Source organism: Pipistrellus kuhlii, unplaced genomic scaffold (assembly GCF_014108245.1).
Source record: "Pipistrellus kuhlii isolate mPipKuh1 unplaced genomic scaffold, mPipKuh1.p scaffold_m20_p_3, whole genome shotgun sequence".
Classification (NCBI taxonomy): Eukaryota; Metazoa; Chordata; class Mammalia; order Chiroptera; family Vespertilionidae; genus Pipistrellus; species Pipistrellus kuhlii.
Window position 1 is genome coordinate 58,697,245 of NW_023425529.1, and position 288,358 is coordinate 58,985,602.

A 288,358-nucleotide genomic window follows, 5' to 3' on the forward strand; every position below is an offset into this window, starting at 1 on the left:
GAGAGGAAAGGAGAGAAATCAGATCTGAATCCTAGGCTTTTGGCCTGAGCTATTGCTTGAGCAATTTATTGAGATGGGGAAATCTGGGATAGGAGCAAATTACATATGTGTGGAATAGAGACAATAATTTGGTGGTCAACACATTGTTTGAGATTCCCATCAAGTACCAAAGTGGAGATGTTAGGTATCTATGGCATTTACAAGTGTAAATTCAATGATCAGATCAGATCATTTACAAGTGTAAATTCAGAGATCAATTTGGGATCCGGAGGGAGCTTTGGGATGTGTGGGTCAGACAAGTAAAGCCTTGAACCCTGAGTTACTATGGAAAAGAAAAGGGTTGAGAGGACTGACCACAGAGGAGCTAGCAGGATGGCAAGGCAGAGGAGGGCGAATGAGTGTGCTGATTAATTTGGGTTCAGAATAATATTTCTGGACAGAATTTAACTTCTCAGATTACCAATTCTAAAAAGGAGAAAAAGACTTTTTGATAAATTTCTATAAACAGTTGAGGTGAAGAGAAAGCCTGGCCTAATGGAGAGAACTCTGGATCAGGAGCCCTCAGTGGACTCCTGAGCAGATCCCCTCAAACTAGGGGGTCCCTGCTCCTCCCTGGCCTCAGTGAAGGCCAAGCCAGGTGTCCTTGTGGTCTCTCAGCTCTAAAACAACTATAGCCTTTGACTGAGCATCTACCTTCTGCACTGAAAGAACAAAGAATTTGGTTTCTGAGCATTAGGCTTTGGTCCTTGAAAGAACTTGCAGCCATCCACATACCACCCCACTATGTAAATCCTGTGAGTTTTTGTTTTGTGCTTCCAAAGAGTCTAAAACAGGTCTGCTCTTATTCAGAAAAAATTTTAAAAGATCTTCTTTGTTGTGTTTTTCCCCAGGTAAATATTTTTTCCTATAAGACACAATGTTTAAAATAAAGAACGTTCAAAGCAGTATGAATTTGTGTTTAACTTTTATGCTAAAAAATTTGTTTTTCTTTTTTTTTTTTTTCCATGGAATACAGTGCAATTACAATCTCAACAGACAACCAAGTTTCTTGTTTTTGATATGTAGAAACAGGAGCTTCTGTAATTTTTTTTTTTTTTTGGTAGATCTTCTAGAAACAGAGATGTCCTTCTCATTCATCCACATGTATTATATTTGAATCTTGTATGTGTGAGTGCTGTTGCAGGTGTTGGAGATAAGTGCTTAGAGTGAACACAAGTGAATGACCACTGGAGTCCAGATCAAATTAAAATTTAGGGAGCCTTTATTAGCCGGCCGGTGACTGCTCTGCCTTTCTCCACACAGGTGTCCAGAGAGCAGCCCTGACCATTTGTGCAGGACCACTTTTAAGCTTATTAACCACATCCTGTTTTTGCAGAACAAGTAACCCAAGACAAAACAGTTTTTCCCAAGCAATGTCAGAGTTACGCAGTCACAGGATTATCCTGTTCTTTAGAAAGCTAACAGTTTTCTATAAAAGAAGGCCTATATGCTGGGAAGGGGCCATGAGACCATATCTCAAGGCCTGGCCTGATGTCACCATGGGCATATTCCACAGCCTCAGTAGTGCTCAAAAATTCCCACCCTCCAACAATAAACAATGTTCAAGACAACAAGGTCCCGGTTCTCATGGAGCCCTCAGTCTAGTGAGACATGGACAAAAAGACACATGCCACTGGATAAGAGTTCTATATATACTTAAATGGGGAAATGGGCTAGAGAGGGTGGTCCAGAGGGACATGCTTGGGAGGTGACATTTTAAAGCTGAGCTCTGATCATACTCAGCTTTGCAAAGGGAGGAGAGCAGGTGTAAAGCTCCTAAGGAAGAAGTGAGCTTGGCACTTGTGAGAAACGGCGAAAAGACACAGTGTGAAGCTGGTGCTAAGAAGAGTGGTAGGAGACAATCGGAGAGGCAGGCAGGAGGCAGATCGTGTAGGTAGGTCCTCGTAAACCCTGGTCAGGAATGTGGAGTGCTCTGTGACAGCTCTGGTCACAGCTCCCGCTGCCTCTTGACTCAGCCTTTAAATACTCAGAGTTTTGTCCTGGGCCCCTTTCTCTTTATCTACTAGCAAACACTCTTTACATCATCCCATCTAGGCCCCTGGAGTTATTACTCATAATTCTACATCTCCAGCCCTGACATAATCCCTTCTTTAGCTCCAGACTCTACTCCATTCCTCCACTGCACCTCTAATGGGCATTTCAAACCTAACATAATCTAGGGCATATTCTTGGTTTCTCCATTTCTGTCATCACCACCCTCAATCCCACCCAACAACTCTCTGCACATCTTGAACCCGTCCACTTTCCTCCATGCCCATTCCTGGCACCCATCCCAGGCCAGCAGCACCATTCACCTGGACTCCTGCAGAAATCTCAGACTTGTCCTTGCTTCCAGTCCTGCCCTTCCACAGTCACTGGCTCAGCAGACTATGCCATCTTTTTAAAACATAAATCAGATAATGTCACTTCCCTGCTTAAAGTCCTCTGGTGGCTTCCCATTTCACTTAGAATAAAAACAAAAACAAACCAAATTCAACAGGAAATTTCATCAAGTTTCCACAGTGGTAGTTGTTAATGGAGAAATAATGTAAGTCATCTTTGAAAACAATGCATGAAGCTTTTTTTTTTTTTTAATTAAAAAAGCATCAGCACCACAGAAAAGGAGCACACTTGCTGAAATATAGAGGAGAATAGAAACCCTTCGGAAAGCTGCCCTCGAGGAAGTACAAGTTCACATACCTGAGGTCTGAGCACTAAAATCCTGGGCCTGCAGCCTCAGGAACAGTCGCAAGGGAGACAAGGTTTCTCTTACATCCCCAGCTTTAACCCCATCCCTGGTTTAACCACAGCAGCTCAGTTTTTTATCTATTTGCCTATTGGAGTTCTCCAGGAAATTCAATACCAAACCAAATCCAAACCACGGCTACATTAGATAGCCAAGAGTATACATTAGCCCTGGCCAGTGTGGCTCAGTTGGCTGGGCATCGCCCCATGCATGGAAAGGTTGCTGGTTCATTTCCTCAGGTTTCAGGCTCAATCCTCAGTGAGGGGCATGCAGGAGGTAGCCAATCAATGTTTTGCTCTCACATCGATGTTTCTCTTGCTCCCTTCCTCTCTCTCTGAAAAATCAGTGATAATAATAATAAAAAAAAGGAATATGCATTAGATATTCAACTATTTAAAGAGAATGGATTGCCACCGAGTCTGCCCAATAGAATCAGAAAATGTTAGAATTCTCTCATCTAGGAAAGATGGGGAGTGTTAGTTGTTGTCTGAGAGGGAGAAACTTCCACTTAAATCCAAAATGAAATGCCGCCAATTGGATTGTGCTCTTACCTGTGTGCTCTGGATTCATTAATACAGATGTATTTGTCCTGCCTTCCAACAACTTCCTTGTGAATTCTCTTGATTTCCCTCAAGCCCTGTTGGTTATTATAACCTAGACCTTGTGACTTAGCCTGCAGGCTGAACTGTGCGTTCACATGTATGCTATTTCACCTTGATAAGGTTTGCGTTTGTTTTTCTGTTTGTTTTTCTTTTAAACAAATTAGTTGTAACTTAATTTAAAGTTAAAATCTGCATTTCCATCTTCTCTTTAAAAATTGGCGGTTTTGACAACACGAAGCCCATGTTGTTGGAGGAAGTTTAGTGGCTCCCTCTGCTGGGGGCTCCACCCTGTATCAGGGCTGTACTCAGGCTTGCTCTATGCCCACCACCCCTGACTGTCTCCCTGACACCAGGACGGAGGGTCAGCCTTCAGTGATTAACATGCTTGCGTGGTTGGATTCTCTTATTTTGACCCATTCTACTCATTTGCCTGTCTGCCCCTGTAACTGTTGGAGCTTGGGACTCCCAATTCTAAGCTTTGCTTCTCAGCTCATTTCCTGGATTCTGGATTCTAGTTTCTTTCTCTGAGATGCTTCCTGTCACTCATTCCCTGCTGCTGAGAGTGTGAAGTGCCTGGGCGAACTGTTGAATAGGATCCCAAACCATCTTTTTGGCAGAGATAGAGTGTGATGCTTGCTCCTTGGCCTCCAGAAAACTTGGCTGGGAGCTTCTGAGTCTGGATTTAGCTGTAGGCGACATGCTTTATATTCATTTATATTGCAGCTAAAGGCTTAGAAATCCTTTTCAAAATAACATTTGACTTCTTCCCAGCTCCCCATGTCAAACCAGGAGCCAATTCTTCTTGGTTCTATATCATCTTCGGGCTCTATGACTACCTACCCGGATTCTTGCAGATGCTTCTGAACTGGTCTAACTGTAGTCACCGCCCTAACCAACACGTTCGAACACAGCTATCTCTCTCAGTTAGATGTAATGATATCATGCACCACAACTACCCAAATAGAAATCATATACTTAGATATACTTACAATGAATATACATGGAATCAAATTTAGATTTAGCTTAACATCCAATACCTACTCAAACCCTTCATAGCCTATTCCCCATCTTCTCTCTCACCAGACCAAGCACGCACTGTCATACCAGTCTCTGCACCCGGGCTCTCTCCCTTCCAAGCCATTGCTCAGTTGTTTAAAGACTCATCTGTGTTTGTCTCCTCACGTTCCAGCTCTCTGTGACACCTTTCCAGATCCTCCCAGATTGAGCGAACCGTGCCTTCTTCTGTTCTCTTGGATGCTCTCCCCAGCCCTTATCAGAGGCCGCCTTCAGCGGCGTTGCTGGTGTTCTTCTCACACCCTGGATTTGAGCCCATGGTGGGCAGGGACTGCTATTTGCTCACCTTTTTATTTCCTGCGCCCAGCAGAGAGTTCAGTTCAAGTTTAATTGGAACATGTAGAAAATTAATTTCTTCAAACAACTTAATAGCTTGTCCTTAAAGATATGGGACTCAATGTGACCTTCAAAGTAGAATTCTGAGCCTCTCTTTGCCCCCCACCCCCACACAAAATTAGTTTGCTCATTTTAAAGGAACAATTTATGGGTATGAAGTTTAAAAAATACTTATTAAGAAGTATACTATATTACCTATACTAATCCTAATAATAATGAAACAACCAGAGACATTCAGAATGTAGAACGTTCTATCAGACAATGGACTTGGACTGTAAAAAAAGGGGTGTTATTATAAAAAGCCAACTAACCAACCAAAATGACAAGAAGAGTGTTCTATATTTTTAAAAATATAGAACCAGAGACATTACATGAACATTCATTGGATCTTTAATCAGAAAAAAAAAAAGTAGAAGAAAAAGAAAAATCAGCCCTTGCTGATATGGCTTAGTAGATAAAGCATTGTCCTGCACACCTAAGGGTTTTGGGTTGGATTCCCAGTCAAGGACATGTACCTGGGTTGCAGGTTCAATTCCTGGCCCTGGTCCAGGAATTGAACCAGAACACAACCAATTGATGTGTCTCTTTCACATTGATGTTTCTCTCCCCGCCCCCCCCCCCTCTCTTTCTCTCTCTCTCTTCCACTCTCTAAAAAAAAAGAAAAAAGAAAAATCAATGGGAAAAATATCCTTGGGTGAGTATGAACAATAATAACAAAAATAAAGCAAAACAAAAAATCATAAAAGAATAAGAGATATTTTTGGACAGTGGTGGAAGTTATATATGAACTATTAATATTAAATTAATGTTGCAGTTTTGGGTATGATAATCATTATATTGTGACTATGTGGGAGGATATACTTATTTGTGAGGAGATTTATATACAGAATTATTTCTGAGTGAAATGCCAAGATGTCAGCAACTTATTTTCAAACGGCTCAGCCAACAGGTTGATATATCCAGAAAGAAAATGCAAGAGTGAGAAAATACTAGTAAATAGTAAATCTAGATGAAGAGTATTCGTCATTTCATTGAACTATTCTTTCAGTTTTCTATAGGTTAAAAACTTTTTCAAAATAAAAAGTTTTGGAAAAAGAAAAAAAAAGGGGGGACTGGCTGAGAGAACGGTTTTAATTTGCTAATTGTATTTTTAGGATGTCATTAAACAAATGAATGGTTAAGCTGTGAAAATCAAACATTTATTTGGGTCTGGCTTTATATTTAAGAGTGAAACCAACTGGTAATGCAACATAAACTTGTTTGTAAAAATTATCAAATCAGAAATGCAGTTTTATTGCTCATAAGAGGGACTTCTTTTACTTGATGGTTTATACTTTTCAGAGAGAATAAACTCTGAGGGATATAAACTACCGTATTTTTCAGACCATAAGACGCACGTTTTTTCCCCCAGAAGTGGGGGGAAAAAGTCCCTGCGTCTTATGGTCCAAATATAGCCTATACATATACTTTAAAAAAAAAGGTTTTTTACTTGCCCGGCTCTGTGTGGTCTCTGTGTGCTTGCCCGGCTCTAAAATGGTTCTAAATGCTGCTGTTTACTTTACAGGGTTGATTACATGTGTTTATGACTGTGATGTTGGGTTTTAATGCACATAAAATATTTTAGGACACTATTTGTTTCAGAATCTTTTTTTCTTCATTTCCCTTCTCTAAAAACTGGTGCGTCTTATGGTCCGGTGCGTCTTATGGTCCGAAAAATACGGTAGATGTGTATCAAGCAACATAAGTTTTAGCTGTGAATTAATTTAAAAATATTAAACAAATCCCAATTTTTTGTTGTTACAGGCCTGCTCTTCTGGGTCTCTGTCAAAATGATTACCTGATTGGCCCCTTTTTCTAGGCGGAAAAACCTACCCTGTCTCTTTGCTTGGCCTTGTCGAAACCGATCAGGTAGATAGAGGGGGTGATACAGGCACATTAGTGCAACAGGATGGGCAGGAGATAAGGCTGCCTTTATTGCCCATTTATGTAACGACGTGTGTCACTGAGGACAAAGGTCCTTAACACAAAGGCGAGAGGCAGAGGAGAAGCGCCTCCCGGCAGGAAGATCCATGGACTGGCTACCACGTCCGGCTCCGGACATTGCTTTCCCTGCGTGGTTGAATGTCCTTCTGGTTTTATAATCATTTTGATGACTTCACCATCTCCCTGGGTCTCTGGGCACAAGAGATGCTGAAGACACACTTCACTCCAACAAAAAGAAAATGAAGACTTTGCGAGAGCACTCCTAGCCGGGGACGGTGGGGACAGCCCTGTCCGGGAGGAAGCACCGCGCAGCGCCATGGAGGTGGAGGGCGAGAGCGAGGCCCTGCAGCAGTTTTTCGAAGGTAAGAGGCTCCCCGCACGGAGTTCACGGCCACGGACGCATCCTTCTGCGACTCACTCACGCTTGGCCTGGGAAGAAATGCTGCTGTGTTGACTGTCCTAGAATGAAAGGGAAGGTTTATTTGCTGTGTTTGCTGTAAAAATCAATAGTAGAGGTAGTGATTTAAAAACAAAACCAGGACTTCCTTTTCATAGCCTAGTTATAAAAAAATCAAGGGGCAGCTTATCTGCTACTATTGGGGTAGTTATTTGTCCGCATCCTGTGCTAGCTCTTATTCCTTCTGATTCCTTGAAACTTTAAACAGCCTGAAAGAGCAGAGGAACCCCTCTTCCCTCATTCCCATCTCTATTTTTTCACAGCAGTTTAAAAATGTGTAACCGAATAACGATTTGCTTTTGAATGAAATACCTTCTTCTCCCCGGGAGAGGCGCCCTGTAGGACAAGGTTAGACAGATTTCATTCCTCCCCAACCCTAAAAGCAGCAGCAGCTTCTCACCTTTAGTTGGGGTGATATTCTGATGGCGAGTCTGATGTCAGCCAGGACGGACTCCACGTCAGAGCGGCTTTGGTTTCTTACCGGTGAGCTATGCTCAGACTTCCACGTGAAGGGCGATGTGGCCACAGCTTTTACACACTCCAGGGCGATTCCCAGGCGGGAGTGAAGAACTGAGGGCTGACCTGCCCATTCACAGAAGCCAGGGGGCAGTTAGCAGCATACTGAGGAAGTGCTTTTGGGATTTCTTGTGATTAGAGAAGTGTCTGACAGATGCTAGATGTTTAAAGGTTGAATGGAACTGACCCAAGGCTGAACAGCGATGACCCCTGAAGAGCAGTCAGACCAAAGAAATAGTGAGATTCTCGGCCACTAACAGAAGGAGTCAACACAATACGGTAGTTTCTTGGTAGTGGCTTGGCTGTTGCCAGAGTGGTGGGAAGAAATGGAAGACCAAGAGGTTCTTGCGTTATCTCAGCCTTGTGATCCAACCCATCAAATGTTCTGTCTCTGACAGTGTCCAACTCAGGGTGCCCACCTGGGTCGCGCTGGGCGCACAGTGGGCACCCTAATGTTGCTGGATTGTTATGGCCTGATTTTACATCCTATGTAACTTTCATTCCAGCAGTAGACAGCAAGCACCAGGCTACAGCGATATCTGCTTTATTTTAGAGAAACCACCAATTCATTTTACAAATGCAGAGTCTACTTGACTTCTTTCTTGATCTGGAGAAGACCTGAAAAAGTTTATCTGGTCCACCTTCCTTCTGATGAAAGTGCTGTCATACCTAGGATCTTATACTGTGCTTGCTTGTACTATTTTCAGAAATTTCTGGGGATATAGTTTCCATAAGTTCCCTGTGTATCTTATTACAATGTCTGATTATTATAACAGTATCTCTCTTAACCAAACCAAACTCTGTTGCTCCGTGAAGCCTTTTTCGAGAGGCAGGGGAATCTTTTTCCATGGAAAGAGAATAAAATGGTCAGCGTTTTCCTTGTATTATATTTGAGTGAACAGATGGAGAAAATGGTAGACTTTAGCAATAAAAATGGAGGCAATAGACGATGTGATCCTCACCACCTGAAAATTGCACAACTAATTGTCAATTTTTATTTCCTACTCTTCAGCAACTATTGATCACTTACTGTGTGCCAAGTCCAATAATCACCTCTTTGGAGCTTTTTTCTTAGATTATAATGGTTTCCTTTCTCAAGTATTTCTTAGAATGAGAACAGCAAAACTAGAATGATATTCTAACGAGAAGGGCCAGTTTGCATGGCGTGTACCTGTAGATATGTCAGTTTCTAAATAATTGCAATCTTGTATGAAGAATCAGGATCTGAAAATCAAGAAAAATTCTGGCAATTTGTTACCCACTTGAAAGCTGTTTTTCTTCATTTCCTCAGGCTCTTTGTACTAAGAAACTAAGCTCTATATAATGTAGTTTTCCTTAGGAACACTTTTGCTTTTAAAACTATCGGAATTGCCTTGGCAGATGCCAAGATTACAGGTTTGATCCCCGGTCAGAGCACATACAAGAAGCAACCAATGAATGCATAAATAAGTGGAACAACAAGTTGATATACCTCTCTCTCAATCTCTCTCTCTCTCTCTCTCTCTCTCTCTCTCTCTCTCTCTCTCTCTCTCTCTCATTTTCCTCTCTCTAAAATCAATCAATCAATAAAATTTTTAAAAAATACCTGGATTGACAATACCATCTTAAATTAATGGTCATAATTGTCAAAGCCATTGAGATCTTAGTTTTCACTTTAAAGTTTTAAATATGACCTTACATTCTCAATTTGCTTTCTTATGGGTATTTCTTTTGGACTGCTTTGTATCAGAGGACTCATCTTTTATTCCCATGCTTTTCAGAATAGATTAAAAACTGCCTTGAGAAGAGTCTTTTGTTATTCATTATACTTAATCTTAAAAGAGGAAATTTCTGAATTGTTGAGAAGCTCTTTAGCTCATTCTCTTTGTAATGTCCTGAAGTAGGTTTTCAAATGTTTCTTGACTGATCATGAAAGCAAAAAAGGAGATTCCTGCCCTGACTGAGAGGAGTGGGAAGAACTACTTAGCGAGGCTTCAGGGAGGAAAGCAGAATTGTTGAGTAGAAGAGAGATGCAGCTTGGAAAAGTGCCTATGTGGTGTCTGTGTATAGTACACCCTCAGTAATATTTATAGAATAAGCGAATGAAAGAATTGTGCAAAAGATTATTCTATGCTACAAACAGCTATTAAACTTAAATTCTAGATGCAGAGAACCAGGCAAGTTCAAATATAGGAAGAGGAAAACTTGTGCAGTAGCAGAAAGAAAGGACCAGTGAATAGAACAAAAAGAGGCTGTTGAGACCTAGTAATGGCATTAGAAGTTTAAGTTTAAAAAATTTGACTCTCAAAAGAAATTTCAATCATTGTACTGTTGATATTTGGCTCTGTTGACTAATGAGTTTGCTGACCACTGTCCCAAATCAATAGATTCAAAGTGGAACTCATTATCCTTTGCCTCCTCCCCTTTATTCTTCACTTCCTCCTGAATTCTCTTCACTCTCCAACGAACTCCCAGATTAGAAAAGAGGGTGTCACTCTTGACAGCTCCTCTTATACTCATAGCTAATCATTGCTGACGTCTGTTGCTTCAACCTCAGAAATGTCTTTCAGTCGTAATCTGCCCTTTATTCGAAAGGTCATCTCTTGCTAGAATCTCCTAAGTTCTCTCCTGTGCTAATCACCTTCCATTTCACTCTTGGCTCAGAAGGATGCCATTGTTTAAACATTCCTGTTGAATCTCCATTGCCTGAGCTTAGCATAATGGTCCCTAGCAACATCCCAGCATCCTCTCCGGGGGACTGCCCCGTACTGACTCTGTCAGAGGCCGTTTGATGTGACTGGAGCAGTTTGATGCTCCAGGGCCAGAGTTCTAACCTTGACTCTGCCCCTTGCTAGCTGTGATCTTGGGCAAGTTACTTAATCTCTCTGTATCTCAGTTCTTTATAAAAGTGGGTTAATACCAGTATCTATCTAATGGGATAAGGTGAAGGTTAAATTATTCAATATGCGTAAGGTTCAGGACAATACCTTAATTACTATGTGTCTGTTATTATCATCATAGATATTATTATTATTGTTATCTATCCCCCAGGTGCACTTTTCATGGTTCCTTGTATATACCCTGCCCTTTCATAACACTGGGTCTTTGACTGTGCCTTTTACCCAGAATGCACTTTCCTACTTCATCTAGCAAGCTTCCCTGGGCAAAGTTAGAAGCAAAATTCTCCATGCTTCTGTAACACTTCGTCCATACCTTTGATGTGCACCCTTCACATTGAAGTTTAATTTATGTGTTTACATATCTGTCTCCCACAGAAGACAATGATTGCAGCTAGGCAAGTACCTGGCTTTCATCATCTTTGCAGGCTTAGTTAGAGTTTTGAATTACTAACTAACTAACTAACTAACTAACTTGAATACATGTTAAATGAATATGATTCTTGACCACAAAGCAGTGGCCTTAATTACATTATACAAAGATTTGTGCTCCTTCTCTTATAGATATTTTATTATCAGAATCAACTCGGGAGCAAGTCAGCTCCTCAGCAATTTTTTTTTTTTTTTTTATGTGGATTACGTTTGGATCTGGGACCCATAGCCATGATCTTGCCCTAGGAGTGGTATGTCTGTTTCTTTATTAGCAAAAAAGGAATAAAGAATGGAGGTGGTGTGGTGCGCGGTAGGATTCATGGCAGAGATGCTTACTGAGGGTGGAGGAATTCAAAATCCAAGTCCATAATTGAGAGATTCAGGCTGCAGCTCAAACCCGTCATGACCTGAGAATCAGCATCAAAACTTGTGAGTCACCAGGAGATGTTGGGAGTCAAACAGAGGATGGAAGCCATAGTCCTGAACAGAAGCAGAGGTCCAGACACCAGGACACCAGTCAAGGTTGTAGGAATGACCATGGAGATTGTCTGACCACAGTGTCTTTCTCAGCTGAGGCTGTATTTGATAGGACACCCACCTCAGTTCTGGAAATTGGGCCCTATTACAAATCACACACCTTAACCCTGAGCTCCTGACTCCAGCCTGCACGGGTGGTGATGACCGACATGGTATTGGGCACAGGCTTTGTCAGAGCACTGCGTGGTGCAAAGCAAAAGTCTTTAGAGGGGATGGAGGCAGCTAGGTGTGCTCACAAGTGCAGTCGACAATATTAACTCTCAACAGTAGTGCAGATTACTCTGGGGTCAAATCCCATCTCTCCTGAGGATTTAAGATCCTGCTTTGGTTAATGACTTGCCCCTCTGAGACTGTTTCCTGTCTATCAAATGAAGTAGGTAAACTTAATAGGAAAAGAATAAGAATTAAGATAATGTATGTGAAATACTTTGCATAGTGCCTAACATACAATTATTTGCCTAAAGAAGCAATATTATCATTGCTCTATAGTAAAGACAAATGTTTATTCTTTTAAAGGAGCTCCCATCAGTAAGAAAATCACTACCACTTAATGAGCACATGACTTCATGTAGGACGTTGTATTAGGACCTTTAGCTATATTAATTCTTAATTTGCACAACAAAATGAACAGGCAGATAATGTTATTACCATTTTAGAGATGAGGAAACGGAAATTCAGAGGAGGTTTGTACCTTGCCCGAGGTAGCACAGCTATTGTGCTTCTGAGCTTGGAATTGGACAAAAGTGTCTTTCTCTGAAGGCCTGTGCTCCTAGGCACTGTGCAGGGCCTTCAAAACAGATGGCAAGGGAACATCTGTGAGTAACTGTGGAACTTAGGGCTCCTGTAAAATAACCAGGGCTGTGTGTGTGTGTGTGTGTGTGTGTGTGTGTGTGTGTGTGTGACAATTTGCATGCAATTCCATTCTGTAGATGAAATTATTCTGGACTGTTAGCAGTTGGTACCATCTGGCATTTTTTGGCAAAGCCCAGCTCTAGCACCTAAGATGAGGTGTTCATGGTTTAACAGCAATGGCTTATGTCCATGGAGCAAGCAGCTACAGAAACTCAAAAGATAAGGCTACTAATAAGAATACAAAGATCTGCTTGGTGCATAACACAAATCCATAGAGGGAACTGAGGCAGCTGGGTTTACTGGGAAGAGTAGTAGAAAATAACTCTCAATCTTGTCCTTTTTGGTAACCAGATTCAGGACAAAAAACCCCAGCAATATTGTACCCTGAGATCTGATTAGCAGTATAAGAAACAGTTATCATACACAGCGATGGAAAGTAGTGTGTTTTATTGATAAGAAGAACATCATATGATTTGATACTTGGAAATACTGTCACTCCCATAGGATTAAACTGATCAATATCCTCAAATATTAGGAGCCAAGAAATATGGTTCCTAGGAATCTCTATGATGTGTGTTTGATGGCTTAGGCCTGGATTCAGGCAGACCTCTTCCTGCATTTAAAACATGTTATGTGACTTCTTAGATTTGTTACAAAGCTTCCCTAACCCAACAAGGGGAGAAAGAAAGGGTCATTGTCTTTGCTGTTTGCATCTATGGAAAACAGCTGAACCTTTTTCCTGTTTGCATCTGTAAGTAAGGGCTGAAATTCAAAAAAGAAATTAAGGAGGGCAGTAAGGAAGATTACGAGGAGGTGGGAGAAAGCAAGGTCGGGTTGGATTACAGGATAATTAATAAGGGTTTGAATCTGGTTTTTCTGTTTCTTCATTTTCAACATTGGGTCAATTATAAAAGCTTCAGTATTTTTCATCTGTAAAGTAGGGATAATAATACCTACCTCTTAGGTGTGTGAGGATTAATGGTAAAATGCAGACACGATGAAGTAAATGATAGTTATTGATCTTTAGAATAACATTTGCAAGTGTGAAGGAACCAAATTGCTGGCTTTATTCTGGAACAAGAAAGCGGACAAGCTGCATATACAGGGTGTCCCAAAATAACGTGTACAACACTCACTTTAACAGCTGAGAGCTCAACTGGGGTTTTGTTTGTTTGTTTGTTTGTTTTTGTTTTTTCCAGATTTAACCCTTTGGAATTAATAATGGCAGCCAAAGTTGTATATATTTTGGGGGACACCATATATCTCAACACATTTCTTTCTCAAAGGGAGTTATTACAACTTCTACATGTTCACAGTCATTCCAGAGACTTTATAATCATAAAATCCATTTATAGCCTTTAGTTGCCAAGCAACAAAGGACAAAGTACTGAGCATTTCTTTTATTGCAGGGGAAAAAAAGGCTCAGCTTTTCCATGTTAGTCTTGAAATCAACATTTTTCAGAAAAGACAGACAAGGAAACTTAATACCATGTTTTTAGGGTTGACGCATTCCTTGTTTGGGGGTAGAATCAAAGCTGAAAGGAGTACGTTGTTATTATGGCTCTAGGCTATTCAGGAACAGGGCTTATATCAATATTTTGTGCTGCTCTCACTGAAAGAGAATTGGTCCTTTGATCTCTTCATGGTCTTTTGGGAAAGGCTTGGGTGATGTAACATACAGATGAGAACTATTACGTGAGGATCTTGGTAACCACTGGCCTCAAACAGGCCATTCAGCCATGCACTGGCAGGGCTGGGGAACTGGCTTTGCCACACATAATTGAACTAAATTCTTCACTTCTTTGAAAGGCATGTTGACGTTAGAACATCCCAAACTGCTGAGAATGTTTATGAGTTTGTTTGAGCCAAACTGACGACAGACTGGGGAGCCAGAGCTCTAATGTTCCAGAGGTGAAGTTTCACTGCTTCTTTTGTGCATTTGAAATGGAGGAGGAAGTAAGGAAGATTATGGGGAGGCTGGAGAAAGCCAAATTGGGTTGGATTACAGAATAGTTAACAAGATTATTTGCCCTCCTGTGGGTGGTTATGACTTATTTGGCGGGGAGGAGGGGGGGAGGAGTGTTAACCAAGGTGCACAGAAACAAAGGATAGGTCTTGTTTAAGGCAAAGAGAAGCCTTTTAGTTAAGAAGTTGTATGCCGGGGGCATGACTATCCACCAGGACCTGTCCAGATCACCCTGTGAAGTTCCTTTCCATAGAACCCCATTTTTTCTTCACAAGTATCAAAGCTTTCAATTACTTCTATGTTGTTCTTTGTTATTGTTTTTGTCCCTGGATAATCAGTAAGTAAGGGGTGAATTTAAAAAAAGAATAGAATGAATACATTATTATTTAAAATCCTGGTAAGTACTCTAATACAGCTTATAGTTTTAAAAAGCTCTTAAAACATCTATGGAAACATTTTTTTTTTTTTTTCATAGCTCTTTCTCTATGCATGCATATTAAAACAGTGAAAAAGCAGATTATCTTTTTTAAAAATGTTTAATCAGCTTTAATCAAGATAGCAAAAAAACTGCCCTGGCTGGTTTGCTCAGGGGTTAGAGCATGGCCCTGGGACCAAAGGATTGCAAGTTCAACTCCCCATCAAGGGCATGTTCCTTGGTTGCAGATTCAATCCCTGACCCTAGTTGGGGCATGTGTAGGAGGCAACAAATCAATGTATCCCACTCACATTGATGCTTCTCTCTCTCCCCCACACCTCCTCTCTAAAAAAAAAATGGAAGAAAAAAAAAATCTCAGGTGAGAAAAAAAAAAAAAGAAGCTCCCAAAGCTATACCAATCCAAATTTTCATTAAGAAAAGAATGAATAACAAATTATGTATATTCATACAATAAAATACTCAACAGTAAAAAAATAAACTACTGATTGGTAACATAATGCCATGGATGAATTTTTAAATTTTTATGTTTACAATTTTACAAAATAGTGTACTGAAATATACTAAAGAGCATATACTTATGATTCTATTTAGCTCGATTCAAGAAGAGGTAAAACCAAGCTATGGTGACAGAAATCAGAACAGTAGTTCTGGAGGCAGATTTCTGGAAAAGGTTATGAGGCACCTTTCTGAGGTCAGAGAGTTTCTTGATTGGAATTTGACTCCCCTGCTCCTCATATCCATTCTGCCTGTGCAGTGGGACTCTATAGATGGAAACAGTGAAGACAATGATCCTTTTTTTCTTCCCTTGTTGGGTTAGGGAAGCTTTAAAACAAATCTAAGAACTCACATAACATGTTTTAAGTGCAGGAAGAGGCAAAAAGGACACTGACAAATGATCCTACTTAATAAAAGGCTAATATGCAAATTGTCCCCTCCGGAGTTTGACCAATCAGGAGTTCGACTGTTTGCTATGACTTGTGCTGTCAGTGCAGAATGAAGGAAGGCCCTAGCCAACAGCCAGCAGCTGGGGAAAGAAGGTCCCAAATGGCCCTGATCGCCAGCCAGGCCTAAGGTACCTTACCCATGCACAGATTTTCTGCACCAGGCCTCTAGTTTCTTTTAAATTCTACATAGTAACAACTAGTCAAAGACTCTTCTGCTGAGAGTAAATGTCCTTTGGGACAATTTTTGTGCATGAATATAAAAGAATAAGAAATAGCTGTTAGCATGACTAGGCTAATTTCAACTGATCAGAAGAAAGGCACTTTAACGTCTTTAATTCACACATCTCAGGAAGTGTGCCTAAAGCATTTAAAGAACTATAATATTCTCTTTTTATCTTCATGAATATAAAGCAAACACAAAAATCTTTCTCCCCTTCTCTCCCCTTTGGAGAAGCAGGCCTCATTGTGAAAATGTGAATTGACCTTTCACAGTGCTGAGGACCTCAGGGCTGTGAACCATGCTCAGGACTTGGTTCTCCCTCCCTTTGCTGGCTGTTCATAGAAATGTTGCGGGAAAGGGAGGGGACACAAAAACTCATACTCAGCCACAACATTTTCTTATTTTGTCAGTTTATTCCTAACCCATCTTCAAAAGTTTCTCCTCACTCTTCCATTTGTACTGTGCTTGTTTATGGAGTCTGATACTAGTATTTTACAAACCCATCCATTTCCATGAGCTCATTGGCCCCTCACAGGACCCTGAGAAGAAGGCATTTAATGATGAAAGAAGTGGAGCCTTGAAGAAGTTGACAGATGTATCTAAAATCACATTGGTAGGTGCCAGGGCTGGTGGCAAATCTTGGTCTTCTCATTCCAAGTCCAAAGGTCTTTCCATCTACATCCCACTTTGCCTTTCCAAAGGAAAAAGGGAGCAAAGACATGTTTCATCATTGGCACCCATATTCTAGGGCCAGCTGCTCAAAAAATAAGTGCACAAGGTCGATCTTTGGGGAAAACTCCTCCCTTTGACCCTCCTCTTCCTCACCTCCCTCTAGTTACCATGTAATCTCCCACAAATTGGCTGCTGGCTACCCAACTCTACACTCCCCAGAACAGAGCCAGCAAATTCTTATCTCTTCAGCCTTCACCTCATCTCCGGCTTTGATGAAACTGATCTGCCCAAGTTCAGAAATTGGTTTATTGTTCTGATGCCTGTGTTTGGGGATTGGAGACGAAGATCAGAGAAGCAATAAAAGGGAATGAACATTTATTATGAACCAAGCACATAGCATTAAAGAAAGAAAAAATTTCAGTACTATTATTAAAGCATGGTAAGAAGAACTTCATTCAAAGAAGAGACCATGCCCTAGCTGGTTTGGCTCAGTGGATAGAGCGTCAGCCTGTGACTGAAAGGTACTGGGTTCCATTCCAGTCAAGGGCACATGCCCGGGTTGTGGGCTCGATCCCCAGTAGGGGACATGCAGGAGGCAGCTGATCAATATTCTCATCATTAATGTTTCTCTCTCTCTCTCTCTCCCTTCCTCTCTGAAATCAATAAAAATATATTTAAAAACAAAAACAAAGAAGAAGCCATTACAATAGGTATAATGACCACCGTGATGGCATTTTGCAGTAGAGAGGAGAGATTGGGCTCCACTTTGAATACAGTGTGAGTGAGTGGGCTAAATGTTTAACCAAGGAGCAGGGGAAGGGGATTCTGGATAAACTGACCTAACGAGATCCTTGCTGAATGCAGGCTGGGGTGATCAGACATCACCTGGGGTAGGGGGAGGATGAGAACCTGATTTAAATATTGAAGGTGATCAGATACCGAGAGGGAGGATGCTGGTTAAACTGACAGTGTTAGAATTCTTGTTACAATTAAAAACTGCCAAGAGAAACAGGAAGTAGGCCTCACTGAAAAGTTCAAGGGAGTTGAAGTACAGTTTGGTCAAGGAGAGAACCTGTGGAGTTATATGTTATCACATTTAGTCTGCAAGCTCTCGGGTAAAAACCATTTCCTCTTTCAAGATAAGGAAACAGGCCCAGAGAGGTTCTGGAGAACTGGAATTTAATCCAGTTCTGCCTGCCTTGCAGTTCCCCAAATTCTTACACTTCTGCCTCTGAGTCACATGGGCTTCTTCCTTCTGGAATGCTTTCCAGCCCTTGTTCACCTACCTGGCTCACCACCATTCACCTTAGGCTTTGGCTCAGTTCCCTCCTCGTTCCCGTGAACTTTGTAGCTCTTTGCATTTCACCTTTCCAGGCATGTCTGTCTCCTATGGACAGCTGGAAGGAAGGAACTATGTCTCATTCATTCCTGCACCTCAACAGGTAGGAACCAGCGCACAGTAGGGACTCAAACAAATTTGTCAAATCAACAAATATAGAACTCCAAGCCTGGTCTCTTTCCAAGATTCCAAGTCTTCCGGGTTTTCCTCCTTTATTTCTTGCATCTAAGAGGACGAGAGTCTTTGTCCCACACTTGGCTGAAGACTCAGCCCTCAGCTGGTGTCCCACTGGGCTGTGCCCTCCCTCTCTGCCTGGCTTCGCAGGACAGGAAGCATTGCTGAGGCAGGATGGGCACCCCTGAAAGATGCAGGGTGGGCAGCTTCTTTGTTACATTTTTTCTGAAGTTGTGCCATGCAGGCTCTGTCCATGAGGGCCTTGATTTAATATCCAGCACTGCATGCTTCAGATGAGCCCAACCCCCTGTAAAGCCTATAGTGGGATCCCCCTCTTTTGCTATTCTTCCTTTGGGACGATCCTCCTCCTTCTTTTCCTTCTCCTCCTCCTTTTCCTTCTCCTCTTTCTCCTTCTCCTCTCCTCCTTTTTCTTCTTCCTACTCCTTTTTGGCCTTTGGAAAAATTAGACTTTCTAATAGGCCAAACCAGAACAATACTTCTTCAAACTCTTGAACATAAATCAATAAGATTTCTTGATGTGTTACAATTAAATTTCTTTTTGTCAGCTTCTTTCCCAAATTTATCTTCTATGGTTAACATGCATTTGTGTTTTATTTCTATTCTAGTGTTTTCTTTTTTCCTATATTAGCATTAGTATGTGTGTGTTTTTAAATTTTATTGATATCAGAGAGGAAGGGAGAGGAAGAGAGAGATAGAAATATCGATGATGAGAGAGAATCTTGATTGGCTGCCTTCTGCATGCCCTACACTGGGGATCGAGCCCAAAACCTGACCAGGAATTGAACCTTGACCTCCTGGTTCCTAGGTTGATGCTCAACCACTGAGCCACTCTGGCTGAGTGAGGATACATTATTGAGGAGAAAATGGAATTAATGTGTTCAGAGAGAGGAGAGTCCTTGAGCCCAGGAGGAAGGGTAGGTCTCATGTAATTGTGTTTTGTTTTTTGTTTTTGTTTTTGTTTTTGTTTTTAAAGGGCTGTCAGGTTTAGAACTGAAGTTCTGGTAGACAACCAAGACATTTTTTCTTTTCTTTCCTTTCTTTTTCTTTTTCTTTTTCTTTTTTTTAATATATTTTATTGATTTTCCACAGGGAGGAAGGGAGAGGGATAGATAGCTAGAAACATCAATGAGAGAGAAACATAGAACAGCTGCCTCTTGCACAACCCTCACTGGGGATGTGCTCGCAACCAATGCACATGCCCTTGACCGGAATCGATCCCGGGACCTTTCAGTCCACAGACCGACGCTCTATCCCACTGAGCCAAACCGGTTTCAGCTCATGTAATTGTTTTAAGCCAGTTATCATAATCTCAATTTCCTCCACTCTCTTTCCCTTACATTTCAGCAGCTCTAACTCTTCTTTACAACCCTTTCCAACATCCTTTTATAAAGCAAATTCCTATATTTTCTGAAGTACTTAATGATATTAATAATAATTTGATGCTTTTTACATTTTTATTAAGTGTGTTATTGTTTTTATTAGTTTTTAAATGGTTTGCCCAAACCTTTCTTTTATTACTTCACATGATTTTGCAGAAAGCAAGGTTGTTCAGTAAAAGATATGTTATAGTAGAAAACACCTGAGCCCCTACAGTAATAACTGTGTTATTGAAACTTGAGCAGGCATTTAAGCTTGCTAAGATGATTTGCTCTTCTGAAACATGGGGATTATAAAATGGGGTTCCTTTCTGATAGAATAAAATTATTGTGAAGACTAAACAGGAAAGTGACTATAAAAGTCTTAGCACAGTATCAGCATATACAAAGGGCTCAACAAATTTACCAAATATTATTATTATTCTCTATTGGCCATCTCTCATATGGCTTGTCTGTGATTCTTTCTCACTCTGTTTGTTCTCCTTTGGATACCCTAGTATTTGTCATCATTCTTCTGAAAGTGTGGAGCCCATGTCACCAAACCTGGTCCTGTGCATAGAGGAACAGGGTCCTCAACATCCTAGTTCTGTACTCAGTGATTTTATTATTATAATCCTGCAGTAATTTATTTTCTTCCCTATTCTTCCTTATCACCTGTTCACTGATAAGCCAAGTTTCCCTATCTCATACTTACATAAGTTTAAAAGGTGATGTAAAGCTGAATGCTTAACTCACTAAATTTCATCTTGCCAGTCAGCCATCAATCTCGTCAGCCCCGATGAGACCTGATTCTGGCATATTATATTGCACCTTGCCCACCTCCGGGTCATCTGCATACTTGGCCAGTCTGCTTTCTTTACACTTATCCCAACCACAAATAACCTTATTGGGAAGGATGACAACAGAGTCATTTTATACTGAATTTTAGGATTTTCTCCAAGTTAACATTTTGAGGTACAATTGTTCACCCAGGAGTAAATTCATCTAATTCTACTGTAATTTTCTCCACCTTTTTCCATCTTAGCAACAAACACAGCAGCCCTTACCTGCCTGCTCCTCCCCTCCAAATAGGGCTGGAAGCCCCCTTGACATATCACATCATGTGGGAGCTGCCATCCTTTCTGTGCTCCTCCCCACCTTGAGGGGAAGACTGAGTGCTGCTCACAGTTGTATCCCCAGAGCCTCGCACACACACTTCATTGGGTATTTAGTGACTTGCACGAATGGATTAACAATCTTGTTCAGTATGCAGCTGAAGGGAAGGTACACATTTCCGTGCAGAGTGTCCTAACCTGCCAGGCAGGCAGCTGAACAGGATGTGAAGTCCACCCACAGGGCCAGCTCTTTGTGGGCACATGCAGGCTGCCCGACTACCTTCTGATGTGTGTAGAGGCCAGCATTCAGGCTTTCAGCAATCCTCTCTAGAACCCTGCATCTGCGACAGTTATAGAAACCCCATGTGGGTGTTGCCATTCTGTTATACAGCGTGCCTGAACTCTTTATTTGCTCAAGTGAAATAAAGGCTAATTTCCATTTTATCTTCTGATTATCGGGCACATGAATTTCAAGTGATTCATATCACCTTAGAGTCCAGAGACAGTCTTTTCATTTAGTCACTGTTTCCAACAATGAATCATGTTAGCTCTGCTTGAAAGAACTGAGTAGGCTCTTCCTGGGTCCATGGAGGAAGACAGCCTGCGCAGGGAGGGCTGGGAGCCGCCCAGGGTTCCAGGTCATCGGGCGGAATGCTCCTTTTTTTTTTTTTAATTATTAATATATTTTATTGAGTTTTTACAGAGAGGAAGGAAGAAGAATAGAGAGTTAGAAACATCAATGAGAGAGAATCATCCACCAGCTGCCTCCTGTACACCCCCTACTGGAGATGTGCCCGCAACCATGCCCTTGACTGGAATCGAACATGGGACCTTTGAGTCCTCAGGCCGACGCTCTATCCAGTGAGCCAAACCTGTTTCGGCTGGAGTGCTCCTTGAGGGCAGTGCCTGCTGCTCACTTCTGTCTCCATGAGCGCGGAAGCAAGATTGACATGGCATGATCCTGAGCAAGTGAACCCCTTCAGCTCCTTCATAGGCTCTTCACCAACGTGGCTCCCATCTCCCATGTCCAGCATGACCAGCCACCAGCACAGGGCTGAGGAGCAGCTTGGATGCCTTCTCATCAATCACCAAGTCCAGTGGGCGCTCCTCTCAAACACTGCTCACCTCCAGTGAATGTTTAACAACCAGCTCTTAGGGCAGGGGAAGATTCCCCAATTCGTAGTGTTTGCCAGCTTCCAGGCTGTAAGGCTCCTAGTATGGCTAATGCCAAACTTCCAACAAGAAGACACTAAATGTGAAGTTGGGAAGAGACGTGCACAAGCGTGTCCACGCTGACCCCAGCATGCCCAGCACCGATCTGGTGCCGCTCTCCTGACCCCACCCCCACTGCACCAGATTGGGTTCTTGGCTTTCTGGGCCTCAGGATCTGTTCCTGCTAATGGGTCCAGCTTCGTAGACCCTTGTTCCTAGAAGCTTTTACTGATAACCCTTTGCTCCTGCTGAGTCATTTAGGTGTCCCATAATGTCCTGTGGACAGCTCTGTTCTCACATAGAATTGCCATGGTATGTCTTTATATCTGTTTTCTCACCGAGCTATGATTTTTTGAGCACAGCCACTGATGGTAATGACAAAATGTAGCCTTCATTGAGCTGGGAAGTATGTAAGCACCTTATAGCATCCTCTATTTAATCCTTCCACGCTGTGAGGGAGATGCTCTTATTGTCTGCATTTCATAGACATGGACGCAGAGACTCAGAGAAACTAGGTAACTGACCCTATGGTGCAGCCAGTTTTGACCCCAGGGCTGATTACAGAACCAGGACCCTTACCTACTAAGGCTCCCTTGTCTTTGTATCTCTAGCGCTGTGCGTGGTCCATAGCAGGTGCCTCTGATTGTGTATTGGGTGATCTAATGAGGGAAGGCCACTGTTGGAAGTGCTCTTGACTAGTCTCTTTTCTCTAGTCTTGCCCAGTTTCACTCCTAACAGCAGCAAAAGGACCTTTCAAAGATATACACCTGGCCCTGGCTAGCCAACTCATGGGTTTAGAGTGTCTTCCTATAGGCCAAGGTTGTGGATTTGATTCTGGTCAGGCCACATACAAGAATCAACCAGTGAGTGCCTAAGTAGGTAGAGCAACAAATATTTCTCCAAATAAATCAATAAAATATATGATAGTGTCACTCCTTTGATGAAGAATTTCCAATGTCTTAGTAAATTTTAAAATAAATTCTTTATCTTGATACCTAAGAATTTTCATGATCTGTTATCTGCCAATTTCTCTAGCCACATGTACCACCATTCACATTTATTCATTTAAATATTATTACTCACCCACCAAATTCAACATTTATTGAATAATCAGCATGTTATATGCCTTCTTCTAGGTGTGTAGGGTCTGTACAAAAAGAGACAATTTCTCCCCTAGAGAGGCTTAGAGCTCAGTAGAGAGACAGGCACACACCACATAACTGCTGCAGTGGTTGAACAAAAAGTATATGCAGCGCACAGGGGTCCATGCAGGGGCTGCTCTCAGTCCGCCATGTTCTTCACCTGCCCTCCAGCGCTGGCCCAACTGCTGGCACATTTCCACAGGAATCCTGCCGCTGAGCAGTTAAGTGCATTTGAACAATTTCCTTTCTGTTCCTAGAATGTTCCCACCCTACTTATTCTTTTTTTTAATATATAAATATATTTTTATTGATTTTTTTACAGAGAGGAAGGAAGAGAGATAGAGAGCTAGAAACGTCAATGAGAGAGAAACATCAACCAGCTGCCTCCTGCACACCCCCTACCAGGAATGTGCCCGCAACCAATGTACATGCACCTGACCGGAATCAAACCCGGGACCTTTCAGTCTGCAGACCGATGCTCTACCACCGAGCCAAACCGGTTTCGGCTACTTATTCTTAAAAAGTCCTCTCAAATATCATCTGCAAGAAATCCTTGACTCACACCAGCCATCCTAATTGGTACCCATGTCTATTACATACATACATCCACCCTCACACCGAACACCCTGCGCTGTGAGCTGATTTGCTCATCCCTGTCTCTGGACTGTGAGATCATCCCTGATTTTTAAAAAATGATATTTTATTGATTTTTTACAGAGAGGAAAGGAGAAGGATAGAGAGCTAGAAACATCAATGAGAGAGAAACATTGACTAGCTGCCTCCTGCACAACCCCCACTGGGGATGTGCCCACAACCAATGTACATGCCCTTGACCGGAATCGAACCTGGGACTCTTCAGTCCACAGACCGATGCTCTATCCACCGAGCCAAACCGGTTTTGGTTCATCACTGATTTTATTTCTTGACACACAGTGGATGCTAAGTAAATGTTGAATAAACAAATGAAACAATTAATTAATGATTGGAAGTGTCTCTGGGCAAATGTCATCTTTAGTGTCATTCAACTCTGAACTGGCTATAACTCTAAACACCACCATTAGCTTTTCTCTCCCCTTCTCCTCTTTCCCACCCATCTTCCTTCTCCTTTGGAGTATCCATTAGCATTTCTGCTCCAATTTTTCATGAACACTGGCATATCAGAGGGGACCTACCTTTATGTTTAAAATCCAAAGGGCAGCCATTACGGCGATCCTCGTGGTTGCCTAACTTTGTCTACGTGTCTGTTTTCTGAATGCTCTGGACAGCATTATTGTGGGACAGAGGATGGAAGAGCAGATATAGAAAAAGCAGGAGCATTCAGGTTGGGGACAGTGATGTGGGAAGGGGCCCCATCAGATGTTAACAAGAAGGGACTTCACATGGGACCGGGGTGTGTGGATGGGCGGGCGGGTGTCGGGGAGGCAGGGAGCAATGAAAGGCTGTGCAGTTTCCCCAAAGGCATATGTGGGCCTGTTAGTCAGTCCTCTGCGTGCAGCATGGCTTTGTGTGTGGCACTCACCCCCTGAGGATTGATTCTCATCACCATGTGCTTTTCTCTTGTGGGTCCAAGGCCAAGGGCAGCAGGGCGGGCCACCCTCCTGCCGCTGTCCCTGTATCTGGAAGGGGAGGCAGAGAGCTAGGGCAAGGAGGGGCTTTGCTTTCTGAAAGCAATAAAGTGTCAGTTCTCTGGTTCTCCCCGGAGGCCTGTGTGAGCAGGACTGTGGCAGCCCTCCCCAGGCACAAACATAATGTGGAAAAGAGAACAATCCAGGTTTGAAACAGAGCCTCCCGGCAGGGTGGGGTGCCTCATGACCCCCTCTTTGCAGCTTTGGGTGTCCTAAGCCAGGGTTTAAGACATTTAGAGCAAAGTGATTATTGTTAAAAGCACGGGCTTTGTTTTCAGAGCCATTAGAGAGTGGCCTGGGGTGTGTAAAAGCCTCCTGGAAACAGTTTCATCTGACACTGCGGATTTATCTTGTTGAGTAATTTCCTTTGGGTCTGGAAAGCACAGATGTGCTGCTGGAGTCCTGGTAAACGCTGGCTACCACAGGGATCATCTTTCCTTGTTCATTAAGGGGTTTGGACAAGCCACCCAGGGCAGGTCCGGGGAGCTGTGGGCCATCTCCTATTTCTGCCTGGGGGTGGGGGTGGGGGAAGGTGGTGATGTAAAGCAAGTAGCACATCACTCATCTATGGACAACCTCCTGTTTGTTCGTGGGAAATTGTGTGCATGTGCGTATGTGTGTGTGTGTCTTTGTGTGTGTGTGCATGTGTGTGTGTGTGTGTGTGTGTGTGTGTGTGTGTGTGTGTGTGTGTGTGTTGGGGAAGGGTGCTGCATAAAGCAGATGGGACACCAGCAGGGATTTCAGTGGGAAACTAAACAGATCCTTCCCTCCATCTGCTTCCCTTAGCAATCAGCTTGACCAAAGCCCAGTGAAGTGCTAGAAGCAGTTGCTTCTCTGCGGTTGGTTGGCCTTGTTGGGGGCGGGGTGGTTGGCATCGTTGGGGGCGGGTGGTGGTGATGAGGCTGTGCTGCGGGTAGGCTCAGGATGAAGGCAGGCCTGGTTGGCTTCCCTGGGTGTCAGTGACCAGCTGTGCCACCCTGTGTAACTACCTTCTCTGTGGACTGAGAATGCTATGGATGCCCACCTCCGAGGGCTGCTGTGAGGAGTATGAGGAAACACAGGGAAGTGCTTATCCTTTTGCTCGGCTCAGAGTACGCACTCATTACTGAATGTCCCTGGACAGCAGCGATTGTGCTCGATTTCATCTCCTTTCTTCTGCTCTTGTCCCCTTACAGTCCTTTCCCACAGAGCCACCAGAGTAACATTTTAACAACGGAAAGCACATCACGTCTGACCCTTTCCTCCCACCTCCCTGCACTCATGTGCTCTGGCCAAGCTGGAATGATTGCTTCTCAAACATGCTGAGCTTGGCCTGCATGGTCCAGCCCCAGGCTCTTGCCCTTGCCACTGCCCGTAGTTACATGGCTGACTGCTTTCTGAGCAAGGCCTCCACATCCAAAAGAGCTCTGCCCCCACTCCCTCATACCACTCCATTTTATTTTCATCACTGTCCATAAATCCCATTTCTTTATTGTTTTCATAGCCATGAATATCTGCCCCGGACCCTGCTGTTGCCATCTTTTCCTCCCTTACAATTCAGGCCCCCTAAGGGAGCTTGTCCCCCCCCTCCCCCACAATCTCTCTTCTGTGTCCTCAGAATCTTGTACGGTGCTCGGCACATGGTAGATGCCTAATAAATGTTGGCTGAATCAATGAAAGAGTCTTGGTCTGTCCATCTCCATCCTATCCTTTCTTCCAAGTCTAGCTCAAGACTACACTCCACTATGAGGTCGTTTTTGACCATCCCAGCTTTTAGGAATATCTTTTATTTCCCTCTTGGTACATGCCACTGAATGGAGTTGATGATTTCTCTTTTCTTTTCCTTCCCTCCTCTTTTTTTCCTTCCTTCCTTCTACCTGTCTCTGGTACCCATAAGAATTTCCCATTTGGGAGGTTTTCAGGATTTAAACATTTTTATTTTAATGACTGAGGATGAGATAGCAAGCCAAAAGGCAAACATAAAATGGCCTTCCTGTGACTAGGGCAGTGAGCAGAATGGGAAGGTACCTTGCCCCTGGGAACACAAGGCATTGGACTAAGGGAGGGATTTTGGTGTGGGGGATAGAGAATTGAAGAATTACATATTTAATTGCACCTGAAAATCCCCCCAATAATGTTAATAATTGGTGAATTTGAGTGAAGGGTATAAGTCCTCTTGTGACTTCTCTTTAAGTTAAACATTATTTTAAAATAAAATATTAAAAGTCCTTTTTCCCCTTAAAAATTGTATAAGGTGAAATTTATCAATCTCTTTCTTTATAGTTGTGGTTTTCATGCCATGCTAGGAAAAGCCTTCTTTATCTCCAGGTCATAAGAATATTCACTCATGGTTTCTTTCTATGGTTTCCTTTATTCATGTTGAAATATTTGATCTACCCTGAATTTTGGTGTTGAAGGAGGAAAATGTTCCGGTATTTTTTCTTTCTTTTCTCTCCCAAGTCTAACAAATTTTCTACACAACTTCTGTTGAATAATCAGTTTTTTCTCACTGGCATGAAAGGAAATGTTTATCATGTGTTAAAAGTCCTTATATATTTCATTTATGTGTAATGTTTCTTGAAATGCCCTGGACTTGTTTGTGTTCCTTTGATGTGTCCATTTGTGTGTTTCTCAGTTCTCATTTATCCCCATTCCTTTCCACAATTTTTCTGGCAATTTTTGGGTATTTATTTTTTTCAGAAGAATTTCAGAACACTTTAACTTGGGGATTATTTGATTTCAGGTAACATAATAACAATTCAAAAGAGTATATCCTATATAATAAAGAGGTAATATGCAATTGACTGTCATGCCCTTGGGGAGGGCAGTTGGGGGCGACTGTGCCTGCAGGGGAGGGAAGTTGTGTGGGGGGGAACAGGCCTGCAGTGGAGGGCAGTTATGGGCAACCAGGCTTGCAGAGGAGGGCAGTTAGGGGTGATCAGGCTTGCAGGGGAGGGCAGTTGGGGGCAACCAGGCCAGCAGGGGAGGGGAGTTGGGGCAACTGGGCTGGCAGGGGAGGGCAGTTAGGGGAGATCAGGCCAGCAAGGGAGCAGTTAGGCATCAGGCTGACAGGGAGGTGGTTAGGGGGTGATCAGGCTGGCAGGCAGAAGTGGTTAGGGGCAGTCAGGCAGACAGACGAGTGGTTGGGAGCCACAATTCCAGATTGTGAGAGGGATGTTCAACTGCCGGTTTAGGCCCTATCCCACAGGGGTCCCAGATTGGAGAGGGTGCAGGCTGGGCTGAGGGATACACCCCCCCCCCCCCCCCACACACACACAGACCCATGAATTTCATGCACCGGGCCTCTAGTTGGGTATATAAAGAGTTTATCATGAAATTAAAGCAAAAGTGGAACAAGCAGTCCCAGTAAGGGTTAAAAATCAAGAAGGAACTAGGTACATGTGGCAGAAATATTGAGACTACCCTCTAGTCCTCTGCCTTAGCTATGACTTAATCCCAACCATCAGCTTTAAAAGTCTATCAATTCAAATTCTTGGGCGAAATCATTGAATTGGCCCCTGGCCAACCAACGGACTGGTTCTCCCTGATTCAGGTGCCTGTAGAAGTTACATGATACAAATAGAAGGGGAAAGTTCTCAGAAAATGAATGTAGAGGTTTGGTAGTTGTCCTAAATAATATACAGTGGAAGTTTTTGTAATATTGAGTCATTTAGTCAAAGAATAAGGTATGTCTTTCCACTTGCTCAAATCTCTTATGACCCTTCATAGAGTTTCCTTACACTTTAAAAAAAAAAAAGTCCCCAAATACACATTTAGATAAATTGTGCTTTTATTATTTTGAATGGAATTTTCTTTTCTTTTTTTATGGTATCTAAGTGCTTGACTGGTATTTTTTATGTATAAGAAAGTAGTTAGTTTTTATATTTAATTTTAGCCAACCATTCTTAAATTTCCTGATTCTTTCTAATTGTCTTGAGTTTGCTTGGTATGGAGTCAATCAAATAAAGGTTGTTTTGTCTTCTCTATAGTATATTCCTATACTTTATATTCTTTTACAATTTTAACACTTTTATTATAAACAGAATAAACTGATGAGTTTATTTTCATTTATTTTAACTGAGAAAAAGGACATGGGAAGTCTAACAAAGTATGAAGCAAGATATGGAACTTATTGGTCTCAAGTGGAAAAATTTGTCCAACCACCCATCCATCTATCCAATAAAAAAGTTTACACTATAGATTCTTGCAGCTATAGTAAGAAAGACACAGTCCCTACCTTTAAAAACTTTAGATAAGTAAACAAACACAAAAGCAAATGATTGTAATAGTGTCTGAGCCAGAGCACATAGTGTGAAATGAAAAAATAAAGGAGGCACCGAACCAGCCTTGGGCAGTCAGGGAAGGCTGCTGGAAAAGGTGACATCTAAAGAGATTTCTGAAGAACACATTTGAATGAAAAATTAGTGCATTATGCCATTTAGTTGCTTTGAAATTCTTGGGTGCAAGCATATCAGTGTTTTTAGCTGTTAGCCATTATGAAATCTTCATGAATCTCAACATTTTCCCTTGGTCTTTACAGCTCAGGGGGCCAGCGACACCCTGGGAAACCTGGCTCTGGATACAAGTCTGCTGGAGGAGTTCCTGGGCAATGATTTCGATTTGGGGGCCTTGTAAGTGAAGAGAGCACTGCTCTCCATTTGATGTTTTAAAAAGTATGAACTAGCTAAATGGTCTGGGAAGTGCTCCCTCCGTTTTGTTTGGTAGAGGAGCTTGGGTAGAGTTGGTATTATTCTGTAAATCTTTGGCAGGTTTCACCAGTGAAGTCAGGTAGGCCTGGAGTTTTCTTTAGAGGAAGATCCGCCCTTCCAGTTTAATTTCTTTAGTAGAGTTGGGGCTTTTCAGGTTATCTACAGTAGTTATCAGCTGAGGCAGCTTATGTCTTTCAATGAATTTGTCCATTTTATCTAAGTTATCCAATTCACTGGCCTAAAGTTGTTCATTATATTTCCTTGTTATACTTTTAATGTCTGTAACATCTAGAGTGATGATCCTTTTGATGTTAATTATTTGTATCTTTTTTATTTCTTGATTAATCTGGCAAGAGTTTTAACCTTTTAAAGAAATAGCTTTTGATTAAATTTATATTCTTGTTTGTTTTTCATTGATTTTTGTCCTATTTTCTGATATTAATATAGTCACGCCAGCTTTCTTTTTATTATTAATTTATATGCAGAAAAATTCAATTATTTTTCTTGTTTATAGTTTTGGTAAATGGATGGTTGTTTAATTACTACCAGGATCAGCACACACAGTATCCTCACTCTGAAACATTCTCTTATGCTTCCCCTTTGTGTTAAAACTTCTCACCCACCCTGAGCCCTTAGTAATCACTGACCCGTTCTCTGTTTCTATAGTTCTGGTTTTTCCCCCCCAAATATTTTTATTAATTTTTAGAGAGGGAGGAGGGAGAAGGGAGAAAAACATCAATCATTTGCCTCCTGCATGATCCAGGGATCCAGGGATCGAGCCTGCAACCCAGGCATGTGACCTGACCAGGAACTAAACCAGCAATCTTTCAGTGCACCAGCTGATTGAGCCTCACCGGCTAGTTTTGCTTTTTTTGAATTGTCACATAAATGAGACAATTGTATTTAACATTTTGAGTGTGGCTTCTTTCACTAAGCATAAGTCTTTGATCAATAATTCATTTATTTTTGTTGCTGAGAAAGACTGTTGCATGTTTATAACACAGAATAGTTTTTGGCAATTATAAAGAGTTTCTATAAATATTTATGAATAGGTGTTTGTGTGATTAAGAATTTTAATTTCTCTAGGTTAATACTTAAAGACTGCCAAGACATATTGTAAGTGTAAATTTAACTTTATAAAAATTGCCCAGATTTCTAGAGTGGCCATTCACTTTGCATTACTACTAGCAACGCATAAAACATCTAACTGCTGTTCTTTATCGCCAGTTCTTGGTATTATCAGTTAAAATTTTTTTGTCATGGCCATTCTAATATGTTTATATTATGTCTAATATGTCTCATCATGTTTTAATTTGTATTTTCCTAAGGGCTAATGATGTTGAGTATTATTTCATGTGCATGTTTGCTATTCATACATTTTCTTTGGTGAAGTATCTCTTTAAATTTTTTGCCCATTTAAAAAAATTGGGGCCTGACCAGCATGGCTCAGTGGTTCAGCATCTACTTATGAACCAGGAGGTCATGGTTTGATTCCTGGTCAGGGCACATGCCCAGGTTGTGGGCTCAATCCCCAGTGTGGACCATGCAGAAGGCAGCTGATCAGTGATTCTCTCTGATCATTGATGTTTCCCTCTCTCTCTCTCTCTCTCTCTCTCTCTCTCTCTCTCTCTCTTCCTCTATGAAATCAATAAAATTGTTTTTTTTTAAATGGGGTTGTTCTTATATTTGAGTTTATAGAACTCTTTAAATGTTATGGATATAGGAGCTTTGTTGGTTATGTGATTTGTGAATATTTTCTTCCAGGTCATAGCTTATGTTCTCTTCATGGTGTTTTTCCCAGAGCAAAAGTTTAAAATTTTGGTGATATCCAAGTTTTAAATTTTAGTGATGTCCAATTTATCATATTTTCTTATGTGGTTTGTACTTTATATCTAAGAAATATTGATATTGCCTAATTTTTAAAAAAATATATTTTATCGATTTTTGTACAGAGAGGAAGGGAGAGAGATAGAGAGTTAGAAACATCGATGAGAGAGAGTCATCGATCAGTTGCCTCTTGCACACCCCCTACTGGGGATATGCCCGCAACCAAGGTACATGCCCTTGACCGGAATCGAACCCGGGTCCCTTCAGTCCCCAAGCCGATGCTCTATCCATTGAGCTAAACCGGTCCCGGCTGATATTGCCTAATTTAAGTTCTCAACATTTTTCTACTGTTTTCTTACAAAAATTTTATTTAGATCTGTGATACATTTTGAATTAATTTTGTATCAGATTTGAGATAGAGGTTGAGATTTGTTTTCTTATTTATGAACTAGAGGTCCAGCGTGTGAAATTCATCCATGGTTAGGGGGTGAGGGCGATGTGTACATTATTGAAGCCCTATCTTTGCAGTCCTAAGAAGAGGAAAGAAAGACATTGACATAAAAAAATAAATGTAAAGAAATAATAGCTGAAAACTTCCCAGATGTAATGAAAACAAATTTACAGATTCAAAAAATTGAGCAAACCTCAACTGATGTAATCTGCAAGAAATGATTTGTATGCTGAAATCTATAAAATACTGATGAAAGAAATCGAAGAAGGTCTAAATAAATGGAGAGATATTCTATGTTCATGGATTGGAAAACTCAATTTTGCTAAGATGCTAGTTTTCCTTCAAAGAGAAATATGAAACATATAGGTATAATATTAAAAAATATTTGAAGACAGATCAATAGAAATTATCCAATATAAACAAATGAGAGAAAAAAGATTGAAAAAATCATTCTCTCTGTTGTTTATATTGGATAATTTCTATTGATCTGTCTTCAAATATTTTTAATATTTATACCTATATGTTTCATATTTCTCCTTCCCCCAATTTTAGGTTCCAATTATTCAGAACCAATAGAAATATTACTGATTTTTATATATTGGGTTTGGGTCTTGTAATCTTAATGAAGTCATTTATTAGCTTTAAGAACTTTTTTTGTAGATTTCTTAGAATGTTCTGTGTTGATAATCATGTCATTTGCAAATTGAAACACTTGTGTATCTTTCTTTCCAAACTGTATACTTTCTGGAATTTTTTTCTTGCATATTGAACTGGGTGAGACTTTGGATATAACAGAGAATAAGGAAGTAGTGAGAGCAGACATTCTTGCCTTGTCCTTGATATTAAAGGGTAAGAATTCAGTTTTTTAATCATTAGGTATGATGTTAGCTGTAAGTTTTTTTTTTTCCATATCCTTTATCAGCTTAAGGATATTCTCTTCTATTCCTAGTTTGATAAGAATTGTTATCATGAATGGATGTCGAATTTTGTCAGATGTTATTTCAGTATATATTATGATCACATAGTTTTTTTCTCCTGTTTGTTAATATAGCGGATTATTTCACTTAATTTTTGAATATTAAACCAGATTTGTATTTCTAGGACAGCCTAGTTAGTTGTGATGTATTATCTTTTTATCAATTGCTCGATTCAATTTGCTAAAATTAAGTTGAAGATTTTGCATCTATGTTCATGAGAATATTAGTTTTCAGAATTTTCTTATATGCCTTTTTTCCCCCTGGCTTTAGGATCAGGGTAAATATAGGCTCTGAAAATTAGTTGGAAAGTGTTCCCTTCTCTTAAATTCTCTAGGTGAGATTTTTGTGGCATTTGCATTTATTTCTTACTTTAAAATTCGATAGAATTAACCAGTGAAATGATCTGTGCTTGTAGTTTGCTTTGTTGGAAAGTCTTAACCACATGTTATCTCTTTCTCCTTAAGTGAGTTTTGATAGCCAACCCCCCAACTCCCCACCCCAGGAATCAGTCCATTTCAAATTTATGAGCATAGAGTTGTTCATAATATTTATTAGCGTTTGAAGACTCTGAGGAGTCCATAGTGATATCTTCTCTTCAGTTCCTCAGATAGGTAATTTCTTTCTTTCTTTCTTTCTTTCTTTCTTTCTTTCTTTCTTTCTTTCTTTCTTTCTTTCTTTCTTTCTTTCTTTCTTCCTTCCTTCCTTCCTTCCTTCCTTCCTTCCTTCCTTCCTTCCTTCCTTTCTTTCTTTTTTTTTATCAATCTCATTAGATATTTACCAATTTTATTGATCTTTTAAAATAAGCAGCTTTTGGTTTCATTGATTTTCTTAATTTGGCTTGTTTTCAATTTCACTGATTTTTACTTCTTATTTTTATTATTTTCTTCTGCTTGCTTTGGGTTTAGTTTGCTTCTTTTTTTTTTTTTTTTTTTTTTTGTAGTTTATAAAGGCAGAAGCTTGATTTCAGTTCTTGATTTGAGACCATTGTTTGTTTCCTAATTTAATATGTAGTGTGGTACATTTCCCTCTCTGTATGTTTTTTAGCTGCCTCTTTCAATTTTTGGTATGGTATATTTTAATTTTCTTTCAGCTCAAGAGGCTTTCTAGTTTTCCTTGACACATCCTCTTTTGAATCATGGGTTGCTGGAGATTCATTGTTTAATTTCCAAATATTTTGGAATTTTTCTGCTACTGATTTCTAGTTTAATTCCATTATAGACAGAGAACATGCTTTGTATGATGCTAATTCTTTTACATTTATTAAGGTTTACCTTGTGAGTGCTCCATTCATCAAGATAGTGCATTCAGTTATTGAGTAAAGTGTTTATAAATGCTAATTAGGTCAAATTGATTGACATTATTGTTCAGGTCTTCTATGTTCTTGCTAATTTTTGTCCACTTTTATCTACCAATGTATGAGGAATGGCTAAGTATTGAAGAATGATTGTGGATTTAGAAATTTTGGTTCCAAGTTCTTTTTTCCAAGCACTTAAATTTTTTTGACCTACTGTCTTATTACCTTCATGGTTTCTGATGATAAATAGTTATTTGAATCATTGCTCCCTTGTATGTAATATATAATTTTTCTCCAGCTACAAGTATTTTCTTTACCTTTGGTTTCCAGCAGTTTTTGTTATGGGCATGATATTATTGGAGATTACATTGATTAAGGTTTGCTCAACTTTTTGAATCTGTAAATTTGTTTTCATTACATCTGAGAAGTTTTCAGCTATTATTTCTTTACACTTATTTTTCTGTACCAACATCTTTCTTTCTTCTTCCTAAGACTGCAAAGATACTAATGTTAGGCCTTCAATACTATACACAGGCCCCTGAATCTCATTTGATTTTTTCAATCTTTTTTTCTCTCTGTTGTTTTTACTGGATAACTCTTATTGATCTGTCTTCAAGCTTACTGACCCTCCTGAGTCATCTCTATTTTGTTATTAACACCCTTGTAAATTCCCTCCTTTCCCTCCCCCATGAAAGATAGATAGTGAAACTGGACCTGAATGTCAATAGTAATGGGGAAACCTGTTTTCAGATATTTCTAGTACCTGGGTGATGTTGTTCTTTGCCAATAAAAACATCCTTACCAAATGACCGTGGGAAGAAGGGAAGCTCAACATTTTGCAAGCTATTTACACACACACACACACACACACACGGTAAGTTGCCAAGTGTCTGAGCCCACACTTTGAGCCTGCTGTTCTCTGTTCCGCTCCAGGCACCGTGTGGGCTGCACTCAGACACTAGCTGCTCTGTGCCTGCCCTCACCTTCCTCTCACTCCACTCAAGCAGCAGGCGTGAATTCCTGTGGGGAGGGTGGGCAGTGGATATAACCTTACCATCGCCGGCCTGCAACCAATTTGCTAGAAGTTTTCTAGTCACTCTCTCTCCTAGGTGACTTCTTAAGAGAAGGTGCAGCTGAGTCCACCAGGGCTCTGTTTAATCATCTCAATCACTTTTATAACTAGTAGAAAGAACTTGAGGTGTTTTTTGGGGGGGGAAAGTGAACAAAAATCTTATTTGAAAATTTGTCACTTTACCTGGGAGTTCTGAAATCTGCCATATACCATCTGTCCCCAAGATGATAATATCCTCCGCGCAGGACCAGTGGTATCTCCCTATAGGCTTTCGCCATGAGTTTGCCAACCAGCTTCACGCTCTACCTTTGGGGGTGGGTGGGGTGTGTCAGTGAACTAAAGGAGGGAGTTCATATTGCTGAGCACTTACAAACATTGCGGAGTGTTCTTTGCACTTGACATACTCGCTTATTTAATTACACAATTGATTTTACACCTCTCACTCTTTTAACAAGCTCTGCCAAATAGGCACGCTATTGTCCACATTTTACAGATGAGGAGGCTGAGGTTCTATAGGTAAACAAGTGGCAAAGCTTGGGTTAAAATGTGTCTGGCTCTAGACTACGTGTCCTTTCTTCTCCAGGCAGCTTTTAGATTAATTGGTATTTTAAGTGATATTTTGGAGGGCAGTGAATATCCTAAATGTATCTAAAGTAACCTGCCAAAAGGTGTGACTCAGGACGGTTCTGAGCCATACATAGTTTGCCATGATCGTCAGCGTTCACGCCCATCAGAGAAAAGGCCTATGATCAGATAACCTGTCATTGCTTGATAAAAAGGGCTCAGTTGCATGCAGTTAAGTGGCGCTGCGATAAAAATGTGAGTGAGAACAAGTGGACACAGGCCCAGTTCAAGACCACAGTGTGGTTGGGCTGGTCCCATGAGCATTGCATCTGTACAGCCTATTCCAACGGCCGCGTGGGGAGGAGTATTTCAAAGCACCATGTTTCATTCCTCCCAAGAGCTCTGGGATGTAGGTTTTCTTGCCTCGGCTCATAGCTAGTAAGTAGCAAAGCTGGTCTCCACACCAGCTTTCCTACAAATCCCGGTTACTTCTCCTCTATTATATTGCCTATAAATTGTGCTTTTAAAAACATGCCTGTGACAATTCTTTAAGGGACCTAAGAGTCCGTTAGGCTGAAAATGTTATGAGAGCCAGTTGGAACGTCCTAGACCTAGGCAGTTCTTCAAATCTCAAACCTTTTTAAAAATGGGGCTAAGGGCTCTGCAAGATAGATGCCCCCACATGCTCTGTGCAAAACTGGTCCCATGAAATGCTGGGGGGAGGGGGAGGGGGAAGGATAAAAGTCCCATGACCCATACATGAGCTTATGACCCACTGGATTACAATCCAAGGATCCCCTTTGCTGCAGCGCTTTCCAGGACCCTGGCTGTGCTAACGTGCAGCTAGGAAGGAAAAGGTAGTGCTCTTCCAGCTCCTTTGGCTGGGAGCTCCTCCCGGGAGGCACGCACCCGTGGGTGAGTACTGGGATACGCTGCTCAGGGCTTCCCTGGGTGTCTGTGTGAATCTGACGGGTGTGTTGGGCTGGGGCAGTCCTGTTGGTGAAGGTTTCTGAAAATTACCCTTAAGCCTGTATTTCCTGTGTGGCAGAGTTCAGGGCAGCTGTGTGCGCAGCAGGAGCAGGCCGAAGTCCTCTCCGAGTCCCTGGGTTCGCCAGCCCATTGCCTGCTAGAGACAAGGGGAGCTGTGCTAGCTGGACACACTGGGTAGGGGTGAGGTGGGGGGGGGGGTGTCCGGGTGGAGAGCTGCTTGGAGGGAGGGAGGCTGGATATGGAGGGGATTGCATACAACGCTGGAGGGTGCCGTGAAAGAGATGAGGTGTGTGTGTGTGTGTGTGTGTGTGTGTAGCAGAAGGAAGACTCTGGAAAAGAGACTAGTGCATCTTCAAATCAGATTTTGTTTCCTTCAGGATCACGTGAGGTGACTCCTATTCACAGTGACTTCATAGGAGGGGCCTTAGAGACACATCAGGTCCATGAAGCATCAACTCCAGATTTCATTTAATTTCACTCCAGTAGTTGAGCGTAAGCGCCTCCTATCTGGGGTTCACCTAGGACTTGGCTTGGATGGCAGAACGAGGTAGGAGTCAACGACCAGCTGCGTGTTGGATTCTGTCGCCGCAGCCTGGGGCTGATAAGTTCTTCCTTGTGGTGTTGCGAAAGGCAGTGAGGTGAGGTAGTGCACGCAATTCTGTGAGAAGAGCTTGTTAAAGGCTGTTGGAGTTCATTGACCCATCTGCCTTCCGGTTCAAACTGATTCCGTGGGAGAAGGACTAAGCCGAATCTCGGGCTAAATCATTGCTTCTGATTTCTCGATTCTAAAGATATTTGTGGGAAATGAAATAGCTTACAGTTTTGTGGGTTTTTAAAACTGACTTACCTATGTTATTTATTTACTTATCCCATACCCAAGGATATTCTTTCCTTTGATTTTTTAAAGAAAGAGAGAGAGAGAAACATCAATGTGAGAGAGACACACCAATTGGTTGCCTCCTTCATGTGCCCTGCCTGGGGCAGGGATGAAACCTACAACTCAGATATGTGTCCTTGTCTGGGAATGGAACTCATAACTCTTAGGCGTGCGGAGCTGATACTCTAACTACTTTGCAACACAGGCCAGGGCCTCTGGTTTTACATTTGATTAGGAGGGTCTGTATTGAGAACACCGTGTTCTTTAGAGCATGAACTCTGGGGATAGACCACTTGACTCCAGCTTGATTCGTGGCCAGACGAATAACCTCCTGAAGCCTCAGTGTCACTGCCTGTGGGACAGGCACAGTAACAGTACCTCCCATGTGGTGCTAGTAGAGATCAGATGAATCAACACATGCAGAGAGCGAGCTCTGTGTGCGGCCCAGGCTATCTGTTTCTAAAGTAAGCAGAGGAGGGTGGTGATGGGGTCAGGGTCCTTGCCATTTGCTAACACGGGGCAGGAGGGGAGGAATGGCATCACATGTTCTTTGCCTCTCGCTGCCCCGTCACGATTTTCTTAGGCTCCCTTATCCACTGAGGCCACTTCTGCGAGGACCCTTTCCTCACCCAAGTTCTGGGAGGTGGGAACAAACCTAAAGAAGCTGGTCAAGTATTGATTGAGTGTCTACCATGTGCTCACAACTCGGCACTATGCAAAACACACACACACACACACACACACACACACACACACACAGAGAACATTAAGATATGCTCTTTATGTGAATGTCCATGTGGGAGGACAAATCAGACACATGAGAAACTGAAGAAAATACTTTCGGTAACAATTTTTACATTTGGGTAATGGGATACAACAGTGACCAAAACAGGTGAGACCCCTGGTAAGGGCAGTGTGGTGGGAAGCCGTCTGCTTTGGTAGGGCACCGAGGCATTTTTCTCTGAGTTGGTATGTGGTGATAAAAGCAGGATGATTTGGGGGAGTAAGTTTAAAGATTATTTTTTAAATTCTCTACAGAATTTAAAAATAAATCCTTTTTAATAAATCCTTATTACCTCCTCTTCCCATTCCTTCCCTGTTGGTTCCTCACTGCCCGTGCACCTCTCTAGGGGGAAGAGAAAGACAATGGCATAGAGCATGGTTCTCAACCTTTCTAATGCCGCGACCCTTTAATACAGTTCCTCATGTTGTGGTGACCCCCAACCATAAAATTATTTTCGTTGCTACTTCATAACTATAATTTTGCTACTGTTATGAATTGTAATGTAAATGTCTGTGTTTTCCTATTGTCTTAGGCTCTACAGCAGCGGTTCTCAACCTTCCTAATGTCACGACCCACAGGTTGAGAACCGCTAGCAGGGTTGCGTAAGGCCATCGGAAAACACAGATATTAACATTACGATTCCTAACAGTAGCAAAATTACAGTTATGAAGTAGCAACAAAAACAATTTTATGGTTGGGAGTCACCACAAGACGAGGAACTATATTAAAGGGTCGAGGCATTAGAAAGGTTGAGAACCACTAGCTCAGAGGATCAAGCCATTCAGTAAGATAAGAAAAGTAAGCATAAGGTAAAGGGGTAGAGAGTGAGGGCTGGGGGAAGGCTACCATTTTACGGGGGGTGGTCAGGAAAGTCCTCTCGTGACACATATATGACTTCACGTAATGTAAAAAAGCAGTAACTCACATGTGTTAAGTACCAGGCATTTAACTTTGTGCCAGGCCCTGTGCCAAGCTGAGCTCACTGTGTGACAGAACTTGAAAGAAGAGGCAGTTGGTGGGCAGTCACTGAAGAAAGCTGGGGATCGGACTGCTGGGTTGCCAGTAGTCCTAACTGGGTGTTCACATGAGGCCCGTGTCTTAATTCTATGTGCCCTGCATGGTGCCTAGTGGAGCCATAAGCACACAGTAGGTGCTCAATACTTGCTCAAGCCTGGCTGCATTCTGGAAGAAATACTGGCTGTTTCGGGGGCAATATGCAGATGTCACGGATATACGTGTAACCTTAAAGTCTAGTTTGCACCCTCTCTTTGGGTTTGCATGACATCCAACTTCCAAAAGACTGGATCTCCACTCACCCTTCAAAACACGTTGTGTGTTTCAGATGAAAGGGTTGAGAAGGGAAATTACTCTATTTTTCATCAGCAGCTAAAATTCTTCTTATTTTCACAGCTTTCTCCTACAGAAGCTAGAGACAGAGTTGGCCCCTCAAGGAGTGGCCCCTGGTGCCTGTTGCTTCCTGGGCTCACTTCACCAAATCTCTTTGGCTTCTGAGGTAAACCCAGAGCAGGAAGCCCAAAGCCAGTCTCAGGAGCATTCCTGAGATTCCTGCCATGTGCCAGTGATTAGAGAAGAGTTGGCACTTTAGAAACAGTTCCAGATAAGAGTGTTTCCCTTGAAGTTAATCATTGCCCCTGTTCTAACAATTTGCTTACTTATTTTAAATAACTTTCCTGGTTTGAAAGTAGCTATCATGAATTCGTTGCTCAAATTCTCTGAAAAGAACTGCCAAATTTTAATATGTTAGAATGCATCATTCATGGGATGCAATGAAATAAAGGAATAGTTGTGATGCCTTTTGGAAGGGACACTACGTTTTAAGGAATGCATTTAAAATTTAAAATTTTTCATTTTAAAACCACCAACACACATTGTTGCCACTGAACACAGGGACCTTTGGTTCTCCACAAAGGAATGGGGCATGCATTCCTGCTTCTAACATGCCACGCCCTATTTCCCCAAGTAAACTCATAATTTACCTGTGATTGTTAGTTTTTATTCATGTCATTGAATTTAGTGGCGCTGCTAATGTAAAGGTAAGTTAACTGCCTAGAATCTTGAATGTGACATTTAAGATCATACAGTCAGTCACCAAATTTAATTAGTAGATTTATCAGAGTGACCCATGTGCAGAATTTAAGAAGTCAGATGATGTCCTATATATACCTTTTAATGAAAACCAGCAATCTTCTGCCCTACTCCCATGTTCCTGAATTTGGCTCTCCCAGAGGCAGGTGCTTTTTAACCCTTTTAGATATTTCTACCAACTTTTATTTAAATTATGTTTTTTTTAAATTTATCTTTACTGTTGAAAGTATTACAGGTGTCCCCCTTTCCTCCCCCATTGACCTCCACTCCGCTCTCATGTTCTCCCCACCCCTCACCCAGGCCTTCAATGAACTATTGTCTGTGTCCATGGGTTATGCATATATGCACATAAATTATTTGGTTAATCTCTTCCCATTCCCCCTTCCTCTTTTATTGGTCTCCTTACTTTATATATTTTAATAATTTAATGTTAGCTCAGAAATGTAGAACCTTCAACTGTATAATTCCATTTATCCCCCAACCCCATCCTCTATACTACAGTTGTCCTAAGTATTATAACTGCACACATTATAAACTCTACAAGATAACGTCATAACTTTTGCTTGCTACAGTCCTATGTATTTTTTTTTATTAAGAGAAAAAGTAATTTGCATTCAGATATAGACCATTTTTCATTCTATGCATTTCTTCCTAAACTTTCAAGCTTTCATCTGTCTTTCCTTTAGCCTGAATAATGCCTTTATCATTTCTTATTGTGCACATCTATTCATGGATTCACTTAAAAATTGTTTTTATCTAAAAATGTCTTTATTTTGCTTTCATTCTGGAGAGATAGTTTCATCGGATATAAAGTTCTAGATTGTCATTTTTATTTTCTCTAGCACTTTAGAGACATTGAACTGACTTATTGCCCCTGGAGATTTTGATTAGAAGTCACAGGTCATTTAATCACTGTTACCATACATGTAACTCTTGTTTTTCCATGGTTACCTTTGAAGCTACTTTTATTTTTGGTTTATGGCTATGTGACTTTGATGACCGAGGTATGGTTTTCTCATTATCTACCTTGATTAAGATTGCTGAGCTTCTTGAACCTATACATTTATGGGTTTTTGTTTTTGTTTTTGTTTTTAACCAAGTTTGGCAAGTTTTGGGCCATTATATTATTATTTTTCTCTATAAGTTCCCGATTCTCTTTTAATTCATTTTTTTCTGTTCTTTAGATTGGATGGTATCTATTGGTGTATCTTCAAGTTCTGTTATGCCACCCAGTAATTTTTAAAGTTTCATACCTAAAATTGTCTTCAACTTTAGAATTTCCATTTAGTTGTTTTTTTTTTAATAATGTCCATATCTTTGCTGAGATTTTATATTTAATTTTTTTTCTTTTACAAACACATTTTCTTCTATTCCATTAAGCTTAGTTACAATCACTGCTTAAAATTCCTTTTTGCTAATTTAGTATCTGAATCAGTTCTGGATTAGTGTCCGTGGACTATTCTTTCCCTTGAGGGTGGGCTACATTTTTCTGTTTCTTTATTGAGTAGTTCTCTGTATGCTGTTGTTAGGATAATTAATTGTATTTTTATGGACAACATTCTTTTAGGAGTATTTTTCTCTGTTTATTTGTCAATTTAAAGTTGGTAACCAAAAGATAGGTATTCCTACTAAGTCACTGAGGAATTCTTTTTTTTTTTTTTAATATGTTTTATTGACTTTTTACAGAGAGGAAGGGAGAGAGAGAGCTAGAAACATCGATGAGAGAGAGTCATCGATCAGCTGCCTCTTGCACACCCCCTACTGGGGATATACCCGCAGCCAAGGTACATGTCCTTGACTGGAATCGAACCCGGGACCCTTCAGACCCCAAGTTGAGATGCTCTATCCACTGAGCCAAACCGGTTTCGGCCATTGAGGAATTCTTAATTGTATCCTGGACATGGCGATTTTCTGGATTACTTTATATTCCTCTGAAGAGTATATACAGGGTGCCCTCAAAATGTATACACACTTTGAATATTTATTAATTCCAATGGGTTAAATATAAAAACCACCCCCACAACAACAAACCATCAAACGAGCTATCAGCTGTTAAAGTGTGTCTAAGTTTTTTGAGACACCCTGTACATTTTTTTGTTTTACCAGGTAATTATTTTGCCTAGACTCAATTTCTCAATTTGTAAAGTCTATCTCTTGGGCAGAAGCTCAGATTCAATGTAGTCCTTTTTTCCTTTGGCTGGGCTGTGTGAATTTAGCCCCACACGACGGCTCAGGAGTGAGCCAGACACTTGGGCAGAGTTTACCTGCAGAATCTGGGGTTTCTTCTCTCTAGATCTCTCTTTTCCAAGATTCCTCTTTCACCTTCAGCAGCTGTGTTTGCCTCACACTCTGTTCTCTGGTTCCTTAGGCCCGAAAGGTTGTAGGTTTCTATGGGCATTTTAGCTGTTTTGTGGATCTGACTTCAACCGGCTCTAAAGCCAAGAGCTATAAACAAGTAACTCATCTTATGCCATTAACTCTGTCCAAGTTTTATTTTAATAAGAATCTTCTTGCCTTTGTCCACTTTTCATTGTTTTGGGGTAGATTACAGTTTTTCCCTCCAGATAGCTTTTATCCGTTGGGAGGGTCAGGTCTGCTAGGAGCTCACCAGTCACATCAGAAGCAGAAGAGCCTTTTGTGTTTCCTTTGCACTCCTTATTTATCCAGCTGTTTGTTCTCTGTCCTTTCGGAAAATGTCTGCTCCCTCTTGTTGGTTATTGTTTAAGATATTCTGTGTGCAAGCCATTCTTCTCAAAGGATTTTTTTTTTTTTTTTACTAACAATTTTATCCTATTCCATTGAGCTTAGTTAAAATCACTGCTTAAAATTCCTTTTTGCTAGTTTAGTATCTGAATCAGTTCTGGATTAGTGGCTACACAGTTGTAGAGTGATTGGACAGGGACAGGCTATTTTCTTGGGTGACTTCAAAATATGATTGTCCTACCTCCCACCCCCAGCACATCAGAATTTTCTAGGGAACAACCTTCCATTTCCACTGTGAGAAACTTGCCTGAATGCCTGCAAAGCCAAGTTAAGGAAAGGTCTCAGTTCAGCATTTGGACTTTTAATTAATCTTTCCATTTTTGTCCCAGTAGCTCCATAGTCTCCTGGGGTTCATTTCTCCAGAGCGGAAGCTTTTTCACCTGTTGGGCGGATGGAGTTGGTTGCCGGGCTGTACAGGTTGGGGCAGATTATCCAAGGGTCTGGCTGTCCCTTCATCTCATTTTCAAGGGATCCTTTTAGCTTCAGCTCCAAATTCAGAGGCTCCTGGTAACACCAATGTCTTGGGCTTTTCTGGATTTGTATTTGAATTAGATAATTTCCTGTTGGCTCCTCCGTCCCCTCCGTCCCCTCCCTCATCCCAGGAAGTCTCATTTCGGCTTTTTCCATCCTGTGGTTCAGTTCCCATCCACACTCCTTCTGTCTGCACCAGTGTCATTAAAATATGGCCTGGTGTGGTCTCTGCTCATGCGCTCCATGCCCTTTTGTGTTGATGCTTCTTTATTCCTTTACTTTCATTCGGTTGGGGCTTTTTTTTTTGGAGAACTTTAAAAATATGTTTGTTCTCTCTCCCCTTATTGGTAAAAAGTGAATCAACTGTAAAGGATCAATTTGAGGAGAAGGCATAACTTTCCTAGTAAATCATCAAAGCAGACTTTTCTCTTTATTGGACAAGCGTGAAGTCTTTGCCAACAGAGAAAAACATGTCGGCTTACTCTCCAGCAAAGGAATCAAGTGGAGGGTGGTGGTGCTTGGGTGTGAGTTAGGATCACAGACTTTCTGAGCCATTAGGGACTGGTAGGTTTTTTGGAACAGAAGTTTTCACACTTTGTTAGTAGTGGTACTCATTGTTTTACATAAAATTTTACGTGCATCCCAATATATTGATATAAATATTATGGCCCTCCCTCCTCTCTCTCCTCCCCCCCCTCCCCAGCCAAAGTATTAAAATTTTTTCTTTTATAAAACCCTGAGCTACTGCCAAGAACTTTGGGATCCCCCAAAGCACATTTGGAAAACTCTTGCTTGCTTTGTCTTAGCCTTTATCTCTTTGGTTTAAGTGCTTTGAACATGTTCAAAAGCAATAATGATGTTCATTCAAGTTTCCTGAGCACTCTCTAGGTTTGGGGCATTGTGGGTTTGCACACAGTGACTCATTTAATTCCCACAGTGAAACTACGAGGAAGGTGTAATGAATATTCCCCATTTGTAGGCGAGGAGCCCAGGGCCTGGAAAGGCTCTGGACTTGTTGATGGGTACACAGCTGAGAAGTGGAAGAGCTGGGACTCAAACCCCGGTCTGTCTGACTCAAAGCCCGTTCATTTGATACAGGGCCCTGGGCGTGGTCCGTGGGCTCTGGCCCCTGGAACCGTCCCTGGAGGTGCCGCACACTGAGGGCCGCCTCCGCTGGTGACAAAAATATAATGATGGAATAGTTACTACTACTACTACTACAAAAAAAAGCAACGCATGTCTGGTTTATCCTCAGGCAGCGCCAGCTCCCAGATACCCCACCCTACTCTGCATCGGACTCCTGCTCGCCTCCACAGGTCAAAGGTGAGTGCCCCGCGCCTCCCGCACAACCTGCGCCTTCTTCCGCTCTGGGTGGCCGGGAAGAAGCTCTTCTCACCTGTGTGTCCCCGCAGGTGCATGCTGCCCGACTGTGGGGACCCCGGCTGCTTTCCCCCACTCTGCTGCTGGTGCACCCCGGACACTGCCCGAGCTCCCCGCACAGACACAGAGCTCCTCCCAGCTGAGCCACTCCGGCCTCGCCCACCACGACTTTCCCACCTGCGGCCCAGACACCGGCCCTGCCGCCCCCGCCCTGGACCCGTCCGCGTCCTCTCTTCTGGGGACAAGCTGTTCTTACCACCAGCAGCCTCTGTGCCACAGCCCTGGGTAAAGAGCGAGATGGTTGTGCAAGACCTCAGAGCAGCCCGCCCCAGGCAGCGCCAGTAGAGGGTGAACAGTGGCGACCTGTCCAGGAGGTGGCAGTGTTGAGACATCTATTAGACATGGCCAGGCCCAGTGCTCTTGGCTTTCCCATCTATTCATTTAAAACCCTGATTAAACCAGTGGTCTGCGAACTCACCAGTCCACAGAGCCAAATATCAACAGTACGAGGATTGAAATTTCTTTGGAGAGCCACATTTTTTAAAACTTCAACGTCTTCTAACGCCACTTCTTCAAAATAGACTCGCCCAGGCCGCGGTATTTTGTGGAAGAGCCACACTCAAGGGGCCAAAGAGCCGCATGTGGCTCGTGAGCCGCAATTTGCTGACCACTACCCTAAATCCAAGGTCCCCATTTGATGAAAAGCTAACGTATCAGGAATCATAGGGAGATTCCGGGGGTGAAGAAATCCCTGTTTGCTTTGTAGCCTCAGGGAGAGCACTCAAGGGAATTTGTGCCTGAGCTCTCAGAAAAATCTCTCTCAATGAAACATTCACTAAAATTCCTTGCTCATTTTTTTCTTCCACTTCACTCCTTTTCCCTTTCTTTCCACATGTTGGGCCTAGAAGATGGCAAAAAGGAGTAAAGGCCATAGGAAATTATGGTAAAATCCCAGAGGAAAAAAATTTTCAGGTGTAAAATATATACTGTATGTTAAGTCGGTATATTCTCTGTCTCAATGAGTCCTCTGTCTTTGTCAGTTTATTTTATTTTACTAAAGATTTTAAATTGAATTTTAGAGAGAGAGGAAGGGAGAGGGAGAGAGAAACATCAATTGGTGCATGCCCTGGGGATCGAACCTGCAACCTGACCATGTGCCCTGACCAGGAATCAAACTGGCAACCTTGTGGTGCATGGGAAGACACCCAACCAGCTGAGCCACATGGGCCAGGGCTGTCAGTTTATTTTTCGAGTCGGTGAACCAGGCCCATTGAGTGAGGGAAAACGAAGTTTGAGACCAGCAGGACTCGTGGAATAGGGGCTTGCTTTGTCCTCTCCCTGCATAGATAGACCTGCTTTTGCAGACTAGTACGGGCCCAAGGAACATTAGTTCATTAGAATTAGACTTAAGAAGGCAAAGAACAGAGGGCTGGGACGTTAAATTTTATTTACTGTGACGTGGAGAGCAAAGAAGGAGCCTAACTTCATTTTGGTTTATTGATTTTAGAGCCTCGTTGCCACCAACAAAGAAGAGAAAGTGCACACAGACGCTGGAGGACTCCAGGGACCATAGAATGTGGGCCCCTGACTCCAGACCAAGTGAGCCGGTGGGGATGGGTGTTGGGGGGGTGGGGTGTGTTAGGCGCAGTGGGAGGACAGGGGGCAGGGTGTCACTGCCCAGCTTATTCAGTCAGGGCTTTTTTTTTTTTTTTTTTTTTTTTTTAAACTAGCCTTGGAGCAGCACTACAAAAATTTTTCTCTCTCATATAAGGACAGTGATTGATCCTGGGAGTTTATTTCTTCCCTGCAAGAAACATTATGTTTCTTGCAGTCATAGATGGGGTCATATGGGAGCTCCCAGGAAGAGATGCCATTTGCTCTCTCTGCTGCAGACGGCACACCAGTCCTTTCCATTGGAGGGCAGTGTGTCTCAGAGGACCCCGACCCTGGGCCTGGGGGAGCTGTACAACAGGCAGCACCTTCACGAGCCTGCAGTGGGCTCCCTGCTCTGTCAGTGCCAGTTCCCCCGCTGCAGTGCGCACAGGTAGCACCGGCAGGGGGCAGTCAGAGCTGGCGCAGGAAGCCTAGGAGGGGTCCCAGGTCCCAGCTTCCCAACAAGCTCCCAGCGATGCTGCTGCTGCTCACGGCAGCTATTCTGAGAAGCAGGACCTTAGAGGACTTTTCCAGGGGAGCAGGAAGGTAGTCAGTTGAGTTTCCCTAGCATTTATTTCAAGTTAGCAGGCTCCCAGTAGCTCTTCAAAACTTTGTAACATCATTTTAATAGAAGTCTTTTAGCACAAGTATCTGATGCCCCAGTGGTCAGCCTACTTTATTCTTTGTCTTCTATAACATATGAGACATTGCGTTTTTCTTTGTCTTATATAACATGTGACACATTGAGCTTAGAGATGGGATCAAGTTGAGAAAAGTTGTTTTTTGCTTTTTTTTTTAGTCTGGAGCCTTGAACTTCAGAATTTTCAGAGTAAACGCTATGGTGCTTGCTAGGGAAACGGATAATACACACATCAGTTCTATTAGCCACTGTAAATAAGCAAAGGCAGGCGGTGTGAAAGCGCCCACTAAGGTCGCGGCTTCTGCCTTTCCCAGCTGCACAAAAGCTGGTGCTTCAGGGACCTCTGGCCTCAGCTCCAGCCTGGGCCCCGGGGCCCTTCAGTGGATGGTGCCTTCACGCTCTCAACCGACTCCCACAGACTGCCCCCTCCTGGGAGTGCTGCGGTGGAGTTGTGTGTCCAAACCTCCTACCGTCTTTTATGTTGCACAGATCCACTGTGGTCAGCAGTTGCTTGCTTTTTCTTATTCCATCCCTGGAAATACAAAAAGTAAGGGCCCCTTTCCAGATAACATAGAGCTCTCCGTCCGCCTCCCTGATGTCTGCAGGCATCCTTGCATCCAGCCTTCAGCTTCAATATGGTTCTCACAGACAAAAGGCTGAGTGCGTTCCCAGCCTGTGCGCTCTCCCACAGAGGCACCGCTCACTGCCAGCCCCAGGCACGCCCCCCAAACCTTCCAGGGGTTTCCTCCTGTAACCGGAGGCTGCTCTAATCGCCCTGGTCATTTCAGAGCTAAGCTCCGTCCTGTGATGAGTTTCTGCTGCCTGACCAAGGAAAGGGCACTGATTTGTCACCAACTCCGGAGAACAGCCCGTGGAAGGCTGTCTGAAATGTCCCAGCGCACAGGAAGCCTCGAATCCCTTGTTGAACACCCCTTCAAAGGTCACTGCAAAGCTGGCTGGAGATAATTGGCTCTAGGGCCAGATCACGGTCCCTCAGAGAGCCGGAGGGCCGGACTATATGAACTACTAATTCCTACTGTAACACCTCGGCTGCACTCACTGCCCAAAAAACCTGGCGGGCCGGATCAGACTCCTCTGCGGGCCGCATGTGGCCCGCGGGCCATAGTTTGAAGACGCTTGCTAGACAATGGGTCTAGAATAATAATGAGCAGATGGCAACAACAAAAAAAGGGGGGGGGGGCAAAACTCAAGTAACTGCAAGTGCCATGTTTTCATTACAGTTTATATTTTCAGCAAACATGTTCTAGTGCAGAGCTCAGAGTTGGTGTTGCTGAGGCCCAGGGTTTTTACCAAGGTCCTGGGGCAGTGGCATGTGGGTAGAGGAAGGGGGAGCTTATGCTAGTATTGCAGGCAGGGTTTTGATGGGAGATAATATCCTGGTGACCTTCTTCCAAGCAGTTCACTTTGGCCGAGTTTTCCAAGATCCCCATTTATATGGCTCACAGTGTAGAATTACTGGGTTGCTTTGAGCATGTATAAAATCTCGCTCCGAGAGAAGGCAACTGGAAGGCAGGCTCCTGTTAGCTGGCTCTGACCCCATGTGGTCTGGATCCCAAATATGAGAGGGTTCCTGGTCCCACCTAATCTGAACCCCAAATATTAAAGGGTCCATGGTCTCATATGGTTTGCACATCAAATACAAAAGGGTTTACCAGCTCCAATGTGATCTTTGGCCCCCACTGAGAGGTGCAATGGCTGGATTCACACTATAGAGTCAGAAGATTGTCTTATCTCTCCAGCAACTGGGAACTTTTAACGCCTCATTTTTCTTGGCTATCAAATAAGAGTCATAAGTTCTACTTTACCGTTTTCCAAGATTATTTTAAAAAGAATGCATAAAAATATTTTGAAAGACATTCAAATCTAAGCTACAAGTTTTTCTCCAAAAAGCTGGGACTTGGGCAGTTTGCTTCCGTCATGTTTCTGCTTCTCTCTTCTGTTACATTTCCCTCAAGAAGTCCTATGTGTAGCATGAAGGAAGAGAAAGGTCTGAATCCCGTCTCTTCCACTTAAATGCTGTAACACTAAGCAAGGTATTTCAGGTCTTTGAACCCATTTCCACAATTGTTAAGTGAGATTAAGAATCCTTTCTTCATAACCACTTTCTATGTCTGTTTGGTTGCATCTACTAAAGCACATCTTATGGCCCAGTGATTCCACACGTAGAACACACCTAACAGAAATTTGTTTGTAAGCCACTGAAAGACGTGCACAAAACAGTCATAGCAGTATTACTCATAACAGCCACAAACTGAAAAGAACGCAAATGGCCATCAAGGGCAGAGTAAATTGTAGTATAGTTGTACAATGGAGTACTATACAGCAACAAAAATGAACAAGCAATTGCCATTTACAACAATAATAAGTGAATTTCATAAACATAAATTTGGGTAAAAGAAACCAACACATAAGAGTACCTATCATATCATCCCATTTCTGTCATCTTCTCTGTGGTGTTAGAGTTCAGAATAGTGATTATTCTTGGGCGGAAGAAAGCAGTGATGGGAAGAGGGCAGGGGGCGTGTCTTCTAGAGTGCTGGAACGTTCTATTTCTTGATGAAGGTAGTTACCTGGTATAATTCATTCTATAAAAAAGTATCAGGTTGTGTATTAATGATCATAATTCATTGTGTATAGTATACTTCAATAAAGAAAGTTTATTATAAAGGGGGTCCTTACCTTGAAGGTTAATGTTGATGAGAAGTGGTGTCAGGTGTCTGGGACAGTGCTCATAGTGCAGAAAACACACAGGAATAGTAGATGTTCTTAGTAGTATTATTAAGCTCTTAAATAGGCTCAGGCTTGTGCCTGGAATTTTGGTGTGAGCTTGTGGTTCCCGATTCCCATCCCTGCGGTTTACCAGCTGGTAGCCAGCTCCCAGAGAAGCCAGGCTGTCAGTTCTTTTGGGGTGGCTGCTCCGATATCCTTGCTTCCAGGATGAGAAAGGGTGGGAAGTGCCATTATCCTTTAGGACAATGCCTTCTTCCCACTGCACACCCTCCCCACCGGCACCTCCAGGAGCAGAGCTGGCCGTGGGCTGCTTCCCCTGGCACTTTCCCTTGCCACCATGCTTGAGTGGAAAAGAGCCTGAATTAGCTAGTGTTCTCCCATCAGATAGCGTTACCATGGAGGCTAAGAAATGAAGTATTTACCAAGGCTTCTTGGGAATAAGCCACCTGAACTGAAACAAGTAGGTATGATGATGACACCACTGTCTAAACTCTTACTGGTGACTGACACTATGCTGAGCACTGACAGACATTACTCATGGAGTCCCTTCAGTAATCCTGGGAGGTGTCCGAAGGCTACTCCCATTTTGCAGATGAAGAAATTGAAGCCCAGAGTCTTTAAACCATTCCCTAAGATGGGATAGCCACTGAGCGTAGAGTTGTGATTGAAACTCTTTCCAAACTTGAAGTTCTTGAACTTCATTTAACTTTCTCTTCATTGGAGGAGGGAGGAAGGAGAGCTGGAAGAACCAGTTTCGCCCTTTCTCTGAATTGGTATAAACAGGAGGACAGTAGAAAGGTTTGTTGTTGTTGTTGTTGTTGTTGTAGTTTTGAAAATATCTAAGGCCAGATAACTTTTGGAGGAGTGAGGACATAAAGAGCTTCTAGCAAAACTGACCTCCTCATTCACAGCTGGGAAAACATTCCTCAGGGTTTTGAGAAATCATTTCCAAATCCATATTTGCAAAAAGCAAAAAAGTAGATGTGTTGCTTAGGTGACATGTAAGAGTGATATCCCAAGAAAAGCACATTTTCTGTGGCATTTGGGATCAAAAGCAACCTGAAGCAGCTCATTTATTTATTTTAGGAAGTCCTCAATTTATAGACATATAAGACTAAGCAGCCAGTTGACTGGCTGACTGGCCGACCGGCTGGTAGCTACCCTGTTTCCTCGAAAATAAGACAGTGCCTTATATTAATTTTTGCTCCCAAAGATGCACTAGATCTTATTTTCAGGGGATGTCTTATTTTTCCATGCGCTAGGTCTTATTTTCAGAGGAAGTCTTATTTTCAGGGAAACACTGTATGACACGCACTGACCACTAGGGGGCAGACACTCAACCCAGGAGCTGCGGAGTGTCAGCAACTTTGCAGAGTGCCCCCTCGCCTCTGGGACCTCAGGGGATGTTGAACTGCTGGGTTTTGGCCCAATCCTCACAGACCAGGCCAAAGGCCCCACCTGCTGGAGGGACCCCACTCACTCCCTTTGAGCCCTGGCCATCTCGGCCAGTCCCATCTTGCCGGCCACCTTCTAATTAATTTCCTTTCAATGTGCATGAACCCATGCACTGGGCCCCTAGTGAAAGTATAAAGAAAGTTGGGTGAGTGAAAGGAAACCCAGCCACACCCCCCTGAATTTTTCCAAGCTGTGGGCTAAGTGCACTCTGTAGGAGCCAATGTCATATTTCTGCATCATTCTTACAGCCCGCACCTGATCTCATGAACAACCACTGTTTCCCTTTCACTCCTGATGTCAGGCATGCGTAACGGTGGAGGAGTTCAGAGAGTAGGGGAACAGCAAACGTACCAGTGGATTTTACATTAAAATTATCTTCTGTGGTTGAATCGTACGGTTTAGAGGCACACTCAAATTAAGACAACGGGCAGGTTATGCAAAAAACAGCAGCTTGCACGTGTGAAATCGCTGTCACTCTCTCCCGGTATCAGCTTCTGAAAGTGCTGCCACTGTATTTTCTCTGCTGTGTCATGTTGCAAGTTGGGCAGGACACCTGTTTTCATTTCTGTTTCACAGTTGAGGGAAGTAGGGCACTGTGAAAAAATAACTCATCTAAGTTCAAAAGCTAGTTGGACCACAGAACCTTGGTGCCACCAGGGACCTGTAACGAATTAGAATATACTGTTTGCAGGGAACAAAAACAAACAAAAGACAAAAACCCAAACCTCAAACTGCCTTAAGCAACAAACAAACAGACAAACAAACAACTAGAGGATTTATTGACTGTTGGAACCCAAGAGTTTAAGATTGGATCCCAGAACTCAGATCACCCCATCGGACGGGGTGCCCTTCATTCTCAGTGTGCCTTCTACTGTGCTGTGTTCTTCCCAGACAGGCTTGTCCCTCTTGTCCCCGGAGGGTGCCAGTAGTTCTCGGAGACGTATCTCCCAGGTTCAAACCTCATGCAAAAATCGTAGCATCTTTGGACCTGCATTCCAGTGGTGCTGAAATCCACTCTGCTTGGGTTGGACTAGGCCCCGTGTCTCCCTGATGCAATTATGACACACTAGTGAATGCTGTGCTTGGATTGGCCAAGCCTCCCTGGGTCTCCCACCCTCCTCAGACGGGGAGTGGACTGGGACCACACAGAATGGAAGTGAGGAGATGCGGTGCAGGGTGTGCGGTAGATAAATACTGAGGGCAATGGTTCCAACATGTACTCACCCTGGCATCTTAGAGACCACTGACCTCAAGCTGCTCTCTCTATAGATGAGGGAACGAGACTAGCTACGTGCCTCTTGCCTCCCAACCCTGTTGCTTGCCACACAGGCACTCAGCCTTCGAACGGCCTATTCTTTAGCTCCACGCAGCAGCCTGTGAGTCTAGGAAAAGTAGCCTTGGGGAAAGATCTCACACACCTATTTCTTTGCAGCGACGAGTAGGAGTTACAGCAGCGAAATGCAAGACCATGACAGTGAGGGGCAGAACATGATGCCTGCTGACCAGTGCTCCCCTGCTCTGAAGTGGCAGCCCTACCAAAGTGTTCCTTGGCATAGTTTGTTAAATGGTCATTACGAAAAACTGTAAGTGGCCTTGGGAATCCCTTGCGGTGGGCTGGAGGGTGAGGGGAGGAAGGCAGGGCTAATTTTCAAAACTAACCCACGTATTTGGGGTTTGGTGCCACCTTGGCCAAATGGGATGGACCAGTGAGAAGGTATGTCTTACTCCCTATGCTTTGCATTCTCGCTAATGAGTAACTGGGACATGGGTTTCTGGCCTTCATGAATCCAGACTCATAATTCTAACTCCTTATAATTTTCCCACTGAACATTGCAGGAGGAGGGAATCTTTCTTAGATCACATACCCTGTTTTGTTTTTGATTTTTAATTGATTTCAGAGAGGAAGGGAAAGAGAGAGAGAGAGAAACATCCATGATGAGAGAGAATCATTGATTGACCCACCCCACACTGGGGACTGAATATGCAACCCTGGCATGTACCCTTGACCGGAATTGAACCTGTGACCCTTCAGTCTGAAGGCTGGCATTCTATCCATTGGCCACATGTTCAGTTTAAACTAAACTCTGGAAAATGGGAATTTCCCGAATTACCAACATGTAATCCTGCAGGTATTTTAAAAATGTAGAGAATGCATTTTGGGGCCACAATACATTTTTAGCTAGTGACACCTTACTCCCCCAGCTTCTATGCTACCAATTGGTATTGTCAAGTTCACTTTTAACATACACTGCCGTGATCATAGTCACTGATGGCTTTGTACTCAGAGATGGAAATCAAAGCATACAGAATATCCATACACTGGGAATGTTACACCCTATTCTTACGACATTATGGTTCTAAGAAACAAACATGGACTTATACATTATTGCTCTTTAAAAAAAGAAAAGATTTTTTTTACAGAGAGGAAGGGAGAGGGATAGAGAGCTAGAAACATCGATGAAAGAGAAACATCGACCAGCCACCTCCTGCACCCCACTGGGGATGTGCCCACAACCAATGTACATGTCCTTGACCAGAATCAAACCTGGGACCTTTCAGTTCACAGACTGACACTCTATCCACTGAGCCAAACTAGTTTTGGCTACATTATTGCTCTTAAACATTCTTAAGACTTTTCTATATTCCCTAAGATATGATTTACCCATCTACATTTTCTAGAATTTTCATTGATTATAAATACCTTCTTGAAACACTGGAAAATGTTAGTCATTATAAAATGAAATTTTCAAGAAATAAAAATAATGTGAAATAAGAAATGTCGGCCTACAAACTTGAAGGCCTTTGTGGCATTTTCCAAATTCAAGTATAACTTCTTTAAGAGCAAAAATTATCCCTAGGACTTTAACGTAAGATGAACCAGAAGGGAGAAATATTTTCCTTAAAACAAAACCTAAGGAGTTAAGTAGAGGTAGAAGAGGGCATACAGGGGATAAATGGTGATAGAAAAAATAAAATAAATTATTTTTAAAAAATCTAAGGAGTTAAACAGATTTGGGAGTTGGTATGTTTAATAGGAGGCAGAAAGAAGCAAGTTGCTAATTGTATCACTGAAATGTCACAGCTTTGTGTCTTTGCCATTGTGTGCACTTAGAAAAAGAAAGGAAGAGTCCAGAGGTCTTGGTTTTGAGTCTTAGTCTTCATTTTATTATCTTTTGGGGGGTGCCCGGAATTCTATCTTAAATATGAAGACTAAATATGAGGACAAAAAACATGCACAGTATTTTAATTGACACCTTTTAATTCTTCTTAATCTCTCTACATCTGAGTTAATCAAGTTTTCCAGGTGACTATTATTTCTCTTCTGACTTGAATAGATTACATCTTAAGTTTATTTGAATAGCCAACCTATTCTCGACTGATCTAGAAAAAAGGGGGACGCTGGCACAATCAACTCAAGGTGAAGAGGAAGATTTATTTTGAAACCACGATTCACTTTTCTTAAGCAGAAAGGAAGGCAATGTTCATCTGGCCCTCTTGGTTTCACTACTCAGATCACTGAGAAAGAAAGTCACTTGTGTCTTCTTAGATTATTATGTCTAATTTGTTACAGAAATATTGTTTTCTTAAATTACCTAACTAAGGTTAGGGGGTTGAAAATTTATCCGACCTCTTTTTATCCTGGATAATATTTAAAACCTGTGTTAAAAAATAGCTTTTAAGAAAACTAGTTTAGGTGACTTTATAGTTAACTTTTGATGTAAAAAATAGAATTTCTATGCTTAAATAAATAGATTTCTTAACCAGAGATTGGTGTTTAAGACTCAGAATCATCTTCAGCACTATAATTATTGGTTGGTTCAGTTTCTGTTATAGCTATCCTTAAATTTCAGGCTCATATATGAGCTGTCAGCCTTACCTGCTTCCTGCAGAGTTTTTTACAGTAAAACATGGAAGATCACAGCAAGATATTTCCTTTTTTCTTAACCAAGACAGTTCTTATTACCCTCTGTCGGAAAATCTATACTATTCAATCCACATAGCCTTTAGATGAGCAAATTAGCAGATTAGTTCTAGAAACCCGAGTCAATATAAAGTTCCCAGATGGCACAAGACACGTGGTCTTTATCAAATTCTTCATCCAATGGATTTTCTTGCCTGCACTGTGATTGTGGAGCCTTTGACTGATCAGCTCCTTGAGGGTAATCAATGACCCGGTGACTTGATTGATTGAGAAGATGCTTTACCTGCAAAGAACTAACACTACTTACCCAAGAAGCCCATTGATATTTTCTGTCTCTGGAATTAGGGGACAAATTAGAAACTCTGGGTTGTTCATTATAATGGCGGCCTTACAAACGGAGATCCCAGGATGCAAAAATCCACAGTAGCAGAGAGCGAGCGGAGCAGGAAGGACTGCCTCTTGGGCCCAGGTCCCAGGAAGGAGCGGCCTTCCGAGGAAAAACCCACATTCAGAACCTCGATGAATGAGAAGTCATGTTCCGTAGCTACAACATCTGTAAAAAACTCACCAAAGGAGTTTTCAGCCTTTATATTCTCTTCTCTACCTTGATAATGTTTCACATTTAACACATTTTATTTGGGGTCGGGGCGGGGGGGGGGGGCAGTTTCGAGGTGGAGGGGGCCAATGGAGGGGCAAAGGCACATCTGTAATACTTTCAACAATAAGGGTAAATAAAACATAAAAAAAGAAGAGTATTTAAATATGTAAAGATGTTGAATTAATTAAGCATTTAATGAAACATGTGACATTCTATTGAAAATGATTTGGCAAAACAAGGAAAGCAAGAATCTGGTCTTTTAGCCACTCCGCCACCATTGATGCCTTTCTGCAGAAATAACCAGCACAGTAGGTTTCCGGTGCAGTCACCAGACTGGGTGGATAAAAAAGGAATGAGCACACTCCATAGGATGGTTCTGCTTGATCTGGTGGGAAGCTGTCCCTGGTATTGCTGACCCGCTTGCTTTACTCATAGGATTACCAGCAGGCAGAATATTCATTCACCTGAGTGACTATTTGAGAATGGTTGCTGATAAAATTTAGAGGCTTCTTTTTTTAAAGAAGGAAAAAGATAAAATTCTATCCCACGTATTTCACAAGTCTGAGTAATGCGGTGACTTCCCAACAGCTAGCCTATGTCTTTGTATCACACGGTGGAGTGAAATTAGAAGTCTAGAAAGCACAAATGGAAAAGGCAGGCTGAGGAAAGGATGCCTCCGGTTGGCAAGAGTTGTGCTCCTTCCTTGTGAGAAGATGAAAAGCTGCGAGAGAGCCAGCTGTGTTTTGAAATACCATTTTCATTTTCTCAGTAAAAATCCACAAAATTGATTGATTAAACTAGCGAAAGGAACTCCCTGTAGTATATTTTCTTGAAATGTTTACACAAATGATATGGTTAATGAAAGAAAATGTGTAGAAAATGTTTGTAAAAGTGGTTTCTTGTATTCCTCTTCTCATAGACCCCATATAGGCTATCGAGTTGTCACAGACAAAGGATTTAATTATTCACCAGTAGATGAAGCTTTTGTTTGCCAGAAGAAGAACCATTTTCAGATAACCATCCACATCCAAGTTTGGGGAAGTCCAAAATTTGTCAAAACTCAAATGGGTCTAATCCCAATAGAAATGTTTTACTTGAAAGCTTTTGGGGTTAAGGTAAGTCTATAGTTCCTGCCACTTAATTCAGCGAACATTTATTAAGTGTTCCAGTTGTCTTTTGCTGCATAATTAAGAACCTCAAAACTTAGCAACTTAAAATACTGAAAATCACATAGGTGGGTCACAATCTAAAACCTGGTTAGGGCTTTGCTCTGATAGCTCATCTCTGTTTAAGAGTCATCAGTTGGGACAGTTCAACCGGGCCTGGATCCAATTTGCAAGATGGCTCCCTGACATGTCTGTCAAGTCTGTGCTGGCCATAGCCAGGAGCTCAAAGGGACAGTGGCTGGGAGGCCGGGGCTCATCTCTCTGCGACCTCTCTGTAGGACAGCTTGTGCTTCCTCACAGCATGGGGGATGGGTTCTAAGAATAAATATTCCAGGACATAGGAAGCGGAAGCTGCCAATTTCTTAACCCTGGACTCAGATACTGCAGCTTTGCACTTTTCAGTGTATAAATCTTGCACTTCTTCTACTAAATGTATTCTTTATTTATTTATTTATTTATTTATCTAATGTATTTTATTGATTTTTTTATAGAGAGGAAGGGAGAGAGATAGAGAGCTAGAAATGTCAATGAGAGAGAAACATCGACCAGCTGCCTCTTGCACACCCCCTACCGGGGATGTGCCCGCAACCAATGTACATGCCCTTGACCGGAATCAAACCCGGGACCTTTCAGTCCACAGACCAACGCTCTACCACTGAGCCAAACCGGTTTTGGCATAAATGCATTCTTTTTAAAAAAAGAAATGTTTTTATTGGTTTGTAGAGAGAGAGGAAGGGCGAGGTATGGAGAGATAGAAACATCGATGAGAGAGAACGTATTCTGCACACCCTCTACAGGGGATCTAGCCTGCAGCCTGGGCATGTGGCCTGACTGGGAACCAAACAAGTGACCTCTTGGTTCCTGAGTCAATGCTCAACTGCATTGAACTGATCTTTCTACTAGCTCATTTCCACATTGGCCAGGTACTAAATGTATTCTTAATTATTTTGTAGTGTTTTTTTTTTTTTTTATGCTGGTTCATTTTTATAGGGAGTAGATTCAAAGTTTTCATGAAATTCTGACTTTAAGGAACCACTAAGCTAGTCAAGACCTTCTCTTTTCCAGTTACAGAGAGGGCAGAGTGAGACCTAGTATGTTACACAATTCAAGAGGGGAGAGTGAGACCTAGTATGTTACACAATTCATCCAAGATAATACACAATAGAGCTGGGTTTAGAATGCAGGCAGAATGACTTCTGATTGGTCAATGCATCTATTAAATTATTACCTCAGATCCAGAGCCTTAATGGGAGGAATAGTTATTGTCCACATATTTTATTCTGATCATTAACCTGGACGTAGCCTCCCAAACTGGAGCTTCAAACTGAGCTCTTAACCGAACCGAACCAAAGAGAACAAAACAAAAACAAACAACAACAAAAAACATACTTTTCTGATTTTGGAAGTAATAAGTTTATTGTGAAAATTTTTGATCACAAAAAATATGAAGAGAAAAGGTTCATTCATATTTGGACCCACCATTTGATAGCTTAATTTTTCCATTGTTAAAATTAAGTTCATAACACTATATGAACTTAAAAAGTTTGCATGATATTAAAGACTTTATCACCTATTATTTATAAAGATGATATCGATTTCTATTGTATAGATGTACCATAGGAATTCCTATATTATAGTAAGTTTTACTTCTAATTTTTTGTTCTTATTCATAAAACTGCAGTAAACATATGCATATACCCATCTTTGCATGAGAATAAATTCCAGCAGAGGAATTTACACATAAAAAATATGAACATTATTGAAACTCTTGATATAGGTTGCTCAATGGCTTTTCAGAAAGACTGTTACTGTGCAAATACCCACAAGCCATAGATGACAGCGCTGATCTCACTGTTGCCAATATTCACTAATAATACTAGGAGTTTGTAGCAAGTAACAAATACATGTCATTTCCAATATTTATTTTTATCATTTAAAAAAATTGATTCTAGAGAGAGAAAAAGGGAGAGAGAGAAAGAGAAACATCAATCAGTTGCCTCCCATTTGTGATTGGGCAGAAACCTGGGTACGAGTATGTGCTTGACTGGGAATCAAATCTGAGACCCTTAGGCACATGGGAAGATGCTGTAATCATTGGGCAACACTGGCCAGGCCTATCACTGTTTTTCTTGTTAGAATGTAAGGTCTGCGCATGGCTGGGGTGGCTATGTGGTTGAGTGTTGACATGTAAACCAGGAGATCACTGTTCAATTCCTAGTCAGGTCACTCCTCAGATTGCAGGCTCCATCCCCAGTAAGGGGCATGCAGGAAGCAGCCGATCGATAATTCTTTTATCATTGATGTTTCTACCTATCTTACTCTCTGAAATCAATAAAATGTATTTTTTAAAGAATGTAAGCTCTGCAAGAGCAAGGATTTCTGTTAATTTGGTCAAGTTTGCATTTCTAATGCTTTGAGCAATCCTTGGTGCATAGCAGGTGCTCAACAAGTATTTACAGAATGAATAAATGAATGAATGCATGCATCCTTTGAGCTGAGTTGCTCTTGTGCCTTGGAACTGATGTTTCTACTAGTTCATTCTGTGCTCACTGTTTACCTGAAATGCTCTGTGGTCTTATGTTTTCACTGTGTAGTTTCACAGGTATTTATTTTCCTCACTAACAGCAAGCACACTGCTTTAAGGTCAGAGCCATGTCTTATATGTCTTTTCTAGCCAGTTCCTAAACAAACACCTTGGAAAACTTTCAAAAGACTTGAATATTATTTACTAATGAACATTTTTATTCTGAGTTAATTTTCTAAATGATTAATTTGTGTTGTTCTACACAGGTGGAAGCCACCAATCAAATAATTGCTATTGAACAGTCCCAAGCTGATAGGAGCAAAAAGATTTTCAATCCTGTTAGGTAAGAATTCCTTTTCTGAATTCCTCTGGGAATGTTTTGGGAAAAAGACCTATTGCCCAATTTATTTTGCTTATTTTAAGTAAATCCTACCATAAAATCTAAATGACAATATGCTAATGTTTTGAACATATGCTATGAAAAACAAAGTAGGTAAAATGCATTGACATAATTGCAAACAGTTTCTTATAAAAAGCTCCGTTTTTATGTCATTATTATTTTTATAATCATTTGCTATTGACAACCTTGCTAACAAACTTGGTTTCTTGGGATAAATTACTGTTACATCTTTTAATTTTAATTGGTATGATAATGATGATAGAATTAATTTCAAGGCTTGGGATCCATCCTGTGCTTACAATAGATTTTTTTTTCCTTATTTTTTAAAGATAGGTTGGTAGATTGCTTAATGGGTTCCAAAATAGAAAGCATTCAGGATTGGGATTCTCCAAAAACAATACGGTGGTCCAAAGAGAGAGTCCCCAATAGAATCATTTTGGAGTGGGATTTGCTTTTCAACTGACTTGGCTGGGATACAGTTGAGAACTCTCAGTGTTTTGACCCTGAGTTAATCCCATTGGAGCAGGAAGAAGATAGTCCCTTAGCTGGGGCAGACCTGATGCTCAACAGGAGCCTCCCTCACAAACACAGCTCTAAACTTGCCTGATGGCTCTGGTCCTCCCTCGAGGCTGGGTGTGGTTTCCTTAGGAGCAAGCAGCCTCCCAGAGCCAGGCCTGGACAGGGCAGATGCATAAAGGGGCTGTGATGGAATTCACACAGAACCTAGTAGATAAATTGCTCCAGTCATGAAGTGAGTGCTATAGAAGCAGAGGCATGAATAATATATGTCTTTCTCCTCACCGTGGAGGTAAAAGAACCCACATGTGGTCTGGGGAGCATGCAGCCCCATGAGTCAGACACTCTGGGTTTGAGCTCCTGCCCAGTGAGCATTTCCATTTAAGAGTTATTCTGTGGGCTTCCCTGGCCCCCATTCCCAGCCATGCTATGGGTCGTTTATAAAAAATCAGCGACTAGAATAAATTGCCCTCCCCAGTGTGACAGAAAATGGGGACCGAACATGAGAACCTCAGAATGGTTACATATGCCCCAAGACTCTACGTTCTTTCACTCTCTCTTGGTATTTCTGCTGTTTGTTTTAGAATTGACCTACTGGCAAACCAAGTCACCAAAGTAACGCTGGGCCGACTACACTTCAGTGAAACCACAGCAAATAACATGAGAAAGAAGGGGAAACCGAACCCTGAGCAGAGGTACCAGAGTCACCGTGCCAAACCATGGTGGCCAGTTCTCTAGGTGACCAGGCAGAGCCCTCCGGGGCCCCGCTGCCCCTCTGGGCCCTGATAGCCTGAAAACCCGCCTCCCTCAGTCATTTCCCTCCCTTCTCTGACTCAGTATTAGCACATCTCCTTTATGTGAGCCATCTTTCTTCTGCCATCCTCACCCCCACAATGCCCCTCCCACCCAGCCCTGCCCAAACCTGCTGGCCTTGGTTCCCTCCATAGTTCTTTGGGATGGCCATACATTTATGTCTCATTGTCATCTGAGCACTGAGGGCTGACTGCATTTCTCAAACCTGTATGCCAGTCACTAATATGATGCTCTGAATCCTGAAGCTTCGCTGTAGTCTTTTTTGATTAAGAAAATGAAATACATTTGCACTGATAATTTAGACCTACGGTTCTCATAGTGTGGTCTCAGGACTATCAGAGGTAATATAACTTTAACACTTATTAGAAATGCAAGTTCTCAGGCGTCACCAAAGACCGACTGAATCAAAAACTCTGGGGGTGAGGCCCAAAAGTGTGTGTCTTAACAAGCCCTCCAGGGGACTCTGATGTATTCTCAAGTTTGAGAATATCTTAGAATATAGGTCTTAGAGTTGGGGAAAAAAAATGCATTTGAATATATGATACTGCTATTTACTAGCTGGGTGACCTTGAGAACATAACCTCATTGAGACTCATTTTCCTATTCTGTAAAATGGGGAAAACAACCATATTCTTCTCTGATAGGGTTGTTCAGGGGATCTAAGTGAAAAAAATGTAGATAAACTGCTTGGCCTACTCATGACTCATTGAGCACTCAGTAGATGGTAGCTAACAACAACAAAAATAACAACAAAAATTACTATTCCTGATTTACTTTAGATATAAAGGAGGAACCATTCTCTAGGGATTAGAGAATTTGTAGAGTGTTACAGAGGAAGTTAGTGAAGTATTTTCATGCAGTTATTAAAGCAAAAGCTTCTCTGATTGGGATAGTTTTCATTTTGACTTTCAAGAAATGATCTTAAAAAATGTCTCATCAGTGGTATAGATGAAGAAACAACTGAAATAACTGATGAAAACTGCCATTGGGAGATATTGGAGAGGAGGGTCCAGATCTTTGACAAAAGTCGTGACTGGAGGATGTGGAAGGTACAGGGCACATGGCCAAAAACCAGCTCAGGATGGGAAGGCTCCGCTGTGGCTGAGCAGACCCTGCTCAGTCACCCTCCATTGAGGCCTAGAACTGTGGTCGGCAAACTTTGGCTTGCGAGCCACATGCGGCTCTTTGGCCCCTTGAGTGTGGCTCTTCCACAAAATACCACAGCCTGGGTGAGTCTATTTTGAAGAAGTGGTGTTAGAAGAAGTTGAAGTTTAAAAAATTTGGCTCTCCAAAGAAATTTTAATCATTGTACTGTTGATATTTGGCTCTATTGACTAATGAGTTTGCCGACCACTGGCCTAAGACATGTGGCTTGGGTGACTCTGGACAAAGAGATTTCTAACATGACTTGCTATTGTGCACGTGTTTGTGAGCAGTGCTTGCTGAGGGCCTGGGAATGGAGCCTGGGCCAGGTCAGCACACATGGGCTGAGCCAGGCCCCCAGCGGATGCTCCCCAGGGAAGGCTACACAGCACCCAGATACTTCAAACTGGGCAACAGGGGGCCCAGAGCAATAGCAAGTAAACCAGTGCTCTCTTATGGAGGGGCATCTTAGAGCTGAGGAGTAAAATCTTTACACATGCAAACTTTAATGCATAAACCAATCTAGGCAAGTTCACTGTTGACTAACTGTGGGGTGATATTTGATTGCACAAATTATGACTCCATTCCCTGATGTGTTGGCATTGGTCTGTTGTTTCTGAGTTAGATACTTCATGTTGGTGGTTGGACTGTATGCTGCTAACCAGGACCAGCTCTATCTGTTGTCTGCCCACATCTCTGAAAGGATCATTGTAAGGGTAAGCTCCGTTCTTTGACTTTTCTGGATCCCACATGCTTTCCTGAGGATAGTGATAGCAGATGCTATTTCAGTTTTTACATAGCGGTTCTCAATCCAGGGTCACTTGGCAATGTCCGCAAACATTCTTGGTTATCACAGGGCAGGCGTGCTGGCATCTAATGTGTAAAGGTCGGGGAGGCTGCTCAGCACTTTACAATGCACAGGACAACACCCCAACAAGGAGTGACCCTCCTAAAAGGCCAGGAGTGCTGTAGCTGAGAAACCACACTGGGCTAAGTTATTTAGATCTGACCTCATTGTATATTCTAACATTGTTTTACATTTGTATCACATTCTTTATTTTGTGAATCTTCACCCAAGGATTAAGTTGATATAATTGACTTAGAGAGAGAAGGGAGGGATGGAGGGAGGGAGAGAGAGAGAGAGAGAGAGAGAGAGAGAGAGAGAGAGAGAGAGAGAGAGAGATTGGGGTGGTTGCCTCCCACATGCACCCCAACCAGGGATTGAACGGGCAACCTGGGTATGTGCCCTGACCAGGAATCAAACTTGAATCCTTTTGGTGTATGGAATGATGCTCCAACCAACTGAGTCACACTGGCCCCGGCCATTTGTATTACAACATTTGCACCCAGAGGAATGGAAGTACAAGAGGGCCAGAAACGTACACAGCTTATAAACGATGGAGCCCGTTAACAACCCAGTTCTCTCTGACCCCAAAGCCCACAGGGCACAGAAAGTGACAGGAAGGCGTTTCATGCCCTAACGTGATGGGTGACCCACCTGGGCCCCTGCCTAGCGCCTCAGAATGGTCCAGTACGGTTTGCTGGATGACTGATCGGTCACAGCTGTGGACAGAGTCGTGGCAGCGAGGAGAACAGAAAGCTGCTGGCAGCTGCAGCTGCAGCTGTGAGGCCAAGCTGCCCACTGCTGAGGGTGCCAGGGCCATGAGGGAGTAGGTAGCCATGGCCCAGCAGCCCTGGGAGGGGTGCTGTCATGGCTCTTTGAAGTGACACAGGGAAGACATGAGAACTCCAATCAGGAAAAAACGTTCACCATGGACACGCCCACATAGCGGTTGGTTGTTAGCCTTAGATCTGGGGACAAGTTCTGCCCTCTTGAGTTGAGTTTTTCCTTGCTCGCCTTGAGCTATTCTGAAACAAAGGGCCCTCTGTGTAATCTTTTTAGTCAATTAAAAATAATAAGCCACCTTTTAGTAGAAATCCTTAAACTAAATCTCAGAGTCTTCGTGGAGGTGGAGTAATGAAGGGAATGAGGTAAAACCCTGATGGGTTCCGATGTTCCAAGGGGAGGGCGGGGCTGTGCACCCACCTGTGTGTACGCCTCAGGCGAGGCATCAGGTGAGGCTCCTCCAGGAAAGGCAGGTGAGGCCCTCCCCCTGCTCAGGAGCCAAGAACAAAGGTTCCTATGCTCTCTCCGCAGCCTTCAGGGTGGTCCGCGACACCTCACTTGATGTATCTGGGCTTGCTTTGCAGCAATAACAAATCTGATTTGAAACAAAGTCTGAAAACCAGGTTGTTTATTGTTTCTGATTTCTCATAGGGAGGAGTAAATTGAGAGGTAGCAGAGATTAGGTATCATGAAAGTGCTTCTCTGAGCCATATAGCTCATATTTGAAAAATGTACCTGGAGTGGAGGCTCCTCTGTTTCCTGCTGGCAGCACCTGTAAAACTGTCTTCTGGCTGCTGCGCAAGTCCACACAGCAGCAATCCGAGACGGAACACCTCTGTTCACCATGCTGTTACCCAAACCCTGCTAGCTGGTGCCTCCTCATATCCAAAGCAATGTAATAGGTTAACTCATAAGGATGACTTTGAAAAGTAGAAAACTTTTTGTAATTCATATTCTGTATGAATACTAAAAAACATTAAATATGTACTCAGTATATGGGTGTCATGTCATTCACTGAATTAAAAAAAAAAAAAGATTGCGCTAGCCTGGCCTGGGTGGCCCAGTGGTTGAACATCGACTTATGAACCAGGAGGTCATGGTTCCATTCCTGCTCAGGGCACAGGGGCATGCAGGAGGGGTTTTCAGGAGGCTCAGTAGCCAATAGGGGGTGTGTAGGAGGCATCTGATCAATGATTCTCATCATTGATGTTTCTATCTCTCTCTGCCTCTCCCTTCCTCTCTGAAATCAATAAAAATATTTTTTAAACAGTTGCCATAAATAATATGAACAAAATAGAAGAAAAGATATGATTACACTCCAAATTTGATTGTTTTCTTCTAGCCACAATTTTTGGTTAAAGAGAACAACCTATTCTATAAGTGTGCTGAATAAAACAAGGGTTACCCCAACAAACATGAGACAAATCATGGTAATAACACAAAACCTCCCTCATCCCCAAATAGAAATATCTTATTGATATTTTTGTCCACTCTAACCCCAAAATGCAGAAGTGAAAATGAATGTAGACTTTTGTATCTATTTGTGTAAAGTTTATGCCAACCAAGAGAAAAACAATTTCAGAAATGGCGGTATTTTCTGAATCAGTGAGTATTAGAAATGCCCACAGGACACACGTCCTGTAACAGAGATTCTGGAAGGCTCCATACAGGCATATGCATTACAAATTGGGCAGAGAGCAGACCAGCCTGCATTCTACAAAAAAAGCCAAATGTGCCCTCTTAGGCTGTGACCTGGCTCTGTTAATTTGAGCGCCAGAATGAGGGTAGAAAATTTTGATAAAGATGTTACAAGACCTGACCCCATTAAATGGAGAACTGGGAATTGCATTTAGCAAATTCAGATTCATTTGGGGGCATAAGACTCATTCCTCCCAATAGCAGAGATTCAGGTAAGGGGAGCTGTAAGAGGGTTGGAATAGGTGAGAGTTTGGGCATCCAGGAGGGTTCAGGAAACCAAACGTGTCAGAATTCTCCTTGGAGAGAGAATGGTGAGATGACACCCAAATTATACTGACTCAGTCATTCTGGGTTGTCAATCAAAACAGCTTTAGAAATAGGTTATGTCCCCAGAGGGTAAATTGACCAGTTTAATGAAAAGTAAGGTCTGCTCCAAAGAACAGAGTTATTTCCCAGATGCCTGATTTGGGAGGATTCCCCAGTGGAGTTCCTGCAGATTCTCCTTGTGAGTGACAAGGCTTTCCTTCGGTTCCACATTTCTTCTAAAATGCATTGTCCAACCTGCTTCACTTATATGTAGCTGGCTGGAGGAATGCTTGCTTATGTCTGCCTTTTAAAGATGTGGCAGACACCTGGGTACCATCCCCAAGTTTTTGATTCAATAGGTTGGAGATGCCCAAGAATATGCATTTCTTTCCCCTCCGGGCCTGGGGAGCACACTCGGAGTAGCAGGAGTAGAGAGCATTTTGGGACCCACTTTCCACAGCCCTTTCAAAAGATACAAATACTGCTTTCTTATGAGTTGCTTTCCTCAGCTCAAGCGCTCTTCATCGATGGCTTTAGAAGCCCAAACAATGGTAAAGCAGAGAAATTCCAACTTTCCGTTCCAACCTTAAAGCAAGCCTCCAATTGCCATGAATTGCTGTCTCCTATTCCAAGCACCTGCAGGGGGCACCATTTACATGGTATTCTTTGTATGTGGAATTTTCCTCCCTTGCCCTGAATCATGCAATTCTGCAGGCCTGTGGCTGAGGACAGCGGATTAATCAATTATATGTTGAACAGTGGGTACTATCCACAGAGGAATGTCTTGAGGATAAATTCGAGACTCTTTACCCTTATTTTTAGTGTTTGTGTACACATGATTTCAGTCAATGTTCACAACCCTGTGAGGTAGCTAAAGAAGACATTGTTGGCTCAGTTGGTTGAGCGTTGTCTTTGTACCAAAGGGTTGCTGGTTTCATTCCTGGTCAGGGCATAAGCCTGAGTTGTAGGTTTGATCCCCACTCAGGGAGCATATGGAAGGCAACCTATCAGTATTTCTCTCCTTTTCTCCCTCTCTCTTTCATTCTTTCTCTCTCTGGGTGAAGATTTATAAAAAAAATTTAAAGACATTATTATCTTTATTCTTCAGAGTAGAAACCTGGTACAGAGAGGTTAAGTGACTGTCCCAAGGCCACACAGCCAGTTTGTGTCATAACAGACTAAAAGTTCAGTTCTTTCCTAAATATATGAGACTGTGGGATAAATAATGACAGCATTTTGGAAACTTTAATTCATTTTGGTATTTGATACAATCATCTACTACTATGTCACATGTGAATATTGCTTCATAATTACAGCACACTTTTTTATGATTCCATTATAGTTTGCTTTGACACAATAAGATTCTGGATGCCAGAAAACAAGTTCACAGACTTTATAATAACACTAGAAGCCTGGTGTACAAAATTCAGCCTGGCTGGCAATCAGGGTTGATCAGGGCAAATCAGGTTCCCGCCTCCCTGCCTCTACCTTCCCTCGCTCCCTCTGTGCCCTGCCTGCATCACTGATCACCTGCCAAGTTCCATGCTGCCCCCTGATCAAACTTCCATTCTCCTGGTCAAACTCCATAGGGGACACTTTGCATTATATATATATATAATTTCCATTAGGGATTAGGACTCCTCCTTAAGGTTCTATATTTAAAACATGTAAGTCGGGATGGTGTGACTCAGTGGTTGAGCATTGACTCATGAACTAAGAGATCACCAGTTCAATTTATGGTTCTCTCTGGCCCGTCCCAAAATAATCTGAACATATTTTAGGGGTTTGAGTCTTCATCCAATGAAAGCCAAGTGAGATTGTTGTAATAGTCCCAAAAAATTAATCCTACTATATCTGCTGTTCCAGTAACAGTTACCAACATGATAATAATTAAACCAAAACTCATTAAGAAAACAAAAGCTCATCACTGTTCTTTTCTGTTTTCTTGAAGTGGCTGGCTCATTATGCTCTGAGTAGAGCAAAAACACATCAACATTTTGTATGGGATACCTTTGGAGTTAGTCGATTGCTTGCTCTAAAAGGATTTGAGTCAAAGCCAATTTGCCATTCACAGCCAAGGGGGCTCTAGGGATTTTGCAGAAAAGCTCTTTGTTCGAGTGAATTCACACAAAATCATCTTCAAGGTTGCTACTTTATATTCTTTCACTGCTATTGTCTATCAAGTGTCAACGATTGAGTCAGGGGCTAGGCAGGTAAGATGAAACAGGAAGTCAAAGACACCTAAAAGTTCTTTACCTGAACCCAAACAAAGCACTACACCTTGTGGTTTCTTGTAATTATTTATTTTTAAATTGGTAACACGTGCATATAGTGAAAGCATTCTGATCTTACTGAAAGCACGTAGTGAACAGCACACCTCCCTCCACCCCAGCCCCCATCTTTGAAGAAACCATTGTTTTTATTTTCTCGGGTATTCTTCAGAAATAACTGCGCATGCTCAAGTGCTGACTTTGCAATGTCTCCCGCGGACCGCCAGAAAGGCATAAAGTGAAGACTGTGCATTTGTGCTGATGATCAGGGTCCCTACTGTTTTGTCTGAAATTCTGACAACGTGCCTCAAAGGCACAAAAGTCAGATTTAGAAGGATAGGTCATAATTTCCAAAGCAAATAAATTTAGTTGTGAAGATTTTGATGGATTCAGAGATCTCCACTTAAAGATGTTTGGAAATATATTCAGTGGCTGCAGGGAACTGGACAAGGGGGGAGGCCATACATTGGGAAATTCTTCAATGAAGAATTTTATTTAAGAGTAAAATCTCCAGAACTTTGTCTAAAGTTTCACTTGGATTTTCTTTGAAGACCACATTCATCCAGGGCTACTGCTTCTGGGCAACAGCACAAAAAGGCCGAGTTAAAGTCATTATTTAGCAATCAAAGGAAGTATAAGTCCAGCTCTGGAACTTGTTAGCTTTGTCAGGCCTCAGCCAATTTTTTTTTATCCTCTCAGAGTCCCAGTATCAGTAAAATGAAGATAATGGTACACATCTCATAGAATTGGGGTGTGGAGCCCTAACTGGTTTGGCTCAGTGGATGGATTGTCGGCCTGCGGATTGAAAGGTCCCAGGTTTGATTCCCATCTGGGGCATGTACCTTGGTTGTGGGCACATCCCCAGTGGGGGGTGTGCAGGAAGGCAGCTGATCAGTGTTTCTCTCTCATTGATGTTTCTGACTCTATCCCTCTCCCTTCCTCTCTGTAGAAAAATCAATAAAATATATTTAAAAAGAAAAAAAAGACTTGGGGTGTGGATTTACACAACAAATGTAGCTATTATTCTTCCTTCGATATTATTTGTCTTTAGGGGATAGTTGAGATGTATTAAATATATTCATATTGTCATTAGCTAGCCAATTGCATATGAAATCATAAATATGAACGCACTTTAAAACTATAAAAGGGCTAGCTAAATTCAAGGTTGTTTTTTTTAATTTATCTGAGATTTTTTAATAACCTTGTAATATTTTCTCATGTGATGTTCTGGTTTTAAGATCATTATTATTATCCTTGAAAAGACAGTCTTTGCGAGTTTTTTCCTTCATCTTTCTCTCAGTACAGTTGACACATCGTCAATTCCAGATGCTAGCAATAGAGACTGGCTATTCCAAACCACGGCCAGCTGAGCTCCTGCTCATGGGGAGCAGAGCAGGTAGGGCGCCCCTGGCTCTCCTGGGGCCACAGCCACAGGGATATGTCAAAATGTCCCATCCAACATATGACACATTGTTTTCCTTTGCTATAAGGAATAAACTGATCGTCTATTCCTGCTACTGTGACTTTAATGGTAACATATTTATGTATGTTTTCCAGGCCTCTAACCCTGGGCAATTTGAAAATGACAGTGATGCATTATGGCAGCGAGGACAAGTTCCAGAATCTGTTGTCTGTCATGGTCGAGTGGGAATAAACACAGATGCACCGGATGAAGCCCTGGTTGTCTGTGGCAACATGAAAGTGATGGGGACAATTATGCATCCCTCTGACAGCCGAGCCAAGCAGAACATCCAGGAGGTGAGCACGGGGCCGGGGCCGGCCTTGGTCACCTCTGACACCTGAGTCAGGCGAGCCGGGTGCTCCTGGCCTCTGACACGCCGCACAGGGGGCACCTCTGCATGCCGCCTGTGCCGTGCGGCTGCTTAACAACGATGAGTGCTGCAGCCGGTAGGCATTCCTGCTGGAATTGCAAAGCAGTCCTACCCCGGAGGATGACAGGAGCAGGGGGCGATGACAGAGTCGCGCTGGCTGACCACGCAGCAGGTGTCCGGGAGATGTTCCACAGGCCCCAGCCCTTCCTTCCACGCACTGTCAACTGCCCTTTCCTTCCCATCTCCAGATCTCCACCTCCCTGTGTGTCCTCCGAGCACTGTCTCAGGCCAGTTCCTGCCCATGACTCTCCGGGTTCTTCCTCCCAGAGCCCAGGCACCGGCCTGCTGGCCGGTCGGCCCCACTCCCCAGCTTTCTCCGAGGGGCAGCCGGGAGCGCCTCCTGCTCCGCCCTCTGTGCCGGGGCTGGGTGGACCGGGAAGGGCAAGACTAAGACAAGGATGTGCAAGAGCCTCTCGGTGGAGGGGCAGCCGCCGTGTGGAAATCGGGAATCAGGCCTGGAAGTCAGGAGGCTGCTCCTCCACTTTGGGCTCAGCCGGCAGCGTGACCCTGACAACCCCTTAGCCTCACGGAAGCTCGGTGTCTCCATCTGTGAGGCGGGAACGGTTCCTCTCTGCCTGGCCACACCGAGTCCTTATATGTTTTCACCCGTTGAGAGAAGCACTGATTCGGGGGAAATCACAGCTGCTCCTCCCATTTCAGGGAGGGATTAGGGTGAAGATGCCAGGTTCCTCCTGACTCCAGATCTTCCACCGTTTAATTCCGTGTCCCCACCACTGCCGCAGCCACTTCCCCACCTTCTCACGGGCACTGCTTCTCCTGGAAGCGTTTTGAGGCCATGGCAGCATGGCGTTGTTAGGTCTCCTGTCCGCACTCTTTTTTTCAGTGAATAGGAGACTTTAATCTGTAAATCGCTGGCCGTTCTTCCAGACTGCATTCCTTTCCCCGTGCGAATCTGCGCCGGGTTTTCTGACCCAGCCCAGGAATGTCCGCCTGGTCGAGGGGATTCCAGAGGGCGGCTGGAACTGTAGACGGCAGTCCCTGCCGATTGTGGAGCTGTGTGCGGCTCCTGTTGGAAGAGCCGTGACCTACTAGCCGGATGGGAACTCCCAGGGCTAGAAAGTTCTCACAGACGTTGTCAGATGCCAGCCCCAGATAGTGTGCCCTTGCCTTTCAGGGAGAGAAAACTGTCTGTGTCTCAGATCGCACCAACGCACGCTTGTCCTTGCAACTGGCTATACAATTCCCCGCCAGGTCTTATCTAGATGGAAATGGAAGGTGACAGTTGGGGAAAGTCCCCCTGCTGCCGCCACCAGGCCATCCCTGGAACTTTAGTTACCTACCGTCTTGAAAGGGAGCTCCTTGGTTTGAAGAAAATTTATTGTCTTAAAATAGCAAACTTCCCTAGAGCTTCTCAAATCCCTTCTAGGAGCATCCTCCACAGACTGAAATGCCGCCCCAGCCTCGCTCCAACTGGGACATTCCTGTTCCCCTTCCTGCTCGCAGCAGCATGAGGGGTCACAGAGGGGCCTAGCCCAGTCTCAGCGGGGAGGTGGGGAGCAGGGGAGGGGGGGGAGGCGAGACTTTTAGTCCAGATCCTGGCACCCACTGGCTCGGGAAGTGTGGCCTAGAGATGTTCCATGCCTCTGTTTATTCTTCTGTGAACAAAAAAATGCTTGTCTTTTTTTTTCTTTTAAATGTATTTTTTATTGATTTCAGAGAGGAAGGGGTGGGGAAAGAGCGAGATAGAAACATCAGCGATGAGAGGGAATCATTGATCCTCGGCTGCCTCCTGCGTGCCCCACACTGGGGATCGAGCCGTGACCTCCAGGTTCAGGGATCGATGCTCAACCACTGAGCCACGCCAGCTGGCAGGAAATGCTTATCTTCATTTTACCCATGGGCTTTAAACAAATTGTTTTAAAGTGCAAATTATATGTCATTTATTTATTAAATGATTTCATAATAATGTATTTGTTCTTAATAGGTCTACCCACAGTTACAAAATACATGTTTCTGGAAGTCTTGTCTGTTCAATCGGTTACTTATTACAGACGAGAGAGGGGGTGGTAATGTTGGTGATGGTGATGGTGCTGAAGCATGCGTGGGCTTCATCTTCACCTCTCCCCGACTTTGTTTTTCCAAATGCGCTGGGAAGGGATCCTGGGTTGATCTGGTTGCATGCACACTGGGGGCATGCTTCCTTCATTCTTTCCAGTTGCATGGCAACTGGATGAGCTCTGGCAAAACATGTTACCGAGCCCTGAGACAGGGAAAATGAACATGGGCTGCTGCCTTGGCCTGGGCCTCACTCCGGGCAGCGTAGGCTGCTTGCAGGTATGAAGCACAGGGACTCTCTGCAGAGTCTGGTGGAGGAGAACTCTGGGGCTCACCTGGATGCGTGTCCACGACACAGAAAAGCTGGAGCAGACGTGATGGAAGCCCGAGACACTGAAGCCTCAGGAAAAGGAGGCTGGTGTAAGAGGAGCAGTTTCACTCACCTAGATGGTGGCCTTGAGCTTACCGATGTGATTACAGACTGAGCAAGCAAGCAAGCGAGGCTTGGAAACCGAACAAAATTAGGCTGGAAAGGGTGTGCTGAACATCAAAGGGGCATGAAGAACTTCAAAGTCAATGCAAAAAAAAAAAAAAAAAGAGGAAGTTGAAAGTTGGATACATCTGTCAAATTCTGCAGTGAAGGCTGGAAACAGGCAGCAAAAGACCCAAAAATAAAAGCTGGGGGGGGGGGGGGGGGAAATAAATCAACGATGAAATGCTCAAAATGTTTTTCTCTCACCGCACCGGCAGTTAGCTGGTTAAAGAGAACCGAGTGAAGAGCTGGAGGAAGGTAAACAGTCTCGCCTCAGGTCACAGGCGAATGCAGGGGTTCCTGAGTTCTGGGTAAGTCTGAGGCCACTGCTGAGGCCCTCCTGGCTGAGGTCCGGGCCAGTGCCCTGCAGTGAGATTTCTTTCCCGGAACCCCCCAGCCTCCCACAGGCTGAGATGTCTTCTCCATGGTGCGGTTCCCGGTTTAACGACAGAGAAACCTTGGGCATGCGGCAGCGTGACGGTGATGGCCATTTGCATTCGAGGTCAAAACTTTCCAAAACTGCTTTGGGCAAGATCAAATCAGACACTGTCATTCAGTTTCTACCTTCTTGCTCAACACACGTGACGGGCAAGGTGTGGCGTGAAGTGCTGGTCTGTGTGCGGTTCCTGAGCGGGATTCCAACAGGGCCCAGCCCTGGCCCCAGCCAGTGCACAGCCAGGGAGCGTGCAGCCCAGGCAGTTTATATTTAGCTTCGGAAAGCGAGTCTGAGCCAGAAACCAGAAGAGCATTTTCTTAGGGAAACATTGCTATAGGTCTTTAGATCCCCTAAGCCAACCCTCAACATTTTCTTTGGGCAAAAACTCTGTCTGATACCTGATCACTATGTAGCAATATGTCTCTGGGAAAAACGCATCCCAGGATCCAACTTCGGCAGCAGCAGGGGTCTTCTCCCTTTACAGAGCCTGGGGGAAGGTGGTCTCCAGAGGGGACTCTTGCACAAACTCGGGGGATAATAAAAAGTGGGCAAAGCGAGGACGGGACTCCCGAGGGTGTGGGGATTGGGGAACTGGGGAGGGCCTGGCTAGCACAGGGCCGGGCCAGGCTGGCTTCTGACTGATCCCCATCTTCAATTCTGTTAGTGTCAGGGTTGCTCAGCCATCGCACTACCTCTTTCCTCCCATTCCTTCTTTTCTGCAAGGAAGCTCTGGGTGCCGATTACATCAGATACTTTGCTGGGCCCTGTGCAGTTCCTGAAAGGAACAAGAGGTTGGCCTTACCCTGAGGAACAGAGCTTTTATCAAAATGTGAACTTCAGATAAGAAACACTCATTTAACTCCTGAGGCCTGGAATGGCAGCTGGCACATAGCCACTGCTCCTGAAATACTTGCTGAGTGAATGAAGGAGCTCCCAGGGACAGACGTATGAGATGGGGACGGCTCCTTCCCAGCACGGTCTGCCCTCCCTGCTCTGACCTTATCTTTATGGTCATGTCAAACGCTGCCTCGGCTGTGCAGACATCACTGGGGGATTTTCTGCCTTGGGACTTGGCTCATGGTGTTCCTTCCAGCACCCTTCTTAGTCACATTTTCTAGTCTCTGCCCCCCCCCCCCCCATCTACATTTCCCCACAATTAGCTCCTATCTTAAAGTTAATTTATTAAACAGGTATTAGTTGAGCGCCTACTACCTGGAAACTGGTGATTGGTGATGAACAGAAAGCCATGGCCTCATCTGTCCTCACCCTCAGGAGGACAGCCCAGCGAGAGACAGATAGTAAGGGTGCCACAGCCAGCTGTCTGGTGAGAACTCCATTAGTGCTACCAAGGGAAAGGACAGGTGCCATTAGCACATAAGCAGCGGGACCCTTCCGGGTCTTGAGGGTCAAAAACTGCTCCTCTGGTGAAGGGAGTGTGCGCTGGGGGGGTGGGGGGGGGGGGGGGAGTTGCTATGGAGGCATGGAAAATGCTGTGAGCGAAGGTCCTGAAGTGAAAGGAGCAGAACGCGGCTGAGAACTGAAAGGAACCAAGGGCCCAGTTGGGCTTCACCATCTGGAGGAAGCCCTTCTTAGCTCTCCTAGAATTCTTAGATACTTGCTTGGAGCGGCCATGATTCTCCATTCACAATTCCATCACCACCCTGCAGGCCACATCTAAAATAATAAAAGTGTAATATGGCCAAAACCGGTTTGGCTCAGTGGTAGAGCGTCAGTCTGCGGACTGAAGGGTCCCAGGTTCGATTCCGGTCAAGGGCATGTACATTGGTTGCGGGCACATCCCCAGTAGGGGGCGTGCAAGAGGCATCTGGTCGATGTTTCTCTCTCATCGACATTTCCAGCTCTCTATCTCTCTCCCTTCCTCTCTGTAAAAAATCAATAAAATATATTTAAAAAAAAATTAGGAACTTATATAAAAAAAGTAGGATTAAAAAAAAAAGTGTAATATGATAATTAGACCCGACCCACAGCGGGCAGGGGGTCGAAGCAGAAGCGGCAGAGCCTCCCCCCCCTCCCCCCCCCCCCGTGGTGGTGGGAGGGGTCCGGGGCCAAGGCTCTTGCACAAATTTTGTGCATCAGGCCTCCAGTTGTAATATTGATGAGTCTTCCTTCCTGTGTGAACCACAAACTCTCAAATTCTTTTTTAATTTTTTTTTTTACTACAGTTTACATTCAATATTATTTTGGATTAGTTTCGGGTGAGAAGGCAATCAGTTTTGAAGTCCCAGCACTTAGTGTAGTGCATGGTGTATTGAAGATGACTGGTAAATGTTGAATAAAACAATGAATGAACACATTAAATCAAGTTTTTCCTAAGAACAACAGTGAGCTCAAAATTACACTCCCTGACAAACACTTGAAGTAAAGCTTGTCCATTTAGCTAGTTAGGGGCGGAGCCACAGGCTCTCCCATCAGCCCAACTAGGGAAGAGACTTTAATGAGATTGGAGGCACAGTGGGTCTAGAGGAGCTGAGGTCATGACAGGGTTTTCTTAAAACAGTAGCAGCAACAACAAAGCATTTTGGTTGCTCCAATACATGGATGAATGTCGAGACAGCATAATTTTAATTGTCAAGAGACCACTGGTTTCACAATCCAGCTATATTCTAAAAGAAAAGTAGGGGACCCACCTAGGGTTGCCAACTTTTTACTTGTTAAATAAGGTCAATAGGAAACAGTCTTGTTATGCCATCAGTTCATCAAATAAAAACCTTCAAAGGGGAATGCTTTGAATCAAACACATTTAGCTTTAAGAAAAACGATCTCCATTGTCTATTTTGGTATCATTTTGCTGGGGCCCAGTGCAATTTTTTTGAGGAATTTGCAGTGACCGTTGGGAATGCCTTTAACAACCTGCAAGAGCAGTGAGCTCAGAAAGCACGGGCACTGACAGGCAGGTCTGGGGAGGAGCCATCTCCATGAGGGAAGTCTGGGTCCGGAAGGTCCAGCTGGTGGGTAACCTGGATTTGCAATCTTTCCCCTGAAGGAATTTTCTCCAGCAAAATGGTTAGAAGCAAATGACAAAGGATAGATTCATACCTTAAAGTATGTTACTTGAAATAAACATTGCATTTCCAATTTATAAATACAGGGTTGACCTGTTTGGTATTTACGTACGTGTTCATTTGGCAATGGTACTTCTCCATCCTTCAGCAATTGCTTCTCTCCAAAGTGAGCAACCTCCTTCTCAGAAGGAGGCTTTGCCTCTCAAAGGGAAGAAGAAGGCAGAAGCAGTGAACGAGGGGGCTTTTGTCCTAGAATTCAGCCATACTAGCAAAACTGGTTCAGTTTACAAATCGGTGAACATAAGTCACTAACATGGAAGCTGAAACCTTAGCTTCTCTAAGGAGAAAAGTATAAATTTCTCTTAAAGTAATCTGAGCAACAGGATAAACCAATCAAATGTTCAACATGTCTCACCTCTCTGCGTCACTCTGGGCATTGATTTGAATAACAAGAATCTCAGTGGGTGAAGCCTGCTCTTTTTTCATTCCACCAGGTTGACACAAATGAACAGCTGAGAAGAATAGCCCAGATGAGGATTGTTGAATATGACTACAAACCCGAGTTCGCTTCTGCAATGGGAATAAACACTGCCCATCAAACAGGTACACACACAAGTTCCCTTTCTAATTTTGTATTGTCTCCCATTAAAACTTTAATTCCAAATTGTTTTAAGTATATTTTTATTGGTTTCAGAGAGATAGAGACTTCAATGATGTGAATCATTGATTGGCTGCCTCCTGCACACCCCCTACTGGGGATCTAGCCCATAACTAGGCCACGTGACCTGACCAGGAGTCAACCTGTGACCTCCAGGCTCATAGGTCGATGCTCAACCACTTAGCCACACTGGCCGGGCTTAATTCCAAATTCTTTACCTGGAGGTTGTGTGCTATGGCATTTGAAAATATTCCGTTGGTCTAATTCTTCCTCTGTGAAACCCATAATTACTAGAACAGGAAAGCTTAAAGAAATTCCTGTTGTCTTTGTTTAATACCCACCCCATTCCTGTACCCCAAGGTACTGGTGGAGTGTTTTCAATACTAGATTTATTGTTTCTTTTCACTGGCATCCTCTTGCTCATGTGATGAGGTTTGAGGGGCAGATGGCAGCTCCAATTGTTCAAGGGCAGTCCTGGGAAGGAGAGAGAAAATGGCACAGCAGACAAGTCTGGATAAAAGAAGGGCCAGAATGGTGTTCATACTCCAATCCCAATCCTAAAGAACAGATGGGGAGGCGAAGTCCTTCTGCAGGAAAACAACTAACAAAACAAACAAAACAAACAAACAAACAACCCCCCCACCCCAAACCAAGATAATGCCCCACCCTTGCTTCTACGAGAAATTTTAAGGCATTTACTCACCCCTTCCAACATTTGGCCCTGAGTCTCAAAGAAAAGGAACAAAAATGGCACACCCACTTAATCCTATAGCAGTGCATGGCTCAAAATTCCTCCTTTGCTTCAAATGCTTGCAGATCAAAGCAAAAGCTATTTGCCAAGACTTCCCCCGTGGCCTGTGGCTGTCAGTGTGCCTTTCTGGTGTAGGCCTGGGAGGGTTTTCTCCAGAAAGGTCTTTTCCTGACTCAACCTGCTGGAGTGTTTTGTGTGTAGGAATGATTGCCCAGGAGGTGCGAGAGGTCCTGCCCGGAGCCGTGAGGGAGGTTGGTGATGTCACCTGTGAAAACGGAGAGACGCTGGAGAACTTCCTCATGGTCGACAAGGTAACCACTGAACAGTTACCTGCCTCTACAGCTCTAACCCCGGGGAGGGGGGGGGGAAGAGGGGAGATGAGGAAACGGGTCCCTCTTCTGTGGCATCACAGTGTGCGAAGCATCCACCCAGGAAACAGGAGAGTCGGAAGGATTCTTCCCCCAGCTGGGGAGTAAGTTGGTGTCAGTTATCCCACACCGGACATCGGCACCCAAACCAAGTCGCATAGGCAAAAAGAAATAGGAATATAACCAGCACTGGGAAAACCCACGTACCCAAGGTCTGAAATCACAAGAAAGAGTGACATTTGGATTAGACTTTGTCTTGAGAAACGGAACTAAAACTCCCGAAAAATAACTTATCTCACATCTCATTGACGTTATCATGAAAACCATGTGCTCCTCCTTAGAATGGAGGAAGTGTTGAGTGTTGATTTGTTTAAGCACAGTTTTTCCACAAAATTGTATGTGTTTGTGGGTCATTTTTACAGAGATGTTCGTGAGCCTCATCCTTTTCTCCAGGAGCCTGTCTTCAGTCTCAGAGATTCACATGTTGTCTTTGAGGAACGGTGACCATGCTTGCGGAGTCACCCCTCTTCCCTCGGTCAGGGGTCCGAGGCTGCCTTCCCCCGGGCGGATCACGCCTGTTCATTCTGTGCCATCCTGCATCTTTTGCAAACTTTGCCAGTTCACTCGGCTGCCTGTTTGCTTTATGTTGCATTATTATGTGTGATGCTGGGAGGGAAGACTGACTGACGGGGGATTTTATAGTAATTGGGAGAGATGCTTGAGCGAGACGATTTCAAAGCACCTAAGAGTCTGTGGGAGGATCTTACCAAAACACAGGTTCTGATTCAGCACGAATGAGATGTGACCTGAGGCCCTGGCCTCCAGGTGATGGCACTTCCACCAGCCCTGCTGGACAGCACACCGCGCTGGAGCAGCAAGGTAGAAGGTGCATTTTCATGGTAGGCCCTTCCATTGTCTTCTGTCTGAAAGTTCTCAGACTGCACATACTTAGCTCTGGATGGCCTGCTCAGCCCTGGGCTGCGAGGGCTGAGTGGCAGAAGCTGGGTTCCTCCCTCCTGATTCCTGGGATCAGGTCTTCAATTAAAAAAAAAAATAAAAAAATAAAAAAAAAAAATATATATATATATATATATATATATATATATATATATACATACACACACACACACACACACACACACACACACACACATATATATATATAGTGTCTCTCTCAAACCTGGACTATCACTTCACTTGAGAGGTGTGTCATGAGAAATTAATTTTTTGTAAGTACTGAAGTTTTCAAATAATTTACTTACCGGTAAACCTTTTATATTTACTTAAAATATAAACTAGATCCAGTGGTATTCATATCATAAAGTCACCTCACTCTCACACTTTCATAAGCTTCCTGGGCTACGAGGAATGAGCATAGCACAGCTGTCAGTCTCAGGACACGGCTGTGGGAATGTCTAGGCTGCCTAGGCTGGGGGTTCTTGGGTTACTTGTCTGGTAGCAGCTATATCAGTCTGGCTGTGACCCTCCCTACAACACCCAGGAAAGAGATTTCTGTGTTTTCAAGGTAGGTAATGTCTGCTCGAGGCCTTATGACTCTCATTATTCAGCAAAATATTTCGTTCTCCCCCCAGCCCAGTATCTTCCCATTCCAAGTTGAGATGAATGGGGACAGTTGGGATTATTAGCAACAGGAGTTCCAAGGGTCATTCTCTACTTCCCTCAGGAGAGGCTACAACACAAGTTCATTCCCAAGAAGGCAAGTGCAAACCCTGGGAAAGTAGGGGGAGGCATTCTTGTTCCAGACAGCCGGGCTCATTTGTCACCAGAAGAGCAAACCATGCCCAGGCGGAAACAAGCTGGGGATATGTGTCTCTGTCCTGAGGACTCGTCAGCTGTGTCTCAGCACCAGGACCTCCCCGACCACCTTATCTGAAGACTCCCCCTCACTCGGGGCCTATGAGCAGAAGTTCATAATTCAAAGACATTTGAAACACATTCATGAAACAACACTAATAATATTCCAGACATCTAAGGGTATATATGAAACACGTTAGGGTGGCTCCAGGGCTGTGGAGGATTGGGTGAAAGAGGAGATCAGGATAAGGGGTGGGGGCTGGGGAATGCAATAAAGTAAAAGAGCAGTAAAATGAGGATTGTTGTACGTTAGCTTTTTGTGAAACTCAGGGCCTCTGTGAGAGTGTGTCTGTTGTGTCCTTTTAGTAATTAGAAAAAGGTGCTCCCTCTGGCTGCTGGTGGGTATATGAGTACTTACATTTTCTTAAAATTTGCTGGATAATCTATGTATATAAAAGCCTACATGACTGTTCTACCATTCGACTGGTAGTTATGACACACACTGACCACAAATGGGCAGATGCTCAATGCATAGGGTTCGTGCACTGGCCTGCAGGGGGGCCCTCTGCCTGGCCTGCAGGGCTCGGGCTGAAACAGCAGTCCAACATCCCCCGAGGGGTCCCAGATTGTGAGAGGGCTCAGGCCAGGCCAAGGGGCCCCACCAGGTTACAAATCCGTGCCCTTGGCCTCTATTTTTTCTTTTTTTTTTTTTTTTTTTTTTTTTTTGTAATAAAATGTTGGGAAAGAAATTCATTGTTCAGACACTTACACCTACAATTTAAATATGATGTCAGCAGGTGGTGGCAATGCTTCATCACTCAGATAGGCCTGTGGACCTATGATGTGGAATTTCAAAAAATAGCTGAATTTATGCCAAAGTTTCCAATATTTTCAAATCATCTTTAAAGGAGTGAAGTCTTTAAATACAATTCAGTTCCTTTCTGACCAATGCTAACATCTTTCGAAGCATCACTTGCTCCCTGGGAGCAGACATAGCTTGCTTGGACTCCCCCCGCAGAGCACCTGGGCTACGGGACTCTGCCCTGGCTGTTCTGTGCACCACTGCACCTTCCAGCAACTCACACTGAGCAGAGAGCTAAAGAGTAAAGAGACTTTCTACCAGAGTGGTGTCTCTCAAGGTGCAAAATCCCTTTCATTCTCCCCCTGAGAGGATTTGTGTTTATAGTTGAAGCTTTAGAGCTAACGTAGGACAATCCTCATTTTACCACTCTTTTACTTTATTGCATCCCCCAGCCCACCCTTATCCTCATCTCCTCTTTCACCCAATCCTCCACAGCCACGGAGCCACTTTGACGTGTTTCATATATACCCTTAGATGTCTGGGCTTTCTGGAATATTATTAATGTTGTTTTTATGAATGTGTTTCAAATGTATTTGAATTATGAACTTCTGCTCATAGTCTGAGGCATGGAATTCCTTGGCCTGTGTCTTTTCCTTCTCTTTCTCAAGTGCGGATCCCTTGACCACAACTGTGCAGCTGTGGATGTTCTCACACAGGCCCCCGTGTGATCTGTGGGAGGTTTGCTCTGGGACCCAGACCAGGAGTGGGGCATAGGGTACACATAGTCTTACTGTTAGAATACTGCCGGAGAGCTGGTCAGTTCTAAGTCCTAACAGCCGGGCTCGAGGCTTACTGTTTCTCTACCTACTCAACACCTGACATTACCAGACTCTCTACATTTTGTAATCTGATGGGGGTAAAGTGGTATCTTACTGTTTTAATTTGCCTCTCTCTGACAATAAAGCTGTGCATTTCTTTCATATGTTAGCTGCTGAGATCTCTCCTTCAGTGAATTGTTGGGCCCGGGTGTATATAGTCTCAGGATGAGACGATAACTTTCCACTTGAGGCCACTTTATTCTTTCCCAGGGCTCTTAAAAAATAAAACTAATAGGGCAGAGCCGTAGCAATGCCTTAAGATAGGGACAATTATCTCCCATTTCAGTGCCTTGTTGGCTTCCTTCCTAGTGCTAATTACAGCTTAAAACAATATTATTTACTTGTGGTTTACTTGCTGTTGGCCAGTTTCCCCACTAGAAAATGTGCTCTGTGAGACCCTCTCTGCCTTATCTAATTGTTTTATCCGTGCACCTAGAAAAATGGTTAGCACGTCGTAGCTGCTTGATAAAGGAGTATTGATTCTATCCATTAATTGAATATTAAGCGACATGTGCCAGGTATTTAGTTGGCCCTGGGGAGCCACAAGACACAGTGACTGCCCTCCAAAGGAGCTCCAGCCTCACCCAGGGAAGACAAGAAATCGAAGAATTGCAACAAACTGTGACATGTGCTAGTTCCATTGGGAACTCGTCTCAGCGGGAGGACTCAAGCCCTTCCACAGAAAATTCCACTCAAACAGAGATAAATGAAGCAAGGATCCCACAGCACACATATAAGGCAACAATGAAGCATCATTTTAAACAGTTCTATAAAGCTGTGCTCTCTCCATATAAAGCAGAGGTCAAAATACAAACCCAAGGAAACGAACCCAGGACGCGTCTGTCCTCTTTGCAAGAGGAACATGCAAACCTCTCCTCCGGGGGCCTGGCAGGCAATCCGCTGGGGGCTGAGCGGCCATACCGCCTCAGCAGCCTGCCTTTCCGGCTTGAAGATTCTGTTTTCTTAAGGCCATGTCAGGGCCTGGAGAGCTACACACAAAACAAACTCCTGGACAAAGATCTAAAGCCAAGTTCATCCAAAGCCCAAACAATTGTCAGACATACCCATTGGCGGAGGACAGTTGTTCTCCCTCTGGCGATCATTTTCATAATGCTCAATTACAGGCTGTTTTATTCCCATGATCTGATTATAAAACGCCAGTCCAGGCAACATCAGATGACGCGAGGAGAGATTTTCCAGCCTGTGGCTCTCGCTGGGGAAGAAATCAGCCTATTTCAACTTCTCCCAGCGTTCTTTGCCACCGGACTTAGTCACCCCTCCTCAGGGTCATCGACCGAGGACAAGCGGTAATTCCTGAAGACAGACGATCGATGGCACTGCCCGGCTGCTCCCAGGGTTGTGGGCTCACTTACCCTCAGACCTGCACAGGACCCGGGGCCCAGGAGCTTGTAGCTGTGCCCTGAAGAGTCCCAGGGCCTCCTAGTGAGTAAGGGGGACTGAGAGGCATCCCTCTCTCTCCTGAGCAGGTCTCCTCCCAAAGGGGAAAGGGCCGAACCAGAGCGGAAACCAGTTTTCTGAGTTCAAATGAGCCACTATCCCATTGCACTGGGAAATGTAAACACTAGTGTTTCTTTGCTTAATTCCTACATTTTCATGGGCGTTTCCTAACATGGGGGTTTGGACCTTTGTCTCCTTATTGTCTGAGAGAGACCTCAGATAAAGAAATAAACTGGAAGTTGGTCACTCTCTTCAATCTCATTAGAGAGCAATGCTACGGCCTCTCCATGCCTCATAGAATGAACTGCCCTTGTAAGAATATATTCATCTATGCAGTCAGCGAATATATTGAGTTCCTGCTCTGTGCTGGAGGCGTTGGCAGTGGACATGATGTGGGGCCCAGTCGCGGCGTGTTTGTAGCAAAGGTAAATATGACACTGAGTGGAAGGCAGGTGGGAGGAGGAGGGGGAGGGCAGGTGGTTCAGGCGAAGGGAGAAGCTGTGTGAGTTCCAGAGATGAGACAGACCAGAAGGGGCTCTCTGAAGGGCAGAGAGCTCAGGGTGATGGGAGCACAGAGTGAGAAGGCTGCGATGGTGAAAGAGGAAGCTTAGATGAGGGACCCGCTCTAAGCGAGGGAACAGCTCTCATTTCACAAGGGCCTCCCTGTCGTCTACCCATGCATGTGTCCTTTTCACACTCCCTATGTGTCCTTTCGGAAAACGTGCTCACGCTGTGCATACGTACCCTCACCCCAAAGCCGGCGGTAACCAACGGGTAGAAGGTTCTTGTGCGATTTGAAGCAGTTGCCGCTTCCCACACAAAGTCTCATGAACAATTTTGGTGGCAAGCCAGTTTCACCGTTTTTGCATCACAGCTGGAAAGTTACATTTCTGCTGAGGTAGTGAGTCCCATTTAAAATGGTCAGTGATGCCCTGGCCGGTCTGACTCAGTTGGTTGAGTGTCCTCCTATGAGCCAAGAGGTTGCTGGTGTAATTCCAGGTTCAGGGCACATGCCCAGGTTTTGGGTTTTGGGCTTGATCCCTGGTAAGGAGGCATGTAGGAAGCAGCCAATCAATGATTCTCTCTCATCATTGATGTTTCATCTCTCCCTCTCCATTGCTCTCTCTCTAAAAATCAATTTTAAAAATCTTAAAAAAAGAACATTATCAATAATAAGAAGACAGAGTTGAACAATTAAATTAGCTTCAATTATAAAATAGTTTTTAAACAATAATGTGCATCAGTTGGGGAAGCTTTTTAAAATGTCTCAGCCTTATGCCCATCTCATGAATACAAACAAGCCTCTATGTGGCACCTGGGTGTGTGTATTTAGAAAGAGTCTCTCAGGCATCTGGGTGCACATTGTGGTTAAAATGAACTCACAAGGATCATTTACTTGCATAGAAAAGGTCATTTTCAGAAAATAGGTTAATTTTTGAACATATTTATATAGGGTTGGGGAAAATAAATTTATAGTTTTAATGCAAACAAGTAATTAATAAATTTAGAATAATAAAAGGGCAATATGCTAATTAGACCAGACTTCTTCAGGATGTCATTCCAGATGTCCTTCCTGAGGAAACTGAGGCTGGAGAGAAGCCGTCCTGGGTCCTGGGTCCTGGGTCCCAGGTGCCAAAGGCAAGCCAGTGCTGGCAGCTAGGGGAAGAAGGGCTACTCTTGCACAAAGTTTCATGCATCGGGCCTCTAGAAATTATCCTACCCAATAATAAAGTAATATGCAGATTAACCATCACTCCACTACACCCACCAGCCATGCCCACCAGCCAGAGCGAGTATGCAAATTAACCCAACAAATATGACAGTTAATTTGCATATGTGGAGGGAGGGAGGAGTGAAGACTGAAGACAGCATAGAAGGAAGAGGGAGGGAAAGTGGAAAGTGGAGGCGGCAGTGGCAGGAGGCAGCGGGGGTGGCGGTTGGGGTGGGGGGCGATGCACCAGCAGTGGCACGCACATAAGGCTCCAGAGGTAGCAGCAGCGTGCATGGCTGCAGAGGCAGCGGTGGCAGTGGGTGCAACAGGTTGAGCGAGGACTGGAAAACCCTTATTTGGGAGACAAAGGGCTAGAAAGATATAAAGAGGAAACAATTCCTCCATGTTTTGCTCAGAATTGGAACTCTTTCTCTGAGCCTGCTGGCATAATAAACAGTGTAATTCCATTTCTCTTAGTGTTGCTTGGTTTTTCTCAGTCTTCTGTAATAGTAGCTATAGTTATTTTTAATACTTTTGTTCTTTAACCTTTGTGCTAGAATTAAGTGATTTATATATGACTAGAGGCATGGTGCACAAAATTTGTGCATGGGGCAGTGGGAAACAGGGTTGTCCCTCCGTCTGGGACCCCTCGGGGGGGATGTTGGACTGCCAGTTTAGGCCCAATCCCAGTGGGATATAGCCTAACTGGGCAGTCAGACATCCCACTCACAATCCAGGACTGCTGGCTCCTAACCACGCTCCTGCCTGCCTGCCTGCCTGATTGCCCTAACTGCTTCTGCCTGCCAGCCTCATTACCCCCTAACCACTCCCCTGCCAGCTTGATTGATGTCTAACTGCTCCCCTGCTGGCCTGATCGTCCCTAACTTCTTTCCCCTGCTGTCCTGGTCCCCCCTACTGCTCTCCCCTGCTGGCCTGGTCACGCCTAACTGCCCTCCCCTGCTGGCCTGGTCACCCCCAACTGCCCTCCCTGTAGGCCTGGTACCCCTCAACTTCCCTCCCCTGCAGGCCATCTTGTGGTGACCACTTGTGTCCACATGGGGGCAATCATCTTTGGCTACATGGAGGCAGCCATCTTGTGTATTGGGAGTGATGGTCAATTTGCATATTACTCTTTTATTAGATAGCATCATAGTTCGGTAGTAGGGTGTTCTAAAACTGACTGTACACTTACCTCTCCCAGTCTGTTCTGTAGCAGTGTGCATGTCTTTAAACTGCATGAACTAAGCCTTAAATTCATTTTGCTCAGCATTTTAATCCTTTCTGAGTGTTTTCTTTGCAGCTTTTGTAACCCTTAAAACTTTGTTTTGCATGATGGGAATCTCAAAGACATACACCTTTCAGTTTGATTCCCCCAACCACAAAACAGTCTTTAGTTTGGCCTTTGCTCATTACAATAGTGTACCAGCTACTGTGAGCCCCAAAGAGTTCTGTGGGTAAGGAGGAGAAGTATGGGATCAGGGTGTGAGTTTATGAGAGCTTTCTAGGGTTGTTGTTATGGCTGAGAGATAGATACTCATATTCCTATGACAACTGAAGCGAATTGGGTGGGTAAGGGGAAGGCTTTCTTACTCTGGCTTTGGTTGATTTCCCCTTTCTTGCTCTTTCTGACCTGTCAGTGACTTTCTCTGAACAGAAAGAGTTAAGTATTGCTGTTGTTTTGAATTCTGTTTGGGAGTTAGGCTGAAATATACATGATAGCTCATGGGATGTTAGGGCAGAAATTAACACCTCAAGAATTTCCCTCTCCTTTACAGAGGAAGAAACTGAAGTTCAGAGAGGCTGTGTTTTATCTGGGTCTCACAACTAGTAAGTAGCAGAACTCAGAGAAAAGCCCAGGTCCTCATTCCTCCTCCTTCCCCTGAGCAGTTTCTTAGGATGATTTAGTGATGCACATACACCTCAACATTCTTCTAAAGACTTAAATATAGCACATGACCATTGGAAATAATTCTTAAGAGTCCACCCTTGACAGTGTCCTCCAGCTCCATTCTCTCTCTTGGGTTAGAAGGACGTATTTCCATTGTATTGCAAATTGAACATAAGCACTTTTACTATGCAGCCAGCAGTTTAACAAAACCTGTTTAAGGAGCAAACCTCTACAGATTTATCTTAAATGAATTCAAGGTTGTGCATAACCATTGTCGGCAGTGCCTTCCCATGTCTTTGAATGGGCTATGGACAGTTCTCTGATGGCCTCACATGTATAAATTTATGCACCTTGTATTGTTTTTCTTTTTAGGACCAGATCTTTATGGAAAACGTGGGTGCAGTGAAGCAGCTCTGCAAACTAACCAACAACCTTGAAGAAAGAATAGAGGAATTAGAAATATGGAACCAGAAGCTGGCCAGGCTCAAGCGGCTCAGTAGTTGGAAGTCCTCAGCCAGTGAAGCGAGCTCCACCAGGTATGCCCAGGTTTGCCACAAGAATTTGGAGAAAGGAGTGAGTCTTTCCATAACCAGCAACCCTTTGTTTCTGATCATGAAGTCCCTATTCTTCTTTTAGAACATTTTGGAACACAATTGCCTTAAATGATAATTTTCTTTTTTTTCTGCTGCAGCTTTAAAGATTAGACAAAACATTACCCATCTGTTTAAGAGCAGATGTTACAAGAAGTGTTACATTTTAGTAAAAGGGTCACTTTTCCTTTAACTAGGCGAGGTGGCCATTTCTAAATTTAGAAAACCATGTTTGGTTCTCAGGAAAACAACTTTTATAATTTTTATTACTTAAGGAGGTAAAAGCACAATTCCTGGGATATAATTTTGAGGGGGGGAGGAGGAGAAAAGAGAAATATAATGTAATGTTTAATGCATTCATTTATGCTTACTAAGGTTCTTTTCCACAAAAGGAATTCTCAATTGCTTTGACTTTTCCTTCTTTACATTACCACTGCATTACAAAAAAAGTCATACTGCTGTGTTAGGGACAGCCTGGGTCTTTGTCTTATAACTGCTGGAGAGGCATTTGAATGGTAATTAATTTTCTCTTTCCTTTTAAAGCAAATTTAGCAGAATCATTAGTACTCCTCCAAGAAGGACCATTCCCAAAAAAACCAACAAGGTAAATAAACTTACATTTATAATTAACAGAAATAATATTTTCTATGAAAAAAAAATCTTTACAGAAATTTATCAAGATTTTTTCCCCCTTCATTTCTTTGTTAATGAAGTCCCTAGTATGCATCCTTAATGCATTTAGGTATTTAAATACTAACTGTTTAATAGATATTATTTGTGGATTTTTTTTCCAGAGAGGTTTGGAGAAATGAGTACAGAATATGTTCAGTTCAGAAATAGTATTCTGCCAGATTTTATTTCTAGTGTCCCCACCAGGTGGAATTCACTGGCCTCCACATGCATATGGTCCTGGGCTGTAAGATCTCAGTGTGGCTGCCTTCACTCCGCACAGTGCCTTACCTTTGACTTCAGAAGATCCCAAAGGATGTCAGTTAATCCTCAAGCCTCTCTTCTCCCTTTGATATTTAGTACTATATATGCAAATAGAGAGTAGGTATTCACTTGCTTGCAGAGGTTAAAATGTGATGGCTTTATTAATGAACAGAGATCTTTCATCTAGTAGGATAGCATTTACAGTAAAAAGTGAAAGCTAATCATTTATTAATTTAAAGGACACCCTCTCTGTAAAAAGGAGTGACAGGAAGGGAGAAGCTGCAATACTCCCTTTCTAGCTGCAGTTCATAGATAGCTGTGAGTCTCAGCTGGCCCCCTCCAACCCACCAGAGTTCCAAAGCTTGTCCTTCCCTGGGGAAGAGATTCATGACCTTATCCTGGTAAGGGACGACCTGATGTGAGGGCCATTGCACTAGTTTTCTCTCTACTCCTCATGTTATGCTATGTTGAACTATGCTAAAAAGGACTATAAAAGTTTAATATTCTAACTAAAAACTATTACAATGTTATGTAGCTGACAAACTTCTTGATGTACAGGTAAATGTAAATACATGGATAAATACATATGTGAAAGGGTTCTTGGGCAAATTACTTAATTGCATTAGGAAATAGAGATACATAGTATGATATCTTATAAAAAATGCTGATAGGATTAAATGAGCTAAAGTCCTTAGCACAATGTCCAGCATGTAGCAGGTACTCAATCAACACAAAACATTAAAAATATTGTGTAAGGAAGATGCCCTATGTACTAACTAGTTTGCAATGTGAAGGGCAGGATGGTATCTACATCCATAGTGACTCTAATAGGTGCAATTTGCTCATGTGCAACCTCTATAGCTTGCATCTTACACCCAAAGAGTCTTTATTTTGCAGTTATCTCAGAAAATTAACTAGGATTTATGGTCCATGAAAGCAGGCCCATGTCTGTCTTCATGATATGCCCCAGGCTCTGGCACATAATATTGGCAAATGAATGCATAAATAGAGAGCTCAGTCTGAAAATATTCCTTGAAGTCTCACAATCTAAATTAAGAACATTAAGTGTCTTGCATGTGTGGGTGAGTTGGGGCTTGGGATGTGAACACAGAGTCAGGAAATGATAGAGGGACTGAAGAGCACCATTCCACTTGGAGACCTCGTGAAGTCAATGTTCTAGGCCTGTGGAAAGCCTAGATAAAGGCGAGATAAGACTTATTTAGCTAAAGAATTTCAAGGTAGCTAGGGCAGATCAGAAGTAAAGGCAAAGAACTGAATCTGATAAACATTGCAGGAGCTCAGAGTCCTGCAGAAGTATTATGGGAGCCGGGTCTTCAAGGAAGAGTGAGTGTTGACCAGACTAACAGGAGCTGTTAGGGTTTTCAGATGGAATGTTATGAGCAAAGGTCTGGGAGCTGGCACTGGCTTCATTGAAGGATTAAGTGGGAGTTGGTTAGGAAGGAGAGTAGAAGATAAGGCTGAAAACACAAGGTAGGCTCAGTTTATGGATCACCAGGTTAAGGAGTTCATTTGGTAAGCCATGCGGACCTTTTCCATAATAACAATGAATATCTTCTTTTACGTACAGAGAAAGAGAGGCAGCATAGCATTGTGATTAAGAGCACAGATTCTAAAGCCAAATGTTTTTGGTTCATAGCCTGGCTTTGTGACTTGCCAGTTGTATGATCTTGGGTGAGGAACCTAGCCTTCCTCAGCCTTTCTATCCTCCTCTTTAAAATGGGGATAACAGTTCCTGTCTCAGAAGATGAATTACTATGAAGATTAAAAATAGGATGTGCAAAGCATTCAGAGGAGTTTATGACACTTAATAAGGGCTATAGATGTGCTCACCATTATTAGGACTCAAGGAATTCAAACAAAGACCAATTTTAAGCCATTTCTTAACTACCACCATCATTCAATTTTCTTCTGATTAAAAGCATAATTCTACCCTGTACTCTCAAAGAGGGGGGAAGCATAATGCTCCCTATTGCATTAGCAAGAATACTCATATTTAAGAAGCACCTTACTTAATGGCACAGCAAACCTCTCTCTATTTGGCCAGGTTTCCCAGCAATTGCACAGCTGTCCAGCCTGCAGCCCTTGGCTCATTCCCCATATGCAAGTTCCACACCAATATGTGTTAGTCCTAAAGTTTTGTCTCATTCACTTCCTAGAGACTATAATGAATTCATTTTTATGTCTCCTGTCATGTTGTACATATTGGTCCCTTATGAATATTTGTGGAATGGATAAATAAGACACAGGCCCAGGACTGTCCTTAAAAAATAGGTGGTGGAATCAGATACTGATGTGTAAGATTTGAGAAGGCACAAAAATCTTTTCCATGATTCGTCATGATGCCTAAAATCCTTCCCCTGGGATTTATCCTATCATGTCTTAAAAGCCTTTTGATTTTGAAAATTATCCTATTAAGAGAAGTGGACATTTGGCTTCTGACAGTATCTTGTGTTGTAGGCCCTCTTCTCTCATCAAACTTCAAGAATAAGCACTGAATGGATGGCACAGATGATCATCTGTAGGACATCAGGGGAAAGCGAGTTCCCTGGAGCCTGGAGTGTGAAGGGGAAGGAGGGTATTGGAAGGCTTTTGAGAGAGCTTTGTTTTCAGGGAGGCTGAGGAGGAGGGAGATGTAGGAGGAAGGGAGCGCACTTACCATCCCAAGGGAGCAGCAAAGATGCCCCACCGGGAGTGAGTCTTCCTGCGTTCTTTCCGAAGTTGGCGTTACCGTTTTGTCATTGCTCATTACTGAATCTTTTTATAGGTTTATTTTTCAGGAAAAAAACAGTGGTGTCCCAACTGGATTTTCCAGACCTTGGTGATAACGCTCATTGCTGTGATGACATTTTGGTAAGAAAAACGTCAATGTTGTGCTCTGGGAGCCCCCGTTCTTCCCATCTTCCTTTTCTCACATGTGAATAGAGGCCTGGTCTTTTATTTTCTTTGAAGACAAGGAGCCTTTTAAACGGGGCTTTGACCTTTGATTCAGCTTAGAGGTGAGGGAGCCATTTATAGACTCATACTTGGAAGAAAAGCAGCACAGGATTTCTGCACTTTAATGTACAATGAAGGGTGGCTTGTTTTTTGTTTTGTTTTTTCAGTCCACTGATGTTTTGTAACAGGTTACTGTGCCTTTCGTGTGTGTGTGTGTGTGTGCGTGTGTGTGTGTGTGTGTGTCTTTTTTAGTCTTGCAAAGAACTTCCTCAAATTCTTTGGCCCAAACTCACAACTCTCAAATCCTTTGGCCTGTGTGGGAGAAGACAGTGAGTAAGTAATCAGGCACAACCCACTCTCCCCTGGACAGTCATCTTCATTAGGATTCTTCTAGATTCTTTAGAGGAGACTTCACCCCCAAGGGGCGGTGAGATTTACCCCATGATGTACGATATGATGAATTCATAGCCAAATGTACTAGTAGCTAAAGCAAGCAAGTACAGTAAGGACCGATGTCTTTGTTGTGCAATCTCTGGGTCCCTGTTGTCTTCCGTCCCTCCTCTGCAGGGACGTGGAGTCCCCTCTCAGGATGCAGGAATTTTCTGACCTCTGGCCTCCCGGCTCACACTGCTGCTCTGATGCCCCTCAGACATTGAGCCCTGGTCATCTTGCCTCTGTCCTCCAGGGCTTCTTGTTCTTAGTCTAACTATTCACATGGTGAAAGGGGCATTTATCTGCCCCTTGAAAAATGCTTTGTTCGTGTGGGAAAGGACCTGCTGCTGGCTTCATCTCTGGGGAAACAGTCATCTCAGAGGAAACATAAGGGATGGAGCCAGGGCACTTGCACTCCTTTTGTCTAAAGCAGCTTCCTGCTGTAGAAGACAGTGGGGTCCCCATCTGCTTGCCTCCCCTTTTCATTTTATCTTCCCCCTAATCCTGCCCGTCATGGGAGCATCCTCATTATATTTGACATGGAATTGCCATTAGAAGCCATTCCCCCTTTCTCACTCTCCTAAGTGTGCTTGTCTTCTGCTGAGATTCCCAGCTCAGAAGAGAGAGCCTCTCACCACTACAGACACACTCAGCATTCTCCAGATTTACATATTGCCATGAAAACCTAAGGAAAAGCTGTAGGAGCTCTAAATCTGACACAAAGAGGCTGCTTTGGAAACATGCTTATGCATTCCGATATTGTTGACCGCCAAGATGATAAAGCGGTGGAATTAGGCTTGTTATCCTATTTCTGGCCTGTGATCTAATTGAGAAGGGTCAAAACCAGAGTTTGCCCCCAAAGAAAGGAGCAGATAGCCATGTTACTCTAAGATTCTGGAAGCTCTCTGGACCGTGCTTTGAAGCACACATCAAAGAAATCAGAAAGAATAGTGAGGATTGTCATAGACAGATAGGAGAGGAGGGCTGTGAGAGGACAGAATAAGGGAGACTGGACCACAGCAGGCAGTCGCCAGAGGGACACCAGCAAGGCCTGAGGCCTCAGTGGGCTCAGCAGCACTTTCCCAGGCAGGGCTGTGCCGGCGGGGCTGCACCAGCTGCCGCTGAGGACGCACTGGGAGTTCTTTCCTCAGGAGTGGGATGCAGACATGTGGCACATACTCTGTGTATATTTAATGATGGAAACCCACCACCTTTGATGGGGAACACAACAATGAGTTGAGTCTGCAGAATCAGGTGCCAAGTTGAACTGGCAGGAAATCAAGTTTGGTCACCCTGTGTGGGGCCAGCCCAGGGGGATTGTAAGGTCACCAAGCAGACTTTCGCAGGAGAGTTCTAGACTCCCCCGAAGAGGAGAATGCTCGGTGCGTGAGCATTGTTGGGAATGGTAGCTTCCCCAAGCTCAGAACCTTTAAGGAAAGCTCCCATTTGGATGCATCAGTTCTGATCACCAGGGAGAAGAGACATACTCATTCTTTTGAAGCCATAAAGTGTGGAAATGGGTGCTTTATTGAATCTTTCCTTCCTCTGTCCAATTTGGTGTATTGTGCTCTGAAGAGCCAGGCAGCTGGAAGGTGTCAGCGCTGGCCAAAGGGTTTGGCATCTACAACTGACTAAACCTTTGTCTCCTTTAAGCCCCCTCTGCCCTTCTCCCCTCCCCGCTCCATGCCCCCCGCCACTACCACCACCACACACCACAGTGTGGATGCCTTCTGCTAGTGGATGTGATCTTTGCTCTGGTTTTTTCCTGCAAGGAGCAGAGGGCTGCCTCCAGCCCTTCACACGCTTCCTCTTGTAACCTTCCACCAGTGACAGATGCTTCTGAGAGAGCTTGCCAGGGCCAGGGGGCTGAATTGTGGAAAAACCCCTCAGCATGAACTATCTTAGGTACCTCTGAGCCTCAGGACGACCTGGGCTTTTTTTACCAGAGCAGAGAAGCAGAACTGCTGGCTTCCATGCACACTGTCAACCAGGCGGGCCCTCCCCCGCCCCTCCCATCTGCGTGGCCTGTGTGAGAACATCTCTGGCCAGCTGGTTGGGTGAGATATATCTGGAATCAAACCTGCCACATAATACTTTCTTTATTATTTTTTAAACAGTGCCTTGACGATAGTCTCCCTTTACATACTTAGTTTAAAAGATCAAGACCGACGTGCCCCAAATCTTTCTGCAAGGTGAGAATCCAGTCTTGTTTTCCTTTGGGGAGAAGGGTCCCTGAGGGCCTCTTCCATAAAGCATTTCATTATCCTTTTCCAGCAATATCACAAGCTCTCAGGAGCCGGCCCTGCCACCCACAGCCTCTTCCTCCTCGGGTAAGAGCTTCACATTCCTCACCCTTAAACCCAGCCTGAGTTTCCTAGGAATTGTCAACAGAAGAAGTAGGCTCTCAGGTTAACCTTGTCTCTTCTCTCCTCTCTGCCCATGCCGTGCAGCACCTAAAACATCTCTGGCGACCACACAATCCTCGTTCCAAATACCAGAAATCACTTTCTGTGAGATCCTGCCGTGTCAGGAGATTTATTGCTGCCCCATCTGGGGAACAAGAAGCATCCTCTCCAGTCCTGTGCAAAGACTGTCCAAGAAAATGAAACCTCATCAGAGGTCACGGGCAGGTAAAGGATGTTCAAAGAGAAACAGCTAGAGCTTTGAACCTTGTCAATATTTACATGAATAATATCTTAATAGTTCAAAATAATGGCTCTACTCTTCTATTTGGGGTGATGAGATCTTTAAAAACACGAAGAAATGAACTTGCAGTCACTTAAAGTCATGCACTGTCTAACAGCGTTCTATTCAACAAGTGACCACATATGCAATGGTGGTCCCATCCTATATAATAAAGAACTAATATGCAAATTGTCATCACATCCTCGCACCCTTGCACCAGAACTGCTCAGACACTTAACACTGGGGGGATAGGAGTGGGGACCAAACAGGCACAAATGTACTCTCAAGAGAGAAATGGGGACCATCCAGGCTGCAGCCTGGGAGAGAGACAAGCCTCCTGCCCAGCGGTCCTGGACACCAGCACCTGCAGCTGTGGCCCAGGAGCGGGACAAACCCTCCCCACAGTCCCGGGCTCCTGCGGCTGTGGCCCTGGCAAAGCCACCTGCCCATGGTCCTCTGTCGCTGTGGCGGGTCTGGGCGAAGCTGGTCCAAATCCAGGGTGCCTGCGGTTGGCCAGAGGAAGGGAATCCTGGGTCCTGTGTGGGGCAAGGCAGAGGCAGTTGGGGGTGACCAGTTAGAGGCAATCAGGCAGGCAGGCAGAGGGGTTAGGGGCGATTAGGCAGGCACAGGTTTAGTGTCTGAGCGGTTAGGAGCCAGTAGTCCTGGATTGCAAAAGGCAGTCAGACATCCCCCGAGGGGTCCCAGATTGGAGAGGGTGCAGGTCAGACTGGGGGGAACGCCCCTCTCCCATTCACAAATTTTGATTATAATGGAGCTGAAAAATTCCTATTGCCTAGTGATGGGATAATGATATAGGGCAACTCATTGCTCATGTGTTTGTGGTGATGCTGGTGTAAATAAACCTACTGGTATAAAAGTATAACACATACAATTATGTACAGCATGTAATACTTGATATGATGACAAATAACTATGCTCCTGGTTTATGTATGTACTACACTTTTTTTTTAATTTTTAAAAAAATATATTTTATTGATTTTTTTCACAGAGAGGAAGAGAGAGAGATAGAGAGACAGAAACGTCGATGAGAGAGAAACATCGACCAGCTGCCTCTTGCACACTCCCTATCAGGGGATGTGCCCACAACCAACGTACATGCCCTTGACCGGAATCAGACTTGGGACCTTTCAGTCCGCAGACCGACGCTCTACCGCTGAGCCAAACCGGTTTCGGCTATGTACTACACTTTTTACCATTCTTTTAGAGTGTACTCTTACTACTTAGAAAAAAAAAATGTTTTCTGTAAAACAGTATGCCATGTTGCATAGGCAGCAGCCTCATACATCACTTGATTGCATCATTTTCTCTTGTGATGGATCTAATTTCATGTTGTTTTGTACAGTCACATACTCTACAGGCTTGTGGCCTCAGACCAATAGGCTCTGCCAGACAGCCTAGGTGTGTAGGAGGCTGTACCATCTGGTTTGTGCAAGTGCACACTATGATGTTCACATAACGAAGTCACCTAAAAACACATCTCTTAGAACATATCCCTGTTGCTAAGCAGTGGGTGAATACATGGAACTCTCTGCCCAGGAATGAAATTTCGGTTGATCCAAGGGAAAGGGTCTCATTTGTCTGTTGACAACAAAGATAGTAATAGTTGCACAACTGAAGCAATTACATGTGGATGGTTAGATTTTTTGGCTCATTTAAAATTTTAAAAATGATGTAGAATCTGGGCTCTCTGCCCAAACCACGTAGGGCAAATGTAAAAGGCTTTAGAACTCTGAGTTTAATGTAATCCTTAAGTTAGTGAAAAAAACACAAGATTAGCATTCCACTTTCACAACATCTTTTTCCTCTTAGACACACACACACACACACACACACACACACAGATGCTTTTTAAGTAATAGAATTTTATGTTAAAAAATATGGAACTTGAACAAGGACTAAAAGTGTACTTATCTCTGTAAGATTAAATACAATACATCCAAGTGAATGATAATTTATATTTATTTTTAGAAATCTTTTATACACACGTATTGTCTAAAATTATGATGATGATGCTAATAATAGCATAAATATGTGTTAATGTAATTTATTAGGATGCTGTGGTAACAAAAGGAGATATTGGTCATGTCTGACTTGAAAACAGTCTGGGGAAGTACATACCTAACATACATTTGGAAGATGAGGAACCCAAATATTTTTGAGCAGCTCTACTTACTGACACAGAATATGGGCAGTGGTTGAAGTTTTGGGGTGGCAATGTACTTTTTTCTCCTTTTGATATTTCATATCATAGTCTTGAATAAACAACATTTACAGATCATCATCATCTTCGCATAGTGACGTATTACGTACTATATATAAGGCATTGTCATAAGTGGTCAACATGAGTAAATCATTTAATCCTCACAAGGCTAAAAGATAGGCGTTGTTATCATCCCCATTCTTCCAGTGAGGAAGTTCATGTACAGAGAATTTCCCCCACGCCTATAGGAGGCAGTGCTTGCGCATTTGTCTCATGAAAGCAGCTTCTGATTGAACTTGGAAACGTGCATCACTATAGGGTGAGGATAAAGATTCAATAGAGAGAAAAGAATCTGTTTCAGTCATATTCCCAATAGTTTTAAACACACAAAGATGTGCTGCCACTTCCCTGCCCCCGAAGAAGCCTTCCTCCTTTGTGAAAGCACATGCTGTGGCTGCTGAATCCTTTCCTTACCTTGAGAGTCCACTTTGGGACATTTGGTGTCCCTTTTCTTTTCTTTCTTTTCTTCTTCTTTGTTGATTAAGGTGTTGATTAAGGGGGAGCCCCATTGCTCCCCTACCCCCCACCCTCCACTCATGCCCTCACCCCATGTTGTCTGTGTCCATTAGTTAGGTTTATATGCATGCATACAAGTCCTTTGGTTGATCTCTTCCTCTTACCCCCACCCTTCCCTACCTTCCCTCTGAGGTTTAACAGTCTGATCAATGCTTTCTGTCTCTGGATCTATTTTTTTGTTCATCAGTTTATGTCGTTCATTATATTCCACAAATGAGTGAGATAATGTGATATTTACCTTTCTCTGACTGGCTTAGCTTAGCATAATGCTCTCCAGTTCCATCCATGCTGTTGCAAATGGTAAGAGTTCCTTCTTTTTTACAGCAGTGTAGTATTCCATTGTGTAAATACACCATCATATTCTAATCCACTCATCTGCTGATGGGCATTTAGGCTGTTTCCAAATCTTAGCTATGGTGAATTGTGCTGCTATGAACATAGGGATGCATATATCCTTTCTGATTTGTGTTTCTGGTTTCTTGGGATATATTCCTAGAAGTGAGATCACTGGGTCAAATGGGAGTTCCATTTTTAGTTTTTTGAAGAAACACCATACTGTTCTCCACAGTGGTTGCACCAGTCTGCATTCCACCAGCAGTTCACGAGGGTTCTTTTTTCTCTGCATCCTTGCCAGCACTTGTTGTTTGTTGATTTGTTGATGATAGCCATTCTGACAGGTGTGAGATGGTACCACATTGTCATTTTGATTTGCATCTCTCAGATGATTAGTAACTTTGAGCATATTTTCATATGTCTCTTGGCCTTTCTTATGTCCTCTTTCAAAAAGTACCTATTTAGGCCATTTGCCCATTTTTTGATTGGGTTGTTTATCTTCCTTTTGTTAAGTAGTATGAGTTCCCTGTAAATGTTGGAGATTAAACCTTTATTGCAGATAATATTGGCAAATATGTTCTTCCATGCAGTGGGCTTTCTTGTTGTTTTGTAGATGGTTTCTTTTGCTGTACAGAAACTTTTTATTTTTATGTAGTCACATTTGTTTATTTTCTCTTTTGTTTCCATTGCCCTAGGAGCTGTTTTGGTGAAGATATTGCTTCAGCATATGTTTGAGATTTTGCTGCCTGTGGATTCCTCTAGTATTTTTATGGTTTCCTGTCTTACATTTAAGTCCTTTATCCATTTTGAGTTTATTTTTGTGTATGGTGTAAGTTGGTGGTTTAGTTTCATTTCTTTCTTTTTTTTTTTTTGCATGTATCTGTCCAATTTTCCCAACACCATTTATTGAAGAGACGATCTTGACTCTATTGTATGTTCTTGCCTTCTTTGTCAAATATTAATTGAGCATAGTGGTTTGGGTCAATATCTGGATTCTCTATTCTATTTTATTGGTCTATGTGTCTGTTCTTGTGCCAGTACCGGGCAGTTTTGAGAACAGCGGCTTTGTAATTCAGCTTAACATTGGTAATGAGATCCCTCCTACTTTGTTCTTTTTTCTCATGATTGCTGCATTTGGGGTCTTTTTTTATTCCAGGTGAATTTTTGGAGAGTTCGTTGTAGGTCTGTGAAATATATTGTTGGTATTTTAATGGGGAGAGGATTGAATCTATAGATTGCTTTGGGTAGTATGGATGGTAGTATGGATGGTAGAGCGGTCCTCAGAAGAGACCATCTCACCTATGAGAAAAGTACTGATAATGGATTTGGACAGGAAGACATGGATTGATTCAGCTTTCGTTTTCAAAGTTTCTTGACCTTTGTGAGCAAATTCACTGCTGTAGCAACTAGCTCTTCTTCTGAAGATTTTTGCTCTCTTCTCTGGGACAAAGAACATCTGCTCAACTTACTTTTCCTTCCTATGGGAGACTCTGAAGAGACTCCTTAAGAAGAGCTACTCCAAGGAGCCTGGCCGTGCCCTATTAGATACAACTATCAGCTTCTCTAGCTAAAAATGAAAGTTGAGTTCTCTTTTACCAGGGTCCCTGATACACAGGAAAAGTTGTTAATCAAATTTATTTTTTTGTTAATCTAACAGTGACATTTGAAAAAATACAGTAGTACCAATCTATGGCAGAGATGTTACTTTTCAAGTGCACAGATATCACCGACCCCTTTATCAAATCACCCGAAATTCCAAAAGTCCCCAGATCAGGAGACTCTCGGACTTCCACCAACCTGTTCATTTTACAGCTGATGAAACAAGAGGCCCAGGAGGACCTTGCTGGAGCTTTTGCAGTTAGTTGCTATCAAGTTAGAATTGGAATCTGGGTCCCCTGTCTTGGCTTCTTTCCCATTCAGCCTCTATTTATTTGAGCACAGTGTGTGCATGTAGCTGGGATCAACTCTAGAAGATGCCGAAAGTGTTCACTCTATGGTTCTAGAAAGCCCTTTCAGCAACCCTCCTCCCAAGTTTGCCTATAGCCATTGAGATGTGTGAGGTGTGGGATATTTTGGGGGGCCTGAGGAAAGGCACCTCTCTTCTGCTGCTGATTTATTCTTTCTTTCTGTTCAGGGAACCATGTAACACTGGGGTTTCTAAATCCAAATGAGAAAAAGGAGAGGTAAATATTCATTTCAACCAGATGCTTCTGAAGCATTGAAGACCACTTAAAAATTAAGGAATAAAAGTTAAGAAAGGAATTCAAAGGTTAAAAAAAACTTGCGAAAATGTTCAGCAGAGTGAAGATTCATATCTAACAGGTTACCAAGCTCTTAGAACACATTCATGAGCTTCCTTCCGGAAAAGTAAAACTGCTAGTAAAAGAAGTGAAGAAAAACCAGCGTTTTTATGATATGCTGCACCCAAGCCATGGTTCTTCTTTTGAGCTTAAGTTGATTGTGTCCATGTCTTTCAGAAAGGTTGTCCCCTTCTCCCCCCCATTTAATAAAAGGTTTGGGTAAGACTACTCAGGAAGTGGGAGGTGGGTGTTTTGAACGTTTACTCTGAGGAAACAACTGCATAATGCTAGCAGTGGCAAGAACAGCAACAGGGGTTACACTGGGGGAGTCAGACAGGACCTTGATGCAGCAACCTCGGTACTTGGATTCTGGCTAGGGAAGAATTCAGAGCCAAGACTTAAACCATAAGAGAAACTTTACTAAGAAAGTCACAGAGGTAGAAAAAGTAAGGCATAGAAGAAATGGGTTCAGGAAACAAGTTACGGAAACAAAGAAGGGCCCTTGGAGCTTAGGAGAAGGAAGAGGCAAGGAAAACATGCCTGGGAGAAGGGGAAGGGGAAAGGGAGAAAGAGCACACTGGGTCCATAGTCCTGAGGGCTTTTAGGGAGGGTATTTTAGGGGAAGTCCCAGGAAAAACTCTCAATAGAATATTGTTCATCAGCTTTCCAGGTGTATCCTTTCAGGGTTATGGTCTCCGCTGATTGGTCAGGGCAGGGAGTCACTGGTCAATGCAGCTGGTCCTGATGTCAGCCTCCGCTGTTTTTCTGGGCCTGGAGCGGAAACACAACTGAGGCCTAGATGGAGCTGATGTGGGTCAGAGCCTCATTGTCCTGGGAGCTTAATGCGTAAGGGCTCTTCTCCAGCCCCCTCATTGGTTCCCCCCCTAAGGAGGGGATCTAACCTGCATAACTAGCAACATGCCAGGAAGGAAAGGTCAGTGGAGGGTCCACACAGCATGGCCAGAGATATGCTAAGGGAGGAAAGGTCACTCTGGGGCGAGGCCCCTGTTTTTCCAGTTTTGTTTGTTGCTGGGCACCTGGGGCTTTCCAACCTGGTGACCTTCTGTACCTGGCCTATGGTCCTTGCTCTGCTCATGTTTGTCTAACTGCCAATGGACTAGATTTTATTCTATGGAACTAACAAAGATTTGAATAGACAGCAAAGTTAGATGTTCAAAAAAAGCAAAGAGCCTATGGTAGGGGACTGGAGGGAGGGAGGAGAATCTATAGAATTCTACAGATTTATAGAGATTTGGTAAATACTTTTTTTTTTTTTTTCAATCTCACAAGGCAAAAAGGCATCTGGAATTCATACTTATTTGTTTTGGAGACCAGAACTCTAAGAAGAGCAAATTGCCCAGAGAAAATCGTTCACTGTGTTAAAGGACTCAGTCATTGATTGGTTGGGTTCATTGACTTTTTCTTGGCCTGAGTCTGGTTCAATCAGGAAAGGAAGAGATAGCCAAGATGCTGTCCTGGAGCTCAGCCATCGGCCCAGTTGTACAAGTAGTGTAATATGCACATTCTACCACAGGAGACGCCTCGGTAAACCTCTCCTCTCCAGAAGTTTCTAATTTAGCTTATTGAGAGATCTTATTCACCAACTGTGAAATATATCTTCAACTTTACAATGACAACCACTAGGAATGTATATTACATTTAAAGTGAATATTGCTGGAAGGCATTTGTAAAATGCGAGCCACTCCTGTATGACAACAGGAAAATTTATGGTTTGTCAATAACTAGCCTTTCAGAATTGAATAGTTTTGCCTCAGAGAAGTGACAAATTGGAGGTGTTTTACAGGAGACTTAAAATTTGATATTTCCAATCCTGCTTTTCATAAGCTACTTTATAATTCTAAATCTGCAGTATGATCCCTCCTCACTTTCACCTTTTTATAACTGTTAAAAAAAAAAATACTGTTATCAGATAGTAAATCCTAGCATTGGGTTCTAGTCTTCAGGAACCTGAAAACTCTTCCCTTGGAAGTGTGGCCACACTGTAGTTCTATTTATAGAGTTTATAATGAGCCACATTCCTGCAAAATCAGCAGGAGTGTGGAACAAAAGGTAGGGGAAGAAGACAGAGGGGTGGAGAATTCTGGTTTTCCCTTCTCTTTATGCCTCATTTGCCTTGTAAATTCACAACCGTCTGTGGAAGCCATCACAAGCAAAACTTACAGCAGGAGGCATATGATTAAAAACTGTTACTGCAATAGCTGAAATCCAAGCAGTCTGGAGCCCTTTTTGGACAGCACATATATTTACATCTAAAGGGAAATAGCTATCCAGTTTTCTAGAAAATCCTCATATATCAGGATCATTTATTTCTTCTTCATGGAAAGCATCATGTTGGGGTAGATGCTAAGGGTACTTGCCTTGCCTTTAAGGTTTTTTTTTTCTTCTAATTTCTTTATTGATTAAGGTATTATATGTGTCCTTATCCCCCATCCCCTCCACTCATGCCCTCACCCCCCTGGTGTCTGTGTCCATTGGTTAGGCTTATATGCATGCACATAAGACCTTTGGTTGATCTCTCTCCCTTACTCCCACCCTCCCCTACCTTCCCTCTGAGGTTTGACGTTCTGATCATTTTGTCTCACTCCCATTGCTAATATGGCGAAGGGGATCAACATCCCACGTCCGTCCACTTCCAGCATCCCCTGGGGTTCTCCCCTTTGAATGTGTAAGAGGGTATTTGACATTCTCTCATATCTTCCCTTCCCTCCCTCTTCCCCCCCTCCACCCCACCTCTCTTCCTTCACCCTTCCACAAATATTTTCTGAGCACCTGCAGTTGAGCCGGGGCTTGCCTTAGGAGGGATACAACAGCAAGCAAGATGCAGTTCCCCAGAAGCCACAGCCAGGTGAAGGACAAGTACAGCAGCCCATGCACCTGGTATGGGAGGTCCTAATCTGGACAGAGGGGCTGAGGAGTGATTGTTCCCAAGTAACGCCCACAGTCACTTTTGCTTTTTCTCCTGAAATGCCACACAGAAGCTAGTTTTGCATCACGCCTCTTTTTCTGCCCAGAAAAGCAGCATGTAATTTATGAACTTGTACCTCTTGTTAAATGAGGTCAATGTCTTTGTGTTCTGTACATTTTTTGAAAAATATAAAATTAAGTTGTTTAATGCAAATGAAGGAATGCAATAAAAGTACAGAGACTTGGAAATAATCTTCAGATTTTAAAAAATGCATGCTGCAAAGTTTTTTGAATTCTTTTGTTAGGTTTATGTATTTAACAACCCAATAAATGATTGTTTTTAATATTCACTTTAAAAAATATATTTTCCATTATAGTCTTAACAACAGACATCTGAATGGTTACCTTTTCAAAACTGCAAGTGAAATGCCTTTTTGGCTCTGATGGATCCTAACCATTTCTCCAGCTTCCTTTTTCACGGTCAGCTTCTGGCTGCATACCAGGGATCTGATCCCTCTCCTCAGTTGGCCACAACTCAGTCCTTACCTTACACTCAGTTTATTCCCATGTGGATCACATTATGCAGGAGATACAGAGGATTTGAATAATGCAGTGCTAGCCAGTCTACTCAGTGGTTAGAGCACTGGCCTGTGGACTGAAGTGTCCCAGGTTCGATTCCAGTCTAAGGCATGCAGCTCAGCTGCAGGCTACATCCCTGACCCTGGTTGGGGGTGGGTGGGAGACAACCAATCCAATGTGTCAATATCACTATTTCTCTCTCTCCCCCCATCCCTTCCACTCTCTCTAAAAATCAATGGGAAAATATCCTTGGGTGAGAGTTAACAACAACAACAAAGAATGTTAACAGAGGTTCCCTCCTGTGAAGCTGTGGAAAAAGGACAACAATACATAACATTTAAATAATAATAGAGATAGCATGCCCTTTGGTGTAGTGACAGATCCACCACTGATGAACCACCACATAGGAGACTCAGGAACAAATTGCTGCGGCATTAGAAAGGAGGGGCTGTGAGCCTCAGTGATCTAATCGGGGCTGGGGTCTTAGTCTGCTGGGACTGTTAGGACCAAGCAACTGAACAGCAGAAGTATAGTTTCTCAGTGCCCTGGAAGCTAGCAGTTCAAGATCAAGGTGTTAAGAGGCCTGGTTTCTCTGGGCTCACAGAGGCCACTTTTTCTCATGCCCTTGCAAAGTCTTTCCTCTGTGCGCACACTCTCTTTGGCCTAATCTCAGTTTGGATTTGGTCTCACTCTGACAGTCTCATTTCAACTTAATTACATCTTTAAAGGCCTTACCTACAAATAGTCATATTTTGAGGGACTAGCAGGGTTAGGATTTCACAGGTGAGAATTTCAGGTACACAGTTTAGCTCAAAGCAGATAACTTCTTGAAGAACAGTGAGAATCTACTGTAAGGGATATGATGGGTTGAAAGATGTGAGAGAGAAAGGGTGGGGAAACAATCAATTGACAGAGACAAACTGTATCACACACTGGATTTTCTTCTCATCCTGAACAGGCCTTAAAGACTGATAAACTTGCCCTGATTGGTGTGGCTCAGTGGTTGGCTATTGTCCTGTGCACCAAAAGGTTGCCGGTTTGATTCCTGGTCAGGGCACATGCTTGGGTTGTGGACTCAGTCCTGGGTAGGGAACAGCCGATCAACAAATTGATGTTTCCCTCTCTCCACCTTCCTCTCTTTCTAAATATCAATTTTTAAAAATTTTAAAAAGAAAAAGACTGTCAGACTCTTTTCTTTTTTCTTTTCAGAAGACAGAAGCACATCATTCCTGGCAGGGGGTGTGCTAACCAGCCCCGACTGGGGAAGTGACTGTAAGTTCAAATTTAAGTGACTCGATTCTTTGACTTGCGGGGCCAGGCAGGGGGACTACAGGCTGTGGTTACCAGAGTGAGGAACAGGCAAAGGCTGCACCCTGCCACACACCCCCATGGCATTACGCTTGTGTAATGGCAGCCAGCCTAACCATTCAGGGGAGTGTTAGAAATGGTGGCTCATTACTAGGCAGGTGTGGTTGATCTCCATGGATTTTAATAATTTACTTGAACTTCCTGCCATCTTCTATTTTTTATCACTGTGTTTTCATTTTTCTCATTTTTAAAAAGCGTTTTCAATAAATTTCAATTTATTAGGGCTTCTAGGATCCTGGAATTTATTTAATTTAATTAATTAATTAATTTATTTATTTATTTATTTTGGATAGGATGAGGCTGTCTATTTAGTTTCCTTTTCTTTCTTTCTTTCTTTCTTTCTTTCTTTCTTTCTTTCTTTCTTTAATATATTTTATTGATTTTTTTACAGAGAGGAAGAGAGAGGGATAGAGAGTTAGAAACATCGATGAGAGAGAATCATCAATCAGCTGCCTCTTGCACAACCCCCACTGGGGATGTGCCCGCAACCAAGGTACATGCCCTTGACTGGAATTGAACCCGAGACCTTTCAGTCCGCAGGCTGACCTATTCACTGAGCCAAACCGGTTTCGGCTGTTTAATTTTCTTAAAATTTACTATAACAACAACAAAAACGCCTTTTTCCTTCCCTCCTCCTCCTCTTTTTTCTATCTGAACATGAGTGACACCCATTGATCCAGGAAACGCTTGCTTTGCATTCTGAAATGTGGACACTGGGCTGAAATACAGTACTTCTTTCCTCTGCAGAAGAGTTTACCTTCTTTTCTTTATTTCTTCTCAACCCAGGGATTGATACAACAATCAGTTCTATTCAGATTCTGGAAATCCAGCAAATAATAGATCGCCGGTATTGCAGTAGAAGCCTCCAGTGCGGGTGGGTAAGCCTCCCCATTACACCCTAGTTGTTTCTGGAATTTATTCCAGGCTCTGGGTGTTTTGAATAAAAGCTAACACCACATGGTAAAATCAATGTGTGCTTACATTGCTCCTTAAGTGAAAACACATTTGTTACACGGTGGAAGAGGGAATCATAAAACGGTTGGTATTAGCAAATGTCAATAAACCACGGCTCCAATGATCCCGGCCTCCTGGTTTTAACGGGTATGACCAAAGCAAAGAGCTTAGTGGCAGCCCTGAGGCCGACTCTCTGCGGGAACAAACCAGGGATGCAGCGGGGCTAGTTAATTTTATAGACAAGAAAGACATTGTTACCAATGGCTTCAATTTAGGAGTGAGTTGAAATTTGTACATTTAAATAGGTAGGGATATCATTACTTTATTTATTTATTTTTTAATGTATTTTATTGATTTTTGACAGAGAGGAAGGGAGAGGTACAGAGAACCAGAAACATCGATAAGAGAGAAACACCAACCAGCTGCCTCCTACACACCCCCCAACAGGGATGTGTCCACAACTAATGTACATGCCCTTGACCGGAATCGAACCTTGGACCCTTCAGTTTACAGGCCGACGCTCTATCCACTGAGCCAAACCGGTTTTAGTGGATACCATTACTTTAATTGCTGAGAAAAAAATATAGCTTATCTTAGCTTTTTCAGCTAGGAGGGGGAAAAATCCAGGAACTAAAAGCGTATCAGCAGCATCCACCTCTAGTGCATGTTGTGTATCTGTGTGGCGCTAATGCTGGGTCAGAAGCATGGAGAGCAAGTGGCTTCAGCAAGCACCATACACAAGTTATAGCGTTAAGAATGGGAGCTCTGCCTGGCCACAATGGCTCAGTGGTTGAACGTTGACCTATGAATCAGGAGGTCACAGTTTGATTCCCAGTCAGGGCACATGCAGCCAATCAATGATTCTCTCTCATCATTGATGTGTCTATCTCTCTCATCCTTTCTCTCTGAAATCAATAAAAACCGACTGAAAAAAAACAAAACAAACAACACACACAACCTATTGGGGGGGGGGGGAGAATATGAGTTGTTTTTTTTTGTTGTTTTTTTTTCCCTTTGATGAATATTTACCAGGTGCCTGCCAGCTTGAAAGCAAGGCTCTATATTTTTAAACTAGAGTCACAAATCCTTTGATTCTCAGGCTTATTCCTTTTCAACCTGATATAACTTAGGCTGCAAGTTGATGATCCTGAGTTTTAAAAACAAAGTGCATGGTGCTTTATGCCTTGTTTATAACCTCTGCATGTTCATCTCATTGAGTCCTCAGGACATCCCTGAAGGCTGGTGTTACTTATTTGCATTTTGTTGTTAAGGAACCTGAGGTTCAGTGAACTTGAAAAAGCCAGAGACGGACATTAATGAACGTGGTAGGGTGACATAATAAAAAAGAATAAGACAATTCAGGTTTAAATTCTGGAACTTTGACAAGATCTTTATTCTCCCTACATATCCCTTTCCCATCCACTGAGTAGGGTTGCCGAAAAGTATACACATCTTGGGAGTCCTGGGGCAGGAAATGAATCCCATTCATCCGAGCTTTATCCAGTCAGACAGAGCTCTCCTGATTCCAGTGCAGATCTACGTCCCTCATTTTTGCATTCTCATTTTTGACAACTTATTTTAGTGGTCAGTATAGAGAATCTAAAACCACTGGCTATTTTTCCCATTTACTGGGTTTTAGGTTGTTTCCATATATAATTTAAAAAATGGTCAGGTCATACGAACTTAGGTCTGATAGGCCTTTTTCTTCTGGAGTTTTCATTTCAATATGAAATCAAAGGAACTCCCTCTTTACCACCAGTTTCTCTCTCACAGGGGAGAGGGGAGGACACTGTCTAAGCATTTCTGTCTGGCAATTACCTCCATTACTAAGTGGTAATTAGGACTATAATAATTTTAGTTGGTTCAAGTTCTGAAAGTGCATAATATTTTCTGCTAATGTTTCCTAAAAGGGAGTGATTTACGGTAGAAAAGCTGGTGTTTATTATGTCCGATCCTCCTTCCAGAGGGGCTGTTAGTTTGAGGTCTTTGCCTCATTTGTTTTCTGAAATCTGTATCTCTTAGGGGAACTGAAGTCATTTCCTGTGTGCTTAGCTTTGTGCATTTGGCCTGAGATTTGACTTTCCATCACTTTTTGTCTGTGTGTCCTAACAAGCTACACATTTTGTGGTACATTTTGTATATTAAGACCTGAAAGAAATTCCTTTGCAATTTGACAGGTATGAATCTGAAAAACATAAAACTATACCATGTTAAATTTGGTTTTATATATTTACTATAGACTGTTTTACTTTACATAGTATATAATGAGCAGCAAAAAGCCTTTTGCATCATTTCCTGCATATTTTGATTTGTGGTTTGATTTTTTTTTTATAATTAGGTCTGGAAATTACAATTACAACATTCCTGTTAATAAGAACACACCCACCAATGTCAAATTCTCTCTGGAAATCAAGTAAGTGTGTAACTGTAAAAACCAGTTCTATTTTTATTATTATTTGAGTAGCCAGCCTGAATTTACCATTTGATCAGTAAGTCAAGAGGTAGAACTTACCAGTCCCTGATGACCAATGACAGTTGGGTTGAGAGGTGGACCAGTTTGGGAAAGGCGTTTTCAAAATGAAGGCCAAGATCTTCCAAGCTCCCTCCCTCCACGGGGCTGGAAAGGCTCCAAACCGTGCACTCACACCTGCAAAATGGAAGTGACCTTGGGTTTGATACTCGCTCACAAGCTGCAGACTGCCCCTGACTGTGCCCCTCTGATTCAGGGTGGAAACAAGAGCAATAGCAGGGCCCTGGATGGGGGGACTGCACATTTTTGTGAGCTCCTGGTAACAGTGCTAATGCAGACACCACCTCCTTTCCCCAGAGGAGTTAAAAAAGGAGTCAGAGTTTGGAATCGGGCAGACCAGAGCTCAGATTTGTTTCTGTCACTTAACTACTTCTCTAATCTTGGAAGAGCCACTTATCCTCTCTGAGCTACTGTTTACTCATCTATAAAATAAGTTTGACATTATACCATAACAAGGAGAGCTGCTGTGGGAATCACTGTTAATAACAGTGAGATTAATAACTACCATTTGCAGAGCACAGACTATAAATTAGACACTCCACTTTAGTATCGGGTCATATAATCCTCACAATAATCCTCCACGGTTGGTATTGTTTCTGTTTTTCAGATGGGAACACAGGTTTTGAGAGGTCAGAAAACCCAACATGAAACTCAAAGCTCCTAAGAGCTGGGCTTTCAAACTCAGCCCATTTTTTAAGCCATACTTTCCCACCTTCCCAATGAGATGAGACATGTAAGAATATTGCCGCTCCCTGGCACATCGCCAGCACTCAATACATGGTAGCTCTTACTATGACTACCTTTCCTCCAAAATCACAAAACTATTCTGATCAATTTCAATCAATTATGGTACTTTAAGACTTTTTTTACTCACTTTGCTCAGAAAGTATGCAATAAGCTACCTCTTACCACGAAGATAGTTTTCATTTTGTATCTCTTGACTTTAGTTTCTCCTTTTCTCCTTCCTCCGCATTTCCTCTCTTCTCCCCTTCCTTTGCTCTCTCTTTCCCTTCCTCCCCTTTCTTTCTCTGCTTCCCCAGTTCTGTTGTTCCTCCTCCTAGTCTCATTCTTCTTCTGGTTTACTCAGGCTTCCTATGCCTCCTCTCAATCAGCCTGCTTCTATAATGAACTAATGACTCTCACCCCATCCACTTGCCTCGGAAAGGTCTGTTTCAAGCAGCTAATATTTCATGGCCCAGAACCCACGATAAGTCAAGGCAGAGCGAAAGCTAAATGTGCTATTCTTGTGAGTTAAATGCACTCCTATTCTCCAGCACTCCCCGAGTAACCCGATATGGCGTTTCCTTCTTCATTCCTAGCGTCATGGAGGGAAATGAGCTTAAATGGTATATCCCCTGAAGTGGCAGCAGGTCCATCTTGAGCGACTAAATTGGCCATTTTTCTAATATGGGTGATTTAAAAATAACCTAGATGCTCAACTGAGATTATAGATTGTCTGTGCAAAAAGATTGTTTCCCAACACGGATGAATCTTATGGTCTTGGTGATGACGAATGGGCCAGCCTCCAGGGAAGAACCATTCTTCCACTCTGACAGGTTTAAAGGCTGTTCATGTCCAGCGGGTCTCACCCCCACACCCCTACCTGCGTGTGCTAGCCTTGCTGCTTCAAACAAAAGCTACCCAGATCAGGCTTTTGCAGACTCTGAAATCCTGGAAACTTCAGATAGTTGCAAGTTAGTTTCAGTGCAAAGGGAAAGAATATAGCTCCAAATTATTTTAAAATCTACGGAGAGAAGGAATTCTAATGTCGGTATAATTTTTAAATCGGGGGTTTAGGCTTCAGAGACTGTCAAACACTATTTCAGTAGTTGTCTTAGTCCATTTAGGCTGCTATGACAAAAAATGCCAGAGACTGGGTGGCCTAAACAATAAACATTTGTTTTTCTCTGTCCTGAAGGTTGGGCAGTCCAACATCAAGGCACTGGCAGATTCGGTGCCTGGTGAGTGTCTGCTGCCGGGCTATTAATGGTCGCCTCGCTGTGTCTTCACTTGGCAGAAGGAATGAGAGTGCTCTCGGGAGTCTTTTTTATAAGGGCATTATAAAATTTCATGAAATTTTTCATGAAAAAATTTCACTTCCCGCTCTGACCTAATCACCAAAGGCTCTACCTCCTAACTGTTAGGAGTGGTCGGGAAACTCATTAGTCAACAGAGCCAAATATCAACAGTACAACGATTGATATTTCTTTTGAGAGCCGGTTTTTTTAAACTTAAACTTCTTCTAACGCCACTTCTTCAAAATAGACTTGCCCAGGCCTTGGTATTTTGTGGAAGAGCCACACTCAAGGGGCCAAAGAGCCGCATGTGGTTCGAGAGCCGCAGTTTGCCGACCACTGTCCTAACACCATCACCCTGGAGGATAGGATTTCAATACCTGGATTTGGGAGAACACAAACATCCAGCCCAAAGCAGTAGTCACCTGAGATTGAGTTTCCTCCTGTAATAATGAGATGTGAGCTAGCACACCGGCATCAGTGAGCTCTGGGTAATAAGATGCTTATTTTGAGCTTTGAATGGATTTCCACATTATGTTCCCAGTATGTTTCTCCTTCTTCTCCTTCTCCTTCTCCTTCTCCTTCTCCTTCTCCTTCTCCTTCTCCTTCTCCTTCTCCTTCTCCTTCTCCTTCTCCTTCTCCTTCTCCTTCTCCTTCTCCTTCTCCTTCTCCTTCTCCTTCTCCTTCTCCTTCTCCTTCTCCTTCTCCTTCTCCTTCTCCTTCTCCTTCTCCTTCTCCTTCTCCTTCTCCTCCTCCTTCTCCTCCTCCTCCTTCTCCTTCTTTTTCTTCTTCTTTTTCTTCTCCTTCTTCTCCTCCTTCTTCTTTTTTTTTCCTTAGGAGTAATCTGCTCTGTATTGTTCCAATTTTAGACTTGGTGCTGCCGAAGCGAGCACTGCTCCCTCTTCTTATTAAAGTGTCACCTGGAAGGAGATGATAACTGCTTTTCCATTTGCCCTTTATTTCCTTTGTTTTTTGAAGCACAACTGAGCCACTGATAGTCTTCCAGTGCAAAGTCACCCTTGGAAATATATGTTTCCAGAGGAAAGGGAAAGCCAAATGGATGCAGACCCAGGGAAAAACCTCTCAGGAGATGACACAGGTAATGTTTTCTGGCTCCTCAGCATCGCGCCCCTGATCCAGGAGGCATGTGTGTAGGACTGTGGTGAACCTCTGCTCCCAACAAAGAGAGCGAGGCCTTGAGCCGCAAGCCAGGGCCTCCCCTTGCTGGCTGACCCTGGTTTCCCGGCTTTGCTAAGCCTCTTCCATGCGTCCTCCGGAAGCTGCAGCTCTGACAATTCTTATCAAAAGCTGTTGTCACAGACACCTCTCCTGCAGTGGGCAAGGAAATGCTTTCTCAGCCCAAGTAAGTGTAAAATGTGGTTATGAAATGGATCTCTTTCACTCATTATTTAGGGATACCAGCACATCTGGAGCCTCCCAGTAGCTCCGTTCTTTGATAGCGCCTACCATTTCCGTGTGGCTGCACCGGTAAGCTCTTCTTTAAGTTTTCTTTTCAGTGAGAAAAAAAAAAAAAAAGAATTAACTACAGTCAATTCTTACATTTAATCGTTCTCTTTTTTTTCCTCCTGTTCTGACAGGATTTAGCTGACTGTTCAACGGATCCTTATTTTGCTGGAATATTCTTTACAGATTACTTCTTTTACTTCTATCGACACTGTGCCTAATTTATTCAAGTTTGGTTGGGGACTTCACCAAGGAAAAATACTCAGAATACTGTTAACAGAAACTTATGTCCTTATATCCAACTTCTTCCATTTTTTTGTCGAACACCCACATTTCTTGCCAAAGGACTTGATCAGGCTTTGGTTTTGAGACATCAATGAGGATTATAAAGTCTTTGCTGAAACTTGAACTAATGTGGTGCTTGATTTTGCCATGACTACAAAGAAAACAACACTCTTGGACTTGAGAATACTGCTTCTGGTATTAAGGAAGCTCTGAGGTCAAAAGAATCAGGTCTATCTCTGCTTTGTCTGAATGTATTTCAAAGCTTTGGAGAAAAACAAAAAGACCCATTAAGCCATGTCAACTTAGACCCACTAAACTCGAGAGAATGTGTGCTATGGAGTGTGTTGGCAGGAGGGGTGGGTGATGTCTGTTGCTGAGCTCATATTTAGGCAAACCATTGCTATGTGTTTGCTTGTGTGTGTGTGTGAGAGAGAGTGTGTGTGTGTGTGTGTACTACATGCACTACACTACAGAGAGTGGCTTGCTAATGAAAGCCACTGGGATTAGTTAAGAGTAATAATTGCACGTCTACTTTGTAATGCTTGAAGGACACTAAACTTTCTGTGTGGTGAGATTTTTCCTCCTGTAAAGAGGGAAGCACCAGCTTGTGACAAGTTTTTAAAGTCTCCTTAGATGGCCAAAACCGGTTTGGCTCAGCACATGTGTCAAACACAAGGCCCGCAGGCCAAATCCGTCCCGCCAGGCCTTGCAATGTGGCCCGCACCGCGCTGTCATCACTGCACTCCACTGCGTTTCCATCACAATGACAGTTTATGACTGTTCAGTAAACCATTCGGCCGGCGATTTAGGCTGGATTTTAGATTTTGGCCCCTTCTCTGATTGAGTTCGACACCACTAGATGGCCAAAACCGGTTTAGCTCAATGGATAGAGCGTCAGCTTGGGAACTGAAAGGTCCGGGTTCGATTCCAGTCAAGGGCATGTACCTTAGTTGCGGTCATATCTCCAGTAGGGGGTGTGCAAGAGGTAGCTGATTGATGATTCTCTCTCATCGGTGTTTCTAACTCTCTATATCTCTCCCTTCCTCTCTGTATAAAAATCAATAAAAATATATTTAAAAAAATAAAATAAATACTGTCTCCTTAGATGATCTAGGCCCAGGTATTTGCATTTGATCTAATTGTCATTGCTGTTTTTCCTCTACTTATGAGGGGTTCCCTTAAAGCAGTGTTTCCCAACTTTCTCTCATGATGAGAATCACCTGGTGGAGTTGTTAAAACACAGATTCCCGGATCCCAACTAAGAAGTGCTAAACTAGAATTTTGGGGAACATATAGGTAAAATTGTATACTTAACTAGTGCTCTAAGACAGATTTTATATACAGAGCACTAAGTTAGATATGCAATTTTACCTATATGTTCTCAAAAATTCTAGTTTAGCACTTCTTAGTTGGGATTCGGGAATCTGTGTTTTAACAACTCCACCAGGTGATTCTCATCATGAGAGAAAGTTGGGAAACACTGCCTTAAAGGACAAGACCATCTCAGTTCTTTATAGCGAAATTAGCTTTGGAAATGTCTACCTGACTTATGGGTAGATTTGTATGCTTTTCCAAAGTTAGAATGGCCATAACTCCTTTGGCCATTCTATGTGTTAACTATGTCTTTTATTTTCTGTATTCTGATGTTTTGACATCTCAAGGTCTTGCTGACCCTGGAGGGACTACACCTCTCAGGGTTAGCCAGTTCCTAGAGACAATAAACAAATTTCCCACATGTCTTTTTAAATACAAACCAACCAATCCAGAGCCCATACCCCAGCCACCTTCTTTATCACACTATCACATCCACCTGTGCCAATCACCCCAGGGCCAGGGGCCAGGTGATAACGTGGCACAGCCCCTGTGTCCCAGAGCCTTGTCAAATTATTCAAATTATCCTCAGCCTGTTTACCCTGCTCACCTGTTCCTTCCTGTGGAAACTACAGTGAAGGCTCTTACCCATAGTTCTTCCCTTTTCTTCTAACAACCATGGTACCTCCCAATGTGGCCCCCAGAGGCGTGTCCTGTCTCTTCCTTTTGGGAACTATGAGCAAGAGATTATCTTTTCATTTCTTTTCTTTTTAATATATATTTTATTGATTTTTTTACAGAGAAGAAGGGAGAGAGATAGAGAGCTAGAAACGTCGATGAGAGAGAAACATCGACCAGCTGCCTCCTGCACATCCCGTACCGGGATGTGCCCACAACCAAGGTACATGCCCTTGACCGGAATCGAACCCGGGACCTTTCAGTCCGCAGACCGACGCTCTACCACTGAGCCAAACTGGTTTTGGCCAGATTATCTTTTCAATGCTGAACATCTCCTGAACTGTTGGTTTTCCTATACCTCAAATTTTCTATTAACACACTATATTTTATAACATAGAGAACAGAATCAAGCCACTCTTGCTCTGGTTCCAGGTGACAGAACTGCTGAATGGCTGGCCTTCCCTTATCTTACTATTGGCCTTCAGATCAATTAGGACAGTTTGATTTTGTGTTGCCTTGACAATAATAATCCGAAATAATAATAATATATCCTCCTCTTCCTTGTTTTCAAGTATTATTAAACACATGTCATGTGAATAGAAATTAATTGTGAGGCCCCCATGCTTAAGAGAAGAAAGGCTTGCTAATGAAATGAATTTAAGAGAAATAGTTGCATGTCTACTTTGTAATGTTTGATGGATACTGAACTTTCTGTGAGAAAAACATCAAACAAATCCCAACTGAGGGGCATTCTCCCAGATGGCATTTTGAAATAGATTATTGACATAAAGATAGTGTAACCCAGCAGGAGCTGAGACTTTGGAGCCCAAAAGTCCTTGTTTTGAATTCAAATTCTGGCTTTATCTGTGCCTTTTTAGGCAAGTTATTTAACTTCTCTAGATCTTAATTTCCTCACTTCTAGAAAAAGAAATTTACAGATAGGAATAAGTGGGATAAAACATAAAAAACACATATAAGCTATTATTATTATTATTATACCTTCACAAAGCTGAATCATCATAAAGACTATGATGGATTATAAAGAAATTGAAAAATTAAATACAGATATTAAAGTATTTTCATCAATGTAAAACACACACACACACACACACACACAAAAAAAAAAACCAGACAGAACATATAATGTGTACTAGATAATGTTTATATGTTTTTCTATATTTGAGGAATTGTTTCCTCTTTTAATAACCAGTGTAATCTTTGTGGAAAATAAAATAAGGTAGTTATTCTTGGGAAGAGTATTTCAGAATTTTTCCCATTTCTTAGACTCCAATTAAAACTGATTTTCCTGCGTTGTATCACCCTGTCCAGAATGACCTAGCTCTGGATCCACAGCTGCCACTCCATTTCATAATGGCATCCCAGGTGTTGGTACCAGAGAGACTCCGTTAACTTGACTCTTCTCCTGGTAAAGGTCTCCTTGTCAGCAACAGTTACAAGAGTTCTCTTCAGCATATAAAACCCATGCCCTTACTTACACACTTATGTTCAGAATGGTATGAAGTTTTCAGATATCTAATGCAGTTCAGCCATGTTGTTTATAAGGGGATTTCTATAAAATGAATACTGTGTTCTTATTAAATCCCATTTATAAAACTGGAAGTCTTTTTCCCACAGGAAACTTAGTATAAAAGATTGTGTTGAAAATCTTCAGAAATAAAGGATTGAAGAGAGTGGACAGACCTATGGCAATCCAGGGCATCCTGGAATTAGTTAAACCTATGAGGAGAAGAATAGACTTTGCTGGAAGATTCTCTTATATTTGTAGCATTTTTCCAATTGTGAGCTGTCCCCTGTGGACCATGCTACTTCAGGCCAAAATATTTTTTTGAGTGTCAGAGAATTACATGACTCTCCACTGGAATGCTTCTAAATTCAAATAATTAAAATGTCTATATGAGTCTTCCTCCCAACATTCCATAACCCCAGTCATGAGAAAAACATCAAACAAATTCCAACTGAGGGCATTCTACAAATACCTAATCAGTGCTCCTCAAGATAGTCAAGGTCATCAAAAACAAGCCAAATCTGAGAAAGTCATGGTCAAGAAGAGCTTACAGAAACAGGATAGCTAAATGTGATGTGGTATCCTGGAACTGAAAAAGGAAATTAGGTAAAAATGAAAGGAATCTGAACAAAGTATGGATGTCAGTTAGTGGTAAGGTACCAATATTGGCTTATTTATTGTGATAGATGTTCATAACGGAAAACTATTAGGTCTAGTAATAATTAATGTCGTTTTCTAATACTTTTTAAAATCGAATTTATTTAAACAATACAACAAAATTTAATCAACAATATAGTTGCCGTTGTTTTCTACTACTTGTGCCCAATGCTCAGGAAGTATTTTAATCCCTCTGTTGTAAAATTCTTGTGATTTTGATGCAAAAAATTCGGTCAATGCATTTTTGAGGCATTCTTCATTATTAAATTTTTTTCCAAGAAGAAAGTTTTGCAAAGAACGAAACAAATGGTAATCGGAAGGGGCAATATCAGGAGAATATGCAGGTTGAGGGAGAACTTCCCATTCCAACTGGCGCAGTTTTTCAGCAGTGATTCTTGCAGTATGCGGTCGTGCGTTATCGTGGTGAAGAATTACGCCCTTCCGATTAATCAGCGCGGGTTCTTTTTCTCTTAAAGCTTGGGCTAACCTTTCCAATTGGGCACTATACACTGCACCTGTAATGGTTTGGGTAGATGGTAGAAGTTCATAATGAAGAATTCCTTTAAAATTCCACCAAACACACAACATCACTTTTTTCGCATGCAAGTCAGGTTTTGGCGTGGGCTGCGGAGCCTCATTTTTGTCCAACCATTGAAGCCGCCTTTTCAAATTAACATACAGCACCCATTGTTCATCTCCGGTAACAATTTGCTCTAAAAACGGCAAACGGTTTTGACGAGAGAGGAGCAAACTGCAAATTGTGACTCTTTGATTACGGTTGTTGTCGGTCAACTCATGAGGAACCCATTTTCCAAACTTTTGGACTTTGCCAAGTGCACGCAATTGATTGGAAATTGCTTTTTGTGAACAATTTAAAGTTGTCGCAAGCTCTTGTTGGGTAATTTGAGGATTTTGCACCAAAAGAGCTTGAAGAGCTTCTTGATCAAAATTGGACACACGGCCTCGACCACTCTTGTCATCTAACGAAAAATTTCCCTCGCGAAATTTCTCAAATCAACGCTGGCATTTTCTGGCGCTAACTGCATCTTGACCAAGAGCACTACAGATGTTTTTTGCAGCCTCACTTGCTTTTCTTCCTAATTGGAACTCGTAAAGCATGCAGTGCCGAATATGCTCTTCATCCGCCATCTTCTTAGCCCTAGTTTTGCAACAAAAACCAAACCAAACACAAACTTTTTCAAGCAAAACTTGTTAATTGCACTTCACACGTTCTGTAGATACCACGTGTTTGAAGGTTATGTCAATACAAGTCAACGCCAAGCAAGATTTTAAACGAATGTTAAAAAACGACATTAATTATTACTAGACCCGATAGGTGTGGGGTTCGTTGAAACTCTGTGTACTAGCTTCACAAATTTCCTATAAATCTAAATCTACTCCAAAATAAAACACTTAAAAAAGTCAGAAAAAAAAATTTAAGAGTTGGGCTTCAGCACCAGCTCCTGTCACCAGGAGCCATTTGTGATAATATAGGATAAGTTCAAGCCTGAAAATAGGTATTTTTAACTTCAGGCCAAAGTAATTTATTTCCCTACCTTGCCAATTACTTGTCATATTTGATATATCAATTTAATTACTTCCCAAATACCATGGGAAATACTACATAATTATAAAATAGAAATATATACATACAATAAAATGAATCATCATATAATACAGATAAACGGAATTATAATACTTTTTCATGAGTGCTAACAGAGGATCTCAGACAAAATTTTGAAAGCTGTCAATTTTTTTAAAGCAACCAAACCACAAAAATTCACTTAAAACTATTAGCATGTGTGTGTTCAACCCTACAGCACTTTTAAACAAAATCATTTTGTGGTGCTCTTAACTTACTTTATTTTCACTTTTATTTTTTTCTATGCAATTTTTGGATTTCATTTCAGTGGCAGGTTCCCAACACTACATTGTTTGAATCATTAAACTAAAGATCTTCAAGAAAAAAAGCAGAACTGCAATTCTTTTAGCAGTTTGGCAAAGCACTTTCATAAACCTCCTCATTGGATTCTCATAACAGCGTTGTGATATTGGGAGTGAGCAGAGTTATTCATATTTCCCCATTCTACAGATAAGGAATGGAGGACAGAGAGGTTAAGCAAGGAAAAGAGGAGAGCCAGGCTTCCTGGTGCTAAATTATATCCCTTTCCACTGTATTACATATCTCCTTTCCTGTGGCTGCCATGGCAAAATTTAAGAGTTGATGGCTTAAATAACAGGAATTTATTTCTCGGTGTTCTGGGGACTGGAAGTCCAAGATCAAGGTGTCAGCAGGCTCAGTGCCTGGTAAGGGCTGCATCCTTGAGTTGCAGACATCAGTGTTCTCACTATGTCCTCGCACGGCCTTCTCAAAGTGCCGGCAGGTGGAGAGAGAGATGGAGGGAGGAATCACGTTTCTTGATGTCTCTCCTTAAGGACACTGATCACATCCTGAGGGCCCCCTCCCTGCTGACCCCATCTAAACCTAATTACCTCCCCACTGCCCCATTTCCAAATGCCCTGGGTACTAGGGCTTCCACATATGAATTTGAGGAAAAGACAAATCAGTCCTTAGCATGACATCACTTACCCTTTGGAATTTTTTTTTTTTCTTTACAACTCTTAGTAACTTTTGAGAAACCATCAACTCATATTGACCCACCTTAAAGGTACTGACGAGTTAATGGCTCCAGTAAGTGCTATTTACATGCACCAGGCCTTGTGAACTGATAGGATCCATTAGAGATCATTTAATCGAAATACAGAATGGCGAGTGGGTTGAAGGACAGAGATGAAGGGCTCTCTGTCACCAGTCACTAAGTTTCATGTATTCACTAGAATATTGTACCAGGGCTTAAAAGCTCATGTAATAATGCTGAAGATCAACCTCACTCTGAGGAACACTTCAGCAAAATCCTCACTTGGCAAATATTAAAGTGTTTTGGCTTTTGTTTCTTCAGGGACATGTGTCATTGATTTTTGTGTCTGAGGCTAAAGAGCCAATTGAGCTCTTAAGAAGCATCCAAAGATTCAAAATCTAGTGCATTTCTGATGAGTGGTTGTTTGAAGCTTGTAGCGCACAGCCTGGGAGACCTCCAACTTACCAACAATGTTCGGCATACAACCTCATCTTTGCATGGCTGTGTTCTGTGAATGGGGACGCTTTGTGAGTGCTTAAGACATATAATTGGAGGAAGGGATGGGGGCCAAAAATCATAGTCTCAATCCTTCCATTTCTTTATGGCCCCAAACAAATATAAAATGAGGTCATGTTTTAGAAAGACTCTTGATAACATGTCTTTGCCAGAGTTGAATTCCCAAGCCATTTTTAGCTGCACTAGTCTGACCTCCTGTTTAAATGGAATCACTGGGAAAAGAACCAGACTCAGAGCCAGGAAACTTGGTCCGGGTCCTGGCCCAGTAACTTGCCATTGGTGTCATCTTGGATCCTTCCCTTTGCTTTCCTGGTTGCAAAATTGGATCCACAATGGTCCTGCCAATATGAGATGTTTATGTGGAAACTCTAAAGTGGATGGTGCTGCTTGAACACAAGAATTTTAAGAATGGTCCATGGGAAGACATTATTTTGAACAAGTAACAAGGAGTTGGAAATTCATACTTCTTGCAGTGAGTTCCAGTCCATTATGCTCAGGGTCAGTTACTTACATCTTCAACCACTGCCTTCACCTGGAAGGTAGTTGCTAGCACACAACAGGTGCTCAGTCAACGTTTATGAAATGGAAGGTGGGTAAACAGGAACCTTCCCTCTTATTTCCCAGGGACTGTGGCGTGAAGGCATACTAAAACACATTTGAGTTCTTCTCACTCTGCCACCGTGAATTTTTTAAATTAGTATTATTTGGAATATTGCTCTTCTTTAAATGACTTCCAATAGCAACTAGAAACTCAAATGGCCTATTGTTTAGTAGAGGATTCCAGACCCGGGGAGTCAGCTGCGGCTATTAGTCATTGTTGATTTCATACTGCTGAATTGTACACAGCACCACTGCGTAAGGATCTAACTTAATTGCAGATTGGTTATAAAGAACTTAATGAACGTTTCATACTATATCCAAACACTGAGTGCATTATGACAGTAATTAGGCTGCTGTAGCTTTCCCCTGAAGTGAATTGTAAGTCCTTGTCATCCTACACAACTACTGAAAAACGGCGTGTGTGTTTTTAGTGCGGCTATGCTGGGCTCTCAGGAGCAGCCTCTGGAATCACCTGCGATAGAGAAGCTACTCAAGACTATGCTCAGAAGAAAAAGGCTCTCGGTTCCTTCATGGAGGGTCCCTTTGCCTCCGAGGAAACACTCCAATTTAGATGATCTTTCACACATTCAACCTCGGAGCTCTGTAATAGTCTGTTCATTCTCACTCACTTAAGCGTTGGTGGAGGACGATCTCTGTGCCAGTCCGGGGCATCATTCCTGACCTTTTGGAGGCACCCACCAGCTGGTGCACTAGCCGCACAGACACGCCATTAGCCGTCACACAGTGTGAGACGCGCGGAAACTGTGGCATTGGCATTGTGCTGTGAAAGTACAGGGAAGGGGTGCTCAGTCCTGCTCCCAGGGGAATGAGAAAGACAGTGGAGGCAGAAAGGGTGAGGTTTCAAAGCAGGAAGAGACATTGGAGCTATTGGGATCTAAAAGGCTGATAAGTGTTTTTTTTTCCTTTTCTTTTTTCTTTGTGTGTGTATGTATATAAATAGAGAAATGGAAAAAAGGTAAAAGTGACATATGAATGCTTTTTTTTTTTTTTTTTTTTAAGAAAGAATCTAATCTCAAGTGCCCCAGGAACTGCAAAGTGAATAATTACCGCCCTTCCCGCTGGAGGCAGCTCTTCCTCTTCCGCTAGCTTTGCCTAAAGGAGAGGCGCTCCTGTTTCTGGCAAACACCTCTTACCCTCAGCTCCCAGAGCCTGCCATTTGTCCCACGAGATTCATGGAGACTGTGGGAAAAGAAAATCACATTGGGTGGGGCACCGGATGACTCAGGAACCTGGCAGGGATCGTGTGGGTGGGGAGGCTGAGCCTCAGGACCGTGAGTGACGCATCAGCAGGTACCTGTCTCTTTGTGGCAGGGTTTGATAAATAGCGATATTTGTGCAAGGGTGAGAGTGGCTGTATAGAGCAGTGTTTTTCAACCTTTTTTGGGCAAAGGCACACTTGTTTCATGAAAAAAATCACGAGGCACACCACCATTAGAAAATGTTAAAAAATTTAACTCTGTGCCTATATTGACTATATATAAAGTAATTCTCTTGAATAGGAATAAAATAAACACAAAGAAAGTATTTTATAATTACTTTATTATGAAATATTAAGTAAACAAAATAGTGAAAAATTATAAAATTCTTGTCTTGTCTGCACCTACGGCACACCAGGCAACATCTCGCGGCACACTAGTATGCCGCGGAACAGCGGTTGAAAAACGCTGGTATAGAGCACAAACCTACAAGTTTTTGGGTCACTCTGACCATTTTTAAGATAAAAGAGGTTTTCCATTCTAGGGGAATTTTACTTCTTATTTCTCAGTCGCTGGCGTTCATGATGAGAGCTGGGAGTAGCTCTTCAAGTCCTCCCAACATGCCTTCCTCATTCTTTTGGTATCATCAGCCCCCGATTTTCTTTTGGCGAATGATCTGGCCACAGCTCTCAATCTCTCTGAATCAGGTGAAACTGACACTCCCTCGCTCCAGAGAACACGTGACCCAGTCTTGAGCAAAGAAAATATTGCGTGCCCTTGGCAAGGGTGGTTTGTTTAGGGGTAAGCATCAGATCCAAACCAGGCCAATCAGAACCATCCCTGGGAGTCTGGCTAAAACTATTGTATAAGCAACCATGGACTCTCTGTAGGAGTCATTAAGCTGGTGGGAGTACGCGTGGGGCTGCCATCTTACCACTGTGCTGGATTGCCTGCCTGAGAATGAAGCTAGCACAAGGGAGGCAGAGATAGGAGGACAGATTTCCAAGCCAGATATGCTCTGCCCCCCTCCAGGGACTTACTGGTAGCAGTTAAGTGTGCTAATGTGTTCCCATTTTGCTTTAGCCAGATTTAATTGGGATCCTGCCCCAAAGCCAAAGGAATTCTGATGAACACCAGCCCTCAACAAGAACCTTTGCACATCCTCGTTTGGGTACTGCATGGTGTCCTGCCTGCTTCTCTTGCAAGGCCGCTTCATTCTCCCTTCCGTAGACCAGCTTCTCTGTTCACTCATTTGCTCGCACCAGTCATGGCTCCCCCAAAATGTAGGCTTAGACCCCAAGTCTCCATCAACTTCCAACTTGGTTCTCCAGGGCACAGGACTCAGTCTCTCAAATTTCAAATTTCTATGGAGGAGATTCCGACTGATCCAGCTTGGCTCAGCTGTCCACCTGCGATTTAACCAGTTGTTGCTAGGTAAGAGGGCTGTGTGGTTTGTAGGGCGGCCCCTATAGGCTGGGGAAGTGGTGGATAGATTATTTTAAAAATATATACTTTATTGATTTTTAGAGAGCTGAGAGAGAGAGAGAGAGAGAGAGAGAGAGAGAGAGAGAGAATGGAAAAGCTTAAATATGTGGAAGCATAATAGAAATCAGATTCAGCCACCCACGATGCTTATAGAAGGCCCAGATGTCCCTCCCTTCCCCAACCCCACCCCCAAATAGAACCCAACCACAAAAAAAATATACATAAATTTATAGGTTTAAGTAGTAAATGCTGCCAACAAAAAGAGAGATCAATGTGAGAGCATAACAGATCAGCTGCATCCCACACACCCCCTACCAGGATCTAGTCTGTAACCTGGACATGTGCCCTGAATTGAACCAGCAACCTTTTAGTGCACAGGATGACGCCCAACCAACCAAGTCACATAGGCCAGGGCTGGATAGATTCTTTAAGAAGGTGATGTGGGAGGGAAAGAAATGATAAGTATATTCAGTATAGCCTTTTTCTCTCATTTGATCCCTATATTTCTGAGAGATAGGAATTATTATCATCCTCGTTTCACATAACTATAGATCTTGAACTAAGTGCTACTATCCATTAATGAAGAAGCGAATGAGACTGAGACTATTCTGTTGGGAAAAGTTCAAAGGAAAATGCAGTTGGAGAATGACAGGCCCTGTGCTTGGGACACCCATGTGGCTCCTCGTAGTTGCAGAGGTTTGGGCAATAGCTGAGGTGGCTGAATGTTTGATTTTTTTCCTTTCACATGTTAATACTATGTAGTATAATTTTTTTGTAAAAACTATTTTATTTCAATTTTAAAAATGTTTTAAATTTATTTTCTTATTTATTTATTTGAACTGAGGTATAATGTCTCTATATAAAAGCCTAAGCAACCAAACAACCAGTCGACCAGTTGCTATGACATGCAATGACCACCAGGGGGCCAGACGCTCAATGTATGAGCTAACTCCTGGTGATCAGTGCTCTCCCAGCCAACCTCCTGCTCCAGCCAACCTCCCGCAGTCCCTCCCCCACAGCTGGCTAGCCCCTCCCCCCTCCACTATCAGCCCCGATAGCTGGCCAGGCCAAGGGACCCCACCTGTGAACGAATTTATGCACCGGGCCTCTAGTTGACATATAACATTATCCCTGAGGTAAGCCGTGCCATGATATCTGGAGGAGAAAGAGAATTAAAAATAAAATAGGGAGCTCTCCCTCCGGGGAGCACACCCTTACCTTGCCCCTCCCTTCCCCAACCCCACCCCCAAATAGAACCCAACCACAAAAAATATATACATAAATTTATAGGTTTAAGTAGTAAATGCTGCCAACAAAAAAGTGATGTCTTGTTATAAAGTGCTCCATCTGGGCCTTCTATAAGCATCGTGGGTGGCTGAATCTGATTTATATTATGCTTCCACATATTTAAGCTTTTCCATTCTATCCTTTCCTTCCCATATCCCACTAGGCTTGGAGTGGAGGGAGGAAAGCAAGAGTTAATTCATACAACGGCAAAATTATACTTCTTTGCCTCTGATATAACCAGCTGTGCAGGACTTACCCCCTCCCCACACCACTACTACCATCAATCTCACCCTCTCAAATTCTGCCTCAAATACTTCTCAGCATTCCTAAGGGTATTATGTCGTGTGGGCACAGCAGTCACCCTTAGTTGAGATGTGACAGTTGCATTCCTCTTTTCGCTTTTGTGTCTCCTTGGGAAGTTCTCTCCGGTCACTACCACTGCCCAATTGAGTGACCACCCATTGATACCTGCGAGGATGCCACAGCAGCTGCTGAGGATGCTGCTGTTACTGGCTGGCAGCGTCTGTGTGGATGGCTCCGTCTGCGCCCCGGACACCAGCGCTGCTGGGTCTAACCAGGCCAGGGCTTGTCCTCCACGGAGGCGGCTGGTTTTGGCAGCCTCCTCTGCCAAGGAGTTGGCCTTGTTTGAGTTCATGCCTCTTGGATCAGGGGATGATCTGAAAGTTGGACTTGACTTTATTAGAAACATCTCCCAAGAGGCTGCATTTGTCCTCGAGGCCTCTCCTTGCTCCCTCCAGGATGAACCCCTGGGTCTCTTTGAAAAGACCTTGGGGACTCACTCCATGGCCAGCCAAGCTTGAATCGTGGGAGAATGTAATATGTTAGAACAAAATGTATATAGGTGGATACAAATGTATGGGCACCTTCTGACAGACTTTCCACTGTTGTCAGAGTGCTTTATATAATCCTACCTCTGAGGTAGAATAAAACCAACTCATATAGAACTATTTATTTATTTATTTATTTATTATTTATTTATTTATTTATTTATTATTTATTTATTTTTAAACAAATGCAGTTGCATCCCAGCACACACAGCTGTCCTTCAGCTCCGTGTTCCTGGGCCCGGGGATCTATGCCTTGTACCAGGCGGTTGGTGCTTGGCAGCTCACTTCCCAAGGAGAGGGTGCTTTTGGCCTTTCCAAAAATGATGGTATCCTTTTTATTTGTGGCAGCAGCAAAGACAAACAGAAAACTTAGAACAGCCTGCTTCTGAGGAGCACAGAAACCCATCTGGGAGAGTCTCCAATGAGACATTCTCCCTGGCAGATTTTCCCTCCTCTGACCCACTTCCACTCAGCTTGGACCGCTGACCTTTGAAGTTTTAGAACAATGCACAATTACTCACGTCTGTGCACTAATGCTGCTTCAATATGTTTTAGTTTTTCATTCGTTAGTCATAGACTTTCTGGAACAGACTGTTTCTTAAACAAACCAAATGTAAGACATCTATTTAAAACACTTTTGAAATCCAAATAATTTTTTTGGGGGGAGAGGGGTAAATAATGATTTACAAATGGAGTCATTCTATTTCCAGTAACACTTTGACAGGTTCTTAATTAATGTTTGACCAGGAGAACGGAAGATGGAGAAAATGATAAGAAGGAACGATGGTGTATGTCTAGGCTCGGAAAATGAGTTAAGTTCATGTAAGGAAGGAAACGTTCCCCTCCACCCTTTTATGAGCAGGAAATGAAACTGACAGAGACAGATTACCAAGAGCAGAACATACAAATGTATTGGGCATAAGTGTTAGGTGACAGGGGAGCCTTAAGGACATGAAGACCCGAAGAAGCAGTTAGCCCTGAGCATTTTTTTGCTCAGAGTGGTGGAGAGCGGACAGCTGTGTAGAACAGGGACAGGTCAGAGTGCAGGAGGCGAGTGTGGCCAGCTGGGGAAGTCAGAAAGGCCTGCTCACTCAGGTCCCTCTCAGCGGTGTCTCTGTCTTCAGAGAGAAGCACATCTTTCAGTGGGAGTTCCAGAACCTGTTCAGATGAGTAGGCCACCAGGGGGAGGTCCTCTTCAGCTGTTTTCTCAAACCCTTGCAGCTTAAAGTATTTTGGGGGGTATGTCCTGAACCTATCACTTGCCAAATGTAAAGGGTCCTTCCATGCTCTCTGCCCAACCCCTGGTGTTTTTACAGGTTCTCAGTTGTATTAAAATTATTTTAACAATTCGGCAGCTGATAAGAGTATTCAGCCCAGTTATGCGGGAAGCACCTACTATTTCTCTCTCACACAGTAGGGATCTAATTAGGGATCTATTTCTGAGAGAAGCTCTCCCACTCTGAGCTGCTGTCCTCAGGGGCCCCGAGCAGGAAAGATTCAACTCCACCTCGATGGCTACTTACATAAAGTCTCATATTTACTTTACCAATCCTTCCCAAGGCTGGCACAGTTTCATATACATGGGTTTGCATACTATTGGTTCTCCTACCACAAAAATGGCCAAGGATTTTAGAAGGCAAGGCCTCTCTCAGGTGGTCCTTTCCTGAGCAAAGGGAACTCCTCTGCAGGAATAACCTGCTCGGCCACAGCTGGCGCACCATGGGGACGCCGGGCAGGAGGGTACGGAAGCCTCTGAGGAGTCCCAGCCCTTTCAGTTCTGCGTTCTATGCCATTAGCAACACATGAAAGGAAACAGAACCCCAATTACAACAGGATGCATTTGTTCCACACCTCTGAGCAGGGCTTCTCAGACTTGAACATGCAGACCACTACCTTGGAAATGGTGGGGAAATGCAGCTTCTAACTCAGCAAGTCTGGATGGGGCCTGAGAATTTGTCTTCCCATCAAACTCTTGGGAGACATGGATGCTGTTGGTCCGAAGACACACGCTGAGTGCCAAGTCTTCTGTGTTGTTTTTTCCCAGGTCATTCCATTCAGTCCTCATGACAATCCATGAGGTATTCGACACATCCTCATTTCACAGAAGGAGACAGGCTCCGGGAGGGAAACAAACCTGCCTAGAAAGATCTACACTCAGCCATCAGAGTGCAAGTCCAGTGTTTTTCCTCCCACGTGACTGAGGCTCCTCTGCATCAGCCCAGGGCCTGGGACGCTACTCAGGGAAATTGCATATCAGGACTTTAGCTCTCAGAGCTGGCTGAGCAGCACACTTCTGAGTGCCCACCTGGTCCGGGATCTTGTTAGATCTCCTTCAGGTTGCTTGTAGCAAGTCTGGGTTAGTGATTTGGCCATCCAACTTGCTATTCCTTCCCACTTACTACTTTATCCACAGTTAGGTGTACAATTCCTGGTTTCTTATATTTGAACTAGAGTCCCAGTGCACAAAGATTCATGCAAGAATGGGCCTTCCTTCCCTTGGCTGCCGGCAGTGCCTTCACTCCAGGCCAGAGCTGCCTTTCCGCCTTCCCACACTCCCCAGAGGCCCTGAGTGGCTGGGGTGGTGTGGAACACCTGTGTTGTTGCCCTGCCCGCAGCACCTGTGTATGCAAATTAACAAGCCAGCTTTGATATGCTAATTTGCATACTCATTCCAGATTGGCTGGTAGGTGTCCCGAAGGTATGGTCAATTAGATGTTACTCTTTTTTTAGGTAGCTAATAAACACAGGCTTTTCCATGATGATTGGAGGCTCAAGTATTGATGGACACATGGAGGACCAATCTATGAGAAGTAAAACAGATCATTGGAATAAGAGATTGAATATCTTTCCATGGATAATAACAGTTAATAAAGTGGGGAAAGTGATACTATAGCTAGAAGTTGACAAAACAAAGTGGGTCAACACATAAGCTTGGGAGTTTTGAACCCTGGCTCTGCCTCTTACTTAACAAGTAACTTTGGGTCCGTTACTTAATTTCTCTGCGCTGATTTCCTTGCATGTTAAAAGGAGATAATGTGGTTCTTGTGACAACTAAGAGATTTTGTTAATTCACAACAGGGCGCAGCATGCAGTGAGTGCTCAGTAAATATTGTAAGCATCATTATTATCCAGCATACCAACCTCCTATGTTTAATATAGAGCCATAGAGGCCCCCAAAAGCTTAAGTGATTTAAACATTCATTAACAAACAATTATAGAGCTCTTGCTATGTAGCCAACATTTACTAGTTGACAACTAGACCAACATTATGAGATGGAAAGTCATAGAGCTGACAACTGAACACGGACCCTCTGATTTCTAGTCTATCAGGATGAGTGCAAGTGTATGTTCACCCTACTCACTGCCACTCTGGACTGTAATAGCTCTTGGATGTTTCCAACAATTCCATGGGCAGCACTGACGCAGTGGCCACCAAACGGAATCTTCTTTCCCATTGTCTCCCTGGCCTGGAGGAGCCTGGGAGCCGGACTGAAAGCCAAGGGGCCTTGAGTTGGGCCACAGGTGCTGCAGAGCCAGTGAAGGGAGTGCCTGGCAGGCAGGTCAGCCGAGCTCTCAGCGCCAGTGCTCTCTGCAGGTGTAAGTGTCCAATCTCGCCGGAGACTGTAGGCTTTAGAATCAGCATCATTTACCTGGCTGAAGTTAGTGCTCTTGGCATCTCTCTCCCAAGGACGATAAGGAATCTGGTTACTCTGGGCTGAGGGTGGGGTGCTGGTGCGTACCTGACTCTCTGCCACATTCTGCAATTCTCTTTTTCAAGAGGGACTTAAAAGTCTTTGTAAAAAAAAAAAAAAAAAAAAAAAGTCTTTTGTCTCCAGGGAACTCTCTGGCTCTGAGCTTTGGGTACTTTTGTTTGGAGCAGCCTCTCCCTAGTGTTCAAGTTTCAGGTAAGGCATCTGGTGTACACCTAAAGGATAAGCAGAGAGAAATAAAAATCTCTTCTGATGTCTGTGAAGCCAGGTATGTGCACATAAACAATGAAGAAGTGCAACTGAATTCAAAAGTGGGATGATATGAACTCCAAGGGTCTATTACCCATCTTCACAAACCAAGGGCTGTTTAATGTCTCACCTCTTTGTTTTCCTCTTCAATTAGAATGCAAATTTATGGTCATCGGTTGCAATTGAAGGAGTACATTCCCTTAAAAACGAAGCTTCTTATTGCAAGTGCTTGTCTCGTATTGCAAATTGTTTCAATGTTATCTAATAATTCTGCTTTCAACAATACTCAATAATATCTTCTGTATGTGAGGTCTGTGTGCGCTGAAACCCAGAAATGTTGAAAACGGAGCTTCACAGTCACTCTAGCCCAGAGGAATGCGCTGCCCCAGTTACAGTGCTTTTGGATTGCACAGGATCCAGGGCTCCAAACTGCAGAGTGTGCAGGGTGGGAGAAGCCGCGATCCTTTGCCTTCACACGAGGACTGAGACTTTAGTAATACTGAACTCCCATGTATGGTTTTATGAAACTGTCCGAAGTTCAATATCTTAGAATGTTGTTTTGTTGGACTAATACATGCATGTGATTTCAGGAATTGAATGGGACTAGTAAGCTTATCACTGAAGCTATAGTTCTCTCCTGCACGCTGTTCCACTCTCCAGAGGCAACTGCTTTCTACTTACTTAGTTCTTTATTCTTGAGCTGGGTCCCTATAACTAAATACTATGCATAGGCTGCTTTTGTTCATCAATGTTAGATATCAAAGTACATGAGTATTTTAGCTCTCTTGCCTTCTGTCCTATCCTGCAATATATTTATATCAAACTTTGTTAACAATTCATATTCTGTGTTTTCATTAATTTGAATGCAAATGTCATTCATAGATGAACCTAGAAGCATGATTATATTTTCTGAAAATGCTTCTTGTTGTTTTCTGGGCTCTGTTTCCTGCAGCTGTTGGACATTTTCCATCAGCCACATGCTCTCCTGACTGTATTAGGCTGATGATCGCAGGGTCTTGTGGTCCATGTCTCCATTACCAGCCCTTTTCTGGCAGCACATTTATCTAAACTCTGGCTTCTGACCAACCTCACTGAGCAGCAAAATGGGAAGCCCACAGTGGCCTAAGAGTCCTAAGTACGACTTAGAGGTAGCAAGAAGAGAACAATATAAATAAAGGCAAGAGACAATCTGGAGCATGGAAGTGTCTGGGAAGAGTTTTCTGAGAGCTTTAGATGTGTGCTACAAAATTTAACCACGTGTGGATGTGGACACCGCAACAGGAGTCACAGTGGGGGTTTCTGTTCTGTTTGTACATGTGCTGAGTCCATTTAAACAGTATAAATATTGAATTCATTCAGAAACATATTATTTGGCTCACAGAAATTGGAATCACTCACCCAATGTCTAATCACCAGGTCCCTTTAGACCGTGTCCTCCTGTTCTTCCTTGTCTTGTCATTAGTTGAAAAAAGGCAAGCATCAGCCTGCAATTGCCATCCAACCTCTGTCATACATCCCCAGAAATGCCAACCACAAAGGAAATCAAAATGTGTGCATGCATGTGCATGTGCATGCACACACACACACACATGCGCACACATTGATCTTTTCTGCATTTTTATTTCATCTTCTCTGATCCTTTTAAGACACAACAGAACACATTTTAAAACTTTGAGCTGGAGATGTGTGAGGAGACATCCCATGACATATATTATTTGACAGACTATTTTTATTCCTGTCTATGAGGTTGAGAACCACTCCAAAATGCCTCTTCCTCTGTTTTTTTTTTTCTTCCTTTTTTCTTTTTGTAGCTAGAGACATAGAAAAGGCAATAATGGATGGAGAATTGGCAGGGAAGGGATGATGGGAAGCTTGAAGACCATGCCTGCTACATTTTTGCTTTCAAGCCCAGGATATAGGAAACCATCATTTACCATCACCAATGCAAGTTACTCCAGATCATAAGCCAAGAATGTTTTAAAAAATGCTGGTAAGGAATTTTAATAAGAACTGAAAATGTCTATATTTCAGTTTCCCTGTTCCAGGTCCCTGCTAGGGATGGAAATAACTCTCAAAAGATTAATGAAGTTGTCAGTCTTCTCTTGGGCAATGGAGACCCCTAGACTTTCTTCCAGGCTTGTTACTGATATCTAGTCCAATATAGCATCAACTGAAAATTTTACTTTAACAGACATGAATTCCAAAGAGGGAAAACAAAGCCTAGAGTGCATTTAAATTTTATCTAAAAGGGAAAAAAAATGTTTCTCTAGTCATTGAAATTAATATATGTGACAATAGAATTATGATTCATAACCCAAATGGAGGTGGTCTATGAAAGATCCAATGATTGAAAATTGTCAGTGAGTGTCTAGCATTATTCTTAAGAGAAGCTACTGATAAGCTGGCATTGAAAGCACTAGGTCTGCTTAGCAGGTGCATACCCAAACCTGGAGATGGGTATCTGAGGATATCAACCTGAAGCATGGACCTTGCTCCTTTACTCCCCTTCCTCTGACTCCATATTTAACAAGAACACATCTGATTAAAATTGGCTTCCCACATAGAATTTCTTTGGGGAAACAAATATTTGATTATCTGGCATGAACATCCCAGGCCTGGCAGCTTGGTTCTCATTGCAAATGAACTGGCCTTCTGTTTGTGCACCACTTGCTTGAGAGGTGGGTTTGCAGAAACCTCTCCACCAGGGAGCTAGTAGGTTATGCTGTGTTAACAAAATCGATTTAATTAACTTTGAAACCAACTCATTCCTTTTTACCCATACAGGCCTGTTCCTGCCATTTGCAGAGCTCAGGGCAAAAGTACAAATGGAGGGCTCAATCCTGTGTCTTACCCCTGCTTTTCTTCCCATAGGTGGCTCTGACCTTGGTGGCTATGTGAGCATGCACAAGGATACCTCCATGGTCTATCCCAGTCCCTGCCTACCCTATAGCCACTCTTTGGCCCTTTCTCAGGCCCAGGTGTGTTTATATGGAAATGTCTGTTTTGGGGAAAACTTACCCAAGGAAAAAGCCCAATCAGGACCTCTTGGCAAAGACATGAATTCCAAAGAGGGAAAACAAAGACAATAGAATTATGATTCATAACCCAAATGGAGGTAGTCTATGAAAGATCCAACGATTGAAAATTGGTTGGGGCATAAGGGGTTGACCTTAGGGCAGACACACTCCTTGGCTTTATGATTCCTCACTGTGTAAAGAGGAGTTTGGCCAAAGGAAGGCCCGAGTGGGGCCCAGGGAAGACACCTAGTTGCCCAGTTCTAAGAGTGATACTTCCTACATGATCATCGTTTCCCCACTCTGGGGACATTCTGGAGTGACTATATTATTCCTGAGGTGGTCTTTCTATCTCAGCTTTCTAAAATGGCAATACTACCTAGTTGGATGTAATCTGCCCAATTGTGGTCTAAGGGGGGCTCTGACCTAAGCCATTAGCAAAGCCTATCTTGTTTAAAATTGCTTTCCAGAGACCTACAAGAAAATTTGGGGTCCTCTGGTAACAGTTGTAGGTGTTCCTTAGGCAATTGCACTAATTCTGACCCATGTAGAAATGTAGTCACAGCCTAGTCTGTCTTAATTACAGTGTCAGGCACAGAGGAGACTTTACTTAACTGCTTGCTAATGGAAGTCCTTAATCTAAACTTTAGATTCTAAAGGATCCTGAACCATTTGGCCAGGACACGAGAATCTGACAGGAATAATGTGGAACTTGCTTGTAAGTGTGCTTCAGGGCAGAATGGTTTTAAAAAAAGTGATCATGTTTTGTTCCAAGAGATTTCACTGCTGTTTCACAAACAGTCCATCCGGTCTTGCTTATAGAACAAATCCACAGAAATGCATTAAAACTGGAGCAGTAGAGGATTTTAATCTGCTCAGCCAGCTGGTCTACCATTTAGATTATATATAAAGAGGAAGAGAAAAATTTAAAACATAATGTGACACACATTTCATGTCATTATCTGATAGAATATGCCATAAAGAGAAATGAATGGGAAATCAATATTTAAAAAGTTCTGGGCAGATTAAACTGTTGGCCCTTTCTAATAATATTGAAATGATTAAAGAGCTGTGTCCAAAAGGCAGAATGGCTGTTCGTTTAATTTTATTTCATTTCAAACATTCATTTGCCAAATATGTAAATACTAGCCAAATGCAAGGCATTGTTCAACAAGAGACTGGTTCTGCCCTAGCCAATTTGGCTCAGTGGATAGAGCTTTTGCCTGTGGACCTAAGGGTCCTAGGTTGCCCCCAGGGTTCAATTCTGGTCAAGGATACATACCTCGGTTGTAGGTTTGATCCCTGGCCCTGGCAATCAATTGATGTGTCTCTCTCACATTGATGTTTCTTTCTGTCTCTCCCCCTTTCCCACTTTCTCTAAAAACCAATGGAAAAAATCAGGTGAGGATTAGCAAAACAAAACATAAGAGACTGTTTTTATGCATTCCTTTCCTTCCTGTCTTTTCCTATCTTCTCTTACCTGTTTTCATCTATCGATACATCACCAGGCAGGTAATATAACAAAATAATTAGCTACGCAAGCCATGTAACTTTAAGAAAGTAATTTCAAATCTCTGAGTCTTGGTTTCCCCATCTATAAAATAGGGATAGTGGTAGGGCTTAGCTTACACTGGTGGGTCGCACACACTAAGCTACCATTAAATGTTAAATATGAATAATGCTCTGAAAAAAAATAATTTGCTTTGTAGGCTGTTGAGCTTATAGGCCACCTTTAGGAAAAAGCAGCATTAACTAAAAAATCAAGGGTAATGTTTTAACTTGTTTTATATTTCTCAAGCATGAAGAAACTACCAACATTTGTTAAGCATGCGCCATGCTAAGATATAAGCAAAATTTTTTGAACATGGGATATTTATGTGGGGGGTGGATTTTTTTTCCTCTACCTTCTTAGGTTTAGTGGCTGAGACCCTGAAACATAAGCTGATACAATACAGATTACTGGGAGAAAAACATTAATACATATGGATATTGGAAGTCTTCCAGAAATGAAGTAGTACCTCCAAAGACAGGGTCATACCTGGAGGTTTATAAACCACTTTAACAAAAAGTGAAAAATGTGCAGAGACATGAAAAGGGAAAAGAAAAGGGATTTGAGTTTCTTAGGGGCAGTAAACTGTGGGAAGATAAACATGTCGGGGAAACTAAGGGAAGCTAAGGATTGTTCATTTTAATCAGGTTTGTAATGAAGCTCCTCTCAGGGCCAACTCTGGGTTGATAGGGGCCTGGCGTGGTCTCCAGTGACTGAGAGTCACTCTGCTCTTCTTGATATGAGACAGTGGGGCAGGGGAATTCCTGAGCAAAGGGAAAATTAAGTCCTGCTTTTCAGCAAATAGGGCAAAGGTAGAGACCTTTGTTCTGCATCTGTTGTTTCTCAATTGCCTTCAGCTCAAAATAATTCTTATGCCAAAGTGGCACACCTTGGGTCGCATGTCCTTAACCCCTTCACATTGTTTGATAATCCTTACAGGACACCAATTTGAGCAGTAGACTGAGTTTAGAGAGATAAAATACTTGCCAACTTTATACAGCAGGTAAGTGGTGGGACTGGAAATCAGATCTCAGTCTCCCAGAGTCCAGAACTAGTGCCCTCAGCTAGTTCCTCCCTGAAACACTCTGTAGACACAGAGATAATAAGACAGCCAGAATTACAAATAAATTTCAGTTCTAACTGTTAGATGAGTGAGAAAACTGTTTGTTCAGGAGTTGGTCATTATTTAAAGGAATTCATGCTATAGTACCAGATGACAGACTCTTAATACAATAAGAAGGGAGGCATGTTCTGAAATTCTGAATTAAGCCTCTGAAGTTACTCTTAGCAGTGGTTCCATAGTGACCAATGACTCATTCTCCTTGGTTTGTCCCAGTTGGAGGTCAGGACCTGTGTCTTTGGCACTTGGCAGAGTCCTTGTGGATGTAAGTGGAGTGAGAACATTTTGGTAAACTGGTGCTCTTCTCTGTAGAGAAGACAAAACTGCGGTGCAACTAGAGAAAAACAATTAGAGCCAACCAAAACCGATTTGGCTCAGTGGATAGATCATCAGCCTGTGGACTGAAAGGTTCCGGGTTCGATTCCGGTCAAGGGCATGCACCTTGGTTGCAGGCACATCCCCAGTAGGGAGTGTGCAAGAGGCAGCTCATCGATGATTCTCTCTCATTGATGTTTCTAACTCTCTATCCCCCTCTCTTCCTCTTTGTAAAAAAAGATCAATAAAATATATATTTTTAAAACAATTAGAGCCATTAAAAATCTTTAAGGCGGACTAATCTGGCTTTATTAGGTAATCAGTGTGTACAAGATGAGCAAATAGGAACTAGTTACAGAATCTTGCCAGGTACAGTGGATTTTTTTCTTTTAATTTAACAAATCTAAATGCTCAAAGCCTAACGTCAACCTCATCAAACTAATTTCTCAAGCAATTGGCTCTATTGTTTTGCCTGAAAATTTATCACAAGTCTTACTTACTTGGTTTGCCTTGCTACCAGAGGACCCCCAGGATTCATTGATAGGTCCTTTGTTTTCCCATTAAATTGATCTAAACATGTTTCTTCTTGGAGGATGGGATTCTGAAATCATTTTGGGTTGGCGAACTGTTTGTAGATCAAGGCCTGGTCAAATACATTCAGTCCTCACCTACCAAAGTAGCTTGAGGCTGAAGCAAATGTAAAGGTAAGTTTAGAGTACTGAATACAGGTAATCTCATATTGGGGTACAGAAACATACGCGCTACTGATTGGTTACTTCCACACAAAAACTCCTCTCCTCAGGATAAAGTCCAACTTCCTCTACACAGAAGGAAGTCTGGTGCCCTGGGTAAGAATGCAGTCCCGGAGATGGTCGGCCCAGCCCTGGATGCTGCAGGCTCTTGCTACAAAAGAGAGCCAGCCTGAGGGTGGGGCCAACCAGGCAGAAAGCAGAGCTAAGAGACAGTGAGAAACCAGGTCCTGAAAATGCTGTGGGGGCTCAAAACATGCTCCCCCAAAGTATGCCACTTTGGCATGAGGTTATTTTGAGTTGGAGGGAAGTTGCAGAGAGGTTTCTTGAGCTTTCCTTCTCTGACGCACAGCAGAAAGTTTTGAGAGATGAAGACTGCCATCAGCTCCCTCTCCTGGGGACGTTTTATGAAGAAGACGGAGAGTTGGTGCTGAGGTGGACTTGCACAGACCTTCTGCTAGCACTCTTCCCATATATTTATTTAGCTTCCTACAGTTTGCTGCCCCTTGGAGACCCAAAACCTTTTCCTTTGTCTTGTCACTTCTCTATAAATTTACTGTTCTTTGTTAAGACGCTATTATACACCCCAAGCTCCAACCACCCCTTTGAATTATTCATCACTGAGTTTCTCCTATGTACATAAAAGCTTATTAATTATTTTTGTCAGTCTAATTTGTAGGGCTCTGGCTAGGGTACTGAGACGGGCAGAGGAAAAAGTGTTTTTTTCCTCCCCTCCAATGCTCTTAGAGAGCCCCAATCAAGCTGAGCTCAAAGTCAGAACTATCCCTAGATTTTTCAGACATGTAAGCCAGACATTTTATTTTGCCGAAACCATTTTAGGTGGGGTTTTTTCCTCATTCAAATTCTAGTCTCCTCGAATCAAAATGTCCCCCAATATCGAAGCCCAGTTTAAATGCACCTCTCTGCGAGGCCTTCCTTGTTCTCTGAGGCTTTCTTTATTCCCTCTAGGCAGAATGACTGCCTGCTTCTCTCCCTCCTCCTGCTCCCAGATGGTATTCAGTTGGCCCTTCTCTTAATGTCCTTACCAATTATGGATGGGGACTCTGGAGCTGGATTGCCTAGGTTGGAGTCCTGTCTATAATAGCCACTAACTGTCATGTCTTTCCTAAGAGAATATAAAGGGTTCAAGACAGATTTTGGCTTGAGTCATTTTCCTGTTGGGCTACCATCTTGTTGTCCCATCCCTGATGTGCAGGGACTGTTTGTAGACCTATCCATGCATTGCCCTTCTGCCATCCCTCTCATCAGAAGACTGGTATTCCCTGGGCCTCCACAGTATGCTCAGACTCCAAGTCTTTGGCTGGCCCTCATATATATTGGAATCTGACCTCCTAAATCTTCTCCATTCTATTGATACCTGATCAGGGTTATGCTATAAACACTGTTCTTTGTTAAGGAGTGACTGACTCCTTCTCCTTCCTGGAAACTGGAAACCACTGGTGCTTAAAGACAGATAAAGGTTGTTCCGATAGTCTATCTTGACTGCAAGTGATTCATTCCGCAGAAATAAAACTAACTTCTATCCCCTGACTACTAAAACATGTCCGTTTCAAATCTTTTCTGTCTTGTTTTTGCCTTCCTTAGAGGCAGTCCAAAGGGTTAACTGTTGGCAAAAACCCTTCAAACAAATAGACTTTGAAGAGTTTGTGGGAAGAATATTAAATCCAGATGTTCTACTATGATGCTGTCCTTGAGTTAATGAGAAAATAAAAACAATATAATTTAATAGAGTCAAAATGCATATAAACCGAGAGCAGAAAAGATTAAAGGCTTTTAGACAATGGCATGGGTTATGGTCCCATTTCTGCCACTTACTAAATACTGTATATGACCATGGGCAAGTCAAATAAGGAATCAGTGTTCCCTTCTGCATAATGGGATTATCGTAATAACAAGGTACTTTATCTCTATTATATTGAGCAGTGCTAAGGATCAAACTGCCTGGTGGGTACTTGCTTTGCTACATACATAAGATATTTTTGCTAGTATTACTATTACCAAGTGATCCAAAATGTGGATTCTAAGTTCTTAGTGAGACTTTTACACAGAAACATTTGGTAATAATTGAAATCCAACATCCTTGGAAAACTCAAGTTTAATTCTTTATTAAATCACCACATTCATTTTGTGGGTAAAGAAAGCAATGTCTGAGTTTCTGACATCTATTCCTACTGTTTTCATGTTTAGAACTGACAACTATAACTAGATTAGGTGACAATGATGTATATTGCTACATAATTATGGTTCATATGAAAAAGAACTGAAGAGCAAGTGGGAGTATTGAACTGGAGGGATCCAAGTTCGGATGTTGGGTTAAGTAAGGTTCTTTAGGTTTGCTGCTGCACAATGAGCTTGTGCTTACACCATCCTAATCAGCATTGGGTTTCCCTACTTTAACATCATAGAGCTTATACTCAGACTCCTCAACATGGTGTGAATTTAGATTCTTAGGTGTTATGACGCTTGTCTTCCTATAGTACCCCATAGCAAGACCAGTTTAGCTGAGGTTGGCTTGTAGACCATCACTACGTTGACATTTGCACTGATGTTGCAAAAGCAATCTGGGTAAACCTGACAGTTCCTTTCCCCTAAACCAGGGATTGACACCACACCTTCCCAACAGACATTGATTATATTCCTCATCATTAGTAACTCCAAATCTTGGCTCCCTGAACACCTGCAGTAAGCAAGACCTCACCTGGGATAGTCAAGGAGTGTGTTTGGGAGGCTGAACCACTGAGGCACTGAGTGCAGGCAAAGGTGCCCTGAGCACAGCATGACAGGGAAGCCAAGAACATCAGGACTTTGGTTTGGGAAACAGGGAACTGAGGAGGAGCCAGGACACAGTAGAGATTAGAGGACCTTCTCCCAGTTCTGGGTCCCATGAATTCTCCTGCTTCCTGGTTTTCTCTCTGGAGCAGATTCAGGCTCCAATAACCTCTAAAATGAAACCGGTGGGATGGGAACTTACAGAAAAAATGAAGTTAATTTTAAAAGAAATGATAAAATACTTGAACTTGTGGATGGAGATGAATATATGCTGCTACAATACTGGGCAGTGCATTTGTGCTCTCCCATTTAGGGGACTGCTCATTTTATGGAAAATATGTCATTGAAGTGTATGTTGTTTGGCATTTCGTTTGTCCTAAGGCCAAGCTGAAGTTTATTATGCTCTGTTGATCCACTAATGACTTGCAGGGTAGAAGTGCTTTTAAGGTAATTGATGACACCACAAAAAAAGAGCAGGGTCACAATTTGGAAAATCTTTGGCACATTCTTTGAAGAATAGACAAATATAAACAGAAAGGAATCTAATGGGGAAAGAAGTGATTTATTAAAAGAGGAAAAGTAAATTGGTTAGGGAAGACTGACTTTACATACAGCATTACCCACTTAGTCACTGGGTCAGAGGACAAACACAAATCAATAATTCCAGTTGACTCCTTGAATTCTAAATAGCACTCCTCTCACTTTAAATCTACTCAGATCAGAACTTTCCTTTTGCTGCTGGAATCCACCTCAGTCTAATGAACACACCGCATTTATTTTCTTCATTTGGGAAATGTTTATTGAATACTTCCAGGTGCCAGCCATCATGATAATATTACAAGTTGTTTATTGTCATTATGTATATTGTCATAAACCAGTGTTGTACCAAATCCTTTTTTTTTTTCTTCTAAAGATACAGTTAGATGGAAATAGGCTAACAAAAGGTTGAATAAGTTGCCCAAGATCACACAGAAAACTTCAAATATAGATGACAGGTTCAAAAACAGACCATTCCCTGTATTTAAATCCCATGTCTATCTGAATTTCACTAAAGACTTCACTAAAAACTACAGTTCATGAGGACTGACAAGCTTCTCTGCAGTTAAATAGGCCATATGACTGAGTTCTGGCTAATAGGATATGGGTGGAAATTATCTGTATAATTTCCAGACTCAACCCCTGGGCTCACCATCACCATCACCATCATCATCCATGGGCTCTAGTTTCCCTCATCTGCCAACCAAATGCTGATGAATTAGTGGAAGAACCGAGAACCTAGTGGAAGGAAATCACAGGATGGGAGGAACTGGGATGTCTGTATGGAGTAAATCACCTCCAACTAATTCCCATTAGACCACGACACGAGTGCTTAAAACAGGAGTAAAACACAAATGTTTCAGGGGCCATGTTTCTCATGCATAAACATGAGAATATGTGAAAAACAGCTGAATGTAAGACAACAGGGAATCATGGGAAGTGGGTCCAAACTAGAAAATGGCATGTCCATGCCAAAAAAATAAAAAAATTAAAAAAAAATCCTACTGACTCTTAAAAACTTTACTGGCTCAATATAAATGTTTACAGATAAATGTGTCCATCAGAGCCATAATTATCATGTGGGCAATTTCACCCACATGTCCATTGTGGCTCATCTTAACTCTGATTGCCAAGAAGATCTTGGGTGTATAAATGTTTTGTTTGTTTGTTTGTTTGTTTGTTTTAATTTTCCCCTTGGAATACCACGTTAAGGATAACCTTCCAGTCTGAGATGCTAGTGTTCCTGGATCTTAGTGCTTTATTACTTTTAGACCTGAAAGTTTTTATCTCTAAGAATCCAAATTTTAGCCAAATACATAATTATTGACAAGACTAGTTACCTCATTTGTGGGTCCTTTTGCAAAATGAAAATGTATAGTCACATTCAGAAAGCAGAAAAAAGTGCAGTTAAATGTACTGAAATATTAAACTTTTCTCTTTTGTGTGTGATTTTTCTCTTAATAAGTCAAGTTGCTTTGTATTTAATATTCATTTAATTATGTTAACTTCATTTTGCTATTTAATGTCATACTCCTTCGGGTACAGGGATGCTCCTTGGGAATGTGGGTCCTCAGAGGTGCCTGGGGCTCCCCTATTTCATGGCTCTCTGTGTATCGCAACGCATTTGGCCCTGACCGGAAACAGGTAAGTCCTCCAAGGCATCCACAGCAGGATGCACTGGGCACCTGCATCAGGTATGGACAAGGGGCTTGACGTGGAGGCGCCTACTGAGTGCACATGGAGCTGCCAGCCCAGAGAGCCCAGCTGCTGCTGTGCCCTCCCAAGAGATTCTGCGGGCCCAGCCTCCCCACTTCAGCACCCGTGCTCAGACCCAGGCCAGAATCAGAGTCCTCTTCACCATTCAATGCAGTTGCCACTCAGGCCAGGATGCTTGAGGAGTGGGCAGCCAGGAACCCAGGGAGGCAGAAAGTACAGAAGTGGTGGAAAGTGGGACTGACCAAGGCTCCAACTACCCTGCCATGCTCCATTATCCCATCAGACTTTGCCTACAAAACACAAATTCAGAGATAAAAATTATTAAGATGACAACAACAGAGCATTAACCCCACGTGTGGTCCACTTCTAAAGTGGGGACCCTGTGCCACTGAGCTTGAAGCTGACCTTGATTATAGACCCTCTGCTCTCTGCCAGGACGAGGAGTGCAGTTATGATAAAATAGACCAAGTCCTTACCCCTGTGGAGTTTACATTCTAATAAAGTCGCTATTGAGAGGCAGATAAACGTGGGAGTGGCATACTTCAATGAACAATGTAATTATAGGAAAGGGCTAGCAAATGGTCAGCTCTTGAGCCCTCAATAAAGACTTGAACTTTGCACAGCCCTGGGTTTGGCCCCTGCTCTTCCACTTTTCCTAGTAGCGTGACATTGGGCAATTTTCTTAACATTCCCTAAGACCGTGCCATCACCTGTAAAATGGGGATTAATAATACCCATATCTATAGGCAAAGCCTAGACAGGTACATGTTCAAGTTCATTACTGTTATTTTTTAGTAGTAGTACTGATTGTTCTGATAGCCATTGGTTTTAGCTAAAGTGAACAAAAATAAAATGTGTGGAATTGGAGACTTGGGTGGGGAAGGAGACAATTCAAGTACAGGAAGCACTCTCCTCATTCAACTGCAGCTAACAGAGCAGACTTCAGGGATTTGTACTTATATAAAGGCAACTGAATTCGATTGTATTTTATTCTTCTTCATGGAATTGACTGATGTGGTGCCACATGAAAAACAATCTAATAGTATAGCGTCCTTGTATCAGTATTAAAGAAGATTTAGGTTTTAAAGGTAAGTGAAGCACAGCTTATTTCTGACTTCTCGAGGCAAAGAAATGATCATGTGTGATGGACTTCCCACTACACTATGAGTCACGAAATTCCACATTTATGCTCACGCCCCCAGGGACCTGTTAAGTGCATTCTCTTTAATCTCTGGAGAAGTGTGGTGGTAACACTTGCCACATTTCCTACTGAAGCATTTGGAGGATTAGGTCAAATTCTTAAAATACTAGCAATTTAATGAAAGGCTCTTACTGAAGGAGAAAAAGCAATGCAATGCAGGAGCTCTGGTTCCTGATTTTAGAAAGAATCCAGAAATCACTTTGAAATACAGTTGGATTTCTATACATCTTGATTGTGACTTTTCAGAAAGGCATTCATAAGTCTGGAATGTCCCACGATGCTTTGCCAGGAATTAGTGTTGAGTTACCAGAAAATCAATATGACACTTTGTACACACTTATCTAATTCAACACACACACACACACACACACACACACACACACACATACTTTACATCGTTTGAGGAGCTCCAGTTTTGGAGAAAAGGGAGTGTCCTAACCAGATTCATTTGATAAGTAGTTCCACATCTGGAAATATATCTTTATTCTTGATAAAACACAAACTCCTTAGTATGCCTACTCTGAAAAATAGATTCTGTGTTTGCTTTCTGATTATTTCATTTTAGATTTATTTTCATAACTTGTCATGCAAGTCCCTTAATCCTGCCTAGTAGCTCACTAAAATGAACTGTACCCAATCTAAATCATCTCTATTTCCCCCACTCTCCTGTCTGTGTTTGTGTGTGTGTGTGTGTGTGTGTGTGTGAGAGAGAGAGAGAGAGAGAGAGAGAGAGAGAGAGAGAGAGAGAGAGAGAGGTTTCAGCATTTCCCTTGAGCATCAGTCTTTGCTAGAGGTCCAATGTACTAGTAGTCCTTCCTGAGAGCATGGGGAAAGTCTCCACAAATCCAGTCAGGAATCACTCCCTGCCGTGTGTGAGGATTTCTTTTTCTCCCCTGGTTCTGCACATTTCCTCATAGTCAGAAGTCCTTTCTGTGCCTGGCTGAAAGCCCAAGGTATTTAGACTATCTTGTAAACTATATACTTTCCATCTATGGTTACTACACTCCCTGAAAACCCATGTGCTAAGAAGAGATCGTAGGGTTAAACACACACACACACACACACACACACACACACACACACACACACACAAAATGGGGGGAAGGGGAGAAAAAGAGAAGCAAGCCTGGGAAAATGGATAGAGAATGTTTGGCTCTTCATCGGGACTGAGTTACTTAATCACTGCACCTTCAACCAGATCCCCAGAGAATGCCTGGACTCTCGCAGGAAACAGATTACTCCATCCAAGGGGAATCTTCCTTGGAAAATAAATTGCAAAGAGAGAAAAAAGAATGTTTCAGACTCCCATATGTCTATTTCAAATGATTTATCCTCTCTCAGGAATACTTGAGCTTCTTCATGCCTTGCGTTTATTTGGTTTAAAATAAAATTCCAGTGATTACCCAGAATTCAGCAACCTAGATTCTGCCTAGTTTTGGATTCCTTTAGAAGTTAAATTCTTAGTAGTTGTCAGACACCCCAATGGAATTTTCCCATTATGATTCAGTATCTCCTAATTTAAAATCCCTCCTGTTTTAAACAAGGTTTCTGAAAATCACTCCTGTTTGTTTTAAAGGTTCAGAGGGCCCAGAAATAAAGTGGGCACATTCTGCTGTGTCTGTTTACAATACTTATGGCCTGCCTTCCACATTTGACAGATATGTCCATAAGGGGTGTGTGTGTGTGTGTGTGTGTGTGTGTGTGTGTGTAAGAGAGAGAGTTATGTGTGTGTGTGTGTGTGTGTGTGTGTGTGTGTGTGTATGAAAGAGAGAGAGAGAGAGAGAGAGAGAGAGAGAGAGAGAGAGAGAGAGAGAGAGAGAGAGAAAGAGAGAGAGAAACCATGCACTCAGAGGACCATTTATATGCCCTCATCCATCATTGACAGTTCTACCCATATTTGAAGGCCTTTATGGGGCTCCTCATTGCTAACTAGTCCTCAAGCGAGGAAGGTGGGAAGATGGGAGGTGGATGGGAAGAGAGGCAAACATATTTATTCAGGTACTTTCTTCAGCATAAAGTGTGGAAGCTGAGGTTGTGCTTGATCCTGGATCTGCCACCTAGTAGACATGTGACTCTGGCTAAGTGATTTAACTTCTCTCAGCCCCATTTTCCTCATCTGTAAAATGGGAGTACTTATTCTATAGTAGCTAACATTTTTTGAGCACTTTTTGTGCCAGGCACAGTTCTAAATGTGTACGTGCATACAAAACCCAAGGAGGTAAGTACTGGGGAGGAAAGACAGAATTTAAGCAAAGGGTTTAGCAAGCAAGTGTCCAGTAATAGTTATTATCATCATTATAATAATACAAGGTGTGGCCAAAACCAGTTTGGCTCAGTGGATAGAGCGTCGGCCTGCAGACTCAAGGGTCCCAGGTTTGGTTCTGGTCAAAGGCATGTACCTTGGTTTCAGGCACATCCCCAAAGTGGGGCGTGCAGGAGGCAGCTGATCGATATTTCTCTCTTAGTGATGTTTCTAACTCTCTATCTCTCTACCTTCCTCTTTGTAAAAAAATCAATAAAATATATTTTTAAAAATTAAAAAATAATACAAGGTGTGGCAAAAGTAGGTTTACAGTTGTGAGCATGCAAAATAGAGCTTATTCTTATATTATTATTAATTATGTTGTTTTCCATATGAACAACTGTAAGCCTACTTTTACCACACTATGTATATCTTATTAAATACCTTATAGATTTCTGTCTTATTCCGTTTTCTCAAAAGTCCTATGAAGTTCATATTATCATCCCTATTTTATACTCATGAGGAAACTCAAAGAGGTTAGGTAACTTGTACCTGGCTGCTTAGCTGTTAAGAGACAGAGAAAGGGAATTAAAATTCAGGTCTTTCTGATTTCACACTTGTTCTCTTTTAAAGATGCTGCATTTTTATTTATTTATTATTTTTTACAAATTTATGATCTAGAAATACTGTTTCCAGCTCTGTGGTTACAGGATTTCTTATTGTCTGTGGCCCTGCTCACAGGTTTGAACTTAGTCCCAATGATTTGTTGAGAAAGACTGGCATTCCCTGGCACATGTACCTGAGGTGACACGTGAGAATCTTTCTGCTGCTGAGTTTAGTTCCTGTCATTATGCACCATCCCTAAGCCCTTACCTGGGAGGGCGCCTGGTACCACCAGCACCCACCCCGACTCCCACCATGCCCTGACTAACCCTTGCTCATCTTCTAAGGCTTGGATCAAACATGTTCTTATGGAGGCCTTACCTGAATCCTGACCTTCCATTCTTTTAGTCAGTCATTCAGCAACTATTTAACAGGGGCCAGCGGTGTAGCTGGTACTCTTCTAGAAGCTGGAGCTCAGTGTTGAAAACTCCCGCCTCTGTGGTGCTTTCATTCATGTTTAGCTGGGGTTCCCCAGAGCGTCCTGAAATGCTCATTCATAACCTCGCATGCTTGTGGTTCTTTTTCTGCAAGAGTTTGAATTAATGTCATTTTTCCTCCACTAATTTCTAAGCACAAAAAGGACACAGACCATATGAAATGTTCTCCATTAGCACAGAGCTTTGTTTGCACTTAGTAGGCACTCAATAAATATTTGTAGGAAGACTGACCAGCAGTGGAGCACATCCATCCACCTTCCTCTAGAGAGCCTCAGCCATGGGCATTCTCAGTATTGACTGCCAGGAGTTCCTCAGATTCTGTGACCTCAGGCATCCAGACTGGGCACAAGACACAGAGGTCCCCAGTCTCAAAGCAAAGGACTCTGTACGGTGACCTCCTGCTTGTAAGTGATTCTATTCAGGGGGTGTGAAGACAGAAATTTTTCACATAGTGCTAATACAAGTATAGGATGGTGCTGCCATTCTTATAGGCAATCCTGTAGAATTTGGTCAAATTAAGTACACCTACATCCAATGTTCCAATGATATAGCTCCTGGGCATACATCCCAGGATATTCTCAGACAGGTCAAAGGAGGACATTTACACTAATGCTAAGTGCAGTATTATTTGTGAGTGTCTGTCCACCCTTGGGAAGACAGATGGATGAAATGTTGTGAAGGCACATGATTAGACATTATTCAGCAGCTAGGAACAGTGGATTTGGTATATGTGGAATCTAGCCACATATAGACATGCTCATGTTTAATGGAAAAGGTCGAAAACAGCATGAGGTGTTTAGCATAACTATGTATGTAAGTTAAAAATCCATAAACACAAAACATAATATTTGTAAAAACACATGCAAATAAAAATATTCACACTAAGCCCATTAAAGTGATTGCCTGTGTTGAAAGGAGCATGGGGGTAGGTATAAATGAAAAGTAATTTATGTAGTAATTATGTAATAATTTAATTTATTAAGTGAAAATTTATAAATAAAGTAAGGGAGAGGACTTGCATGGACTACTGATGTCCCTGAACAGAAAGTTCAAAAGCAAACAAACAAAACATATTTTCCACAGCATCTGCCCTGCTTGTGGTACTGCTTGCTAGGTCAGTTGTGTCCATTCCTGATACCACTTTAAGGTCAGATGATTTGCAAAGTTGCTTTGAAGTATCTTGAATTTTTTCTCCTTTTATGATAGTTGCCCTTGCTCAGTTTTCCCCATAGTAGCTCTTAAAAAAAAAAAAAAAAAAAATATATATATATATATATATATATATATATATATATATATATATGTGTGTGTGTGTGTGTGTGTGTGTGTGTGTGTGTGTGTGTGTTCTTAATGATTTTTAGAGTGAGAGGAGAGGGCAAGAGAGAGAAATATTGATGAGGGAGACACATTGATTGGCTGCCTCCTGCACGCCCCACCACTGGGGATCAAATCTGAAACCTGGGCATGTTCCCTGACCGGGAATTGAACAAGCGACTTCTCCGTACATGAGACGATGCTCAAACAACTGAGCCGCACAGGCCAGGATACGCCATGGTAGTTCTTGAAGACTCTGAGTTCCCAATGTCTGCTTTTGTCCAGCTTATAGGGAAACTTGACAAAGCAAAGATCATCATTGGAGTTAATGGAGGGATGAGGACACCTATTGTATGTTATACCTTAGTCAATAATTTTTTTTTTTTTTTAAAGAGCATCATTGACATTGGCTCAACTGGTTCTACTCCAGGGAATCGATGTGAATGATCCCTCATTCTCTGTTGTATTTCACATGTGGTGTCTGGCAGGCCTGCTCCCAATCATGTGGAAATGTTGACATGACACCTGGTTTTAGTTTGGGGCTTGATGCCACATCAATGCAGCTGCAGTCTTGGGCTCTACTTGCAGTTTCCTGAATACAGTCAGGTGTCTGATAGTCTTTGGTCCACCCGAGCACTGGTTCCCCATCATTGACACCATTGACTTGCCACAGCTCCTGAATCTCTGTTTCAGAACTTGGGTTCTCCAGGCAACAGAGAAACCACAACACCATGCGTGGTGTTGGGCAGCCATTTTTCTCACACAGGGCTTGCTTGACAGGCTCTCCACTGGGAAGGGCATTGGGTTAGAATAAGCCTGAGAAGCCCTTCCAATATATTTTGGGAGATATGAGACCAGAGACTCAGAGGGTAGCCTAGGAAAGTTAGGATGAGGAGACAAGCATGCCATTGTATTGAGCTAGCCTAGTATGGGACAGAGGCAGAGCCCACTAGAGGAATGCACAAAGGCCCACAGGACTCCAGGCACACTTCCCAAAGGGCCTCAAATTTTTGTGGATATTTTTATTCCAATATTATCTCCAGAGGATATACTGCCAGGCCTAGAGACACACTGACTGGGCTGGAGAGGAAGCACTGTATCCTACCCCTTTAAATGGTGGCCCAGTGTAGGACTGCACCATCTGTAGTACCCAGCAAACAACGCTGACCCCATGAATCCTATTTGTTAGGTAGAATTACATAGGATGCTTTCTTTTTCTTTTCTTTTTTAATATATTTTATTGACTTTTTACAGAGAGGAAGGGAAAGAAATAGAGAATTAGAAACATCGATGAGAGAGATACATTGATCAGCTGCCTCTGCACAGCCCCCCGACCCCCAGTGGGGATGTGCCCTCAACCAAGGTACATGCCCTTGACCGGAATTGAACCTGGGACCTTTCAGTCCGCAGGCTAACACTCTATCCACTGAGCCAAACCAGTTTTGGCTATAGGATGTTTTCTTGATGATAAAAGCATTAATTTGTTAAACATAACTAGTTTTAATAGACTAAATTTTGTAACCCTCTTGTCATTTCTTCTTTAAAAAATATATAGGCTAAGAGCCTCAAAAAAGTGAAAATGGCCTCAATAGCTCAACCTCTGAGAACCCTATATCAGTAAGCCAACTAGTAGATGTAAAGAAAAAACAAAAAACTGTATTAGAATTAACTAGTGTTAAAACTAAAACAGAAGGACAAACAGATAGCACCGGCTAGTTTTTGGGAATTTTAGTTTATGTAAATATTTTTCTAATTAAGAAAATAATAATACTTCTCCCTGCAAATTCAGAGAATATAGAGAAATGTAAATATTAAAGTTATGCTGACACGACTTAGAAATAACTGCTATAGCCCTAACTGGTTTGGCTCAGTGGGTAGAGTGTCAGCCTGCGAACTCAAGGGTCCCAGGTCAAGGGCTTGTATGTTGGTTGGGGGCACAACCCCAGTGGGAGGTATACAGGAAGCAGCTGATCAATGTTTCCCTCTCATTGATGTTTCTAGCTCTCTATCCCTCTCCTTTCCTCTCTGTAAAAAAATCAATAAAATCTATTTAAGTAAATAAATAAATAAAAAGAAAGAAATAAGTGCTACAGAAATTGTGCTGTTCATATGTTTGTCTGTGTGTGCTTGTGAATACACATACACGGACACACACACACACACACACACCCCTCAGAGTCAGAGAACACATCATTTTTTTTCCCACCTAGCAACGTGTAAATATCTCTGTTTTTATGTCTGTAAATATAGATCCATATTATTCAAGTTAATGGCTTCAGGGTTTTCATTGTGTCGCTACACCATAATTATTTAATTAAATTCCTACCAATAAATATCCAGGTTATTTCAAATTTCTCAATACCATAAGGTCTCCCATAATTAACATCCTGTTTGTTCATCCTCACACATTCATTCAACTATTTATTTTGGGTAAAGTTCTAGGGATGGGACTTCTGTGTCACAGACTTTTCAAGAGGGCTTTTCTCCATGTGCCCAAGTTCCCCTCCAGCATGGCTGCGTTAACTTCCATGCCCACCAGAAGAGCATGCACATGAACCTGCTTCCCCAGACTCACCAGCCCTAGACACCATCATCTTCTTGATCCCCCCATTCTGACATCTGGTTCTTCCTTTGAAGCCTGGGCTCTATCATCAGTAGCTTGACCTTTCTCAAGGTCAAGCAGGCCCGGCACTTGATTATTTAAAGAGCTAGCTTCCCAATGTGACAAGTCAGCTTTCTCCACCAGCCAGGCAATGTGTATTCTGATCTTCAAGGTTAAACTGAACTTTCCTTTAGATGTGTGCCTGGATTTCTGATTCTCACTGGCAGGGATAGATTGAGCTTATTTCAAAGCTCAGTAAAATTAATGGCCAAGGGTAGGGAACGCTTGCGGTGAGGGCTGACCTGACTTGGAAAATCAGGGTAACACCCTTCACCACCCCTCTGGTTTAACCTTAGAATTCAAGCTAAACAAAGTTATTTATGTTCTTTAAAAAATCTATCTTTTTTTCATCATACTGTTTGTTATAGGCATTTTTTAAAATTTGCTAATAAAAAAACCTCACTTAGATTTAACAACACATGATTAATAGTTTACATGTGTTTCAGTATCTTTTTTTAATTAAAGTATATAGTAAAATTATTACAGGAATTATGACAGTTTATCTCCTAGAATAATTTAACCTTATAATTTATGTTGTGTTTTTTTCATTTCTGATTATTCTGAATATCATTTCATTCATACACAGACAGACAGACAGACAGACAGACACCAAATGCAATATTTTCCTGCTTGGAGTCACTGTGCTCCCAATAATTAATTTCTGTGCCTTATTTTTTTTATGGTCTGAAGCAGAACTCATAGCTTTGTCCTGCCAGCTCCGAGGCAGAGAAGGGATTTGTTAGCTGGCACTACCCCTGTGTCAGTCAAGGGCAAAGCCCTGTCCGGGGACTCCTGTGCTACTCAACCCACTTCCATATTTTATGGAGTTTTGTTTTTTTTTAAAGATAAAGTTGCAAATGTGACTCCACACATCTTATTATTCTTCTGAGGTAAGTTTCCTGGGGCTGTGAATTTTCTAGGGCCTGTGAATGAGGAGGAAGTAGGAAAAGAGGATCTGGCTGCACATGATGGTGGGAGGAGGATAACTGTATGGGTTGGTGACAAATGCTCGGAGATTATTTCCTGAACGCGGATCCAGGGTATAAAACTGGGGGTGGCATCGGTTAGTGTACCAGTTGGGCAATGTGAACCCAACCCTAGCCAGCTCTGCCCTGTTCCCCCTGTGTGACCTTGGCCATGTTATTTTTCTTCTCTAAGCCTCAATAACGGTATTTATTTTGGATTGCCTTAAGGATTAAATGAGTGAAGGTATATACAGCCCTTGGGATAATGATTGGTGCGCAAACTACTCAACAATGAGAGTTGTTACCACTATTCATTGAGACATGGGGACCATCTTTCCCATCTTTGACACTACTCAATGTATTACACCCCAAGGCAGTGTTACACAAACGAAGGCCCACAGGCCAAACCCAGCCCACTGCCCGAGTCTGTACAGCAGTGAGCTAAGAACCGTTTTCACATTTATAAGTGGTACAGAGATCAAAAGAATAATAATATCCTGTGACATGTGAAAATGGTATGACATTCAAATCTCAGTGTTCACAAATAAAATTCCACTGGAACACAGCCACAGCCCGTGTTTACATATTGTCTGCGCTTGTTTTTGTGCTGCGAAGCGGAGCTGAATGGAGGCAGCAGTGACCAGATGGCCTGCGAAGCTGAAAATATTGACTCGCTGGCCCTTTCGAGAAAGTTTGCTGCCTCTGGGGTAGGGAGCGTAGAGCAAGTGAGGACTTTGGTTCCCGCTCAGGATCAAGGAAGGCTTGCTTTCTGTCCCCATCCACATGTCTCGTCTTGATCAAAACTGTCCCCTGCAACCAGAAGGATCACCTTTGGCAATGGTGGACTAGTCAATGCTTAACCACCGGCTGTATGAAAGGAAGAGAAGCCCTGATATGTGCCATCGGCTGGTTTCTGTGGTTTGCATCTCACACAGTGATTTTTTTTTTTAAACTACCAACATGTCATCCACAGCCCTGCAAAATCCTTAATACTTGGACCATTGGTTCTCATGAGCCATGCCAGCCAGCATTGCCCTGGACCTCCACTGAGCACCTCACCACTGCTTTGCAGCCTGGAACTCTGGGGGCCGTGTCTTTACTGCGCAGGGGGCCGTGATTGATAGTTTATTGAGCCACCAAGTAGAGGGCTCAACTTACATTTCTGAGGGTTTTATCTCAGAACACATGTTATTCAGAAATACTGATTACCTAGGAGAGATTCAGCACAGGGGAAAGCTGGCACACATGTGGAGAGAGAAAGTGCTCTGAGTGAAGAAGTCAGAGTAATATGGTAAGATGTTTGGTACTTACTCCAGTCTTGACTGGCGGATCTCAAGAATAGCACAAACCTACCCATCTTTCCCTGTCTCTCTGATGCTGGCTCTTTCTGAGCATGGCTGAGGGAGGGAGCCATGAGAATATCTCAGGAGACAGCTTTCAACCAGAGAGAACAGCAAGTGCAAAGGTCCTGGGGTGATGGTCTCTTAACTCACTTCCTCCTCTGTTATTCCTGTCAGTCCTGACCCTTCAACTCTGTGTTTACTTTTGGAAAGTAAATGAGTTGATTGTCGGCATATGAACGAGACTGTGAGCTTCTGGAGGCTAGAACTCTCTTATATGTCTTTGCATCCTCAGTGCTTAGCACAAGGCTAGTCACATAGTACGTGTGCAAGGCACAGGGCACATCATCTCCACACCTGGCGAGTCTAACGCCCTCAGCATGCCTTCTCTCTGGGACCTTTCCAACAATTTGTTTAGGGTTTCTGAGGGAGAATCTTATTTCCGTGAAGCAAACTCTTCAAGTGTCCCACTAAGTCCTTTCCCCTCCTAGGATGCAGTCCAGACCTTCCCTTTTCCAACATTCTTACATGTTGGGGCTGAGTTTTTCCCTTCAAACCTCCAGGCAAAAAATAGAAAGTTAAGACAGAGGCCCAGCAAAGGGCTCAGTCAAGTGCCGCCGGCAGCGCGTGCAGAGCTTTAGAAGAGGCTGGAGCCTCCACTGGGGTTTCCCAGCTTCAGATCAGGTCAGAGGACAGAGATGGACTGCAGTTCCATTACGTGACCAGTGTGTGAAACTTAAAGAAAATGACCCTGGTCAAAGAAAACTGTCTGAAGAATTTTTATTTCATCTTCTTTTCTTCACATGAATTGCCAATCAGTCTCACACTCATCCTCTCTTGCTCCCTCATTCCTTCCCTCAGCCAGTGATCTGTATGGCATGGGCTCAGTTCCAGGCTTTCTCCCGATGCGAGCCGAGCTGTGCAAGGCCAGCTCTAGTAAGGACTTATTTGGGGCAGGGAATACACTGACTCCTAAGGTGTTATTTTTGTATCGCTTGTTTTTTCTGATTACAACCATGTTCCAGAAACATACTTGGATTGAAGCTGACACATGACGCATGAGAGCCCAGAGAGTTCTGAACACGGGATAATTTTAGTTCAGGCTACTGGTCATGCTAACAAGCAAGGACACTTTCTACTTTGGGTTCCTGTTCCTGCTGAGTTGGATCAGAAAGCAAACTTCTGATTTACCCGTGGTTTGTGTGCGGGATTGTTTTGCTCAGAAAAGTGGAAGGCTTTTCTGGGTGAGGGAGGTAAGTAAGCCCTTGGTTTAAAAAAAAAACAACAACACATAAAACAGGCCAACTAAACCAAATGAAAGATTTATTTTGTTGGGGTCAACTTTCATTGTTGGCTTCCTCAGAGACCCTCTAACAAGAATCTGTAGAGGGCCAGGAGAGTTTTTCGTCTTCTTCACCATTCCTGTGAGTGTGTGTGTGTGTGTGTGTGTGTGTGTGTGTGTGATGTTGGTATACTAGAGGAAGGGATAAAGAATGACGGAAGATCCATCCAAGGCTTACCTAAATTCATGGTTCAACGTAAATACTATATTTCACTAATTCTGAGGCACACATCTATTTTCACATTTTGATATTTCTAGTACCAGAACGAGCCTCACGAGCCTCACAATTTGTACCTGTACCTTAGTCTGGTTGGTAGTGATTTTTCATTTTCTTAGCGACAATCAGTGGTGTCTTAGACTTGATGACATATCTGACTTGGAATCTCTGTGCTGCAGCTGTAAAGGCAGAGCACACCCGTCAAAGTCTCCAGAAGTCATGAATCAAGGTATCGCTCTATGGACACTAGCGGTGTCCTCCCCAGGATGGCCTCTAAGAGTCCTGCAGTGTCTTTATATTCATGGAGCTCGCAGTTATCAAGTTCTTACGACAGTCGGGCAACCTTCTCAGCTCTTCATACATCTAGTCTCACGACTCCATGGGCAGGTGTTTTTATCCTTTCTCAATCAGGGTCTAGGCAGGAAGCAGGAACCGTATCAGTTATTTAAGCAGAAGCAATGGAATAGAAAGAATTGCTAACTAGATACAAAGCTGTAACTGTTAGGTAAACAGGTAAAGAGAGGGTTCTAAGGCATCGAGGAGGCAGCAGCTACAGGAAGCAGCTAGCACTGCATGGGCTGGGGGAACAAGGGGAGGAAGCTGGGCGCAGTAAAATCTGAAAATGCAGAGGAGGGGGGCTCCAGCCCTGAGCCTCAGGCCTGGACTGGTGCTGGGGTCTCCAAGGAGGGCCGGGGAAGCTGGCTGTGCAGGTGCTGGGGAAACTGCAAACTGGGTTTAGGTGCTGCTGCAGAAAGGAACTGCAGAAGCCTTGGGGGAGTGATGCTCTGAGGAGGGAGCAACAGGCCCTGCCTCCTTCTCAGCCAGTTGGCCAAGCCGAAAGCTGGTTGCAGAGTTGCAGCCCCAGCCGCCCAAAGCAGAGTGTGGGAGGGTGGTTTGAAGGTATGAGAAAAAGAGCCAAATGTCTGGAACACAGCCCGATTTTCACAGGGGAAGAAGCAGACACAAAAATATCCAAAGTAGTAGGTGCATTACCCCAAATCACACAAATCTCAAGGTATAAAGCCAAGATCGGAGTCTAAGTTTTCCTGACTCCATATTCTATATTCTTAATAACTGCACAGGCTTCTTTCCTATCTGGTGCCTTCTATGGGTATCTTTGTCTCGCTTTCTCATTTATTCAGCCAATAGTTTTTTCTTGAGCATCTCTTCCATGTCAGGCACAGTGTTTGGCTCTGGAAAAAAAAGCAGCAAACAAAACAGACATGGTACTTGGCCTCAGGGAACTGACAATCTAGCTCCATTTCTGAGGATAGTTCTTTATCTCCTCTTCTATCTATCTACCTACCTACCTATCTATCTATCATCTATCTGTTTTTCCATCCCCTCTCTCCCCACCCACCCTCTGACTTTCTCTTGTCTACGTGTCTAGTCTGTAGGCATATATTGCTTTCTTTTTCAATTATTTAATGTCTACCCTTCTCTGCCTTGCTGTCTCAATCTCTTTTATATCTTGTAATCTATCCTGGTCCCTTTCTCTTCTTATGTTACCTTCCTTTCCTTTCCTCATATTTCTCTTCATATTAATGGCCAAAACATAGACCCAAGTGTAGGTTCTATTTACATTTTCTTGTCTTTTGACAAGTTTTATAAACTTTGTTCTTCAAAATGTTTATGTGAATGAGCAAAACAATTTGTATAGTTTGTCAGTCTATCTTAAAACACAGACAAAATAAATCTAATTTAGTAGGCTTCTGTTCATTAGCCTTTCATTTTCTTATGCAGCTAGCTCCTCCAAGGTAATCAGTCATTGAGACCAAAGCAATAGATCAAAGAAAGCACAACATTTATAATAGCTTTCATAAGCAGGATTTCCAACACATCAGTTATGAAAGCAGAATTCTTCCTGTTAAGTAGTTACCGTGCTTGGTGGTTAAGGCTGGGGAACCAGATTACCTTGAGCCTGACCCTCAAGTCTTCCATTTCTTAGCTATATGGTACCAGGAAAAGCTATTGAACCTCTCTATGCCCCAATTTCCCTTCTCTTCAAGATGGGGACAATAACATTAGCACCTGCTTCACTTGGTTTGGGGGAGGATTAAGTGAATTAATATATAAAGGTATTCAGAAGAGTGTTATGCCTATAATAGATATAATTAGCTAATATTATTATTATTAACATGCATTTCATCATGGAAACAATGCCCTCACTCCCACAGTCTTTTTGTTCTGTCTCTCTATACTCTAGACTACTGTTCTCCAGCATTTAAAAAAAATTTTTTTTTATTAATTTCAGAGAGAAAGGGAGAAGAAGCAAGCAATAAAAACATCAATGATGAGAGAGAATCATGGGTCAGCTGCTTCCCGCATGGCCCCCCATTGGGGATCGAGCCTGCAATCCTGGCATGTGCCCTGATCGGGAATCAAACCATGACCTCCTGGTTCATAGGTCGACACTCAACCTCTGAGCCATGCCGTCCATGGGGCTGTTCTCCAATATTTTTTAGCGGTGAGCTCTCCTTTCTGTAGTTCTTCTCACACTGTACTGAGGATATACAAAATGTCAACACTATTGAGGCTGTCAGTTCTTAGCTGGTTGTACATGACAGAAAAATCAACTCAATTTAGTTCAACCAGAGGGTTACATAACTGGGAAGCCCAAGATCAGATCGTCAGGGCCTTAAATCAGATCAGTGTTCTGACCCAGATGGCAACGTCCCCTTCCCTGTTTCTCTCAGGAAGGTGTAGGTGTCAACATACATATAAGGTCTTGGTGGTGGGCTATGCTAGCCCAGTGTTCCCAAGGCCGGCCTGCGTGTTAGGCCCGCACCCTGACCCACCCGCACAGCTGGTCCCATCTGCCTAATGGCTAACTGCATTAGGGAGAGGCTCCACCTGGCAGCATGGGCAGGGAAGGAGAGTATTTACATGAGAAATTAGCAGGCACTGGGCAATTTTTTGCCAATTCAAATTCTAGCACCAGCAAGCATCAGATCTCATTCTTTCCTCTCCTCATTTCTCCTACCTGTCAATCCGCCTTTTTATGAATTTTTCCCCCCTGTTAAGCTGATGCTGGGCCTTTGGTGAACCTCTTTTCCAAAGATCTGCTCTAATCTCTGAAGCTTTTTGGCCACTTAGTGAAGCACTATGAAAAATTAGATTAAATGCCCCAAAATGCCTAAAACTGGGTAGAGATTTGCCAGGGGCTTCAATGGGGTCAATTGTTCATTTAAAAAAGTAGTTGTTAAAGGGCAAGGGTTAGATCATAAGTCTCCAGTCACACAGCTCTTTGTGCTCAAAAACATCAGAGAAGGGAACGAACAGGCCACTACTGTGTTTCTGACCCCAAAGGGCTGCTTGGACTCTGGGGGCGTCTCCCCCGTGGGCGTGGGCACGCGATGATTTTCTGTTCTCTGTTCCCCTCCTGGTCTTCATGGACGCAGCCTGCTCCCAGGGCCTGAGCCGCAGTCCTCCACCCGCCTCACCACGGTGCTCAGGACCCTGGGAAAGGAGAGAGGTAAGATGCACTGCGAAGGATGAGGCTAGAGTGCACAGAGCAAGACCAAGCACTGAGAATCTGGGCGGAACCCTAGGAGCTTGGCAAACCCCCCTTCCCCTCTCCCCCGCCCCCCAATTTTCAGGTGGGGCTCTAGGAGGGAGGGAGGTTGTGAACCTGCCAGCATGTGTGGCTGGGCTGGCTGGGAGCATGGGATCCTTGCAAGGCTGGGAGCTGGGGCCCAGAGCCTGGGAGTTGTGCGGAGGGCCTTGGGCCAGAGGAAGCGGCTTGGTTGGTGGCCGCACAGCTGCTTCTGAGGCTGCGGAGCCAGGGCCCAAGGCCTGCAGGGCTATTCGGAGGATCTCCTTGGCCCCGGGTCCGCGCTTCTGTGTTCTTGCCCCAGTGACTCCGGGCGTTCATTGCCTGTGAAGGTGGGACTGACAGAGGCTGCTTGTCCCCAGAACGTCGCCCCTGGGGAGTCGGGAGCTGGGAGCGCTTGGTACTGGAAGAGGACCAGACCCAGGAGCAGAGAGCCCTGTTTGCCCACCTGCCTCCGACACCAGGCTGCTGCGGTGTTTGCACATGGGGGAAGGGGTGGGAGGTGGGGGGGAGACGACGGAGGGGGGATTAAGGGAGAGAGAGGGAGGAGGGGCGTGAGGACTTAGCCTGGCTCTCTGAGTCCCTTCTCAGGAGGCTGCAAAGGTGCCCGAGGACAGTCATGTTTTATTTCTTGACAGAACTTGGCCGACAGCCACAAAAGTAATCCATTTTTGGTGGGATCTCTTTGGAAGGGAGAAATACAAAATGTTCTGATTCATCTGCTTTAAAATGAAAAGCAAGAACCATAGGAGAGTTCAGGAAAAACAATTCATTAAAAACGCGTATAGCAGTTCCCCCATCTATTAAACTTTGGACAAGGATGGCATGTCCAAAGAAATAATTTAAATGTTGCATAACATTTATTTTTATTTTTTTTGAGCTTTTAAAACCAGGATGTGTTTCTCTGCCTGCTGAACCAGAGTCTGTGGAGTACGTTGTGACTCTGCAATGTCCTTACCGACATCAGTTTCAGTAAACATCTCCAGACTCTTACACTTTCCTAATTTTCCTTCCTTGTCCCTGTTGGATATTTACTTATAAATGTCCTCTTTTAGAGGCAGTCTACATTCCCTTTTATTTTGTTCTCAGTAGGCAGGAAACCAGATGAGCTGGTTAGAACCCTACCTAAAGCAGAAGGCTGAGGAGGGTGCCCCTGGAGTCCTTGGATCCTGACTTTTAGCTATAGGTACCGAGACACACAGGTATGCACTGTGACCTGCCATATTTTAAATTTAAAATAATTCATGGAATATTTATGGGACACCTTCTGCATGCCAGGCACTAAGTTAGACACTGGAAGTAAAAGGAAATCAGTCCCAGTATGTTTCCTTGGGACACATGGGGAGACAGACACCTGTGACGGCCGCTGACAAGACAATTAAATGTTGTACGTTCCAACGAAACGCTACTGGTCTACCACGAGGGGTTCCAGCATCTGGGGAGGAGGTCATAGAGACGTCCTCCTCCATTCAAGGCTCAAAAGATTATATTTATAGGACCTGCAGGCCTTCCTTCCCTTTCCTCCCCAACCACAGCAATTTAATTTGAAGTTCTGTAATGGAATTTTCTCCCTTTCACCCCTAAATAGTTGAAGTCTGCAGGCTTTAAATTAAAAGCAAGCTAATGCATTTTTAATATAACTTGACAGTTTGAATTTAGGCACAAAGGCCATGTTTGAAAACTGAGAGTGGAGTTGGCATTTAATGAGGTGAATGTAATCACGGCCCTTGTAGAGAAAGGTTAATGATTAAGGGGCCAGGTGCTCAGACTGAAAAAACCCACCAAACCCATAAAAACAGTATTGTCAGAGGCTGGATCCTTTTTCCTCCAGCCTGCTTGTTCCAGTTCTTTTCTTGATTTCATGAACTCCACAGTATGAAGGCATTCGTGTAAATCCTAAAAACACATCACCAAATGCTGTATATATGTCTTGGAGCACAATGATGGAGCAAAAGATATAAATGGGATGGAGACACAACAATTTTAGAATAATAGTGTATCTGGGGAAGGGGCAAGGGAACAGGATTAGCAAGAGGCTTAAAGGGGCCTATAATTCCACCTGTCATCTCTATTTCCTTATTAGAGGCCCAGTGCACGAAATTAGCACAGGGGAAATGGTGTCCCTCAGCCTGACCTGCACCCTCTCCAATCTGGGACCCCTTGGTGACTGATGGTTTAGGCCCAACCACCATGGGATCAGACCTAAACCCACAGTCGGACACCCCTCTCACAATCTGGGACTGCTGGCTCCTAACTGCTTGCCTGCCTGCCTGCCTGCCTGATTGCCCCCAACTGCCCTCCCCTGCCAGCCTGTCATGCCCAACTGCCCTCCCCTGTTGGCCATCTTGTGGTGGCCATCTTGTAATGATATGGGGACAACCATCTTGTGGCTATGTGGGTGCAGCCATCTTGTGATGACATCACACGATGCCACCTAGGCTTTTATTATATAGGATTTTTTTTTAAAAAAATAAATGAAGCCGGGACTGGTTTGGCTCAGTGGATAGAGCGTTGGCTTGGGGACTGAAGGGCCCCAGGTTCGATTCCGGTCAAGTGCATGTACCTTGGTTGCGGGCATATCCCCAGTAGGGGGTGTGCAAGAGGCAGCTGATCGATGACTCTCTCTCATTGATGTTTCTAACTCTCTATCTCTCTCCCTTCCTCTCTGTACAAAATCAATAAAAATATATTTAAAAATAAATAAATAAAAAATAAAAATAAAAAATAAAAAAACAAATGAAGTAAACATGTCAAATGTTTAACAATCACTGAATCTAGGTGGTGTGAATATAGGTATTTTCTACACTGATGTCTGTACTATTCAAAATGCTTCATAAAAAAAACCACACACACACACACACCAAAACAACAACAACACCTTTCTTTGAACATGTCTGCTCGCCTTCCACTATCAGGGACCTGGAACCTGCCCATGTGTTACACACAGCTGAGCTGTTGCTGTGATGTGACAAGCACTGTTATTTATACGCCTCTGGTTTTTCAGTGGGTTTATATTTGTCTGGACCATCTCTTCTCTCCTATTGGGTTGAAATCCTTCAAAAGCAGGAAGCAGTACTGTTTCTGCACACAGTAGACGGTCTCCTTCAGAGCAGGTCCCCCTTTTGTCACCAGAACTAGCAGAATCCTGCTCACAGTTGGAAGTGAATGAGTGAGTTCAAGTGGACTTTCATTGAGCTCTGTTACTTCAGGACACTACTGAGCTCACACACTAGAACGGAAAGAGACACAGGCACGTAACTTGACTGGATGACCTAGAACAGCAGCTGCATAACCCAGGTGATTGATTCTGACCAGGATGGCAAGGGGAGGGCACACTGCGATTAAATGTCCCACATATCAGTGTCCATATTTGGGTTTAAGAAATTACTTGCCCTGGAGGGAGTAACTCATAATCCTCCATCATCACATCTGCAGGATGACTGTATCAGGTTGGCTCCAAGAATGAATAAGACCGAGACAAAGGAAAAGGCTGGAAGTTCAAATTGAAGCTGGGAATACTAGCTGGGGGCAGGCTTTGGGAGGTCCTGGCCACTGAAAGGCACTGTGAAGGCACCAGGTAGAAACCTGAGGGAAGGAAGGAGAAATAGGCAGACGATAACAGGAAGTCTGGGCAAGGCCACACATTTAGGGAGCAGGGTGGGAAGACAAGCACTGGCTGGTTTACCCTGACTTACGCAACCTGATCCTCTGATCTTTGTACAAAGGCCTCCGTAGTTTACCACACAGTAAACTAGTGAAGGCCCACACCCTGCCCGAAGAAGGCGCTGGTGGCAGAGGCTGCCCGAGGGAGCCTCTCAGTGTCTGCACTCCTCCCAGTGACGGAAAGGGTGTCCCTGAGGCGCCTTGGCCAGCCTGTGCCACCCTTGGCTGCTCAGGCTCAGACTGGGTGCTCTGGTTGTGTCTCCTCATTCCCTCTCATACCGCCCACCTTACACTGTCTTGTCCATGTGGTGGGTAAAAGCAGATCCATTGAGGATCAGCTAGAGGGAAATATAATCCTGCTCACATGATGTTGAACACCCCAGATACACTCTTGATCCTTCCTTCCCTTCTTTTGTTTTACTCTTCAAGTCTTGGAGAGTCAGGTCGCCTTCTCCAGGAATCTTTGCTGTGCCCCTTCCTGCTTCCCGAGGCTCCCCACAAACCATCTTTGTATTGCTACCCTTCCACTTATAAAGCTGTAGAGTGTTTTCCTATTTGTGTGTCCAGCCTACTGAGAGCAGAGGGGTCCCTCCCTTACTCACCTTCATTTCCACTGCACACTATCAGCTCAGTGGAATCAAGCTGATAATTTGCTGGAGACTCCTGTTCTCTGTGTGTTACACTCTGATGCACTGATTTTCTTTTTTATGTTTGTCTTTGCTATGTTGAGTAGCTAAGCAATACTTGAAAGCATTCTTCTTATAAAAATTCAAGGAAAGCCGGGAGCGGTTTGGCTCAATGGATAGAGCATCGGCTTGGGGACTGAAGGGCCCCGGGTTCGATTCCCATCAAGGGCATGTACCTTGGTTGCGGGCATATCCCCAGTAGGGGGTGTGCAAGAGGCAGCTGATCGGTGACTCTCTCTCATTGATGTTTCTAACTCTCTCTCTCTCCCTCCCTTCCTCTCTCTACAAAAATCAATAAAATATATATTTTTTTAAATTCAAGGAAAAAGCATATATGGTAAAAGAGACAAGTCTACATGTATTTAACCCCACTCACTGCCCTGGTCCCTCTCCCCTCCCCAAAGGCTGCTGCTATTATCACTTATTGTTTGTGGTCTCTCAAAAGTTACTTACACATTTATCAATATATCCATACATGAAGAAACATGCTGTTTTGTTTGGTGATACTGCATTTTGCTATTATCACGTATCAATGTTTTGGGCATTTCATGTCAGTGTGGATTACCTATCTAATTCTTTTTAACTGCCACTGAGCAAGCCACAGAAACTAAGTGAGAGACTAGTATGGGTTTAAAGATGAAAGAAGCAGCCCTACCTGGTTGGGCTCAGTGTATAGAAGGTCGGCCTGTGGATTGAAGGGTCCTGGGTTTGATTCCAGTCAAGGGCACATGCCTAGGTTGTGGGCTTGATTCCCATTAGGGGATGTGCAGAAGGCAGCCAACCAATGATTCTGTCATCATTGATGTTTCTATCTTTCTCTGAAGTCAATACAAATATATTTTTAAAGATGAAAGAAACATATTAGCCAGTTCACAGAATTTGTGGGAGGGCAAGAGAGCTAAAGCCTTAGCCACACAATGAGGAATATCCAATCACACTCTATCAGCATGGGATTGGGAAGTTCTGTAGTGAAGACCACACTGCCACCACCTCCCAGGCCCAGTGATGCTCAGGGCTTCACTCTCAGAGGCCTCCAATGCCACATAGAAGGACCCAGCTAGCTCTTCCCACACTTGCTAAAAAATTACCACCCCATTCCTGCCTTCTCCTCTGTCACCATCACAGTCACCATTCTGTAGAGCAACCTTTAAGAGAAGATTAAATATTGGGTTGCCAAAATAAGCCAAGCAAATATAGTGGTATAGCAATAACCAGTCAACCATTAAATAGAAGAATAGATCTCATACTCAATAGCAACAAAAATTGAAATATGAGCAACGAACCACAGGATTTAATTAGAATCCTGGCTTTCGGGACCCAGGTGTCTTATGGAGGCAGAGGGTATAGTGTCTGCAGAGTCCGTCCTTTTTGTTAATACGCCAGGAAAGGTGAAATATAATTTCTCTTCAACACTTTTTATAGGCACTAAAATTTATTGACGGAATCACAATTAAAATGACAGGTATGCTCTTGAATGAATTAAGTTCCTACTTTTATGGTAAATATACTATAACATAGAACTTATTTTACTGTCTAACTGCTCGTGCTGGGTATCACTCTACTGTCCTCCACCTCACTTAAACACAGAGAAGGAGAGAGAGAGAGAGAGAGAGAGAGAGAGAGAGAGAGAGAGAGAGAGAGAGAGAGAAACTGGTATATGGCTCTTCCAATATGACAACATGAATAAAAATTCAGTTGTAAGAAGCATTTATGCTGACTTCTTATTATCATACTTGCATGGGGTTGAGAAGTTCTGTAGTGAAGACCACACTGTGGCCTGCTGCATGAAATTTGTGCAATTAAAAGGGAATTAATTAGAGGAAATATTTTAATATTGCTATGTGTCCTTTCTATATAATAGAAGTGATGAAAGAAAATTAGTAAAATGTATGTGAAAATCTCTCTCCTGTCAGAGTCTGGGGCATGCTGGGGGACCTAAAGTCAAGTCCCTGCTCACTACCTGCAAGCATTTCAAAAGTGCAGGAGACCCACCCCCATCAAGTCCCTCTGGGCAGGGGGCACAGCTTCGGGTCTCCCATCCTGGCGCCAGGTGGGGGACACAGTTTCAGGTCCCCCACCAACCCCCCCTGGGTGGAGGGTACAGCCTCAGGTCCCCCGGCCCAACACTGGGGGGGGGGGGCACCTGAGGTCCCCCATCAAGCCCCGCTAGGTGTGGGCGTGGCCTAAGGACCCCATCAAGCCCTGCCAGGCAGGGAGCACAGCCAGAGGTCCCCCAGCCAGGCGCCATGCAGCCTCAGGTCCCTGCTGTTTGGTTGTGACATTAAGGTGTCTTGGCTAATTTGCATATTTCTCTATTATATTTGCAGTAAATTATTTTTCTGAAACCTAACTCAAATGTATGGTCTGAGTAAAATATTTTGACATGTTTACTCTTTATTTCATTGATCCTCCTTTTCCATAGTCCTGAGCTCAGTAATTTGGTCAGGATTATTTGTATTGAGTGCATTTTGCTGTCATATGCATACCTTTTTCTCAGAGCTCTTTAATCCAAGTCCACAAGCAGAAGCAAGATGGAAGAGCAGGAAAGGGGTCTGAGAAGCAGGCTGTGCTGGGCAGAGGCCAGATATTGGAATGCCCTGTGGAATAGAGACAAGAAGCTGAAGGACAGAGCACACAGACTGCTGCAGGGCCAGCCAGTAAACACTCTGCATGCACAATTGCACAGCCATCTCAGAGGCTCGGGCCCAGCAGAGCAACCCATCCATCTAGAGGTCAGAGGCCTCATTCACTCAACTCATTAGGGACCTGTTGAAAAGTATTTTTCCTCCTCCCATTCCTACTACGTACCTTCCCATCACCTGTCACATAGCCAGCGGGAAAACAGGTTTAAGGTGGTGGGTCAGGTCCCACATAGAAGTCTTATTTGCTCCTGCATAGTCTGCCCACAGGCCACTGATCTGCCTAATGAGGGAAGCACAGCTACAAGTTCCCGCATGAACAGCAGAGAGGAGCAGGCTCCCCTTGCTCAACACATGACCTACCAGGCCGATTAGAGGGAAAGGGTTCCTCTCTGGCCCAGGCTTCCCATGAAGCTTTCTTATTAAGGCTCCACATTCAACCCGAAGACTCCGCTGCGGGTATAAAAGAAGGGAATGCCTTTCATACACTTTGGATTGAGAAGATGACATCATGGGTATAATTTCCTTTTTTAATTAAATCTATTCCTAGAAGTGGAATCACTGGGTCAAATGGCAGTTCCATTTTTAATTTTTTCAGGAAAATCCATACTGTTTTCCATAGTGAATGCACCAGTCTGCATTTCCACCAGCAGTGTAGTAGGGTTCCCTTTTTCCACATCCTCACCAGCACTTGTCATTTGTTGATTTGTTGATGGTAACCATTATGACGTTATGAGGAGATACACCATGTTGTTTTAATTTGCATCTCTCTAATGATCAGTGACTTTGAGCATTTTTTCATATGTCTCTTGGCCATCTGTATGTCTGCTTTGGAGAAATGTCTCTTTAGGTCCTTTATCCATATTTTAATTGTATTATTTATCTTCCTTTGCTAAGTTGTATGAGTTCTTTATAGATTTTGGAAATTAATCCCTCATCAGATGTATCATTGATAGAGGACATTGGTAAATATGTCCTCCCATACAGTGGTTCCATTTTCATTTTGTTGATGATTTCTTTTGCTGGGCTGAAGCTTTTTATCTTATGAACCCAGAAACACCAATCAGAAAGAATATATGCACCCCTATGTTCATAGCAACACTATTTACCATAGCTAAGATCTGGAAACAGCCCAAGTGCCTACCAGTAGATGAGTGAATAAAAAAGATGTGGTACATTTATACATTTATACTATGTAGCTGTAAAACAAGAAGGTTCTCTTACCCTTTGAGACAGCATGGAGGAATCTGGAGAACATTAAGCTAAGCGAAATAAGCCAGTCAATGAAAGACAAGTATCACATGATCTCACTTTTATTTGAAATCTAATGAACAAACTAAACTGATGAACAAAATGTATTCAGAGACACAGAAGCATGGAACAGACTGACAAATCTCGGAGTGAAGGCAGGTGGGTGGAAAGAGATTAACCAAAGAACTTATATGCATATATGCATAACCCATGGACACAGATAATAATGTGATAAAGGCCAGAGGTTGGGGGTGGGTGCAGTATGGAGAGGGTTAATGTGAAAAAGGGGAGCATCTATAATACTTTCAACAATAAAAATAAAAACTTTTAAAAAGTTAACAATTTAAAAAATTTAAATCTAGAATTTTCTTATAAAGAACAATCATATGCTTCTTTTTATGATGTTAAAGCATTAAATTGCTAAATGTAAACAATTACAATATACTATACTACTAAAAATCTTGATTTGGCATTGTTTCATTTTTTTATACAAAGTCCTCTCTGAGACACTCAGCCCATACTTTGGCTAGCATCACTGATCACTTTAAAACTAGGAAAGCAGGCTGAAATCTGTTTGGCTCAGAGTGTCGGCCTGCAAACTGAAAGATCCCGGGTTCGATTCCAGTCAAGGGCATGTACCTTGGTTGCGGGCACATCCCCAATAGGGGATGTGCAAGAGGCAGCTGGTTGATGATTGTCTCTCATCGATGTTTCTAACTCTCTATCCCTCTCTCTTCCTCTCAGTAAAAAATCAATATATATATTTAAAAAAAAAAAAAAAAACTAGGAAAGCAAGGAGATGGTTCATTTTTCCTTCACTACTCTTAATTTTTAACATCTCTTCTATTTTCAAAGTCTATAATTATTTTATTAAATTTTTTAGTTTGGATAATTTTTTATTTTTCAATTACAGTTAACATACAATATTAGGTTAGTTTTAGGTGTACAACCCAATGATTAGACATTATATAATTTAGTAAGTGATCAGCTTGATTAATCTAATACCTATTGATACCATAGATAGTTATTAGAAATTATTAACTATATTCCCTATGCTGTACTTTACATCCCATGACTATTCTGTAACTACCCATTGGTACTTCTTATTTCCTTCACCCTTTTTACCTATCCTTTCACTCCCCACCCCCAATATGCCAATCATCAAAATATTCTCTGTATCTGTGAGTTTGTTTCTGATCTGCTTGTTTATTTATTTTGTGTGTGTGTGTGTGTGTGTGTGTGTGTGTGTGTGTGGTGGGGGGGGTGTTTAGATTCAATTGTTGATAGATACGTATTTTTTTAAATCATTTTATTACTCATATTTTTTTTATTTCTTCTCCTTCTTCCCTTCTTTTTCCCTCCTCCTCCTCTTCTTTCTCCTCCTCCTCCTCCTCTTCTTCCTCCTCCTCTTCTTCCTCCTTCTTTTTTTCCTTCTTATTCTTATCCTTATTCTTATTCTTCTAGACTTTTTAACATTTCATGTAATACTGGTTTGGTTGTGATGAACTTTTTAGATTTTTCTTATCTGAGAAGCTCTTTATCTGTCCTAAATTATGGCTTTGCTGGGTAGAGAAATTGGTAGTAGGTACTTGCTTTTCATCTCTTTGAATATTTCATGCCAATTCCTTCTGGCCTGCAAAGTTTCTGTTGAGAAATCAGCTGATAGGCTTATGGGAGCTCCCTTGTAGATGATGAACTGCTTTTCTCTTGCTGCTTTTAAAATTCTCTGTTTGTCTTTAACCTTTGGCATTCTAATTATGATGTGTTTTAGTGTGGGCTTCTTTTGGTTGATTTTGTTTGGGACTTTCTGTGTTTCCTAGACTTGTATATATATTGTCTTCACTAGGTTAGGGAAGTTTTCTGTCATTATTTTTTTTTTTCACATAGGTTTTTATTTCCTTTCTCTCTTCTCCAGAGTCCCTGTGATGTGAATGTTGGTACACTTGAAGTTATCCCAGAGGCTCCTTATATTATCCTCATTTTTTTAAATTCTTTTTTCTTTTTGCTGTTCTGACTGAGTATTTCTGCTTTCTTATCCTCTAAATCTCTGATCTGATCCTCTGCTTCATCTACTCCACTGTTGATTCCCTATAATGTATTCTTCATTGCAGTTCATGTATTCTTTATTTATGACTGGTTATATTTTATGCTTTTTAGTTCGTTTTTATGTTTTCTATTTCTTTGTTGAAGTTCTCTATTCTTCCCATAAGTTCTTTGAACAGTCATACAACCAGTGTTTTGAACTCTGTATTTAGTAGATTGCTTGTATCCATTTTGTTTAGTTCTTTTTCAGGCGTTTTTTTTTTGTTTTGTTTTGTTTTTTTCTGTTTTTTCATTCAAGACATGTTTCTTTGTTGCTTCATGTTGGCAGCCTCCCTGTGCTTATTTCTGTGTATTACATAGAGCTGCTATGTCTTCCAGGGGTGGTAGAGTGGACCAATGTAGCAGGTGTTCTGTAGGGTCCAGTGGAAGAACCTCCCCAATCATCCAAGCTGGGCTCTCCAGGTGCACTGCCCCCCATGTGAATTGTGTACACCAAGCATGTACACTCTCCTATTATAGCTGAGCCTTGATTGATGTTGGAACATCACTGAGCAGGATTTACCCTTAGGCTGATATGCTGCAAAGACTGGTTTTGATCTCCATGGAGGATCAGCAGGGGCTCACCCCAAAGGGCAGGACTAACTTAATCAGGACTCTGGTGTCCAGTGAGTCTTCCCCTAAGTGTGTCACTTATAGTAGTGGTTGGGTGTTGCTTCTACCACATGTGCTGGCTTTGGGGCCTCCAGTAGGTACAAGCCAAGGTTAGCCACTGCCTGTGTTCTGCTTGGGGCCAGCCTGCATGAGCTACAAAGTGATCTACTCATGGCTGCTACTTGTGCTGGGTTTGGAGGTTTCTAGGTGAGGCCAAGCTAGGAACCAAAGCCAGCAGCTGCTGGTGCCAGGCCTGGGGCCATTTAGTGAGAGCCATAGGGCACACCGAGGCCAGATGCTGTTTGTTTGAGAGATTTTTAGGAAGTCTGAAGCATGAGTCAAAACAGGCCATTTGTATGCACAAGCCACTGGAAACAGCTTGGGTGGGCTTGAAAGTTGGGTAGTGTGGGTCTCAGGGAATCACAAGGGCAAAGCAAAAGGAGTGAGCCAGGTTGATGGATGTTCCAATATGGTGCTAACCTACAGACTCTAGGGATGGGGATCTCAGAAAAAGAACAATGGTCTCTGCCAGCTGTCTGGAAGAAAGCTGCTCTTCCTCCCTCTCTCCCCCAGCTCTGGCCCTGATGCCAGACAATTCAGTTCCTCCTTATAAGTTCCTGGTGCCTTTCAAACTGCTGCCCCCGAGTTGGACCTTAGAGCAAGTGAGTCCAGTGAGTCGATCCCTTCAGGAAAACTGCCTGGAACTCCAGCAGCCCTCCATCTCACTCAGCCACAATTCCTGCTGGTTTCTCTTCCCAGCACTGGAACCCTGGGTTTGGCGGCCTGGTGTGGGGCTGGGATCTCTGGCTCCTCAGGGTGGACCTCACAGTCCAGATATCCTTCCTAATTTTTATTTGCCAAATGTAGGTATGGGATTAACCCTTGTCTCATCTCCACCCCTCCTGCCAGTCTTGATGTGGCTTCTTTATACCCTTAGTTGTAGGACTCCTGTTCATCTAGAACTCAAGTGGTTCTGAATGATAGTTCTATAGTTTAGTTGCAATTTTGATGTGATTGCGGGAGGAGGTGAGTACTGGGTTTACCTACACCACCCTCCTTATCTCTTCCTCCTTATCTCCTTATTATTTTTCTTTTCCTACCTAAAGCTATCCCAGGCCATTTTCACATCCCCCCTAGTTCAGGTGTGTTCTTAGTTGTTAACCAGAATATATGTTACTCAATTAACTTTTTGATACTCCCCCAAATCTTTTTGAGGTATGGAGTTTCTCAAGGTATTTGGGTTCTCACTCCATATACAGCCAGGAGTCCTAATTATCTCTCCCCCTCCCTCTTTCCCCACAGTCCCACTGGCCTTCCTTCTCTGAAGTCTAAAGCCTAAGTACAGGGGAGAAAGTTATTTAACTTTGATTTTACTACTTGTTTTGCCAGTTGAATAATCCCACGATGCTCAAAAGCAGCTCTGTCCAATATTTAGAAGCCATTGCATCACTCTTCTAGGAGGAGCAATCTAAGTTAATTAGCAGCAGCTGCTGCTAAACTGAGTGTTAGTACAAACATCTCTCTGGAAAGCAGTCCAGGAGCCCTCGAGGAGAAAGGTCAGTGGGGCTGTGGGGAAGGAGTGACTGGGAGAGGGAGTCAGAATCCAGCTGTCTATGGAGTAAGGGCTTAGGGTGAGACAGCCTTAAAGCTCTGCAAGATTTCATATCTCAGGAAGGTTTACTGGAGCATTAAAAATTAAATACCTACATCCTAATTAGCTTGCCCAGGACACAGCTAGAGTAGGTGGAGTAGAGAAAAGTGGCCTGGGTAGCTCTTGGTAGGAGGAGATAAATAATAAAATGCTTGCAGATCTTGAAAGAAGAAGAGTTGTTAAAAGTTAAATAAGAACAGTAAACAAACAAATGGCAGTTCTTCCTTTGCTAATTATAAAGTGGACAGTGATGTTAGCCAAAGTGCATGTAGCTTCCCACAGAGGTTGTTTTGTTGTTGTTGGTGGTGGTGGGGTTTTTTTGTATAAAAAAGTGAATTAATGCCAAAACAGAATTTCTAAAAGTATAGTGTGTTGTATTGTTTACATTTTAAAAATGCTAACCTAAACAGGATGGCTACCTGCACAAAAGAAGATTAAAGAGGAAACAGAGTCTCACAATGCAAAACCCACAATGTCTAGAATATAATTGAAATCACTCATCATTCAATGAACCAGGAAATCTCAACTTGAATTAGAAAAGACAACCAACACCAACAAGGAGATAACACAGACTTTGGAGTTATTTGACAGGACTTTAAACAGCCATCAGAAAAATACTTTAACAAGAAATTGTTAACGTACCTGAAAGAAATTTTAAAAAATAGAGAATCTTAGAATGAAATAGAACATATAAGGGAAACTAAAATGGAAACTTTAGAACTAAAAGTGTGTGTGTGTGTGTGTAAATAAACCAATATAACAAGCCTATTTTCTTTCCTGAGGACATGAATTCGTGAATACACAAAATACTAAGACATAATGGGGAAGTAAGATGTATCAAGGCAATTCAAAGAATTACAAGGGGATTGTACTAGCTTTGGCTAGTATGAAACCTAAATAAAATGGATTAGTTCCTATGAAAATACAAGTTACCAACATTTTTCTATTGAAAAGAGATGGAAACTATACGAATAACATCAGGGAAAATTGACAATTGTTTCAGATCCAAGAAAAAAATTTTCAGATATCAATGTCAGTCTTCCTTTTAATGACCTTTTTAAAAAATCTCCTAGTATCTAGCATAGTGTTTGACATCTAATACACATACAATATCTGTTCAATTAATAAATGAATTCATAAAATGGATGAATAAAAAGAATCTTTTAAATATGAGAAAAATGTGACATTGTGGTTTTTTTCCATTTTATGACCTGGTTATGTAACATATTTGCAAGGGCTGTGATTATCTATATATTTGTTATGGGGAAAGTTTATCAAATTGAAAAGTTAATGGGATCATAAATCCTTTCAACAAACAAGATTTTAAAAGGCTGATAAATCTGAGTCCTGTTTGGATTAATAGTAGCTTCTTAGCTATTATTTCCAAATGTGTTACTGCCACACAAGTGCATTGAGGCAAACGTCTTCATTGACCTGATTCCTATGGGAATTTCTCACAGTGGGAACAGCTTCAGATGTTCCCTATGTTATTAATGAGAAAGGTTAATGTTAGTTTTGGCAGGACTCACTCAACAAGGCTATGAGAACATTTTGGCAAACGTGTGATTCTCTATTCTCAGTTGTTGGGAACAATATATGGTAGTTTTACAAATGACATGGGTGTTGAGTTTCAGGTCAGTGAGAAAACCAACCAATATCAAAACTGTTCTTGAATCCCTTAAGTCACCCATGATTTCAGATAAATAACTCTCTCTCTCTCTCTTTTTCTCTCTCCATATTATATATTTTATGGTGTTATTTTATGGAACAATAACATTTGTTCTCCTGACTTCAGAGCCTATTCATAGATACAAAGTCCCTTAGATGAATATCAATCATTACCTTACTATTATGCGGGGGCCTGATGTGGCAGAGGCCAGACATGGCGGGGATCTCCCTTTTCCGAGTCCCGCATGGAAAGAGAGATGAACGAACCAGTTCTAAGTGGAGCTGGCCAGGGATTGAGAAATATTAGAAATAAACAGAGAAGACACAGAGATAGATTTTAATCTGGGAGCTGAGTGGGCCACCATCCTGTCTGCTGGAGAGACAGGAAGAAGACGACGACCCTTCCCAGCACATTTATTTTATACCCCCAATACCAGGAAGTAACACCAACTTATTTGCATTCTTAAGTAGGCCCTAGCATGCCTGATTTACATATCTAGTCCTGCTCCTGCCGACACCTGGGCTGATATGAAGGCCAAGTTGACAACTTGTCCACCATCTTGGGGAACCATGTTCCCAAGGTGTGGCTCTGCCTACACCTTGAGTTAAGCTGATGATAATTAAGGAAAATTGCCCATGTGCCTTCCCAGGGAGTCCTCTACACTATTAAATAGATATTTAAAAACAGAGTGTGATTTCAATGAGCTTCCTAGTACATTCCCCTTAATTAGACAATGTTCACACCTAGTCACAGGCAGGATGAGCAACTGTAGGCCTCCCCACTGGGATAAGCCCCCCTAAATACAAGGTGGAGATAATTAATGAATTAATGCCTCCCTCTTGTAGTCAAGCTGGATACAAATAAAGAGAGATGCCAGAATGTACAGAGCACGCCCAATTCCTACAAATAAAATCTCCTACAAATAAAATCTCCCAATCACATAATCTATCTTCCTCCTAAGGGAAGAATAAGTAAGCAGTGAGAAGAGAGGTCAGAAGTATTACTCTAACTGACATTCTGAAAATTAGACCAGGAGAGAGTTGGTTAGCCTTAATGGTATAATCCTATCTAATAAAAGAGTAATATGCAAATTAACCATTACTCTGCTGCACCCATAAGCCACACCCACCAGCCACGCCCACCAGTCAATCAGAGCAAGTATGCAAATTAACCCTAACCAAGATGGCTACGGCCACAGAGCAAGCAGGAGGGAGGCTTGGGTTTCCCTGGCAATGAAGGAAGCCAAGCTTTCCACACACTCTGGTGGGCCCTGGCCTCCATTTAAGGGTACAGTTTCAATTATAGAAGATAAATAAACCCCAGATAACAAGTTCTCCACTTGTGTCACCAAGGGGTGTGGCCAGCCTGAAAAACACCACAGGCCCCTTGCCCAGGCCACCCCATGCCCCAAGGGAACCCCCACCATGATCCAGGACACTCTTCTGGGCAAACCAGCCAGCCCCCACCCATGTACCAAGCCTCTATCCTATCTAATAAAAAAGTAATATGCAGATTGACCAATACTCCAACACACAAGATGATTTCCCCCATGTGGTCAAAGATCCTGCCCCCATGTGGACACAAGATGGCCACCACAAAATGGTCAGCAGGGGAGGAAAGTTGAAAGAGACCAGGCCTGCAAGGGAGGGCAGTTGGGGACAAACAAGCCTGCAGGGGAGGGCAGTTAGGGGTGACCAGGCCAGCAGAGGAGAGAAGTTGGGGATGACCGGGCCAGAAGGGAAGGGCAGTTGGGTGGGACGCAGGTCTGAAGGGGAGAGCAGTTGGGTGGACCTGGCCTGCAGGGGAGGGCAGTTAGGGGTGATCAGGCCTGTAGGAGAGGGCAGTTAGGGGTAAACAGGCTGGCAGGGGAGCAGTTAGGCATCAATCTGGCTGACAGGGGAGTGGTTAGGGTGTGATCAGGCTGGCAGGCAGAAGCGGTTAGGGGCAGGCAGGTGAGCAGTTAGGAGCCAGCAATCCTGGATTGTGAGAGGGATGTCTGACTGCCCAGGATCGGGCCTAAATGGGCAGTCAGACATCCCCTGAGGGGTCCCAGATTGGAGCGTGTGCAGGCTGGCTGAGGGACACCTTACCCCCCCCCCCCCCCCCCCCCCCCCCCCCCGCACCAGTGCACAAATTTCATGCACTGGGCCTCTAGTATATAATAATTTCCCAGGTGGATTCTTAAAAAATTAGTCAAAGCATTTGATGTTTGTACCACTTCAGAAAATTGCTTAATGTTTTAATTTGCTGATTCTACCCATTTACAGTCATTATTGTTATTATCTGTAGACAAATGATTAGTCCTCTAACTTGTCCTTATGTTCCTCTTTGGTATCCAATTAATACTTTAAGAATGTCTTACTCAAACATAAATTATTAAAAAAAATTTTCAGGACTGAAGGAGCTCGAGTTTCCTGATTAAAAGAGCCAACTGAATGTTAGTACAAAGACTGAAAAAAGACACACAGCAACATGCATACTTATGAAGAGATACAGCGAGAAGACAAAGGTCTTAACGTTTCTGATTGAAAATGATTTCTAAGCTGGAATTTTATCCTTATAATGATATTTTCAGATAGCAAAAATTCAGTACTTATTTTCCATGCATCATTTTTCCAAAGGCTGATCAGAGCATGAGCATGTGCTCCAACAAAAAGAGGAAATACATTAGGAAAAAACACACACAAAAAAAACATGGTCTCCAGGACATGGGAACCCGAAATGGAAGCGTATAAAGCCCATGGCAGTAGCTCTGCTGCAGACCTGGAAGTCCAGATTGGAGCAGAGGAGGGAGAAGCTGGGTGTAAAGGGAATGGAACAGATAATTTCTGGCACGTACAAGCATTTGGGAAATTATATATTCAAATATGTGACAGACGTTTGAATGTGTGGAAAAAATTAAGGTCCATTAAAAGCTAAACAAACGAATTTGTAAAACATTTATTAACTATCTGAAATATTAAAAGTTGTACAAAACTGTATACTACTTGACTCAAGAGAAAGAGGAAAGAGAAGAAAGTTTAATCTTCATCTTCCATGGTAAGCAGTTAATAGGTGACATCTAACTCCAGCAAATCCAAAATAGCAACCAGCACATAATATTTAGATGTATGGAGGGAAATATCAGGTTCACCAGCTGGGAGACGTCATTGTGATTATTTTGAAAATACAATGTTGCGGGGGAAAATACAATGAAGGGCAACACTGTCCAGGCCAAACAAAATACATGAACAGCCCGTGGTCTACCGTTGTGACTCTACCTTCTAGCAACGGGCACACTAAGGCTTCCACCAAGACCTTCGGGTGCATCCTGACGAAGGGGTATGGGGTGAGGAGCACACAGCTCAGGGCTCCAGGCCCTCTCCACGCATCAACCAGAGCAACTATCCTTTTATCCTTTTAGTTCACTTTGGGGCTACCATGTGATAACATATGTGAGGAATCCTATACTACCCGCACAAATAAATGTTTGAAAAGTATTGACCCATAAATGTGGCCTGGAGAACACTTCCAAAGCAAACATACAAGCCAATACAACACCCACCATGGACTGCTGCTTCTGGGGCGTAGCTTTGAATTGGCTGGGAACCAGTGAGGAGGAAAGACAGTCAGCTGCAGACAACACCCCTGGCATCAGGCAGGAACAGTCGCAGGACATGGGGCTCTGGTGAAATAATATGCCAGCCCTCAGTGTTATCACCTCCCAGCAGGTTTTGAACTCTGGCTTTAGAAACATAGGGGAGCAATGGAATGCACATTTTAAAAACAGGGACAGAATACACACCCAAACATCAAGCATCCACTGCATCCAGGTGAAAAAAACTCAAACATGAGGGAAACTCAGGGCAAGAAGAATGATCTTTGGAATCCTAACTCCAAGGACAGCGGGAAACATTTATATTCATGGTATAAGTAAAAATGTTTAATGCAGTTAAAAGTATAAAAGGCCAATGTGTATATGGAGGTTAAGCCAGAAATGAATTGAAAGCCTATTTAAAACTCAAGATAGACTTGAGTTTTAAATAGGATTGGAAATTTCATGTATATAATTTACTTAAAAAAAAAAAAAAAGCAAAGGTGGTTTATTAAAGGTGGCATAACATTATTTAATTTTTGTGCTTTTATGGGACTTTTCACATAAATAAATTCATGGATTTTAGGGGCAGTCTTTTTATCAGACCAAGGGTTGGGATTTGGAGATACTGGAACTTGAACATCTCCCATGCATACGAAGAATGAGATTGCACAAGGATGGGCCATAAAATCAGATATTGGTCGGGCTGCCAGATTTAGCAAATAAAAACATAATTAAATTAGAATTGCAGACAAACATCAATGTGTCCCAACTGTATTTTATCTGGCAACCCTAATGACTGGAAAATCAACCAGACAATTACCAGGGCTTGCATTTGGCTGGGAGACAGATGTTTCAGTTCCAATGAGTCTGAGTGGAGAGGCACAGTGGATACCCAGAGAGTCAGTCAAGACTCCAGAATATCCGCTTCCTAAAAACTGAACTGGTTGTAGACTGTAGGTCCATTGGGACCACTCTAACGAAGCTTAGAGAGACCAGATGAGACTGCAAAGGCAGTGAGCATACGTAGGAAAATGAGGAGGTCCGAAGACTGCGCCCTGGAGCCTCAATGGTAAGAAGTCTGAGAAAAAAGATGGAACCAGTGGAGGATAATAAGAAGTGACCGGTGACATGAGAAGAAAGCCAAGAGTATGTGGTGTCCTGGAAGTTTAGTGAAGGAGGTACATGAGAGAGAAGCATGAGGATAACTGCCAAATGCTCCTGAGAATGAGCCACTGAATTTAACGATGTAAATGTCTCTGATCAAGTGAAGTTGACCAGAGGAGTTCCAATGGAGTTGTGGGGCCAGGAGCTGGGCTGCAGTGAATTATCCAAGACAGCAGTGGACAAGCACAGACAACTATTTTGAGGAATTTTGCTGCTAAAAGTAACAGAAATGGGGCAATGGCTATAGGAGGGACAGAGACCAAGAGAGAGTTTGTTTATAAACATTATATTGCTTCTTCTAGGAAGAAGCAATATAATGTTTAGCAGTTTATGGGAATAATCCAGTGAGGAAGAAAAATATAATGTTGCAGGAAGAAGAGAAGAAATTTATTGGAAGAAATGTACTGCATTGATGTCTTTGCATATACATGACAGGGATTAGAGGTGGTGGCCTTAGATAGGTATGTGGATAGCTCATCTCTAGTAAGAGGCCTAAGGACAGTGTCTGTGGGTGCAGATCTTCTAAAGGGTAAATGTGTAGCAGGGGCCTGAAGAAGTATTTTCTGAGTGCTTCTATTTTCTTGGGGAAGGAGGAAGAAAGGTCATTGTCTGAGGGCAAGGATGAAGGAAGGAGCAAGTATGTCAAGGATTTGAAAAGATAGGAGATGGTAGAAAACAGTGTAGGAAAGCTGATTGGTGAATAGACCAAAGAAATATAGTGAGATTGCCAGGCAGCAGCACTAGGCCCATTTGATGTTTATAATTATAATATAAATTTTAAATGGGGCTAATCACAGGGTAGTGTGCTTTCCTTCAGCCACATGCCGTGCTGACTAGGTGGAGAGCTAGAGTAATCAGGGTTGTGTTTTTCTAAATTGATACAAGAGAGAAGCAAAGGAATTGAGGGTCCATACACAGAAATGATGATAGTGGTTGAGACCGTTTTTAAGATGGCAAGCGAGAGAAGTGAAAGGGGATGGCTGACAGGGAATAGGTATCAGGAACAAAGGGTTGGAAGTCCTGATGAGGTCAAAGGATTGTTAAAGGTGAACTTTAAAAGGCCATTGGAAAAATCACACGTGCTTATTATGGAACTACCAAGAATTAAGACGGGAGAAGTGGAAAAAATTACTCTGAGCCATGAAATGAGAGCTTTTTTAATTTTACCAATTTATTTTGATAGATAGGATCACAATACACTAGTAAGTACTAGAGGCCAAGCCACCTGATGTGTTGGCAAAGACCCAGCCCAACATATTCTGACAAGATGTTCTCAATTCTAGCTGGTACTCAGGGGCTTCAGGTTTTTTGCAGCAGTGAGCAGTAAAGGTTAATTTATCTAACACTACCCCCTGGCAGGCTTCCTAGACTGAGAATTGGCTTCCTGCAGGGCAAGACCTTTGGTAAACATCCCAAGAGAATACTCAAGTGGAGGAACAGGGCTAGCAGCCTGTTCCTGGAGGACTTGGACCTGAGCTCCTGTTCAAATCAGGAATGCTCTGGTACTGTCCCAACCATGAGTGCTGACATGGCAGAAAAGGGAAGTCCACCAAGGTTCAGACCAAGGCCCTTGTTACACCCGAGTTGATGCTGGTGCCTCCCGAAGCCTGCAGCGTATTAGTGCTCAGCGTTTGTCCTACATCCTGCTGGGGCATAGTGCACGTCCCAGAGAGCAACAGGCACAGGAGGAAGTGCATGCCTGCTTCTCTTCCTGCCTCTGTGAGGTCCCCTGAATTCATGCTGCTCCAGGTCTAGTGTGTGTGGTATCAGGTCATTCATCCTCTGTGTGCTTCATCAGCAAACATGATTACTCCTCTTCTTCTTCATAGCTGTATATTTCAAGAACAAGGAAAGAAAGAAGAAAGAGAAAGAGAGAGAGAGAGAGAGAGAGAGAGAGAGAGAGAGAGAGAGAGAGAGAGAGAGAGAGAGAGAGGAAGGAAGGGAAGGAAGGAAGAAAAAGAAAGAAAGAGAGAGAAAGGAGTAATGCTTTTGTCCTAATCACAGCCAGTATCCTGTATTACAATAACCTGTTCTGTAAGGGTTTGAGGAACTGGCCTGGGAAGTCCAGTAGAAGAAGGAAACTCAAAGCGTTAAGGCATTTTTCAGTACCAGCAATGGGCTACTAAGGCAGGGGTGGTGAGTATAAATTTCCCTATGCATTCATCATACTTCAAAGACATAGCAGATGTCAAGGCTCTCTTTTCTGATTCACTCCCAAAAGAATTTTGCACAGTACTTCAGAGAACCACAGCGGTTAGTTGGAGTTAGCACTGAACACCCTCATATGTACCTTCTGTGATGAAGAATGAATTGATCATAATACAGGGTGGGGGGGAAAGTAAGTTTACAGTTGTGAGAATGAAACAGAATTTATTCTTGTATTATTATTTATTAATTATTGCATTATTTTCAATATAAACAACTATAAATCTACTTGGCCCCAGTCTGTACTCCAAGAGGATGGATTCTGGGCATCCAACACCAGCTAGAGATTATTGCAAATCATCTGAATTTTTATTTAAAAGCAACAAATTCTTGAAATTATATTCACTTCCCCAGTAAGTGCATTAATCAACAGGATCTAATAGCCGCTTGCTTCTACCTCATTGCTACTCGTCACATATCAGCAGTCTTGGCTCAACTACTGATTTATACTTAAAGCTCAATATTATCCAAACTATAAATTTGTAATCCATCATGCAACTGAGCTCTTATGAGATTACTGACAAAAAGAGAGAGAGAGAGAGAGAGAGAGAGAGAGAGAGAGAGAGAGAGAGAGACTATAGCATAGGACAATATTGTGAATCTTAAAGTCAAACAGATGTGAATTTGTATCAAATTACCATCTTTTTACCTTAAGTTTCATAACATTCTAAAACCTCAGTTTCTTTTCTACAGAGTGGAGGTGATAATACTAACAACCTTGAGGGAAATTTTTTTATACTTTTTATTTAATTTATTGGAATGACATTATTAATAAAATCATATAGGTTTCCAGTGTATAATGCTATAATACATTATCTGTATATTGTATTGTGCATTCACCACTCCAAATAAAGTCTCCTTCCATCACCACTCATCCCCTCTATACCCTTTTTTACCTCTCCCCACCCCCTTTTCCCTCTGGTAATCACCACACTGTTGTCTGTGTCTATGAATTGTTTGTTTTTTTGGGTTTTTTTTGCTTAATCCCTTCATCTTTTTCACCCAGCCCTGCAACCTCCCTCTTCTCTGACAGCTGTCAGTCTGTTCTCTATGAGTCTGTTTCTATTCTTTATTTTTTTCTTTTTGCAGGGGAGGGGGGTGGTGGAGAGGGACACGTGTTTTGTTCATTAGATTCCACATATAACTTATCATATGTTATTTGTCTCTCTGACTGGCTTATTTCACTTAGCATAATACCCTCTAGGTCCATCCATGCTGTCACAGTGGGTAAGATCCCCTATTTTTTATGGCCAAGTAGTATTCTATAGTACCACAGCTTTTTCCCCCATTCATCTACTGATGGACACTTGGGCTGCTTCCATATCTTGACTATTATAAATAATGCTTCAATGAACATAGGGATGCATACATTCTATCTGATTGGTGTTGCAAGTTTCTTCGGGTATATTCCCAGAAGTGGAATTGCTGGGTCATAGGGCAGTTCCATTTTTAATTTTTTAAAATTTCTTTAAACTTTTTTTTGTAATACCCAAGGATATGTTAGTTGCTGTTTTTTTTCTTTTGTTATTTTTTTTTATTAATTTCACAGAGAGAAAGGAAAAGAGAGAGAAAATATATCCATGTGAAAGAGAAACATCAATAGGTAGCCTCCTACACCTGCCCTGACCAGAGACTGAACCTGCAACGTAGGTATGTGCTCTGACGGGGAATCGAACCCACAGCCTTTCTGTGTATGGGACAACGCTCCAACCAACTAAGCCACCTGGCCAGCGGTCATTTTGAATTTTTGAGGAAACTTCATACCGTTTTCCACAGTGGTTACACCAGTCTCCATTCCTACCAACAGTGTATGAGAAGATTCCCTTTTCTCCAACACTTATTATTTCTTGATTTATTGATGAATGCCATTCTAATACATGTGAGGTAAATATCTCATTGTGGTTTTAATTTGCATTTCTCTGATGATTACATATCTATTGGCATTTGTATGCTCTCTTTGGAGACATGTCTATTCAGGTCCTTTGCCCATTTTTTAACTATATTGTTTGTATTTGTTTGGTGATAATTTGTATAAGTTCTCTATAAATTTTGACATTAACCCCTTCTCAGATGTATCATTATTGAATATGGTCTCTCATTCGGTGGGTTGTCTTAATTTTGTTGATTGTTTCCTTTGCTGTGCAAAAACTTTTTAGTTTTATGTAGTCCCACATGTTTACTTTTGTTGTTGTTACCCTTGGCCAAGAAGATATATCAGAAAAAAATATTGCTACGAGAAATGTCTGAGATTTTACTGTCTATTTACTGGTAGGATTTTTATGGTTTTGAGTCTAACATTTAAATCTTTAATCAGCCTAAGCCGGTTTGGCTCAGGGGATAGAACATCAGCCTGAGGACTGAGAGGTCCCAGGTTCGATTCTGGTCAAGGTACCTTGGTTGCCAGCACATCCCCAGTGGGGGATGTACAGGAGGCGGCTGTTTGATGTCTCTCTCTCCCTCTCTCATTGATGTTTCTACCCCTCTATCTCTCTCCCTTCCTCTCTGTAAAAAATCAATAAAATATATATTTTAAAAAATTGTTAATCAATTTTGAGTTTATTCTTGTGTGTGTAAAAAGGTGGTCTGCTTTCCCTTTTTTGTTTTTTGCATGTATCTGTCCAATTTTCCCAACACCATTTACTGAATAGACTATCTTTATCCCATTGTATGTTCTTGCTTCCTTTGCCAAATATTAATTGACCATATGGACATGGTTTTATTTCTGGGTTCTCTATTCTGTTCCATTGATCTATATGTCTATTTTTATGCTAGTACCATGCTGTTTTGATTACTATATCCTTGTAGTATAGTTTGATATCAGCTAATGTGATTCCTCCAACTTTGTTTTTCTTTCTCAAGATTGCTATGGCTATTTGGAGTCTTTTGAGGCTCCATAAAAATTTTTGGGAATATTTGTTCTAGTTCTGTGAAATATGACATTGGTATCTTGATAGGAATTGTGTTGAACCTATAGGTTGATCTGGGTAGTATGGACATTTTAATTATATTAATTCTTTCCATCCATGAACACAATATATACATCTACTTATTTTTATCTTCTTCAATGTCTTATAATTTTCCAAGTACAGGTCCTTTACATCCTTAGTTAAATTTATTCCTAGATATTTTTTATGCAATTGTAAGAGGGTAATTTTGATTTATCATGAAAGTGTAATATATGTAAAGTATCTAGTACAGAGCTAGAACAGAATTAGTGCCCAATTAATAACTATTACTATAAATGTATAACTTACTTGCTATAGATCTCATGCAATTTTCCTATGCTAAGGGTAGACTTTCCCACTCACTATCATTGGAAAAAGGGGGCGGGGGGGGAAATACAGGCAGCTGCTTCCATGTGGATTTCTGATCATGTGAGTCACTGTTAAAAATCTTGGCTCCCATGACCAAAAATTTGATAGCTTTGCAAGCTGTTCCAGAAATGGGTCACAGAATTGTTTTTCTCTTTTAGTGGGAATATAGAAGGATGAAGTTTTTATGTGTGAATTTGTTAAACTTCCTCCTTCTTATCAACTTATGACCTTCTAGAAAGAAGGAACTAGGTTGGTTGTAATAATGACCACATTCCTGTGTACAGGAAGGTGCCATTAAACTGTAAAGAATGCCCCCAGCCAACTATCCTATTTCCAAAATAAAGGAGGGGGTTGTCCTCATGTTTGCCCCAAAGCCAAAAACCTAAAGCCACAGAGAAAACATCACTACTGTGGTAGAGGCTCTCCTGAATCAGAAATAAAGGGGGAGATATCCTAGCTTCTTCCTTTTGCTCATCTTCTAATCTCTTACCAGTCCCTCCTGTTGGCCAAACATCGAGAACCACCTGACAAGATAGCTTGACATACGCTACAGGGGTAATACTGGCATACAGGGACGAGGGGCAGGGGCAGGAAGTAATCTAAGGACCAATGGGAAAACAACTAAAATCTTTCAGTTTCTTGAAAAGGCCAAGCTCTTTCCAATGTCAAGATATTTACATATTCTGTGCCCTCTGCCTATAATTCTCTTCTTACCACTATTCACCTAGCTGCTTCTTTCTCATTCTTCAGGCCAAAATTTAAATATCACTTCCTCAAAGAGGTCTTCCCTGATTATCTTCCTTATTATTCTTTTTTTTTTTTTTTATCTTATGTGCCTACAAACCTTATAATTGTGTAGATATCTGTGTGATTATCTGTATAATGTCTATTTATCCTGGGACAAGACCTATCTGTTTTGCTTCCTACTATATTTCCAGAATCTGGACAGTGCCTCACATGTAGTCATCAGCACTCAGTAAAATTAGTAGCCATAATTATCACTGTCAATTATTTTTAGCAGTAATTGAATAATCAAAAGGAGATATCAGCCCTTTAGAGTATATATTAATTTCTTTCTGATGCCTCTCTCTATTTTTTTCTTTCTAATATTTAGTTAACACAAGTTGTAAGTTCCAGTTCTATAAATACTTTTTAAGCATTGTAGAGTATCAAATTTCTACTTCTTAAGGCTTCAAAGTTCATTAGAGGAAGTTGCTACATTCTTTGAACTGTCAAAACAAAAACTATGTTGGCAAACTTGGAATATATAAATTCTTTTCATCAAATTATCTGTAACTGAAATGAAAAGAAACTGTGCAGAAGAGCCATTTATCATCTGCGCAATCTGTTTATGCTTCACACATTCTGGTTGGGATCTTTTGATTTTTGTTCAGTAAAACTATTGAATGATACATTTTTTGGCACTTCCCAGAAGATCTTCATTATTTTTCTTCTACAATCATTTTGTTTCTCAATAAAATTCAGCTCCCTTTTTTTTCTTAGCATTTTGTTCTAGTTGCTACATGTGGAATGGAGGAATGTCCTACCCTTTGTAGATAAAATAAATCTGGAATCTACATAGGGAGGGGCTGTTTTGTCTTTAGAGACTTTTTAAAAAAGTGTTGACAGTATTAAAGATGTCTCTCATTTCCCCCACACACATACACTCAGCCCTTACCTAGGCTCCCAGGATTTTACTACTCTATTGTCCATGTCCATGGGCTATGTATATAAGTATATAAGTTCTTTGGTTTATTTTTCCTTGTGCCTCCACCTTCACATCTAAGTAGAGACTTTGTCTCTAAGATTCCCAGGCTTTCCTAACCCCGGGCTTCTCAACCCCATCTGCCACTATCTCCCATGTTATCATTTGTGTGTGTGTATGTGTGCATGTGTGTGTGCATGCACACACACACACAGACACACACACGCACCTCTTGCAAGCTCAGGAAGAGAGGAGCTGGGAAAGTCAACAGGCTGGTTCTTTAGCCAGCAGCGGGAACTAAGGTGACCATCTTGGGCATTCAGCATGTATGGCGCTTAAAGCCCACTTTCAGGTTCATTTTTACCACCACTCTATGATCTACTCATCGAATATTTATCTTATGCCTATTATCTGTTGGAAACCATGCTAGGGCTAGAGACTCAGTTAGAATAAGGTGTGGTTCTTGCTTTCAAGGAGCATACTGTTTAGTACAGTGAGTCAGGCAAGTAACAAATATGTATGTATGTATTCCAACATACACATTTAACTTTATTTATCAATGTAATTTAAAGTTTGATTTTATAAAACGAAAAGGTACTAAGAGTTCTGTATAACTGGAATTTAAACAATAGAAATAGTGACAACTTTGTAAGTGTAAATTATATACATTAAAATAAATAGAGCGTTTTTCAATATGGGAGCTATACAAATGAAATAAATGGCAAAAGGACCTTCTAGGAATATTTTGTTAATGTAAATTATTAGAAACTTTAGGACCTAAACAAAGAATCTGAATATTCAGACTTCTTTTGCTGTTTTATAATTACCTATTTTCTGAGTCAAGCCACTTGGCCAAAAGGTCTGATTTAGAAAAGCATTTTGCTTTATAGCAAAAGTTCCCCATCTCCAGTTACTACCTTCAAAGGAATTGACATTACAGTGCTGATATAATCTGCTGGTTCTCTCTGAGCAGTGTGCAAAAAATGTCAACCTTATGGAAAGTCAAACAGATACCAAAAAATGGTATAAAAATGTACAGTACAATAAAGTATAACATTAGGTTTTCCCAATCTAAAATCAGTGAAGTAAATCATGAACTATAGTTGACATGGTTTCAAGAAACACATTTGAGAATTCCATTATTGTTCTCTGCTCATCTTCAGCCACGGACAGGGATTTTGTCGGCCACCATGCCGTTTACCTTGTGGATGGTAGCAGTGAAGGAACTCAGGTGGACTTGCTCAGAACTGATAATGAACTGTGGTCCCAACTCTTCCCACGTTTCAGATACAACCAAAAACTTAATCTGTACAGAGCAACAGATCAAATGAACAAGAAACTCCCAACAGGGGCAGGAATGTCACTATAGCTGTGATCTGTCTGATCACCCAGCAGATCTCATCTTGGATAGCTTCCTGAGACTGTGCTCAGAGTGTCATCTCTGGCGGTCTTGTCACAATTAGTAGCAAACTGCCATCTTTCAAGGACCTCACCACTTTCAATATTTGAGATGACTACCACCAGTTTCCACACTGAGCAATTGTATAACCTATCTCTTAGTTGCTCCATCCACATTGCTTAGGTATTTCATGAGCTCAGGATCAATGGTTACAAGCAAGGTGAGTCCACATTTCTACACTCAAAGGTTTCAAATGGATAAATGCCACCCTGTGGATGCCAAGTGAGAAGAACTCGGGCACGATGTTGGTGCTCCAGCGTGGGGTGATGCCCTGATCCCTGGAGAGCTGCCCCAGGATGGCCAGGCCAACAGCCACAGTGCAAGCCCACCACACAGCAGCTACCACCCCCCACCTCACTTCAAAAGTCATCAAATAACAAATATTTAGACTCATTATGTCAAATTCTCTAAGAAAAGTAAACACAAAGCACTATGGGAGGAGGTCACTAACTCAATCTTTGGGATAGGGGAGAGGTGAGAGTAGGGATGCCGCAGCAAAAGTTTCCTGGAGGAGGTGGAGCTTGAGCTGAAAGATGAGTAGGATTTTCCTGGACAAAGAGTAGAGGAATGTTCCAGATAAAAAGGAACAGTATGTGCAGAAGTTCATAGCAATGTGTGAATTATTAGTAATTTAGGGCCAGGAATTATTAGTAATCTAGGGCCAGGGCCAGGACAGGGAAGGAAGTGTGAGATGAACTAAAGAGGTAAGCACAGAACAGGGTGTTGACGGGTTTTATATCAGGTAAGAATCCATTTTCTATGGTTAGGTTATTCTGAACTAACTCGAGTTAAAAGGAATTGATGATCTGTATGGAAAGAAGACAAACTTTTGGAGTCAGGCAACATGGGTCTGAAACTTGGTTGGGCCATTAGTTTTCAACCTTGGCAAAATTACTTAGCCTCTCTAAGCCTCAGTTGCTTCATCAATAAATGGACATCATATCTGCTCTAAAGAATTATAATTAGGATTAAATAATATACCGTATTTTTCGGACCATAAGACGCACTTTTTTCCCCCCAGAAGTGGGGGGAAAAAGTCCCTGCGTCTTATGGTCCAAATATAGCCTACACATATACTTTTTTTTAAAAAGTTTTTTTACTTGCCCAGCTCTGTGTGGTCTCTGTGTGCTTGCCCGGCTCTAAAATGGTTCTAAATGCTGCCGTTTACTTTACAGGGTTGATTACATGTGTTTATGACTGTGATGTTGGGTTTTAATGCACATAAAATATTTTAGGACACTATTTGTTTCAGAATCTTTTTTTTCTTCATTTCCCTTCTCTAAAAACTGGTGCGTCTTATGGTCCGGAGCATCTTATGGTCCGAAAAATATGGTAATACATATAATATCCAGTGTATATAAAGTTAAGTCTCAACTATTATAGAATAAACCTCTATAATCCAGAATATTCAGCCCCTGCCGGAATGGCTTAGTTGGTTGAGCATCACCGCATGCACCGAAAGGTTGCTGGTTCAATTCCTGGTCTCTCTCTCTTCTTCTCTCTCTCACTCTCTCCCTCTCTTTCCCTCCCTCACTTTTTCTTACACTCTCCCTTCCTGTCTCTCTAAAAACAGATTTTAAAAATCTTAGAAAACAGCCAAAACCGGTTTGGCTCAGTGGTAGAGCATCGGTCTGTGGACTGAAAGGTCCCAGGTTCGATTCCGGTCAAGGGCATGTACCTGAGTTGCGGGCACATCCCCTGTAGGGGGTGTGCAAGAGGCAGCTGGTCGATGTTTCTCTCTCATCAACGTTTCTAGCTCTCTATATCTCTCCCTTCCTCTCTGTAAAAAATCAATAAAATATATATTTTAAAAAATCTTAGAAAACAACAATAACACAATATTCATGGAAAGCTTTGAGTCACATAGTTAAATGAACACAAACTAGTTCTGGTTTGTCTCCAGCAACCAAAGAGACATTTATCCTGCTTGAACTATTTATATCCTTTTTTGTTTGGGCTCTTTGTTTCTGAAATATATATATATATATTTCAGAAAGGAAGGGAGGAGAGATAGAAACATCACAAATGAGAATCATTGATTGGCTGCCTCCTGCATGCCGCCTATTGGGGATCGATCTCACAACCCCAGGCATATGCCCTTGATCGGAATCGAATGAGGGACCCTTCAGTTCGCAGGCCAATGCTCTGTCCACTGAACCGAACCAGCTAGGACTTCTTAAAAAGATATACTTTTAGTGATTTCAGAGAGGAAAGGAGATGGAGAGAGATAGAAACATCAATGATGGGAGAGATACATCCCAAACTGGGGAACAAACCCATATCCCAGGTATGTACCCTGGCCAGGGATCAAAATGCAGCCTCCTGGTTCATAGGTCAATGCCCAACCACTGAGCCATGCCACAGGGTGTCTCTGTGCTTTTAATGGTAACATATATATTTCATAATTTGTTGCAATTTTACTACCTAATAAATGAGTTCTTTGGAAGTGAATTATTATGTCCTCAGACTCATTCTCATTCCCTTTATGTCACAGAATTTTTTGAGTTAAAAGAGGCTGTTGAACTCATCTCTGGAAGCTGGGAACAGACACCTATGTTGAAATAGAAACATGGCTTAACAACAAACAATTTGAATACCCCTCAGTCTGGAACTGACTAAATAAACTTGTGTCTTTATGTTGTGAAATACTATGCAGCAGCTAAAAGAGTTAGCTCTCTATGCACTAACATAACTAGGTCTCCAAGACCTATAGTTAAATGGAAAAGCAAGCTACATGAAGATGTTTGCAGAATGACACCATCATTGTTTATAGAAAAATATACACATACATAATTAACCAAAATTATATGCTAAGGTTGTGTGTGCAGTGTATAAATGCATAGGAAAAAACTCTGGAGGGATGCACACTAAAATGATGAGTGGCTATGTATGGTGACAAGAGAAGCTTTGTCGGGATGGGGAGGGGTGAGGAAGGACAGTTGTCCAAGGAGACATTTTCAGAAATACTTTAATTTTTTACAAGTAATACTCTCGTTGTTTGTGTCATCCAAAATTTGTTTTCAAAAAAGAAACAGAGAACAAAGGACTTAGAGGTTGGATGAAACTGGCTCAACTCCTGACTCAGCAACTTGTACACTGTATGACTTTTGGGAAGATCTGCTCCCTCTGTCTCAGTTTCTTTGTCAGCAAAATCAAGATACCACTGCCTGTCTTGTCTCGTTGTAAAGACTAAAAGTAAAGCTCCCTGTGCATGATCAGCACTCCCATATGTTAGTTGTTTCTTTCCCCTGTTCTGATTCCAATGGTTCTTTCTTCCCAGCTAAAACAATGTGTTGCTTTTTTAAGTTAGAAAAACCAAATGCAAAGCGGCCACCTAAAATCTGAACCCTCTTCCTGTGTTTGGGACTTCCTCCAACCCGTGAGCCAGCTGTTGAAAAATGACAGATACTTTCCCAGTTGCCCTTGCAGCAAGGTGGCAGTCAGATGACTTAGGCTTCCTTATCAGGACCCACTTTCCTTACAAATAGAGGGATTGCTTCCAGGCCTATGGATAGGTACCCATCAAGGGCTCTCATCACTAACTTTTCACTGAATGCTCAAATTTTAAAAATATATATATTTTATTGATTTTTTTTACATAGAGGAAGGGAGAGAGATAGAGAGCTAGAAACGTTGATGAGAGAGAAACATCAACCAGCTGCCTCTTGCACACCCCCTACAGGGGATGTGCCTGCAACCTATGTACATGCCCTTTGACGGGAATCGAACCTGGGACCTTTCAGTCCACAGACCGACGCTCTACCACTGAGCCAAACCGGTTTCGGCTTGAAGTTTTATTTTAACTGAAACTAATTTTAACAGTCACAGACTCCGAGTGGGCTTGGGGCTGATGTATCTTGCTGATAGTAACCAAAACAAAGGGGACCTTACTTTCTGAAGCCATTGCACGGGAGCAAGACATTCTATCAGACTCTAGGCAGGTCGCTGTGCAATGGCATTCTATCCAGTTCAACTATCTTAATCCAGGTGCTCCAATCGAGGTGAAACCACACCATCGTTGCACTTCCTGCTCCAGGAAAAGAGAATTCACTTCTCAGGAACCTCCAGAAGCCCCTGGTTAACATTCTTGGAGAAATTAATAACGAAGTGGCTATTTTATATTCATCCCTTGTACTTTGAGCTCTTTTCGTGCTTTATAACTGCGGCTGGTCCAAGGTGCCTGAAGTCTCTGCTTTCTGGACTACAGCATGAGAATTCACTTCAGTGTCTACAATGGAACTCCAAAGCTAGGCTTCTGCATCTTAGTCATTAATAGATCCCCCAGCCACTTGTAACTTCCAGAACTGAGTTGAAAAGGAGCACGTATATGTTCCAGACCGCTGTGAGGCAACCCTGAATCCTCTCGGCCTTCCCCATCTCTTGTTCCCAGACCAGCAGCTCTTTATGGGCTTCTGCCAGCAGCGCTCCACCTCAAGCTGCCCCATGTGCCTCTCGCCTCCCATCCCAGGGAGGTATTCATGCCAAGATACAGAATGTCGCCAGATCCTGCCTGTGACCTACATCTGTGAGACCCAGAAGTACCAGGAGTTAATGCCACATGAGTTGACAGCAGGCAGATAAATTCCCCCCCCCCCCCTTCTCTGTCGAGACTATTTTGAGATGCCATTTGCGTGGCTTCCTGGGGGATGATCCTGAGGACAGGAGCACTCAGTCACACTTTGCAGCTGCCAACTTGATAACGTAGTCTCACAGTGGCTCCCCCTTTTCTGCTATACTCTCCTTATCCCTCATGACTGGAAATGAATTCCCTAACCTAGGACAAGCACCATAAGCTCTTTGCCTCAGGCTCTGCTTATTGGGTAGCCCAAGCTAAGACAATACCACAAGATTCATAGTCAAAATTATGTCATATTCACCATAATTGGTTACAGAGAGTGGCTCTATGGTCAAGCCTCAGGCTGACCTGTGGCAGGGCCTCCAACAAGTCCCAGCTTGGAGGGCAGAGCCCTCCTGGCACAATTAAGTCTGACCTTAGAGTCCTCCCTTGCTCCTTCCTAAGTAGCTAATGGGCTGTGGGAGGTGCAGCAAGAACATTGTAAACATGTTGACCACTTCCCTTGTTTTGCTTTGTGTGCTCTGACTATAAAATAAAGGCTCAGCTTGCAGGCCAAGGCACTGTCTCCATCAAAGAAGCAGTGTCTCATTGAGTCCCCGCAGTATTCTTTAATCCTTCACTCCCCCCCTTTCCCCCTCACCAAACCTGCCGTGCTGGATTCGGCACAATTGGTAGCTTTTCCTCACTTGGGAATCCTTTCCGGTTTCTCACTCAGTCCTATTCTCAATGTGTGCCTTTGGGAAAACTGCTTAATCTCTGAACCTCATATTCTTCAAGGTATTATGGAGATAATAAAAATGCCTAGCTCATAAGAGTTGGGGGAATTAAAAGTAAATAGTGGTTTAAAATCACTTAGTATAGTTCTAGGCATGTAGTGAATGCTATGCTCAAAATGTCAGTTGTTGTTATTATTATTATTATAATAAAAAATCAGTCCTATTTGCAACATGATGGGGCTCTAGGGGAGACGGGAAAAGGAAAGGGGATTCACCTACAAATACACAGGGAAGTATGTCCACATGCCTATGAACACATGTGATCATGCTACACAATACATGATTATTTTCACCAGGAACACACAACCTAACTCTAAAAGAAAAAGTACACTTGGTATGTTTAAACTGGTTAGGATCCCAGTGGTCCTAGGCTTTGTTGGACTTTTTCATCTGTGGCTTCAAGGAGCTGGCACAGCCCAGGGATGGCCAGGCTTTCCTCTTCTGAAGCTCTGTCCATTGACTCTCAGTTGTGCCCAGGGGTTCCTGACAGTAGATGGCCTGGCTCTCACATCTTGCCATCTTTTTAAAAGATATGTTTTTAAAGTATGTTTTCATTAATTTTTATTTACTATTTTTTTAAATTTATCTTTATTGTTGATAGTATTGCAGGAGGCCTCTTCGTTTGTTTTTTTCTCCATTGACCTCCCTCTACCTCGCATCCACCCTTCCCAGGTCTTTACCACACTATATGCATATAACTTTCCTGGTTAATCTCCCCCTGCCCCTGCCCTTGCTCTGAAATTCCACTGACTTATTTTCATTGACATTAGAGAGAAGGAGGGAGAGAGAGATAGAAACATCGATGAGAGAGAAATATCAACATTGATCTTGGCTGCCTCTTGCACACCCCCTACTGGGGATCAAGCCCAAAACCCAGGCAGGCATGTGCCCTGAACAGGAATCAAACTGGCGACCTATTGGTGCATAAGTCAAAGTTCAACCACTGAGCCACACCCACCTGGCCCACCTTTGGTCTCAGTGTCTCAATTGTGTCATTTTGGGGTTTTATTTGTTGATGTGGATTTAATTTTCTTTCATCTCTGGCTGCCAAAGGTTTTGGTGCTTTTATTATTTGTAGGGAACTAGATCAACTACAAACCATCTCTTTGCTGGGTTTAGGTTTTCACAGTAGTGGATGTGCTGCTGCTGCCTGCTGCTCCCCCAGTTGCAAGTCTCATAGGGCACTGCTGTGACAGAAGTCAAAGTGCATGTCTGAGTGCACACTGCAGTCAGTCAATTCCTGGGATTTTATGTGCTTGCAAGGATGGGTTGTTCTTGAATTTTGTGCTAGATTCTGTCTCTGCCTTCTGGTTAGAAGAGAGTCTTGTTCCCCATATGTTCGTTCTGGGAGTTTCATGGTGTTTGTCCTCCTCAGGCAGCGGGAGGACAGTTCTACTTGTGGTGTCAATTTTCATTCAAATGATGGCAAAATAAACTTTAGGGTTGTTTTTCAGTCAACTTTTCTTCCATCTTGGATTGATCTGATTTTAGCTAGTTCTTGTTGTTGATTTCTGTGACAACTACAGGAATTTCCTGCCATAAACTGTTTCCCTTTGATCATGTGTGAGAGTGGAGGCTCTAGTTCTAGGACCTAGCAGCTTATCTGCCAGTGATGTCCATTCCTACTTTCTCATTCCACTTGTCAAGAACCTTTCCTGACTTCTTTCTATCCTGCCTCTTTGAGTTCTGCCTATCACTATATTTACTAAAAGTACCTTGGTCAAAAGTAACATGAATAAGTTTTATTTTCACCAGCACTTATATCAGCCTGGTTATGCTGTTCATATGCAGTTCAGTGGGTTCATTTGTTTTTGTTTGCATTCAATTTTAAGGCATACCCCCTACCTTTCTTGATTTTTTTTAAAGATAGGGTGGGGCAAAGTAAGTTTACAGGTGTTCACATGAAAAATAATACAATCATTAATAAATAATAATACAAGATTAAACTATGTTTCAAGTATTGTACTTATAACTGTAAACCTACTTTTGCCTCAACCCGTATGTATAACATTAGCATGTTTCCAAAAGTCAAAACTATACAAAACTGTGTACTCATAGAAATATTATTCACTCTTCTATCCCACCCCATTTTCCCCACCCTTAATTGGCAACCAATTTTATTTAGTGACTGGCTTATCCTTCCTGTTATTTTTGCAAAATAATTTTTAAAACTATAAATACAGATGTTTTCTTATTTCCTCATTTCTTTTGTTTGTTTGTTTGTTTTGTTAATCCTCGCCTGAGGATATTTCTCCATTGATTTTTAGAGAGAGTGGGAGGAAGAGATCGAGACAGAGGGAGAAACATTGATGTGAGAGAGAAACATGGATTGGTTGCCTCCTGCAAGGGCCCTAACAAGGGCCAGGAATCAAGCCTGCAACTGGGGTACATGTCCTTGACTGGAATCAAACCCAGGAACCTTCAGTCCATAGGTTGATGCTCTATCACTGAGCCAAACCAATTAGGGCTCCTCATTTTATATAGTAAAGGTAGTATACTGTAGATATTCTTTTGTACTTAACATATCCTGGAAATCATATCAGTTCATAGAGATACATCTCTTTTTAAAAACACATAGCTGTATAATACTACACTGTATATTTTTTATCATAGTTTATTCAACCAATTTCCTATGTTTTAGCATTAAGGTGGTTTGCAATATTTTGCAACTACAAATAATGTTACCAAGAATAACTTTTTGCTTATGTATTTTCATATTCTTAGAGGTGCACCTTTAAGGAGAATTCCTAGAAGTGAGGTTACTGAGTAAAAGGATAAAGGCATATGTAGTATTGTTAGATATTGTCATATCCTCCTTGGGGTTTTCTGGCCCCATCAACCAATTTGCTGATTCTCTAGACACCAACTGAGTGTCCAACAATTTATTTCAGTTCTGACACTAACTACGATCAGTGTAGACCCCACAGGTTAAGGACTATAATATTGCTCTCATTTCAGAAGCTAGTAGGAAGTCGTGGACCACCTTCTGACCTAGTGGCTATTGAGGGTGTCCCACAACCCCCTCCTCAGGTTTGATAATTTACTAGAATGTCTCCCAAACTTAGGGAAGCACTTTAGTTACATTTACCCATTTATCATAAAGGATACAACTCAGGACCAACTAAAAAGAGGTCATGTATAGGGAAAGGTCTAGGGAGAGGGGCATGGAGTTTCCATGCCCTTCCAGCACCTCAATGTGTTTACCAACCCAGAAGCTCATGAAATCTCCTTATTCAAGAGTTTTAATAACCCTCAATCTCCAGCCCCACTTTCTTCCCCTTCCCAGAAGTCAGTGACCAGCCCCATCTGAAACCATTTAGGGGTTCTACCTTAAATCACTTAGTAGCATAAACTCAGTTGTGATGTAAAGGGGCTTGTTATAAATAACTAAGCACACTACAAGCACTGGGAAATTTCATGGATTTTAGGAGTATTGTGCCCGGAAACCTCACACCAAAACCAAATATATTTCTTATTATACCTCACCTTCCCATAAGGATTGTACTGTTTTGCATTCCCACCAACACTATGAGAGTACCCAGTTTCTTCTCAGCCTTGTTAAGCTCTTACATTTTTGCTAATCTGATGATTGGATATAGTAACTGTTTCCTTTCAGTTTGCATTTCTGTTATTATAAATAAAAGGTACATCTCTTTATATATTACGAGCTAACATATAAACTGTATATATTTCTGTCCACTTTTTTTCTGTAGGATTTTGGGTCTCGTTTTCCTTCAATCTTTATAAGTTTTTTTTTTTATATTAGGGAAATTAGTACTTTATCTGAGATATATATTGCAAATATTTATTCTGAATTTGTTGTCTTTTGACTTTGACTTTGCTTAAAGTGTTGTTGAGGTGTTGTTGTTTGTTTTTGTTTTGTTTTTTTTACCATGAAAAAGTTTTTAATTTCTGTATAGTCAAATTTATCAACAAATTTTAATTGCAAAACAACTTTAAAAATTTTTATTTGCATTTGAACTCTAAGTCGTATTTAGATAGCTCTCCCCTGCCTCCCCACCTAGGCTATAGAAACAATCATATTTTCTCCTGATATTATGTAGATCACTATTTAAACATTTAGCTATCTGATTTATTTAGAGTTTACTCTTGTGTGTGGCATGATGAATTGGTAATAATAATGGTAATGACAACCCAAAAGAACAATACAAAAAATGTATGTTTAACATGACCCCTACAAATATACATAGAAGACAAATTAGAAGAAAATGCACCAAACTGTTACACATTTACATCTGGCTAATAACATTATGTGGAATTTAAAAAATATTTTCTATATGCTTTTCATGTTTTTATAATAAATATGTATTACTTTATAACTGGAAAGAAAAACAGCACATTGTCTTTTAAATAGTAAAAAACTAGCCCTGCTATATTTTTATTTTTATATTTTTTTTTGTAGCCTGAAAAAATAAGGTTTAAAATAACACATAGTGGTTGAAGTAAAGAAGAAAGAATAGAATCAATGAATACTTCTCTCTCTTCATATCTCTGCCTCTCCACATGTTTTTTTCTCTCTACCCTTTTCTCACTCCCCATGACTTATAGAAGTAAAATACATGCAGAAAATGAGCAAGCCTTCCACAGCATGTTATTTTATTGCTGCAAAAGCTAGTTGGGGTTAATTCTTTCATAAAACACCAGTGCAGGTTACGACAAGAGCTGAGAGAACACGGTGCTAATGGATCATGTAGAGCTTCGAGCATAGAGACTACCGCTTCCCCCTTAGCTAACGGTTTGCAAGCCAGCAACAGGGTAATCTATTACAAGGCTTTCTCTGTGTTATCCTGGAGGCTGTAAAATTCTAGATCCTGCATTTTAGAAGTTGAGTGGTCAGAGGGGAATTATTGCTTCCTTTATTTTATGGCCTTAGTGATATGCAGCTTGTCCCCAGAATGTGCAGCTGAAAAATCAATGCCAGATGACTCAGTAGGAGACGGTCTAATGGTTCTGTGTTAGTCTCCATCTCCCCAGGAGGAAAGCTAGGCAGTGCAGGTCCTCGGGATTGTCATTTCCAGTGGTTAATAAGAACGCGTTGAATGCTCAGAGTGTACTGAGGTCTGCTTTGCATGCATTATCTCATGAAATTACCACAGCAACCTACAAGGGAGGCACTATTATTACATCATATATATTACACAGATGGCAGGTGTTGATAAATAACTTTCCCGAAATCAGACAACCTGGAGGCAGCAGAATGAGAACCCGAATCCATGACTGTGTGGCTTCAAAGTCAGTAATTTAGAAGCTATTCTGATGCCACTGGATGAAGTGCCAGTATCAAGAAATAGCTTAACACATCTCAGTCTATCATCCATATCTACTCATCCAGATAGGACAAGGCCTGCTTTGAAAAATTTTTCTAGCAGCCCTTCTCAATACAGGGTCCATAAACAAATTAAACTTTACCCAAAAATTACTTGAATATTATAGTCTCACTTCTTTAATGAAGGCTCCTGCAGTGGTTTGTTTCACTGGTGCATATTCTTTAAATGCCAAATAACCAGAATTTCTCTCTCTCTCTCTCTCTCTCTCTCTCTCTCTCTCTCTCTCTCTCTCTCTCTCTCACTCTCTCTCTCTTTCTCACTGTCCCTCAAATTTGCTTTTTTTTCCTTCTCAAAAGAAACTAATGTTTAGGTTAAGTATTGGCAGAAAAAGTATTTCTGTTTGATACCGATGTCCCCATAACTTACTGAGTCTCATGGTTCTTGGCTAGATATCATGCTGGCAGTCATTTAAGCAAAACCAACGTCATTAGCTATCAATGTTTGTTTGATGGTCCAGAAAAATATCCTCATGCTATGTAATTCAATGCCAAAGAACATCTTGTTTTCAAAAAAGAGAGAGAGAGAGAGAGAGAGAGAGAGAGAGAGAGAGAGAGAGAGAGAGAGAGAGAGAGAGAAAGGTTTCAGTAATGTTTGTCTTTTTGTGGGAAAGAAAAAAAAAGCATTACATTATTTTTTGAATCAGATTTATAAGTGTGTCTTTTTACATTCAATATTATTCTGCATTAGTTTCAGGTGTACATCACAGCAGTTAGACCAGTGTTTCCCAACCTTCTCTCATGATGAGAATCACCTGGTGGAGTTGTTAAAACACAGATTCCTGAATCCCAACTAAGAAGTGCTAAACTAGAATTTTTGAGAACATATAGGTAAAATTGCATGCCTAACTTAGTGCTCTGTATATAAAATCTGTCTTAGAGCACTAGTTAAGTATACAATTTTACCTATATGTTCCCAAAAATTCTAGTTTAGCACTTCTTAGTTGGGATCAGGGAATCTGTGTTTTAACAACTCCACCAGGTGATTCTCATCATGAGAGAAGGTTGGGAAACACTGACTTAGACAATCATGTACTTTACAGAGTCATGCCCCCAATCACCATGTTTCAAGTATCCACCTGGCCCCATTCATGGTTAAGATATTATTTACTATTTCCCCTATGGAGTATATTTCCATCTCTGTTACTATTCTGTAACCACCAACTTGTACTTCTTCAAAGAATAACTTTTTTTATATATATATATATATATATATATATATATATATATATATATATATATATAATTTGTATTGATTTCAGAGAGGAAGGGAGAAGAAAAGAAAAGAGAGATAGAAATATCAATGATAAGACAGAATTATTGATCGGCTGCCTTCTGCACACCCCCAAATGGGGATTGAGCCCACAACCCGGGCATGAGCCTTTGACTGGAATCGAACCCGGGATCCTTCAGTCCACAGGCTGACACTCTATCCACTGAGCCAAACCAGCCAACGCAAAAGAATAACATTCTTGAAGTGTTTTCAAGGAAGTTTACTTGTAGACTGCAACTTGGAATGAGTGGTCCAAACCCCAGTAACACTGGTAACAACATCAGAAAATTCTCGTACTTCACTCTTGGATGCCTGATGTAGTAGAATGATGCCAGAATTCCTGAACTGTTTCTTTGACTCATCCTTGTTTAACGCTCCGGTCACAGTAGGATGGTGATTAAAAGTATGGGATTTAGTCAGAAGGACACAAGCATAGCTCCATCATTCCCCAGTCAGAATACTATCACAGGGTGCTGGGCAGGTAGAGGAAACAGGGATGACTTAGCTCAGTACCTGCACCATGACATGCTGATAATCATTCTAATTATAATCCTAATTGACATTTACTGAGCGCTCAGTAAGTGCCACATATTACGGTAATAACTTCTGTGGCGTGGCTCATTTACTATCATTGACAGCAATGGCAAAAGGAGGGCAGCTTGTGCCCTTGCAGAACTGCTGAGGAGGCAAGCTGGCAGAATGCCTTCATGCCGACAGCACACAGTTACAGTAGAGTCGAACGGCAATGTGGTGTGCTCAGCCAAGGAGAAGGCCTGGGCTAGCGATCCCAGATTCTCATCTACTCCTGTTTTAACATGCAAGAGATCCAGCAGTTACTGGCTCCTGATGAGGATAAGAGGAAGGATGCCACCTGGGGTAAAGAAATATAATGTGACTTTTTTTTGGGGGGGGGCACATTTGAGATGTAGTGTATACATTGTCAGCTCCAATATGCAGAGAATATTTGGTAACAATAATATTGAGTACAATAACAAAATAGACAAATTTCTAGGTAGACTGATCAAAATAAGAAGTGATAAGAAAGCAATACCAGAGATTACACATGCAATCCTTTTAAAAATAATTATTATAAGTAATTTTATGCCAATAAATCTGAAAATTTTCAAGGAAAAAAATTCCAAATTATTCTTCAAACGTATCAGAAATGTTCTTGTGTTCGGATTGTTCAACTTCTGCCTCCTCTGCTCGGAACAGTCTTCACGCAGTTAGCTGCACAGCCGGGTCCTCTCACTTTCTACAGGCCTTTTCTCGTGTGCACTTTTGTGAAAACTTCCCTGGACACTTATTCTAAGTCCAACTCTTCTCACAGATTTCACATCCCTTTTTTCTCTTTGCTCTTTAATAGTAATCGCTACCTAACATACTATATATATTTTACTTTTTAATCCTGCCTGTTGACAGCTTTCTTAACTATAATCTGGGGACAATTTTTTATTTATTTATTTTGCTCACAGTTATACTTCTCTTGCCTAAATGTCTGGCACACAGGAAATACTCAGTGAATATTTTTAAATGAGTGATAATAATTAATTTAAAAATTCCCCAAATTGCCCTAATCGGTTTGGCTCGGTGGATAGAGCCTGCGGACTGAAGGGTCCCAGGTTGGATTCTGGTCAAGGGCATATAACTTGTAAAATTAAAGAATTTTTGGTGTGGGCACATCCCCAGTAGGGGGTGTGCAGGAGGCAGCTGATTGATGTTTCTCTCTCATCAGTGTTTCTAACTCTCTCTCCCTCTCCCTTTCTCTCTGTAAAAAATCAATAAAAAATACATTTAAAAAAAGTAAAATAAAATAAAACTCCCAAAATCGCCATATTTGTGTGTGTGTGTGTGTGTGTGAATAACTAGTACTAGAAAGGCAATAATGATTTTACACGAGAAAAACCTATCAATATGGAACAACCTGAATGTCCATTGATGGGTGAATGGATACATTTTATTTATCCATATAATGAAATGTTACTCAGCCTTTTCAAAAGAAGGAAATCCTGTAATTTGCAAAAAACATGGATGGCCCTGACAGACACTATGCTAAATGAAATAAACCATTCACAGAAAGACCCCTCCAGCCCCCCCCCCAAAAAAACACCACCACCAAACCTATAAAATTAAATCACTACATTTGCTGCATTAAGAGATTGACAGAGAATGCCATATGTACTTCTCAGTAAAGTAGGGGGGAAAAATACTCAAAACATCTGCATAGAAGGCAACTTATCCTGCCTGACTAAAGGAAAAAACTAACAATAAACATTAATCTAAATGGTGAAACTTTAGAAGCATTTTTAGTAAAATAAGAAATATGACAGGAATGTCTGCAACAATTCTACTATTTAACTTTAAACTGAACCTCTTACCCAAAGGTATAACATAAGAAGGGGGGGCGGGGGGAAAGTACAAGGATTGAAAAGAAAGAGGCAAAATTTTTTATTTATAGACTACATAATTACCTTCGTAGAAAACTCAAAAGAACCTTCATATAACTTGTAAAATTAAAGAATCCAGAATATTATCCAATCTAAGATTGACAGGCAAGAAAACAATACCATACTTAAACACTAGCAACACGGAAAATGTAGTAACAAAATTTTTAATTGGAGAATATTACATTTATGGAGAATATGACAAAACCTAGTTAAAGGATATCAAATAAATATACTACAAGAACAAAAATATAATTGGGATTCATACACCAGGTGCTGCTGACCTTTGGAAAGAGAAGAAATGGGTCTGGTGTGGGGGGGGGGGATGTAGATTTTAATGTTTTTCTTAAAAACAAAAACTGAAGGGAATAAGAGTTACAATTTGTTCATTTTGGTGGTGGTACATATTTATCATAGATGTTTATTACATTTTCTATATTCTGGAATCCCTCTGCCCAATTTAAATAAATATAGAGGATCTCATTAATTTGTAAAAGGATCTTAGAAAAAAATATTAAGAAAGATTCTTCATTGATTACTGAGTCAATTACATTCTAGTTTTCATGGTCATTTATAAATATTTTTAGAAATAAAACAATATCCTTAAATACTCTTATCCTGGACCTTCTAGCAAGGCTCAGTGGTTGAGCATCCACATATGAACCAAGAGGTCACGGTTTGTTTCCCAGTCAAGGGCACATGCCCAGGTTCTGGGCTCAATCCCCAATAGTAGGTGTGCAGGAGGCAGCCAATCAATGATTCTCGTCATTGATGTTTCTCTCTCTCTATTTCTGAAATCAATAAAAATACACATTATTTTTAAAACATTAGAGATAAGATGACATAAACTGCTGCAATTGTTCCTGGCCTTTGTCCTAGTGTATCTGAAAAGTATATTATCAAGTGGGCTTTCTGCAGAATTTATACCCTGGCCTTTGAAGCTACACGTGGATTATGAGTATTAAATAGCCTAGAAGGACTTGGCACACCTGAATATGGAGGAAGAACTTCCAAAGCTTGCAGTTTTTGTCTTTTGTCCTGCTGTCTGGCAAGCAATCTATGCCCAAATATTAAAGAGAGCCTTCTATTGGAAATGATTCAAAATTCTATGGCACAGTGAGGCAATCTTATATGCTTTCAGAATCTCGGGTTTTTTCTTCGTTTTAAATTATGGAAAATTTTAGAATGTAGAGAGAGGTTTTTTTAAACCTAGTTTTATTTCATCTAATTGTTCCAGGGTTCATGCACTGTTTAAAATATGCTTCATACATTAATTTATATGTTAATAACAACCACCCAAAGGGAAAGATTGATATATAAATTACCAATTCAGTCTGTCTGCATATTCTGGGGTGTTTTTGTTTTGTTTTGTTTTGACAATTATTTTTTCCAAATAATACCAGCCAATCAGCCAACCATAATTACTTTGTGCTCTCTAATAGAAGTCTCATAGAGAGGTAGCAGTCACAGGAATCCTTATCTGTGGCTCCAAGGAAGACTGTCCTTTGGAATGCCTTTAGAAAATTACAGGGCTTCTTCACCAGAGATTATAAATGCCTTGACCTAAAATGCAAACAATTTGGTTTATTTCTTAAGCACTGAACTGCTTTCAAAACAGGCACCAACGTGGGGAGATACTCAGAGTGTCTTTCCCTAACTCTTTACTAACGGGGTTAGCCCTGAAACAGAGCAAAACTATGAGAGAGACAAGGGGATCTGAATTCAGTGCCCTTCTCCCTCTTTTCTGGGCCCCTCTCTCTTTCCCTCTCACTATGTAATCCCGATTCCCATGGCAGGCAGCACTGTCCTTCATAGTGTCCCACAGAGAGCTGGGTACTGCCCAGGATTTCAAACTGATACTTCCTACCTCGCCCCATGTCAAAACCTTATTTCTTTTCTTTCTTTCTTTTTTTTTATGACTAGCAGACTTTTTTTTTATTTTATTTTATAGTCATTTATTTTTTTTGTTTTTCCCCCCATTTTTTTATTCATTTATTATCTGTGTACATAATTTAACATTGCCCCCCCCACCTTCCCATACATACCTCCCCTCCCCAGAGTTTTGAGTCCATTGGTTGTACTTATATGCATGTATACAAGTCCTTCGGTTGATCTCCCCCAGATCTCCCTATCCTACCTGCTGTAATTTGACAGTCTGCTTATTGCTTCTGTAGGGCTGAGCCCCGAGGTGTTAGCTCTGGAATAAAGCAGTTCCTCATTAAATTGCAAAGGATTGGGGATGGCTGCATGGGTCTGCCTGTGGAGGGCAGCTCCATACTGGCTCTGCAGAGCTGTTCCTGCTCCATGGGCTCAGCTGTAACAGCACCCCTTTCCTGTCATCAGGTCGGGTTGTTCCAGGGACTGAGGGTCAGCAGAGTTACAAAGCAAATTCAAGACCAAACTCAGCCAAGAGCCAATTCTACCAAACCTAGTGTGCTGACTTCCCTGAGTAGGTGTGGGAGCCCCAAGAATTGGGAACTGGGTACATGTTTCTGTGAGAGTGCCAAAGAAACATAACCAGCTAGGTTATGTATGTTTAATTTCATTAAACTCCTAGGTATCTCTCAAACTGAAAAGTGTGAGTGCAGCATTATCCAGTTTTCAGATCCATGAACAAAGCGAAAATCACCCAAGAACAAGCCATGTTGCATTTTTCTTCTTGATGAACTGAGAGGACACAGCGGTAAAAGTATTGCAGATAACTCACAATATTGGAAAAATACTTTCTGTGTCTCAGGGCCCTGAGAACACTCTGACTGTCATAACAATTCAGACCTTTTGAGGAGATAATCCTGCAATTTGGGGAAGGGGGGGGGGGGGAGACTCAGTATAGTTACTGACAACCTCAAGAAGTAATTTCTTTGCAAATAACATTAGACAAAACTTTCCAATGTTTTTTTTCTATTCAGAATTTTTATTTTATTGCTAAAAAAGGTAGGTTTCAGGGAAACTTAATAATCAGTGTCTGTGCAGTCTCCACTGTCGGTCCTCAGTTATCAGGGCTCTCTCCAGCTGGTCTCCAATGGACAATTCAGGACAATTTTTCTGTAATTCAGTTGGAATTCCAGTTTTGTCCCAGGAGCATGTTAGGGCAGCATCCACTCACTCTACAGCCATTTTAGAAAAACCTCTAATATTTTAAAAACAGTTAATAATCAGGAAGAATATGGAAAATATTTTTAAAGTAGATATTGGAGTTGAGATGAGATAGCTCCTATTAAAATTTAAAGCATAGAGTCTGGCCAGTGTAGCTCAGTGGTTGAGCATTGAACTACTAATATGAACCAGGAGGTCACGGTTCAATTCCCTGTCAGGGCACATGCCTGGGTTGCGTACTAGGTCCCCAGTAGGGGGCGTGTGGAAGGCAGCTGGTCGATGATTATCACTCATCATTGATGTTTCTATGTCTCTCTCCCTCTCCCTTTCTGTCTGAAATCAATAAAAATATATTTTTAAAAATTAAAAATAAAAATAATATATTTAAAAGAATTTAAAGCACATGGAGGAGGCATCTCTCTAGGATTCAGAATAAAGCTTGGATGTCTAAAATCTATTCATTGTTGTTGTTGTTGTTGTTGTTTTAAGCTTTAAAGACTTTAGAGTCTATTTTTGAGAAGTAAATCTAGCAGAAGGATTATATGGTAAATACACAAATGTTGGAAAGGCTGTGTGTGTGTGTGTGTGTGTGTGTCCTTAGAAGTAATTATGTGAGTAAAGAGGGTTGACCACTAAAAAATAATGGATTTGATCTTACTACTATTAAAACTATCTGTGGAATATTTTAGCTTCCTTCTAGTGTGTGTGTGTGTGTGTGTGTGTGTGTGTGTGTGTGTGTGTTAAACTAATGTACTGTGAAGCGAGTGGGAATTTTAAAATGTTTATGTGTCTTTATTGTCCTCCATTAAAAAGTCATAGTCACTCAGTTCCCACTGCAAACTTTCATTCTGAGACATGCGTAAATAAACATATAACCAATTACCATTAGGAAGCAATTAGAGAGCTCCAGGTTATCTCAGGGAAATTTTTTAAATGAATAAACTATGAATCCATATTTTTGTCCCCAAAAATTTCTTCCTTTAATAGTTATATTTTGCTGGTGAAGAAAATTAATATGAAGAAGCAAAAAGGTCTCACACAGTTTTTAGCCATTACCAGATCAAGGGGTTTAACTACTGTCATTGGGGCTCAATTTGTCTGTCTTTCCCACTGATGGATCTGCTTTTCCTCTTGGCTAGTTTCGTCCGTAGGCATACTTTCCCTTTATGATGCCCAGGTGGCCACCAGCAGCTTCAAACTGACATCTCTACCAGCACAACGACCCTAAAGGAAAAAGCAATTCTATTTTTCAACTGTCCCTATAAAACTCCAGGATTGAGTTTTATTAAATCATCATGGAACCATTAAATGCATCACTATATTGGGGAATTACTGCAATGACCAAAGTATGATACATACTGAATGGCTTTTTCATGAAACTAGAAAGTTAAATGCTAGTCCTTGTTATGTGGCAGCACACAGCTAGTTAATTGTTGACTCTTGGAATTCAGATAGTACACTTAATAAGACTACACATTCAGACACTTAGAAGGACAAATCTGGATGTCAGAATGTGTTGACTCGACTTTGAGCCTCAAGGAGATTCTTGAAGGAAGGCGAAATTTCTAACTGAACTAGAAACTGAGAGAAATACATACACTTTTGCTCAAAAGGCTTTTTCTTCCTAATACCCAATATGAATAACAGTCTAGTAATCTGGAGATGTACAGGATTGGAAAATATAAATTCTCTATTCTATCCTAGAGCTAGTGCCAGGAAAAGCATGGAGGAAAAAACAACTTGGACACAATTTTGGAGAAAATCTGATTTCCCAGGACCTTCCCAAATATCTTTTTTTTTTTTATGGAGTAAATATATGACTGAGAAGTTGGAAAATATTGTGTAGATGACTATGGCTCTCCAAAGATGTCCCCATCTTAGACCCCAGAACCTGTGAATAAGTTACCTTCAATGGTGATGGGGACTTTGCAAGTGCGATTAAAGTAAGTGTCTTCACATGAGATTATCTTGGATTATCCAGGGGCCTTAGAAGAAGAAGACAGGAGGGTCAAAGTGAGAGAAGATGTGACAACAGAGACAGAGGTGGGAGTAATGTGTTTGTAAGACAAAAGTGCAAAATTCAACATCTTGGCGAAAATTTAAAGTTTAGTTGACAAGAGAGAGGAATATGGAAACAGGATGAAAAGTGAAAAAAAATCGCTGCATTCATACCATCATCTTAAAAAGGAGGGAGAGTCACAAGATATTATTGAGAATTAATGGAACAAAAAATAGCGGGTTGTATATATGCATGAGAGTTATAAAAATGTACAGTAGGATAACTAAAAATAATGTAAATATCACACATGGAGGACAGAACAATCGGAATAATTTAAATGAGCTAAATTCTCATTTTTCTCCTTAAGTTATAACTCATTTTAAACTTATCTATTTATCAGCAAACACTGTTTGGTCAAACAGCTACTATGCAAAAGAACTCCGGTCAGAGCTGGTGGAAACTGTTGAATTGTGATACAGGACAGCAGGTGAGCTCAGAAGGGGAGACTCCTCGCGGTGAATCCTACCTGCCTTTCCGGGAGAAAAAGTGGAAATCCCACAGAACATAGAAAAGTAAACACAACTCCTCTAATGAGGCCACATTCCCCTGATGCCAAAATCACATAGACATCACAAGAAGAAAGGAGTACACGTTTGAAACAACATCTTATGAGATTTCACCTAGTAATGTATAAACACCTCAGTACATCCCAGGGTTTGCTCTAGGAGTGAAAGGTTAATTTAATATTCAAAAGTCAATGACTGTAATATCACCAAATTAAAGTAGAAAAGGTGTATGATCATCACACTAGATGCTGAATAAGCCTTTGACAAAATTCCAGTGCTGTCATGATAATCTACGGAAAACCTAACGATAACATCATACTTCCTAGCGAAAGACTACCCCCCTTTCCCCTGGTACTTGAGAAAAAGCAAAGATGTTTATTCTCACCACCTGTATTCTGTATAGCGAGGCAAAATAGAGCAAGAAAAAAAAAATAACACCATTCAGGTTGGAAAGGAAAACCTTTTCCCCTGACATACATGATTATTTATATAGAAAATCCAGAATAATTTACAAAAAGAAAAAAAACAACTATCAGATATCCTCAGGTGAGGATTAACAAAAAAATTAATCTTTGTAGTTTTTGGTAGGAAAACAAGGCAGTAGTTCTAGAACTCAGGTAAACTTTGCTCGACACTAAGTTTCATGACAGAACGAACTAATTCGGTCCTGTTCGCCAAGTGTTTGGTACAGAACTATTTGGAGTCTATATTTTCTGATGAGATGAACTAAGCAGAAATGTGAATACAAAAGAAGGGGAGAAGCCCTGCTTTGAAAATAAAGGCCCTAACACAGTATTTTCTCTATCTGCCAGCATCTCCTTATAAGAGAATCTACCCATGCCACCAAACCTCTTCCCACATAAAAACTCAGCAACAGAATTGGACACATAATTTCAGGACCCTCATTTGAAAATTAAGAATTTTATGACAGTGACAACGGAACATTAAAGCAAGTATGCAAAGCTCTTCTGAGCCAGGACCCTGTGCAATCACACAGCTCAAACATATTTTACAGTCCTAAAGTATTTCTCTGAGTTTTTTACTTCTTGCTTTTATTAGGCCTTTATAACAGACAAAGAAAGTTGACAGGTAAGCGAGTACATGGTGGCACGGTATGTGATATCTTAAGGAGGTTCTGATTTACTTTAGTTTTTTTAAAGCTGATTCATTAATTGGCTCACCAGGTTGATTAGTAATTATGTCTCACTGGGAGATCACTTTCTCTAGCTTTTTGGAAGATAGTTTACCAGCTTTACTAGTTCTAATGTCAGGATGTAATGCACCTGTTTAGTTCTCCTAAGCAAATTTCTCTGTAAAACTGAGCTCAGAATATTGCTTTAATTGACTTCAAATATTTTTAAGCTTGAGTGATGATGTGCTATTGAAGAAAAATCTTCTTGTTTGGTCTGATTTAATTAAGTCAGAAGTCCCATTTTATTATTTAGATATGTAATCTTAGAATACAACCATTTTGGTTTATTATCAATTTGAACTGTCTTTAACATTTTTACTGTTAAAGAACCTGCCTGCCCTGGCTGGTATAGCTCAGTTGATTAGAGCATCATCCCAAACACCAAAGGGCATGGATTTGATTCCCGGTCAGGTTGTGTGCTCAATCCCCAGTTGGGGGCGTACAAAAGGCAGCCAATCAGTGATTCTCTCTCATCATTGATGTTTCTATCTTTCCCTCTCCCTTCCTCTCTGAAATCAATAAAAATACATTTAAAATTTTTTGAGGATTTGTCTGCAAAAGCACTATTTAAAAGAATAAAACCTCCTATGTGAAGGCTTGACTAACAGGCATAAAAATATATCAAGTAATAAGAATAAATATTCACAGCAAATTACAAATAACAATCCAACTTTACTGGTTATCAATAAAACTGAATAACGAGGATAGATTCTTTATCCTCCATGGTAAAGTATAATTTTCAAAAAAATAATTTCTAAAGTTACCTTGTGTAATGGTCAGCCTCCCCAATCACTTACCCATATACTCTATGTGCACCCCTGTGTGGGCTGTGTGCATTGTCTTGTTGTAGTTGATCCTTGATTGCTTTTGGCATCACTGGGAGTAGTTGATCTTAAGTCAATTGTCTGTGAGGACAAGCTGCAACTATAGTGGAGACCTGCTGTGCAGAAGATACCCCAATGGAGCAGGACTTGCTTCAGTGGGGCTTTGGTGCTTACTGAGTTTGCCCCCCTTGAGTGTGTACTTTGTGGGTGTGTAGCGTTGTAATCCGGTATGGTCTAAAGCTGTCCTCTGGGTGCACTGGCTGCTTTTTATATCGGGCTTATAAGTGTCCAGGTGAGGCCAAGCTGTAAAGCAAGGCAGCCTGGTGCTAGTTCTGGATCTTGAGTCCCATATTGATAGGTATGGGCCATGCTGCTTGTTTAAGAGATTTTAGGAATGTCTGACGCCTGAGCCAGAACAGTCGTTCATATGGAAAAACCACTGCAAATTTCTTGGGTGGGGCTGCAATTTGGATGGGATAGGGTCTAAGGGAATTACCAGGGTGGAGTGAACAGTGTGAGCCCTGCTGATGAAAACTCGATATGGCTGCCAGTCAGCCCTGAGAAGAGAGAGACCTCATCAGCACAGGAACAATGACCCCTGTGAGCACCTTCATCTGGGAGTAAGCCACACCCGAGTTCCTGACCTGATGCCAAACAATCCAGTTTCTCTCTGTATGTTCCTGGTTCCTCCAAGGCCACCACCCAGCACTGGAGTTCAGAGGGAGCGGGACTGTGTAAGTTTGTGCACAGGCCCTTTAAGAGGGACTGCCTGAGTCTCCAGCAGCCTCTACATCATTCAGTCACAATGCCACTAGTTTTTACAGCCTGAGTTATGGGGACTTTTCTTCTAGCTCTGGAACCCTGAGCTGGGGGTTGGGTGAAGGGGTTGTGACCTCTTGCTCCTCACAGGAGGCCTGTGCCCCAGAGATATCCCTCCTGATTAAAAACATGCCACACAGCGTGTCTAGCCAATCTGTTCCGCACCTCTGCCCCCACTACTAGTTTCGATATACTTTCTTCTTTACTCCTCTAGTTGTAGAATGGGAATGTATAAACATTTAACCAGGCTGCTAAGATTATTCACATGATGAAGGGTAAGGCATGAGGAAATACTCCGTTCTTGTTCTAACTAGCTTGGGAACTTAAACTGTATTTTGAACTTTCCAGTCCTGTGTGAATGCCTGAATATACATCTAACCCTCCAGATAACCCTCTAATTGCCTCCTGAAGGGCTTCCATATACAAACCACAAAACATCACCTCCAGATGTGACCAGATTCCTGGCACCCATCTTCTGGATCCCCCGACATCCATTATCCAAGCTGGCTGGCATCAGACTGATAACCATCCTGGACCAATCCTAGGCCTAAGAATGCAGGACTAATCATTCTCAAAAAGGTATTCCTTATTATAGGAACTTTTAACTTTTTTTCTTCTTCAGGACACTTACAAGTATTTGCCTTTTTGTGTTTCCTATTTACAAAGACTAAAACCCTTGAGTAAATCTTCATCAGTTTTAATCAAAGTCTCCCAATTCTTTCTGAATTTGTTTGATGGTCCTAACCAGTCCATAGGTCAGGATGAATATTCTAATTGATCAAATGTTTTTATTCTCTCTGCCTGCTTTATTTAATAGTCATTGAAAATACAATAACTTTTAAACCCAGATACATAGGTTTTTGTCAAATATATTTTCTAATGCTCTAGGTTTTCTGCTATTTCATTTTACACAAATCCACAGAATTAAGGAAATGTTGGGAATGTGCCCATTACTTGTGAACACTTTTTCTGGAAAATATCTGAGTTTCTTCCGCAATTGTATTTAAGGTAACTCTAAACCTCTCACTAGCTGGAGGAAGCAAGGAGAAAATATCTTTTTAAAAAAATATATTTTATTGATTTTACACAGAGAGGAATTGAGAGGGACAGTGTGAGCCCTGCTGATGGAAATTCTGATGAGAGAGGAACATCGACCAGCTGCCTCCTACACCCCCACACTGGGGATGTGCCTGCAACCAAGGTACATGCCCTTGACCGGAATCGAGCCCGGGACCTTTCAGTCCGCAGGCTGACACTCTATCCACTGAGCCAAACCGGTTTCATCGAGAAAATATCTTTCACGCTAACCTCTAACTGAAAGACTTTCTCACATTCCTCAAAAATCCATCTCCTCTGAGGTTACTTCTTGTCTTTCACTTTATATGTTCCCTTCCTACTTTATTTATTTGCTTTTTTTCCAAGTACAACCCGAGAAGATCTGGCCAGTTTTCTAGAATGGTCACCTATTTTATAGACTCTTACAGATAACTCATTTTAAAAAGGAAGACGAAGAGTGCTATTAAATAAAACTATAACTCCATCCGGAATCCCTCTTAGCCCCAAATAAAAGACTAGTAGAAATTTGAAAAGCAGTGAAAGAATAATTCTCAGCTTGGCTCTTGTGAATAATGCTGCAATATACATGAGCATGCACATATCTTGTTTTTCTTTTTCAATCACAGTTAGCATCAATATTTTATATTAGTTTCAGGTGTAAAGCATAGTGGTTTGGTTGGACATTTATATAAATTATGTAGTGATCCCTCTGATAAATGTTGCACCCAACTGACCATCTGTAGTTATTACAATATTATTAGCTATATTCCCTAAGCTGTACTTTATATCCCTGTTACTATTTTGTAACTATCAATTTGTACTTCTTAACTTCTTTATCTTTTTTGTCCATCCCCAAACCTCTCCATATTTGGGTGCTAATTATTGCTACAATGTATAACATATTACAATATATTAACATATCAAATTAACAAGTTGAAGACCTTAAATGTATATGTTACATGTCAAATATATTTCAATTTTTTTTAATGTACAAATATCCACTTTGTATTACATACCTAAATGTAAATGAAGTAGTTTAGCTTATGAACATTCTTTAATGCAAGAGATTTATAAAAATAGGCATTGCTTAATCATATAGTATGCTTTTCTTCCCAAAGTAATGATAGATTAGCTTCATAGATATATAAATTATAGGAGTACATCTCCCTCTTTGTCACTCAGCATTTAGATATTCTTCTCTGCATTTCTTTTAACACGGCCCAAAGCTTTAGCAACCTCTAAGAAAACACACCAATGTAAAAAATCCATATGTACCTGTTTGAAATGCATGGTATAGAAAATGTGTTGGGTGTGGTGCTGGCAGAGCTTAGTTTTGCAAAACATATACTTAGTCCAATGGCATACACAGTATTACTTCATAAGTCTATAAATCTGATAACATCTGCTCTCACTATCTATTCTTAGTCTTCTGGGAATTACAGCTCACTTTATCAGAATAAAACTAAATAGGCATTCTGTTCTCATCCCTTCTATCCTAATGAGAAATGTTCTTGTTACAATATTTCTGCAGCCTAATTATTTTAAGTAATCAAACTCTGAGGCTCAGGTCAATCTTAAAGTCAAAACCAATGGGGAAGACAGTACCTTCAAAACTAAGGTAAAATGGCCTCAGTAATGGCCTTGAGTTCTAGATTGAATAGCAGCACTCAATTCATGATGGAAAAAGTCAGATGAACCCTTCTACGGTAGCATATTTGAGAGCAGGTCAAAGGAATTCAAAATGATATAAATCTATATGCATGAATTTACCCTTTTATTTTCTACACTTGTTCCATTAAAACATGAAAGGACTGTGTTTTATACTGTTGTTTATTTGGTTGTTCTTTGTACTTGCAAGATGGAGCTATTTCCAGCATAACATCTGCCTTAAATGGTTTCATATATTAATAAATGAAAACAATACACAGGACACATGGCACAGAAAAGTTTCACATGCGGATTTTCAAATTTAGGAATATGAAATAGTTGACCCTCATGTAATCATGTTAATAAAATGCCAGAAAGATACAAAGCCCTGAGAATAAACATTCGTCACCATGTGGCCTTGGCCTAATAAAACTGAGCCTAGCGAAAAGTGACCTCGCAGGTGGAAAAGCAATACCTTCCAAGTCCATTCAAAATTATTTTGTTTCACCAGATTGATATATATCATGAAACAAAGAGGCCTCAGTGTGATTAGAAAGCTCTAGACTTAGAGAATCAAGAGATTCAGATTCTAAGCCACACTGTATTACTGCCAAGAAATTAAACCTTCACTTCTCCAGGCCTCAGTTTTTTGTGTGTATGTGTGTGTGTTTTTTCCCATCTGTAAATCGAAGGACTTAACTTGGATCATACTTTGCTTAGTATAGCTGTAGAGGCCAGCTCTAATGTTCCAGAGGTCAACATTCCCTTAGAATGCCATAATGTTAAAACTATGCCGAAACCGGTTTGGCTAAGTGGATAGAGCATTGGCCTGTGAACTGAAAGGTCTCAGGTTCGATTCTGGTCAAGGGCATGTACCTTAATTGAGGGCACATCCAAGTAGGGGGTGTGCAAGAGGCAGCTGATCAACGATTCTCTCTCATCGATGTTTCTAACTCTCTATCCCTCTCTCTTCCTCTTTGTAAAAAATCAATAAAATGTATATATTTTAAAATAATAATAAAAAAATAAAACTATGTCACCCATCTTAACACAGAAAGCTCTTAATCAGGGGTGAGGAATGTCTGGCCCACGGGCCATATAAGGTCCTCAAAAATCATTTGATCTGGCCCTTACAATGCATTAGAGGTGTGTTTACTAAATGTTTGACCAAATATAGCAGGCTAATTACTAAAATAAGTAAGTGTATGTGGTCCATGAATGATGTTACAAAAATCCAAAAGGCCCTTGGTAGAAAAAAATCTTCCCCATCTCTGCTCTTAATGGATACCCTTCTTCTCATCAAAAACTCCTCTTGCGCTGAAACCAGTTTGGCTCAGCGGTAGAGCGTCCGTCTGCAAACCAAAAGATCCCGGGTTCGATTCCGGTCAAGGGCATGTATGTTGATTGAGGGCACATTCCCAGTAGGGGGTGTGCAGGAGGCAGCTGGTCGATGTTTCTCTCTCATCAACGTTTCTAGCTCTCTATCTCTCTCCCTTCCTCTCTGTAAAGAATCAATAAAATATATTTTTTTAAAAAACACACAACAACTTCTTTTTGCAAAGGGCTCCTACTTTGGCCGGGGATTGAGAGCATTAAACACCGGCTTTTGTCTTTACAGTTTTGTCTAGGCATGCATTTTCTCTGCCCTTATGTGGTACAGTAGCATAGTGGCTTGGGATCAGGTGGACCTGAACTGAAATGTCAGCTTTGCCAGTAACTACTTTATGGCCATCTTAAACAAGTCACTTAATTTCTCTAAGATTTTGTTTCCTCATCAGTAAAACCAGCATATTAATAGTATCTTTATTATAAGGTTTTGTGAGGAGTAAATAAGATGGCACATAAAAAGCCTTTGGTGTGGTACTTGCCACATGTGTTCAATTGTTAGCTCCTATTTTGACATGTGCTATGAATTTGTGTGGACATGGGGCTTTCGGCATACACTTCAAGATGAGCAGAGATTGGTACAGTGAAGTAAGTTAAAGCAAGGATGTCAAACTCGCAACCCATGCCTCCTTTATTTGGCCCATGTTAGACTTTGAGTTTGACATGCTTGAGTTAAAGGGAGTGAGGTTAGGAGGAGGGTGTAAAGCTAAATTAACAGCTGCTAAAGGAACTCTTGTCTTGTTTTTATTTAGGAAACTGGTGACCAAATGCATGTTTAGAATGAGAATTCTCAGACTAGGCTCAGTAAACCTCAAATTTGGATTATTCCATTAAAAACATCTTCTGCAAATGAAAGGAAATACACCAAAATAGTTATAGTGGCTATCTCTGGGTGGTAAGAATATAGGTACTATTTATTTGCTACTTTATATATACTTCATTTATTTCTCAAGTTATTGTTTTCTAAAATAAAGGTATTTGTTTTCTATTCAGAAAATTAATCATTATAAAATATGTAACAGCTGTAGAAAAAAAAGGATCTGGATCTTTCGTGGATTTGTATTTCAAAGTTTTTAGGTTCTCCAGCAGCTGTTTAGTATTTGCACTTCTCCCCTTCTCCTCCCCTCCTCCCTTCCTTCCCCCAACTCTCCCCCCCCCCCCCGCCTTAATAATGTAATTATCTACCCCTCTTCTGAGTCTGTAGCATCAAAGTTGCTTCCTCCAAGACTGAAATTCTAAGATGATTTTAACACATCAAACACTCCCATTGGAACACAGTAGAAAGATTTAAGTTAGGTGTGAGTTGCGGGGGGGGGGGGGGGGGGGGCGGTGAGGAGGGGAGAAGAGCGAGGGAAGCAGGCAGAGGAAACAAGATTTCGTTTTAAATGTTTACACATTTACTTTCTGACATAGACACACATATGGCCATCTTAAACAAGAATTATTGAAGACTTCTAAGGAAAGTTAGCCCTATATGTTCATTCCTTTTTAAGGTTAGGCCATCTGACATACACAGAAATGCATACATATACAGGCATGCACATATATACACATACTCTCCCCCGCCCCCATCTCACTTCCTGTTGCTTTTGATACTGGAAAAGATTTGATCATTGCTAATGACACCCAGCTGTGCCAATTCCTTGGGTTCTTTACCCATGTTTTCCTTTCTTTCAGACATAATTTCTCTTGTCATCTAAATCATCTTTCAAAATGAGGCCATCCTGGCAGGCCCTGATCCAGCATATGGTTGGCAACTATCCAATGAGTTCAGGATGCTTAGCCAGACAACTCAGATATCACAGATGTGGCCTCTGCTTAAAGAACCCTAAATGGACTCCAGGGCCTAAAAGCTGAAGGCACCCTAAGAGACCAAATTAGAAGTCACAGTTAATGGGGAAGTGCATTGGCTCCCAACCTCTGCATCTAGAAACAGACATATGTTCAGAATTATTGAAGACTTCTAAGGAAAGTTAGCCCTATATGTTCATTCCTTTTTAAGGTTAGAGGAGCCATTAGAAGCTTCCTTTTCACACATAAAAAATAAGCACAGAGATGCTACTAATAAGTGTTTCACAGAGAGTCATCATGTGTCCTGATACCGGGAGACATAGATCTTCATCTGCAAACAACAGAAGCCTCCTGCAAGCAAGAAGGCATATGCTGGGAGAAAATGCTGTGCACACAGAAATAAAGCAAAGTGCCAAAATCAGAAAGGACAAAACCCAGGCAGTGTCATCAGTAGTCTCAGGAATAGGAACTGTTCCACTATTTTGTTGTTGTTGTTGTTTATTTGTTTTTTGGTATATTTTTATTCATTTTAGAGAGAGAGGAAGGGAAAGCAATAGAAAGATAGAAACATCAGTGAGAAGCATTGGTTGACTGCCTTCTGCATGCCCCATACAAGGGATCAAACTCACAACCTGGGCATGCGCCCTGACCGGGAATAATACTGGTGATCTCTTGGTTTATGTGTCCGTGCTCAGCCAGGCTGTTCAACCGTTTTTGAAAGAGAGACTTCATACAACAAGGAGAGCCAGCTGATGTTTTCCTTTATCCCTTCATTCATACTAAAGACTCAGAGAACCAGGAAGAAAGAGTCAGATTAACCCTTGGGTCATCTGCCCATTCCTCAGCATGGACCTTGATTTTTAGTCTCATCAACTTTTCATTTAATTGGGGAGAGGAAATTCCACAAAAGGAAATTGCAATACCATTACACTATGTCTCCAAACAGGAGAATGAATGAAGAAACCCCCTATGCTCACTACACTTACTCAGTGCTCATTATACCACGTCCAACTGTCTTATTTAGGTGGAGAGAGCCATGTGCTCGTTAAATACCTTCCTCATACTGCTTACAGATTCATACTTTTCTAAATGTTTATTGATATATTCCTCTGACTTTGTCCTATGTCCCTTGTTGATAAGAAAATGCCCTTGAAGGAAGTAATACATTTGTAAATGAGAGTTAATTTAACAGACTCTTCTCGGAAGGAGAAAGGGAAATGCTTTTGAGTACCCTGTGTACTCAAGATGATGGGAAAGGGGAGTAAAAGGAGAGGTCAGGAACACCAAAGAAAAATATTGTCATTTCACATTTTTGTGCAGTTTTTACCCAAAAATCATCAGGAATTCTACCCTCTATAGGTCAATATTGAATTAGTTTAATATTCTTTATAAGCTTATATCTGTTCAGTCCATTTTCTATGCATTTATATATAACTAAAATAGGATTACCTATGTATACCATTTTATTCTTAAATTACAGTATGTTATCAATGTCTGCTCATTATATTAGAATCATTTTCAAGGATGCATTGTATCCCATTATATGGATGCATTGCATTATTTGTGTAAACAATATTTGATTGTTAGATGCTGATTTTTTCCCATTTTTTTCTTTCTTATTATCACTACAATGAACTTGTGCTACATATCCATGTGCACATATATGGTCATTTACCTGAAATAAATTCATGAAGTGGAATTGCTGGGTCAACTCAGTGAACACACTTTTAAGGTGTTTTTGTTTTGTTTGTTTGTTTTTAAGACTTTTGATACCTGATACCAAATTGTCTTTGTGATCATGCCCATTTCTCCAAACTCCGACCAATAATAACTGGAATAAACAACCGATAGACAAATTTGGTAAGTGCCAGTTTGGTAAGTGAAAATGGTACCTCCTTTAAGTTGAATGTCATTGCTCTCTAGTGAGATTGAACAGTCCATGTATTGGTCGGCCATGTCTATTTCTTTTGTGAATTGCCTGCTCGAGTATTTTACCCATGGAGTTCCCATATTTTTATTATTGATCTGTTAGGTCTTTGAAAGTTAATGTGAACCCTTTGTCACATGCAGTAAAAATATTTTACAAATTATTTTTAATTCTTAACAAATTATAGCATAACGTAGTTTTTATTTTTATTTAATTTTTATATGTTTTTGTTGATTTGAATGAGAGAAAAGAGAGAGAGAGAGAGAGAGAGAGAGAGAGAGAGAGAGAGAGAGAGAGAGAAACATTGATGGAGAGAAACATCCATTGACTACCTCTTGCATGCCCCCTAGTCAAGATTGAGCCCGCAACCTGGGCATATACTGTGACAGGGAATAGAACCAGTGACCTTTTGGTGCACAGGACAATACCCAGCCAACTGAGTCACACTGGGCACAACTTAGTTTTTAAATGTAAACATGTTAGAGAACATAAAATATAAGATAAATCACTTTAATTAGTAATATTTCCACAAGGATTAGAAAATGACACTACAGTGGAGAAATGACATATGGGAGAACACCAAACAAACATACATCTGGACCCAATCTACCTTTCAAGACTTCATTCCCGTCGTTTCCTCAGATGTCCTCTCCTGCAACATCCTTCAGGACCCAGCTGTAACCAAAACCCCCTCTGAGAATCTCCCCTGATCTTGTGTGTTTGTTTGTTTAAATTAATAGATTTTGTTTCTCAGAACAGTTTTAGGTTTACAGAGAAAATGAACAGAAGGAACAAAGTTCGCGTGTACCCCATCTCTCCTCTGCCCTTTGATCCTTAAAGACAGAAATAGGCCCTCCCTTCATTTTGTGCTCATAATAGCATGTGCATAACTCAGTACACCTGGCCCACATGCCAGCTATAACCCATAGTAATCTGTAGATTTCTAGAGAACAGGAGTGATGTTTATTAACCTGTCCCCCCAAGCTTTACTGGTAGCACAGTTTCTACCATATATCATGTATATGATTGCAAAATGGAAAATTTACCTGGCATTTGCCAAGACTAATTTATATATTCTCATTTAACATAACAACCATGCGTATAGGCTTGGTGCTAGTATTAGCTCACATCTTATGAATGAAGAAATTAAGGCTTAGGAAGCTGAGTGCTTTGCCTAAGGTCAAACATGGCATAACCTGATTCTAATCAAGCCAAATTCTGAGTTGTCAACCCCACCTTTATATTCCCCACCTTAAAACACACACTTACAAATAATTAAATAAATGGTTTTTTGTTTGTTTTTGGTGTGTCCCCCCCCCCCCTTATTATCTTTGTTTTTGAAAGTATTACAGATTCCCTCTTTTTTTCCCCATTGACTCCTTCCTCCCCACTCCTGTACCCTTCCCAGGTCTTCACTGCACTGTCTGTGTCCATGGGTTATGCATAAATGCATATAAGTTCTTTGGTTTTTACCCATAAACTGTGGCAAGATAAACACACACACACACACACACACACACACACACAAACACACACTACCTACATACCTTGTAAGTTGGTTGGGAAAATAGAATGCTTTCTTTTTCCATCTATTTTGTTATTAACATTTTCAATTGGTGAATCTTTATCAATTCCCTAATATATGTTATAGCCACTAGACTAAACATAGGAAATTAATAAATGAAAGAAATGAGAATGTTAGGGAGTGAAGCCTCCAAAGTCCCAACACACTTAAAATATAATGAGTGCTTTTGTGGCAGAGAGCTTTATCAACAACGTGAGAGAGAATAAGTCCACCTGCAAGACTCAGAGAATGCTTCGTAGAGGAGAAAGGCTGGCTCGAAAGTGTCCGTGTGAGTAGGTAAGAGCTCCTGGCCTTGAATCTGAATGCTTGGAGGTAAATCTAAGCTCTGTCACTTTACTGCCCACAAGGCCTTGAGTAAATTATTTAACCTCTTTGAGTCAAGCTATCTATGTCATGGGCCTATTGTGAGAATTAAATAATGTAATATATGTAAAGTGTTGAGAGTAGTAAGCACTCAGTAAATATAAGCAAAAATAATAGCAAGAGGGGGGAAGTGTAAACCCACACATCTCAGGATTTAAAAATATGAATATTAATTAGCTTATTTTAAAAATCACATGGAAGAAAAAATTATAAGTATCATTTGGTTTCATAAAGAATGGCTGGCCGATGTAGCTCAGTTGGTTGGGCGTCATCCATACACCATAAGGTTGCAGTTTCTATTCCTGGGCAGGGCACACACCTGGGTTTCGGGCTTGATCCCAGTATGGGGGGTGCAGAAGGCGGTTGATCAATCAGTGTTACACTCTCACGTCAATGTTTCTCTCTTTTCTTTCCCCTTCCTCTCCCTCTAAAAATCAATAAACTATTCTTTTAAAAAATGAATGACAATAGGGAAAGGAATTTACCCTACTGGAAATCAAAACATACTACATCACTAGACTAAAACGATGGGGTATTGATTAGCCTAGGATTAAATAAATAAAGGAAAAGTATGGTGTGTAGGGGGACAATTCTGAAGCAAATGTCTACAGTTCTACAGGATTCCCCAGAGGTTCTCCAACGAAATAATTAAGCTTCAGTTGCCTACAGTAGTAACCTATTTATTAACACACTCCTTATTGGCTTTCTTCCCCTTTCCATCTCACTTTCTTCACTCCTTTACCTTCCAATTAAAATACCTATTGTGATAGTGATTTATTATAAGAAATATACATATTTGGTTTTCATCCTTATTCCTGGAACAAAGTCCCAAATCCTTGGAATTGCCTAAGTGAGAAGAGAGATACAGGTGTGTTTGTTACTCATAACAAGCTCTTTTCAATTACATTTGAGCTTGTTAGTGAGATTTTTGGAAAGCTCCAAGATAACCACAGGTTAAGGGCTGGTTGTCAGGGGAACCAACAAGTGATTAAGAAGGTTAGAATTTTTAGCCTCAACCTCTGAAGAGGGGAGAGGGGCTGAAATATGAAATAATCACCAATGACCAGTGATTTAATAAATCATGCATACCTAGTGAAGCCTTTGAGAAAACCCAAAAGGACGTGTTCGAGGAGCTTCTGGGTTGGTACACACATGGTGAGAGGGCTGTGAGCCTGGAAAGGCATGGAAGCTTGGGGCTCCTTCCCTCATACCCTGCCCTATGCCTCTCTTCCATCTGGCTGTTCCTGAGGTGTAGCCTTTCTAATAAATTGGTAATCTAATAAGTAAACTGTTTTTCCTAGTTCTGTGAGTCATTCTAGCAAATTATCAAACCTCAGGAGGGGGTGTAGAAACCTCCCATTTATAGCCAGTTAGTCAGAAGCTCAGGAGACAAACTGGATTTGCAATTGGCACCTGAAGTGGGGGCATCAGTCTTAACTTGTGGTAACTGATGCTATCTCCGGGTAGATAGCGTCAGAATTTAACTGAATTGTTGGACACCCAGCTGGTACCTGCAGAACTCTGGAGAATTGCTTAGTATGGGAAAACACCACACACACTGGAGTACAGAACATTTAGTGAGTGGTGAGTAGAGAAGTTTCTCTCATTATACATAGGAGTTTCTCTTATTGTACATAGCTATATTCAAGTCTCTTTCTCAGAATCTGCTTATAAGGGAATCCCAACTAAGATAAGAGATACTTAAGCTTTTACTCTGCATGCATCTATATAGCACTAATTTTTCATAATCAGCATATTCATGTTGGACTAGTATCATGCAAAAATATAATGAAAAATTATTAGCCTTACCATGGCTAGTAGCTTGGGTGGTTGTAGCGTTGTCCCAAACACCAAACGGTTTCAGATTCAATTCTTGGTCAGGGCACTTACCTAGGTTAGAGGTTTGATCCCCACTACTGGAGGAAATTAATTGATGTTTCTCTTTCACATCGATTTTTTTTTCTCCCTCTCTCTCCTTGCCTCTCTCTCTAAGGTCAATAAGTAAACAACAATCAGATATCCTTAGGAAGAATTAAAAAATATATATGTTAGCCTGTCTAAATCAGACCTGTGAATTTAGAATACTGTTTTAGGGTTTTATGTTTTGTTTTACTAAGGGTAGACCTTGTAAATGTTTACCAGTGTCTTCATACTCTTATAAATCTCTCAAAATTTAGATTCAGAGTCCTATATTTCTAGCTTATTCTGCTGTTGGGCTTTCACATCTAGAGACTGATAACATAGAAGTATAGACAAAGATTCCTGAAATGTAATTTTATAGATTAATAAATCTATAAAGATCTGCCATTTATAAATCTGCTATCCTTCAACAAAGAACATTAATGGGATTTATCTCTCTCATTTTAAAATGTTTGAAGACTCATGCACTATAAAACTTTAACTAAAGGACATTTAGAAACATTATCTCTTAAAAACATGTGAGTGTTAATCACCAAAAAGAATACAGGGAAGTGTGCAGAGCTGGATATGTAATCCAGGGACTGACAGAAGCATGGTCTCAACAATTGATGGAGCTCAGGAAATACCATTTATTTCAAGTCTAAACTGAGAACTGTTCTACACAGGAAGCAGGAAATTGAAGCTGAGGATTAAAGGACATGAGCTTAGAAACAGAAAGAATGAAATCTAAGAGGGATATGATACCAAGCAGAAAAGCTGGAGTTAAAAATGAAACTGACCAAGGTATTGTATGGACAATAGAGAAAATCATTAGAAAGACCAGTATAATCCACATGCAGTGCCATTGCTGGGGTAAACCACACAAACCCCAATGAGTCAGCAAATGGACAGCCTTCACCACAGCTGATGCTGATGGGAAAGTAAAAAAAAAAAAAGAGATATTGATTAAACAATACACCACAGAATGGTAGGATTATGAGTAACAGAGAAAGAGTTTTCAGTAAACACTCATGTCAGAAACTGACTACTCATCAAACTCCATTGGTCCTTATAAAACTACCAAAGTAGCAAAAAAGAAGATGCCTGAAAGGAGTTTTAGCAGGCATCCTTCTACAATGGAAGAATTACTCAGCCTGGATCTATTCAGAATCAGAAAGGAATAAACATAGCCAGTACAATAGAAAAACCAAAGAGACATGGTAATCAATGTCATCATAGCCTTCCAAATCTCAGTAGAGAGAAAGCAGTTGTTAAAGCCAGAGTTACATGGTACATTAAACTATTAATGTGGGCTTCATTTTTCTTAATTATATCTTTACTAGAGGCCTAGTATATGAAATTCGTGCACTAGGGGGTGAGGGGGTTCCTCAATCTGAATTGTGAGAGGACACAGGCCAGGCTGAAGGACTCCACTGGTGCACAATCAGGACCTGGGAGGGATGCAGGAAATTGGTCGGCTGGGTTGGACCAGTGGAGAGCTCCAGGGAGTGTCTGGCCTGTCTTGCTCAATTCCAATCAGCCAAACCCCAGCAGCAAGTTAACCTATCAAAGAATCTGCCCCCTGGTGGCCAGTGCACATCATAGTGAGCAGTTGAGCGGCCTTAGCATATCATTAGCATATTACACTGGGGTTGGTTGAACAGATGACTGGATGACCAGACACTTCACATATTAATGGTGGGTACTTGAAATACAGAAATCAACAAACAAATAGTAGTCAAGATTCTAGTGCTCAGGGCACTCTGTACTCATAACTGGTGCTTATAAAGGTTCCTAAGCTGGGAATTTAAGCATGTACTAAAAGAAAACAGAAGTTTTGAACAGCGAGAAAGGACTCTGAATCCATTTGTTTAAGTTTAGTGGTGTCATCTGCCTGATAGAATCCTTTCTCTACTCTCTATTAGAAAGTAGAAATAATTTTGCAATTCTGCTGATGAACATGTACTTAAAATGAAGTAATTTGAAAATGGATGAAAGCTTAGTATAATGCATTCTGGCACCATTCAAGAGAACTCTTGAAAAAGTATTCAGTCAGCACCTTCAAGGTCAAAGCAAGATCCAAGCAAGGACATAAAGCCCAAAAGAAAGATCTTTGGAGTCTAGCTAGTTTCTTCATGATGTATTTTCTGCATAACAAACTCAGTGGCTTAAAATGATAACCATTTTATTTGCTGATAGTTCTGTGGGTCAGAAATTTGAGCTTGTTTCAAAGGGCGACTTTTCTGATGACCTCACTCATTCTGCTGATTGTCACTCTTTGTAGACACTATCACCTGGAGACCATTAGGGATGCATGGTCCAAGCTGGCCTTACTCAACTCTGGCAGTTGGTCATGGCTTTGACTGGACCTCTGTCTCCATTTGGTCTCTCAAACTCAAGGAGATTGCTGGGGCTTTTCCACAGGCTGATGGCAATGTTCCAAGAAGAAGAGAGCAGAAGCTTCAAAAATCTCTTAGAGTCTCCGAAACCGGTTTGGCTCAGTGGTAGAGCATCGGTCTGCAGAGTGAAAGGTCCCGGGTTCGATTCCGGTCAAGAGCATGTACGTTGGTTGTGGGCACATCCCTGGTGGGGGGTGTGAGGGAGGCGGCTGGTCAATGTTTCTCTCTCATTGACGTTTCTGGCTCTCTATCTCTCTCCCTTCCTCTCTGTAAAAAATCAATAAAATATATATATATTTTAAAAGTCTCTTAGAGTCCACGCAATGTTACTTCCACTGCATTTTAGTGGAAAAGCAAGTCAGAGGGCCAGCCCAGATTCAAGGGTTTAGAGAAAGAATTTGATCTCTTAATGAGAGAAGTAACAAAGTCACAGTTTCATAGATGAGAAGCATCATTGCAGATGTCTTCATGAACAATTACCACAGTTAGGAAAATGCCTTTTCCTTTAGGATCTTGGAAAGCAGCTGAGAAGGCAACAAGAGGCCACACAGGAGAGGCTCCAGGTACATTTATGGTGGGATCTTAGAAGCAGTCTGGAACACTGAATACTTAAATACTAAAAGAGGGAGGGAAAATGCTTCACCAAGACAAACTGAAGCTCTTTTCATTCACCAAAATATCGCCAAACTTATTCTAGCATATACATATTTAATTATCAGATCGTTTCCCAAATATTGTATTTACCTTGTTTACCTGTAATGTTTTCTGCCAGATCTTCAGATGACTGATTTCTTCACATTATTTAAGACCAAGTTAAAAAAAGAAAGAAAGAAAGAAAAAAAGAACAAGGTTAAACTTTGCCTCCTTAGGGAAACCTTTCCTGACCACCTTAATTAAAGTTATTTTCCCTCATTTCATTATCACATTTTCTTCACAACAATATCACTAACCAAAATAACTTTAATACAGTATTTTTCTACTGGTTCATGATGTGTCCTTCACTAATATGTAAGCTCCCTGAGATTTAAGATTCTACTACTTTGTTTAGCATAGTAACATCGGCTTCAAAAGTCTCTTAAGAGAGTCTTTGTAATGAGTGTTTGCAAAGGTACAAAGTGAGAACAAGACTTTGATAATTATGTCTCCACTACTATCCTAAGCTTGGCCCAAATCTTAATCTCTGCTATAAAGTGCAAAGTAGATAACACCATTTCATCAACTCTGGGCTCAGAGTTTACTAAGCTTTTCCTGTTGAAACATGCCTGCTTGGAACTTCCCATTTATGTTACAGATACTAGTCTCTGGAATGCATCTAATTAACTTCTATTTCCTTTTTTTGTAAACCTGAGAAAATACTCACCTCACTTATTACACAAATTAAATGAGATTCCATGTGTTAAATGCACAGTACAGTATCTGGTATAGGTTAGATACTCAATAAATTCAATTGTGACTAATAGCTTGTACATATCTCAATCCCAATTAATATTGCATTCATTTTGGGAGGTTTGTTTTAAATTAGCAATTCTAGTCATCTGTTTCCGAAAGATTCTCTGACCCCCTCAGAAGGTCCTAGAAAAATCTGAAGAATGATGTTTGCAATGTCCAACACAGAAATACAAGACTCACAGGTACACCTACTAGCATTCATAGAGTCAAAATAACACATAGAGTACCACCCAAGATGTTCTTTCACATGTGTCCATTGGTGTTCTGGCCTGCTGTTCTTGCCTTTTTTCTTAACCTTCTGGTATTCCAGCCAACCCTTTCCCCCTTCCCCACAAAATCTAGGTCCTCATTCACCTAAGCTTTTGTTGTTCATCTAGGTAGTGATGTCTCCACTTGCTCTACTCTTAGTAATGACATTTATTAGACTATCAGTGCCTCAGACATTTTATCACTTCATATTTATTAATATTATTTAATGATTTCTAATCACATTCTATAGTCACAGCATAAAGTCTTCATAAAACGCTGGGACCGGTTTGGCTCAGTGGATAGAGCATCGGCCTGCGGACTGAAAGATCCCGGGTTCGACTCCAGGCAAGGCCTTGCATGTACCTTGGTTGCGGGCACATCCCCAGTGGGGGCCGTGCAAGAGGCAGCTGATTGATGATTCTCTCTCATTGATGTTTCTAACTCTCTATCCCTCTCTCTTCCTCTCTGTGAAAAATCAATAAAAAAATATTTTAAAAAAGTCTTCATAAAACCAAAATTGCATTAATGTAACCCCTAAATCTGAAAAGCCTGATGTTTGTTCTAGGAGAGTGTTTTTCCTAGAAACAAGAACATTAGTATTTGCTCAAATCACAGGCTCTTTTTCATCCTGTTAAAATGCTTGCTGCTTATTCTTTAATATGTTAGTTGAAATCCCACTGGTGAGGACAGCGTATGGACAAGTCATTGTCACCTTCCTCACTATTCGTTGGTCTCTCAGGATTCCCAGAGCACCATCTTGAACTCATAGAGACATCTTTCTGCACTCATGTCTTATAACAAAGATTCTTATTTACATTTCTCAAATGTTCCAAAGAGTCCCTTTCTCTTCTTTATTCGTCTCTGTAAGAAAACAATTAATGGACAATTAGGTTCAGTTATGTCACTTAGCTGACATAAATAGCTAATGACAGGTTTAATGACATAAGCCCAGTCTTCTTAATTTCCCCACACAGGGCTCCTGGGGAAAAGACATAGGCCCTTGTTGGCTCTATCAGAAGAAGGTCTGGAATAGGTCTGGAATATATCAATAGCAGTTACCAAAGTAAATTCTGATATTCTTCTCTTGATAAAGAGGGTTAGTAAATCTGGCATAGGGATCCTTAGGAACATGTATGACAATGTAATATGATAGTTGATAAGAGAACCCTGTCAGTGATATCATAGTTTAAATTAAAACATTGAAGAAACTATGGGACTTTAAAGCCTTAATGAAAAACATGATCTTCTTTAAAGTCTTTGGATGTTTTATAGGCTATAACAATTCTACAAACAGGTTTTAAAAACTCAGGAGTATAAAAAGCTATGTGACCTGCCCTTTATTGGAATTCATTTTGGTATAACACAGGGGTGAAGGTAGTATCTAAGTTTCCTTTTAGCACAGATATAAGATTATTTTGCCTAATGGCCATATCCTTTTCAATAAAAAATATTTTTAATGATATGTCTTGAAAAAGAAGAAGAAAAATAAAATTGGCTAGAGATGTTTGTGAGGGATGTAGAAAAGATTTCTAAAGAAGGCCCATTTGTTCTGTTGAGAACTCCATTGGCTTTGGGTAGGCCAAGCTATATTCAAGCTGTGATTGGCAGTAGGTGACATAGCTATTGTAAATGACTCTGCCACTAAAGAGTTGGGAAAATTGGAATTTTGTTCCTAATTTGAGAGGACAGAAAAGTACAGAAAGCTGACATCAAGTTGCATTGTTTTCTCTCAATGTGATGTAAAAACCCCTGCACATGACCACCTTCAGCAAAGTCATCTCTGCACACAGAGAATGCCTCTAGATATGTTTTTAGTGGCCATTTAGGCAAAGACCAAAATCCACAATTGGCTTAAGTAATATGAAATGGGCAATGTGAGCAAAATGATGCATGATCTATAAGCTAGACTGAGTTAAATGGAAGCAGGAGCTCTGAGCCAGAAATGATTACGAGATCACACGACTTCAGGGAATACACATAAATCTTGAGGAAAATTTTGGACATCTACAATCCACAGGACAAGAGTGAACTAAGTCAATCCCACCCATGTCTTAGGTGGCCCAGGGAACCAAGAAGTCATCTGAATTATGCAAGTTGAGTTTGACAACTTCATTAAAAAATATACTTTATTAAATATATATAAAGTATTGCTTATAATCTGTAATACTACTCTTAAATAGAGTTCTGAAAATAGTGAAATCCACACACATAAAGTGTCAATATAACATTAATCATGTTCATTATTTTTCTATCTCTGAAGTTAAATAACTGTTGGAAACTGTTTTAAAAAAGAATGTCCGTGAAAATGTCAAAACATTAAGCATTTTAAGCATGTTAATAGATATTTTTATACTTTACATTTGAAATGTCAGCTTGTCCTAGCAATCCTTTTACTTGTCCTTGACAAGTTTGTGTTTCCTCTCCTTACAACTATTTCCAAATCTTCACTGCTAATCTTCAAGCCCCTTTCTTGGTTCCCTACTACCCATACTTTTTGCAGATGACTTAGCTTCCTGATTAATATAGAAACTTGAAGCCATCAGATATTATTTCCATAAACTTATTGCAGATTCCTATAAATATACCTACATTTTCACAGATCTTATTTAATCTCAGAGGAACCATCTCACGTCTTCCAGGCCTTGCTATCTTCTTTTTCCTGCATTCAAACTTTCCTTCTCTACTAGCAACATGTTCTCGGACCATAATCAGTTTCTCTCACACTAAAAAATAAACTCTGTTAACTCATATTCTACCAAATACCACTCACCATCTATTTTCCTTTCTCATACAAACTCATTGTATGTGTAGTCTTTATTTTCTGTCTTTACTATCTGATAGCACACTTATTCCCGATTCAACAAATATTTCTTTAACAGCTACTATGCATCAGACACCATGCTGTGTGAAATTATTATAAAATTGTTCTGTCCTCACGATTCCACTGAAATTGTACTAGATTATCATGGCCCTCCTAATTGTCAAATACAAGGAGAATATTTTAATCCTTGTTTTGTGTTTTAAGTTTAGTTTTATTTTTTAAATATGTCTATATTTTATTTTATTTTTTAAATATATTTTTATTGATTTTAGGGAGGAAGGGAGAGGGAATGATAGAGACATCAATGATGAGAGAGCATCATCTATTGGCTGCCTCCTGCACACCCTACCTGTGATCAAGCCAGCAAACTGGGCATGTGCCCTGGAGGGGAATTGAACTATGACCTCTTGCTTCATGGGTCAATGCAAGCATACCAGCCAGACAAGTCTTATGTTTCTTGACTTGTCTGCAGCATTTGATAATTTATTCACTATTACCTTCTTGAAATTCTTGTAATCTGTGACAGCTCATTCTCTTTGATTTCTTTGATGGTTTGTTCTTTACATAATCTTAGTAGAAAAGACTGCAGAGAAAGGTTGAATGAGAAGTACTATGGGGAAAATTATTTTGCCACATTTTCCTTTGGAAAAAGAGTGGTAGGACTCCAATTTATGTACTGTCTAGGGAAACAGGCTTAGATTCAATAGATTCATCTCTTTTTTGTAAGTTTTTTAAGTGCATGGGCCTAGATGTCTTCACTAAATTATTCCCAGCACTTAGAAGACTTTTCAGCACACAATGAATTTTTTTTATAACCGCTTTATTGAAAAATAATTACTATACCATAAAATACACTCTTTTAAAGTGTAAAATTTATTTTAGTATATTCACAGTTATGCAATCATCACCGCTATATCATTTAATAATATTTTTATCATCTCAAAAAGAAATCCTTTACTCATTAGCAATTACTCTTCATCCTCTTTCCTCTTTTCAGCCCCTAGAGAATACCAATCTATTTTCTACCTCTATAGGTTTGCCTATATTGGATATTTTACATAAATGGAATCATGTAACATGTGCCCTTTTCTTGCCTGTTTTCTTTTATTTGGCATAATGTTTTTATGATTCATCCATGTTGTAACCTGTATCAGTACTTCATTCCTTTTATGGCTGAATATAATATATTCATATACCTATTATATGACTACATTTGCTTACTCTTTCATCAGGTGGTGGACATTTGAGTTGTTTCCACCTTTTGGCTATTATAAAAATGCAGCTGTGAACAATAAAAAATAAGGTATAGTTGGACGTATGTACTCCATTCTATTGGGTAGATTCCAAGAAGTAGAACTTCTAGGTCATATGGTAACTCTGTGCTTACATTTTGAGGAACTGCCAAACTGTTTTTACAATGGGACTGAACTATTTTACAATCCCACCAACAATGAATGAGGGTTCAAATTTCTCCACATCCTCACTTATACCTGTTATTGTCTTCTAATTTTATTTATATTTTTATTGATTTCAGAGAGGAAGGGAGAAAAAGAGAGAGATAGAAACATCAGTGATAAGAGAGAATCATTGATTGTTATTATCTTTTTTATGCTAGCCATCCTAGTATGTGTGAAGTGATGTCTTTTGTGATTTTAATTTGCATTGCTCAAACAGTTAATAATGTTTAGCATCTCCTCATGTGCTTATTGGCAGTCTGTACAGTCAATGAATATTTTATGAATGAGTGTATACAATCATAGACACTGAAGCAAGCTCTCAAGAATGCCATCTATAGCTATTCAGATAGTTATTGCTTAATAGAAATGAATGAATAGCAGGGGTAGAGAGTATATTATGGATCAGATAATGGAATACCCAACCACCTCACTTAGTTAATGTAGCTGATGTCTATGTTTGCTTTGATCAATACTGACGTTTGATATTTAAGTTGTCAAAGATGATCAGTGCCTCTCATTCTGATTCCAAATTCTTTCAAGCAAATGCAAAGAGAAAGAAAGGTCAGAAGTTACTGGTATATAGAAAAAAATATTGTCAGAGGGAATGATTGTCTTACATCATTTGGAGGACCAAGAGGCAGGAGTTATTATGGCTCGAAGGTATCTTGACTTACTTGTTCAAAATGCTAATAAGCAATATGTATAGAGAATCAATTTTGAGGGAACTGGTTATCTATCTTGATGTTAGAATATTATAGATCTCAGGCAATGGTTTAATAAAGAATCCAAAAATCATATATATGTAGTAAAAACATGTTTTATTTATAATTAGAAGTTACCATACTATTTATTCTTTTGAAATATTAATCTTTTGAAAGCCTTATTTTTATTCTTATAAATAGATACACATTTATTTATCTTTAATTAGATACACATTTATTACTTGGAAAATCATTTAAAAATGTGTTCGTTTTCTAGCTAAATAAAGTTTAGAAACTTCTTTTGAATGGTCTTGCTTCTATGAAAGGATTAATATATGTATATCACATCGGGACTATCTCAAATATTTAAGTAAGTTGTATGTAATTTAAAAAGTAGTGGGTTTGGTCTGCCTAGCAGCCACTGCCTCATTCTGATAGCCATTCTATTTCCTTTTTTACCTGTCTTTAATATTCTTTTAACTCTAACTCTCTTTCTCTTTTTCATTTATTTTTTTCTTTTTAAACTTTGCATCCTTTTTATTTCTTTTTCTGTTGAGGCATTTGTTGCACTTACTCTTTTAGTTAGTCTTTATTTCTAAAATTATATGTACTTTTTGCTTTTAATTTTGTCTTGAGCCTGTCACCTCATTTTTGAGTTTTTGTAATTTTGATTTTTTGGTGCTGTTTTTCATACCTTGTATCATTTTAAATGTCTTTTGGTTTGTTTTAAAAGAGAATATTACAGTTCTGACCTTACATTTGTAGGTTTTTCATGATTTTATTATCGATAAGGATTCAATCATTGATTTTATTATCTACTAGAGGCCCAGTGCATGAAATTCATGAATTGGGAGGGGGCGTGTCCCTCAGCCCAGTCTACATCCTCTCCAATTTAGGACCACCAGGATCGGGCCTAAACAGGTAGTGGGACATCCCTCTCACAAGCCAGGACTGCTGGTTCTCAACTGCCTACCTGCCTGCCTGATTGCCCTTAACTGCTTCTGCCTGCCAGCTTGATCACCCCCTAACCGCTCCCTTGCCAGCCTGATTTGATGCCTAACTGCTCCCCTGTCAGCCAGATTGCACCTAACTGCCCTCCCCTGCAGGCCTGGTTCCCCCCAATTGCCCTCCCCTGCAGGTTTGGGTCCCCCCCAACTGCCCTCCTCTGTTGGCCCGGTCACCCCTAACTGCCCTCCCCTGCAGGCCTGGTCCCCCCAATTGCCCTCCCTTGCAGGCCTGGTCCCTCCCAACTCCCCTTCCCTGATGGCTTGATCACCCACAACTGTTCTCCCCTTTTCATCTTGTGACTGCCACCTTTTGTCCACGTGGGGATGGCCATCTTTGACCACATGGGGGGGCGGCCATCTTGTGTGTTGGAGTGATGGTCAATTTGCATATTACCTCTTTATTATATAGGACTAGTGACCCGGTGCAAGAAATTTGTGCACTGGGAGGGGGGTCCTCAACCCAACCTGTACAGTCTCTAATCTGGAACCCCTTGAAGGATGTCCTACTGCTGGTTTACAGGGATGGGGCCTAAACCAGCAGTCAGATAGCCCTCTCACAATCCAGGACTGCTGGCTGCAGCTGCTCACCTACCTTTCTGCCTGATTGCCCCTAACTACTCTGCCTGCCGGCCTGCTCACCCCCAATTGTGCCCCATCACCTGCCAGTTCGCCCCCCTAATGTCCCCTGTCAGCTTGATCACCTCAACTGCCCCCCCCTGTTGTCCTGCTCACCCCCATCTTCCATCCCCACTGACCTAATCACCCCCAACTGCCCCCCCCTGCTGGCCTGCTCACTCCAAACTGCCCCTCCTGCTGTCCTGATCACCTCCAACTGACTCCCACTGATGGCCTGCCCACTCCCTACTGGCCACCCTGCTTGTCTTCTTTCCCCTAATGCCCCCATCTCCTACCAGCCTCATCACCCACAACTGCTGTGCCATCCTGGCCTGATCATGCCCTGGCAACCCAAGCTTTCAGCCCCTCCTTTTTTACTTTTCTTTCTTTCTTCCTTTCTTCCTTCCTTCCTTTCTTCCTTCCTTCCTTTCTTCCCTCCCTTCCTTCCTTCCTTCCTTCCTTCCTTCCTTCCTTCCTTCCTTCTTTCTTTCTTTCCTTCCTTCCTTCCTTCTTTCCTTCTTTCTTTCTTTCTAAAATGCCTCCTTCAGTGGAGGCCAGGGCTGGCTGGAAGCAAGTATCTGGGATTTATTTATCTTCTGTAATTGAAACTTTGTAGCCTTGAAGCGGAGGCCAGAGCCCGCCAGGGCGGGTGGGAAGCTTGGCTTCCTTCATTGCCGGGGCAACCCAAACCAAATGCTTGCTCCAGCTCCATTACCACCACCATCTTAGTTGGGTTCATTTACATACTCTCTCCTGATTAGCTGGTGGGCGTGGCTTGTGGGCATAGCATAGGTACAGTCAATTTGCATGATTCTCTTTTATTAGTGTAGATTATATAGGATGGTCTTTATTCTTCCGTTTTATGGTAACTTTGTAAGGGATTTGAATAATACTTTCCTGTTCATTTTTATATAAATTTTGTGTTTCAAAGTCTAAAAAGGAGCATTGTTGCAGATAGCTTTTCTGACTACTTGGAGCTCCTTCTGTTGTTTTTTCACATAATTTTTAAACACTTAGAAGTTTACTTCTCAGATTTTCTGGCTCCCCTCTTCCCATTATTTCTGGGTTGTCCCTCTTTTATTTATTTTTGCTTAAGTATGTTTTTTATTGATTTTAGAGAGGAAGGGAGGGGGAGAGATAGAAACATCAATGATGAGAGATAATAATCAATTAGCTGCCTGTTGCACACCCCAGCCCACAACCCGGGCATGTGCTCTGGTTGGGAATTGAACCATAACCTCATAAGTCAACACTCAACCACCAAGCCACACCAGTCAGACTGGGTGGTCCCTCTTTTAAATCCATATTGTCCCTTGATATACATTTCACTCTCAAAAATATCTCTTTCAGCGTGGAACCCAAGAAAACTAGGATAGATTATTCTAGCAGTACTTACACTATGCCTCATCATCTACTGTGTTGGGCAAAATTCCTGTGCAATTTCTGGAAGATAGTTTTTGTTCCTAGGCTTATCAGAGATCCTATTGTTTCCCCCCAGGTTTCTTCCACCAAGACAGTAATAACACATAGGCCTGTGGAATTGATGCTTTGGGATTTGTGGAAACATCTTATAATTCTCTTCAGATAGTTTTTCTATCTAGTTTGCTTGCTCTACTTTTATGTAAAAATTCTAGAAAACTAAAAAAACCTCTACTATATTCATGGGATCTTCTTCCAAAATTCCCTAAAATTTGAATCTTGAGCAGACTAGTAAAGGTATTGAAAATAGTTTAAATCAGTGGAGATGTTCGAACCCAAAATTTTCTGATAAGACTTTTTCTATAGTTTTTATTAATTAATGACCAGACCTGCCCGAGTCTCAATATCTTTCTAACAAATTCCTTTTAACTTAACTTAGTCAGAGTTCATTTCTTTTGTTTAAAAACAAAAACTCAAACTGCAATGAAAATTTAAAAGTCAGTAATGAAACATCTAATTCAGCTATGACATATAAAAAGTGTGGATGTTATCACTGCTGTCAACAAGAACAACAATAACGAAAAAGAAGGGAGGGTCCTGGTATCATTGTAATGAACCTAGTTATTAATAACAGGAAAGGAGCAAAGGAAGGCCAAATATTATAGGTATGTCTTTTGGGCAGCTTCACCCAAAAGCTAAAGCTTTATATTCCCCAGAGAGCTACCAGTCTATTCCCCATAGATTTCAAATTGCTGAGGGAAGGGTCTGAACAGGAAAGAGAATATAATAAATTCATGCCCAGTAAGGCTGGGGGCACTATAGAAGGTGCTTGCTGTCAGTCACACCTGGGAACAGGTCATTGACCAGAATTGGCATGGCCATTGCAAGCACAAGAAGATTTGGGATACTTAAGTCCCTGAACAAAGAAACTCATTCTCTTGGTTGCTCTGGGCTTTCTTGGGATTTTTGTTGCTTGGAGTGCTCTCTCTCTCGGCTCCCCTGCATTAGCCCATATGGCCCAGGGCCATATAGACTCTATACACAATGGACTAATGGACTGCACTAGCCTGATGCTGAACTGGGCCCAGCCTAACATAGAATGAAAACTCTGGATACTGACTTTGTTTTGAGCCCTACTGAGACCCCAGCTACACTTCTTTTATGTCTGGAATTGGACTTTAGAAATCCAAGAATGTCATTTCACAAAAATAAAGCTTTCTACCATATCTCATCCTCCCATGGGGGCCCTCTGGAAATGCTTATTCCAGTGGTACTCCAAAAACCCCACTCTCTAGCAACGGAGAAAGACCACCCACACTTTTCTCCAATATTAGTTCTATGAAAAGTAACCTCACAGGGCGGGATCCGATCATAAATTCCTAACTGGGCAAGTCAGGGTGAGTAGTCATGCTCCAGGCATATAACTTTTTTTTTAGTAAAAGGTTTGTCTTTGCCTTAAGCAAGCCCTGTCCATTGTTCCTGTGCATCTAGGTTAACACACCTTTGAAATAAGTGTAACCACCCTCAAGAAAGTACACAATCTTGGTAATTATCCTGTAATACAACCCTGGCCTTGATTTCTGCCACCCCTTTATAATTTTCCTCACATTCACTCCTTAATTTCAAATGCATAAAAGAAATTGCGAAACTTTCATTCTCCAGAGCATTTGAGATCATGCTTCCTGGCAATTTTTTTTTTGTCAGTTTGGCTCCAATAAATTCTTATAAAAATTCTCTAGAGTTTTAGATAATTTTATTCAACAAAGCTATTAATTAATAAAGGGACAGAAATACTTCTGAAGGCCACAGCCCCAAGGCACAGGTTTGCTGAAAGACTGAGACTCAATTAGGAGATTATAAAATGTTCCTCCTTTCACACACTCTACCACCAATCCAGCAGGCCTCTAGGACAATAACAGTAGATTACAGCTGAAGAAGCTGGCAAGGCACAGACTCACATCTCTACAAGAGAGGAGACAAAACCCCTATAAGAATGCTATAGTAATTTGAAGCCTCAGACACAAAGCTACAAGAAACAGTAAACAGCACTTCTCCTACCCAAATTAACATGCGTCCTCTCTCTAAAAGCCTGCTTGCCTCAGATTCTATGATCTGATACAGTATGTCTGACTTTTAACATAAAACTGCAATGGATGCTAAAAGGCAAGAAAAGGCATAGTCTGAAAATACAAAGCAACCATCAGAATATGATTCATATATGTCACAGATATTGGAATTATAAAATAGGGAATTTAAAAATATGTTAAGGACTATAATGGAAAAATGTGAAAACGTGCAAGAATACATAAATAATACAAACAGAAAGACAGAAACATTCAAAAAGAATCAAGAAAAAATGCTAGGAATAAAAAACAGTAACAAAAACAAAGAATCCCTTCAGTGGACTAAACGAGTCAATTTAAGAAACTTTTAAACCTATAGAGAATTTTTATGAGTTTATTTGAGCAAAACTGACACTAATTGCTGGGAAGCAAAATCTAACAGATTGAGAAAATGTTCCAGAGAATGGCAGTTTTGCACATTATTTTAAACACTAGAGGCCTGCTGCATGAATTTGTGCATGGTTGGGGTCTGGCTGGCCTGCCCCAATAGGGGCCAGTCAGGCCAGGCCAGCTGGGAGGAGGGACCCTGTCCCTTATTGGAGTGGAGGGGAGAGGAGGGTTGAATATGGGTGGGACCAGCAGGGGGTAGTGGCAGCAGCTGGCCTGGGGGAGAGGCCACAAACAGTTGTCCAGCCAGCCTTGTTCCCTGGTTGAGCTCTGAGTTGAATTCCAGTAGAGGGGCCAATTTGCATATTAGCCTTTTATTATATAGGATTGTAATCAAAAGGGAAGACATAAGTGGGGTGCATGAAATCCATTGGTGATAGATTAGGGAGGTGGGAGAAAGCAAAGCAGGGAAACCTCTGGGATTTGGATAAAAAGTAAAATAATAGTCACATACTTTTTTTACTTAGGTGGGTACAGAATAGTTAACAATCAACAATTAACAAGATAACAATGAGGGAATTCGTGGTCTCTGTTCTGGTGTGCTACTTGTGCTTTGAGGGGTCTGGAAAAAAATTACTTTGACATTTCAAAGTTATGTTATTATAGATGCATAAAAATAACAGACAAGCTTAGTTAAGGTGAAAATTGACCTTTGTCATGGAAGAGTCTAGCCTAGGACATGACTACCCACCATATAGTTCTTAGTTAAGAAAGTTTTAATTTCAGACCATCCTTTTGGTTATTTTAGGTTTCTGAGTTTGTAAGGCCTCCCCTGAGGTTAGTAAATAGTGCCTTTTCTTCTACACATGATTGAGAAAAGAATCAGTGAACTTAAAGTTAGGTCCATGAAACTTTCCTAAAAAGCAAAAAATAAAAAGAATAAAGAAACAGAATAGAATATCCAAGAATTGTAGGACAACAGCAAAAGGTGTGACACCAAGAGAAAAAAAAAAAAAAAAAACAGACCAGAAGAAATATTTGTAGTAATAATAACCAATAATCTTTCCAAATTAATGATAGATACTAAACCACTTATCCAGGAAGCTCTGGAACATTAAACAGTATAAATACCATCTACCTAATAAAAGAGTAACATGCTAATTGATTGTACCTTCTTGATGCCCACCAGCCAATCAGGAGTATGCAAATTAACCCAACAAAGATGATGGGTTAATTTGCATACACAGACACAAGCAGCCAGGGGCGGTGTGGAACCACATGGTTTTTTTAAAGGTTACTAACTGGGGTGAATTTTATATTGCTATGATCCAAGACACTTGCTTTTGGCTAACAAGTACATTTCTGGAGCAGCTTACTCTATCTGCATCAGAAAGCAGAGGAAAGAAGCAATTAAACAGGAAAAACAAATGTTTTAAGTGGAAGAAAATACAAGAGAATTGGACCACTGTAAAGGCAAGTGAGGATATCAGTTGTTCAGAACATGCACATAGTGAAATAGGGGAAAATATTCAATATTTGCATATGGATCTCCTGATACTTTATACAAAAGAACCACTGATACACATGCATAATATTGTCCTGAAGGAAATGAAAACCCATCTGAGTTTCACATTTCTAGAGGAAGGGACTTTACTGGAGTGTGGATCCTAATGATTGTTTTTGTTTGATTGCCTTCCCATTAGTCCAAAGCTGAGTGGTATTAGAAAATTGGAGAGATTTGCTTATTAAAATGTCAGGTTATAAATCCTCATTATGCAATCAATGGCAGGTTATTGTCAATCAAATTATTTAATTATTCAATTGGACAATAAAAATGTGAGAATTTTGTTAGAGGCAAGACTGTGAAGAGGACAATAGTTTCACCCAGCTGTACCCTAAATCAACAATTAGTTATTCTACTTTCATCACCTTCCCTTGGAAGATTTGATCTCCAGAGCCAAAATTACTGACCGTGGCATTTTTTTAAATACTTTTTTTTATTGATTTTAGATATAAAGGGAGAGAGATATAAACATTAATGTTGAGAGAGAATCATTGATTAGCTGCCTTCTGTATGCACTGGGGATCGAGCCTGTAACCCAGGCATGTGACCTAAATGGGAATCAAATCGTGACCTCCTGGTTTATAAGTCGATGCTCAACCACTTAGCCACACCAACCGGGCTGACCTTGGCAATTTTGATTGGTATCTCTTCCAGGGTTGCATTTCTAAAAGAATTCTTCTTAATCAAAATGAAGCATTAACTAGCAATGTGGCAAATTTATGGACATCTATTACATCAAGGTGATATATATATATCAGCTCATTTAGGAAAAGGCATATTTTAGGGAAAATTAGCTAGCCATTTGAGGGAGAAGTGAAATTAGATCCCTATATAGATAACAGAATATTCAAGATTAATTATAAAGTTTAAAATAAAAGCATTAAATAAATAAATAAAAAGTCAGAATAAGATATAGTAGGAGACATATTATTCTTCATAGTAAGCTTTTCTTAGTATGAAACAAAAACTAAGTAAAATTTTTAAAAGTATTGAAATTTGACTACATAAAATTTTAAATGTCTATGTAGTAAAAGATACCATATAGAAAGTTAAGATGACAAATGGAAAATGGATAAAATATTTACAAAATATATAGTAGACAAAGCCAATACAGCTAATATTTAATAGCATAGGCTCAGGAATTAAGTTGTATATGTTCAAATATTAGCTATACCACATTCTAGTCTTTCAATCTTAGGCAAATTAATTAACACCTCTGGGCCTCAAGCTTCTTCATCTATTAAGTGGAGATAATAAAATCTACTTGAGCTAGCTGAGAGCTATTTTTATGTAAAGGGTCAATTAAATAATAAGAAAAGTATAACCAACCCACTGGATATTCAACATCAACAAATACCTTTTCATCTTATTTTCACCTACTCCCTGGCTGCATTGCAATGTACCAAACTATTCCTACTCCATATTCTCTTTAGTTGGCTTTTTACCTCTTTGTTCTATGCCTTACTGTCATGGTTATCTCAGTCTGAAAATTATCTATCCAGTCTCTAAACATAAAAATACTACCCATATTTTATTTATTTTTCTTTTTTTTGTTTATTACTCATATTTTAAATCCTAACTCAAATCCTGTCTTCTCTATAGACTGTTTCTGATTAGTCAGTCAAGATAGCGCATTCTTTTTCTCTGAATTTCTAAGGTGCCTATAATGCTACTTTCTATATATAATCAAACCTTGTGAAAGTTTTACTTCCTATAGAAATTTGTGAATTTTCACAGACTAGAATCACATATTCTACTTCAATGTCCTTATGATAGTGAGGTATTGTATAAAAATGTTTTCTGTTTTTGTTTGTTTCCCATAACATTGATCTACTACAGGGCAATCCGTGAGGAGACACATGGAATTCTCAGATACATAATCTATCCATCACACACACACACACACATACAGAGAGAGAGAGAGAGAGAGATATTTCCTAAGCAGCACATACTTTCTTTTTTTTATTTATACTTAACTATAAATACATAAGACTGATTGATTTAATTAAAAAATTGTGATATAACTCTACTGGAAGGATGAAGGTAGGAGAAAAATTATAAATATCTAAATGATAAATAAATAAATCCTCATTTACCATAATAGCAAGTCAATAGATGAAGAATAAAGTTGTCAATTAAGAAATAGGATGACAAAGTTAGAGGTGCTGCAGTCAGAAGAGCAGAGACGGCTCTGGCCAGACTAGGGGGCAGGTGGTTGCAGTGGCTCTCGGGTTGCCAGCTGTGGACCATGTGGCCATGGTGGCCTGTGGCCATGGAGGATCTTGTTCAAGATGAGGTGGCCACCTCTGGAAATGGGAAATCTAAGCCAAAGAGAATACTTGACTATCAGGCTCCCTGAAGAGTGGAAGGCTGAAACACTGCTCAAGGAAGATCTTATCAAGATTGCCAAGAAGCGAATGATGCTAACACAGAAAGTAAGTCAAGATGTACAGAAGGGAGGAAAAAAACCCAGAAGTACTCAAACCAAAACCTGTTGCCAGAGGAACTGATGATATAATTAAGATGGACTACTGTGACAGGAGCCAGAGACAGGTCCTCCCGGAACCCATGGCTACCTTGCCTAGCCAGACAAACACCAGGCGATATCCTGGGCCATGTACCAGACCTTGCCTTAGCCGTGCTATGAATTTTTAGTCCCATGAGAGGAAGTGCACTGCATGAGAGGAAGCACACGCCTGCGCACTGGTGGGATATTCTTTTTTTCATGTCATCACGCACTTTGTGTCTGCCTCCATTGATCTGCCTGAAGTGAGCACTCCTACAAGATCACCTACAGTCAACTTCTGCTTATGTTGGACCGATCAAAACAGCATCATGTCATGGAGAATCAGTATTGCCCTCTGAGTGAGGTCACTGTGAGCACAAAAGCCAAACACCATAGCACCTGCAAGTGCCCCTCTCTGTCCATCATTGCCAATGGCTCAAAACTGCAGCAGGAGCAGGAATTACTAGTACTGGTGGTTCTTCAGCACTGTGGCCTCTTCCTGGGTTACTGTGCTGGGTTATCATCCTCTTGTACGTTTTCATTCAGTACCTCAACCTGCGGGTGCTCCAGGGGATGCCCACAATGGAAATGTTGGCAAGCAGAACACGTGGCTGTTGTTCCCGCTATATTTTCACCGAAAAGCCAAGACTGCAGTGCTCATGACAATTGGGGTGTTTGTGCAGGTGTTCAGCCTCATCTGCCTCTTGCTGGTTGAGTGCCTGTTGACCTTCCATTTTTATCTAGTGTTGAATAGGATGAGAACGTCTGATTGTGTGACACAGGGCCACAAACAACAGAGGTCAAGAGCCTCATCAAGGAACACAAATAGGACCCTTGGAATATAAGCATTGTCAAGTCTGTGAGCATTACAGTGGTTCAGGAAGACTCCTCCTCAACAAAAGTTGCAATCTCCTTCCTGTGGAGGGAGACAGTGCTGAAAATGAAGGCACAACTTCAGGAGCCAGTGGGCTAGCATTGACTGAGTGCCCCACCCAGGAGCCCTTTTCTGAGATTCTGATCCTGGCTGTGGAGCCAGCCATGGAAAACCTGTCACTCCTGAACTTGCTGCAAGGCAGCAGCCAGAATGTGCCATCTCAGGAGCCCCAGACTGTGCCATCTCCCACCATCATCCTTGTGAAGGAGCTGGATGAAGAGCAGGCCCTGCAGGAAGTGTGCCCCCTCCAGCCTGAACAATTTTCAGGATGTTAACAGGAGGTGACTTTGTGCTGGGCCCAGAAGTCTGGCCGGTGGGCCTCCACTTCCCTTGGGACCAGGACCAAACTTGGAGTTCAGTCACTCCTCTAATGAGTCCATTGAGACAGAAGCTTTCATTCCTCCAGAGGCCCCCCTGACTATGATTCCCGGTGACCTGAAGCTTGGAAAGAAGACTGGTCCAAGAGCTGTTTAAAATAAAAGAAAATATGTGACCATTATTGCTTGTCTCATTTTCGGTTCTTGTAAGTGTATTTCTAGTATCACATGAGCTCACTCATCTAGGGGAAATTATGAACATAGACCGATGAACAAGAACAGACTAGGAGACAGGAAAGCATCAATCAGACTGTCGGACCTTAGAGGGAAGGTAGTGGAGGGTGGGGATAAGGGGGAGAAATCAACCAAAAGACTTGTGTGCATGCATATGAGCCTAACCAGTGGTCATGGACAACAGGGGATGTGGCATGCGTGGGGAAGAGTTTGGTATGGGAATAGAGGGGGGGGGGGGAGTATGAGGACAAATATGTGATACCTTAATCAATAAAGAAATTTTAAAAAATAAAATATGTGAACATTTCCCAGATCCATTTCCTCTCTTTTCCTCCCTCCCCCCTATACTCCCTTCTCCTCTTTCCCCACCCCTCCAACCCCAAACACTAGTGCCCAGTGCCAGAGCCCAAGACCCACACTTGGATGCGTCTGCCAGCACAAGACTCTTGCTCTTTCTAAAAGAACCAAGAAAAGAAGGAACCAGAGTTCCTCCTCTGTTTCTGGCTGCATGTGATTTTAATGAATTCAGAGATTTAATCAGTTTGGAAGTCATATTTTAACAGACATTATTAGGTTTTTAAACATGTCTGTGTTATTCAAGGAAGAAAGCGAATTCAGAATGAACTTGGTACAATGTTTTTAGTCTTGCTCAACATTGATAAGTTTATGAGTTTAAGTAGCTTTTTAAGGAAATTCTTCACCATTTTCTACAAAACTTTACAGGAAATTATCCTGTATAATAAAAGGGTAATATGCAAATGGACTGAACTGCAGAATGACCAGTCGCTATGATGCGCACTGATCACCAGGGGGCAGATGCTCAATGCAGGAGCTGCCCCCTGGTCGTCAGTGTGCTCCCACAGGGGAGAGCCGCTCAGCCAGAAGGCAGGAGAGCACAGCCGCAGTGGGAGGAGCCTCTCCTACCTCCGAGGAAGCGCTAAGGAGTAGTGAGCTGAGCAGATGGGTGGTAAGGAGTGAGGGCTCCTGGACTGCAAGAGGGATGGAACAGGCCTAAGCTGGCAAATGGACATCCCCTGAGGGGTCCCAGACTGATAGAGGGCACATGCCGGGCTGAGGGACTCCTCCCTACCCCCAAGTGCGCAAATTTTCACGCACTGGGCCTTTGGTAAATAATAAACATTAATTTTAATGGCAATATAAAAGAAATAAGATTACAAGCAGTATTCAAGCATGGAGGTAAACACGGGGGATTAAGAAAAATAGTCTAAAAATGGTAGTCTGGCCAAAAAAGAAACGGTTTGGCTCAGTGGATAGAGCGTCGGCCTGCAGACTGAAGGGTCCCAAGTTCAATTCCTGTCAAGGGCATGTACCTTGGTTGCAGGCACATCCCCAGTATGGGGTGTGCAAGAGGCAGCTGATTGATGATTCTCTCTCATCGATGTTCCTAACTCTCTGTCCCTCTCTCTTCCTTTCTGTAAAAAATCAATAAAATATATTTTTAAAATGGTAGTCTGTAGGGTAGGGTTTTTCAAATTTTAACCTAAGAATCACAGCTTACTGGGCACCCTCCTCAGAGATCTGAGTCAATAGGTTGGAATGGACCCCATGAATATGCATTTCTATCAAGCTCACTTTGATACCAATGCTGCTGGTCCTGGGTTCTAACTTTGAAAGTAGAATTAGTTAGGCAAAGACCATCTGTTTTTCATTATAAGTAATTTAGTATGTACAGTGGTACTCCAACTTGGCTGCTCATTAGAATCACCAGAAAGCTTTGAACACTAGTGATGCCTAGATCCCATCCCCAGATGTTGTGATATAATTTATCTGGGGTATAATCTGTTGTTGGTGGTTTTAACAGCTCTCCAGATGATTTTAATGTGTGTCTAAGATGGAGGAACACTGTAAATATTATTTTCTTTTTAATTATGTGCATAAATTACTTTAATTTTAATATAAAAATAATTACCTGTATAATGTGCATGGGAGTGGAAAAAATGCAAAATTAAGAGTCAGAAGGTGTGAGATTGTGTCCTGTTTGATCCTAAGCCATGAGCCAGCTCTGTGTCCTTGGGGAAGATGACTAATCTGTATGGGCTTTAGTTTCCTCTAATGTAAAACTAGAGACCCAGTGCATGAAAATTCATGCATGTGGGGGTCCCTCAGCCAAGCCTGTGCCCTCTCGCAGTCCAGAAACCTGGGGGGATGTCCACCTGCTGGCTTAGGCCTGCTCCATCCCTCTCGCAGCCCAGGAACCCTTGCTCCTTACCACCCACCTGCTTGGCATGCTGTTCCTTAGCGCTGCCTCGGAGGCAGAGAGGCTCCTGCTACCACCACTGTGCTTGCCTGGCTTCTGGCTGAGTGATGCTCCCCCTGTGGGAGCACACTGATCACCAGGGAGCAGCTCCTGTGTTGAACATCTGCCCCCTGGTGGTCAGTGTACATCATAGCAACTGATTGTTCTGCTGTTTGTTCAATTTGCATATTACCCTTTTATTATATAGGACTAGAGGCACAATGCATGGATTTATGCACTGGTGGAGGGCATGGCCTGCAGGGATTGGCCCACTGTGGGAGCACCACTCATCCGGATTAGCCAAGAGGCTGTGAACCTGCCCTCTAAGTGGCTGCTTCCGCTGTAGGAGCACCACTCATCCCAGTCAGCCAAGTGGCGCTCCCACTGTGGGAGTGCACTGGCCACCAGGGGGCAGCTCCTGCATTGAGCATCTACCCCCTGGTGGTCAGTGTGCATCATAGCAACTGGTTGACCGGTCATTCTTACGTTCAGTCATTCAGTCACTAAGGGGATGGGGGAGTCCCTCAGCCTGGCCTGCCCCCTCACACAGCCTGGGAGCCCTGAGGGGTGGGAGGCAAACTGGCGATCAGGGGAAGGCAACGCCCCCATCACACCTCTGCTGCTGCCACTGCTGGCAGTGCAAGCCTTGGACGGCCCTGGTTACCTGAGCCTTGGGTGGCCCTGGGCAGCTGGGCAGCTGCCATCTGAGGCTTGCCTGTGATACAGGCCCACCCTGGGCAGCTGGGTAGCTGACATCCAAGACTTGCCTGTACCTTGGGCCAGCCCTGGAAGGCTGAGGGGCTGAGGGCAGGTCCAGCTGCACTGTGTGCCTATCGGCCCCCCTCTCCCCCTCAGCTGAGCTGAAAGGACTGGGGGACTCCGGCAAGGCTGAGGGGACAGGGCTATGGGTGCCACCATCTTTATCATGGTGTGAGGTTCAATTTGCATATTCTCTCTTCATTAGATACCCTGTTTCCCCGAAAATAAGACAGTGTCTTATATTAATTTTTGCTCCCAAAGATGCGCTAGGTCTTATTTTCAGGAGATGTCTTATTTTTCCATGAAGAAGAATACGATACACATTTATTGTTAAATGAAAATAAAGGAAATTTATTACCTGTATATGGTACAGTAGTACGGTAACACAAACCAGACAAACTGTAAATCCTACAGTATCAAGAATTTGCTCGTTTATTCAATGACAGTCATGTCATCATCTTCTGGAACATCATCATAACAATCCAATTCTTGAATTTCCTGGTGAATTTCTTGTGACTCCATTTCTTTCAGAATCAGTGGACCAAATCTCTCATGGTTAGCCTAGGAGGGCCTTATTTTCGGGGGATGCCTTATATTTCACTTAGAAGGAAACCTGTAAGTAGGTCTTATTTTCGGAGGATATCTTATTTTTGGGAAAACATGGTAGGATAGATTTAGGATGCTGCACTAATTATTTTGAAATATTCTTTCCAACTTCACATTTTTGGGGTAATAGCTATAATGCCCTGTGTTATCTATAATAATAAAAAACAATATGCTAATTAGACCCGCCATCCTTCCAGACGACCTTCCGGATGAAGCTGGGGCTGTGAGGGAAGCCCGGGTCCCAGGTGCCTGATGGCAGCCTGAGGGAAGCCCGGGTCCTGGGTGCCAGAGAGGAAGGCCTCTGCTAGAGGCCCGATTTTGTGCATCGGGCCTCTAGTAAAATATGAAAGTTTAAAAAATAAATAGCAACAAAAAGTTCTTTATATGAGTGTTTATTTTATTTAGGGAACTACATCATACGTATTTTCATTATTTCTTTTTAATTAATATTATTTTTGTATAAACATGTCACTTTTCCCCATTATGTATTTACACACTCAGTAAAATAACAAGTTGACCCTGGGAAATAAAGATGGAAAACAGCTGAGATTAATTTATACTTAATGGCAGAGCAGTACATCATTGTCATTTCTCAAAAACATCATTTGCTAGATTGCATCCAAGATAACAAAATAGGCTACCCTTCTGTTATTGTGAATTATTTTTCCAATAGGGGTGGAAAGCAGATCCTGGTCCTTCTACTGGCCCCAAACCTCTTTCTACAAGCAGCACCTACGTGAAGTATGTCTACTCCTGACTAACTTTAAGGGGACAGTGTGTGGTCATAAATTCAGGCAAAACAAATAACTGATTAGAATGGTAGCTAAGCTCCCTAGTGACTCCTCATTACTCAAAGGTCTTACCCTGATTCTCCTAGAGGCTTAGCATAATTATGCTGTCAAGTCACAATCATGAACACTAACAAAAGGAGATTTGGAGAATAAGGATTGATACAGATGATCCAAGGGATTTTAGAGTGACTTTAGAATGCACTACACAGAGGGAACTTCCAATATGCCTTCATCATTATATTTTCTTTAGAATACTTTAAAGTTAGCTTTCATTTCTTGAATCATACATATAATTGGTATTGTAAAGAGAGAGAAAAGAACCTATTCCGAAACAAACAAACAAAAAAAATCAGCTGCCTATAGTTACAGATGGATTATGAAGAGAAAGCTATGCAGCTTTTTACAAAAGTACACATGTTCATGTGCACATACGTTTGCCTGTGACTTTGAACTCCTCCCTTTAAAGAAAAGTTTTTGCCCAGATGGAAATCAGAAACTATAGTAATCTAGTGCTGAAACAAAAGGTGAATTTCAGAATGAAAGGAGGTCACAGCCACGTGCCATGCTTTTGCAGGTACTTAGAAATGGACTGAGAAGTCACCATCTGGTGGGAGGCATCTTGGGGAAGCAGCCACCTTCTGTTGGACATAAATAGAATGAAAGCTTGTTGAGCTATTTATTCTCAGATGTTTGCCATCATGTTTTGCTCCTCCACTGAAATATACCCATCTTATGATCCCTCAGTTTTAGAACGGATGTTATTAGTTAAGTCTGAGCTAATCTAATCAATTAATTTATTCTGAGATGTTGTTAAGAGTCCTCTCAGGAAAAACATGAATGTTTTCAGAAGTTTGACTGTTCTTGTCTACCCCTCTAAAAACACTAAGAGAAATTTCGGGTGAAGTAGGGGAGTAGCTTAGTATTAAGAAGAAGAAAGGTGCCCAAACCGGTTTGGATCAGCGGAGAGAGCCGTGATCTGCGGACTGAAGGGTCCCAGGTTTGATTCCAGTCAAGGGCATGTACCTTGGTTGCGGGCACATCCCCGGTGGGGAGTGTGCAGGAGGCAGCTGGTCCGATGTTTCTAGCTCTCTATCCCTCTCCCTTCCTCTCTGTAAAAAAGCAATAGAATATATTTTTTTAAATAAATAAATAAAAAAGAAGAAAGGTTGGTGGGCTGGCAGGAACTTGTTGAGCCCCTGCAATCACAGCACCTATGCAGTATAAGGGCTAGAAAATACACACCTACTTTCAGAAAGCAGTTTATATGTGAATGGAGTTTTCAGCCTTGTTTTCTTGAAGAAAAACATCGAGTGCCATTCAAAATCATTTGAAAGAGATTCACAAATAATATAAAAAGTAACCTACACAATAAACAATAATAATGCTAACTCATATTTATAGTTTTTTTTAATTTATAGTTGACACACAATATTATGTTGGAGGTGTATAACACAGTGATTTGACATTTATGTGCTTTGGGATGTGATCACCACAAAAAGTCTAGTAATCATCTGTCATGGTACAAAATTATTACAGTAGTATTGATTATATTCCCTGTGTTGTGCATTACATCCTGTGACTTAATTATTTTATACCTGGAAGTTTGTATCTTTTTCCCTTCACTTTTTCATCCATCTCCCACCTCCAATCAGCCTCCCCTCTGGCAACCATCATCAGTGTGCTCTCTGTGTCTATGAGTCTGTTTCTGTTTTATTTGTTCATATGTTTTGTTCTTTTAGATTCCACATATAAGTAAAATCATATTGGTATGGTATTTGTCTTTATCTGACTTATTTCACTTAGCATAATAGCCTCTAGGTCCATCCACATTGTCACAAATGGCAAGATTGAATTCTTTTTTATTTCTGAGTAATATTCCATTATGTATATATATTATATCTTCTTTACCCATTCATCTCTCAATGGACACCTAGGTTGCTTCCATATCTTGGCTACTATAAATAATGCTGCAATAATATATATATTTTAATTAGTGTTTTCATTTTCTGTGGATAAATATCCAGAAGTGGAATTCCCAGGTCATATGGTAATTTTATTTTTAATTTTTGAGGAATTTTTATACTGCTACCCATTGAGGTTGCACCAATTTACAATCCCATGAATATTGAACACACGTTCCCTTTCCCCACATTATTATCATTATGTATAGTGTTTTAAAAGTGCTTCCACAAAAATTCCTCGTAAAAAACCAGCCCTAGCTGGTTCAGTTCAGTAGATAGAACACTGGCCACCAGACTGAAGCGTCCTGGGTTCCATTCTGATCAAGGGCACGTACCTCAGTTGTAGGCTGGATCCCCAGCCCTGGCCAGGGGGCATGTGGGAGGCAACCAATCAATGTGTCTCTCTCACATCTATGTTTCTCTCTCTCTCTGACTCTCCCTCTCCCTTCCACTTTCTAAAAATTAATGGAAAACTATCCTTGCCAAAATTGTTGGAATGTTAAAAGCTTCCCACCGCGTCCCAGCAGGCTTGCTGTAGGTTAGACACACACATGTTGGGAGTGAGGGAGTCTTTCTTTCCCTGCTCCTCTTTCCCTAGTTTATTAACTACCAGAGGCCTGATGCACAGATTCGTGCACAGGTGTGTTCCCTCAGCCTGGCCTGCAGGGATCAGGCCAAAACTGGCTCTTTGACATCCCCAAAAGGGTCCTGGATTCTAATAATTTTTTTTAAAGCACCAGCTTTGAGGTTCTCTGAAATGCAACTTATTATTTCTGCTCTAGATTTACAAAAACTCTGTTGATATGAAATGCCCTTTCTTTGGCATTCCTTGGAAGAAACCAGTCTTTGGGAAACTGATTATATTTAACTAAATATAATTTCTTGTGCTGAAGAAGGGACCAATCTCAGAACATCACAATAAACATTATTTTGATCATGAAACTGGGCATTGAAAACCATCTCAATTTCATTAAGTTTCAGCTAAATTGTATCCATTTTCAGGATTCCAGGCAAACCTGCCTTTTGCAAAGCTGTATTTGGAGTGGGCATGTACATCAGTGATGTTGCTTCTGCTCTTTCAAATCTAACTACATGAAAAGATTTTTTAATGTTTAAATTACTCTTGGAAAGGAAGCTCTGTGCCAAAGAAACTAATAGCTTTAATTCTTCAAATCAATGAGGTATAATCTATTAAATTACTATTAATTGATATACACAGAGATATCTCACAATTTTTTTAAAGTTTGTCCTATGTTCCTTAATATTCCTTCACATTCATGTAACATTAAACTTGCAACACAAACATCAAAATAGGTCATACACACATAAGTGAATTAGATACACAATTTATTTTATTATTCATAAAAAGTATAGTGCTATATATCCTTATTTACTAATTTTTATTTATACTCTGATTTTTTTCCAAAAAGAATTTTGATGGTTATGTAAAATTTTAGTGTATATACAATATAAAGATTGAGAGCCAACAGTGGTAGATACTAAGCAAAGCTGTTTTGCCATGATTGGCTGTATTTTAAGTTCTACCATATTGTTTTTAAAAAAGCAAAAACCTCAATGTACTAAAGAATAGGATGCTGAAAGGTAGTTTAAGCAACAATATAATATAATTAAGTTAGTAAACACACAATGAAGAGGTGACTTGGTATAATTTAGTTGCAATTTAGACATTTTTAATACTTCTGTTTATGTTTTAATATTTATTCATACATTGCTTTATTTTTGCTAAAACAATGTTTTCCAAATAAAGTTTTCAAATATTTGCTAAAAATATTGCCTAACAACAAAAATAATAGAATAAAAACTGGCCTGGCCTTGGTTGCTCAGTGGTTGAGCATTGACCTATGAACCAGGAGGTCATGGTTTGATTCCCAATCTGGGTACACACTCAGTAGGGATATGTAGGAGGCAACTAATCAATAATTCTCTCTCTTCATTGATGTTTCTCTCTTTACCTCTCCTTTCCTCTCTGAGATCAATAAAAATATTTTTTTAAAAAACTGTATTGGTATATTATTTCCTCTTTTTATGGGCCAATGTGAATAATTAGCCAGAAAGTAGCTATTTCCCCTAAAATCACAGTATTTTGTCCATCTACCCACAATACTGAAGGGTTTTTTTGAATCTCAAAATTATTAGACACACATACATAAATTATGTACACATGGTTAAATTTATTTAATTTTATCTTTCAATTTAAAATTTATTTATTCACATATTTATTTTACTTTTTTAAATTACTGTTTTTATTTAAGAGAGGCAGGAAAAGGGGAGAGAGATAGAATATCAATGATAAAAATTATTTATCAGCTGCTTCCTGCAAGCCCCCTACTGGGAAGGATCAAGCTCGCAACCCAGGTATATGTCCTGACCAGGGATTGAACCATGATCTTCTGGTTAATGGGCGAATGTTCATGTTCAACTATTGAGCTACAGGGCTGGGCTATTTTAAATTTTTATTGAATTTATTATGGTGATATATGCATGAGACATTTTTTAGATTAACACATTGTTAACTAGAGGTTTAATTTTAATATCAGTTGGAAATATTAATTACCACATATTTAATTATGTGAAAGAGCAGTCATGGGGCCAAGTGAAGGCCCTATGGAAAACAGCTTCCTCCACCCCGTGAATAACTTTCATCAACTGCCAGCCCCCAAAGAAACATTCAACCTTAGCAAAAACATTTTCTGTATAACCTTGCCTTCACACCTTCTTTCAACTAGATTGCCTTCTCAAGCTCTTCCTATGTAGAAATTTTGGAACCACTACTAGCAATCTACAAATTCATAGATTTAAATATGACAGCTCCAGTTCACATCTCTATTTGCTACTGCTCTCTGTTTTCAAAGAGTAACTAAAAGAAGAAAAGTACTTCAAAGTTTAAAAATAATTAAAGTCTGGTAATTACAAAGAAAGGAAATGGAGAATGCCTTTTAATATCTGATATGGACTAATATAAAGCCTAAGTAAGGTAAGATATAAATTTAACATAGATCCAAAATCATCACTGCAGTTAAATCTAATATTGTGCTGCTGGTATTTTTAAATAGCAACCTATATTTAAGATTTGAGTTGACTCAATGTTTTGAAGTTGTTATGTGTATGAATATATATATATATATATATATATATATATATATATATATATATATATACTTTTTTTGGAATTCCCTACATTAAATCAATGATCAAGTTTTATCCACCTAACTTCCTAAACATTGTTTTAATTCTTATCTTCCTTCTACTATCTAAGTGCAGAACCACATTTTTGATCCCCTGGAACACTAATCTCCTATCTGGTCTCTCTGCCATCAAATTTGTCCCTTATAATTGTCTTCTACACTGCTATAGAGTTCTGAGATTTTGCCAGTGTGTTCTAAAATGCAAATCTGTCCATATAATCCATCTATTTAAAACCCTCCATGATTTCTGACAGACCTGTGCATTACTTTCCAAAGTGCATGTCTCAGAACTCTAGTCCCAAAAAATGGTACTTTGTTAAGTGTTCCACAGTCAGAAATTATACAATGTGTCCTTGTTTTGGAGAGTCATATTGCATATTACCATATTGTTTCCAAGAGACTCTACATTAAAGGAATCTTTTGATCTAATGTTTTCCAAACTCCTTCCCCATGGAATTCTCCTGCTAGGAGCAAAATATCCCATCAAGAATTTGCTAGGGTTTTGGAAAACCAAGACAGTAGCATAGGTAAACACCTAAACTGCTGCCTTGCACAACAATTTCAAAACTACAACTAAAAGATAAAATGTACATCATCCAGAACCACAGGAAAGCTGGCTGAAAAGAGAAAGCACTTGGAGAATCAGAGGAACTGCAAAAGGCTGAGGTACAGAGACATGTGCAGGGTAGCTGAGTGCCTGAATGGCTTTCTCTAGTGGGAAGGAGACAAAAGCTCCCAACTGTGCTGAACCCCAGTTCTGGGTGAGACCCTGGGGACCCAGGCTTATACAAGGGGAATCTGGACTGTCAGATGGAAACTCAGGGGAGCAGCAAAAGGCAGATGCCTAGAGGCGTGCGTGCAAGTGCGCGAAGAGAGGACTGACTGTTGACTGTGCCACTGGCTTTCTCTAGCAGATGGGAGATGGAAGCTCCCCACTGCACTGAACTCCAGTTTTGGGTGAGAATCTGGGAATCCAGATTCATTGGGGGAGAAACTGGACTGTCTGGCAGTGGGCGAAACTCAAGGGTGGCTTGCAGCAATTACCAAGGGACATGAAGACTGAAATGAAATAAATAGTGCCTGTCCTATGTTTCAGGTACTTGTAAAAAAAATTCCATACATGTTAGTTGAATCAGAAACAGGTTTCCCCCAACTATTTATTTAAAGGTCTGTAAATATAAATCAGTTCTTTCAATGATGACTTTTATCTGGTCCCAGACATTGGTGCCCCTTTTACTACTCTGACAGCACACACAACATTGTTCTACAAATCTTTAGAGTTGTGGCCTTTGGTTCAGTTTCTTTTTAAGCCAAATCTTTCAGATACAGAGAACTGAATAGGCAAAAGAAAGAGGGTGTAGTTTAGAAGTACCTGGACTGGTTCATGAAAGGATATAGTGAGGTAAATTAATGCTGACACAGTGCCCTCTGTCAAAACAGCATGCAGGTCTGAGAAAAATGATCACAAGCAGCATATGTGCTGGTTGGGGGAAAGCAAGCATTCCAGATGGCTATGTTACAGCTGAACTTTTTCAACAGAGAGATTTTCAGATAGAGAGAAGAAAAATCTGTTATCCAGGTCATTCTTTATTATCTGGGATATCATCTAAAGCTATTTTTTGCTTTTAAGCTCCTAAGAATCCTTACCAGTAAGTATTGAATATTTCATTGTAAGGCAAATAATGCTCATTAAATTGGAGGCTGGATGGATGTTTCCTAAAAATTATGCTAAAGAATCTTTTTATCTTATAATTCCGTTCCCTTTTACTTATTAATATTATACACCAACTAGTATTATTATTATACTTTTGCAGAAAATCAAACCCATACTTAACTGTGGGTTAGTGAGAAATTATATGTTTGATGCTTCTGGGTGAGTCAGCCTTTCATTTAAATATCTCTTGCAATCTTTAATAGATGCCTTCTACCACGAAATAAAGGTATCTGCTGAAAAGGGCTTCTCAGTCACTCTATACAGTTGTACAGGGAGGATCCATCTCTGGTCCAATGGCATATGCTTTTTGAATCTCATTGCATAGCAATCACATATGCTAAATTTCATCATGGCATTATACAGTGTGGAACAGACTGCTGTGTGTTCTTATAAAGACATTTTGAGAAAATTCTAACTCTACAAATTCCAAAAGTGTAGAAAATAATAAAAAATTGAGCATTACTGGCTCTAGTCTTCTGAGACATAAAAAATGTTCATAGGATTATAGAGAGAGCCTCAGATTGACCACTTGGCCATAGGTTCTAGCTTCAGCCTGTCTATTCTTTTTTTAGACCTAGAAATTGATAATGATTTATTAAGAAAAAAATTGTTTTCTTGATCAGTTTGATTCTGTGGATAGAGCACTGGCCTATGGACTAAAGAGTCCCAAGTTCAATTCTGGTCAAGGGTACATGCCTGGCTTTCGGGCTTAATCCCAAGGTGGGGACATGCAGGAGGTAGCTGATTAATGATTCTCTCTCATTATTATTTCTATCTCTCTCTCCCTCTCCCAACCTCTCTGAAATCAATAGAAATATACATATTTTTAAACTGCTAGTTTTTTCTTAATGAAGCAGCAGAGAGAAAAGCATAATAGGCATAGGTAACAAAGGACAGAAACAGCAATTTCCTTCTTTTTTAATTCTTCCCCTTTTGTCTTTAAATAGGATCCTGAGGATACTACCAACAACTTTACATTGTACTCACAGTCCCTTTTATTTATTGACTAGAGGCATGAAATTCATGAATGTGTAGGGACCCTAGACCTGATAGGCGATCAGGAACAATCTGGAGCCTTCCAGATGGCAGCCAGGGCTTTCCTTCATTCCACACCGCCCCCTGGTGATCAGCACACATCATAGTGATCAATCAAACTCCTGGTCTCCTGGTCAGACTTCTGAGGGGACACTTTGCATATTAGCCTTTTATATATATATTTTAGAAAGAGAGAGTAAGGGAGAGAGAATAAGAAAGAGAAAGGGAGGGAGAAAGGAAAAAAGGGAGGGAGGGAGGGAGAGATCAATTTGACGTTCCACTTATTCACTTATTTATGCATTCATTGGTTGATTCTTATATATGCCCTGACCAGGGATTGAACAGCAACCTTGGTGTATCAATATGATGCTCTAACCAACTGAGCCAGGGCCACAGTCCCTTTTATATGCAACTCATCTCTTTATTTGGTTACCATATTTTCCTGCGTATAAGACGACTTTTGAAACAAAAAAAGTCAACCAAAAAACAGGGGTCGTCTTATACGCCAAGTATAACCCGAAAAAACTGGTGTTGCCTTGGAAGTGGGGGGTAGTCTTATACAGCGAATATAGGCCTAAACCTATGTTTTAACTGTAAAATTAGGGGGTCGACTTATATGCCAGAAAATACGGTATTTTGATACCATCTCTAACTCCACACCAAAAACGTTTATATTCCAATATAACAGAAATCTTTCTGAGATAAGTATATATAAATTCATAGTTGAACCTTTTTAAAATATATTTTATTAATATTTTACAGAGAGGAAGGGAGAGGAATAGAGAGTTAGAAACATCAATGAGAGAGAAACATTGATCAGCTGCCTCCTGCACACTCCCTACTGGGGATGTGCCCACAAACAAGGTACATGCCCTTGACCGGAATTGAACCTGGGACCCTTGAGTCTACAGGACAACACTCTATCCACTGAACCAAACCGGTTAGGGCCATAGTTGGACCTTTTTGTTTGGGGCTATTTCTCCTCACCCCACTTTTCCATATTATAATCTTGTATCATTTTGCAAACTGTTATAATTTCCTTTTCTTTTTCAGTCATTATCATTTTATATGACTTTTTTATCCCTAGAATTTCCAGAACCCATTTCCATTCCAAGCTGTTAGGTTTCTTTTAAAGTTCCACTTTATCTCCCCTGGCATATATGTGTAAACTTGTATTTATTTTATTTTTCTGTCCTCATTCGCATTGACAATGCTTTCCAATTTAGGTTACCAATGGACTTCATTATCATAATGCCCTTTGCCTTCTTGGAGACTAGAAAAAGAATAAAATGTCCAAAAGAATAAATATGACCCAATTCTGATTCCTAGGGCACTCAGCCAGGCATCTTCACACAACAGGCTCATTTTTACTTTGTCCATGGCTAAAAAGTATTGCCCAAATCAGCTTTATAACTGTAGGTCTTTACCAAAACTGCCAAAATATTCCTCATCAGAATGTCCTGAGGCTGATACAGTAACCCATGGGTTATATGTCAGTGGATGCTACCAGGTAAGTTTCAGAGAAAGACAAAATAATTTTTTTTTAAATGTTGCTTTACAGAAATTTTAAGGGATGATTCAGCTCAACAGGGAGATACTTGAGATACTTAGGGAACTGTAACAATCTTTAAATCACATTGGAAAAGGAAAGCCAACCAAAAGAATAGGTTCATTAATATAATGAATAATGTATAAATTCATATACCTTTTGTCACAATTTGCTTATTATATTCATCCTCCAAACTTGTCAACTAAAGACAGATGTTATCCTGAATTCAAGTTGATAAATATGTTTATGAAATGATTTACTTTCTTAAAAATATGTTTTTATTGATTTTTAGAGAGAAAGGAAGAGAAATTGAAAGACATCCTTCCTGCATTCCCTCTGCATGCCCCCTACTGGGGATTGGGCCCACAGCCAGGGCAAATGCCCTGACAAGCAATTGAACAGGTGACCTCTTGGTTCCTGGGTTGAAGTTCAACCACTGAGCAATCCTAGCCTGGCTGAAATTATTTATTCTTAATACTATGCTTTACTAGTTTCAAATATCCTGACCAGTGTTTCTATAACATGACCTACCTAATTTTGAATTCTTTCTCATAGTACTTTCTTCTCATTATAAAAGGACATATATTTGTTGTAAGAATTCAGAATATACAAAAAAGGGTAAATAAGCAAAAGGCAGAAATCCAAACAACTGAACTATTATTGATATCTAGGTATACTTCTTTTCAGTTCTTCCTCCCTAGAATTATAACAATATTTTATATTAATTATAATTTTTATATATATGTCACAGCTAACCAATTTCCCAAAAACAAATGTGCTTATCCATCTTCTGTATGTAACATAGTTTATGAACTGATTTTCTTAATTTTTGACATTTAAATTACTCCACATTTTAATTCTAAGAACCAGTGGGAAAAAAACATGATTATAAAAATTTATTCCCATCTCTAATGATTGCTATAAAAATTCCTCTAACTGCACTTATTAATTAAAAAATACATATATTTCAAAATTCTTGATAGTTTAGTGAAATTATACTAAAACAATGGAAATAGTAAATATGTGGGGAAATGTAAAAATTAATCAATATATATTTCTTTCTTTCCTATTTAAAAGACATGACTGTTTAAAACAAATAGCTGTACTGATGGATTTATAACAAATAAAGATGTAATATATATAACTAAGGATAGGGATAAATGGAATTATCCTATTGTAAGTTTCCTACATTTTTATCTGGAGTTAAGTCAACACAACTCTAAGTAGCTTGAGATAAGTTAAAAATGAATTTTTTAGACCCCAGATAAACTATAAAAGAATGAAAGGAGAGCTAATTAGAAAGTCAACAGAGGAATTAAAACTCAAATCTTCAATATTAAAAATACTTTTAAAATATTCAATTAACACAAAGGAAGGAAATGAGGAACTAAAGAACTAAAATGGCAATGAGAGCCCAGCCAGTATGCCTCCATGGTTGAGCATCAACTCAGGAACCAAGAAGTTACCATTTAGAACCCCAGTCAGAGTATATGCCCAGCTTGTGGGCTTGATCCCCAGTAAGGGGCATGGAGATGGCAGCTGATTCTCTCTCATCATTGATGTTTCTATTTCTCTATTCCTCTCCCTTCCTCTCTCTCTAAAAATCAATTTTAAAAAAATCTTTAAAGTCGGGGGTAAGGGGAAAGGGAAGTACTCCATGCAAATAGTAAATAAGAAAGCAGGAATTGTGCCAACATCATACTCAATGGGCAAACACTAAAACCATTTACCCTAAGAACAGGAACAAGACAGGGATGACCACTCTTACCACTCTTGCTTGACATAGTACTAGAAATGCTAACCATAGCAATCAGACAAAACAAAGAAATAAAAGGCATCCAAATTGGAAAAGAAGAAGTAAAACTGTTTTTATTTGCAGATGACATGATATTGTGCATAGAAAACTCTAAAGACTCCATTAAAAAACTACTAGAATAAATACATTTAGAAATGTAGTAGGATACAAAATTAACACCTAGAAACCTATGGCTTTTTTATACACCAACTAGTGGACCAATGCATGGATTTGTGCACATTGAAAGGAAATTAATTAAAAGAAATATTGCTATTTGCCCTTTCTCTATAATAGAAGTGTCAATCAAATTCATGATCGACAATGACAGACGAAATACACACGTAAAATTGGTACCAGCAAGAGCTTTATATGTATCGTGTATGCATGAGTCAACTTAGCCTTTTAATTTTAGTTTATAATTAATTTTTAAAATATTTTTATTGATTAAGGTATTACATGTGCAACTTAGCCTTTTATATATATAGAATAAACTTACTTAATTAGACCTTCTTTCTGATTTAGCTAAACTTTTCCCAGCCCAGTGAAGCACCCCAATTTCTCTTTCAGGTAATTGTCAGCAGCACAGCCGTAAAAATCAACACAAAGCAGATTATTATTATAGATTACATAAGGAGAACAAAGGGTAAAATATTTAACTGCAGCAGTGTTTGACTATATTCTGCAGTGTGAAACCTGAAGTCATTTTCAAGGTCCACCATTTCCTACTTCTTTTCAGTCAGGTCAAGTTTCTAAACTTTCTAACTCTCTGTTTTCTGGTTAATGAAAAGAAAATAGGATTCCATCGAGTCTCCTATCTACCTACTCCAGGACTTCTGAGGGGAACAAATGAGATGAGGCACAAAAAAAAAAATGCTTCAAAGACATTTGGTTAAAGTATAAAATGTTTGCATCTGGCTATAAAGCAAGTCATATTTCTGGGCTGAAGAAACTCTAAGGAGGCTAGTCGCTAGGGAAAGGAAGCCAGGCGTTGCTACATAACACCATTACCTGGCGCCCACAGTGACCGTTTCTGAGCTGGACTGAGCTGTGGGGCGCATTTTGCGCCATGGAGTTTCAGCAACATTGGTTGCGATTTGGTGGGCTATTGTTCCAGGGTAGTGGGGCCTGTATCTCACTTGGGGGAAGCCGAGTGTTGCTTTGTCGGTGCCAGTTCCATGGTGCCATTTCTTTGTAAATGGCTAATGTGTGTCATGGCAGCTCCTGCATTGAGCATCTGCCCCAAGGTGGTCAGTGCACATCATAGTGACTAGTCAGATAGTTGAAGAGACACTTAGGATATTAGCCTTTAAAAAATATATTTTTATTGATTTTTTTTGAGAGGGATTGAGAGTTAGAAACATCAATGAGAGAGAAACATCAATCAGCCGCCTCTTGCACACTTCCTACTGGGGATGTGCCCACAAGCAAGGTACATGTCCATGACCAGAATCGAACCTGGGACCTTTCAGTCCGCAGGCAGATACTCTATCCACTGAGCCAAACCAGTTAGGACAGCATATTAGCCAGATAGATAGATAGATAGATAGATAGATAGATAGATAGATAGATAGACAGATAGATAATGAACTCACAGAAAGAGAAACAAAAAAAATCCCATTTACCACTGCACCAAAAAAATTAAGATACCTAGTAGGAATAAACTTATCTAAGGAGGTAAAAGACCTGTACTCAGAAAACTATAGGACATTGAAAAAAGAGAGAGAGGAAGACAGAAACAGATGGAAAAATAAACTGTGTTCATGGATTGGTAGAATCAATATCATCAAAATGTCCATACTACCCAAAGCAATCTACAGATTCAATGCACTCCCCATTAAAATACCAACAGCATATTTCACAATCCTAGAAAGAACTTTCCAATAATTCATCTGGAATAAAAAAAAGACTCCAAATAGCTGCAGCAATCCTGAGAAAGAAGAACAACGTAGGTGGGATCTCAATACCAGACATCAAGCTGTATTACAAAGCCACTGTTCTTAAAATAGCCTTGTACTGGCACACAAGATCAGATATATAGATCAATGGAATAAAATAGAGAATCCAGAAATTGACCCAAATCACTATGCCCAATTAATATTTGACAAAGGAGGCATGAACATAAAATGAAGTCAAGATAGTCTCTCCAACAAATGGTGCTGGGAAAATTGGACAGATACATGTAAAAAAATGAAATTAGACCACCAATTACACCATACACACACACACACACACACACACACACACACACACACACACAAAAAGCAAACAAAAAAAAACCTCAAAATGGATAAAGGGCCGAAGCCGGTTTGGCTCAGTGGTAGAGCGTTGGTCTGTGGACTGAAAGGTCCCAGGTTCGATTCCGGTCAAGGACATGTACATTGGTTGCGGGCACATCCCCGGTAGGAGGTGTGCAAGAGGCAGCTGTCTGATGTTTCTCTCTCATCGACGTTTCTAGCTCTCTATCTCTCTCCCTTCCTCTCTGTTAAAAATCAATAAAATACATTTAAAAAATACTTATAAAAAATGGATAAAGGACTTAAACATAAGATAGGAAACCATAAAAATACTAGAGGAATTCACAGGCAGAAAAATCTCAGACATATGCCAAAGGAACTTTTTCACTGATACTGCTCCTAGGGCAATGGAAACTAAAGAGAAAATAAACAAATGGAACTACATCAAAAATAAAAAGCTTTTGCACAGCAAAAGAAACCATCAACAAAACAATAAGAAAGCACACTACATGGGAGAACATATTTGCCAATGACATCACCAATAAGGGTTTAATCTCTAATATTTACAGTGAACTCATACAACTTAATAAAAGGAAGATAAACAATCCAATCAAGAAAAGGGCAACAGACCTAAATAGACACTTTTCGAAGTAGGGCAAAAGGAAGGCTAAGAGACACATGAAAACATGCTCAAAGTCACTAATTATCTGAGAGATGCAAATCAAAACAACAATGCAATATCATCTCACACCCGTGGGAATGGCTATCATCAACAAAACAACAAACGACAAATGTTGGTGAGGATGCAGAGAAAAAAGAACTCTTTTGCACTGTTGGTGGGAATGCAGACTGGAGCCACTGTGGAGAACAGTATGGAGTTTACTCAAAAAACTAAAAATGGAACTCCCAGTTGACCCAGTGATCCCACTTCTAGGAATATATCCCAAGAAATCAGAAACACCAATCAGAAAGGATCGATGCACCCCTATGTTCATAACAGCATTATTCACTATAGCTAAGATTTGGAAACAGTAGATGAGTGGATTAAAAAACTGTGGTACAGCCGAAACTGATTTGGCTCAGTGGAAAGAGCATTGGCCTGCAGACTGAAAGGTCCCAGGTTCGATTCCAGTCAAGGGCATGTACCTTGGTTGTGGGCACATCCCCAGTAGGAGGTGTGCAAGAGGCAGCTGATCAATGATTCTCTCTCATCGATGTTTCTAACTCTCTATCCCTCTCTCTTCCTCTCTGTAAAAAAATCAATAAAATATTTAAAAAAAAAAAACAACAACAACAACAACAAAAAAACTGTGGTACATCTACACAATGGAATACTATGCTGCAGTAAAAAAAAAAAAAAAAAAAAAAAAAAAAAAAAAAAAAAAGGCGTTCTTACCATTTGCAACAGCAATGATGGAACTGAAGAGCATTATGCTAAGTGAAATAAGCCAGTGAGAGAAAGACAAATACCACATGATTTCACTCATTTGTGGAATATAACGAATGACATACACTGATGAACAAAAACAGATCCAGAGACAGAAGCATCGCTCAGACTGTCAGACCTCAGAGGGAAATTAGGGGAGGGTGGGCAAAAGGAGATCAACCAAAGGCATAAATATAAGCCTAACCAATGGACATGAACACCAGTGGGGATAAGGACATGAGTGGGGGTGGGTGGGTTGGGGGTTTAATGGAGAGATGAGAACACATATGTAATATCTTAATCAATAAAGAAATTTTTTTTAAAAAGTCTTTTGAGGGGCCTGGAGGTAGGTTGAAGAGGGTAAAGGGGGTCAAATATATGATGACAGGAGACTTGACTTTGAGTGGTGAGCACACAATGAAATATACAAATGATACATTAAAGAATTGTACACTAGAAATTATATAATTTTATTAACCAGTGTCAACCCAATAAACGTAATTTTAGAAAATATTTAATAAATAAAATGAATATGAAAAAAAAAATAAGTTTGAAAAATCACTGACCTAACAATGGCAAACAGCTTTTTTTTTCCTTCTTATTTTGACTGAGTAGTCTCCTACAGTAAAAATAATTAATTGCTATTTGGTATTGCCTCTTGATAATGAGAGTTAATAGGGTAAAGCAATTATTTGGTTGGTTGATTATTTTTTAAATTTTAACTTCTTTTGTTTTTTGTTTGTTTTAGAGAGTGAGGCAGGAAGAGAGAGAGAAATATCAATGTGAGAAAGAAATATCAATCGGTTGAATCCCATACATGCCCCAAGTGGGAATTGAACCAGAAACCTAGGCATGTGCCCTGTCTGGGAATAGAGCAGCAACCTCTCGGTGCATAGGATGATGCCCAATCAAGTGAGCCACACTAGCCAGGATTAAGTCTTTTTTTTTTTAGTTTCTTATTTGCAAAATAGAGATAATAATACTTAAATCACAGGATTATTGTAAGATTTACATAAACTAATTATGTAAAAGCACTTTGCATATAGCAGGTACCAAATAAATGTTAATTTCTTTCCCTCAAATAGTATATTTAAAACTTTTTTCAAGGATTTTTTTAAAATATATTTTTACTGATTTTCCACAGAGAGGAAGGGAGAGGGATAGAGAGCTAGAAACGTAGATGAGAGAGAAACATCAACAAGCCACCTCCTGCACACCCCCCACAGGGGATGTGTCCGCAACCAATGTACATGCCCTTGACGGGAATCAAACCTGGGACCTTTCAATCCGCAGACCGACACTCTATCCACTGAGCCAAACCGGTTTCGGCATTTCAAGGATTTTTTTATAGCAGCTCTCCTAATTTCAATTTTCTCGTGCTGAAGAAACCTGGTATTCTATTTATTACTTAGTAAAGTTAAAATTTTGTTTATATTTTTGCTTTCTATATATACCTAATTGGAAGTTATGTCAAATATGTCTTCCTAAAAACAATCCAGATGTAAAATAGTCCTGGCTGATGTGCTCAGTTGGTTAAGTGTCGTCCAATGCACCACAGACTTGCAGGTTTGATTTCTGGTCAGGGCACATGCCCGGGTTGTGGGCTCGATTCCCTGTAGGGGGTGTGCAGGAGGCAGCTGATGTTTCACTCTCACATCAATGTTTCTATTTCTTTTTTCCTCTCCCTCTAAAAAAATCAATAAAAAACTTTTTAAAAAAAGATAAAATAATAAGTGATTTATATCTCAGATACACATTGCCTATCTTGATTTACACATGATTTTTAAAACTGGCATAAACCTAACAAGTGGTCACAATGCCCTATAAACAGATGGATGTGAAAGCTCAGGTGTCAGAAATCCAGCATGGCCACAGTTCAAGTAGAATGCTAAAACAGTGACAGTCCTTGTAATTGGTCATCTGTTCCTAGCAATACTTACATCTATCAGAAATAAAAACAAATTCTGAAATACATGACTGTTTATTTGATCTTGAGCAGGAATTTATAAAAATTTCATAATCAAATATTTGTGGTGCCCTTTAAACTCTTATCAATGTGCATCTGATGTAGGGAATCCTTTTTCTATGGTTATAGCTAAAAGGAAAAAAAAATAGTTTTTGGTTTATGGTAATAATTCTACTTTTCTAGTTTCTGCCTTTTTAGTTCAAATTCAGCAGAATCATTCCTAAAATCAACAGGCAGAGATTTCTAAATAATTAGTAATAATATTTGCAAAGACATAACATGTTCATTTAAATGGTATTTATAATAGAAAATATCCTGGAAAACTTAGATGGTCAACAAGAGGACTGGTTAAATAAATTGTTCTATATAAATAATGGCTAAATTATGTTATAACCAAACTATACTATGTAGTCACTAATATTATGTACTGGGGAAATTTATTTTTAATTTTTCTTTCTTTATTTTTATGTGCTGGAGAATACTTAAAGAAATAAGAAATGATCATACTATTTTACCATGAAAATGTTATAAACAAACTGTTAAAAATATTTTAATCAATAATAAAGTAATTTGGGAGCTTTTTGTTCTATATTCTGAATCTGACCATTTCTCATTACCTCCTTTGCTACTGCTCTGGTCCAAATGTCATCTCCTTTCATCTGGACAAACCATTGCTATAGAATCCTAACTGGCCTTCCTGCTTCTTGCCCTACTTCAGACATATCTTTACAAAAGAGATCATGTCATCCCTCTCCTTCAGGTCCTCAATAGCTTGTTATCTCACTTAGAAAAAAAAGTCAAAGTTACCAAAATAGCATATAGTGACCTCTGTGATTGAAACTTGTGCTTGTCTCCACATGATTCAATTCTCACCTCATTACCCACTTGCCTTCTCTCCTACTTCACTCCCACTTGCTCACTATTTTCTTGTCTTACTGGTCTTCTTGCTGGACCTTGAACAATTTGCAGGGCCCTCTTGCCTGAAATGCTCTTCCCCCAGATATTCAATGGCTCATTCTCTTTCTTCTTCCTGATTTCCATTTAGTCACCTTTTCAGAGAAAACTTCCTCCCATCCTATTTTGTATTGCAACTCCCTCTCTATTCCTTCTCTGTTTTCTCTTTCTCCTTAGTATTTAATCAAATCTAACATACCAAAATTTAATTCATGTGTTTTTGTCTATTGCCTGCCTCAGTTTCTATAGAGCTTAAGCTCCACAAGACAGGGATTTTGGTCTACTTTGCTAACTGAGGTATCTGGCACATGGTAAATTGCTAGAGAGAAGATATTTCATGCAGTGACCCAATTTCTCAAAACCAAGAGTAAGTTGTAAAGTCCAAGAATGCAATTAGGAGAGTTGAGACTTAAATTCTGTACTTATATAGCCATTAATCTGTTTTACAAAGTACTGTCACAATGAGAATTAGAAAACTGTTTATCAGTTCTACCCAATAATCAGGTAGCCAACTTAAAAACCCAAACCAGAAATTAAAAAAAAAAAATCAAGTTATATTGGCTTTATTAACTGTTGTAAAACTTTTTTTAAAAATATATTTTATTGATTTTTTTATAGAGAGGAAGGAAGAGAGATATTATAGAGTGCTAGAAACGTCGATGAGAGAGAAACATCGAACAGCTGCCTCTTGCACACTCCCCACTGGGGATGTGCCCGCAACCAATATACATGCCCTTGACCAGAATCGAACCTGGGACCTTTCAGTCCGCAGACCGACGCTCTACCATTCAGCCAAACCGGTTTTGGCTGTTGTAAAATGGATATATAAAAATTACATACAATATAAAAAAATTACATACATTATTAAAAAAAAGAGAGAGAAGAATCTGAAATTAGATACAATCTGTGAAATCTAAGGCAAACTCTCTTAAAGCTTCCATTTCTTCATCTGTAAAATGCAAATACCACTATCTCATGTTATTCAGACTGAGTGAAATCATGTTACTTATGGAGATTGCAATTTAGTAGATGCCAAATTAAGTGATAGCTGTAATTATTATCAGGCCAACTTGACCTCCTGTTTTATCTCTTAATTATTGTAGTTTCAGGTTTTCTTGTACTGATAGTTTGTTGTAGCCACTTTCTAGTTTCCAATGATATTTTTTTTCTTTCCACTGCTTACCTCATTGATTTGGCTTTTCCTTTTAGACTACCTATTTTTATAGATGGTGGTAAACCATTCTCCAATGAATAACATCTTTAATGTTGGGTTCAGAATATTAAGCCAGTTTTAATACTGCTGTGATCAATTCCAAAGGTAATGAGTAATAAACAAAACTTCAATATAAGGACAAGGATCCTTGAAGGGCAAAATATGGCTTACACATTTAAACTGGAGATCTGATGCATACTTGTGGCATACAAGAAAATGGTGAAAACCCTGGCTGGTGTGGCTCAGTGGGTTGAGTGTTGTCCTGTGTACAGAAAGGTTGCCAGTTCAATTCCTGGTCAGGGCACATACCTGGGTTGCAGGCTTGATTCCTGGTAGAGAGTGTGCAGGAGGCAGCCAATCGATGTTTCCCTCTCACAAGGATGTTTCTTCTCTCTCTCTCTTTCTCTCTCTCTCTCTCCCTCTCTCTCTCTCAAAATAAAATAAATTTAAAAATCAATGAAAATATTTTTAAAAAGAAAAAAGGAAAAATTATACTATACCTACATCACATAGTTTTCTTGAGAACTAAATAATAAAATACAATGACTAGCACATAACTGAGATTCAGTCACATGTGAATAATGATTGATAAATAAATACCAAATCAGAACAGCATTGTATTACTATGAAGCATTTATTTTACTAATCTCAAAACTGGCTATGTTAAAAACATACTTTTTTAAATTGTTTAAAGTATTACAAATAGTAGTACATATGTCTCCATTCCTCCCCCCCCAATTAACTCTCCCTCAGCCTTCTTTACACACACACCCCCCTCCCAGCACATGCCCTCATCCCTCTCCCAGTATCTTGCATCCATTGGTTATGCTTATATTCAATGCATACAAGTCCTTCGGTTGATCTCTTACCTTCTCCTTCAACCCTCCACAGCCTTTCTGCTGTAGTTTGACAGTCTGTTTGATGCTTCTCTGCCTATGTATCTTTTTTTTATTCATCAGTTTATAATGTTTTATATTATCCATAAATGAGTGAGATCATGTGGTATTTTTCTTCCACTGACTGGCTTATCTCACTTAGCATAATGCTTTCCAGTTCCACCCATGCTGTTGCAAATGGTAAAAATTCCTTCTTTTTATAGCAGCGTAGTATTCCATTGTGTAGATGTACCAGTTTTCTAACCCACTTGTCTGCTGATGGGCATTTAGATTGTTTTCCAAGTCTTAGCTATTGTAAATTGTGCTGTTATGAACATAAAATTCAACCAAGGAGATAAAGGACCTGTACTCAGAAAATTTCAGAACGCTGAAAAAAGAGATAGAGGAAGACATGAACAAGTGGAAGAATATACCATGTTTATTGATTGGTAGATTCAACATCTTTAAAATGTCCATACTACCCAAAGCAATGTATAAATTCTATGCACTCCCATTAAAATACCAACAATATACTTCAAAGACCTAGAACAAATTCTCCATAAATTCATCTGGAATAAAAAATAAAAAAAAGACCCCAATAGTTGCAGCAATTTTGAGAAAGAAGAACAAAATTGGAGGGATCACAATACCAGATCAGATATCAAGCTATATTACAAAGCCAGTGTTCTCAGTACTGCCTGGTACTGGCACAAGAAAAGACATATAGACTCGTGGAATAGAACAGAGAACCCAGAAATCATCACAAGCCATTATGTTCAATTAATATTTGACAAAGGAGGCAAGACCATACAATGGAGTCAAGACAGTCTCTTCAATAAATGGTGTTGGAAAAACTGGGCAAATACATGCAAAAAAATGAAACTAGACCATCAACTTATACCATACACAAAAATAAACTCAAAATGGATAAAGGACTTATACAAAAGATGGGAAACCATAAAAATCTTAGAAGCCATAGGCAGCAAAGTAGCAGACATATGTAGTAGCAATATATTGATATTTAACAATACAGCTCCTAGGGCAATGGAAACTAAGGAGAAAATAAACAATGGGACTACATCAAAATAAAAAGCTTGTGCACAACAAAAGAAACCATTAACAAAACAACCAAGAAAGCCCACTGCATAGGAGAAAAACATACTTTTATATGTTCATATCTAGAAAATAGTTCAAAAAGGATATAGAACATTTACAGAGTCAGGAAGAGTGCTATGAAAATAATGCAAAGCTTTGAAACTCCCAATTAATTATACGAGAAATCCTATACAAAAACTCTAAGAGACTGTCCAAAACAAATTTTTTTTTAAAATTTATTGACTTTTAGAGTGAGGAAAGGAGAGGGAAAGAGATAAGAAAACACCAATTCATTGTTCCATTTATTTATTCATTTATTGGTTGATTCATGTATGTGCTCAGACTGGGAATCAAATCCAAATCCTTGGCAAATCAGTACGATGCTTTAACCAACTGAACTACCTAGCCAGGACCAAATTCTTTTATTTTCCTTTATTTTTTCTGTCATTTTGATATTTTTAAGCATCAAATATTGCATGAAATGTATAATGACAGGTTGAAGATAAAAATATTTTGGTTATATGTTTGATATAGTGTCACTGTAGTTGTCATAATGAGATTTTTTTGAAACATTGAGCTTAATCAAGATTCCCAAGCATTATAACATGCTGTATGAACAGTAACCTCAATCTGTGTGGAATATCTCAGAGTGATTTTAAAAATATGTACAATGAAACATCTCCCCCTTCCCAAAATGATACCATTATCAGAGATGGTGGACATTTACCATTACAATTTTAGAATGGTGAATGCTTCATGTAAAATAGTTATGTTTTGTTTTTTCTTTAAAACAGTTTTTGTGTGTGTGTTTTTTTGTTTTTTGTTTTTAGATCTTATGCTCTTATTCTATTCCATTTCTAAAAATATGCATAGAGGCTGAGCCTGTGATCCATTAATTTTTATTAATTTTATTGAATGTAACAAACTAGGAAAAACTGAAGGCTTTATTACCTTTTATATTTTGAAAGATTTCAGAGTTTAACACTATTATATTTAATATGTTGCTGACATAAGTCTTCGCAATGTAAGGCATCCTGGTATAAGTGTTAATTAGTGGAGTATTTGTTGTTCTTACTGCAGACTTATAATTGTTATGTTTGTTTAAATGAAATTGCTATCATGTGTCCTCACAGAAAAATTCTAATGTAGTATTTGAGAACTAAATTAACTATTCATGGTGTTGTTTTTTCTCACTCAAACCTAGAGCTTTATTAATTTCTGGCTCTTTTAGCTGAGTGACCTAAATGGAGATTTTTTGTTCTTCTTATAATAGGACTTTTTGGACAGGGTTGTTGTGAGGGAAGAAGAAATAATACAATTAGTGCTTAACCCACCATGAATGTTCAATAAATGTTCTTGCATTTATTGTTCTCTTGTTTCTGAATTAAGACAGAAGTATCCTTACTATTTATGACTGTTAAATACTGTCAAGTCTAAAATAAGGGGATTCATGGAATAGACTGTCGAATCTCAGAGGGAAGGTTGGGTGGGTGGGTGGGAAGAGATCAACCAAAGAACCAGTATGCATATATGCATAAGCCATGGACACAGACAACAGGGTGGTGAAGGGTTTTTTCTCTCCACATCCTCGCCAGCACTTGTTGACAGCCATTCTGACAGGTGTGAGATGTACCGCATTGTCTTCTTGATTTGCATCTCTCAGATGATTAGTGACTCTGAACATGTTTTCTTTTGGCCTTCCTTAAGTCTTTTTTCAAAAAGTATCTATTTAAGTCCATTGCCCATTTTTTGATTGGGTTGTTTACATACCTTTTGTTAAGTTGTATGAGTTCCCTGTAAATGTTATTGGTGATAACATTGGCAAATATGTTCTCCCATACAGTGGGCTTTCTTGTTTTGTTAATGGTTCTTTTGCTGGGCAGAAGCTTTTTATTTTTATGTAGTTCCATTTGTTTATTTTCTATTTAGTTTCCATTGCCCTAGGAGATTTATCAGTGAAGAAATTGCTTCGGCATATGTCTGAGATTTGCTGCCTGTGGATTCTAGTATTTTTATGGTTTCCCGTTTTATGTTTAAGTCCTTTATCCATTTTGAGTTTATTTTTGTGTATAGTGTAAGTTGGTAGTATGGTTTCATTTTTTTTTTTTGCATGTATCTGTCCAATTTTCCCACCACCATTTATTGAAGAGACTGTCTTGACTCTATTGTATGGTCTTGCCTCCTTTGTTAAATATTAATTGAGCATAGTGGTTTAGGTCGATTTCTAGGTTCTCTAATCTATTCCATTGATCTATATGTCTGTTTTTGTGCCAGTACCAGGCAGTTTTGAGAACAGTGGCTTTGTAATACAGCTTGATATTTGGTATTGAGATCCCTCTGACTTTATTCTTCTCAGGATTGCTGCAGCTATTCGGGGTCTTTTTTTATTTATTCCAGATGAATCTTTGGAGAGTTCGTTCTAGGTCTGTGAAATATGCCATTGGTATTTTAATGGGGAGTACATTGAATTTCTAGATTGCTTTGGGTAGTATGGACATTTTAATGATGTTGATTCTACCAATCCATGGACACGGTACGTTCTTCCATCTGTTTATGTCTTCCTCTATCTATTTTTTTCAGTGTCCTATAGTTTTCTGAGTATAGGTCTTTTACCTCCTTAGTTAAGTTTATCCTTAGGTATCTTAATTTTTTTGTGCAATGGTAAATGGGATTTTTTTTGTCTCTCTTTCTGTAAGTTCACTATTGGTGTATAGAAATGCCATAGATTCCTTGGCGTTATTTTTGTATCCTGCTACATTGCCGAATTCATTTATTAAGTGTAATAATGTTTTGGTGGGGTCTATGTACAGTATCAGGTCATCTGTGAATAATGACAGTTTTATGTTTTCCAATTTGGATACCTTTTATTTCTTCTTCTTGTCTAACTGTTATGGCTAACATTATCCTAATACCTAAAACCAGATAAAGACAACACATAAAAGAGAATTGCAGGCCAATATCCCTCATGAATATACATGCCAAAATCCTCAACAAAATTCTAGAATATCAGATCCAGCAGTACATAGGATCATACATCATGACCAAGTAGGATTTTATCCCGGGTATGCAAGGATGGTACATTATCTGCAAATCAATAAATGTGATACATCACATAAACAAACTGAGAGATATAAATCAGTTATATCAATTGATGCAGAAAAAGCATTTGACAAACTCCAACACCCTTTCTTGATGAAAACCCTCCGCAAAATGGTAATACAGGGGTCATACCTCAACATAATGAAAACCTTATATAATATATGTTTCAAATTAATTTATTATATATTCATTAAATCTGGTAATTTTGGGTGGAGTAACTTTTTAAGTGAAAAATACCTTATAATTCATACATGTGATAAAATAATTGGTGTTTTTATTAAACAAACAGCTTACTCATGTAAACATCTTGGTGAGTTTTTTGCATGATGTGGGGGGAAAAAACTTTTTTATTGTATGAAATTGATTTGAATGGGTAAAAACATCAATTTTGAGATGATTCTGATAATTAAAAGTAATTTTCATGGGAGGTTGAGAACGGCAATGTCAAGTAATAAAAGTGGATATGAATCTCTGGCCAGTGTGGCTCAGTTGGCCGAAGTGTTGTCTCATTCACGGAAAGGTCTTGGGTTCAATTCCTGGTTAGGGCACATACCTAGGTTTCAGGTTCAATCCTATTTGGGTGCATATGGAAGGCAACTGAATGATGTTTCTTTCTCACATTGGTGTTTCTCTCTTTTTCTCCCTCTCTTTCTCTCCTTCTCTCTAAACATCAATAAAAATATATCTTTGGATGAAGATTAGAAAAAAAATTTAAGTGGATATGAAGAAATATACATATAATAAATTATTGATTTAACTTTCTTTCTCCTTTTTGGTGCTGATTAAACCTGGGAATGAACTGATTAGCAGTGATTTAGCAAAAGCCATCCATTTCAGCTCTTCTCCCTGGCATTTAAAATACCCCAAAATTGTGCCACCTGATTCTAAGATAAATTTCAGTAGCCCCCTCTACTTATCTTAGGCTGAGGTTCTAGTCACTGGCCTTTGTTCATTTCTGCTTCCAAGTTGGCTGATTTGTATTGCCCCCAAATTTATGAGGTTCTAACCTGCAGTGCTTTATTTAGAGATAGGACCTTTAAAAGGGTAGTTAAGATTAAATAGGTCATGTGGGTAAGCTCTAACTAAATATGACTGGTATTCTTATAAAAAGGGAAAATTTGGAGACAGAGTTGAATATAGAGAGAACACCACGTAAACATGAAAAAGCCATTTACAAGCCAAGGGTAGAGGCCCTTGAAATAAACCAACCCTGTTTTGGACTATTAGCTTCCCAAACTATGAGGAAATAAATTTGTTTAAGCCACTCAGACAGTAGTACTCTGTTAAGGTATTCCTAACTGCCTTTGTTCATGTTATGCCCCTCACTGAAAATGTTCCTTTCCCTTCTTGCACATCTATTCAAACTGTCATTTAACATTGAACTTAAACAGCGAGTTGGTGAAGTTATCCTTGACACACCAGTCCTCTCTTGCTTCATTTTTCTAATCCAGCAGAGAATTTAATCTGTACAACAGAGCACATAAAGTAGAAATAAGAATTTCATGAGTTAATATACGTAAAATGTCTAAAATAGTGCCTGATACATAATAAGTCTTAAGTGTTACTTACTAATTACTTTTTAAAATCAAATCAAGTTACTACTAACTCTTTAGTATAATGCTGGGCATGTAAGTGCTAAAAACACTTGTTGATGTATAAACATTTAGGGGGAAATGAGACATAGTTATTGCCCTTAAGAATAATTCTATAGGTAGCTTAAATAGGAGGGAAGGGGGAGGGTTGGGGAAAAAAATCACAAAAGGTGAATCCTTGAAGGAAGCCATGTTATCTATTGCTGTGTAACAAATTAACCCAAAACAGTGTTTCCCAAAGTGTGGTACGCATACCCCCAGGGGTACAGGAAGAGTTTGGTGGGGTACGCATTGCACTGGAGTTTGGTGGGGATATGCACTGCACCGTGCTTAGCTGTGCCTAATTCTACGTTCTCATGAGTACGAGGGGTACTCAGCGTTACGAAGATTATAGAAGGGGTACACATATGTCAAAAGTTTGGAAAACACTGGCTTAAAATAACAAATATTTATCATCTCAGATTCAGAAAGGGGATAGCTAGGTGGTTCCGGTTCAGGGTTTCTTATGAGGTTAGTTAAGCTGTTGGCTGGGTTGGAGTCATCTCAGGGGGGTCAAAGGATTTGTTTTTAAACGTGCATGTGGTTGTCGGCAAGTTTCAGTTCCTTATTGGTTGTTAGATTTCATTTCCTTGGCACATAGGCTTTCTATAGGCTGCCTGAACGTCCTATGACATGACAACTGGCATTTCTTAGTGAATCAAGAGAATATGCATGAGGAAGTCCCAAGGCCTTTTATGATCACCTCAGAGTCACAGTCTCGCTTCCACCTTTGGGCAGTCTCCAAAGATGTGCACTACAAAAATTGGTGGCAGGTTATAAAACTGGAGAGAGGTAAAACTTAATAAAGACCAGTTACAATAAATAATCTCTTTCAAAAGTTCAGATAAGAGATTATGAGTGAATGATTAAGAGAATGGCTGAAAAATGGGAGAGGTAAGGATGGATCTTAGGTTAATATTTACAAGGTAAAATATACAAGATCTGGTAATAGTTGTATAGGGAAGAAAAGGTAAAAGATATCAGGCTTGACAACTAAGAATGTGGTACTATTTCCCCAAATTATCCAATTATTTCTTTAAATATAAAGATAGCCTTTTCTTTAAAAAAATGTTTTTATTGATTTTAGACAGAGGAAAGGAGAGGGATAGAAATAGAAACACATATGAGAGAGAAACATTGATCAGTAGCCTCATGCACACCCCACACCAGGATGGAGCCTGCAACCCAGGCATATGCCCTGACCAGAAATTGAATCAGTGACCACTTTATCCATGGGTCGACGGTCAACCACTGAGCCACACTGGCTAGGCTAAAAACAGCCTTTTAATTAGCATTGTTAAAAATGTTTTCTATGAAAATTTTAAAAACTATGAAATGAAATAAAAATAACTGTAAAAGTCATTTCAGGAAAGTTGAATTAACATCTTATACATATCCTGTCAGTCCTTTGTGAACTTAAAATTTTTACAAAATTGGAATTATATTTTAAAATTTTCTTCACACTTAATGTATCTGTTGATAAAATTTCCTCCATATCATTTTTAGAAGCTGAGTACTATTCTGCTGTATGGATGTAGCTTATTTAACCAATATTCTAGTAAAAATGCAGTAATGAATACTTTTGCAATAAAATTGTTACACATATCCTTATGCTACATTTCCATTAAAGTAACTGACCTGTCAAATGCATTTGCTCAAGGCTTTTGATACATATTGTTAAGCTATACTCTAGAATTTTGCCAATTTATACTCCGTAGTATAAGAAAACCTGTTTCTTTGAACACTTACCAGTATCATCAAGATTTAATCACTTATTAAAATAACATCCGAAGACCAAATTAATGTTGCATCACTCATAAGTCTAACTTATTATTAAACTTCTAGAATACTACTATTCAAAGCTTAAGATTCATGTATTTTAGCTGAAGAATCTGAGGTCCAGTAAGTTACATAACAAACCAGAAGGCTCTTTTGTGGGTGTTTCTGTAGAAGATATTATATTGTAGTACTCTTTCCGATTTGCCACTCTGCCTTATCAATTATGCTTTTTCCTACCCCTACCCCCCTTGTAAGGTTATAGGTTTCCCAGGAAAAGGTATGTATTTTCATTATCAAGGGCTGGAAGCTTGGCATATTCTATTAGTTTAGCACTATTTTTTCCTAGTTGTTTCCTAGCTTGGATTTCACATTTGTTGAAGAAAACCTTTCAGCATATTAACTTTTTTAAAAAAAGTCTCCCTAATCTTGGATAAGGATCTATTTCATTCATTCGACAGCTCATTTATTCCCAGTCTCATACATTCAACAGTACTTCTCTAATGTCTTACTGTGGGGAATAAAAGTGAATAAAACAAATGTAGTCCCTGCTCTCATAAAACTTACATTTTTAGTAGGGTGAAGAAAAACAATGAAAAAATGACAAATTATAAAATGCTATTAAAATAGAGGGTCATGTTGAAGCTTAGTAATTCCTCCTTTGGAAAACTGCTGTTTGAAACTATTGTTTAAACTACTCTGTTATTCTTAGAGTCTCTTATTCTGTAGGTCAAATCTGTTATTTTTAGATAGTCCTTTATTCTGTAAAATAACTGTTTTAGTTTGAATAATAGAAAAAAGATAAAAACTGAGCTGTCTGACCTTGCAAGCTAGCCATCTGACTTAAAGACTAATACTGATACTGATAATAATTCCCATATTCTTATGCCAAGTATTGGTTCATTATGTATTCAAGGTTACAAACTGTCTATAACAATACCTACACAGAACTCTTTGTGAAATCTGCAAAGAAGCTCAAAAGGTATAAATATGGGAAACTTCCTCTACGTCAGGTCTCAGAGATGGGGGAAACACCTCCCTCTGGGCCCGAATAGTCTCCTAATTGGCTCATTAAGGCATCTGTGTCTATCTCACTGATTTGCTATACAACAATGTGAGAGAGAATAAGTGAAAAAAGGAGCTACTTTAGATATGGTGGCCAGGGAAGAGTGTTAGAGATAATACCTGTGTTAAGACCTGAAGGATGAGAATGAATTAGCCATAAAGACTTAGAGAAAGCATATCTCAGGCAGAAATAAACAGTAGGTACAAAGGTCTTGTGGAGGATCAGTTAAGTTGAATTGAGTACAAGAGACCCTAAACTGTAACTTTAATGACAGGTGTTTTTTTTTATATCAAAAATCTGAATGTCAGGAGCATAGAGCTAGTATGATACTCTACAAGGATCTCAAGGCCCCAGGGTTCCGCCAGCTTAAGGTTTTGCCATCCTATGATGTGGGAACCTGCACCTGGCCCAAACTGGCAGCTAGAATTAAATGCTTCACATCTGTATTCCAGGGTGCAGGATATAAAAAAAAAGCAGCAAAGGACTAAAGATGTCTTTTAACACGATATACTTACCTGCTTATTGGCCAGAACTACCACATGGCTATAGGGAGGCTGGAAATACAGACTGTATTCTGGATAGCCATGTACCCATGTCTATTACTATGAAAAAAATTGGAAAAATTTTAGGGGACAACCAACAGTCTCTGCTATAGACTGAAAACAGCTTGACACATGACAGATACAGAAAGGAAAGGTGAGAGCAAGATGAAGTTGGAGAGGTAGGCAGATGCCAGATTATACAGTTTTAAAGGCCATGGTTAAGGAAAATGAATTTTATTCTGATAGCAACTGGAGGTTTAAAATAAGGGAGTAAATCATCACTAGCAGGTATATAGAGACAGTTTGAAGGGGCACAGGGAAAAGTGGAAGCAGATAATGTGGACATTGCTCTTTGAGAGATGTAGTGTCTTTTTGGACAGGGTGGTGGCATGACAGGTAAGAAGTGGCTGAATTCAGAATACATATAAGAAAGAGCTGATGGTATTGGATGATCAGTAAAGGTTTGGAATCAAAGAATGTTCCTAGTTTTATGCCTGAACAAGTGAGTGAACTGTTGGTAGTATTGTTTGTGGGAGGAAAATTTGAATCCAAATGTTGTTTCAGTACTTACTGGTTACATTAAAAAAAAAAATGTTTTTATTCATTTTAGAGAGAGGAAAGGATACAGAAACATCCATGAGAGAGAAACATTGAGATATCTGCATGGGGTGACACCCAACCCACTTAGCCACAGGGGACAATGAAGTACATGTTAAATTTGAGATACCTATCCTTTTTACCCCTTTCCATAAGATTTTCTGTACTATCTACATCTTTCAAAAATGAGGACTCCCTTTCCTGTAACTAGTTAGCTATAAACTCATTTTCTTCCTCTAGTGAGGATTATTCTTTCTCACTTTAAACCAGTAATTTTTCCGTAAGTATGCAAGAAATTTACCTACACACATTTCAACACACAAAACACAAGGTGTAGACTGTTTTTCAGTAAAAGCCATCAAAGTGAATAGTTAAAAAAAAAAAAAAATGAAAAAAACCCTATCTACAAAATAGGTAAATGTGATCAATATTAGTAATAAAAATGGACTTTTTGATGCAACAGGACAATTTTTAAAAATATTCTATTTACAGTGCTTACTAGAAACTACGCACATAAGCTCTTCACAAATGTTAGCTTATTTAATACCGAGGACCAACCTCTATAGTAGGCATTCAACAAGTTTTACAAATTTATTAACAGATTGGACACTAGTAATAGGATAATTTAAAATTTGTTCAACAAAACCATCAAATTAAACCTGTCCCTGTCTGGAAGTGATTTCTTCAATTTTACCTGTGTTTATGCTATTTAAAACATGTTTTGAATAAATATGGGAATGTTTAACAATAAAGTCTACCTTTTGGTCTTATCAGAGTCCTATATGTAAGCAAACTAATGGATAAAGTGGTAATACTTGGTGCAACTATTTATAAACATATTTTTAATATATTTTTTTATTGATCTTTTACAGAGAGGAAGGGAAAGAGGGATAGAGAGCTAGAAACGTGGATGAGAGAGAAACATCGATCAGCTGCCTCTTGCACACCCCCTACCGGGGATGTGCCGGCAACCAATGTACATGCCCTCGACCAGAATCGAACTTGGGACCCTTCAGTCTGCAGACTGACACTCTACCACTGAGCCAAACCGGCTTCAGCTATAAATATATTTTTAAATATACAACACATATATATGTAAAAACCATATCTCATTTTTATTATTCTTATGATTCCAAATATTAAGTTATACTTTTAACTTATTAATAGGTTAAAATGCTCAGTAATAAATGTACATACATGTATTTATATACCCATATGTATTACATTTAGAGGCGTATTCAGTGTTTTAGCATGCTGTCTTACAAAGCAGAAGAAAAAGTTCAGAAGACAGAACTGTTGGGAAAAAGGTAGGGAAGAATATAAAGAAGTGTTGTTCTTCCTTGACCTTTCCTAACATAAAGAACAGGTGAAGCAGAATGTCTAGTGAAATGGATAACCATGTAAGACATTTTCCACTGGCTACATCAGCACCACTTGGAGTTTAATTTACACACTGTCTAGTAATATTCCAAAGTACATTGCACTCCGTAAACATGACAAAGACCTCTTTTGTTTTATGCTTATATTTATATTTTTTATTTATGAGTGACAGATAACCCTTTGCCCTTCCATGGTATATTTTAAATTGGATTACTGTGAGTTGTTTTTTGTTTTTTTTTCTGGAAGTTGGTTTTACAAAAAACAAACAAACAAGGAAATCAGGAATTTTATTTACTCCAAATGAACGGCACTTTACATGAATACGTTCTATTACTCAGACAGAAATAATTTACAGTCCCAAAACAAACGTGGAGAGGGTCTTTCTGAGTCCACCATGTCCAGGAGTAACAAAAAGGGAAGCGTTTATCAATATAAAAAGGAAACAGGTTTATTACTTCAAAGAGAACAAATTTAACGTCACTCTGAGTGACAATTATTTTTCTGGAAAGCAGAGGCTTTTTACTCTCCTTAAGTTTCCACCAAAGCCACCATCATTTCAAACAGCCCTGCTGGTAGCCCAGTCAGTTATTGGCGGCAAAAAATGCTATAAACCTAACAGCTTGCGCAAATCTCCCCCAAAGTGCTTTAAAAACCTACTCCCCAGTCTGTTCCCTCCCGCCAAGTTTAAATTTTTAAAAAAAAAAAAAAAAAAAAAAGGGGAGGGAAGGAAGGGTGGCGAGTAGAAGGTACCGGTGGTCTCGCAGACGGGCACTCACGTCTCAGGAGGACGGAGACGCGCGGCGGCGCCCGGCCCGGGCCCCGGAGGCCGCGGGGCTGAGGGAGGAGCGCGGGGCCGCGATCCACGGGCCTCAGGTGCCGGGCCAGGGGGCGTTCCGGGAGGACGCGGGGCGGGGTGTCCGACACGTACACAAACACAAACACGCTCCCCGGCCCCGGGAGGGCGGACCACGCCACCTCACCGCTCCCGGCCCCGGGCCCCCCGCGGCCCACCTCGCACCCGGGGCCCGTGCCCGCAGGGAACCAGCCCGCCCAGGGGGACTGGAGCTGCCGCAGGCTCCGCTCGCTGTAACGGCCGCGGCGAAGCTACGAGCCGCCCGGGGAGCGGGAGGGAGAGGCGGTGGAGGCTGCGGGCGGAGGGATGGCGGAGTGAAGCGCCTCTCCCAGCCGCTGTCCGACGCGCGGGAAGCGGCCAACCCACCCCCCAACCTCGTCCGGTCGGCTATAGCCTCTCCCACCTTCCGCCGCCGCCGCCTAAGGGAAGCCGGAACGACGGGGGTCACGGTGGGGGTCAGAGGGTAAAGGTCTTGCTCCCAGCAGCCTCCGCGGTGGATACGTCGCCATCTTGGATCCGCGGGACAAGAAAATTCATGCGGTGAGTTTTTGGCAAATTTTCGGAAGTCTGGCAGCGGGGCGCGCGGCTGGGGCGGCGGATTCGGGGCCCCCGCAAGGCGGGGGAATGCCTCGGGGCCGGTCCGGTCGCGCCTGGGGTCCGCGGGCACCGTCCCGGCCTGCCGCTTCCCGTTGCTTTTGTCTCGGCTCCAATCGAGAGAGGGAGAGCAGAGCGGGCGGGGAGGGGGGGTGGCGGCGGTGGAGGGAGGGAGGGAGGGAAGGAGGGAGGGGGTGTGTATAGGGAGGGTGGTGGATGGGACGTAAAGCGTCGCGGTACTTGGGTGTTGCAGCAGCAGCAGCAGTAGCAGTAGCAGCAGCAGCTCTGGGTCGTAGGCCCGGTCCCCTCGGTGGGCGCTGGGCTTTTCCTCAGACTCCGCTCTCCTCTCACGGGCTCCCGCCGGCGCGAGGAGCCTGCGCCGCGCTGCTTCCTGGGGAGGAGGAGAAGGAAGGCGGCGGCGGCGGCGGCGGCCCGGGAGCCCGGGCCCTCTTGTAGACGGCGCTGCCGCCTCCCCCAAAGCCGCCGCGGCCCCGTGCTGTTCACGTTCTCTCAATAACACGCACATCACCTGCAGCGTGTGTGTGTGTGTGTGTGTGTGTGTGTGTATGTGTGTGTAAAGATGGGTGCTTTGGGACTGCCTAACGGGTCTCGTAGCCTCCAGGCTCTGGGATGCCGGAGGACCTGGGTGATGGGAGGAGGAGCGCAGCTGTGATGCTTCCTCGGCCGCCGCACCCGGAGGCCGGCGCTTCCGTGGTCTGGTGGAGGCTGAGCCCGGCTAGTCCGGCGGCGGCGGCGGCGGCGGAGGAACCCTAGACGGTTCTGCCTGTGAAGTTGCTAGCTCTGGGGTTCTACTTCCGTCGGGGCCTCTCCCCACCTTTCGCTGGCTTCGGTCTCACGTAAAAGTTTTTACGGAAGAAACGAGTGGCGTTACAAGAGGCCTCTCCTAGCTCTTAGCCGAGGCTGTGTTTTGTCCGTCCAGGAGACAGAAGCCCCGTACAGTCTCTTGGTGACTGGTGATCGTTTTTTTGAATGCAACTTGAAGTTTCCTTTAGGAAAAGCATTGCCAAGGCTTTAGAATTTGCATTTATTCCAGGCCCCCGTGAGTACGGCGTTACCTCCATAAAAGTCTTACATACGGGTACCGCACTCGCGAAAGGAACCCAAACATCAACTTCCTTTGAATCCTAAGAGATGCTTTCAACATCCTGAAGACCGAATGCAACACTTTTTTTTTCTTTTCTTTTCCATTTTCATAAAGCTCTTGGTCATAAAGCTCCTTTCCTAATCTTCAGGACAGTTTCTAATAAGTATAAGAAAATAGACACTGATGTGACCCCTTAGATTCTTGGTGGAATGGTAGGCGGTATTGAGTTAAAATTTGTTCGTGAGGGAGGCCGTACATGAATTTAGTTCACAGTTGAACACATTTTCTGACATGCTTGATATTATTAGGAATGTCTAGATTTCTGGAATAAGTGCAACTTTTGGTTTGCCCTTTGAAACAACATAAGTGGGAGTGGGGGGATATGGAAATATCTAGTATTTACATATCTTGTTTATGTTTAGTTATTAGGGAACACTTCCTGTTATTTGACCACATTTGTTTCCAAATGTCAATGAACACATTCTTTTGCAATTATGGACAACGACTTTTCTAGATTTAAAGGGTTAAGAATCACAGTGGACTGAACTGTTAAGAGTCTGTTATATTTAAAATGGTTAGATGTCTACACTCTGAGCTCTCTTTATTGAAATACTTCTAAATGGACCAAGTTCTTTAGTAAGCTTTTTATGTAGATCAACTCTTTAGTATGTAGTTCTTTCGTAATACTAAATCAGAAGGAAAAATTCACTGTGAAAAAGGCAAAACTGCTGCACTTTCTTGACCTCTTAAGATCCTCATTTAATTTTAAAAAGTTCATTTCTATAATTTTTTTTTCCTGAGGGCTTGAATTGCAGTGACTTCTATGAATACTTTGTGTATTAGAAAGGAGCGGAGAAACTTTCACATTTTTTTTGCATCCTAATTAATGCTATTTCAATAAAAGTAAATTAATGTAGGTATCATTTGTTGGCAGAAACCTTTTATTCTAAGTATACTATGTAGAGCTATCTGTAACCCAATATGATAACTCTTGGGGAATGAGAATTGTCTGCATATTTAACCAAGCAACAAATACAACCTTTAAAACATTTTCAGTTTCTATAATACTTTCGTTTTAAAGTAAATTTCATGTAGTGGAAAAACAAGGGCAAAATTTATACATATGAGTGACTTATATCCCGTTCATTCGAAAAGCATTTGATCTTGAAGATAAAATAAAACTAGTTCTGCAAAGAGAACTAATTACCTATGTTTATACATTAGAACTTTGGATATTTAATTTATTTTATTATTTTTGAGAGATACTTTACAGTTAGTGATAGCCTGAAAATTCTGTTTATTCAAAAGTAAATAAGTACTTTAGATTAATGAGTAGATTTCTCTAGAAGTGCTTCTGACCTAGTTTTGGTTTTTATCTCTACAGTAGATATTGATGTTAAAAGTACTTGTATTGGGGGGGGGAAATTCTACAGAATTTTTTTCTCAATCCTTGGGGAGTTATAGTACTTCCCTTTTTAGTGACAAATTTGCTTCATAACATTTTCTGATACTATAGAAAAATCATGCTTCATGTAGGTATATGAAATACTGAGTTTTATAGACTAGTAAGGAAGTTAACATTTTTTTTGCTCTTTGTCTTAAAATTTTTCAGTGTAGAAAGTTCATTCAATTACAATTACATAAAAACAAACTTTCTATGTGCTTGCTTAAGTAAGCATGTGAAGACAACTTATGCAAATAGTGATACAGTCTTAGGAGAAGATACTACTGAATAAGATTTTATTTGTTACATAGACTTCTAGTGGATTTTATAATACAAAGAAGCAAAAGAAACCAAGGTACCAGGTAGGGCAGTTTTACAGGCAGAGTTACTCTGAGTTACACTGTAATGTTTGAATAGAATTATATACAATATTGATGTCAAGGGATCCAGTACCATGATAGAAGTCATTCTGGTTGATTATACAGTGACTGTCCTTATTAAGGATGATTTCTACCTCTGATACTTAAATGAATTTCATTGTGGCTTTGACCACATATTTTAAAAAGAGCTATATACTAAAATTGATGTCTCTTGTAGAAAGTCTGTCTTTGAAAAGAAATAGAACAGTCATTAGGATTTTAAGTTTTTAGAGTTATTTTATTTATTACCTTTGTTTTGTTCATTGAACCTTTTCTTCAATTTAAATAGTGTATATATTTTTTCTTACTTCGGTGTTGTTTCTTTAACTTGGCTTCCTTTTTTTAAACTTTAAAGACTCCTTTCTTATGACAAGCCATGCTGATATGGCTTGTTCATTTATTTACTTTGTCTATAAGGATGACCTGAAAAAATAATTTCTAACAGCTTGTTCTTTGAAATATAGATGCAAATTTCCAGGTATCACTTGGGGGTATGCTTCATTTGGAACTAATAAAATGGTTTGTAATATTTTTTTTGTAAGACCCAGAACTTATATACTAATATGGAAATGCAAAATGAATTATCCAGGAGGGAAAAGGAAATTTCCCTTCTCTGAATACACTTTAATATGTTATATATGCTTAGACTCAGGGTCCAAGTCTGTTTATATACTACACTAAATACTGGATAGGTTTGCCATTTATTCTGAAAGTGCCCCTCTCTTTTTATTTCTTTCAGGTGAATGTATTTAGGTGTGTATGGGGGAGGGATATTTTTACTATCACTTCTCTGTTGTTTTACAGACTTATTCAAAAGTCTACTCTGGTGTCTCTTTTTTTCTTTTTTTTTTCTTTCATATGAATTTTTTTTTTTATTGTTTAAAGTATTGATGTCGCTTTCTTAATGAAAATTTAGCTGACCCCCATACTGCTTTTGGTGAACATGTCATGCTGTATTGTAATTTACTGTCCAAACCCATTATCCACTGTAAGCACCTAAGAGGTAGTACTTTGTCCTATTTATCTTTACATTTCTAGAATTTTTCTCTAGTGCACAGTACTTAGTAGGTATCAATAAATATGCAATAAACAGAACAGGTGCCAGATTGTAATTGGACACTCAGTGCTGTCAGAGTGCTCTGTTTCCCAGTCTACATATCAGACAGGTTGGAAGGGGATGGGAGAAGGCCATCCTGCATTCCCTCACTTCTTTGAGTCCTTATGGTTTTGTTTCTATATTATCGATAGAAAACAGATAACCAGCTTCTTAGAGAAATGTATGTAGAATGTGTGCAGGTCTGAGGGAAGGATGTTAGTGATAAAGTGCTTCTGGCAGAGTGCTTAGATCTATATATCTTACTGTATTTTGTATGCCTAAGGTCACAAGGTCATTGGTTGAAGGAGTTATTTTGTATTTATAGTTACATGGTGATATGTATTTACCATTGCTTAACTGTGTTCATATATAATATAAGTGCTATTTTAACTTTCTAAAATCTTAAAAATTGCAGTTTGAGAAAAATCTGGCCTTTAAGGGTTTGAATAAGAGATTATACACTAGTTTTGTACCTTCCCCCCCCCCCTTTTTTAAATGTAGAAATCAAAACAGGGTAATGACTGTTTTGAGGAGATGCTAACATTTAACTTAGATTTTAGAAATCATGCCATTTGTTTTATTTGCTTACATGTTTTTCAGAGGCTTTATAATGACTAAAAACTACTAAAGATAGAGAGGGTATTTATGATTATTTTTATTTTTATTTATTTGTCTTAGAGAGAAACATTGATCAGTTGCCTTACACATGCACCCCAACTAGAGATGGAACCTGCAACCTAGTTATGTGTCCTGACTGGAAATTGAACCCACAACCTTTTGGTATAGGGGATGATGCTCAACCAGTTGAGCTACCCGGCCGGGGCAAGAGGGTATATTTTTTAAAAGAGAACTCGATTCATTGCTCAGGACACCAATCCTTTCTCTGTTTTTGCTGAGTTGAAGTATCTTTTCTGATGTGAGAGTAGATAAGAAAGCACATAGTAAAGTTTTACTTTGCCAAGGAATGATAAAATAAGCAAAATTACGTGCCCTGGCAATTTAGGTAGCAATGAGGAGATACGCTTTTTTATTTCCCCCAAACAAATTGATATACAGTTTTTTAATTTGTATATTTGGATGTTGAAATATAACTGCATTTTGTTTCAGCATTTGGACAAAGATGTAATGACTGATGATGTAATACATTGTATTTGGGAGAGGAACATTTGGTTTTCTGTCATCTGGCAGGAGTTTGTATTTGTGTCACTTTTTACATTGTAAATTATAATACTTCTACATACAATTTTGTATTTAATTTTTGGTTTGTAAAAATTTTTTTATAGATTAAATAATACTCCGTAAGTTTACCATGCCATTCAAAGTACCTGATTCCTTTTGGCTTAATTTTAGTACTTAATATTTTTAAAATGACAGCTTTCAAAATACTTCACTTCATCTCAATTTTATATGGTTGTCATTTTGATGTTAATTTTTAAAATAAGGCTAAATGGTTGGTTATTTTTGTTTTGTGGTGTTCATCCTCACCCGAGGATGTTTTTTCCATTGATTTTCAGAGAGTGGAAGAGAAGGGGGAGAGGGGAGACAGGGGTGAGAAGGAGGGAGAGAGAAAAGAGAGAAAGAAATACAGATGTAAGAAAGTGACATCAATTGGTTGACTGGGGCCTGGATTGAACCTGTAACCCAGGTACATGCCCTTGACCAGGAATTAAACCCAAAACCCTCTGTTACATAGGCTGACACTAACCACTTAGCAAGCCTGGCCAGGGCAAAATAAGATTAAATTTTAGTATTAACATAAAGGTAAGATAATTAAGCTGTCTTGATTACTATGAAAATTCATAATTAGGAATGAAGGAAGCTATTTTATCCTTAGACTGGGCTCAGCATCTAATACCCTTTTCTCTTAATGCCACTCTTAAGTAGAAGGTTTTTGTTTTAACTGATTGTCTTGCAGATTCAGAATAATTAAAATAATAACAATAACAGGAGTTTGAAAGAGGAGTAGTAGGAAATTTTTGTTTAAAGCTTGACTTTCTGGCAAAATATATTAGCTGTTCCTATACTCAAAGACATAAACATTTATTAAGAAACACCAAAACTTAAAGTAATAATTAATTCTGTTGTAATGATAATAGGTAATCACACTCAATGTCACATTTTTCTAAATTTACTTATTGCCCAATTATTTTGCAGGTAGATTATGTGCTTAGCAGATATGCCTTGAGGTTTGCCTTAATTTAGTGCACAGAGTATTGCTTCAGGAGCAGAGTTTTAATAATTTCGTGTGTGAGCATCTCTGGTTTTAGATTAGAAAAATTGAGCTATAATCTTTCAAACCTATACACATTTATGAGAAATTATAGATTCATAGCTATGTCAGGCCAAACTTTATTTGAGGTCTATAGCAAAACTATTTAACCTGGCAGGAAAGAGAGCGGTTTTCAAAGTGTTTAAATTTGATGCGCAGTCATGGTCTGCATCACGTCATTTTGGTCAATGATAGACTGCATGCCGTATTTTTCGGACCATAAGACCCACTTTTTTTCCCCCAGAAGTGGGGGGAAAAGTCCCTGCGTCTTATGGTCCAAATATAGCCTACACATATACTTTAAAAAAAAAGTTTTTTTACTTGCCCGGCTCTGTGTGGTCTCTGTGTGCTTGCCCGGCTCTAAAATGGTTCTAAATGCTGCTGTTTACTTTACAGGGTTGATTACATGTGTTTATGACTGTGATGTTGGGTTTTAATGCACATAAAATATTTTAGGACACTATTTGTTTCAGAATCTTTTTTTCTTCATTTCCCTTCTCTAAAAACTGGTGCGTCTTATGGTCCGGAGCGTCTTATGGTCCGGAGCGTAATATGGTATGTAGCAATGGTCCCATAAGATTATAATGAAACTGAAAAATTCCCACACAAATCCTAAATTCGTAGGGCATTACATCACATGGTGATGCTGTTAATCATATAAAAGTATAGCACATACAACTACAGCAGTGAGCAACAGTAGGCTTACAGTTCACATGGAAAATAATACAAGAATAAACCTTTTCATGTACTCAACTACATGAACCTTTTTTGACCACCCCTGTATGTACAGTACATAATACTTAATATTAACTGTGTTAGTGGTGTGTGTATTTACTATATTATACTTTTTATAGTGTGCCATGTTATGCCAGCAGTAGTCTCATGTTTATTGCATCTTTTCATTGCATCATTTTCTCTTGTGCTTGATTTAATGTTGCATTGTTTTGTACAATAACATGCTATACAGGTTCGTAGGCTAGGAGCAGTAGACTATATGTGATAAAGCCTAGGTTTATAGTAGACTACTATACCATCCAGGTTTGTGTAAGTAAACTCACAAAGATAATAGTCTAATGAGGCATTTCTAATAATGTATCCTCTTGTTAAGCCACACGTGACTGTATAATACACTTTTTTTTGTTCTGTATGTGTGTAAATCACACATTCTAAAATAGATATGTGTGTGTGTGTGTGTGTGTGTGTGTATATATATATATATAAATAAAACAATTATGGTCCAGTGCTTCAGGGAATTTGACCTCTGACTGCTCTTAGGGTATTTTAAAGCATAGTTTGAAAACCAATGGACTTGATCTCTAAAGGTCACTTCCAACCTAAAATTTGTGTTTTTTAAAAAAGAGTAGTTGTTCTTTCTGCAGATGCAAAATTCATAGAATTTACTTGTTTTTAGTTGCATTTGGATACAAATTGTTTGAATTTAAATTTTAGGTTCTACTGGTTGGGTGTTAGAATTCTAGCGGTTTCCAACTAAATCCTTTAATAATTTGTTTATTCTCTTGTAAGCATTTTGGTTGTGGAGGGTATATATGGTGGTGAATAAGACAAATCTGCCTTCATGGAGCTAAATATCTTAGAGGGGAAATATAACATAAGCGTGCAAACAACTAAATAAACTATTTTAGATAGTGATAGTTGTGATGAAAAAAGTAAAGCAAATAAGAGTACAGCAATTGAGTAGGGCTGAAGGATGAGACTATTTTAAGTAGGGTAATGAGGGAAGACCTCTCTGGAGATTGCATTTGAGCAGAAACCTAAAAAGGAGAAAACCATGCAAAAATCTGGGTGATTGTTTTCCAGGCAGAAAAAATAGAAGGCTCCGAGAAGGGGTCAAGTTTTGCATGTTGGATTATTTTATAAACAGTTATTTAATGCTGTCTACCAAAATAGGAGTAAATTTTAAAAGGGAAAAAGAAATGATTAAGACAAATTCTTGTCTTAAAACTGCTGAAAATATTTTGGTGGATCCAATAATTTGTAATATATTTTATGAGAACTATAGGGAGGAGGGAATATTTTTTATTTAGAGTCTAAAAATATTTTCCGGATCCAGTGGAATTGGGATCTGTCTCTTTTAGTGGAAAATTATAAAGAAAAACAAACTAAAACTGCATAGACTCATAAAACCTTTGAGTTTTTTATTTTTGCCAAATTTTAGATAGTAGTTTATTTCTTAGAAATTGATTAGTTATGATTTTCATGTTCAGTCATATTTCCTTGAACAGTCCTATAAGTACTATGTTACTATGTGCCAAGCATTATTATAGGTGCACTGGATAATTCTTCATGTTTAATTTTTAAGGTGCATGCTGTGGATCTATATATATGCTAGATTAGAGCAGTCTTGTTTAAGAGAGTTAATGTGTTGATTTTAGGGAAGTGATATTTGAACTGTGTTTGAAAGGATGATTTCGAGTTCACTGGGTTGGTGAATGTACAGAATCAGCACTGCAAATACAAAAAGCCTCCGAGAACATACTGGGTCTGGAGAATGGTTTAAGTAATTTGCTATAATTTTTTTTCTTTGTGTTTTTTGTTGGTAATCCTCACCTGAGGATATTTTTTCTTGGTGATTTTTGGAGAGAGTGGGGGGAGATACGAGAGACACACATGGATTGGTTGCCTCCTGTATGTGCCCTGGACTAGGAATCAAATAGGAATCACACCTCTACCATTTGGTTCTCAGGCTGTTGCTCTAACCACTGAACACACTGCCCAGTGCGATTTGCTAAATTTTTTATAAGAGTTCTGAGACCTCATAAGAAGTTGGTTGAAGGAATGGATTTGCCAAAGTGTGGGAAACGTTTTTAAATTATAAGTAATAACCAAAATTTTATTTTAACAGTTCACGTGATAATAAAATTTGTGCTTCAGGGCAAATGTTAGATTCCAGAGTTAACTTATAATTAAAATTTCAAGCTTGCAGGTGTAATATAGTGTATTTGTGAAATTCTTGAATAATTATTTTCTCTCCATTAGACAGTGAGTATTTTGTATTCATATTGGCAGGGTTTTTTATTTTTATTTTTATTTGTTAACTGTATAATTTTGAAACTCTAGTTTCTGTTTTCCAGAGAATTTGTGACATATATAAACAAGTGCTATTAGTTCAAAGTTTTACATTAATGGGTGGAATGCATTACACAAGTTACAGGGCAGGCAAAGTTTGAATGTTGTTTTTTGACGTTATTTACAGACTTGAGATTTAACATTATTTGGGTAAATTAGAATAATGCCAAAAACTCTAAATTAACAACACAATTGTTCATAGGAGCTGATACTTTTATATTATTAAAAGTGCTCATTTTGTAATGCTAAGATGTGTACATGTTATTCACAATACTATATAAATAACCCTTAGTTATGCATTTATTTTAGGTTGCTAGCATTATTTGTTAATTCTGACATGCAAAAAAAGAGAACTCAAATGCATGTTTTTAAGTGAAAGGAATTGATTCCTTAAGAATGCAGTTAGAGCAAATTATTACTTTGAATAGCATGCATTAAAAAGCATTTTTTACTAGCAAAAGTAAATGATTCTATTGTGATGACTTGGATTTGCCTAGCTTACCTGATTGTTTATTTGGTTCCTTTTTGACTTAACAAAATGGAGCTACTTATAACTATTAAAGATAATTATATTGTGTTGGGATTTTACATTATGTTGTTGAAGTCTCGGTATCAGCTATGGAATTGGAATTACCGTTGCACTGCTTTTAATTAGCTGTGTGACCTATCTTTTCTAAACTTAGGTTTTCTCATTCAAAAAATATGGATAAACAACAATACTTAAACTCATAGATTTGACAGGAATAAAAGGCTCTTGTAGGTTGTTGTGAGGTTTTCTTTATTTTATTTTATATTTTTGAGTGGGACTTGCTACTTAAAGATGAACTTCTGAGCCAAATGAGAATTACCACAATTTATTTCATAGAGTGCACTGTGCTCATTTTTGGTTTCAAATTTGTAAATGTAAGGAAGAATGCAAGTTTGTTCTTAAGAACCTAGACATGTTTTTCCTACCAGGAATTTTGTTTAGATGACATTGTGTTAAATACTATGCAGTAGTTTGAGTGACATAAATATATCTTAGCATTACTCTCTGAAGCACTTGGCCTGCATGGTACATGGCACAAAGAGGCATTTAACAATCTAATGGGGAGAGCATTGGCTTGGGATTCAGACAGACTTGTGTCAACCAGTTACAGCCTGAGTTAATGTTGCACTATCGATAGCAAGTTTTTTTTTTCTATGCCTCTTTTCCATATCCTTAAAATGAAAATAATATTTCCTTTTAAGCTTTTAGAGAATTAAATACAATCTCATAAAACACCTGAAATAGGTTCTTAGCAGACTTGGTTCCCATCTCTTTTTACCTTTATGCAGAGTAAATATTCCAAAATTCTGGAGGAAGTTTAGAGGACATTTTTAACATAGCTACTATCACTTTATTATTGAAAGTTGAGAAAGTTGGGTCATTTATTTACATTTGAGTATATGCTCATTTTTAATGAAGAAATACTATATTATTTTGGAAAGACTTGGATTCAAAAGATGGTTTTTAGTTTAGACTCCGTGAATTTACTGGCTATGTTCGTTCTTCCTTCCCTTTCTTTCTTTCTTTTCGTTCTTTTTGTTCTTTCGTTCTTTCTTTCACTCTATCTATCTATCTATCTATAATAGAGGAATATGCAAATTAGCCAAGATGCCATAACGTCACTACCAAACATTAGGGACCTAAGGCTGCATGGCGCCTGGTTGGGATGAGGGACCTCAGGCCCTGCCCCCCACTCTGCAGGGCTTAAAGGGAACCTCAGGCTGTGCCCCACCAGGCAGAGCTTGATGGTGGGACCTCAGGCCACATCCCCTGCCCAGTGGTGTTTGACAGGGGACCTCAGCCTGTGCTCTGCGGCACTGGGTCTGGGGGACCTGAGGCTGCACTGCCTCCCCATTCCTCTGCCGGCGCTGGGCTGGAGAACCTGAGGCTGCGCCCCCCAGCCTGGTGGGCTTGATGGGGGTGGGGCCAGCCAGGTCTGGGTCTCCTGCGTTTTTTGAAGCCTGAGGATGGTGGGTGGGGACTTAACTCTAGGTCCCACACTGTGCCCCAGACTCTGACAGGAAGGAGATTTTCATTTACATTTTACTAATTTTCTTTCATCTCTGACACTTCTGTTATAAAGGACAAATAGCAACATTAAAATATTTTCTCTAATTATTATATAGTTCCCTTTTAATGTGCATGAATTTCGTGCATGTGGCCACTAGTTAATATTGATGAATCTCAGCTTTTTAGTCATTTATACCTCATAGTGTTCCTGCTGATAATTGAAGTAATGAAAGTAAAAGTGCTTGGTTAACTGTAAAGTGTGTGAGAGTGTTATGGTAATGCTGCCTTATTATTAGTGGTTGTAATGAAACTAGTAATTTCTTAAGTTGTGTGATTCATTTATTCATTTTTTTACCTTGAGGTGCTGCTGCATTTATGTGGTTTGCCCTTTATTAAATTAAATATCTGGCTTATTGGATTTGGGGGAGAGGTGAATGTGAAGAGGGGAAAATGATTCTGCTATTTTCATCAGAATAAGCCAATTGATATTGGATATTTTTGCTTGCTGGAGTCCTGATTTTCTGTGTGTAAATATATATATAGATAGGTATAGCAGGTAGTTGATCTCATCTTCATTCTGTTATTAGGTTGAATGATTGTAAATATTCTTTGGGTTCTTCTAATTTTTTGTAGTGGTATTTGTGTGCTTTCTCTTTATCATTGTTAGCCAGACATTTTTGGTGACGTCATTCCTGTTTTTCCTTACAAATGAAATTAATTTGTAATTTATAATTAGAGCATTGAGAATGTCAGTGCAATAGTTTGAAACTATTCTTTGTTCTTTGTGTATATAATGTGAATAACTGTTTTTCCCCCTCTCAAATCTCTTAAGAACGCATGCCTACTGAACCTTTTGAAGCATTAGAGTAAATACCGTATTAGGAAAGCAGACTAGTACTAAGTATTTAGCTGCAGTAGCAAAGTAAGGAAAATGAATCACAGAGCTATGAATTTGGAAAATGATTGTTGTACATTGAAAGAACCCTTGTAAAATCTAGTTACTGATAAGTGCTTGTGAAGTCTGCTGATTAATCTCATATTAAAAAGCTGCTTTCACATAAAATTCTTTTTTCTTCTAAAAACATACTAAAACTCTAGAAACTGGAATTGTGCTACCCTGAATCCTCAGGTGGTTTTTTCATATCAGGCAAATAATTAAAAATATGACAAAGACAACTCATAGCTAGAACTTATTTATAAAACTTACATTTATAATATAAAACGTAACTTCTAGGAAATCTGCATATCCTGGTCAAGATATGTCCCTTTGTAATTTTTGATGGTTTTAATGATGATTGTTAAGCTAAGGCACATGTGTCAAACACAAGGCCCGCGGGCCAAATCCG

The 288,358-nt window shown here is 40.9% G+C and overlaps 2 protein-coding genes, 1 long non-coding RNA gene and 1 pseudogene across 11 annotated transcripts in view; 3 read left to right on the forward strand and 1 right to left on the reverse strand.

Moving 5' to 3' along the window:
- The first annotated feature begins 6,714 nt into the window (after positions 1-6,714).
- Positions 6,715-111,894, forward strand: MYRFL (myelin regulatory factor like). Its single transcript, XM_036456681.2, has 25 exons — positions 6,715-7,142; positions 29,191-29,281; positions 44,791-44,858; positions 44,948-45,200; positions 46,423-46,514; positions 52,847-52,997; positions 56,854-57,049; positions 59,891-59,967; positions 61,125-61,235; positions 63,122-63,212; positions 69,955-70,155; positions 76,791-76,899; positions 77,907-78,016; positions 86,998-87,161; positions 87,759-87,819; positions 90,934-91,019; positions 93,653-93,727; positions 93,810-93,865; positions 93,986-94,165; positions 104,364-104,426; positions 105,309-105,396; positions 107,815-107,889; positions 111,000-111,120; positions 111,435-111,509; positions 111,620-111,894. Exons 1-25 carry the CDS (start codon positions 7,097-7,099, stop codon positions 111,704-111,706), a joined length of 2,727 nt encoding a protein of 908 aa, XP_036312574.1. The 5' UTR covers positions 6,715-7,096; the 3' UTR covers positions 111,707-111,894.
- Positions 111,895-183,595: 71,701 nt separating this feature from the next.
- LOC118729513 lies at positions 183,596-184,289 on the reverse strand (annotated as a pseudogene).
- A 90,574-nt stretch (positions 184,290-274,863) lies between these two features.
- Positions 274,864-288,358, forward strand: part of CNOT2 (CCR4-NOT transcription complex subunit 2) — a 119,602-nt gene continuing 106,107 nt past the window's right edge. For 3 of the 9 annotated variants that reach the window (XM_036455251.2, XM_036455260.2, XM_036455255.2), the window contains exon 1: positions 274,866-275,500. In XM_036455251.2, coding sequence (XP_036311144.1) covers positions 275,496-275,500 — 5 coding nt within the window. In that variant the 5' untranslated portion in view covers positions 274,866-275,495. Of the gene's footprint in view, positions 275,501-288,358 lie in introns of all 9 variants that reach the window. The other 6 variants (XM_036455262.2, XM_036455258.2, XM_036455263.2 and 3 more) reach the window with 6 other exon arrangements.
- LOC123653205 overlaps positions 287,154-288,358 on the forward strand; it is a 1,417-nt gene continuing 212 nt past the window's right edge. Inside the window, exon 1 of the long non-coding RNA XR_006742870.1 lies at positions 287,154-288,326. This is a non-coding gene — a long non-coding RNA (uncharacterized LOC123653205). The remainder of the gene's footprint in view (positions 288,327-288,358) is intronic.

What these genes read in the sequence shown, in the direction of transcription:
- MYRFL (XM_036456681.2), top strand. Translation starts at nt 7,097, where the DNA reads ATGGAGGTGGAGGGCGAGAGCGAGGCCCTGCAGCAGTTTTTCGAAG. An exon ending in ACTTCCTCATGGTCGACAAG is followed by an intron (nt 78,017 to 86,997) that starts GTAACCACTGAA and finishes TTTTCTTTTTAG; the next exon opens with GACCAGATCTTTATGGAAAA. An exon ending in TTCCCAAAAAAACCAACAAG is followed by an intron (nt 87,820 to 90,933) that starts GTAAATAAACTT and finishes ATCTTTTTATAG; the next exon opens with GTTTATTTTTCAGGAAAAAA.